Source organism: Anolis sagrei, chromosome 1 (assembly GCF_037176765.1).
Source record: "Anolis sagrei isolate rAnoSag1 chromosome 1, rAnoSag1.mat, whole genome shotgun sequence".
Classification (NCBI taxonomy): domain Eukaryota; kingdom Metazoa; phylum Chordata; class Lepidosauria; order Squamata; family Dactyloidae; genus Anolis; species Anolis sagrei.
The window spans coordinates 296,846,457-297,134,814 of record NC_090021.1 but is presented as its reverse complement, the minus strand read 5'-3'; the positions used below and the strand labels follow the sequence as shown (position 1 = coordinate 297,134,814).

The window sequence follows — 288,358 nt, the reverse complement described above, 5'->3', positions numbered from 1 at the left end:
ATAATTATTTGTAATGTAAAATACTACCACTGTTATCACAAAGGGAAAACAAATAGAATTGTTGTGAACTCCCAAATATTTTTGACTCAAGTCTTTACAACTGCTGTTTCACAAGGTTCAACAGAGAAGAATGTGCCTTTACAGTTTCCTTCAAGGTGGTGGCCCCAATTGTGTCTCACAACCAAATCAGCATGCCTGTGAATGACCAACATTTCAAAAAGGAGAAATACAGGCATCCCTCCTCAGGCCCGCATCACAAGCTCTCATGAGAGTTCTTCAGTGTCAGCCATGAAGAACATTAAATGAACCATCAAGAGGTGCAAACGGTTCGCATAATTTACCAACAGAGTCTGTCTGTCATTTTGATCTTTCATAAAACCATCAGCCTGCTCCTGTAGCAATTAGCTTTCCTGCCCTGGAGTAGAGGGCAAGCTAAAGAGGAGGAAAGGTCCAAGTGGAGGTGAACTCCAGTATATCAATTGCTGAGTGGCAGAATATCAGAGGCAATGGACATTAGCAAAATAATTTAACACTGTTAATGCTAGCTGTGTGGCCTCTGTGCCATAATTTCTAAAAACAGCATCTTTGGAGCACAGTCCACATATATTTTCATCTCAGCTAATTGCTGACACAGGGCAAGGGGATGTAATTGGTAAAGCTGTCAAATGAATTGTATGTTTTAAGACATATCCTCCCTTTTAGCTTGGGTTTGTCAGGCACAATATCCTGCATAATGTCTCATGGAGAAATAATCACACTTCCCAAAAGGTCAGGATATAGGATATTTCTCAGTTATAGAGGCTCTTTTCACACACACACACACACACACACACACACACAGGTATCAGAAGAGCTGGCTGGTGGGTCTACAGACAGAGCAGGGTTATAAGGAAACTTGAAGACAAAGGCACAGACAGATCGAATGAACACTTTCAAGATATAAAGTAAGATCCAAGAAAGCTTTAATATTTTCCAAACCTACTCCAGTGGATAAAACACGAACACTGCACTGGCTGAAGTCTGACCCAAGGCATTCAAGATGAGAACAAGATTTACTTTCTTTCATTCTATCCATTAAAACCAGCAATTTACTAGATATTGTATTTTCAACAATAATTATGGCACAGAATCCTAACCTAAATCGCACGTGTGTGTGGCAGCTTAGGGGAGATAAGGGGTGGAGAAAGTGTGATCATAATATGCAAGTGTCCTTCAAACCCACCAGGACACTCTCCAAGTTATCAGAGTAAAAAATGGGGTGTTTTCACTAAAAATCAGGAAAAAAATGGTCCCAAACTACTTCAAAATAGTCAACATCTCTCTTATTTATTTATTTATTTACTTACTTACTTGAAACATTTATATTTCACCCTTCTCACCCCACAGGAGACTCAGAGGAGAGCACAACATATATACGGCAAACAGTCAATGTTGGGACATAAAACCAAAAATATACACAAACATTAAAATCATTTAGTAGCTGTATGTGTCCTTACTCTACAAACTTGCATCACAGAGAGGAAACTCACCTACTAGATGATCTTAAATATTGTGGAAGAACAGAGGACCCATCTTCTGAGAAAACTCATTAAAGGATTTCCTGACTCAAAACTAGAATGCTTACTGTAATCAGAAAGATAATGAGGAGCCAGCTCAAAAGGGGATGTAATACTGTTGGTTACTCCCCAATAATAGAACAAACACTGATTAATCCCATTGATTCAGTCCTTCTATTGTAGTTGGAAGTATTAATAGCACTGAAGCCACTACATTTCTATACTACACAGTCGTAGAAGTTTTATCCCAGTTCAATTGCTATGGTTTCAACTCTTTGTTGTAGATTGGTGCAATGCTTACAAATTCTTCATTAGAGAGTTCTAGCAATGAATAGTCCTAATTCAGAGTATATCAGAGGACTCTAACTGGGAATTCTATGTATTTCTACCAAAGTATGAAACACAGGATTTTTGTAGGATTCAATCTATATGGATGTGACAGCTAAAGTAATACCAATTCCTGTAATGTGTAGTATAGCAATACATATAGGCTGAAACACTGGTGTGAATTCTGTTGCCAAAGGCTATCCTCGATTCCTCAGTATGCCAAACATACTATCACTGAGAGCATGTTTGTTTCAAGTTGAGATCTACAATACAGCTGATGTCTGTGTTTTTTTTAAAAAATAATAATCAATAGTTTTCTAGGGGAGAAAAAGCAATCTTTAACAAAATTGGGATGGTTATTCATTATTAAATGACAATTCTTGGAAATCAGAAGGCTCATCAGCATTTCAGTGATGACCATGATACATATGCATTTTATTCAGTATTGATTTTGCAATCAAGAATGAGAATTCCCATAAAGATGCACACATCCATATCCTCCTGTCAAAAATGTCACCATACAAATGCTTGGGGGGAGGATGAGAACAGTAAAAAGAAATTACGTGGTTTTGTCACCCTGAGGACATGCGGCAACATTTTTGACAAGTAAAAAGATGTGGAAGTGCATTTCTTAATATATTTTCACAGCATAGAAAAGGTGACAATATTTTTCTATTTAAAACCAAAGCAGGAATCCTACATTTTAATAGCAAATGTTACTCCAGCCCTTTAATAGTGACTCATGATATCTTCTTCTAATGGAATATTCAACTCTGATTCTCACAGTTAAATGTGTTATAACATACTATTGCCAAATATTAATTGGTCAGAAACAGACAAGATTATTGCTCAAAATAGAACAAAGAGTTTGATCCACTACAAACTACAGTTTGATACCACTTCAACTGCCATATTTCCATTATATGGAATCCCAGGTTTTTATAGTTTGTGAACTAGGGGCTATATGCACTGGTCACATACCCCAACATGGGCCAGAATTCACTCCTGGGTGTCCAGATGATGTCTAGGGTCTTTTCATACATAACACAAAGTAAAACCTGTTAGCATTCATTTATTCCACATTAGGAAAAGTTAGAAGATCCTCCAGAGCTTTCCTGAAGCTTCAGAGCAGTTCTACCAGGTTTGGTAGAACTGGTTCTACTGGTTGGGCTGGTTCTAATTTGAAATCGGTTCCACTGTGTATATGCTATTCCATTTTCCTCATAGTCTGTAGTGTGGGGAAGAAGAGATGTTATGTTCTTTTGTTGTTGTTTGTTACTACAGAGCTCAAGAGAACCAGTTAAGGCAGGCATGTCCAAAGTCCAGCCTGGGGGCCAATTGCTGTCCGGTTCAAATTTCCACCTGCCTCCCCCCCCCCCCCAGGCCTCTCTCCCTCCCTGTATTGACTTCCTTCCTCTTTGCTTTTCTTCCTCCTTGGGGATCAGGGTCACAGAAAAGGCAGACTCCTTGGGAGGAGAGAAAGAGAGATGGTGGCATCTTATATCCCTTCATCCTGATTAAGTGTCACCTTCTCTTTGGGTGGCTCTGACCTCAGGCATCCCATCCCAGTGGCCCCTTCTCTTTCTTCCCCCACAACTTTTTATTTCTTTCTTTGCAAAGGAAGGCTTCCCAATTGGTCTGCTTCGCTGTTGCCACTGCCACCACCACTGCATGGCCAGGAAAGATGGGCTCTAGAGGCAGAGTGCCTGCCAGGCTTCCCTCCCTTCTTTGCCCTGCCTTTGTCCTGCATCACTGCTCCACATTTTCCAAAAGACTGTCCTTCCCTGTGGTTCCTCCCTTGGGAAGAAATGGGGAGAGCCAGGCTGCAACTATAACCCCCCTGCCACAATCAAAGCCCTCCTGATAGATGGCTATGCCTCCTTTGTTGGAAAACCTCCAGAGAAGGAGACTCCACTAGACTCTAAAAAAACTTACGCTCTGTCTGAAATTACTTGAAGGTACACAACAGCAATCCTAATTAACTTCACTCTCGCATCAGCCAAAAGTAGGTCCACACTTCCCATTGAAGGACTGGTACATTTATGCTGGTTAAAATTGTTTGTCCTTTTATATATATTATTGTTCTTTCATTGGTTTTTTTGCACTACAAATAAGACATATGCAGTGTGCATAAGAATGTGTTCATGTTTTTAGCAAACTGTAGTCTCCCGCCCTCCCAAACCCCAAAACCCCAAACAGGCTGAGGTTCTCTGAACTGGGCCCTCAGCTTAAAAAGTTTGGTCATCCCTGAGATAGGGCTTCCATGTGACTTGTATAAAGGGAGGGGCACTGTCTCCCTTGCCCCCTTCCCCTTTCCAAGTCATGTGGTTTACCTTTGCTGACACTGGAAAAGGTGCCCTATGATGTGGAAAAGGTGGCCACACTTCTTAAGCCACAAGCAACAGTGAAGTTCACATGGTCAGAATTCACCTTGGTAGAATTCAGAACTTTAGACCAGCCTTTGATTTTGTAGTTCATGTAGATGAGCCAATACTTAACTTAGTGCTTGTCATGGTACTTTATCTGGCGGACCAATAATGCCAGTAAATTCATAGTATATTACTATTGTAGTCACATAGTTTTGTATGGAGCTATGCAACCCTTACATTGAGTGGCAATTTCAGCTGACTGAATGCGCATCTATGCATGTCTTATGCCCATGTATATCTGAGTGCATGCCACATGTCCATCTCTGCTTCTTAAACCTTGAACTGAATTGAATGTTGACATTCCACATCAAACAAAAAATGTCCAGCTATTTCTATAGCACAAATTACCCTGCCAACCGGATTCTAGCTGTTCCATTTTTGTTTTTGGTGTAACAGACTTTATCACCTGTGCAAAGTTCATATACAATTCTGTATTCCTGACTCCTCTACTCTTCTCCTTCATACAGCAGAATGAAAGTTGCCTGGGATTTTTTAAAGCGTTGCACTGCATTCTAACTGAATTGGGAAATTGTGTTTGAATGTCTGCTTAAGGATGAAAAAAGACAGAGAAACGGTTGCAACTTGTTTAAAGATCAGGATGAGAATTATTACTCTTGAGATCCCCTCTAAGAAGGTTTATGCATTTCCTGTGTACTTGGGAGTCTTTTTCCTTGTCCTTCCTCTGTGCCTCCATACACCTACAATTGTGGTTTTCATGTTGTTTGTTTTTACATTTAAAAGAAGCTTAGTATGCATGGTTCAATAAATAAAAACATTGATATCAAACCAAGAGCTGCTATTTGAAACTATGAGAACTTAACAAGAGCCATGCTGCATCATACCAAGGGGCCCTGTAGTTCAGCATCTGTTTACTCAAGGTTTATTTACACTGGCCACTTCATGACCAGTTCAGAGTACAAATGTTCCAGACTGTCCTAGAGGCAGCTATGAATTCCATCCTCAATCCACAGTTGTGGTGGGCGAGTGTACACAATTCAGCTGTAATGAGACTGGTTTGGCCCTGCTGGACCATTACCTTATAATTCCTGTTGCTACTCTGGGCAGTTGCAGAGCTCAGTGAGAGCTCCTAGTCATCACACGTGCATTGCCCTGTGCTAATATCAGTAGCGATGCCTGCACAACCAGGAAGAAAGAGGAAGGCAATTGCATGATGACCAGGGACTCTCATGGAGCTCTGTGACCATCTGTCACTGGTGACAGTAGTAACATGGAGCCCAAAATGTTCTCTTTCCACTGAGCAGAATAGTGCAGAGAAAGGGAGATGGTGGTGGCAGCGGCCCATGTGGACAATGGATCCCATCCTCATTGGACTTGGTCTGTTGTCCACACTGCACCCAAACTGAAGGGTTGTATTGGAGTTTTGGGCAAACTCTGAAGCATCCCTCAATTTGCCTAAACATGGGACTAAATTAGATTCACCCCATTTACCCTACAATAAGGCCTGGAGCTCCCTGCACATCATGCAGACAGCCAGGAGTGAAAACAGGTCAGGTTCAGCACATTTTGATGAGCCCACATTAACCTGTCAATCATCTATGGGAAGTCCACCAGCAGAATACAAGTTTCACATTTCCCTTGAATCTGATATGCGCACTGCCTCTGATACTGGAGATGAATGATGTGTAGTGTGCTGACGAGAATCCATAGATGATCCTAACCACTGTAAATTCTCCTTAGCCCTTTTTAAAGACACCTATATGTATGCGGGGGGGGGGGGGGGGGAGTCAACACCCCCAAAATGTTTCAGGTTGGAAAAAAACCTGGCTTACTCATGAATTTTAACTGGTTAACCAATTCATGAGTAAACCGGCTTTTTAAACCTGAAATATTGGGGAGGGGTTTGAACCCTTACCCCCCCACCTTTAAAAACCATAATGTATCTTATGGTAGTGAATTTGACAATTTAACTATGTGCTGTGTTAAGAAATACTTCTTTCTTTGGTCCTGAATTCAACTTCACTGGATGACTACTAGGGTTGTGCAATTCAGCACAAAAGCATGTCGTTTTCAGTTATGTTTCCAGCTAACCCCTCATTCTGTTTACCGGGAAGTTGCTAAAATTGGAGGGGGGATAGATGTTTTCATTCGATACAAATTCAGCCCATTGGCTACAATGGGGAAACTTTAGAGGCTCATTCCTCAGTCATTTTAAGGCCTATCTGCATGAAACCTACCTCAGTTTTAGACCCAATTTATGACTGCAGACCTGCCAAGTTTCAGAACAATTCACCAATCTACCTATGTTTTTGTAATTTTTTTACCATAACTTTTTTTAAATAAGACAAACCGCAAGAGAGGGTTCTGAGAAGTGTAGTTGCTGGCAGTGTCCATTTTCAGCCAATTAGAGCATGGACACAACAAGACCTTTTATTGAGGAAACACAGAGAAAGGAAAACTTGAACTACTGTCATTTTCCGAGTGGAGCTCAGAGGCTTTTCAATGCCCACCCCTTGCAAGTGCTGCTTGGAAAGCAAGTTCCCAGCAGGGCCCTCTCTGGAGGAGGGGCCCAGGGAACTTTTCCAGAAGAAATTGAGGGCACTGACAGGGAGGAAGAAGAGACATTGCTGTTAACCCCATCATCTATAGGAGTCCCCGGGGCAGGATCCTGCCTCAGGTATACTGCAGTAAACTCCATCAAGATGATGCAGTTGCCAGAAAATCCTGCTTTCTTAATTTGCTTTGTCAGGATTTCCAGCCCCCCCCCCCAAAAAAAAACAAAAACAAAAAACAAACAACAACAACAACAAAAACCAAAATCCTGTTTTACAAATCACTTTTGGTCTGAAACTGATCTAGACACAACCCTAATGACTACTATTAAAGGCATGGAAGTAAACTTCACTTACTTTCTCTGTACTAGTCATATTTAATATTTAACTTTCTATGTATTAGGCATATTTAATACATTCTTAAAGTATATAATTCTGGCATGCAAGAATGTGAAAACTGAATATGTAGACTTGAAATTCCTTCTCGGTTTATTAAAACATGGTGGATATTTACATCTGAACCAGCCCATAAGATCTTAAGCACTTGGTATTTCTTGTTTTCAAAGTTCAATGTGCTCTGTATGTAATATCTTGTTGGAACATCTGAGGGAGCTTGAGAGTTGTTGTGCACCCCAGGTCATTCACTAACAGACTCAGAAAGGCAGCTGTCAAATAATACAGCAGGCAAAGAGTTCTCCTCAGTTTTAAGACTTTCTTCTCATACTACTATATAGAACAGTTCAACTCATTTCTGTTCATCTGAAAGTCTCATAAACTATTTTTCCTTTGATTATGGAGCCCTAATCTATGTGTACTTTACAGACCCCTAGCTATTTCAATCAACATAGCAACACATTGGCTTTTGCCACATTGTACCAGCCTTTAGAGTACTGGCAGTGGCAAATGTAACTTTGTGAGCACCTATCTTAATTTCATTTTCTTGCAAAGAGGAAGTATGACAAGAAGCTATCAGATGGCTCAACAACTAATGGAATTTTTAGAGTCAATGCTGCAAATTCTGCTGCTGACTGCCATCTAGCCTTTGGGAAAATCATTCTCACTGTCTGTATCTCTACGTCTACCTCATCTGTAAAATGGAGATAATTCTACATACTTTCCAGACAGGAGTCTTGCAATGTTTAATTACAATGTGTAAAGCATTTTAGATCCTTTGATGAAAAGCTTTGGCATAGTGCAAAGTAATATTGTCCCTAGGATAATCACTTAAGGGAGAAAAACATTCAAAACTTCTGCTAAGACCTCATAAGCAATCATTATTTTCCTTGTGAGCTCAGAGGGTCTATCATTGCCAGTGTCAGCCTATACAATACTGCTGGCTTGGAAAGATTAGTCTAGGTATTATTCATGCCACAGGCAAAGATTAGCAAAATCCGTACTTTGCAAGCCAAGAGGCAGAAAGACGAAAATGAACAGCAGGGCAAGTGCAGCCTAGGGGCGTAATGGTAGCTATATTTTAATTGGAACAATTTCGCATCATTGATAATTTGATGAACATGATCATCAGGGTTTCTTGTTGAAAGCAGTGGCTGTAACTGTGGAATGAACCCTGTGAGCAGAATTGGAAAGTGTTTCTGAAGCTTTAAGCTATTACTGATTTTGTTTGTTTGTTTGTTTCTATTTTGAAGCATTATTTCTTCTTAATAAGGATTGGCATCTCATGATTACCAAAGGAGACCCCGTGCCAATATTATGATTATTTCTTACTTATTTACAAAATCTCTCGAGTATCAAAATAGCCTTTAGGCTTTCTCCATACTCTTTTGTAGATTTCCTTTATTAACTTTTCACAAACCCAAAAATGCTGCATGGTTTCTAGGTATTCCCACATCCAGACTTATACATTTGAATTAGTTGTATAGTTCTTAGGCCTCTCAAATTTTGGAGCAAATGGGATATTTCTCCTTGTGTGGCCTAATAATAGGTATCTCAAATACCCAAATTCATTGTCCTTAGAAGAAGAAGAAAAAGAAGAAGAACAACTTTATTTTTATACTCTGTTTCCATCTCCCCGAAGGGTCTCGGGGCAGCTTATCTGGGGCCAAGCCCAAAACAACATACCATTAAAACAGGCAAATAAAATATTAAAACAACATAAAAACAACAACATAAACAATAAGACACAGAGATCATAAGCAGCAACCAGAAATACTTCTAGACTCATTTGGGGGGAGGGGAGAGGCTGGTGTGCAAACAAGCTAGAGAATAGGCTGGTCAATAAGGTGGGTATAGCATATAGAGCAACTGTGACAGGATCATTTTAACTTCAAAGTGCAGTAATTGGCTATAGCAACTTGATTTTAGGCCATGGTTAGGGACCATCTGTCATAGGAATCATCAACTGAATGCACAACGGAACATCCACGTATTTAGTTCCTTACGAAACATGGATAGGGAGGGTGCTATATTTATTTATTTATTTACACAACATGGATAGGGAGGGGGCTATATTTATTTATTTATTTATTTATTTGTCACAAGTGAGGCTGGTGGGGACGAGGAGCAGGGCCTTCTCAGTGGTGGCCCCCCACCTGTGGAACTCACTCCCCGGGGAGATTAGATCGGCAACTTTCCTTCTGGCATTTAGGAAAAAACTGAAGACCTGGGTGTGGGACCAAGCCTTTGGTCATTCTGATGACTAAATTAAGGATCTGACGATAGACAAGGACAAATGGAATGGAATGAAATATGGACTCTGAACCCTGAGCATGAGATTGTTTTAGCGTGAGATTGTTTATTATTTTATTATGTATTGATGTTTTAATTAATTGTTGAATTGTTTTGTATTTTGTATTACTTGTCAATTGATTTGGGCATCTAATTGTGCCCCCAATGTAAGCCACCCTGAGTCCCCCCCGGGGTGAGAATGGCGGAGTATAAGTAAGTGAAATAAATAAATAAATAAATAAATATTTATGACACTTCTACCCCGCCCTTCTCACCCTGGGGGGGGGGGGGGGAGACTCAGAGCAGCTTACAAAGGCACAATTCGATGCCGGCATCAATACAACAGTACAATACAACACAACAATAAAATAAAACAGTATAGCAGCAATTAAACAGTTAAAAACAATTAAACGGTCGGTTCTCAGTTCCACAACACGTCAATAAACCAGTTTAACATTCAGCGTTCACCATCTCATAGTCCATAGTTTCAATTCCACATTGTCAGTCCTGTTAATTCTAGTCGTCCATTGTCCTTAACTGCCCGAAGACCTGGTCCCATAACCACATTTTTAATTTCCTTCTAAAGGAGAGGAGGGATGTTGCTGATCTGATTTCCCCAGGGAGCGAGTTCCACAGGTGAGGGGCCACCACCGAGAAGGCCCTGCTCCTCGGTCCCATCAGCCTCACTTGTGATAGAGGTGGGGTCGAGAGCAGGGCCTCCCCAGATGATCTCAGATTCCGAGGTGGGACGTAGAGGGAGATGGGTTCGGACAGGTATGCCGGACTGGAGCCGTATAGGGTTTTGTAGGTCAAAACTAGCACTTTGAATTGTGCTCGGAACTGGATCGGCAGCCAGTGGAGCTGACATAGCAGAGGAGTGGTATGCTCTCCGTATGACGCTCTGGTGAGTAATCTGGCTGCTGCCCGCTGGACTAACTGAAGTTTCCGAACAGTCTTCAAAGGCAACCCCACGTAGAGTGCGTTGCAGTAATCTATTCGGGATGTAACGAGAACGTGGACCACCGTGGGAGGGTCCTTACAAACCACAGCAGAATTAAGGGTGTGTCTACACTGTAGAATTAATCCAGTTTGACACCACTTTAATAAGCAAAGTTCAGTGCTATGGAATTCTGGGATTTGTAGTTTGTTTAGGTACCAGCACTTTCTGGCAGAGAAGGCTAAAGACCTTATATTATTGCAGTGCTCATGAATCCACAGCAAGGAGCCATGGCAATTAAAGTGGTGTCAGACTGCATAAATTCTCTTTGACACTTTTTCCTAGTTAGACAATAATGGCCAGCCAACTCGTGTTCAAGTGGTATTGAGCAGACAAGGTAACAATGATATTAATCTCTAGTCCAAGGCCAGAATGCTTCTTAAATTACGACTTTGAAAATATGAATGTAAAAATCCCATGAAAATGTGCATCTTTGCCACGTTTGAAGCAAGTGTCTGTTATTGGCAAGCTGCAGAGCCCCCTAATTCAAGTGCTTCAGACCATTTTCCTAGTCACAATGTAAGGACATGAATAGAAGCAAAATTTATATTACTGTGAGAATGGTTAACAGTTAATTTTCTCATTGAAAGATGGTAGGGAGAGAAATGATCATTTTATGAGAGAGCTCTAGTCAGTCTCCTTCAGGGACAAGAAAACAATGCAGCATATGCTGTTGTTGTGTGATTTCAAATTGTTTCCAACTTCTGGCAACCTTAAAATGATCTTATCAGAGTTTTCTTGGCAAGACAGAGTAATTTTGCCTCCCTCTGATGCAGAGTGTGAATTGCTCAAGGCCACCCAGTCAGTTTTCATGGCCAAGTGAAAACTTTGAACCCCAGCACCCAAACCACTGTATCACACTGGCTCTGTCAGGGGTTCTATGCAGTCATAAAACTCCTGTTCTTGAGGAAGTGACTCTATTAGTTCCAGTTAAAGAACCAGGTATCCAAAAACACAGTTGTAGTGGTCTTCTACTCAAATAATAAAACACATCAAGACTTTGTTCTTTACCAAATATACAGGAAGGCTTTTCTTTCTCTTTTGTTGCAGCAGTACATTTATTTATTTAAGATATTTTTACTCCGCCTTTCTTTGCAAGCAGACCCAAGGCAGCTTGCAACATATAAAACATACAATACAGAAGTCAAAACATAGCTAAAATCTAATATTCAGTATAACCAATTACCACCTCCCCAATATAAACCCCCCTTGATATAAAAGCATTAAACCTTAAATCTTAACCCAGCCCTAAAATATATGGTTCTGCCTTTAATTGATACCCTTCTTAAATAACGTCTTTACACCCTTCTGGAAACTCAACAGGGACAGGCCAGATCTAGATTCAAATTATATACAAAATATACAAACTTTATAGCTGCTTCTTCCTCACTTCTCACAGCAGTAATTCTTCAAAACACTCTCCATCCCTCTACAACCCTCCTCAAACTAACTCAGTGTAACTACAACCTATATACTACTCCCATTGCATTAACCACCAGCACATCTGAATTACAGTAGCTTATTTTGTTTTACGGAAAGTTAGGCCAGAGGTATTAACTCTGCTATCACTTAGAAAATGTCACATATTTTCCAAATCCTGATAGGCCCCCCTTCTACAATTATGCAATGTAAATATTTATTTATTTATTTATTTACTTACTATACTTGTATATCACCCCTCTCAACCTGGAGGCAACTTGAGGCAGTTTACATTTGGCAATCAATGCCCCAGAAGATAAAATACAATAAAAAACAATTACATATAGTATAAACCATATAAAAACAATAAACAATTAACAATTAAAATCATAAAATACAGTTTTCCATTGCATCGTCCTGTTGTTCCATGAGTCTCAATTAATCAGTTATACTGCATCTGCAAACGCCTGCTCGAACAGCCAGGTCTTAACTCTCTTTCAAAATGTCAGGAGGGAGGAGGCCGATCTAATCTCTCTAGGGAGGGCCACCGCTGAGAAGGCCCTGTCTCTCATTCCCGCCAATCGGATCTGCGAAGAAGGCAGGACTGAGAGCAGGGCCTCTCCAGACGATCTTAAACATCTAGATGGTTCATAGGAAGAGATGCATTCAGACAGGTAAACTGGGCCAGAACCATTTAGAGCTTTAAAGGCTAAAGCCAGCACTTTGAATTGTGCCCGGTAGCAAACTGGCAGCCAGTGGAGCTGGCGCAACAGAGGAGTTGTGCGCTCCCTGAGTGCCACTCCTGTTAACAACCTGGCTGCTGTCCGTTGGACCAATTGAAGCTTCTGAATAGTATTCAAAGGCAGCCCCACGTAGAGATCATTGCAGTAGTCTATACGGGATATAAATATTTAGTTTATCAACATGTAAAGGGAGGAGGAATATATTACATGAAGAGGATCACCTTTAGTTTGGAGATCCCACCAATCTACTATAGTCTGAGGATTCTTTATTATGGAAACTGGCGACCTCCCAAATTCAAAAGGGATTTTCAGTTTTTGTTTGACCAGAGCTTTTAAGTAAGCTGGAATGTGCTGATTTCGCACTCAGGGCTCAGAACACTGAAGTGAATAACATGGAGATTATCCTAAATAGTCGCTGCCACCAATCTGGAAACTCTGTTTCCCTAATCTGCTATGGAACTTCTTCACCCAGAGGCACTCTGAGACAGTTGTTGATTAACAAAGAACAAAGTTGCTTATTTGTGTCATTTTCAAAAACACAGGCACTTAAGCGCAACGGTTGCAAGAATGAAATGAAGTTTATGGTTACTTTAAAACAGTTCAGTATTTGTTTCCAATAACACCTCTTCACTCCCTCAGGAAACTAGCAGACTTCCTCCTGACTAGAATTCCTAATATTCCAAACAGTCCTTTCCCTTGGATCTGTTTATAATCTCTTTACCAGCTATTCTTCACTAATAGCTATCTATATTCTTTAACTAACCACTTTGGCTTCATCAGCTTCTCCTCTCTTAACTCTCTCCCAATACCGAACTCTCTTCTTCAACACTCAGAGCCTGACTAAACTGTCAGAATTTAAAACGCACTCCTGAAGGCAATTTTTTTCTTGCACTTCAATTAAGCTCTGCCCACTTTCTCCCAGCCAATCACAAAGGTTGTCCACATTTCCCTCCAGGCTGCTTATAAGCTTCACCTCCCCTAAGAAATGACTAACCTAAGATGGATGTCCCCATGCACCATCCCATAAAATGGCTGCCAACATACCTGGGCCTACTTTCTGAGATCCTTCCTGGCCTGCAGGTAGGCAATTCATCACACCATTCTTTTGAGATTGGTAATTTAGGGAGAGAATTTTCAGCCAGAAAGCTTCAGTGCACCATCAAACCAAAACCACCAGAAGTTCAGGGGAATGAACTGGCTCTCTCCCCCACTGAATTGTGAACAGCTCACCAAATGATAAATCTCAGGATTGCTGGGCTGAAACCATGATAGTTAATCAAACTATTATAACTAAGTAAAGACATTTTCCTTCTTATTTGCTGTTGTGTTCCTTGAAATTGTTTCCAACATATATAGGCAAAACTATCAAAAGATTTTCTTGGGCTGGGAGTGCCAAGAAATAATCCAGTCAAACTAATCTTATATCTTTTTAAAGTCAGATAATATGTTTAATAGTAAATGGCAGGAATGCTGTGGGCAGGCATGTAGCCAGGGGGGGGGGGGGGGGGGGGTTGAGGGGCTTCAGACCCCCCCCCCCCCGAAATTCTCGTGGTGGTCAGCGAGTAGGCCTTACTGGTTCATTATTTAAACTGTTGTGTTTATTCATATCATGATCTGATCACCATGCTCAATATAACCCCTTATGCATGGGGGTACTGGGGTAACAATACAAAAGGTTTGCTAGGGTAGACCCTCTTTCACTCAGACTCAGCCCCCCCCCCCCCGAATCAAAATCCTGGCTACGGGCCTGGCTGTGGGTGTCCCTTACCTGGATTTCAGTAAAATGTTCAGTAGACCTGCAAAAATATCTGCAAATTGATTCCTTGTGAAATAGATGGGAATAATGTCAGGTGGTTGTAAAACTGTGTTCAAACAATAGTCATCAGTTGCTGAAAAGAGAGCTTAGGTGGAGTGCCTCAGGTTTCTGTGCCAAGGATATTACTCTTCAGCATTTTTATTAATGATGTTACATGACGAGGTGGAGGGAATTCTTATCAAGTTTGCAAATAACACAAAAATGAGGGGGATGACTAACACGGTACAAGATAGGGACAGAATTCAAAAAGACCTTGACAATCTAGAAAATTGAGTAGAAATTAATAGAATGAAATTCAATAGAGACTAAATGCAAAATTCTACATTTAAGCCATAAAAATGAAATGCACACATATAAGATAGGACATCCATTGCTCATCAGTACTACATATGAAAAGGACTTGGGATTATTGTTTATAGTAAAATGAACATGACCCAGCAGTGTGATGCTGCAGCAAAGAAGATAGATGCTACTCAGTCTGTATTGATAGAAAGGCTAAATTTGGCAGCGTGAGCCAGTTTAGCCCAGGACACCCACAGAGCCCAGAGGCTCCCGTCATACAATGCCGGGGCGGTTTTGTGGGTGAAGGAGGGTGGAGCCAGCGCATACCACTCCCATGGCAACATGGGAGGCTTCCCATGTAACCATTGAAATCCATGGGGGGAACCACATGCTCCACTTGTACACCACTCTTCCCCCATGGGATCAGCTGCAAGAGGAGCAGGGCAATTAAGGGCATGGGGCACCAGATTCCCCACACCCACTGATGAAGCAGATTTACTCTGGTAACCATGTGACAAGATTGTTTGTTTCTGATGACCCTCCCCCCATATTATTTAGATTGATCCTCAGACAGAAAATATACAGTTCATCATTGAAGCAGTAAAATAAGTCTTACAAGCTTGCCAGAGCCTGTCAGAGCTTGTGCTTTTGCTGAACAAGTATTTGGAAACTGGATCTGGTTGAATGGAAAGGGACATAGATGCTGGTCGTTCCAATGTCAATGGAGCAGTTAATGCCAGTTTTTGTTCATGCTCTATGAGGTGCTGAGCCCATTTTGGGTGCTAAGGTGCAGGCCATTGAGTAGCTCCTCTGAAGTTCCAATTGAAACACAGAGCAGATTCAGTGCCCCACTTTCAGGGAAGCTACCAGCCACTTCTGGTTAATGCATCTATTAGGGAAATATCCACCTTGGCAAAATGTGTTTCTTTTAATGAGGTAAAAGGATTATATCAAAATGTGGAACATCCCCATTAGTCCTTCCATGATACACATACCAGCACCAGTGCTGATACAATACCTGTTCATTTTTTAAAATGTATCTTTATAGCACCTTTCTCCTAATATATAGACTCAAGCCAGCTTACAATAAATATAAAACAATGCAAATTAAAATTATGTAACTGCATTTATATTTATTTATATTTATTTATTTCCTATTGTTAAGATAATTAAACATTAAAATATTAAAATGCATTGAAATTCCACATCCATCCCAAAATCCCAATCACATCATCTCCAACAGTCCACCTTTCATCACTCTTTCCAATGGTAAAGGAACATTTTCATTTGCCTATGAAAAGCCAGCAGGGATGGGACCATTCTAGACACTATAGGAAGGGAGTTCCAGAGTCTTGTGACAGCCACAGAGAGTGTCCTCTCCCTTGTTCCCACCAAACAAGCTTGAAAGGGTGGTGGGACAGAGAGAAGGCCCTCTCCAGGTGATTGTAATGTTCTGATAGGTTCATTGAGAGAGAAATGGTCCATCTCTTTCTCAGTGAGAGAATCCAATGGTCCCCTAATAGTCACTGATTGGAAACAGGACTTTAACTCCAATGTACAGACCCAGCTGTACCAATCCTTCAATGGTACTAAAAAGGCAGCATAAGGGTTCCTCTGCATAGGGATGTTAAAGAAAGGCTATTTGGCAGGTTCCTCTCAACCCAAGGCTATTCAGGCATTTCAAAAGCCTGGTGTTTTGAGTCCTGAATTTTATGTGGGTGTTTATAATACATGTAAATATTCAACTTCTTCTTCTAAGCTTATTTGCAGCAGCATAATTTGTGCTAGCAATTGAGCTGTGGCTTGAAACCTTCTCAAGTGTAACTCTAATTAGCTTGTTGGTTGCAAATGCTAACTGTGGTGCAAACACTGAGGTACATAGTTGTTGTGTAATTCTCTCCCTCCCACCCCAAATTAGGAGGGGTGTTTTGTTTGTTTGTTTGTTGGGGAAAAAGGGGCGAAGGAGGGTGGGTGGAAATTGAAAGAGTCATTCATTTCAGCTGGCTCCTACTGTCTACAAACAGAGTTCATTTTTCAGCAGACGGAGAATTGTATATTAATTACAATATTTTTTGTTTTCTAAAGGGGAAAAATACACAGGCTTTTTCAAAAATTGCTCACAGCTTTGATGTGTTTGTGCCAGCAATGGGGAGTAGGGGGTGGTGATGGTGGGGGAGGATCTTAAACTTTTGGCCTTAGCGCACAGAAAATAACATGTTTTGTGACTTGATTAAAATAATAATAAACAAGCTGTAATCAAAATCAAAAGGTTATGTCGTTAATTTTAGCATGCCGCATTTTGATGCCAATTTGAAACATTTCCAGTCACACACACCCAAAAAAGAAAGCTTTAAAGTGATAGCACGTTGCAGATTGGTTTTGTTCAGCTGTCAACCTTTACAGCAGAACATTTATTCAGACCCTCTATTTTTTTAAAAAAAAAAACTAAAATCATCACAAGCTTGATGTCTTGTTGCAAAGCTCAGATGCCAAATTACTGACCCTCATTATTCCTGTGTGAGGAAGGATTAATTTCATAAAAACAGTGAAGCTCACTTCTCCCAATATGCCCTGGTATAACCTAGATGAGAATTTAGCCTGGAGAGTTTCTCTTTGAAAGAAAGAAAAAAATCCAATTGGCTTCAAACTGGGAACAGTAAAGGACCACTTGCTAGGAAGGCTAATCAATGGCACCTCAAGCACCAAGTGGAATTTCTAAATGCTCATTAGCATTCAATTGCTTTTTCATTCTCCCTTTTGTCTTTTCGAAGTTCTCCTGGTTTCTTTTTCTAATTGGCACTAGTGGAGTTCTCTTTTTAAAATGTGATTATATTGATATTATATAGTTTCACACCACATGATTTGAGAGAGCCAGTTAGACAACTGCCACTAAGTAAATTTTGTCTGTGTGAATACTTGAACTGAATAGGATTTGTTCACACAAGCTGTAGGGCAGAAGCTCGGGTCTGTTGTAAAGGCACGCGTGACTCCGACCCTTCTCGTGTGATTCAGGGCCAATCCTATACATTAGGGGAAAAAATGAGGTAACTGCTTGAGGTAGCAGGTTTGGGGTATTAATAAATGGCCAGAAATTTTCAGTTGTTTGTTAATGCTCAAATTCTAAATCAGGCATAAAAATGATAATTGCCATGAACAGAATTATGCTTTTGCTGTGGTATACAAACCTTGTATAAAATAGCAATGCTGTACAAATGATACAAAATGCCAAATGTCTAGCCCAGTGGTTCTCAAAGTGTGCTCCCTGGAGCCCTTGAGGCTCCACGAAGCATACTGAGGGGCTCTGCAATTTTCTCCTCCTCCAAGCTTTCTCGCCTCTTTCCTGCTTCTTCTCCTCCCCTGCCTACCTCACCACCAAAAGCCTTTTTACCCCACCTCCCTTGCCAACCAGATCCTTTACCCCTTGACTTCCTTGCTTCCAAAACCCAGTTTCCCTCCCACCACTCAGGGGTTGGACTGGATAGCCCCTGGGGTTCCTCCTCCTCTGATGATGATGATGATGATGATTACAAAGGCTAGATGGCCATCTGTTGGAGATGCTTTGATTGTGCTTTTCCTGCATGGAAGAAGGGAATTGAACTGGATGGCCCCTGGGGTTTCTTCTTCTATTATTATTATTTTTGGCAGAAAGGGGTGCGACTGGATGCCCCCTGAGGTTGCTCCCATTACTATTATTATTCTTACAAAGGCTGGATGGCCATCAGTTAGGGATGCTTTATTTGTTCTTTTCCTGCATGGTAGAAGGGATTGGAATAGATGGCCCCTAGGGTCTACCTCTGAAATACTGTTAAGTTTATGTTGATTAAGATTGTTCATTTTACATACTGCATTGCTCTTTCCTTTTTTATTTTTTGCACGGCAAACAAGATATTTTCAGTGTAACAGCATAAGGATTTTCTGCATAGGGATTTTTTCATGTTTTTTTAATTAGTTCACATGGACACTCTCCATCCATCAGCAACTGGCCTGACCCATCTGTCAAATTGGAAAACAGAATGCATCAAAAGGTTTTCCCACGTCTGACATGTATACATTTTATATAATATAATATATATCACAATATATAAAGATTTCTTGGGGCTCCATGAGAACCTTTTGCATCAAAAAGGACTCCACAGCTGAAAGTTTGAGAATCCCTGTTTTAATACAATGTACCTCCAAATGCTAGTGTGACACCGTGCACAATGCTGCTTCTCCTACTTTGAACATAATTCCATACAAAAACACCCAACCATGTCTGTAGTGGAATTTACAGAAGGTAGCATTGTGTAGTGGTTTGTCTAGGGCCTTGAGAGATCAGGCTTTGAATTTTTGTTCACTACTCCACATTAGCTATCTTTATGATATAGCCAAGTATTTTTTGTTATTGTTGTTATGTGCCTTCAACTTCACTTTAATTTATGGTGACTCTTGGCAATATTTATTCAGAAGAGGTGCACAATTGCCTTCCACTGAGACTGAGAGAATATAATTTGCCAAAGTCATCAAGTGAGTTTAGGACTTACCAGTTTCATTTTAGAAGCATTGTTGAGTGAATAGAGCCATGAAAAATATCAGAGCAATGGCTTTCCTGTTCAACCTACAAGCATTTTTATTGCAAATCAGTGATCAGATCTTGAAGTCATTTTGTAGTGTTCAAAGGCTTGAAACTTTTCCTAGAATTCTCCTGTGCATTGCAGCCTGAGATCCTTTTGCATGGAACTGATCTGCGCTTTGTAGGTTGCTATTCTGGTATGAACTGAAGTGTGTTTTATGTGTGTAGTGGGGGGAGGGTGTTCAAATGTTTAAGAACTATGAGTGTCTCCAGCCACTTTGCTTTGTTTCTGTCACATATGCTTAATCACAAACAGAATGCAAACCCTTCCTTAGCTGCCGTTCAATCCACAGTCTGGGGAAAAATTCCTTGAAAGTATTCTGAGCATCTTTATTACCCATCAGTTTTTTCTGTATCTCTTACACATTGTCCTCAAATGGTTGCAATCCACATCATTCTCTCCATTTCATGACAGGACAGTCACTAAGCCACGAGTCAAAGAAAACTCATATTTTGCATGCAGAACATCCTAAATGTATTCCCTAAACTTAATAATAATAATAAAACTTTATTTATACCCTGCCATCATCTCCCCAAGGAACTCGGAGCAGCTTACATGAGGCCAAGCCAGACAACACATCAATAAAACAAAAAGCAATAAGCAAAAAACAATACAATTAATATAACTCACATATAAACAATAACACGCAAGGATTTAAAAAACCTATGGCCGGGCCAGATGTAATAGTTCAAATTTTAAAAAATAAACGCTGGGCATGAACAGAGGTAAGATGTATCTGGTAGGAGGGCTTTAAAAGAAATGAAGGGAGAGCAACCCAATGAGTAGTTAAAGTGCTTCTGAGGACATTTTGCTGGAAATCTTTTATTCAGGGAAGGCACACTGGAACAGCCACGTTTTCAGGCTCCTCCTAAAGACTGCCAATGTGGGGGCTTGCCTGATATCCTTAGGAAGTGAGTTCCAGAGTCGGCCCTCTCCTCGTCCCCACCAATCGCGCCTGCGAAGGGGGCGGGAGTGAGAGCAGGGCCTCTCCAGATGATCGAAGAGATTGTGTGGTTTCGTACACAGAAATGTGGTCATGCAGGTAGGCAGGTCCCAAACCATTCAGGGCTTTGTAGATAAGAACCTGCACCTTGAATTGGGACCGGAAAATGGTATTTTAATGTATTTTAATGTATTTTATATTGATGATGTATATTTGCTTTATCTTATTGTACTGAATCCTCTTGTTAGCTGGCCTGAGTCCCTCTCTGGAGGTGAGAATACTGGGTTATAAAAACTCTAAATAAATAAATAAATAAATAAATAAATAAATAATGGAAGCTAATGGAGCTCCTTAAACAGGGTCTTAATTGTGCGAAGTCCCTCCCAGCCACTGCCGTTGCCTGGGCTTCAAGTGTTAGCAATGAGTCCTGGAGAACACCCAAGCTGTAGACCTATGACTTCAGGGGGAGTGCAACCCCATCCAGCACAGTTTGACACCCTATATCTACTCTTTTCTGGTGAAAAAGAGTGGATATAGGGTGTCAAACTTTTCCGGTGGAAAAGAGTAATGGAGTTGGGCATCATCCGCGTAGCGATGGCACCCAACTCCAAAACTCCAGATGACCTCTCCCAGCCGTTTCATGTAGATGTTAAAAAGCATGGGGGACAGAATGGAACCTTGCGGGACCCCACAGGTCAAAGGCCAGGGGTCCGAGCAGGTGTCACCCAGCTTCACCATCTGGGAGCAACCCTCCAGGAAGGACCAGAACCACAACAGAGCCATCCCAGAAGGATACCATGGTCGATGGTATCGAAAGCCGCTGAAATGTCCAAGAGAACCAGCAGGGTCACACTCTTGTCCAACTTGTCAATTAAAATATAGCTTGCCAGTTAAAATATAGCTTGTCACTTAAAATATAGCCTTTTTAAAAGTTCTTTAAGATGCACTAAGAGTTAGCATTGGGCAAGATGGGCTTGCCATCTGTGACAGTAGAAAGCTATGTGTTCAGCGTTCTTCTTAGCAACTTGGTACCATGCCCAAACTCCCAGAATGTCAAGTATCAATTTTAAACAATGATTGTTTTCATTGGTTAGTGTCAAATGCTTCAAATGCTTTCCACGTGCCTTTGTTTCTGAGTCAAATTAACTGTTGGTGTAATGCCTCAAAATAAATCACTCCTAAGAAATCAGTTTATCAAATGGGAAACTTTGGGTTTACTGCATGGTTAAATTTGCCCCATTGAGTCTACACTATTGAACAGCTGCATGAAGGGTAAATCAACAAATAGTGTGTTCCTCCGTGCATGTACTCATCAAATGCCATTTTAGGTACAGGACAGCCTGTCAAGCAGACATGTGTCCATAAGCTTTTAACAAATAGCAACTGAACTGGGAACAATAAAGCAAGCCAAGCGGGCAAATAGTGTGCATTAAGTGCAAAGATTTAGCACATTTACTATTTATTCTTGTCCTGTATTTTAAGATCCCACGTACAAAGAAAATGCAGCTTAAATCACAGAGAAATCCAAGACAATGTAAAATAATTACACAATTTAAAACCATATACTTATATACAAGACAACATCCTTGAACCCTGTTGTTAGTGCTGAAATGAAAACAAAATATTTACCAATCAAGAAGACTATTACACAACTGTGAAGTAACGACAGAAGTGCCCAGTTTTGTATTTGCATGTAGTGCATTGCTTCTAATAGTAGTTATCTCTACAGTCATACTCATGGCTACGTATGACTGTCTTCCAAGGCTAGAATCTTGGCGGTAGGTCCATAACTAGCTGTAGAGACCTATTCTTGGATCCGCATGAGTACAGATTTCCAGATGGAAGGCAGTCATGAAAAGGGCTTGCTTGATGTTAATGACTTAGACGAAGGGTTAGAAGGCATGATCATCAAGTTTGCAGATGACATCAAATTGGGAGGGATAGAGTAGAGAGATGGCCCAAAACTAACAAAATGAAGTTCAACAGTGACAAATGCAAGATACTCCACTTAGGCAGAAAAAATGAAATGCAAAGATACAGAATGGGAGACGCATGGCTTGAGAGCAGTACATGTGAAAAAGATCTTGGATTCCTCATGGACAATAAGGTAAACATGAGCCAACAATGTGATGCTGCAGCTTAAAAAGCCAATGGGATTTTGGCCTGCATCAATAGGAGTATAATGTCTACATCCAGGGAAGTCATGTTACCCCTCTATTCTGCCTTGGTTAGACCACACCTGGAATACTGTGTTCAATTCTGGGCACCACAATTGAAGGGAGATGTTGATAAGCTGGAATGTGTTCAGAGGAGGGCAACTAAAATGATCAAGGGTCTGGAGAACAAGCCCTATGAGGAGTAGCTTAAAGAACTGGGCATGTTTAGCCTGAGAGGAGACACGATAGCCATGTATAAGCATGTATAAGTATGTAAGAGGAAGTCATAGGGAGAAGGGAGCAAGCTTGTTTTCTGCTGCCCTGGCGATTAGGACACGTAACAATGGCTTCAAACTACAAAAAAGGAGATTCCATCTGAACATGAGGAAGAACTTTCTGACTGTGAGAGCTGTTCAGCAGTGGAACTCTCTGCTCTGGAGTGTGGTGGAGGCTCCATCTTTGGAGGCTTTTAAACAGAGGCTAGATGGTCATCTGACTCGAGTGCTTTGAATGCAATTTTCCTGCTTCTTGACAGGGTGCTGGACCCGATAGCCCACGAGGTCTCTTCCAACTCTATGATTCTATGATGTGCCTTCTTCTTGGCACTTTCTCCCTTTAATAGTGGCACATAAGCAGAGATCCACAAAGAAGCTCTCAGTGCTTGGGCAAATACACATAGGGAGAGAGGGCTTCTGAAAGGTATTTCTTCAGATGTAAACCTAGGTTATTTGGGTCTTTAAACATCACCACTAGCATTTTAAATTCAGATTAGGAGTATATTGACAGGCACAGTAATAACTTTAAAATTCATGTCACATGTTAATATAAGCTGTTCCTGTAAGCAGTCCAACTGTAAGTTGCACTAACTGGACCTTCAATGTCATGTTCACAGGGAGTATCATGTAGAGTGCATTGTCAAAATCTACTTGGGAAGTAATTGACTTACTGTAGTCAGTATTCAAAGTGATAATCATACTATTCTATTATCATTTTGTAAGATTTAAAAATATTCAATAGTACTTAAGAGACCAACTGGTAGAAAAAAATCCTATGCTGATCTTCTTCCTCTTTTCCTTTACTGTTGAAGAACAACGACTTTATGGTCTGAGATAAAATATTCAGGAAGGTTGAGGGGCCCTGAAACAAATGTAATGGATGAAAGTCATTATTCATCCATATCTTCATCACACCAGTGGCATCTCATGGCTTCAGCTTAAGTGGGGCAGTTAATCTGTTCTGGACTTTAATCTTTAGAATTTCAAAGGATTTGTCCAGGAAGCTGAACCCTCCCCACAAATAGGCTAAAGCAATATGAGTAGCTCATTTTAAAATCTTTCATTATTCGAATGTAATCAGTGGTGCTTTGTCTGAGTATTATGAGTGGAGAAAAACTTTTTTTCTGTGCACTTTGAAGTCACCTGTTGGCTTATAGGAATCTCATAAATTTCATAGAGTTTTGTTAGTTATTGATTACTTTGCCATTTTTTCCTCTGAAATATAGTCTGTTATTCTTCCATCCAAGAACCAGGGCTGACCCTGCTTAGCTTTCAGTATCAGATAAATTCTAGTTCCATTTGGAAATTTAGGTTTAAATTTTCTAATGGCACCAAAACTGCCTGGTCTTGGAAGCTAAGCGATTTTATATTCTGTGTTCTTGTCCTTTCGAAAGTCCTTAAATGCTTTATTATTAAGTCCTTATATTAGAACTCCATCATATTTCTTTTTACTCACCTTTTGATTTGGCTCCAGTCCCCTTATAATTTGGGTTGCCCTTTTCCAGCCATATGATATACTTTTTGAAATGCACGGAGCAGAACCTTATATAATATTCCAAATATAATAGCATCATACTATATTCTGAAGATGACAATAGATTGCAAAATACTTCCAAGGACTAAGCATTGTGCAATGAGGCATTTAAGGACTTTGGAAAGGACTATGGGAAGACAGAATATAAAACAGCTTTAATATCTGACTGGGACTAGGTGTCACTGAGAGATGTAAACGAGCAGAAGCATATTTCAAAGGAAATTAGTCACAGTTTTTTTCTGTCTACTTCATCATCATCTTCTTTGTCATCTGGCTGTCTGCCACCTCAAACTGTATCCTCTTTCATAAGACAAATCCAACTTTACAAGTACCTATCAAAGTCTTCTTAATCTCCTTCAGTCTAGCAGACTGATGCCAACAGTAGCAAATAAACAATATACCATAGAAATGACACTTCATAAGACATCTAAACATGACAGGTCATGTGCTACAAAGCTAGAAACTTGGCTATACTGTGGGGCAGTCATAGAGATGTGTTCCTAATTTAGCTGACATCTAAAAAAGACATTGCTTGTTTATAATCATCCACATGATACAGTGCATCACTATAGATATTGAAGCACATAATGGTCCTATCTAGTTTCATTGACTTTTACTTAGCAACCATTATAATTTTGAGGTGTTTTGGATGTTCTGGATTTGATGCCATAAAAATATTGGGTACTTTGAAGCTAAATAATGTTCTTAAAATATTTTTCCCTTATATATATTTATATATATATATAAATATATATAAGGGAAAATGTAATGTTCATTTGTGGGATTAACATAACTCAAAAACCACTGGGTGAATTGACACCAAATTTGGACACAATACACCTATCAGGCCAATGAGTGATCATTACTCATAAAAATCTATTTTAGTCTCTTCCACCAAAAAACCCAGTGGAAGAGACTAAAAAAGCCAAAAAAAAAAAAAACACCATTGCAACATATGCACAAAAACCACATATATACACATATACACACATAAAACACATATGCACAGACTGGACCACAGCAACGCGTGGCAGGGTATGGCTAATTTCACATAAAGCATTATTTCACATTTTACAGGGACATGAACCCCAAGCTAGCAAGACAAAGCAAAAGTGAACATTTGCTTGATGGCAGAAAGCTTGATGGCAGAAAGCATTTTAAACAGCATCACATAGTTAAAGTTTAAGGTAACATTCAGGGCATTGGATGTCTCACAAAGGTCAGCCAATCTCACCTTTCTAGTAGGATGTGAGGAGGCAATATATTATTTGGTTTCTTGCTATGCCCTTTGCACAGGATCTATCAGGTGACCAAAGGACTGGAGAGTGAGCTAAGTAATGTCCAACAAAGGCCAGATTTTTTGCACATTTAACTAGATAGGTTGCACACTTGTCAAAGCATGCTAAAGTATATTGGATGATGTATTGTCGAAGGCTTTCATGGCCGGGATCACTGGGTTGTTGTAGGTTTTCCGGGCTATATGGCCATGTTCTGGAGGCAATTTTTCTCCTGACGTTTCGCCTGCATCTATGGCAGGCATCCTCAGAGGTAGTGAGGTCTGTTGGAAGTGGGAAAAATGGGTTTATATATCTGTGGAATGACCAGAGTAATGTTTCAGCTGATCACCTTGATTTGCATTCAATGGCCTGGGAGCGCCTGGGGGGAATCTCTTGTTGAGAGTGAATTGATGTGCCTGATTGTTTACTCTCTGTTGTTTTGCTGTTGTAATTTTTGAGTTTTTTAATACTGGTAGCCAGATTTTGTTCATTTTCATGGTCTCTTCCTTTCTGTTGAAATTGTCCACATGCTTGTGGATTTCAATGGCTTCTCTGTGTAGTCTGAGAGTGGCCCAGCACTTCTGTGTTCTCAAATAATATGCTGTGTCCAGGTTGGTTCATCAGGTGCTCTGCTATGGCTGATTTCTCTGGTTGGAGTAGTTTGCAGTGCCTTTCATGTTCCTTGATGCGTGTCTGGGCGCTGCGTTTGGTGGTCCCTATGTAGACTTGTCCACAGCTGCATGGTACATGGTAGACTCCTGCAGAGGTGAGAGGATCCCTCTTGTCCTTTGCTGAACATAGCATTTGTTGGATTTTCTTGGTGGGTTTGTAGATTGTTTGTATGTTGTGTTTCCTCATCAGTTTCCCTATGCGGTCAGTGGTTCCCTTGATGTATGACAAGAACACTTTTCCTCTGGGTGGATCTTCATCTTTACTCTCGTGGCTTGTTCTCGGTTTTGCAGCTCTTCTGATTTCTGAGGTGGAGTATCCATTGGCCTGTAGAGCCCAGTTGAGGTGGTTCACTTCATCTTGGAGAAGGTGGGGTTTGCAGATTCTTTTTGCACGGTCTGTCAAGGCTTTAATTGTGCTTCTTTTTTGACTTGGGTGATGGTTGGAGTTTTTATGTAGATATCTATCCGTTTCCTGTAAACGGTGTGACCCAATTGTTGATCTGGTTTACGGATGACTAGGACATCTAGAAAAGGCAGGCTTCCTTCATTTTCTTTTTCCATGGTGAATTCGATGTTTGGGTGGATGCTGTTAAGATGTTCCAGGAACCTGTTGAGTTCTTCTTCTCCATGGCTCCAAATAGTGAAGGTGTCATCCACATATCTGAACCATATAGTGGGCTTTTTGGTTGCTGTTTCAAGGGCTTGTTTTTCAAAGTGTTCCATGTAGAAATTAGCTATGACTGGGCTGAGAGGGCTCCCCATAGCTACTCCATCTTTCTGTTCATAGAATTCATTGTCCCACTGAAAGTAGCTGGTGGTGTGGCAATGGTGAAACAGAGCTGTGATGTCTTCTGGGAACCTCTGGTTGATTAGTGCAATGGTGTCTGCTACCAGGACCATGGTAAATAGAGATACCACATCGAAGCTGATCAGTTTGTCGTTGGTATTTAGCTTGAGATTGCTGATTTTTTCAATGAAGTGGGCTGAGTCCTTGATGTAGTGTGTAGTGAGCCCAATATGGCTTTGTAACTGTGCAGCAAGAAATTTTCTAATGTTGCACCATTAAGCTGTATCTCTGGCATTGGAGAGGGGTTGGTTGGTGACTGGTGGAACAGCACTTTGGTTTTCTCAATGTTCAATGACAGGCCGAGCTTCTCGTATGCTTCTGTGAAGGTGTTTAAAGTGGCTTGTAGATCTTCTTCTGAATGTGTACAGACAACATTGTCATCAGCATACTGGAGTTCTATAACAGATGTTGTTGTAACCTTGGTTTTGGCTTTCAGTCTGCTGAGGTTAAACAGCTTGCCATCTGTCCAATAGATGATTTTGACTCCGGAGGGAAGCTTCCCATCAACAAGGTGAAGTATCATAGCGATGAAGATGGAGAATAAAGTTGGGGCAATAACACATCCCTGTTTGACACCTGATTCCAACTTAAATGGGTCACTTTGGGAGCCACTGCTGTCGAAGACTGTTGCCATCATGTCGTCGTGGAGGAGCCACAGGATGTTCACAAATTTGTTAGGGCACCCAATTTTTTGTAGGCTGGTCCAGAGAGCGCTGCGATTCACTGTGTCGAATTTATTTATTTATTTATTTATTTGCTGTATTTATACCCCACTCTTCTCAACCCCAAAGGGGACTCAGAGCGGCTTACAGATTATGGCAACATTAAATGCCTCATCATACAACAAATAATAAATATAACATATCAAATTATAAAACAATTAAAACATATAAATGCAATAAAACATATTAAAAATAGTTTTAACAGAGCAGATGTTCCATCAGAGGAAGAATGAGATGCCAAACAGGGGTGGCAGTGTTCACTCAAGAGAGGGCTCAGGTGAATCAAGGGCCATGTCTGAAAGAAACAAATGTTGGTATCTCTGTGCTGACCCAAGGATGCTGAAATGGAGGCCAGTCAAGATAGAGTCCAGCAGTACCAAGCGGTCCCCAGAAGCTGAGTGAGTCCCTAGAAGCTGAGCCAGAGGCAGCAAGGGAAATAAATGCTGTCCCTTCCCTCAAAGCCCCTGCCGATGGTACCTTTACTTCTTGCTTAGGCCTGAGACCCTGCAGGCGTGGTTCTTTTTATGCCACAGCCTCTGGGGCAAGCAGGTGTTGTTGCTGGCCTTGAGCTGCAGAGTCAGGGCCTCGGTTCTGCCAGGAGTGAGTCCACAGGAGATGAGCCAGAGGCAACAGGAGAAACAAACGCTGCCCCTTCCCTCAAAGCCCCTGGTGATGGTACCTCCACTTCTTGCTTAGGGCAGAATGCCTTTGCAAGGTCAATGAATGCTATGTACAGAGGTTGATTTTGTTCCCTGCATTTTTCTTGGAGCTGTCGTGCAGTGAAGATCATGTCCACTGTTCCTCTGGAGGGGCGGAAGCCGTTCTGGGATTCTGGGAGGGTGTATTCTGAGAGGGGTAGAAGGTGGTTTGCAAGGATTCTTGCGAGGATCTTCCCAGCGGAGGTTAAAAGGGAGATACCTTGATAGTTTCCGCAGTCTGTTCTTTCCCCTTTTTCGAAGAGGGTATTGATGGTGGCATCCTTGAAATCTGCTGGGATTTTCTCAGTCACCCACACTTTTTCTATGAGCTGATGGAGTTGTTGTGTCAGCTCAGGTCCTCCCTCTTTAAAGATTTCAGCAGAGATCCCATCAGGTCTGCTGGCTTTATTTTTTTGTTGGCTGATGGCATTGCTGACTTCTTCCAAACTAGGCAGTGCTGCAAGCTCATCCCTGATTTGTTGTTGCGGGATTTGTGAGGCAACCTCTTTGGCCACATTAGAGCTGCGATTCAGGAGGCTTTGGTAGTGTTCTTTCTAATGTAGTGCAATTGAGTTTTGGTCCTTCAGGAGTTTGGTTCCATCTAATGAGTGTAGAGGCTGTATACCATGGTTTCTTGGTTCATAGATGACCTTTGTGGCTTTGAAAAATCCCTGAGCATCATGGGTATCTGCCAAGTGTTGGATTTCTTCAGCCTTCTTTGTCCACCAGTTGTTCTTGAGTTTTCTTGTCCTTCTTTGGACCTCAGCTTTTGCACCGGCGTAGATCTTTTTCTTAGCAGCACAGTTGATGTCTCTCTGCCATGTTTGGAAGGCTTTCCTTTTCTTGTCAATTAGCTGTTGGATCTCGTTGTCATTTTCGTCAAACCAATCTTGATGTTTCTTGGTTTGATATCTAATAGTTTCTTCGTAGGCTGTGATGATGGAGGTCTTCAGTTTGTTCCAATGCTCCTCAACATTTTCGGGGTGTTCTGTGAGTAGATGGTCCTTGAGTGCTGTTTGGAGAAGGGCCTTCTGGAGGGCTCCTGAAGGGCTTGGGTGTTCATTTTGCGCCTTGTCTTTTTTCCTTGGAGTCTGCGCTTGGGGGAGATCTTGTTAGCTATCGTGGATCGGATTAGCCTGTGGTCTGTCCAGCAGTCATCAGCACCTGTCATGGCTCTTGTGAGGAGCACGTCACGGCGGTCTCTGGCACATGCGATTACATAATCTAAGAGGTGCCAATGCTTTAACCGGGGGTGCTTCCATGATGTCTTGAACTTGTTTTTCTGGCGGAAGAGCGTGTTGGTGATGACAAGTCCAGTCAGAGATAAGAGAGGCAGACTATGTTTAGGGCACCTTTTCTAGCCCCTTACTTGTGTGGGGTGGGCAGAGTGGGTCCTAAAAAGGGCTGCTCAGTCATGGTTACAGCTGCCGAACTACTCAACCACCTTGGACCTTGAGGTAGAACGACTGAGTCCATATCCACCGCCCATGTGCCAGTCTGTGACTAGGGGCTTCCAGATTTCACAGTCCTGCCCCCATCATCACTTGCTGACTGCCATGGGACTTTTGTTGGTTTCTTTTTATTTTCTTTGGAAGGCGCCTGTGCATGAGTTTTTTTAATGTGTGGAGGTCAGTACACAACTGATCAATACACAGTCTTCACAGAGTGAGGTTCCACTGGTGGTGTAGTTTAATACAATGACCGTGACTTCTCAATCTGTTGCAGCCCTTTTCCGCCTTCACAGCCATTGTAACATGTACCATGTTATCCTTTGCCTGCTCCACCATTGAGGTCTTTGGGTCTTCGGACTGTGCTTGGTCTGGAACCTCCCCTGCGGCCACTCCTGGGAGTGCATGACTCCAGTCGTTGTGCTCATGGGTTCATTGGAACACGCAAGCCCCCTCACCATAACAAGGTGACAGTCCATTGAGCAGGTTGTGTGCGCGCACGCGCACACACACACACACACATGGATTTTGCAGAGAAAACTGCATTGCCTGAACACAAATAATATAAAAATAAACTTTATTTATAACCCGCCACCATCTCCCCAGAGGGGACTCGGGGTGGCTAACATGAGGCCAAGCCCAAAACAATACAACATGATTAAACACAAAAATAACAAAAATAAATCATAACAAAAATCTGAAATAACAAATAAAATCAAAAATATAAAAAAGCATAATAAAATCAGACACAGAGGGCAGGCCAAATGTTTGAGGTAAAATGTTAAAGTTAAAACCCTGGGCAAGATAGGGGTAAAAAGTGGATTTATAAGAGAGGAGCCCGACAGGAAGGAGCAATGGGATTTGGCCTTTATAGGGGAAAAGGGAAGGTGCTTTATTCTTAGGGCAGCTGTAGGTGAAAACAACCAGATGGGTTGAGTGGTCACTCTACGAAGGCACATCGGAAGAGTCAAGTTTTTAGGTCTTTCTTAAAAGCAGCTAGGGTAGGGGCTTGCTTGATCTCCCTAGGTAGAGAGTTCCAAAAGTGGGGGCCACAGTGGGGAAGGCCCTCTCCCTCATTCCCAGAAGTTGAGCCTTTGATATAGGAAGGGGCAAGAGAAGGGCCTCTTCAGAGGATCGAAGAGATCATGAGGGTTTATGGTAGGAGAGGCGGTCACAAAAGTAGGTGGGTCCCAACCCATTTAGGGCTCTGTAGGTAATAACCTGCAGCTTGAATTGGGACCAGAAGATGAACGGCAGCCAATGGAGTTCCTTAAACAGGGGGGTTGACTGCTCCCTATAATTCACCCCGGTTAGAAGTCTGGCTGCTGATCGTTGGACCAATTGAAGTATCCGGGCTGTCTTGAAGGGAAGCCCCATGTAGAGTGCATTGCAATAGTTCAGTCTAGAGGTAACTAAGGTGTGGACCACCGTGGTCAAGTCAGGCTTCACGAGGCATGGTTACAGCTGGTGTATGAGTTTTAATTGTGCAAAGGCCCTCCCAGCCACCGCCGACACCTGCACATCAAGCATCAGCGCCGAGTCCAGGAGGACCCCCAAGCTGCGGATCTGCGCCTGCAGGGGAAGTGCAACCCTGTCCAGTACAGGTTGCCACCCAATACCTCGGTCAGGCGTACGACTGACCTGGAGGACCTCTGTCTTGTCAGGATTGATCTTCAGCTTGTTCGTCCTCATCCAGATCAACACGGCAGCCAGGCACCAGTCAAGTATCCGAGGGGCTTCCTTGGATTCCAGTGGAAAAGAGTAGTGGAGTTGGGCGTCATCCGCGTAGAGATGGCACCCAACTACAAAACTCCAGATGACCTCTCCCAGCAGTTTCATACAGATGTTAAAAAGCATGGGGGACAGAATGGAACCTTGCGGGACTCCACTGGTCAATGGCCAGGGGTCCGAGCAGGTGTCACCAAGCTTTACCATCTGGGAACAACCCTCCAGAAAGGACTGAAGCCACAGTAAAACTGTGCCCCCAAGTCCCATCCCAGAAAGCCGACCCAGAAGGATACCATGGTTGATGGTATCGAAAGCCGCTGAGATGTCCAAGAGAACCAGCAGGGTTACACTCCCTCTGTCCAGTTCCCTGAAGAGTAGGTCTGGGTAACAACGGAAAAATTTGTTTCTAAAATCGATTTGTATTTGGGGTTTTTTTTTGTTTCGATATTTAAAATAATTACAAAATTTTCCTTTTAAAAAGTTCGATATTTACGAAATTTCGTAAATGGTAAAAAATTAACGAATTGATTTCCGAAACAATAACGAATCGATTCGTTAATGGCGGATGCGACCGCGAAATACGCTAAAAAACCTCCAAAACCTTCTGAAGCTTCCCTCTCCCTCTGTTGTTGACTGTTGGTGTGATATTATAATTTTTTTTCACTAATTAAACCATAAAACTGGCCCAGACATGCGGAAATAATAACGAAACGACCTCAAAACAATAACGAAACGAATACAATATCGAAATACGAAGCATTTACAAAACGTTTTTGAAAATTCGTTTTTTTAATAATTGCTCCAGAATGGTTCGTTATCGTTTTGTAATTGAAAAAATTAACGAATTATTAACGAATTACGAATTAACGAAACGAAACCGCCCAGCCCTACTGAAGAGGTCATCCACCAAGCTAACCAAAGCAATCTTGGTACTGTGCCCGGGCCTGAAACCAGACTGCAATCAATCTAGAAAATTGGTGTCATCTAGAAACCCCTGGAGCTGCGAGGAAACCACCCGCTCCAGCACCTTGCCCAAGAAAGGGAGGTTGGAAATTGGTCTGTAATTATTAAGCACAGAAAACTTGTTTGCTTGCTATGCAGAAATATTGTTTCTTCCACAGAAATTGCTATTTTATGTACAGGAAGATTACATTGAAAGGCCATAGAAGTGGGATGGAGCAATGATTTACAATTGCTTTCCTTGCATTCCTCCCATCCCAACCACCTCATGTCTAAACACAAGGTGTTGACGCCATTGTCTCTGTCTCCTTCCAGGAGGACAAATAACATTCCCTTCCACAAGCAATCATTATTCCAAAAAATGCAAGCCGAGAGTTTGAATTGCCCACCCAGGTAGACTAAAGAGATAGAGATAGTAAATTTTCCATATTCTTGGATTATGCATCCATGGATTCAATTATCCAAAACTTGAAAGTATGTTTTTAACACCACCCCACCCCCCAAAAAAAAAGCCTTCGTCTTGCTATTTTACACAAAAAAGCACCATTTTATTATGCCATTGTATATAATAAGACTTGAGTATTCATAGATTTTGATATACACTGGGTTCTGGAACCAAACCCTAGCATACACCAAGGGGCCAATGTAATACTATGAACCACTTTATTAGCTATTTAAATCTAAGAATCCTTCTCTGGAAATGTTATGGCCATTTTATGGGAGTGCATTGATTGTGTATTCCTCCATGGCAGGGATTGGACTGGATAGCCCTTGTGGTTTCTTCCAACTCTGTAATTCTATAATTATATATGAATAGATTGCACTGATGGTTTACTATACAAAATGGTACAAGCCTTTCAAGACTAGAGAGAAAGTCACTAATTATTTTAATTTTACTCTCAATCACCTTTTCTCCCTTAAGAGAAATCATGTAAAATATTATAGTGTAGAGAACAGTCATAATAAATCCTCTTTAGCCCTATATCTGAAGTAGAGAATGTTGCTGGAATGGGAATTCCCCCCCCCCCCCCCATGATGCTTGATTGCATCTTCTACCAGCTCTATATGCAGTATTGAGGAAAATTGTAATTGAGCAACATCTGTAGAGCTACATGATTCCTGTAGCTAGTCTACAGAAGGGAGAAACCTTATTCCCACAGTTTAAACTGTGTACCTGGATGAAGAATGGTAGAAGTTTTCATCTAACAACATCTGGGGTGGGGAGGACACATATTCCCCATCCCCCCTCTATGCAAAGATCAAAAGTGATTCCTAAAGACATTAGTATTTTAAGTAAATGTGAACTGGGCTTCTCATTTTGGTGTATGGCAGGCAGAGCAAATCATGTGTGTCTTGACAGCTACATTTGCTAGTTCACTGCCCTCTAGCCTGTGTCATAAAAACATTTTTGACAATTCTAAAGTGGCATAAAAAGTAGTGTAGAGGAGAAAGAGAGGATTTTAATATTCAGTGGTAGGGTTTAAGAATCATTGTATTTTACTGCAATGTAACATTTAGTTGACTCATGAATTCTACCTTCTCCTCAGAATTAGAACTGTACTGTGTTGGGAAAGAGCACTGTCTTTGGTAAGATTCAACCAAAATGCCATCATCATTAATAGGCTTTGGGGACATCTACACTGACCACTTATTTTGGATGAGCCCTGGATCAGCTCCATGGCAAAAACATGCCTCATGAAGCTGATCCAATGTAAAATGGGCCTTAATGCAGCCTTGCCCCACAATAACCAAATACTGGCCCAGATTTCAGACTACCCACCCTCCCCCTCCGACTTTGGACCCATCTGAACAGAACTAGATACAACTGTTCTCATTGCAACCCCATGTTTTCCAGGCTCCGATAATGGCACTTACCATCCCTCTCACCCTCCATGTCACAATGGCTTCTGTCTGTAACACGGGTCCTATCAATCAGTCATCTTTTGCAGTAGGTTCATCTGGGGTGATGTTGTGATTGGGGGAGGGAAGAGGAGAGAAGGGGACAATTCCTCCTTTCCCCATCATCCCTCTCTCATCATCCTGTAGCCACAGGAAACATCAATGCAGGTGATGACCACCAGGTGGGAGTAATGTTATGGCTAGAAATTTTCAGGACAGGGAGGAGCTGGCAAGAGTGGCCATCCAGTGGTGCCAAACTGCATTCAGTTCCTCACCTCTGAGGAAGCTTGCCATAGATGCAGGCGAAACGTCAGGAGAAATGCCTCTAGAACATGGCCATATAGCCCGAAAAAACCCACAAGAACTGAGTGCATTCAGTTCTGCTGGGCAGTGAGAACTCCCTCTTACCTCTGCAGCAGCTGTCAGATACACTCCAGAGCCAATCTAGCAAATGCCATGCCAGATTGGCCCCAGTTTAATGGGTCAGTGTAGATCTGTTCTTTGAGATGCAGATGCCAGGTCTGAATTGAAACTTATTTGGGAATGATAGTCCTTTTTATATATCCAGGCTGGAGAAAGTTTAACAAACTAGCTTGCTATATAAAGCTCCCACCCACTAAATTTAAGAAAGACTAGGTACCTCATCATACTGACAAGCCCCTCCCCTCTCTATTGTCTCATTTTGTTGGCAATCACCAGTGAAACAGAAAGCTCGTGTGGTGCCTCCCAGCAAGCCACACAGCCTCCCTTCTTCCCCTTTCACATGGGGGCATCAGGGAAAGGTGTGTTGGTGCCTTGTTGCTTCTTCATCAGACAGGGAAAAGAGTGGCAAGGTGCATTGGTGCATCGCTATTTACCCCATCAGATGAGAGGAAAGCCTGAAAACTGTGGGTAGCTTCATTGGAGCTATCCAAAAGATGAATTCTCATTGTGGTGGTGAGGAAGCTAGAATGTGATACTTTCTTACCACTTCACCCAGAGATGAAGCAAGGCCTCAGCCCACGTCATCTGGTGGCATGCATTTAGATCTGTCACCTAAGAGGAGCCTCAGTGTGGTAAGGAGCAAAAAAAAAAAGTGTGATGAGGTGGCAGGTTTTTCCTCAAGATGGAGAGTCACAGCCAATGGAAATAGGCTTGCACGAATAATATTGGAAATAATAAAATGATTTAGACCAGATTTGAGAAAGTGTAGGATATCATGATGAGCACCCAGAAGCACAATGATGTTCATTCATTACATCCAAGCCGTATAGCACATAAATGCACTTAGTATATAGTTAAACAAGTTTGTTGGTGGAGGGAGGTAGTTGATTCTTGTTGGAATACTCTGGGAGCCACTTGGTATGTCAAAAATGCCCAAAGCAACCGTCCCCACAGGAGTGCCTCCAAGACATTTCTGCAATAGAAAAAGAGTGGAGTTCTCTGATGTTTATCATATCAAGGAAGCCATTCAATCTATTTAAAGGGTGAATTGCTATTTCCAAAGATGTTCATGGCAGAAAATTAATCCCTTTTTCTTTTTGGGCAGAAAAAGAAGTGGTCTAGGGAGTCATTGCTTCTAAATGGAGCCCCAATTTTCCAACTTTATTTAGGCAGATACACAAATGCATGCATCCTTCCCTTGCCCACTCTTTCCCCTTTTTCATACAACTTCCCCATGGCATCTTTGCCCTCATACTAGTTTTGTTCCATTAGAAATCAACGAGCACTAGGAGTGTAATAGGCTGTCCATATTTATTTTGCAAATTTAAATGAGTTATTATGTGGGCACATATATACTGATCACTTGTGATTAAAATATGACAAAATAAAAATGATCAGACACTGGGTTAAGGAACAAAGACTTATAGGGTTAAAAAGATTATTCCTTGCTAGAGAAATAGTATTCTACTTCTGTCTGGGCATCTAGCCAGTTAACTGTAATTAGCAGCTTTGAAATTTGCAGCAACTGCAGCTGGTTGTGTAGAAGAGAAAAAAAATGTGGCTGAGAGGGGAAATCATGAACATTTAAAAATAAACCGAGAAACTGCAAATGCAAAAGCATAGTTGTGGTCATTCCAAATGATCTGTAGCTATTGCAAAGTTTGAGGCTGTGTTTTATAGCCCGAGAAGATGTTGCCTGGAAATGAACTTTGCTTTGCAGGCTAGGAAATTGTGTCTGGACTAGAGCTTGGCTTTGTGTAATAGAAAATTGTTATGTGAATTAGAGCTGCGCTCTGCAGTTCAGAAGAAAACTATTGCATATGGGCTTATTCTTGGGCAGACAGTGTCAGGCATGTAGCTGGGGGGGGCTTGGGGGGCTTCAGCCCCCCCCCCCCCCGAGATTCTCATGGTGGTCCGTGAGAAGGCCTTACTGGTACATTATTTAAACTGTTATGTTATTCATATCATGATCTGATCACCATGCTCAATATATCCCATATGCATGGGGGTATTGGGGTAACAATACAAAAGGTTTGCTAGGGTAGACCCTCTTTCACTCAGACTCAGCCCCCCCCCCCCGAATCAAACTCAGCTCCCCCTGAAACAAAATCCTGTACAGGCCTGGACAGTGTGGTGAACTGAACTATGTTTCTACACATTTTGCCTTGACTCACAGAGTAAGCATCATCCATCGCTGCAAGCACCATCTCTAATCCATTCCAGATTGAACAATGTTCTCTGTTCTAAGAAGTCCTTCAAAATGAGGCATTCATTGTTGATATTAATATAGGACAGTCTCCACAGGTTAAATCCCTATCACCATGAAAGTATCTAAGTATTTGGCATATGCTAGAAAGTGGTCTGTGGAACATTTTTCAACATGAGAATAGGATGTTGCATGTATCTCTATGCCTGATACATATCAAATGTTTTCATGACTAACAGAACCACCTCATGCAGCCCTGCAACTGCCTCTTACATGCTTTGCTAATTGTATATGTTGGGCAAAGTGATCTGAACACCCAACCCACCCATTCTGGATTAGGGCATAAATGCTATCCTTTGAGTAAATGTGTGTCCTTAGGAATAATGAAGGAAGCATATGATCTGTTTAGTACTGAACACCTAGGAGACTGATACTTCTGTGTGCAAAGGCCATTCAGAGAGGTAGCATGTTAGTTCACAGCTGTCAGAGGAGAAATGGACATTTCCAGGAGGTAGCTGTAAAATATAAAATTCTGTGCGACTTGAATCTAGGTTTGCTAAAGGACTTCATCTCTCCATTTGAGTATTCTTGGACCTCAAGATGTTCAAAGTGCACTCTTTGCTCTACCTCAAGACATGAAAGAGAGAATCTTGGGAATGGCTCCTTCCAGGTTGCAGAATCCCACCCAAAGGAATCCAATCTGCCGGACTCCTTGTTGTTCTTCCAACAGCCAGCAAAGGGCTATTAGTGAGGTGGACTTGTGGCAACTAAAAAGAATGTCAATGGGAAGAGATACTGCAATTTTTTTTTCATCAGTGAGCTTCAAAATAGTTTTAATTCAGTTGTCTTGTCATGAAAATTGGTTTAATCTTGAATATGTTTTAATGGATTTTAATGGTGATTTTTTATACTGTTTATATTTAATTCTGTTTTAATGTTTGCATATTTTAAATTGTATACCAATACTTTTATTTTAATCCACTTTGTGCCACCTCAGGGAACGATAAAGCAGGGTATAAATAAATATAACAATAATAATAATTTGACTTATTGTGATTTTTGATGTATCTGTTACTGAATCTTGTTATGCCTTGCCTTGAGTCCCAGTATTCAGAGGAAGCAAAGTTATAAGCAGAATATATGCATACCAAAATTGCAACTAAATGGGATAAACTTTGAAAGTTTAGTCTGCAAATAGATCAGGTTGTTTCTATGCTTTGGATATCTTGGTATTATCAGTTTAAACACACGAATTCCTGTGTTCACAACTGTGTGATATTGGGTAGATATGTCATATAACTTGGTGGTAAGCACATGATATCAAGGGCTCATTGCCTCAGTCTACACATATTGTGGTACATTTTTACATAATGTTATGCAAAAGAGATTTATATCTTATTCCTGCTCTCGGCATATTATGCTATTTAAGAATATCTGCATTATCCTTTAATGGCTTCTGGAAAGGAAGTTATTATGTTCTGTCTTGACCTATGCTGCAGAAATTCTTTTATGTAGCAAAAGTATAATTCTTTTTAAGAGACTATCCAGCAGTATAATCTGTGACCAGAAACCATCATGCACCTTTCTAAAAGTACTACTGTAAAGGCTAGAGGAATTTATTATGTGATTGCGTGGGAGAAAGTAAGGCAAGAGAACTAATTTTCTGATGAGGGTGGAATGTCAGCTTTTCAACCTAAGAATAAACTACTCTTGCTCAGTGGTTTCGCACACTGTAAGTATCTGCTAAAATTCTTCAGCATAGTCTGCTTCCCTTCCATTAAAAAAAGAGATAGCCATTAGAAATAGCGCCAGGTTGTAATGGGCACAAGAAATAACCTCAAAAGGAAGATGTGCTACTATTTCGACATCTTCAGTAAAGATTTGTGATACAGGTGGCATCAAAGCATAGAAGACGGAGAGAAAGGATGGACCAGGGGGTGAAATGAAGTTGGTGGACCTGGGAATTAACTAGAAAGCTTGAGCAAGTAGAAACGGGGGGGGGGGGGGGGGGACAGTTGGAGTTACATGTGTAAATTCCTTTAGACTTGTGGCTGTATTTTTTGTCCAGTGTGCAAAACAAAAAAAGCTCATGGTTATGAAAGTGGAATGATACCATTTAATGTGCAGCTAGGCATTCTTAGATGGCATGTAACTATTTGTCAGTGTTTTCAACATACCACTTGATTCTCTCGGATCATGTAAACTTCCACTGCACTTTGGTAATTGCATAGAAGTGCAATAACCAATCATAGTGGAAGATATGTAATTGCTATATATCATTAGGTAGCACAACTAAAATTTACTCAAGCACAAAGTCAAATCTTAGTCAGAAGTAGATGTAAGCAAGAGAAGAACATTAGGCTAATAGAAGATGAGGGGGGGGGGGGGAGAGAGAGATAAAGGAGGAGGTTGGTGTATGACAGTCTTCAGGTTCAGAAAGTGATTCTGATCCATTCTGATGCCTTACTCAAGTCTCCAAAAAAGGTGGAAGGTCTGAAAGAACAATGACTTCCTTAATGAAAGCATAATGACTCCCTTCAACCTCCCCATCAGGCTCCACAGTTTTTATTTTCAAGTAGGACCCTGATTTAACCGTTCTTCCTAAAGAATCAAATAAAAGGTTCAGTCTAGCAGGCATGGGTAGCAATGTGACGCAATCCCTGCTATTAGGAGGTAGGTCTGCCAAATACTGACCTGTTCAGGTAGAACCAGTGTAATAGTAAAACATGAACTTCTGTTTAGCCTAGAATAAAACAAATAGTGCATACATGGGGTGATTTTTTTATAGTTTCTTTCCTTTCCTCTAGTTTTTTTCCCTACATAGGATTGTATGCTCAGATTTCCATGTCCATTGAATTAACTGGCATGGATATAATAGCAACTTCAAAATTCAGTTACTCGTAGGGTCTTTTGTCCATGGAAACAATGGGGGACGAGGAGAGAGAGATGTGTTGTGTCTCTCTGAAAACATGCAGATACTAGGTCATTTCATATGAAATGTAAAGATGGGCCAAATTGCCTGTCATATGATGCTTCCTCTTTACTTGTAGCACGGAGCCCATTGGCTCCCATCCCATGACACAGAGCTACTTTTGGTGGAGCAGTGGATGCCCCCCCCCCCCCTGGGATGGGGTGAAAGGGAAGCCAGGCAATGCAGGGCATGGGGCAATGGATTCCCCACGCCAGGACCTGATGGATTTGCCATGATGCATGATGAATCCCGGTCTTAATGTGATGAGGTTCTAAGTGTAGTCTGGTGTTAGATAGACCTATGTAAAATCGATTGTACCATAAGCTCATATTTATGTCTATGAATTGGCCAGTTCAAAGACTCAGAGCTTTTTAAAATAAACATCCTATTAATAAAAATTATTCTTAGCAAACAGCATCATTAAATTTAGTAAAGGCAATGAAAATATCATTTTATGCTGCCTTATCATGTTTCCCCATGTGATTCAAAACAATTCTATCTAATCTGTTGAACAATATAATAAAGACTAAATTAAATGAATATCTGTAGTGTTTTATCAATTTACTGCTGAATTAGCAATTGGATGTTTATAACAAACTTGCAACTTTTATAGTTTTTATTACAAATTTCACATATTGTTATTTTCACAGAGCATAAATTCAGACATTGCAAATTATATTAAACTAAAAACTATCCCAAACTGTAATTCTCAAGAGAACTTTTTCTTTAGATAAGAATGTCTGCAATGAAGAATAAATAAACAGACTAACAAACTCCTCCCCAAGAAATAATGTAATTCCAAATTGATTTTTCAGTTGCTCAACTGTTGCATCCCTGGATTTTGATTATCTCAGGCTAGAAAGCCTTAATTTACAATGCATATTCTTTTATCTGAGAAGGAAAAAATTGCAGGATTGGCTAAATCCATAATATAACTGTCAGTTTAAAGGAATTAGCAGTGGAATGAAGACACAAATGAATTTGGTATTGAAGGAGAAAGGAACTTGTGTTTCGGGTATTTAAGCTGTGACGTTGAGACCCAAAGAGATTATTCCATTATTAATCTTGTACAATGATAGAATCATAATTGGAAGCAACACAATCCTCTAAAAACAGGTGTGCTGGGGGCTTTAGTTGCATTTACTTTTGTCCAGCTTAGGAGGAACCATGTCAGGAAAAAGAGAACGTGCTCTGCTTTCAGAAACCCCAGGGTTCCACTTCCACCTAAAAGTCTGTAGATAGCAAGGATGAAAAATGCTCCTAGCTAGAAATGCTATAGAGAGCTGCTGGCAATGTCTTTCAGTCTAAGGGAACATTTACACTCGCCACTAAAAGTCAGTTTCAAGCTGGTATTGAAGAAAGTATTTTAATTGTACATATGATTATATAGGAAATCCTGGAAATAATTTGAGGTCTTGATGATGATCATACAAGCTACAGAGCACTGATGTTTATCAGGGGCTTTCTTTTACATGCTTTTGTGGGCATTTGCTGTCTAACTGCCACAGTTTGAATCTGACTGCATTAAGTGGTCAGTGTAGAGGGGGCCCAGAAAATCTTCATACATATATTTTTGTAGCACAGCTACACATGTTCTACTACAAATGACTCATAAAACGGTAGGCAGATAGAGTGAGGAGAACCATTTCATTACATTTCACCATGCCAGAAGACCAATTTTCCAGCTGTTTGTCAAGGTCATGCTTATCCTTAGTTTTGCAGAACTTTCCCTCCCGAAAGCATGTTCTTTTTCTCTCTTTCTGATTAATTTCTGATGCAATTTCTAACAGCAGGATTTCTGAAAATAATCTGGACACCATTTTGCATCTTCTACAATGTCTAGTCTCTATTCTATCAAATAGTGACTATCAAAAAAGAAGAGATACAGTCTTGGAGGATTTTTAAGGTTACACATACACAAACATATGCATATACATATATGCACATCCACACATTTGCTAAAAGGAGTGTAGAAAAACCATGTATTTTTTCTCACACAAATAAAAGGTAAAGGTTTTCCCTTGTTATTAAGTCTAGTCGTGTCCAACTCTGGGAGGTGGTGCTCATCTCCATTTCTAAGTCAAAGAGCCCACGTTGTCTGTAGATGCCTCCAAAGTCATGACTGAACACAAATATTAGGGCTGGGTAACCACGGAAAAATTTGTTTCTAAACTCGATTCGTTTTTAGGGGGTTTTTGCGTTTCGTTTTTTAAAAGAATTCCGAAATTTTTCTTTAAAAAAGTTCAAAATATACGAAATTTCGTAAAATTATGAAACAATTACGAAACAATTTCGAAACAATTACGAATCGATTCGTTAATGGCGGACGCGATTGCGCAATATGCTAAAAAACCCTCCAAATGGGACAGGGGGAACTTCTGAAGCTTCCCTCTCCCTCTGTTGTTGACTGTTGGTGTGATAATTTATTTTTATCACTGATAAAACAAACAACAACCCTAAAACTTGCACCAGACATACGGAAATAATTACGAAACAATTACAAAACAATTTCGAAACAATTACGAAACAATTACGAAATAAATTGAAAAAATTCGTTTCGATTTTTAATTACTCCTGCATGGCTCAATATCGGATCGTAAGCTAATTTAAATATGAATTAATAACGAATTACGAAATTAACGAACGAAACCGCCCAACCCTAACAAATATCCTCCCCAAAAATGATTCTTCTGTCATCCACCAGGCAGAAGGAGCTGGGTTTTGCTTTCTGAATCTTGTTTAATTCCAATGACTTCCTATATCTTCATGTCTGATTTCTTTCACTATCCAATGTGCATATATTTTTCAAGATATTTCTTTCAGGTATTGTAGATTTAAAGACCTGCATTTATGTATTACTTGCAAGTTGTTTAAGGATGCTTAGATGCTTTACTTTTTAGTGAGAAAATGATTCCATTTGTCCTCAGAATGCATCCTTTTGGACTGAAAAATCCTGGGCTTGTAAGGGTGCTAAAAGTTTAATTAAGTTCACTTAACTCATGGCCAATTTTGATTTTTCAACTAGAAGCATGAATCACCCAGAAACTTTAGAATTGCCTCTTCATTCTCTTGTCTTCCTTTCAGAGCCTCCATTTTATCCATGTGGATACTGTAAAACTGAATTGTACTTTAAAAGGAGCTCCATGTGTCTTATGGATATGAGAAATTGGAAGCTTTCTTAGATTTTTCTTACTGTGTACACACTTAAATGGCTCTCGGTTCTTTACTATGTTTTTCTACTTGCTTTGATTATAGAGTATGATTTACTGTTTTAGCTCATAAATTAATTCTCCATATAATTTGTTGTTGATTGTGGTAACAGTGATGCATGAGAGGGTAGATACAGGTGTGCAATGTTAGGTGAAATTTAGTTCTTAATCCAATATCTGACTTCTGGTTACTACTAATGAATTTTCAGTATTTAGATTCTTGACAACAGAGAAAACATACATAGATTTGCTTTGTTGATAAGAAAAATCACAAAAGGTCTGGTCTTTTTGGATAGACAAGATGGAGTTAGATAAGAAAAGGTATCTCCGGGTTTATTTCAAAGGATTGTTGTTGATCCTGATCAAACTGGTAACAGCTGTAGCCCATCACCACATCGTATAGTTTAATAAAACTTTGGATGTTGCTGCCTGCAAAAAAATAACTAGGCAGCTGGCAGGTTGCAGTGTACAACCAAATGGTTGGATGCAACTTGCTGGTTCAAGTTATATAGTTCTTCCCCACTTCAATGACTGAGGCACCCTTTGTGAAATAGTGTACATACAGAATGTCCAATTCACAACTGTGGAATGAAATCCAAGAGCTTACATGATTTGTGGCAGAGTTTGACAGATTGTATCTCCTTCATCAGGGCCAAGTGCCTTGCCTTCACAAAAGTATTCTTGCTCTGCAGTGAGACGTGTGAGTTGTATTAATTCTCTCCCCCCCCCCTTCCATTCTTTTCACAGTGTTTGGACTTGCAGTAGGAAAGGTTAAACTCAAACCATTTCAAATTCACACAGTGACCCTCAAAACAGCCTAATAAGATCACTCAAATAACCATGAAAATGTGAAATTTGTCATAATTGGTAAAAGTAACACGGAAGGTACCCAGTCTTGGGATTTGTACAACTACATAAAATGACATTATGTATCAGCATCTGACGAACACATGCTAAGAATAGGAAATGGCAGAAAATTAATTCCACTGGCAGTCATTCCCATGGTTCTTCTATCTTCTATGTTAAGCTTTGATGTTTCCCTGCTTTGGATGCAGAAGGAGAAATAGCAGCATGGAGAAAGTCACCTGATATTTCAAAAGAGATGTTAGTTTTATCTTGTGAAAAGTTCCAGCTGATCATTTCCAGGTAATAGGTTGTACAAAGTATTTTACGAAGTGTATACTGTAAATTATTTTCCAAAAACAACTGATAACAATTTATCTTGGTATTTTAATACAATTTATTATACATTGATCAAAGGAATGTAAGAAGAACCGATATGTCGGAACCCAGACGCCTTAAAGACTCAAGAGTATGTCCAAAAGAATAGTTTATTAATACAAAGCAAAAGAGACTCAGAGACACTTACTTCAGTGTCTCTGGTCAAAACTCAAAAATAGTAGCAATTTTCAGCTTGAAAAACAAACTAAAGCAATAATCTGGATTATCTAGAGAAAAGATCCGGATTAAATTGAAATGCTTCCAAAGTCACGCAAAACAACACAGCAAATGAAGGACAAACAAACAAAGAGCTGTGAAGAAAGAGCCGTAATCAAATGAAGTCCGAGGTCAAAGAAAGCTAAGTCCAAAGTTGTGAGGTTCCAAAGTCCACATAGACAGCGTCGTCGTCAAAAGCAGTCCAAAGTCAAGGAAGGGGAAATCCGCACTCACGAGAAGCCAAGCCGAGTTGTAACACAAACGGAAGCAGCAACCTGCAGATCCAGGACCCAAGCCCAACATGAAAGCGGCAGCGACAAAACCCAAGGCACGAAACCAACACTTTGCCTTCTGCAAAGTTCTTCTATTTCAGTGCCTACTTTTATCTTACACCTCATAATCCGATGATGAGCTGCCCTCCACCCCATCGTTATCACTTACAGCTGACTTAGCTTCTGCACCTGAATGCCGACGCCCATCCCTCCAACTCTTCCACCTCTTGTCAAGACTTAGCTCTCCCCAAGACTCCACAGTATCTCCCGACTGCCAATCCCCACCACCAGAAAACCCCACGAACGTGTCACTAGACGTTGGCTGAGTACATACATCTTGAAACTCTTGCACCTTGGTCAAATCCAGTGTGTCATCCCCATCCCCATCACTCCCAGAGAATCCCATGAAAGGCTCTTCGTCTGTGGGAGCAGTAAGTATGTCCCAGATCTTCTTCCTCTGTCTCTCCTCATCCGATTCCTGCTCCTGAGTAACCCTCTTAGTTCCCCTATTCATATCCATAGTATCTCCTTCCTCCTCCTCACTCATTGACTCTTCGCTCTCAGAAAACCCTTCGAAGGAATCGTTGTCAGTAGGTGACATAAGTATCTCCTGGATCCTTTTCCTCTGTTGTTCCTCCTCTAACTCTTGAGCACTCCTTTTCCCTCTTCTGACACCCATATTACCAGTTGCAGTGCTGCTAGTAGGCTCTACTACAACACGATATATCAGTTTCCACATGGGTAGCTGCGTTGGTTGTTGCAGCAAAAACAGAAGAATATTGTGGCACCTGAAATACTAAGAAGTTTTTATTTGGCATAAGCTAGATGCAATATCTGAAAAAATAGGCTGAAATCCACAAAAAAACCCCCAACATATCAAGACATGTTATCTCTAAATGTGCTTTAGGATGATATCGGTAAGTTTCCATTTCTTCTTTTGCTAAAAAGCTGAGGCTGTGTACCATGTAATAGCAGGGATATGGAAAATGCTCTTGAATGGTAATATCTCACACTTTTAGCTACACTGGCTAGGCATGCCTGACATTGAAGTTCTGCATCTGGAGGTCTAAATGATTCCCATACCAGCACAAGGGGTAGTATCATTGCACACTTCCAAGTATGCACCTTTTAGTAACTCACAGTAGTTTGCAGGATATGTGATATGCAATAACATTAGGACAGAGACAAGGTCTTCTGTCTTGTCTAAATAAGACCACTACCTAGATCTAGAATGGAGAGCATCATGGTGTCTCCATGCTTAGGAGAACCAATCCAAGACTCTACTCAGTTTTGAAAAATATGAGTTTTTGTCAACCAACAGGATACTATGTATATGCTTCCTTGTTCTTGAACACCTGCTGTACCCACCAAATTCTCTTTTACCCAGTGGATTTGATTTAGCTTGATCATTCTGGATTTGGTTGTTGTTGGTCTTGATTCATATCTCAATTCACACCACGTGGTTATTGGAGGAATTGGTTGATATTTTGTTAGCATCATATACAGGTAGATATACAACTTATTATAGCATATATCTTTGGGGGAGGGGTTACTGGTATCCCATTCACCTGCCACAATATCCAAAAGCCCCCTTCCATTTACTCTTGAGCTATTGCAATGTCAACATAGCCATTCTGCAGCTTGTGTAAGAAATTTGAGAAGAGGAAGCCAGTAGATATCTGTAAATATTTTGCTAAGATCTAAATCCTGGGGTATAACCCTCCTTGATGACCATCGCCCACAGAACAGCTTATGGGATGGGCTACAGTGGCCTGACATAATGCCTTAGGGCAGTGGTTTTCAACCTGTGGGTCCCCAGATGTTTTGGCCTTCAACTCTCATAAATCCTAACATCTGGTAAACTAGCTGGGATTTTGGGAGTTGTAGGGTTCTCAAACTGGAGACCTACAGTTTGAGAACCACTGCCTTAGGAAATGTTTAATGGCTAGTTGTACCATAATACCACATGCAGAAGTATTACACTATACTATGTCAGAGGATTTCAAGTTAATAGGGAAGCAGATTCTACAATGTAGATCTTACTTGCCTCCCTTAGAAAATATTTGATAAGGAAGAACTGGTCCCTTTCTTATCTTCCCCTGGCTCTCTATGCTTAACAATGAGCAGATAATGTCATGCTGGCATAACTTACTGTATTTAGAGGAACTAAAAATATAAAAAGGCACCCACATATCAGAAGTATATTGTCTCTCAGCTTCCCTCCATCAGTTTGCTGAAGATTTTACAGACTAAATCGATTTTTTGACACAAAAAGAAGGCACTGGTTGGTTACCAAACCTAGATCACCAATTGCTGTTCAACTCCTCCTCCTATAATTTCCAGTCATCATGCTCAATAGTCAGGGATACTAGAAGCTATAGTCCAACAACATCTGAAGACCAATAGTTGGGAATCACTGCTCTTCACCATATATAGGTTAAATGCTCCTCAAAATATATTCCTTTGTAAGTATATTGTAAGGAAAATGTGACTTCATTGTACTCAGCCATATAAAAATTTGGAGAAGTATATCTGTATAATAAAGCTTAACACTGATGATAATGTCATTGTCATTTAGAAATCATGGGAAGACCTGCTAAGTCATTCTTAATTATTATCCCAGGCATCAAAACAGAGAGGCAAGAATTCATCATCATATATTTTAATCAGCTGCAAAATTGTTCTGGTGTTATCCTCAACTTCTTGCAAATAACCTTATTATTTTTTGATTAGGGGTAAATTATATTTTTCCACAAAATTTGAAGTGCAGATAATAAGACACATAATAAACTTTTCAGTTTAAACTACTCAATTAATTCAGGCAGCAAATAGCTACCTCGGCTACAAGTGAAGCAACAGAGTGAGAATAACAATGATTTGGCCACCCCCACCCTCTTTTCAATTTGACCATTCATTTGGTCTGATTGCTCCTCATCCTTTTTCTAAATGGTAGCTAATATCTTCCTCTCTCTTTTCATCTTTCTTTTCTTCCTGCCCTAGAATATGCAAGATGAGGCATTTCCTGCAAACTGCTACAGAATGGAACTGAATAGAAAGCTGGAAGAGAATAGATACAAGGATAAAGGACAGTTATTAAATTTGTGAATGCTATCAGGGGACAAGAAAAATAAACTGTATGAGTGACTAGAAGGGTATCAAAGTATGACATTTCATTTTTATGCAGGTCTCAGCATGATAAAGGTAACTGAAGAGCATTGAACAAGAAGAGCCCCCCAAGCAAGGAAAATGACTTGTTGATAATAATGGTGGCTAAAGCATTTCAATTATGTGGCCAGGACTCTCTTTTTAATAAGTGAAAAAGCATGGAGTTCAAGGAGTTCCTAGTCTCACCACCTAGGAGCCATTGCCAAGTATTGGCATGATCTAAATGATGGTTTTGCCTTATACAGCAACATAAACTTGACCATGTTTTATATTCAGTGGTAGCTGTTTTTCTATCTGCTGTGCCAGGAATGGTCAGCTGTATGAGAGCCAGGGACAAGCCCCTTTATTTCTCATAAAGCTATAGTATCCACCACACACAAACAAATGCAAATACTTCAGTTTTCTTCTGCAGTTTCAATATGGCAACAAGAATATCCCATTAGTTCCTGTTACCTTTTGCGAGAGTTTGCAGAGCAAATTGAAATTTTTTGGGAACAGCAGTAAGCATTTGCAGTATAGTTGATTTTGCTCAGGGGCGCTCTTGGGGGAAAATAGACCTTGACATATGCGAGTTGTAGTTACTGGGATGTATAGTTCACCTACAATCAAAGAGCATTCTGAACTCCGCCAATGATGGAATTGAACCAAATATGGCACACAGAACTCCCATGATGAACAGAAAATATAGATCAGTGATTTTTTTTTGGGGGGGGGGGGGAGCAAAATACTGTTTGCTTACCATTGAAAATTACCTAGGGCCGCCTCTGGGGAACAGCATGAGATTTGGAGGTCCTTATGGGAATGGGGGTATTTTAATGAGCTCTCACAGTTTCTGTATGATTTCAGGAAAATTGCAATATACAAGCTGACTTTGGGTATGTGAGCTTTCTTAGTGTTGAAGGGGGATATTTTTCTTTGAATGAATTTGTTTTCACTTCATTTTAATGGTTTTTGTTACATTTGATTTTATTTGAATTTTACTGTTAATTGGTTATATTTGGTGCTTTCCCCCCTAGAATGTGATGTAACTTTACTAAATAATCCAATAATGTATTGTCAAAGGCTTTCATGGCTGGAATCACTGGGTTTTTGTAGGGTTGTTGTAGGTTTTTTCGGGCTATATGGCCATGTTCTAGAGGCATTCTCTCCTGACATTTCACCTCACTACCTCTGAGGATGTTTGCCATAGATGCAGGCGAAACATCAGGAGAGAATGTCTCTAGAACAGTGGTTCTCAACCTGTGGGTCCTCAGATGTTTTGGCCTTCAACTCCCAGAAATCCTAACAGGTGGTAAACTGGCTGGGATTTCTGGGAGTTGTAGGCTAAAACACCTGGGGACCCACAGGTTGAGAACCACTGCTCTAGAACATGGCCATATAGCCCGAAAAAACCTACAACAACCCAATCCAATAATGAATTTATGCAGTATCTTAAAGGTAGTTTAACAGCCCTATCATTTATTCAGTGAGACCAACTTCCAGATGACAGGGTTTAAGATTGCTGTCTTAGGGTGCATCTATACCATAGAATTAGTTCTGTCTGACATCACTTAGACTGCCATGTCTCAATGATATGCTGTAGTTGGCGAGACACTCAGGTAGAAAAGGCCAAAGATGTTGTACAACTCCTATGGTTCCATAACATTGAGTTGGGATGTGCTATCCATTTTAAAAACGGTTCAAACGTCATTACAAAACTGGGGGGTGCTGGCACTTTGTTTCTAAAGTGTTTCTAAAGTGAAAATTTCATAACTATAACAAAAGTAACAAAATTTCATTGCTATTCATTATAGTAAATGCACATAATTAAATGACTATAATTGGGGAAACTTCAGGGACTCCTATCTCCCTTATTTTTAATGCTATTGGGGTGAAACTTGCTACATTACTAGAACACATTTACCACTGCTGGGGACAACAGATAATGGCAAATAGTCTTAAGATGTTGAGCTGCATATAAAAAATGCTTGATCATTTTCTTCCCTCTGGAATTTTAAGCAATCTGACTTAAATCATACTTCCTATATGGATGCTCATACCAGAATAGAATAACTTCATTTTTCACATATCTCTTGATCTGGTCAGCTGTTACCATTTCCCCACATCCTGCATCACCCTTACCTCATTCCATGGGGGGAAGCATCACTGCCTGGCTTCCCCCCATTCTTCTTAATGTAACATGTGAAGCCCCCCGTGTTCCCAGCGAAGCCTCCTAGCATGCTGCCAGGATCCTTCCTCAATGGAGCCCTGCCAAAAGTTGCCTTGTGATGTGAGGGTGTACGCCAGGCTCCAAGGAGGAAGCGTCTAGTTTCTAATGTCTCAATAAATGTATTGTTGAAGGCTTTCATGGCTGGAATCACTGGGTTTTTGTAGCTTTTGCAGGCTCAACAAATGTACTATAATAGGGACTAACAATTTGGTTATAGACTAAATGATTAAGTCAGAGACATAAGTGGAAGAAGGTTTTAACACTAGGACCTGGAGCCAAGCTTAAGGCACATAAAGAAGATCCATATGCAACAGCAGTGAAGCAATGCCCATCACTATGCCAATTTTCTATAGGCAGAACTGGGCACCTACTACATTCCTTCAATTTCCTAAAATGATGCAAAGTCTTATTTGCAGCATGACAAAGAAAGAGGCTTAAACAAGGATCAGCTGCTACATCTGTTGACCTAGACACACTGCAAGGATTGATGAGCTCTGAAAATAAATAGGATTTCCTCCCAAGAAAATAGTTTAGGGCTGAGGTTTTGAAATGAAAGGCTACTCTTTTGGAATTAAAACACATTGTAAAAGAGTGTTGTCATGATGCATTGCATCCTGTGGGGGGTGATCTCACATCACTTAGAAAAGCAGCTTAAAGCCCTTGCTATTATCATCAAATACAGCAAATACAGTAATATAAGAATCTAATGACCTATTTGCTTTGACATATTCCAGCACAGTCAAAGCTTGAATACAAATATCATAAACTTGATGATATAGTGCTTTCGGTACCCCAAAGGCATCTCCACCCCACCTGCAATTTCAAATTTTGAGGCATATGCTCTTCCCTCTGTAATTTATTCATATGAAACTCCACTCATTTTCAAAAATGTATCATTGTGAAAGCTAAACAGACAAAACTCCCAGAAATCCCAGCCAGTTTACAAGCTGTTAGGAATTGTGGGAGTTGAAGTCCCAAACACCTGGAAGACCAAAGCCTGGGAACAACTGCTATAGAAGGATGGAACTGAAACTTATCAGGTAGTGTTAGATGAGCCACTTTTGGTTAAGGGGCATGGCCCTCTTCTACATTCCCCACCTTAACAAGTGCTCTGCTTTGAGCAAGAATATCTGAAGGGAAGATGCACTCATGTTTGTCTGGACATGAATGCCCCACAGTTTTATCAGATTCCACAGTCACATGCCACATATTACTCATGTCCAAATGAATGTGAGCAGAGTGCCCCTTCAGATCTCCCTATACAGTGTGAGGAGATTGGATTCTGAAACGGATGGGATGAGGCAAGGTCAGCATGTCAAGGATATAATTTTTGTTTGTCTCATTATCTCATATAAAACTGAAGAATTCAAGACCTTTTGACTCCATAATGGGCGGGATTATAACTGAGATCCCATTTATGCATGTATTTTGACATAAATAGTTCCACATCCTCTCACCACCTGGCAGCTATCAAGTCTGGGAGACCCCCCTGGTGCTGTGGTTCCCACTGGGAAAGGAAGGGATGGAGGAGGTCTGGAGTCACACTGTAAAGAAGCAACTGGTCTCAGCTCAGTCAGGGGCGTGTGTGTGGGGGGAGGGGGGGAGAGAGAAATGAGCCCTTTCCTTCTTTCAGATGCAACTAGATCTTCTGGCCTGGATCACCTCACCCATCTCATTCACACTGGTAAGAATCAGTGGTAGCAGTCCTTTCTAAGGTTTGGCAGTTGCTGGACATGACAGAAATTGGTATGGAGAACAAGAGCAGAGTAACCTTTTGTGCTCCATGCAAACAGGGACTAACATGTATGTATCATTATCATAATGGCAGGCTATTGTTGGGATGTTGTATATAGAGTTTTCTGCTATAATATTATGTCTGAAATGTATGTAAAATTCATTTAGTCATAGGAATAAATGAATTCTACTTTTTTGTTCTCACCAAGAAGGCTGTAACGCTTCATCAGATTGAAGATTCCAGGTTTCAATAAGATGCTACCATGGCGGTTAAAGTAGGATGATAGTGCTATAACTTTGTAGCAGGAAAGGGTCCAAGATGTGAGAAAAATATGCCTTGTACAGCTATATTTGTTAGAGAGTTGAGAGTGACTAAGGATCTCATCACAGTAGACAATGAATCCACTTTAAATCCGGTTGTTGCCTCCTGCAGAATTCTAGGGTTTGTAATTTAGGGAGGAGCTTTTAACGGCCTCACTAAACTACAAACTCCAAAATTCTGCAGGAGGCAGAAACGGGATTTAAAGAGGATTCATTCTCTAGTGTGATGAGGTCCTTAGTTACTCTCAGCTCTCTAACAAATGTGATATGCCTATATATACAATATGATTACCTGACATTGACTAGGGCTATCTCAAGAATATTTGCTGCCTAAAGCAAAACAGCACAAAAACTTCCCTCCTACAGTGCATCAATTTTGTTCATACTACTTTAAAACCTAGGACAGAAAAAAAAAATCCACAACCTCATTCTGACAGCAGCAGCAGCAACAGCAGCAGCAACCGGAGTGGAAAGAACAATGTAAACCTCAGAATTATTGACTGAGGCAGGTACTCACTCCAGCAAATACCTGGGCTGGCCTCAATACCAATAGAATGAAAAACGTCAGTCACAGAAGGCCACACGAAGGAGAATATTTAGGTTGGAAGCAGATGTCAAGTGAATTTTCCATCAGGCTTCAGGTTGTCCTTAAATCCAAGGGCAGAAAGCAGTGGTTCTTATTTCTCATAAAATGTAGGCCAAGCACATGTAGTTTAACGCTGCATGTCATCACCCAGCAGCCCAGTGAGCTGTCGTTTTTTGGCCTTAGCAGGGGTTTGCATTCCTTCAGTAGACAGATGGGACCATTTATGTCATTTATTTATATTCATCACCAGCCTGAGGGAAGTGCACAGTTTGAAAGAGGGCTTGTTGGTGAGAGCTTGAATCTCTGGCAAATGTTTCATAACGGTTCTGCATGAAATGGAAAAGGGTTAATCTTTGCCAACTGAAAATTGTACATTTTGGCCGGTATTTCCTCATTTGAAGTTACAAAAAAGAATTAATCAAGAATAAAATTAATTGAACACATAGAAAAACAGAAACATGCCCCCCTACACTCCCCCCCCCCCCCCAACACACACATATACAGCTTGCTGCATTCAACTGAGGAAAATGTTAGACCAAGAAAACTGTTATTTTTAGGAGCAGAGGATTAATAGCCTTAGAATGGTAACAGTAGGTAAAAGCAAAGTGATGGTTGTAAGCCTTTGAGGCATAAGAAAAGCAATGAGATTGGTGATGAAAGCATTTGAAAATGAAGAAAAGGTTTCCATAGCAATCTTTTTTTTTTACCTAGAATCGTAGAATCCTAGAGTTGGAAGAGACCATAAGTGTCAGCCAGTCCAACTTCATGTCATGCGGGAATACAAAATCAAAGCACTCCAGACAAATGGCCATTCAGTCTGTGTTGAACCCCCCCCCCCCCCCCCCCGCAAAGAAGGACTCTATCAAACTCCAAAATAGCAAGTTTCATTTTAGAGCAGCAGATACCATCAGGAAATGCTTCCTAATGTTTCAGTAGAATCTTTTGTCTTGTAGTTTTGATCCTTGTCCTGTTCAAAGTTCTTTAGTTGTACATCCTGGTTTATGTAGATGCCTCCCTGTTTTAAATTGTGTCTTCAGTATCTTAATTTTAAGAAACTCCCATGCATTGTGAATTCCCCTTTCTTTTAGACTTCTTGACCTAGGTAGCTGCTCCCAAGCTCTGGAACTCCCTCCCTAGAGACCAGGAAAACTCCTTCCCTGCTTGTCTTTGGTGGGGAGGATGTTTAGCTTTTAAATTTAATTTTATTGTATTTTTATCTTATTGTATTTTGACTGTATTTTAACTTATGTATCCATGACACAAACATTTAATTTTTTTTAAAAAAAAATGTATTCGCCTTGTATTAAAATTTATTGGGTTATGTCATGTTATTGTTAACTGCCCTATGGGGAGAAAGGTGGGATAATAAATAAATAAATAAACTAATCTTCCCTAGATTTAATGAAATCAGGCTTCTTTAAGTTTATAATATATGTCTACCTATGCTTGGCTTCCACCTTTTACTATATAACAGGTGAAAATGGTCAGCTACATGAAGTTGCCTTATTACTATCAAAATGATATCTGGAAAGAACTTGAGATTGTCTTTTCATTAGTTACAGGGCAAAGAAGCCCACTGTCAAGGAAGGCAAGGTTATATCTCTGTTTTCCTTTCCCCATGGAACGGAAAACACCACCATGTCCAAAGACACATTCTACTATCTGCTGGGACTTTGGCAAGCTATGCCAGTGTATTCTTTAGCACTTATCATACTGAACAAAATTTGGTGTTGAACTGGTCAGTTTCCTTCTCTTGTGTTTAGAATTGGTAATGAACTTGCACTATTTATATCTCTTGTACAGTATGTGCTGTTTGATTTGGTGCTTGAACAGAAAAATCTCTTCCTGAACAAGTATTATTTGTTGATTTTGCTTTTCCTATTTTGTGCTCATAAATTTAGGGCCTGTTTACACTGGCCAATTTTAAATGATGATTCCACCCGCATTTTGCAGTCACATATGGGGCAGCTGTGTGTGTGGTGAAACCCTGTCTTTCTGGTGTGGGGAGTGGCTAGAGATACCCACCTATGCCAATTCATGCTCCCTGCCCCCCCCCTCCATTTTGCTCCAAAAATGTATTGTAAAAACCCCAGCACCAAGATACTAGGCTTCCCCAGAGCTCAAAATGATGCCAGGAGCTTTGGAGAGGGAAGAAACCAAAGTTAGTGCCAGTTGGAACTCCAAGGGGAGAGCATTCTACAATCAGTGTGCCACAACTGAGAAGGTCAAGTATTCAGCAGTTCAGGTACATGTGCGATCAGTAGCTTCAACCTATCTGATATGGGGTATCAGTCAATTTTTTCAGTGTGTCAGAACCATTTGCTATCATTGTTTCTTTCTTTCCTAGAAAGTTACAAGAGATTGGAAACCAATGGCTCATCAAGGGATGCCAAGGCCATGGACCAATACTCTCAGTAATTTGTAGCATTTATTCTTGTAAAAGAAAAAAAGTAACCTTAATGACATTGGTTGGAATACTAGATGGCAATACATAATCTAGAGTAAGGTGATTCATCCATCTAGATAATTCTTACCCAGAGAAGGATAAGACAGATCAATTACTGCTCTGTATAAGTTTTTCTTGTGTTCATTCACATGCCATTTGCATCCCATTTCCAGATTACTGTGTAGGAATTTCTGTCAAAAACAATTCAAAAATTGTATACATATTCCATATATATATTTGCATTAATTTTCTAACAAAATATGCAATGCTAGGCAGATTTGTTCAAAACGTGCAAGGTTGCTGTAGCATTTTATCCCAAGTTATGCCATTTAAATGCATTTGGATATTCTTTCCTGTGTGAAGGCTGTTTCATAAATCTGGAGAAGTGTGAAATCTGAAGGATAATTACATTCTGATCTGCACATTAGTCTGGGAGGTTCAGATCAGGTCACTTTCCACTGGTGTTTACAACAAATAAATTTCTTTTGCATCCCCAGTTTGTATTGGTTAGGCTCCAATGGGATTGCTTTACTTATGTCAAGGGAAGTAGTTCTGCCGATATAGTTATTAATGGACTAGTAAAGCCAACATTCTCTCTAATCCTTGAAAAAACCATGTGCCCTCAAAACCTGTTCTGGAGGGCTAGGAAACCCATGGAGCCAGGCCCATAGCCAGGATTTCGTTTTTTGGGGGGGGGGGTGAATTTTTTTCAGGCGGTGTTCGGGGGGGGGGATGAGTTTCGGGGGGGGGCTGAGTCTGAGTGAAAGAGGGTCTAGACTAGCAAACCTTTTGTATCATTACCCCAATACCCTCATGCATATGGGATATATTGAGTATGGTTATCAAATCATGATATGAATAAACATAACAGTTTAAATAATGTACCAGTAAGGCCTTTTCGTGAACCACTATGAGAATTTCGGTGGGGGGGGGGCGAAGCCCCCCGACCCCCCCCCCCCCCCCGGCTACATGCCTGCATGGAGCATTATTTCAGGCTGCAGGGAAGGCTGCAATAGGAGAAGAGGAATTCTGTCTTGCTAGCAGATGTCTAGTGGTCCAATGTTAGAAGTAACTCATTAAGGTTTCTGAGGGTCTATCTGCAGAATTAATGCAGTTCGACATCACTTCAATTGTAATGACTAAATGCTACAGAATTTTAGGTAGGAGCTCTAGTTTTACAAGGTCTTTGGGCTTCTCTATCAAAGGCTGCTGATGCCTCACCAAGCTACAAAATGGGGAATTTCATAGCATTGAGTCATGGCAGTTGAAGTGGTGTTGAACTGCATTAATTCTATAGTACAGGGCCCATTTATACTGACCATTTAATCCAGCTTTAAGATGACTTGAAACTGTGGTAGCCACAAAACCCATGCTGCCAATGCACACTGCAGTGCAGATTAAATTTATTATTTATTTACTGTATTTGTATACTGCCTTTCTCAGCCAATTGGCAACTCAAGGCAGTTTCCAACAAAAGATGGATGTTATAGTACTTTAAAGAAAGCTGCAAGAAGGTCTAAGGTAAGCCCTTTAATGCACTGCAGCAGATTCTAATATATACCAGACCCAGGACAAAATAATTTCCGCAGAATGTGGAATTACCTCAATGAGGCACTTTGTAGAATTTGGAAAGTTGGTTGATAGGGCTGCTGAAAAATGTCTCAAGGGCATGGCTGGCTAGTAAGGGGCTAATTGACCCCCTGGGATGGGTAATTGATTACCTACACTCCCAACTTCTATGCCTCCAGAGTGCTGGTGCAAATCTTTACTAGAAATGGGGGGGGGGGGGGAAATCAGAGTACTTTGAAGCCAAGTTCTGTGGTCAATGGAATTACCAATCTGGCCTCAACCAGTTCCACACCTGCCAGTCTAATAATCCTCACAGCAAAACTGGGTCCTCCCAAAGCACTTCCAGTGCAGATGTGTCCTAGACATACCCAGAGATGAATCCTCTTTTGGAGATTGTATAGATCAAACCTATGACTTTTTATCATCATGTCTTTTAACACTTAGATACAACTCTTCCCCAACTGCTTTTCTGAGTGGTTTCATAACCTTTAAAAGCCGTATACATTTCTATTTCCATGCAGAAACTTTTATATGGGTTGTACCTTCATTGCTTATGTTCTCAGATAAACCTTCCCTCATCCTCCTACAAGATTGCATGCTCCTGTACTTTCTCCCTGGGAAACTAATGATTGCTTCCACCACAGCCATCAGTCAAGTTGAGCTTTCACAAAGTTGCTGCCATTGTTCACCCAAGTCAGCAACAACTGCTGTCTAAGGGCAGAGTGCTGTGAAAAATTAAATGTTAGAATTGCAATGACTTTTGTGTCTTGATACAAAATAAGGATTTCAGAAAATATTTTCATATGAATTAACTTATTCTATATTTTATGTACTTTTATTTCTTTTTATATGGCAAATATATTTTATATAGAATTTTAATCTACATACAATATTGTTAAATATTCAATTAAAATATTTTAATATAGGATTCATCAATGGGCTACCATCCATTTTTCTTTGGCAGGATGTAAGTATGCATATCCTGCATTGTCTATGTATAGCTCATTTGACTAATCATTCTTTTATTTGTCTCCATATAGTCTTTTTTATCTCTTTTGATGGAATAACTTTGCCTTACAATGTTTTAGGATTAAATAATTCTAATAATGGGTGTATCCAAAACAGTTCTAAACATTTTGCCACAATTAAACATGGCTAGGAGCATCCAAAATGATGTTTTGGGACTCAAATTGTGATATTAAGCATATAGGACTGGGTAGGGTTTTTACCTGATTGGGATGGTCTATATAGCCCTTAACAATGGGTTTATCTACACTAGGGCAAAAACAAAAACAAAACTGGGTTGTTGTGGATGTTTTCGGGCTGTATGGCCATGGTCTGTCATTCTGTCATTCCACAGATATATATCTGTCATTCCACAGATATATAAACCCTTTTGCCTAGTTCCAACAGACCTCACTACCTCTGAGGATGCTTGCCAAAGTGCAGGCGAAATGTCAGGAGAGAATGCCTCTAGACCATGGCCATACAGCCCGAAAAAACCTACAACAACCCAGTGATTCCAGCCATGAAAGCCTTCGACAATACAAAAACAAAACCTGTACTCACTCTGAATGGAATGCTCACTATCTTCATGATGTATCATGATCATCATCATAGGCTATCATTTGCAGTTGAGTATTATTGTCTTCTATGAGTAGATTCTTGGCAGTGGGTCCATAAGTTTATTTATTTATTTATTTGGTTTACTTTTACCCCGCCCTTCACACCCCGAAGGGGACTCAGGGCGGCTTACACATCCAAGGCACAATTCGATGCCCGTAGCATACCACAGCAATAAAACAAATAACACAATTTAACAATCAACAGCAATACATTACATCTATACCTGTTAAAACCATTAAAACCAATAAAAATTTCATACAAACCGATACAAACCAATTACTCCTTATTGCCAGTCAATGTTCGCTATCTCATAGTTCAGAGTTTCCTTCCACATTTATCCGTCCTGCCTGCCTTGTTTGTCTGGTTGTCCTTACCTAGTTTGCAGATTGCCCGAAGGCCTGGTCCCACAACCACGTCTTTACCCTCCTCCTGAAAGACAGGAGTGATGTCGACGTCCTGATATCCACTGGGAGTGAGTTCCACAGGTGAGGGGCCACCACTGAGAAGGCCCTGCTCCTTGTCCCCACCAGCCTCCATTGGGAAAGTGGTGGGGTTGAGAGCAGGGCCCCCTCAGATGATCTTAAATTCCATGGTGGGACGTAGAGGGAGATACGTTCAGACAGATACGCTGGACCGGAACCGTTCAGGGTTTTGTAGGTCAAAACCAGCACCTTGAATTGGGCTCAGAACTGAACCGGCAGCCAGTGGAGCTGACACAGCAGAGGGGTGGTGTGCTCTCTGTATGTCGCCCCGGTGAGCAGCCTAGCTGCCGCTCAATGAACCAGTTGAAGTTTCCAAACCGTCTTCAAGGGCAACCCCACGTAGAGTGCGTTGCAGTAGTCTATTCGGGATGTAACAAGAGCATGGACCACTGTGGCCAGATCAGACTTCCCAAGGAACAGGCACAACTGGTGCACAAGTTTTAATTGCACAAAAGCTCTCCCGGCCACCGCTGAGACCTGGGGTTCCAGGCTCAGCGATGAGTCCAGGATCACTCCCAAGCTGCGAACCTGCGCCTTCAGGGGGAGTGTAACCCTATCTAACACAGGCTGTAACCCTATTCCCTATTTGGCCTTACGACTGAGCAGTAGGACCTCTGTCTTGTCTGGATTCAATTTCAATTTGCTAGCCCTCATCCAGTCTGACACAGCAGCTAAACATCGATTCAAGGTCTGGACAGCCTCCTTGGTGACAGGTGGAAAGGAGTGACAGATCTGGACACCATCTGCGTAGAGATAACACCTCAGTCCAAAACTCCGAATGATCTCCCCCAGCGGCTTCATGTAGATGTTAAACAACAATGGGGACAGAATTGAACCCTGTGGGACTCCACATGTCAACGGCTGTGGGGCCAAACAGGTGTCACCCAGTAACACCTTCTGGGACCGTCCCTCAAGAAAGGATCAGAGCCACTGCAAAGCAGAACCCCTGAGTCCCATATCTCTGAGGCGTCCCAGAAGGATACCGTGATCAACGGTATCAAAGGCCGCTGAGAGGTCCAGCAGAACTAACAGGGACACACTCCCCCTGCCCAGCTCCCGGCAAAGATCATCTACCAAGGCGACCAAGGCTGTTTCCGTTCCATGTCCCGGTCTGAAGCCAGACTGTGCCGGATCTAGATAATCAGTGTCTACCAGAAATTCCTGGAGCTGTGCTGCCACCACACATTCCATGACTTTGCCCAAATAGGGGAGATTGGAAACTGGCCGATAGTTTTCTAATTGAGTGGGATCCAGTGATGGTTTTTCCAACAGCGGTTTTATAATAGCATGTTTTAAGCTCGCTGGAATCTTGCCTTCCTGCAAGGAGGCATTAACCACCACCTTCACCCACTCTGCCAAGCCCCCTCTGGCTTCCTTTATCAGCCAGGATGGGCAGGGGTCTAGGATGCATGTGGTGGGTCGCACCTCTCCAAGAATCCTGTCCAAATCCTCAAGCTGAACCAATTTGAAATGAATCCAACAAAACTGGACAAGCAGATGCTCTCGTTACATCCTCAGAGACTGCAGTTAAAGTGGCATCAAAACCAGACCGAATCAGCGCAATTTTATCCGCGAAGAATCGAGCAAATGCTTCACAGCGAACTCCAGAGCTGTCAGGGATCTCGCTTTTCGGCGGATTTAACAGACCCCTGACAACTCGAAAGAGCTCAGCTGGACGGTTCTTCGCAGATGCAATATTGGCTGCAAAAGATGTTTTTTGTGCTGCCGCTATTGCCACATCATAAGACCTTAAAAAGGCATTTAGATGTGTTTGAGCTGATTTAGTTGGCTTCCGAGGCCACACGTGCTCTAGCCACCTGTTCTTTCGCTTCATTGCTGCCAGCTCCTCAGTGAACCAAGGGGCATGGTTAGCTCGGTTACTCGAGAGGGGGCATTCCGGAGCGATTGTGTCGATTGCCCTGGCCATCTTGGAGTTCCAGCGAGAGACCAAGGCCTCAACAGAATCACCTGCCAGGGATGTGGGAAGTTCCCCAAGAGCTGTCAGGAAGCCATTTGGATCCATAAGCCTCCTGGGGTGGACCATTCTAAAGGGTCCACCACCCCTGCGGAGGTTGGGAGGTACAGTGAGTCTAAACCTAATCAGGTAGTGATCGGTCCATGGCAATGGAGCGATGGTCAGCTCCTCCGCTCCGACACTGTCACCCCATCCTTGAGAGAAGACCAAATCCAGTGTGTGTCCAGCAGTATGGGTGGGACCAGATACTAATTGAGACAGGCCCATGGTTGCCATGGCGGCCACAAAGTCCTGAGCTGCGCCTGAAAGGGATGTCTCGGCATGGACATTGAAATCCCCCAGGACTAAGAGCCGCCTGTCCAGCTCCCGGCGAAGATCATCTACCAAGGCAACCAAGGCTGTTTCCTTTCCATGTTCCATGCTGGGAGCTCAATGCCATATCTGAGACCACTCCTGCTAGCTCAGGTAGGGAGACTGTCGTGCAGCGGGGTGGTCGGTACACTAGCAGAATCCCTATCCTGTCCCGGTCACCTAACCTAAAGCCGGCACACTCAAATAAAAATGTTTGTGGGATGGGGCACCTGATCAGGGGAATAAAATCCTTATAGACCACAGCAACTCCTCCTCCCCGCCCACCGGGTCTTGGCTGGTGCTGCACGGAGTAACCTGGAGGGCACAGTTAGGAGAGATTGACCCCTCCCTCCTTGTCCAGCCAGGTCTCTGTTATACATGCCAGGTCGGCTTGTTCTTCCTGGATTAGATCTCTAATAATAGAGGTCTTTCCATTTACCGACGTGGCATTGAACAGCACCACCCTTAACCCGGAGGGGCCACCATCCTGGCACCTCAGCTGTACCTTGTCGGGAGAGTTTTTTGGGGTTGCCAATGTATTCTTATTATTTTCGGGCCGAATCGTTTGTTGGGTTGTAGTCTTAGTAATTTTTGGAGTTGCCAATGTCCTATTATGAATTTTGGGCCGGATTTGCTTTTGTCTCAAGTCCTTTCTAGGTTTGGGGTTTGCCAAATTGTTGTGGTCAATTTTGGGTCAAATAATTGATTTGTTCTCCCTTTCCCGTATCTCCCTCTGCCCATCACCACCTCTATGGCAGCTCCCTCACCTGCAGACTCACCCGCCCCGGCGGGGTTCCCTGCACACTCTTCCCATGTTGTGGGAGTTGATGGTATATGATAACAGACATTGTTGTAACTGTAGATATCTGAACCCTGAGGGACCCCCCTGTCAAACCTTCCCAAACCTTCCATAGTGTTACAAATCATAAAGTGTGCTTGTGCATTAATGAAAGGGAAGGACAACTGATAGGATAACAGTAATAACAGAAGTAACCAGAGAGATGACATCAATTAAATTACTGGTAGTTCTGTGACTGTGAATACCTATTCTGGATTTAGATGGTTTTTCACAATGAGGATGTAAATATCCAGGTTGAAGGTAGTCACAAGGGTTTGCTTGATGTGCCTTCCCCTTGGCATGTTTCTCCCTTTCACCCTGTATCTATGACTCTTAAAAAATTCACAGCATTGTTATTAATAGCTGACCTCCAGTTAGAACACTCAAGTGGCAGGGCTTCCCAGGTCTCAGTATTGGTCTCTACAGAATATGTCTCTACAGTTACCTACAGACCCACCACCAAGACCCTAAACTTTGAAGATAATTGTATTTGGATGTGAGGGATTGCCAATGACCACATTTTAAGGTTAGCTTTAAGCCTATCTTTAAACCTCTTTTGTTGTCCACCAACATTCCCCTTTCCATTCTTGGGCTGAGAATAAGGAAACTGTTTTGGGAGACAGTGATGAGACAACATGGCCAGTCCAGCAAATTGATGGTGGAGAATCATCGCTTCAAATGCTGATGATTTTTCCAGAACACTAACATTTATCTGCCTGTCTTCCCAAGGAGTTTGCAGTAAAACTGAGAGGCCAAGCTTTTCAAATACTTCTGCAAAGCTGTTTAAAGTGGCTTATAGATCAGTGGTTCTCAACCTGTGGGTCCCCAGATGTTTTAGCCTTCAACTCCCAGAAATCCTAACAGCTGATAAACTGGCTGGGACTTCTGGGAGTTGTAGGCCAAAACACCTGGGGACTCATAGGTTGAGAAGCACTGTTATAGATCTTCCTCTGAATGAGCACAGACTACATTATCATCAGCATATTAGAGTTCTATAACAGAAGTTATTGTGGCCTTACTTTTGGCTTTCAGCCAGCTGAGGGCTTGCCATCTGTCCAATATGTGATTTCCACACCTTTGGGAAGCTTCATGCCAACAAGGTGAAAAATTAAAGGTATGAAGATGGAATATAAGTTTGAGCCAATTACACATCCCTGTGATACTTGATTCCACTGTAAATGGGTCACTTTGGAAGCAATTGCTGACCAAAACTGTTGCCCTTGCAATGTCAATGAATGCCATGATCAAAGGTTGATTTTGTTCCATGCATTTTTCTTGGAGCTGTCATGCAGTGAAGATCATTTCCACTGTTCCTCTGGAGGGGGAATGAACAATGTAAATGATTCAAAACAGTAAGTGAGTGGATGGCTCAAAACCATTTTATTATTTTTATTCATTATTTCATTTTTATTTATTTTTCATTTATTTGTTAATAACATTTATATCCCACTTTTTCTTTGATGATATCAAGGAGGGACACATGGTTCTATTTTTCCTTGCTTTATCTGTACCTGTACTACAACTCTTGTGAGGTAGATCAGCCTAAGAGATGACAACTGACTCAAAGCCATTCAATAATTTTCATAGTTTAGGTGGAGTGTTAAACATTAGTGTTAAACTACATCCTTCCCAGTGTTGTGTAAATATATCCACATGTGGACATTAGATATGAATATTCCTATACCAGCTCCTGACTTACTTTAAAGATCCATAGGTCACCTCACACAGGTGTTTTGTATTTCAATGTGAGCAGGTAGAATTGGAGAAGGTATGGCTTGGCTACTCCTCCATTGCCAGACATACAATTATGTGGAAAACTATGTGAATCATCCAAAGGTCTCAGCACTTCAATAATCATTGTATGTCTGGCAGGTATATGTGGCCACGTCTACACTCGTCCAGAGAGCTATGTGAATCATCCAGAGATCTCAGCACTTCTATAGTCATTGTGTTTCTGGCAGGTATATGTGGCCTCATCTACACTGCCAAATAATGCAGAACTGGATTATATGGACAGTGTCGAGTCATATAATGCAGATTGGACTGCATTGAACTGGATTATATGTGTCTACAGTGCCATATAATCCAGTTCAATGCAGTTAATCTTAATTCTGAAACTGGATCATATGGCAGTGTAGATGGTTGTTGCTAGACCTTATCTGATTCTACCTGCTTATGTTGAAGCATAGAATGCATGTATAAGGCAGCTTTGAGGCTTTGAAGTAAGTTGAAAGGGGAGCCTTTGGGTGCTGTACATAGGTGATGGGAATACTGAAATCCTCCCAAAACAAAAAAAAACAAAAAACACCTGTATGCTTAACAAACACATGTGAATATCCCTACTTGAATTCAAACTGTGGTTCTCAGATGCCTATTGTCAACCTTCTTTTTAATATCACACACTAGAGCAGGGGTCCACAAACTTTTTTAAACAGAGGGCCAGGTCATAGTCCCTCAAACTGTTGGAGGGCTGGATTATAATTTGAATTCCTATGCACACTGTACGTATCTTATTTGTAGTGCAAAAAACACTTTAGAACAATACAATAATTAAAATGAAGAACAATTTAAACAAATATAAACTTATTAGTATTTCATTGGGAAGTGTGGGCCTGCTTTTGGCTGATGAGATAGGATTGTTTTTGTTGTTGTTGTTGTTGTTGTTGTTGTGTGCTGTGTGTTGTGTGTTGTGTGCAGACTTAGGCTGACCCTGAGCGAGGGCCGGGTAAATGACCTTGGAGGGCCGTATTCGGCCCCTGGGCCATAGTTTGAGGACCCCTGCACTAGAGCCTACTGTGTTTCTCCACATGAACTGAGTTTATTAAATGAGGTTCTACAGCAGCATTATAGTAGTGGGGATAGGCTGAAGCAGTCTTTTTTATTCGCATAATAATACTAAAAGTTTGAAGAAAAACAGTTTTGTGAAGCACAGTACAGATCACATTAAAATTAAAGTGAAGCATTCTGAATCTTACAATTTTAGCAGGATCAACATGTGCAGAATTTTCCTTTGAAGGTAGACCCTGCCAAGGTTTTGAGAATGAGCATTTTAAGAGTACAGTTCATAAACTCATGCTAATTGTTAGAACAAGAGATTGGTCAGTTACCAACAAGAGATAGCCAACTCCCACTCAGTAGCACAAAGATGGCTGAATATATTGTTGTTGTGTTGTGTTCAAATCATTTTTGACTTATGACAACCCTACAAGTGATGACCAACTCCCATTCAATAGTACAAAGATGGGTGGATATATTGTTGTGTGCCTTCAAATCATTTCTGACTTATGGCAACTCAAAGGTTAATCTATTACAGGGTCTACTTGGAAAGATATGGGGGTGGGGTGGTTTCCTCTGAAACAGTGACAGCGAGGACCCTCCCAGACAGGCTTTAATCCAGCTCTAGGGCCTTCTTGGTAGGTTCCCCACATGTGAAATTCACTTTCAAACCATGTATTGTTGGCTCCTTCTGTGACTGCTTTTCAGTGGACTTCAAAAGCATCTGACTTTCTATTAAAATTGTTTGTGATATTTGCTATTCTGTTGTGTTGTGAGTGACTTTGGTATGACTATAATTTTGAAAAGCAGCAAATAAACAAAGCTAGCATTATATGATTTATGTTAAGACTGTTTCCAGAATGTTCAGATTGTAAAACATTTAATGCCAGTAATCCTTTGCTCACATCCATCCTTGTCTTCCGTTGATGTACTTGCTTCTCTCTTCCTCCCTTCTCTTTTTCTTGAAATTTAGAGTTTAAGTTCCTCAAGGAAAAGACCTGACCTTTTTGTTTGTGTTGTATTGTGAAATGGCATGAACACAGATGCTGCTATATAATCAATAGCACTGCCAACCCTATTGAGTGTGCATTGGTCTTCAGTTAGCCAGACACAGCACTAGCGGACAACAGGAACCATCAAGTGAAATGAAATGAAATGAAATGAACAAGTGATCCCACAGACTCTTGGATTTCTAGTCCAAAAGAAACTTCTCTAAACACTATGAAACACTCATATGAAGTCAGACACATAGTGTAAAACATTAGCTTCTGATAAACAATGGGTGGACCTATATTGTTGAATTAATGAAGTTTGATATTACAATGCTCAATGCTATGGAATCCTGGGATTTTTACTTTTCATTAATTCTACAGCTTAAATGCACCTAATCTTAGCTGTCAAATAGTCGGCTCAGGCCCCCTTTACACAGGCCTTAAAATCCACAAGAATCTGGGATAAAAGGGAAATGGGGTTCAAGAGGGCAAATTTAAAGGCAACAGGAGGGTGAGGAGAGATAATGACATAAATCTGCTTGTGTGAACTTTCTTATATTTGCATCAGTGCACATCTTGGAGACTCAATTTAAAAAATAAAAGAAAGCTTCCGGTGGATGTCCCACATCCATTTTGAAAAATCACCTATAAGTAAACCTTTCAGGATGCCAGGGGACCATTTACTTGGAATTTTTTTTTTGCTCCACTACTTTGTCTCAAATTAAGAGGCTGTTTGGAAGGGCCCTCAGAGATTACAATCACGTACCCCTCTACATGCTGCTGGAATGTAAATCCCAAAATTTTCTCTCATTTATTCTGGCTAGCACTAATAGGAACTGCAGTTGAACAACAACTTTGCCAGCTCAGTTTTCCTATTTCTCTCTCTCCATACTCCCCACCCCCCCACCCCATCAACGTACTCTTCATTTTTGCAAGCTGCTTCAGGTTCATGTTTTACAGACACCAAGCTAGGGTGGGGAAATTAAAGCAGAACCATAATATGATAATTGAGTAATGTGAAAGAGCTGCCAGACATTAGCAATGGTGTTATTTTGGCTATTCAGTTAGATACTACTGTTTAAAATGCAAGGAGGATGGTTTCCAAATAGTTTCCTTCATAAAATTACTAGAGTCTGATAACTTCCTTGTCATGTACTTAATTTAATTCCATTTGCAAACAGTAATCATTTAGGTTGTTGAATACACACTTCAAATGAGCTTTTATATTCATGCCAGAACACCTTTTTTTCTCCACTTTTGCTCTCCTTTATCCATCTCAACTTTCTAAAAATCAATATTCTCTTTGATGCAAGTTATTGGGAATTCAGCTATGTTTGTTTACAAGTTTTTAAGCACTGCCTTTAATGTAATAAATTGTAGTTTTTGACAGTGATTAAAAGAACAAAAGTTTTGTTTTAAAAATTGTTCTCCAGGGTTGATGGTTTAAACATGTCTTTTATCACAGTTTAGAGGTCTGAACCATCCTTAAAATTTTATTTTATTTTTTTAAATATTTTAAATGCATCATGTAGTCTATAGTAGGCTGTGGATACAATCTACCATATAAGAACCAATGTAGGTTGTTTTAGGACCAGGAGAAGTCTAGTTCTTGTTGAAAACAGCTTTGGGGCAAGATATGGCAATGTTGCCCTGCAGTCAAGAGATGTAATGGAGTATTTTGAGTTTAAAAATGCTTTTACTTCTTTAAAGGAGTCTTCAAGGAGGTCATAAAAAACCACATTCAATAACAACCGCAACAGCAACAGCAACAGCAGCAGCAGCAGCAGCAGCAGCAGCAGCAACAACAACAACAACAACAACTTTAGTTTTGTACCCAGCCTCCATCTCCCCAAAGGGACTCGGCACGGTTTACACATGGGACAAAGTGTTGACACAACATCAAAGTAAAACAATGTATTAAAAATAAAAATACGATTAAAATCAAATATAGCAAAGCACAACAATCAAATAAAACATCACCAAATAAAACATAAGAGTATAAAACAGCAGCCTTAAAACTCATTCAAACAACACACAAACAAAAAACCAATAACCATAAGTACTAAGATGGGCATGATCAGGCTAGAAAAAGGTATGGGATAGCGCAATTCATGGAGTGCACATTATATACCCTAGGGACATAGAAATATTTGAAAATATTTGGAAAATGGTCAAAAATCGTGTTTCTAGTATTGAGAAACCCTAAGAAAAAACCCATGAACAGACGAGAAACTTTATAATCTGTGATTTATTATGCACAAAATTTGCACAGGCATGTTTTGTGCAGCATTTTTGTGTGGACAATAATATTTCAACACATAAATTTTAATTCTTGCACAGATATTTTTTTCTGTAAGAAAAGGCTGAAATTGAGAATTTGTCCTACATAAAATTCGCATGTTTTATTTGAAAAGAAGGCAGCATTTTTTTGCATAGGATTTACAATCTCTGCATGGAAATATTGTTTGTCATGCAGAAAAAATCTTTCTCCTGTGCAGGACATATTGTCTTCTGTTCAAAACAACCATGTGCATATTTTGCACAGAACCAATCCCTGATGATTACAGTTTTTTTCTGTGTAGAAAAAAGAATTTTTGCACAGAAATTACTATAACTACGTTGAAATGTTTTTAGTGGACTGCAATGGACTGATTAGGATGATGATTTGAACCGGTGAACTGTTTTAATGTATATTTATAACTGTTTTAATATATGCTAATGTTATGTTATGTTATTATATTGTGTTGGCATTGAATAGTGCCTATTGGAAGCCATCCTAAATTCCTCTTCAGAGGTTGAGAAGGACAGGATATAAATGTTCCAAATAAATAAATAAATAAATAAATAAATAAATAAATAAATAATTTCCATGTGAAAAAGGTTGTTTCCTGTGCAGAAAATACTTTATATATAAAATAACCATGTGCGAGGGTTGTTATAGGTCTTTTCCGGCTATATGGTCATGTTCTAGAGGCATTCTCTCCTGACGTTTTACCTGCATCTCTGGCAAGCAGCCTCAGAGGTAGTGAGGTTCTTTTGGAACTAGGAAAATGGGTTTATATATCTGTGGAATGACCAGGGTGAGACAAAGAACTCTTGTCTGTTGGAGCTAGGTGTGAATGTTTCAACTGATCATCTTGATTAGCATTTGATGGCCTGGCAGTGCCTGGGGCAATCCTTTGTTGAGAGGTGATTAGATGTCCTTGATTGTTTCCTCTCTGTTGTTTTGCTGTTGTAATTTTAGAGTTTTTTAATACTGGTAGCCAGATTTTGTTCATTTTCATGGTTTCCTCCTTTCTGTTGAAGGAGGTTGTTTGTGGATTTCATGCTTGTGGATTTCAATGGCTTCCCTGTGTAGTCTGGCATGGTGGTTGTTAGAGTGGTCCAGCATTTCTGTGTTCTCAAATAATATGCTGTGTCCAGGTTGGTTAATCAGGTGCTTTGCTATGGCTGACTTCTCTGGTTGAAGTAGTCTACAGTGCCTTTCATATTCCTTGATTTGTGTTTATGTGCTGCGTTTGGTGCTCCCTATGTAGATGTGTCCACAGCTGCATGGTATACAGTAGACTCCTGCAGAGGTGAGAGGATCCCTCTTGTCCTTTACTGAACGTAGCATTTGTTGGATTTTCTTGGTGGGTCTGTAGATAGTTTGTATGTTGTGTTTCCTCATCAGCTTCCCTATGCGGTCAGTGGTTTCCTTGATGTATGGCAAGAACACTTTTCCTCTGGGTGGATCTTTGTCTTTACTCTCGTGGCTTGTTCTCGGTCTTGCAGCTCTTCTGATGTCTGTGTGACTTTTTCACAGACTGTGTCCTGGCTCACAAATAGCCTTTGGAAACTGCATGGATTTTTGTGAATTTTTTTTTCATAGGAGGAGATTTTTCTCATTGCAACCTTTGAAGAGAAACATGGGGCTCGTCTACACTGGCCAGTTATTGTAGTCCATGGAGACAGTTACAGATTATGTGCCCAACTCTTGGTGGTAGCAGGTGGAATCTACATGGTCTACATTTTAAATGCTGCTTTATCTTGGGTTTTGAGCCTGTTTGGAATGGCCCCAAGAGTGACTTCTCAGTCACTGTTGCCTACACAGACCATGTAGAGAAGTCCTTAGTGAAGACTTACATCCCTAATCCACCCCTTCTAAAAATTGTAGTCTACCATTCTGACCAGTGTTTGAAATCTGCTTGTTTATAGTTTATCCAAATATGTGATAACACAATCAATATTAAATTGAAGATCAAAGCAAAAATGTCCACATCCTTCCCAATGTTTGCAGCAAATAAGGGTAGAAGCACACAAAGGGATAGTATGAGTCAGGTAAGACAGCCTTCTTCATATCATGGTAAAAAAGAAGAAAACCCTGTTTTGGAGTCCATTGACATTTATTGCAGTACTTTTTAGTTTAGAATTGTTATTTTTCTGCAGTCAAAACTGAACCTTCAGTAGGGGGTGGGAGAGAGAAATCTCAATACAATACTGTAGAAAAGACCTCCAAAATATGTAACTAATAATAATCTTACAGTGGAACATCTGATATGTCTGATAGCCACAAACGGGTCAGTAGTTTAATGCTCTGCCGCACTGCCAGCTGAAATATTCATAGAAGATTGACTAAATATCTCTTTGGAAGGCTATATGGCTCAGAGGTTATTAAGAAATTCAGCATTTGCCTTCAGAGGGCTCAGTTTCCTTTCTATACCTGCAGATAGCCTTTTGTGAGCTTGGTTTTAAGGCAAAAGCAAGGGGGGTGTGAATGCTAATAAATCACATCTTTATGAAATATTCATTAATTCAGTATGTTCTTTACAAGGCTGCTGCCAAGGCGATGCAGGGTGACGAATTACATTTTGCACACACAGGAAATGGCTGACAAGATACATTGTACATGAGGAGGATTTCCTGAATGGTCACATACAAAGGCAACCAACAAAAGTTGTTTACGGCATGCTGCTGAGAGAACAAAGCGAAAAGAAGCTGCCTGTGTTCCTGCCAAGTCCTGGTACCTTCTTCTGAATGAGATTTTTAGCTTGCCATTTGAAATGTCCTACTTTTGATCTTGCAAAAAAGAGGGGGGAAAGTTTTCAAGTCCTTAATACAGCTCTTGCCCTGGCTGCTGCTGAAGGGAGGTCATTTAATAGGAAATAAAGTTAGTTGCTTCGTCTGCCCTTTACTTTATCTCAAGAGAGGGCATGTGAACTTAAATCCACATCTCACACTCTCACCTATTCATGTGTCAGCAGCCCTCAGAAATGCACAGAACAAAATCTAGTCTCGTGTTCCTCCACTAAAGTGTCAAACTGAAGCTCTTTCTGATTGCCTCTTTCATCTCCCTGGCATTCAGAAAGCAACCCCTGGGCAGGCGGCACAGTGGAATCAGCCGCACTATGTTCTGTCTTGTCCACAAATGCCCTGTAACACCAGCAGTTTTCTGATAAAGGGAAAGTGTTCTTGCAGAATTGTTCCAAGGGTACATCTTTCATTGCTAGGCATGGATCTTTCAAATGGCTCAGTGGGAGCGGAATGACATTGATTTACAATGACTTGAAGGCAAAGTTTACCGAGAGTATCTAGAGCCATTAAAATGTAACTGAACTCTTTCTTTAGCAGTAGGGGGTAGAGCATGGAGGAGAACTGTCTGAGAACTGAGCCAGTGTTAATTATCGTGCCAGCTCATTATTTAGCTTGAAATAATCCCTTCCCCCATTTGTATGTGTTGACAATTGGAAAGGATTCATGGTCAATCCTTTCCAGTGAAAAGCTCAGGATATATATGAAACAGAAGAAAATGCAAATATGTACTTTTAAGTACTTTCATAGGTACACTTTACTGTAACCCCTGTCTTATTCCATGAATACTTTTTAAGTTCACCCATTTTTGTGTATGTAGTTGTTATCAATGGGGAGCCAATTTACTTACACCCAAATACCTGGACTGGTTCATGACTGGAAAGACAAGGTGCAAGTCTGCACATCATTAAGCTGCTTAAGGTTCGTCGGATTTAAACAGTCTTTGTACATGCCTTCAGGCACCTAAATACAAGGCTTTATTCTATCTGAGTCTGTTTTCATTTTTTAGAACTATTCTTAGAGCTATGACCTCGAGATTTAGGAGAATAATGGTACATCTGGAAACAATTTGTATACCATATCAATGTGTTTATGCTTATTATTTCTTAAGAGAATACAGAGCAAAGAGATATGAGCCGAAATATGGCAAGTTGCACCAAACTGTTTATGCAACTAAAATATTCAGTTATGATCACCCATTCCAACAAGAAGTTGGGCAGGAAATTCTGAGAAAGGAATAAAGGATTTGTCTTGGTGCAAGTCACCTCAAATTCATATCTACCAGTTTCCATGATGTTCACCCATGTGAGCATTGTGGTTCTTTTAAAGATTAAATTATAGCAACACCAGAGGCACTCCAAGTGGCCAGCTATTGGTCAAAGGACATTTAATATAATGTCAAGTTTTAAACTTTGTGTTTATTTTAAATACAGTATGACTGTACCCTTGGTTTGCTTCTGATATGATAAATAAATAAAGGATTGCTTTGGTCAAAGTTGGATTATATTCTAGACTTTGCTAGAAACTGTGGAGTATCCTGCAACTTAGGGTCCACTGAAAATGAAAGACTGGGTTCAGTTTGGGCAGGTCTGCTATACATGCAGGGCACTGGCACTGTCTTTAAAATAAGTATTGTAAACATGAGTTCCACATATCCTAAGTTCTGTTCTGTTATAAGCAATCCTCAGTGAATTGCTCAAATTTTTACAAGGGTCAATATGAATAGTTATCTTCTGTTTTATCCAAGGGTTCTATTTCTTAGTAACTAACTAGCAAGGTGTTTATGTTATGGGCACTCTGCTGAAGGATAGACTTACTGATTTAATCTTGGGTATGCCCTCTTCTGAAAGAGGGATGGGCAAAAATTCATACTGTTTTGATAGAAAAATTTGACCTTGTGATTCCTGGCCCCTGGTTTCTCAAGACCACAATTTATCTGGGAAGGTGATGAATTTCCTCTTATTACATTTTTCAGAACCAAAACATTTTTAAAAAAGTTATGTTTTTCTGGACGTATAATGTATCCTCCCCCCCCCCCCTTTTCAAAATCAGAAGTTAGCTTCTGATTTAGGCTTCTCCCATTTTCTGGAATCTTTTGCCAGTCAGTGTTGCCCTCAAAACAGCAAACAAACTGGACACATCAAAAGCAGCCTGCTCTTCCATAAAAAGATAAGATTTGTAGCTTCAGAACATTCCTTTTCCTAGCAATTTCCCCAAAAGCAACACAATGTTTTCCAGCTACAGCTGCTATGCAGACTGCAATGAACTTGGACCTTAGACATGTCTACATGGCAAAAGTGTAGCAATTTGCTGTGGAAACCTGAAAATTGTAGTTGACTTGGAATATTGTGCTGAAAGAACTTTGGTGCTACAGTGTAAGGAGACTAGAGTTCTATAGAAGAGCACATTCTAAGGCCCCTTCTACACTGCCATCTAATCCAGATTATAAAAGCAGATAATCCACATTTTTTTTTACTTTGAACTGGATTACACGAGTCTACACTGCCATATAGTGGGGGAGAGGGAAGCACCTGACTTTTATTTCTGCATGGCTTACTGCCATTATTGCCTCCTGACCAAACAACTTCCTGGAAAAACTCAATTGTGTAAGTAAGTTGCTCAGAATGAGGCACCTTGCCATGAGCTCAACCATGAAGGGGTTGACTGGGCTATCTTCTCATCATTGATCACATGGCTGTTTACCTCATATTGACATCCAAGAGAGTGACTTTCCATTGGGGCTCTGCCAAGAAGCTATTTGGCTGGCAAGGCAGAAGAAGAAAAAATAAAAGTGGTAACGATTCAAATTTGATATATGTACAGCAATACCATTTCAGTGTGATATTGCACTTAGGTGTGGCACTAGTGAGGTGAATCCAGGGCAATTCCAGGGCTGAAAAAATGTGAATTGCAGTAGGATTATTTTGTTAATATAGGCTGGATCTACAGTGCCAAATAATATGGTAGTATAGATCCAGCCATAGAAAAGAGCATAGTTGATTCAAGAAAAGGAAACTGATACAAGAAAAGAAAATACGGAAAACATTTCAGAGGATGCATTATTTTAATTGATTGGAGAACCAGATTAATAATTATTGAGATTAAAACACACACACACACACACACACACACACACATGGGAAAGCCAAAATACAAGACAAAGTAAAATAAATTAGAGCAAATAAGTGGCACAGATCAACATGAAAGTGTTCATTATGAAGTAATAGCATGGCTCTCAACTATGAAAGAAATACTAATACAGATTTGTATGCTCTTTTGGTACATTCTGAAGGCATTCATATACCGAAATCACTGCCAATAAACCTTCACTAAGAAGGCGGTTTCAGTTCACTCATTATCTCATTGGCTTTCTAAATGACACCTCAAATGGTCAGGCAATAAGGAAGAGTAACTGGGAAAGATTCTAGCGTTATTTCCTGATCATTAAATATTAGGAAGCTTTTAGGAGGCTTTCAGTGTGTGACTTATCTTCACTCAAAAAAACAGTGGCAGACAGTTTATGCCATTTTATGGGATTTTTGTCAACTTGCATTCACATTTCTTTGATTTGTGAATTCATTTCAACCTGGAGAAGCAAACAGGAAAGTTTTCTTTTAAAGTGAGTGTCAAGGAGATGGAAGCCAGCTTGTCTGAATTAAAAGAACAAGGCTTTGGAGTGAACTGGAGGGAGGAAAGGCGAGACTGATATTTGTTCTTCTTCTTTTACATTTATTCAAGAGCAAGCTCTGGTCTCTGAGGAAGATGCTGAGTAAAAAGACTATTCCTGACAATATTGTTAATAGCTTTGTTGACAGATTGTAGGCTCTAGCAGCCTGTATCAGTGCTCACACTAAAAGATAATATTTTTAGGCTTAAAACCCTCCTGGGGTCAATTAATGTCTTCAAACCCTCCGTCCCCATTTGAGAGCACTTGCTAATGATGGAGACTTTGAACATTGGCATGAAGAAAGCTTCCCTAAACCACAATCATTAGCTTGCAATGAAGTGCCAGAAAGGACAACAGAAAAATTGATCCATCAGATATTCCTGTTGAATGTTGAAGTATATTCAGCCATTTCAACAGAGGTAACTCTGCTTTTAGGACAATGACTTAAATCGGCGACTGTTTGAATGTTTTTATACTGTTTTTATACTGTTTTTATACTGTTTTTATTTAAATTGTATATTTATGGTTTTGGTTGTGGGCACCATGGTGTGCCGATTGTTAGCCACCCTGCGGAGGTCGAGATAGGCTGGGATACAAATGTCCTAAATAAATAAATAACTGCTCTGTGTATACACAACATAAACACATACACATAGACAGAACAGGGTTTAGGGGTGGTGTTTTAGTGTAGTTGCTTGCTGAAAGATAGTGAAAACTACAACTTGACATGTTGCCGCCGCTCTCGTACATTTCAAACGGATGTTTCATTGCACTACCCAGATGAAGCGCAATGTATCTAGTGATGCTCAATTGTAAATTAATGTTCACTGCAGTGCAGCAATTGTACTTCAGAAGCCTAGGCAGCATATGGAACAGAGAGAAACAAATAGAATGTTGCTGGATGTCATGAACTGTTGGTTATTATTACCTGTCAGAAAGATCTGGAGCAGATCAGCCAAAGAGAGATGGCACTAGGCTGCCAATCAGCAGCTGTGCTTTACATTGTGAATCCAGTCTTCCACATCACATTTTAGAGAGAGGGAGGGGAAGAATAGTGCATTACAGAGTCAATCCTCAAATGCCCAAGTATTTTTTTTAAAAAAAGATTTAAATATAGGCTACATCAAAACATGCTACATACTGCTGACTGAATACTTACCTGAAAGACCTAGAGCAGATTGTTATTATTTATCTAAAGAAGCTGCCTTGAATTTTCCAAAATATATTCTCACTTAAGAGAAATGTATGTGAATTGATTAATCAAAGGTGCCACCATCAGAAGATTCCGTGAAGATGAGAGATGGGTATTTTCATGCTGCACACATATAGTTAGGATTCCACTTGGCAACATCCTATGAAATCCTGGGATATGCAGTTTAGGGAATGGAAGTTGGAATTTTAAGCCAAGTTGTCCATTGTCTTAAGAAACTACAAACTTGTGAATTCCACTGGAAGGAATCATGGAAGTTAAGGTGGAATCATGGAGCTATGATTGAATAATGCGAAGGGGTCTATGGAGAAAAAACACTGCATGGGAAATGCATGCAAATTACATAGATAACAATGTAGTTTATCAGTTATATTTCTCTGCATGACAACATAAACTATAACTAGGGCAAAAGTGAGTAAAATGTGGCCTCTAAAGGCTGATTTTCTTGTTTTTAATCCTTCCAAACTTCTTGGTCTACTCTCCCAAAAAATGCTGGGAAGAGGATGTAAGTTTATCAATACTAGAAGATGTCTTCAGGGCACTCACCTTTTGTTTATTTTACTGCCTATTTGCCCCCCTCCCATGCCCAGTCCATATCTTCTCTACTGGGCTCCAGAGATATAAGACTGCACCCTGGACTCAAAGCTGTTGTAAATTCTTGAGGGATCTGCTCTGAATGGTTCTTTGATATAGTCCAGTTTGGACTACATGAATCTCATCCATCATTCACATCAACCAAGCCACTTGCCATGCTACAATTACTAAAAGAAAATGCTGTTTAGTAATTATGTTCAACTTGGACTAAATTACATGAATTAAGGTGTTAAATTATCTTAGTGACCTAAAACAATTGGTTAATGTCTTCCTCTAAAATAAATTAAAGCTTGGTCTTGTTACTAGAGCTCAGAATTATGGTCTGCTACCATATTCTGTCAGAGCTTTAGCAGCTTAAAGAGGAGGTGCCTAAAACGTACTGTGGTATAGCCCTGTTTTCATATTATTTCAGTGTTCAGTTAAAGGAATTGCCAGCTTGTCTTCAACTAAGGAAAGGCCTTTTAATCTTGTAGATACTGAGCAATCACTTATTCTGAATTGAAATAAATATGAGCAGAGATATTCATCTCTTGAGATCTATAACAGAATATATTGATGTAAGAATTAAATATTGATTTAAGCAAATCAAGCACTAGCATTTATTTACTGCACAGAGACATACATTTTGATAGATTGTGTGCCTTCAAGTCATTTCTGACTTAACATGACCCTATAATGATGAGCAAAATTCTGGACTGACAAGTATTCATGTTTCAGGACCAAACTCAATGATTTTTTTAAAAAAAGTGTTCCAAAAGAGTCCCTTGAAGGGGTTGGCAAAATTACTTATGGCTTCCTTCAAAAACAAATTGAGTGAAGAATATAATAGTGGCTCTGGTGTGGTAAATCTTGACAGCAGGGACATGTAGTGAGCTTCACAAAACTTTGGAATGTATTTTCTGAGGATGCTGAACACAGTCTCAATGAAATGTCCAATTTAATTACAAAGTTCATGTTTTCATCAGGCCAGTGGACTAGACATTGCCCAGGTACTATATACCAACACAGGACCACCAACCCACTACCAATCAAGCCACTGCATCCAGATAGCTTGTTATTAATGGCTGTTAAGTCAACTTCAACTTATAGCAGCCCAATGAATGAGAAACCTCCAAGTCAAACAATCATTAACATCTCTGGTCTTGCAGACACAAGGCTATGCCCTCATTGATAAAGTCCATTGATCTTTATGCAGACTTCCTCTTTTTCTACTGTCTCAGGCTCCTTCCACACAGCTGAATAAAATCCCACATTTTCTGCTTTGAACTGAAATATATGACAGTGCAGACTCAGATATCCTAGTTCAAAGCATATATTGTGGGATTTTCTGCCTTGATATTCTGGGTTATATGGCTGTGTGGAAGGCCCCCCAGTTTAGCTATCTTGGTTTATAGAGAGGTTGTAAGCTTGATTTGCTATACATTCAATTTTTCTTTTAGCAGTGCAGAGTACCTTTTAAAAACTTTCTGCAACACCACATTTCAAATCAATTAATTTTCTTATCAGCTTTGTTTACTGTCAAGCTTTGACAGTCACACACACACACACAGACACACACACATATACTGGAAATACAATGTCATGAACCATCCTAACTTTAATATTCAATTATATATGTTTATTCTTCAAAAGCATGTCTAGTTCTATCATAGCTTCCAAAAAACCTTCATTCTGATTGACAACAACAACAACAACAACAACAATTTTATTTTTTACCCACCTCTCCTTGTGGCTCAAGGCAGGCACAACATAGTTAAAACACTTCTTAAAACATTATATAAAATACATATCTTAAAATGCATTTCTATGAAATACATGTATTAAAATACACTACACAGAACAAAGTAAAATACAATATACACAAGACATAAATTTAAAATCCATAGTTAAAAATTGACTGGGTAGACTTGCTGGAAGAGATAGGTCTTCAATTATCTCTTAAATTCCAACAGCTGATTCAGCTGTTGGATAATGATTGACATAAGGTAAGGAAAATCTTTAACTATTTTAATGTCTACATTGCCTATTTTAAAGTTATATAAATAAGCTGTGGTCATTATTTTTTGTTTTCTTAATGTTCTACTGTAAACCTGTGCATTTTCTTCATTATTTTAGTAGTCATTCCAAGTCTTTGGAATTTTCTGCTAGTAGTATGGTGACATTAAATGGTATATATTAAATTGTTGGATGTTCTTACCTCCAATTTTCATGCTCCTTTCTCTGAGGGCCCTTTCACATAGCCATATAACCCAGAATATCAAGGCAAAAAAAAATCTCACAATATCTGAGTTCACACTGCCATCCATCCCATTTCAAAGCAGATAATTTGGGATTTTATTCAGCAGTGTGGAATGTACCTAAGTCTTATCCTTCTTTATCTATATGTACAGCATATAACTTAAATGCACGGGATGATAAAATGCAGCCTTTCATGAAACCATTCCATTTCTCTGTATCCTGTCTAATAGCTGAATAGAAACAAGTTCCCATATGTATTGTAAGGAATGCTTACAGAGCCATAAGTCAGCCAACCTATAAGACAAGGGAAGGTAAGAAAACCTCATAATCATAAATCAATTAGAATTTGTACCATGATCCTTCCATATCTATGTTTTTTTTTCCTCCAAGCTGGCTTTTAAGAAGAAAGAAGGGAATCTTGGAAAGGTGCTTCATTTGATCATGCATAAATTAGACAGACTATTCAAAGGCTACTGTACTTTGCTAGAAGGCAGAAACATATTCTCTTACTGTAAGTATCCATGGCTATAACAGCAAGTGTCACAAAACAGATGATGGACTTAACTAAAGGAACAAAGCTATGTCAGGGCAAAATTCCAGATTTCGATAAAAATGAATATCTTTCTGCTCTCTTTAATTAGAAGCTATATCTTGAGCCAGCAATCCTGAATATATTTTCCAGTAGAACAGACAGGCCAGAAGGAGGAGGAGGAGGAGATGATGATGATGATGATGATGATAATAGATGAAGGTGTAACCATTTCCTAGGTAAGGATTTTTCTATGCTGAACCTATGTTTAAATAATTTCATAATTAATATTTCATAATCTCTCTCCAAAGATGAATCATTGTGATACCATAAAGCAACTATCTCGAATCTGAAGATAAGCTAACACAACTTTGTTGTTGTGTGCTTTAAAAGAAAACCCACTACTATGCGGACAATCAGTATTATGTGTATAGCATGGCCTAGACCTTAAACAAAGTCCAATTGCCAATGCCCTTCATTTTTAGGAGAACAGGAATGGCAAAATCATTCTTTTGTACTTTCCGGCTATCTCTGTCGGAGCATCTCCGCAGGGACTTGGTTGTGTGAAGAGTGAGCAGCTATTCAGAACTGAGTAAATTGGCCTTTTCACCAGAGAGCAGGTTGGCAGAGTTTGAAAGAACTTGGAACCCATTCTTTGAAATTTTGAAGGCACAGCTGGATAAGCAGGTGACGGGCTGAACACTGACAAATTGGTGACAGATGAGAATGGAGAGGAGTGGCTGCTAGATGATGCATGTAAAAGATTTGCAGTCCGGAGCATAGTACACTTTTTTCATTCCTGTCTGTTTTATAGTTGTATATTACTGGCTTAACAGCCTATTCCCCCCTGCTCCATTTTCCCCTTTATTTTCACTGCTGAAGTCATTTAACTTCAAAAGAGAAATGGCATAATTGATTTTAAAACCAAATCTCTGTCATAGATTGTATCTCTGGCCAGAAGCAAAACTTTTCAAGGAATCCTATGATTCCCAAACCTGTAAACTTATATTCCTGTGAAGAGATATAGTCCCAAAATTGTTTTGTAAATTTTCTGATACAGGTTAAGTAATAAGCAGGAGAGGCATGCAATAAATAAATAAATAAATAGCAACTCTACTTATTTTCCTCGAGAGCTGGCATTTTGTTCACAGAAATCTCAATTCAATAACTCTAGGCAGCATTGCTACCTGTGTTATCACAGCTGCAGCTTCAAACTTCCGTGGTGATCTGGGAACTACTGTATTATAACACATACTAATGACATTTATGCCTTGAAGAAATTGCAGTCTAAAGAGAAATAGGAAAAGGTTGGGTTCTCATAGAATCATAGAATCAAAGAGTTGGAAGAGACCTCATGGGTCATCCAGTCCAACCCCCCGCCAAGAAGCAGGAATATTGCATTCAAATCACCCCTGACAAATGGCCATCCAGCCTCTGTTTAAAAGCTTCCAAAGAAGGAGCCTCCACCACACTCCGGGGCAGAGAGTTCCACTGCTGAACGGCTCTCACAGTCAGGAAGTTCTTCCTAATGTTCAGATGGAATCTCCTCTCTTGTAGTTTGAAGCCATTGTTCCGCGTCCTAGTCTCCAAGGAAGCAGAAAACAAGCTTGCTCCCTCCTCCCTGTGGCTTCCTCTCACATATTTATACATGGCTATCATATCTCCTCTCAGCCTTCTCTTCTTCAGGCTAAACATGCCCAGTTCCCTAAGCCGCTCCTCATAGGGCTTGTTCTCCAGACCCTTGATCATTTTAGTCGCCCTCCTCTGGACACATTCCAGCTTGTCAATATCTCTCTTGAATTGTGGCGCCCAGAATTGGACACAATATTCCAGGTGTGGTCTAACCAAAGCAGAATAGAGGGGTAGCATTACTTCCTTAGATCTAGACACTATGCTCCTATTGATGCAGGCCAAAATCCCATTGGCTTTTTTTGCCGCCACGTCACATTGTTGGCTCATGTTTAACTTGTTGTCCACGAGGACTCCAAGATCTTTTTCACACGTACTGCTCTCGAGCCAGGCGTCACCCATTCTGTATCTTTGCATTTCGTTTTTTCTGCCAAAGTGGAGTATCTTGCATTTGTCGCTGTTGAACTTCATTTTGTTAGTTTTGGCCCATCTCTCTAATCTGTCAAGATCGTTTTGAATTCTGCTCCTGTCCTCTGGACTATTGGCTATCCCTCCCAATTTGGTGTCATCTGCAAACTTGATGATCATGCCTTCTAGCCCTTCATCTAAGTCATTAATAAAGATGTTGAACAGGACCGGGCCCAGGACGGAACCCTGCGGCACTCCACTTGTCACTTCTTTCCAAGATGAAGAGGAAGCATTAGTGAGCACTCTCTGTGTTCGTCCACTTAACCAATTACAGATCCACCTCACCGTAGTTTTGCCTAGCCCACATTGGACTAGTTTCCTTGCCAGAAGGTCATGGGGGACCTTGTCGAAGGCCTTACTGAAATCCAGGTACGCTACATCCACGGCATTCCCTGCATCTACCCAGCTTGTAGCTCTATCGAAGAAAGAGATCAGATTAGTCTGGCATGACTTGTTTTTGATAAATCCATGTTGACTATTAGCGATGACTGCATTTGTTTCTAAGTGTTTGCAGACCACTTCCTTAACAATCTTTTCCAGAATCTTGCCCGGTATCGACGTGAGGCTGACCGGACGGTAGTTGTTTGGGTCGTCCTTTTTTCCCTTCTTGAAGATTGGGACCACATTGGCCCTCCTCCAATCTGCTGGAACTTCTCCCGTTCTCCAAGAACTCTCAAAGATGGTTGCCAATGGTTCCGAAATGACTTCCGCTAGTTCCTTCAATACTCTGGGGTGTAGTTGATCTGGCCCTGGGGACTTGAACTCATTAAGAGCAGCCAGGTATTCCTGGACGACTTCTTTCCCAATTTGGGGTTGGATGTCCTCCAAACCCTCATCCACTCCATCTTGCTGAGGTTGAAGACTCTCTTTTTGTGAGAAGACCGAGGCAAAGAAGGCATTAAGTAGTTCTGCCTTTTCCCTATCCCCTGTCAGCATTGCCCCATCTTCTCCTCGAAGAGGTCCTATCGCCTCCTTGTTTTTCCTTTTTCTACTGACATAAGAATAGAAGCCCTTTTTATTGTTTTTAATGTCCCTGGCAAGTCTGAGCTCGTTTTTTGCTTTAGCCTTGCGGACCTTTTCCCTACAGGTGTTGGCTATTTGTTTGAATTCTTCTTTGGTGATTTCTCCCTTTTTCCACTTCTTGTGCATGACTCTTTTGTGTCTTAGCACAGTTAGAAGTTCTTTGGACTCATTTAGTGATTCAGTAGTGCATGCATTCATTTCATTTGCCTTTGCAAATTGATAGACTGTTTACTGGGATTTCAACACATGGAGTTTTCATGCTAGGATATAGGAAAAATAGGTGCATTGCAAATATGCCTGGCAAATATTTGCTCCCAAGAAGAAGTGTAGCGATGTTTGGAATTGATGCATTGTTTGGTTCACTGCATGGGCTAAACAAATGAATAGAAGTTTTATCTCTATATCATCCCTTGGCTTCCCATTTTCTTATTCTTTACTTTGCCTGCTAAAAGATAGGCAAAAAAAAAAAAAAAAAAAAAAGGAGGAGGAGGAGGAGGAGGAAAATGTGCTTGCTATGCTTATAGCCTTTCATTCAACAACCTGGGAGGAGAAATAAAAAACCTGTATGTATAGACACAAAATGAGAGCACATCTTCCATTGTGGGAGAGATGGATAACTACTTTATTTTTGTACTACCCTAGTTGTTGTTAATTCTCATCAAGTTAGTTTCAATTTAGGGCAATGAGAGTCCCCCAAGAGCTCCAGTTATCAACTGATCTTGCTTAGATCTGGCAAATGTAGCGCTGTAGCTACTTTGATTGTGTCTATCCATCTACAGTGGGGATCTTCCTTTTCCCCCCTACTTTACTAACAATTGATGCCTTTGTGATGAAACTTGCCATTTTATGATATGTCCAGACTATACGTTTGCAGATGACACCAAATTGGGATGGATAGCCAATACTCCAGAAGACAGGAGCAGAATTCAAAATGATTTTAACAGATTAGAGAGATGAGCCAAAACTCACAAAATGAAGATACTCCACTTAGTCAGAAAAAATGAAATGTAAAGATAAAGAATGGGGGTGGTGCCTGGCTCATGTGAAAAAGATCTTGGAATCCTCATGGGCAACTAGTTAAACACGAGGTAACAATGTCATGCAGCAGCTTAAAAAGCCAATGGTATTTTACCCTGCATAAATAGGAGTATAGTGTCTAGAACCAGGGAGGTCATGCTACCCCTCCATTCTGCCTTGATCAGACCACACCTTGAATACTGTGTCCAATTCTGGGCACAGCAATTGAAGGGAGATGTTGACAAGCTGGAATGTGTCCTAAGAATGGTCTAAAATGATCAAGGGTCTGGAGAACAAGCTCTATGAGGAGCAGCTTAAAGTGCTAGGCATGCCTGCAAAAGAGAAGGTTGAGATGAGACATGATAGCCATGTACAAATATGTGAGGGGAAGTCATAGGGAGGTGGCTTGTTTTCTGCTGCCCTGAAGACTAGGAGATGGAACAATGGCTTCAAACTATAGGAAAGAAGATTTCACCTGAACATTAGGAAGATCTTCCTAACTGTGAGAGCTGTTCTACAGTGGAACTCTCTGTTCCTGAGTGTGGTGGAGGCTCATTCTTTGGAGGATTTCAAACAGAGGCTGGATGGCCAGCTGTCGGTGTGCTTTGCGATTTTCCTGCTTTTTAGGAGGGGGTTGGACTAGATGACCCACAAGGTCTCTTCCAACTCTATGATTCTATGATTCTATAAGCCTGACTTCCTGTTAATCCTTGGAAGGTTATATTGTTATGAGAGAATATTGCTGATGTTTCTTATGTTTAAGATACTACTCGCCTAATTAGGTAAATAACTCAATAGTTCTATCTGTACACATGGGCTACATTCCTATTCCCATTTATGAATGGAGAAAATGCATGGAATTCTGTGAGGCTTACCATCTTATCACATTGAGAAATTTCCCAGTAATAGGACACTTCAGCCTCTTTTCAAGCATTTAGATTTGAGGTCCCAAACCATTTAAGGACTCTGAATGTTATCTTAAGCATCTTAGATTTAGATTAGAAGCATATTGATAGTCAGCAAAATTAAGATAAAGGCCCATAATGAAGCCATCAGGAAAGTATACTTTTGCAATGCAGTGCTTTAAAAAAGTACAGCAGTCCTTCTGTTTGAAGTAGTAAAACACCTCAAGTGTCATAAGTTAGAAGACAACGTAGGTGATGAGTGGTTATTCATAAGACTGTTCAAGTAATCAAAGGTGAATTTGGGATAGCCATAAAAATTCAACTGATTTATCTCCAAATAAACCCTTCTATCAAGATGATCTGCAACAAAGCCTTTCAGCACAAAGAAATTAAACATGCAAATACAGAAACAATCTCATATTACTTCACCTACTGTAAATTTTGAAATTGTCTTCATGGATCAGTAGGTTATTTAATGGCCTCTCACCCCTGAGGCCACACTTCAAATTACAGCTATGAGCTTTGAAAAGCAACCAGTTTCAAAGTATGTTCTGAATTTTTATTAGTCCTGGATGGAGTGAGGAAGACCAGGTTACTGAAAAGCACATATCTACAAAGGCCTCAAATTATTATTAACTTTATTTGTACCCCGCTAGCATCTCCCGAAGGACTCCATCATAAACATAGCACATGGACATGGGCCTTATTACGCTTGGGCATTTATCCACTTCAATCCACTTTAAATGCTCTGACTGTCTGCTGCAGAATTCTGGGGTTTGTAGTTTAGGGAGGGCCTTCAAACTGCTCATCCAGAGAAGGCCTGGGCCTTCCAAAACTACAAACCTTAGAATTCTGCAGGAGGCAATCACAGCATTTAAAGTAGAATAAACTGGATAAATGCTCAGTCGCGCATCTCTTAGATGAGTGCCTATCATAATGATGGAAAGAATATTCATATTCATTCCTTTCCAGGTCAAATAACAACAACAATGGGTTTCCTTACATTTGGGGAAACCCATTAGGTAGAACAATTCAATGAGAAGTTCTCTCTTGCTAGCTGAATGTCCTGAAGTATTCTGTGGATAAAAGTACATTTTTGTTATATACACATAGAATCATAGAATCGTAGAATCAAAGAGTTGGAAGAGACCTCATGGGCCATCCAGTCCAACCCCCTGCCAAGAAGCAGGAATATTGCATTCAAATCACCCCTGATTTGAATGCACAAATTACTTTTTGCACAAAATAAAGTGTGGTGTAGTACTTTCAACTTTAAAAAAACAAACAAAGGAGCATGGTTTAGTGATCTGAGCATTGAACAACAACTCTGGAAACCTATTGTATTTCCCACTTGGCCATGGAAGCCCAATGGGTGAAGTTGAATTAATCACATGTTCTCAGCCCCAGAAAACCTGTGATAGGTTCCCTTAGAGTTGCCATAAGTCAACAAGTTGTGAAAACGCAACAACAAACAAATAGCAAACCTGTGGAAGAATATTAATTTTCTCCAACAGTAAAGAAATAACATGGAAGGCCAAAACAGTAAGTGGTTGTACATCTCTAGTCTACCATGCTGCAAAATACAGACTATCCAGAGAAGTGATATGCAGTCCTGTTGCATATCTTAGAGGCTGAATATGAGAAGAAATATGGGCCCCTTCTATACTGCCATATAATCCAGATTATCAAAGCAGATAATCCACATTATCTGCCTTAAACTGGAGTCTACATATAATCCAGGTCAAAGCAGATAATCTGGATTTAATATGGCAGTGTAGAAGGGGCCAGTGTAGTACTACTTCTGGCCCCAATGACATGTGTATCCTTGTAGGAAACTGTGCCAGGACCTCCAAAATCCCACCATATAGACAAAAACATCTGGAGGACCAAATGTTGGGAACCACTGATATAGAACATCAAGGTATCCCTGACCATCTGTTTCAGACATAGGGAAAGTATTTTTTAAGTTAGCTCCCACAATCAGTAACCCAGGCATGGGTAAATTTTGCCCCTCCAAGTGTTTTGGACTTCAACTCCCAGAAATCCCAGCCAGCTTGCCCATGCCTGCTCTTGCTGGTGTAGCCACCAGGATTTTTGGAGTATGTATTTTTTAAAACCCAAACTTTTCCAGATTTGGGAGCCATAAATGTTTCTGTAAACTATTCTCCCATTCTTTCTAAGGATCTCCTTTTCACCAATCACAAAGTTGAGAAATAACTATAATGTGATTTTGCATGCACAGTAGTGGTTTCTATGTCAGTGGGGCAATGAATCTAATAAATCATAAATGTTACTTTGTTATCTTTGATCTTCCCTTAGACATCTGGAGATAGTTGGGAGGGACACACACTCACACATACACACAAGGCAGCATTGGACGAAGACTGGAATCCAGGGTTGGATCTCCTCTAAGCCCCACTTGTGACATTTGGAAAATCACTCTGTTTTGGCCTTAGAGAAAAGCAGCACTCCTTTGAAGAAATATTCAACCAAAAAACCTTACCATAAATCGGAAATAACTTAAAGGTATGCAACAACAATATATCCATCTTCCTATTTATCTATCTCCACCAACAATGCTAGGGCAGTAAAATTGCCATCTCTCTCTCTCTATCTTTCTCTCTGCCATGATATATTCACATGTACTCCTGGATAAAAAGCCAGAATATTCCCAAACCACACTTCAAATAATTGGGAACTAGTGATTTCAGATTTATTTATTTATTTACTACGCTTATATACCACAATTCTCAGCCTAATGGCGACTCATTGCGGTGTACAACATAGAAAAACAGGTGCAAAATACAAACATAGTGAAAAATAATCCGCAGTACATCATTATCAAAACATCTCATCAAAAACATCAACATTATTACAAAGCCATTCCGAGTCGTCTCATCGTCAAGTTCACAATCCGATACCATTTCCGTTGTTCCATTCCTATGGTCAAGTTACCAGTCATTGCACTTCTATTCAAATGCCTTCTTACACAGCCAGGTCTTTAGCTTCCTGCGGAATATCAACAGGGAGGGGGCTAGCCCGATGTCTACGGGAAGGGTGTTCCACAACCAAGGAGCCACCACCGAGAAGGCTCTATCTCTCGTCCCCGCCAGCCGTGCCTGTGACGCAGGCGGGATCGAGAGCAGGGCCTCCCCGGAAGATCTCAAAGTCCTCGTGGGCTCATAGGCCGAGAGGCGGTCAGTTAGGTATCTTGGGCCGGTACCGTTTAGGGCTTTATAGGCCAATGCCAGCACCTTGAATTGAGCCCGGTAGCAGATCGGCAGCCAGTGGAGCTGGTACAGCAGGGGGGTTGTATGCTCCCTGTGCCCTGCTCCTGTTAGTATCATGGCTGCCGCATGTTGGACCAGTTGGAGCTTCCGGGCCGTCTTCAAGGGCAACCCCACGTAGAGAGTGTTGCAGTAGTCTAAACGGGATGTAACCAGAGCGTGGACTACCGTGGCCAAGTCAGAATTCCCAAGGTACGGGCGCAGCTGGCGCACAAGCCTAAGCTGTGCAAATGCTCCCCTGGTCACCGCCGAGACCTGGGGCTCCAGGCTCAGCGATGAATCCAGGATCACACCCAAGCTGCGAACCTGTGCCTTCAAGGGGAGTGCGACCCCATCCAGCACAGGCTGTAACCCTATACCCTGTTCGGCCTTGCGACTGACCAGGAGTACCTCTGTCTTGTCTGGATTCAATTTCAATTTGTTCGCCCTCATCCAGACCGTTACAGCGGCCAGGCACTGGTTCAGGACCTCGACAGCCTTAGTAGCATGTGGAAAGGAGTGACAGAGTTGGACATCATCTGCGTACAGATGACACCGTACCCCGAAACTCCGGATCATCTCACCCAGCGGCTTCATGTAGATATTAAACAGCATGGGGGACAGTATTGAGCCCTGAGGAACCCCACACAACATGGGTTGTGGGGTTGAACAGGTGTCCCCCAATAACACCTTCTGGGACCGACCCTCCAGTAATGACCGAAGCCACTGTAAAACAGTGCCCCCAAGACCCATCCCCGCAAGGCGTTCCAGAAGGATACCGTGGTCGACGGTATCGAAGGCCGCTGAGAGGTCCAGCAGCACCAACAGGGGCACACTCCCCCTGTCGAGCTCCCGGCGCAGATCATCCACTAAGGCGACCAAGACTGTCTCGGTTCCATGTCCCGGTCTGAAACCAGACTGTGCCGGATCCAGAAAATCTGTGTCTCCCAAGAATACCTGGAGTTGTGAGGCCACCACGCGTTCCAGGACTTTGCCCAAAAAGGGAAGATTGGAAACTGGCTGAAAGTTGTCAAATTTAGTGGGGTCCAGTGATGGTTTTTTCAACAGCGGTTTTATTATAGCTTGTTTTAAGCTCGCTGGAATTCTGCCTTCCCGAAGGGAGGCGTTAACCACCACCTCAACCCACTCAGCCAATCCCCCTCTGGCCTCCTTTAGAAGCCAGGATGGGCAGGGGTCTAGGATGGATGTGGTAGGCCTCATTCCTCCAAGTATCTTGTCCACATCCTCGGGTTTCACCAATTGAAATGAATCCATCAAAATAGGACAAGCAGGTGCTCGTGTTACATCCTCAGAGACTGCCCTTAATATGGTGTCCAGACCAGAACGGATCAAAGCGACTTTGTCTGCAAAGAACCGAGCAAAAGCTTCGCAGCGAGCTGCCGAATTGTCAGAGCTCCCGCCTAAGGTGGCAGGATTTAAAAGGCCTCTGACAATCCGAAACAACTCAGCCGGACAGTTCTTTGCAGACGCAATAGTTTTCTTTGTGGCTTTTATTGCCGCGGCATATGCCCTTAAAAAGGACACAAACCGTGTTTGATTTGGCTCGCTCGGATCCGATCGCCACACACTCTCTAGTTCCCTCTTCCTTCGCTTCATCGCTGCCAACTTCTCAGTGAACCAAGGGGCTGGTTTAGCTCGGCTACTTGAGAGGGGATGTTCCGGAGCGATCGTGTCAATTGCCCTAGTCATCTCCCCATTCCAGAGAGCGACCAGGGCATCAACAGAATCACCTACCGAGGTGGCGGGAAATTCCCCAAGAGCTGTCAGGAATCCATCCGGATCCATAAGCCTCCTGGGGCGGACCAACTTAATGGGCCCTTTATGATTCAACATGCATGTATGATTCAACATGCAGATAGAATTTCCAAAATACATTCTTATTAGGGCTACAGCAAACTTTTGTGAAGTTTAATTTACAGTGAATTCTACTATACCACAGTATCAAAATGCCTTTGCTTTTCTTTTTGACAAATTCAGATATGAGAAATGTTATTTGGTATTCCTTCTTGCTTTAACCTTTCAGCCCCATTGACATTGCAACTCTTCCACATTATTCATACAAAAACAGTTTGTGATGTAGTTATAACTGAATCCCGCTGTACATAATCTTGCCCTTTTTGGCAAATATTGTATTGGAAACTCATGTTTACTTGAAAAGTGAGAGGATTGTGTGTTGGAAACGTAATCAAGGACACCATTCGTGCTTCTAGGTCAATATTGTTTATTTATGGTGTTTTATATTGTAGCAATTTGCTGCAGTCCCATCCATTAGAAATTCTGCAGAGCTTCTCCACCACAGGAGGGAACATCTGAGGGAATTTGCTTACAGGGAGACAAATGACAAATTTCTGAAATTGCTATGGGAAGTTCACAACAATGCTTTTGTATTATTTGCAGAAAGCTTGAAACATTAATTTGGGAAAAAATGCCAGCCAGTCATTTATCATTAGTATTCCAAAGTACCACATTTCCATTACTTGTTCATTTAAAGGTTATGTGATAGCAACATAGTGGTAGCCAGGCATGTAGCCGGGGGGGGGGGGCTTGGAGGGCTTCTGCCCCCCCCCCAAAAAAATTCTCATTGTGGTTCGCAAAAAGGCTTTACTGGTGCATTATTTAAACTGTTATGTTTATTCATATCATGATCTGATCACCATACTCAATATATCCCATATGCATGGGGGTATTGGGGTAACGATACAAAAGGTTTGCTAGGGTAGACCCTCTTTCACTCAGACTCCCCCCCCCCGAAACAAACTCACCCCCCCCAAACAAAATCCCGGCTACGGGCCTGGTGGTAGCAAATTATTTTCAGTTACTTTTGATTATTTTGTAAATCCCATTAAAAACATAGTCATTCTCAATCCTCTAAAATTATATTTTCTGATAACAAGGGGGGAAATAATTGGCTGTTGTTGTTGTTGTTTTGGTAGTTATTATTTTTGTCTTATGGTGACCCCAAAATGAACCCATTATACGATTTTCTTTACAAGATTTGTTTGGAAAGAGTTTGGTCATTGGCTTCCTTTTAAACCAAGATAACATGACTTGCCCAGGGACATCCAGTATGTTTTCATGATCAACTAACAAACCCTAATATGCTCCATTTCTATCTCACCCTGGGATTTTAGTATTTTATCTTGTACATGTGGCCCACTCATTGTCACTGTGATTGTAAATCATATTTTTCATTCTATTTTTATATTGTTTACTGTATTCTCAAGTTTTAGGTATTTTATTGTGTTGCTGTTTTGTGTTTTAGTTTTTATTTTATTGTAATGCGTTGTTGGGCTTGGCCTCATATAAGCCGCCCCGAGTCCCCGTTGGGGAGATCGTGGTGGGGTATAAATAAAATTTATTATTGTTATTATATTATTATTATTATTTTCATGCTTGTTCTCAAATGTTAATTAGCTGCACTAAAAACTAACGATGTTAGTCATCATGCTTTTAAAAAGTAACTACTTTAGTACAAAAAGAATGTTACATGTAATGCCATTTTTGTAGTATTACGCTATCAATGTAGCTGACAAAAAAGAAACTTTATTGGTTTTGCATGCATGATCTATTTTAGCAGGTATGTGTAAGGATTCAGTTTTGAGTTCAAGATTCAACTGGCTTTGTTTCAGCTCATATTCATTGTTTCAGTATTTTCAAAACTGAGCTTCACACTAACAGATGGCTGCAGAAATGTCTCCCTGGAAAGCACACATTTGGAAAAAAAAGTCTACAGAAAAAATGTGTACATTTTATCTGCTTTCCAATAACAGTTAAACAAATTTGAATAAATGAAATCATGTTTACAATTTTTAACATGCACAAACATGCACATTTGAAAACAAAAAAGCAAAGAAAAGTATGGATCTTTCAACATTTTTGTTAATGACAGAACTGAGCATGAACTTGATTTAGAGACAAAATAAGAGGAATATTGTTGGGTATAGACAGGGTGGACTTTTAAGATCAGAAAGGGTGCAATTGCTCAATAAAACCTGATTAACACAGGAGATATCTTTTTGGTGTACATACACATTTATGCCTTTCATCTTAGTGTTTCTTCTGATACTCTTGGAAAGACAAGGATTGTAAAAAGTTTTCTAATTATATGAAATATTTCAAATTCTTTCCTCAGGTATCCATGGATGCCTCACATCAATGGAGTTCCACAGTTTTCTCTTCTCAGTGAAGATTTCCACATTTCTCTCAAATTTCATTCTAGATGCAATTCTATGAAGCCTGAGGGTGTAGATGTCTTTGACATGAGAAATTTCAACAATCCTGTCAAGATCCATTTGGTGTCCTTCAAAATTCTTTGGATGTTTCACCAGATAAAGGAAAGCTATATTCCCTTCAAATTTTTGCTACAGAAAACATTTCAGAAACAAATCGGCTTTCAAATACTTATCCTTAAAAATTTATCACTGAAGCAATTGGTTCTATTGATTCTATAAAGTTATAAAACTAAAATTTCCAATGACCTTCAAAATAAGTGTTCCAAGAAAGTAGGGAAAATCTATTGCTGGTTTATTGTGAATTTAGAAGCACTGAAAATCTAAAGAAAATCCTCGTAAAGTTCCAACATTAATTCGACCTTGACATTTCAAGTATATTTGTGGAATTCTTTTGCACAATAAAACTCCAGAGTGCTCTTCTCTGTACTAACTTTGCATGTAGAATAACAACCTTCTCGACAAGCCTAGCCTTTATTGGCTGAGGAAGCTGAATGCAATCTGTGTCAAATATTGTGGATGCTGAGTCTATCACTTCTAGCTGCTTCCCGTTTATGGAGCAATAACATCCCAGGTGCTTTCAAAGCAAACTTTAGTGTGCAGTTATAAATGAGGACTCGGTACATCTGCTGCTGTTTTCCTGCAGTCATAAGCCTAGAACAGTTGGAAGTTGTATAACTTAAGCCACATTGTCCTATAATGCACTCTAACCAAACAGTGCCAAGCACAATGCAAACACATGTAAACATTGGAGCAACTTTGGGGGCATGTTAGCAAGTATGTCTGGGTTAATTGAGATAGTTACCTGTACTGACCCCTGCTTCTTGTCATTTGGTTTAAAGGAACAGCTTTCACTCTAAGTAGACACGAGGGGAGATTAATGATGGAAAGAATTTGCTGCAAGCTATTGGTGATGTGATCTCCTAATCCAGCTGCCACTTATATGAGAATTCTATGCTAATGAACCATGCAATTTGTTTCCTAGTGATAGCCATGTGGTGAGATTTCCTTATTATTTGGCTTTAACTTTCATTACCTTTCCCAGTAATGAAGTCTAGAATTACATAAAAGAGAAGCCACTAATAAAGGTAAGCAGTTTGGACAAATCAGAGTGGAGAACTCTCTGGCAGCATATCTGACTGGTGAATATGTATTAGTTGTAGTTATTCAGATTAGCTGTGCACACACTACACATTTTTAAAATGTTATTTAATCCAGTGATACTCTAAGTGGTCATCCCTGAATTGATCCCAGTCTACAAGCCATTGATTGTCAGTTTTCAGAACCTTTCCAAGAAAGAAATTGTTATAGCTAGTAGAGCAGTGGTTCTCAACCTGTGGGTCCCAGATATTTTGATCTTCAATTCACAGAAATCCTGACAGCTGGTAAACTGGCTGGGATTTCTGGGAGTTGTAGGCCAAAACACCTAGTGTCCCACAGGTTGAGAACCATTGTAGTAGAGGCATAGGTATGGTACTAGCCCCTGGCATATATGCAAAAAGGTGCCAGTCCTCTACATTTCAGAGGTAGTCTGAGAAGCACAGATGTAGATACTTGCAAAATGACCAACATATATTTTTGTGTAGCAACCAGGTTTTTCATTCATTGTAAATGTGTATGAATTTTATATATGTCTCAAAAATTGCCTAACTATAAAAAATATCCTATTATTGCTAAATTATGAAATATAAATACTGCCCACTTGGTATTGTCTAGTTTTGTGCATTTTGTTACAGCACTTGGAAAAAATGCACATCAGGTAATGTGTGAAAACCCACTAACATGTAAATCTGCAATCATGCAGAATCACCCCACTGGAATCATATTATATACAAATCATATATAAAATACTGTTGCATAATTCATTTGTATAATTTCTCCCCTGTCTACAAGCCAAATTCTATTAGCAGCCTATAGATTCTTGCTATATTTGACTTTGTAAAATGTTGATAAGTAAATTTCAGAAGCATGGTTCAAGGACAACATTCAGCAAATGTGATATTCTGTTCCACTTTCTTTGAAGAAAATCAGCTCTTGAATATTAAAACCAAGGAAGCAATGAAACAGATAACTATGGTAGGAAATCATAATAGTAAACAACAGCCTTGTCTGGGAAAAATGTCATTAAAACCTATGTAGTAGTTAATTGAGTTTGATATGAATTTTAGTGCTGAAAAGTTAATGACTAATGCAGCTATTTCACAGAGTTAGGTTACTGCAGGCTTTATAATGATCTCCTTTGCTTCATAGCAATGAAATTAACCTGTCTTTTGTCCTGCAGGTGTTGCATTCTGATAATGTATATTCCTTACAAGACTGGACAAGTGATTTGTTCTGCATACCAATTAGGCAGAAACTCGAACAGGCATTTTGGTAATGAACAAAATTGGACAGTATGGGGCTTGAGTGCTGGCACAGCAGCATATCAATATGATATTTTTGTATTAAAGAACAAATTTCTATAAATTAATTCCCAGAAAAGAGATCAAAACCTGAAAGGGGAGCAGGTAGAGTAGTCAATCATTCAGATACCTATTATGTTTTGAGTTACCTTAAAACTATGAATTGTCTAATTGGAAATATATCATACCTCAATCTAAAGAATACTTTTCCATGTCCATTGTAAGCATTATATTATATTACATAATATAAAACAAGTTTTAGCTCATGTATAAAGTTTAATATCGGAGAATACTGTGTGTGTGTGTCTACAATAGGAAAGAGATCAACTATAATTTCTCAGTCATTAAATGGTAAGAGAATAATGATGATCATCAGTGGAGTGGAAGGACAGACAGAAGTACTGTTCATACTTGTTTATAAGTCAAAGGCAGGTTTTAGAGCCAAAACTGTAGATTTTGATATGACATGTGCATAAGTCAAGGGCCATTCTGCACAGAAGGTCAGCTCCACTAGCAGCCACCACTATTACTTTCTCACCTAGCCATTCAAAAAGTATATTCACTACTTTACTCATGGAAGGGATGATTCAATTTTTGACAAAGGTTGGCACACATTATTAAATCTTATTAAAAATGAAGCATTCCTTCTATGAATAAACTAGTAAAAGTTGAACACTTACTCCACCCTCCTCTATTCTCCTGGTATTCTTTGGAGGGGAACCACCAAGGAAATGCTGGCATTTTCCAGCCCAAGTATCCAGAAATACCAGAAACAGTACTACGATGGAGAGCATTTTCTGATACAGGTTAAGGTACAGTCCTTATATTGACCTGTTGATTCACTGACCCTGGTTTTTTGGGTCAATTTTTGGACTAAAATTTCTGGATTTATACATGTATATACTTATGAATATACATAAGTATATACCCTATTTATTATCTAATGCTCACCTTTTTGGGCTAAATGACCTGGCCAAAATTCAGGTGTGCATTAGGTTCACATCATTGTTCATCTTAGTGCTGAGCCAAAGCAAAATTTCCATTTGAGGGATGCCATCTCTAATTGAATGGCCATGGTTCAATGCTATTCCATCCTGTGATTTATAGTTTGGGGTGACATCCACCTTCTTTGGCAGAGAAGGCTCAAGACCATGTAAAACTACACCTCCATAACATTGAATCAAGGCAATCAAAGTGGATTCATTCAGTAGCATAGATACACCCCAAGGTTTTCTTTTCCATTTCTGGAAGCTTTGGTGTCCTAACACTGTTTCTTACTTCAGTACATATGGCTCAAATGCTCCATGCAGCACAGGGCTGTGAAGTATATTGACAAGCATCCTGACCAAAGAAAAGTTTAAATTTATGGAGGATAGGTTGTAAACAAGCACAACCCACTGTTCATATATCTAAACTTTTTACTCTATATCCTTTCTATTCTTCTGGCACAACTGTTGTAGATTTAGCATTTAATTTCAGTTTCCTGGCTTTATGGGTCTTGAGCCAATACTCTCAGACCAGTATATTTTCTCATGTTTGTATATTATATCCAGTCTTGCAAAATATCATATTGACAAATGCCTGTAAAATATATTGGTATACAATGGGAAAATTGGGGTGAAGAGGAGCAGAAAAAAGTGCCCAATTTGTGTTCTTGCCTAAGGTAGAAGAAGACTTATAAAATATATAATAAAGAGATCAGAGAAACTTGGAAAGCCACAACAGGTTCCATAAACAGCCCTATTTGAACTTTCCATGGTTCTATGGAGACTCTTCAAGTGTAGGAGTTCTATAGCTCAGTATTTCATAGCTCCGTGAGGATCTAAACTTTGATCCTCCTCCATGTTGTAGCCCAGTAATCTAACTAGCACAACACACCAATTATCCTGCTATAGCAAATCTCAAGGCTTTCTAAATGAATATATCATATTTCTAGATTCTGTGGCTCTTTGTTGATAAAGTGTGAAGAGGAGTAATTGTACAAGTAAACCACAAGTGTTTTATCTCCTATAGTACAAAATAGTATATTTTGGATGATTTAGATTTATTTAAATATATCTCAGCATCCCATATGTTTCTAAAATTGGCCAGAATCACCTCACTTTATGTGTGCATGTACAAATACTAAGCAAATAGGGGATAAACTAGTCATGGGAAGATTTGCTAATGAGGTATTACCCCACAAAAGAAAGAGCTGCTGGGGATAAGAAAATATTTTGTAAATATCCCTGTTGTGTATCATGAGTCCTTTTCTGGTAATAGCTAGAACATAAATCCTTTCAGGCACAAACCACAGCAAGATGTCACTAAGATTACTGAAATCTGAATCCTACAAAATTGGTAAGCGAGGCAGATCATTTCAGGACTTTGTAAACTACGGCACTGACAGGTGTTATATTCCCAGATGTATAGATACTCAATGTCACATTAATTCAGCTTTGAGGTGTATAAAACAGGTTGCATAATGTGTATTAAGAACAACTACATTCAGAAGCACTTTAAACTAATACTTTAAGCAAATGGTTGCCCATCTGGTTTCCACAGCTAGCTAATTATCAGCCTAAAGGTTCAAACCTATGGTCTTTGGAAGGATGTCCTAGGATCATGGAAGATTGTAGAACAATCTTCTCACGGGCGCAGAAAATGGTCAGACCCCACAATGGTCCACACTGCAATCGCACAACTTCACCTTGTTATCCTCTTTCTATTGTTGCTTTTCAGATTACAGAGAAGGGATAGGAGATATATCTAGATAGATCAAAGGACTATTTGCTTCATGGCTCCTTACAGTGCCACCAATAAGGAACATTACATATGTCACACTGCTTTTTCTATCCTGCCACCACTTTGAGCCTAGCCAGGACGGTGTAGGGATGTGAAAATCTCTCCAATTTCTGTGAATCATATCTATGTCTTGTTCCCATCTTTCTTTCATATTAGTTTGTGAACATTTCTGGTGTCTTCATTCCCCTAACTGTCACCTGTGCTGTCACTCATTTGCTATCAAGCCTACTTTGATTTATGAGAGACCTCAAAGAAGCTTGTTCAGCAACTGCCTTGCTCAGGTCATGCAAACTCAAGACTATGTCTTCCTTGAGTAAATCAATAAACCTGTACTGTTGCCTTCATCTTTTTTCCGCTGCTTTCCATTTCAGTGAGCATTATTTGGTTTTTATAAAAATCTTTTCAGTGTTGTTTCACAATATGTCCAAAGAACAAGTGCCTCAGTTTAGCTATCTTGGCTTCTAATGAAAGCTCTAGGATCCATTCATTTCTTTTTTCTTAGCATATGATATCATTATAACCTTCCTGCAGCACCACATTTCAAATGGGAAGATCATCTTCTTGCCAGAAATTTGAACCTGCCTACATTTACTGCTCAAGTCAACACACTAAACTGTGTTTTCAAAGTTTTTATAAACAACATTTGAAATTTAAAAAACTACAAGAGCTAACTCCTTAAATTTTCTATTCAATGAAATAAGACAACAAGTGATCACTTCCCCCAACTTTCAGAAATATTCATACATCTACTGATTTTAAGGAATCTTAATTTTTTTTACAAAAAAACATTTATTTTAAAAGCCACAACAGCTATTTCATTGATCGTCTCCCATTTTGGACTATAGAAACCAATATTAACCGATTCTACATTTTCATAGAATCCTAGTGTTGGAGGGGACCTCCAAAGGCCATTTTGTCCGACTCCCTCTTCCTGGCAGAAGGGCACCATCAAAACTCTCCCGACAGACTGCCATCCAGCCTCTAAACTAATTAATATGCTTAACCTTTTGAGTTGGAAGGGAGACCCAAGGGCCATCCATTTAGAGATTTCTTTCCAGCACAGAGATTTATTTACTAGAAGTATAGTCAGTCCTCCTCTTTGCAGATTCAACAATTTTTGGAACTTTGGCTGGCTGCTGCTATGGAAGGATGAATCTCTCCCCTAGCCTTATTGGGGTTTTCTGATGGAAGCAGAATTCTGGAAAATGTAGTTTAGGGCAGGGCTTTTGAATTTTCTGGCATAGGGTTCTTTGCCTTCCCAAATTACAAACAAACAAATCTTTATTATGGTCATGGACCAGCATAAGGAGAGAGGGTTACACTCATAACAACATTCATAACAGCATTATACACTGAAATCTAAAAGGCTAGAAAGGTTGAAGGCTATGGTACAAAACTATTTAGAAAGGGGTAAAGGACTAGCAGGGGATGGAGACAGAGGGAAATTGATGGGAAGGGGGTAGAAGCATTCAGGGCACAAGTCTAGGGGAGTGGGAGGCATTAATTTATATCTCAGTTAGGTGATTTTATTGTTTATTTATTTATTTGCCGTATTTGTATACCGCCTTTTTCAGCCAGAGGTGATTCAAGGCAGTTCACAGTCGGCAGCTATTCGATGTCATAACAAATATCAAATATAGTTAAAACAATTTTTAAAACAATTCAACATTTAAAATGCAATATGAAAATCAAATATATATGTAAAAACACAATCCTCGGCATCTCCTTACTAAAATCATCCAGTTGCATCATAAGTCATTCCATATATTCGTTTATGTCTAATTATGCTCCAATAGAAAAAGCTTGCTAGAAGAGCCAGGTCTTAACCATTTTGTAGAATGTTAGAAGTGAGGGAGTTGATCTTATATCGCTGGGGAGGGCATTCCATAGCCGAGGGGCCACCACTAAGAAGGCCCTGTCTCTTGTCTCCACCAAACATATCTGTAAGGAAGGTGGGATCAATAGCAGGGCCTCCCCAGTTGATCTTAAAATCCTAGATGGTTCATAAGGAGAGATACGTTCGGATAGGTACACCAGACCGGAACCATTTCGGGCTTTATAGGTTAAAGCCAGCACTTTGAATTGTGCCCAGTAGCAGACTGGCAGGCAGTGGAGCTGGTGCAACAGAGGACTTGTGTGCTCCCTGAGCACTGCTCCCGTTAGCAACCTGGCTGCCGCTCGTTGGACAATTCAGAGCTTCTGGACAGTTTTCAAAGGCAACCCCACGGAGAGAGCATTGCAATAGTCTATACGTGATGCAACTAGAGTGTGGACTACCATGGCCAAGTCAGACTTCCCAAGGTACAATTGCAACTGGCACACAAGACTTAATTGTGCAAATGTTCTCCCGGTAACCACCGAGACCTGATGTTCCAGGCTCAACAATGAGTCCAGGATCACATGCAAACTGCAAACCTGCACCTTCAGGGAGAGTATAACCCCATCCAGCACAGGCTGTAACCCTATGCCCTGTTCAGCCTTACAATTGACCAGGAGTACCTCTTTCTTGTTTGGATTTAATTCCAATTTGTTAGCTCTCATCCAGATCCTCACAGCAGCCAAACACTGGTTCAGGACCAGTGATAGTTAGATTGCTAATTTTTGGAGCCAGTCATCACCCGGTGGATTTTAAGTGCTGCTGCAAAGAACTTGGTAACATTATGGGTTATAAGTGTATTGATATCTGAAATCAGAAAGGTGATGTAGAATTATCCTGAGTGGCCTGGGTAATTGTATATCAAAGGTAGGATGAGTCTAGATTGAATGTCTCTGTAGAAAAGGAACTGGAGGAGCACATGTTCAGTTGTTTCTATGTGGCCCAAGTCACTAGGGCAGAGTTTTTCTGGAAATGGGATCTTCCAGTATCAACCCTGATGGAAGGGTGTGACATTGAGCCAGATCAAGACCCTCCAAAGATTGGGGATCTCTAGATTTGTTAAATTTGCCATAGGGAATTAGAGATATCTGCTGTCTTCATTGACAATGAATGTTGGGGCAGAGGCTAGATCCAATCGGTGTTCTGTGTCTGTGATACATTGTTTGACAAGTGCTTTGGCTTGATCATATTCCATACTGAATAGCAATCCTGGGGAGAAGCCCAGTGATGGGATTTTAGTTGGTACAGCCTGTTTCCATGTAGATTAGAAGTCATCCTCCATGGTTGATAGGGCAAGACCAAGAGGAGTGTGGGATATTCTGAGCCAGTAGTTGAGTGTGGCTACCCACACCCTGGCCTACACTCTCATAAAACCTGTCTCCAGTTACAGGATGGCATTAGAAATGCATTTTGGTACTTTCAGGGCTGATCTCAAAACTTTGATTGTACCAGCTCTAGTGGGACAAAATTGGAGAAGGGGCCTAGCTGAGCATCATACAGGGGTTGTGCTAGTGGCTTGCCTTTAAATAGTTTGAGTGCTGCAGGTATGAAGTGGACCCCTATTGACTTCCGGTATTTTAAAATGGCAATTGAGTTCCTCTGTACAGTGTCAGCTATATGTTCTCCGTGAGGTCTTCTGCTACTATTAGATTGGAGGACTACTCACAAGTATTTGAAGCATGGGACCTGCTCGATTTGTCTGTCTATGTTCCAGGAGTGACTCTTGGATCTTTTGACAAAAGCCATGATTTTGGTTTTATTGTAATTAAGTTGGAACCCCAAGCTACATTTCCCAGAGTTCTGTGCTTTCTTTCCCAGTGAACTCTGCTTTCTTCCTGCTTTCCCTCTCCTAATGGTGAGAGGCCATTTCTTTAAAGGGGAAAGGCAGGCCTTTTGGCTTTGCTTTTCTTCCTTACACTCAAAATAAAACTGACTTTGGAAGACTTCTAAGGTTTAAAAACTGCAAACAAAAATGCATAGGGTAAATTTTGATTCTTAGGTTTTTGTCATGGGCCATGCCCATGCCCACATGTTGAATATCACTTCATAAGTACGAATTTCATGAATTTGATATGACCTATGAGGACTAACAAAAAATGCACATTTCTAACGTTTATACTTCTTGGAATTAGAGCCTGCAGGGAATACTTTACAGAAAACAACTGGTGGCTCATGCACCAACTAAGGTGGGGGAGTAGCCTTATCATTTCAGGATGATACACTAACTCTTGTTATACAATAGGCCACCCCATAGAACTAGTACAAGGTTACCTCTGCCACTGACAGAGTCATATTGCCATTTCTTAAGGAACAATTTGTTGTTGAATGTCATCAAGCCGTTTCCGACCCAGGCCAACTGAAAGGTGAACCTATTTCAATGTTTTGTGGCAATATCTTTTTAGAAGAGATATGCCTTTGCTTCTTTCTAGGGCTCAGAGAGTGTGAATTGCCCAAGGTCACTCCGTTGGTTTCATGGCTTTGCGACGGATTCAAACTTGGTCTCCAGGTCATCATCTGAAGCTTAAATCAATACACAATGCTGGCTTCCAATTTTCAAAACATTGTTTGGCAGTGCAAAAATGCATACAGATATTCCGTATTACATGTCATTGAAACTGGATATGTGTGGCTGGGAGTATTTTAAAATGTATCATTTGCCTTCAAAGCAGGAAGGACCCTTGTCTGTTTAAAATTTATTTTATTTATTTACTGTATTTAAACAGAGCCTCAGGATACAGAAATAAGCAGGAAGTGCACCAGACATACTTCCTGGAGGACTGACCAAGGGTGCATCTACATCATAGAATTAATGCAGTTTGACCCCACTTCAACTGCCATGGCTCAATACTGTGGAATCCTGGGATTTATAGTTTGGTGAAGCACCAGTACTGCTTGGCAGAGAAGGCTCAAGATCTTGTAAAATTACAACTCCCATGATTCCATCAAAATGAGTCATGGTAGTTAAAGTGGTAACAAAACTGTGTTAATTCTAGAGCATAATTCTGACTGACCTCTTGAACCAGTTTTTCTGACAGGGTTGTTTCAATACTTCCTGCTATTTTGTGCTACTTTGCCCAGCCATATTAACAAAGGGAAAATGAAGGTAAGACACAGGAGCAGGTCCCTGCATAGATGTGAGGACCACAGGACTTGATTTTAAGAGTAAAGGATAGATGAAAGCATAACCTCTCATTGACCTTGAATACTTGTGGTAAAAACACTCCTCACAGCCCAACAATGGCAATGTAATGACTAAATTAACCCCAGTGTAATGAGGTAGTATATTTGGTGGAAATGTAATGAGCAACATAATAAGCTGCCACGAGTAAAATGAGTAATGTAAAGTATGATATTAGAATAGTAATTTCACAAGCTTTGCTCTGAATTTTGCAAAGCAATTCACCATCCATACTTCCAAAATGTGTATGCTTAGAGAAAAGGCACAGAGAACATTTTGATATTCATGAAAATAATATACAAAAATGCAGAAACCTGCTTGCAAAATCTGTATATTATGTAAAAACACATGCACAATAGAATACTGTGGGAGAAAGAAAATACACAACATGCATATGAATTTGCATATGGACTATGTTTTTTATGAAATAAAAAAAAAAAACAAATGGTTGCAATGTGAAATTAACACTGGGAAAATGAGAAAATAAGCAATGCCAACATAGACAAATCCAATCCTGATAGAGACAGATGGAAATATGTAACAGCAGTCATTGTCACAGAGTAGGCTTTGATTTTCAAGTGAGACTATGAAGAGAAATAATGACAATCTACTGAATGAAACTGATCTTTAACCCATCACAAAGTGGAAGTTTAACTGCCTCCCAGATGGTGTTGGACTGCAACCTCCAGCAGTCCTAGCCAGCATAGTGAAGAATGGTGAAAGTTGCAGTCCAAAAAATGTAAGTAATGCCAAGAGCTACAATTCAACATCTGAGGAGCATCATTATTCCCATTTCTGTTGTACATGATTCCAACAATGAACACCCACACAGGACCCATGTCTACATCTATCTGTCTTGGCACATATGAAGCACAAGCCATCAGATCTATTAGTAGACCTATTCTATGATCCCTTCAGGATCCCCTTCATACACAGATGACTGAATTCAACTGTTAATCCCAAGCAGAGGACAATAATAGACTCAAAGGAACCTATCTACTTGTTGACTTAAGAAGTTCACTGGAGCCTCAGTTTCATTGACATCCAAATAAATATAATTATGTTTTCTGTTCAAAAGTCTTTAATTCAGACTCTCACACCTCCTCTAAAAAGAGTGACTGGGGTACATCTATAGTAGAAAATTAATGCATTTAATTGTTATGTCTCAGTGTTTTTGAATCACAATACTTGTAGTTTTCCAGGAAGATAGATGCTTTTGAACTGTGGTGTTGGAGGAAAGTTCTGAGAGTGCCTTGGACTGCGAGAAGATCCAACCAGTCCATCCTCCAGGAAATAAAGCCCGACTGCTCATTGGAGGGAAGGATACTAGAGACAAAGTTGAAGTACTTTGGCCACATCATGAGAAGACAGCAAAGCCTAGAGAAAATTATGCTGGGGAAAGTGGAAGGTAAAAGGAAGAGGGGCCGACCAAGGGCAAGATGGATGGATGGCATCCTTGAAGTGACTGGACTGACCTTGAAGGAGCTGGGGGTGGTGACGGCCGACAGGGAGCTCTGCCGTGGGCTGCTCCATGAGGTCACGAAGAGTCGGAGATGACTGAACGAATGAACAACAACAAGTTTTCCAGGATCTTGAGCCTTCTCTGCTAAATAGTGCTGGTGCTTCACTAAACTACAAAACCCAAGATGACACAGCATTGAACTATTACAACCAAAGTGGTGCCAAACTGTATTAAGTCTACGGTGTAGATGTACCTTTAATGGAAAAGAAGAGAGAGCCCATGAACCTGTAATAGTTAAGTAGAACTATTGTTGTTGTTCATTCGTTCAGTCGTCTCCGACTCTTCGTGACTTCATGGACCAGTCTACGCCAGAGCTCCCTGTCTCCAGCAAAGGATCACCGCCTTGTTGTGGCACTGGAGCTTGAGCACCTCAATGATGTCATGAGCGAAACCGTGAAGGGTCACCCAAGACGGGACGGTCGTGGCAGAGAGGTCAGACCAAGCATGATCCCTGGGGAAGGCAATGGCAAACCACCCCAGTATCCTTGCCAAGAAAACTAAATGGACCAGTACAGCCAGTAGAACTATTAGCAGATGTCAATTCATGACAAAAGGCAATGATACCAGCTGAAATTATTTCTTTGCAGCAAACGTTAAAGATGCAAGAACCTTCTCTTTTTTTCCATCAACCCAATCTAAACACAAAATAGCTTTTTTTTAAAGTCTGCATTTAAAGTATTAAATCCATAGGGAAATAGTGGCTGCCTATAAAGAATTACATAGAAAGGAGTAACTCTGGGAAGTACTGAAGAGTCATGGGGATAATCTACTTAAGTATTAGCTTCTAGCTTAGTGCTGTGACTAAGCAGGCTAATGTGTCCTTGGAACTTAAAAAAGAAAAGGAAAAAAACACTAAGAAAAAGAAAGAACAAAATAACATATTCTTTATATTCCAGTTAAGGTAGTCTGCAGATTTATGTGTGCATGGGCAATACACCTCCCACAGCCTGCCCAATAAAACCACTCACACAAGATTGTTGGGACAAACAATGGCCACAACTCATTTATTGATAACAGGAACAAGGGTTGGCAGTCATGCATGGGTCCTGGATCAGGATTGGGCAGCCCACTGCTGTCCGATACCGCAAAACATGCCAGGGTGCCGCCGGCACAATACCGGGCCAATGTAAACTCGGCACCCCTGGGACCACCAGGCATTCCCTCCTTCCACTAGGGAGGGGGATACCAAGCCAGATCCAGGGCCCATGCCCCACGCCAACAAGGAGTTGTGACGAGTAGCACCAAAACAAGCAACTGAGAACAGGAAACCGTGACAAGCTAACAAAAACAAGCTAACCATAGACAAATACGCAAACAGCATGCAGAGTGGGTGGGGTAGATTAGCTGATGCAGTCCCAGTACCTGCTGGGGAGCGTGGAGCAACCTTAAGTAGGCTGCCGGTGAGGAGGGAGAGGCCAACTCCAGCCTCTCCTGCCTTGAGGCGTGGCCAGCTGGCTGATTGGCCACCCAGCCGGACAGCTGGAAACCTTCTCACCGTACGAGGGGGCTCCTGGGAGGAAGAAGCCCCCTGCGGTGAAAATGGCGGCGGAGGACGCCCTGCACCGCAATGTCCCTGCCTTTTGCGTGTGCATGGGTGATACACCTCCCACGGCCCAATAAAACCACTCATACAAGGTTGTTGGGACAAACAATGGCCACAACTCATTTATTGATAATAGGAACAAGGGTTGGCAGCCATGCATGGATCCTGGATCAGGATTGGGCAGCCCACTGCTGTCCAATACCACAAAACACACCAGGGTTCCGCCAGCATAACGTAAACTCGGCACCCCTGGGACCAACAGGCGTTCCCCCCTTCCGCTAGGGGGGGGGATAGCAAGCCAGATCCAGGGCCCATGCCCCATGTCACAAAAAAGGGGGGGTGGAGGGTCCACCCCCCTTTGCCGCCAACCAATAAAGAAAAAAACCCAAGGTCAACCGGCCATCTATCAGTCCTTTGCTGTATCCAGGTTCTCTCTTGAACGCTTGAGGAGCTGTAGGTGCAAGGGCTAGGCAAAAACCCCATTCCTCCTGCCATCTGTCCTTCCATGCGTGCCACAACCATCGGACCGTGTCCTCAGCTTACATCCTCTGCATGCTGACGCCTGGCTGCCACTGTTCCACACCTGTTCCGTGTGCCATTTCCCCTTTCTTTCTTGCCTGTGGCTGCCCTGTGGGTGCAAGAAAAAGAACAGCTGGCAGTGTGGGTTTCTTTGAGGAGAAGGCCTGGCCTGATATAAGAAGCATAGGCTGAGGATTTCCAGTGCCCCATGGCTTTGATTACATCAACAGGGACACCACCCACGGCAACTGTGGTAGCTGCCCCAATCCTGAAGGTGTGCCCACCAAATTCCTCCTGAGGAAGGCCCAAATACTGGAGTGATCCACGGAAAACAGCCATAAACTGGTAGCGAGTGAGGGGGCTCCTATCTCGGCGGATGAACAGGAAGCCTGGAGTTGAGTCCCGAGTCCTCAGGAACCTGGAAAGGGCCCCACACTGGGCACAGTTGCCCTGGATCCAAGCCTTGGATGGAAAGTGAAACTCCTTTCCCCCTTTGAAACATCACTGAGCTGCAGGGCCCTTCCTGAGGAATCCCTCTTAGAGTTAGCAACAACCTCTCCCAAGCGAAGGGCCCCAAAGAACGCTGTTGTAAAGGCTGCAGTAAATAACTTAACCTCATAGCGCGACGTGCAGATCCTTTTGAGCACGGGGATGATCGGATTGAGGATCTTGCCAAAACTCGCCCGGAGCCTTGAAACTGTCCAAAGGGGGAGCCTGGAAAAGGCCAGCGATTCTGCCTGCTGCTTCCTCCTTAGCGATTTTGCTGCTAAGCACCTCTGACATCTGAGCTGCTGATTTTAAATTGCCCGGTGTGCAGGCCCTCTGAGGCCCTGCTGCTGGTATGCGGAAACCTAAAGAGAAACCTTCCTCAAGGAAGGTAGCCGCAGCCCTATTGGGATAAGCCCTAAGCCACGGAACCATGGGGGCAAGCCTGACTGGAGTGATGGCTAGGGCGCTGGACTGTCACCTTGTCGTGGTGAGGGGGCTTGCGCGTTCCAATGAACCTGTAGGCACAACAACTGGAGTCGTGCACTCCCAGGAGTGGCCGCGGGGGAGGTTCCAGACCAAGCACAGTCCGAAGACCCAAAGACCTCAATAGCGGAGCAGGCGGAGGATAACATGGCACATGTTACAACGGCTGCAAAGGCGGAAGAAGGCTGCAACAGACTGAGAAGCCACGGTCATTGTGTTAAACTACATCACCAGTGGAACCTCACTCTGTGAAGACTGTGTGTTGATCAGTTGTGCACTGACCTCCACACATTAAAAAAACCCACGCACAGGCGTCTTCCAAGAAAAAAACAAACCAACCAAAGCCCCATGGCGATCAGCGAGTGGCGACGGGGGCAGGACTGTGAAATCTGGAAGCCCCTAGTCACAGACTGGCACATGGGCGGTGGGTACGGACTCAGTCGTTCTACCTCAAGGTCCGAGGCAGTTGAGTAGTTCGGCAGCTGTATCCGCGACTGAGCAGCCCTATTGAGGACCCACTCTGCTCACCCCACATGGGGAGGGGGCTAGAAAAGGTGCCCTAAACATAGTCTGCCTCACTTATCCCTGACTGGACTGCCGCGTCCAGTGGGGTCACCACCCTGCGGCCAAAAAAGGAAAATGAACTTCGGTACGTGGAACGTACGGACTCTGATGGACAACAGTGGCAGTGAACGCCCCGAACGCAGAACTGCCATCATTGCAAGGGAGCTGGGATGCTTCAACATCGACATAGCAGCCCTTCAGGAGACCCGGAGAGCAGGAGAGGGACAGCTGAAGGAAGAAAAAGGGGGCTACACCTTCTTCTGGAAGGGACTGCCCGAAGAAGACAAAAGACTGCACGGAGTTGGCTTTGCTATCAGGAATGATCTGGTGAAACATCTGACCGAAGCACCCACTGGCATCAACGAACGTCTCTCAACCCTCCGAATCGATCTTGCGAAAAACCAACGGGCAACCATCATAAGTGCCTATGCACCAACACTAGATGCTGACGAAGACATCAAGGAGAAATTCTACTGTCAGCTGGACACCGTCCTATCGGGGATACCTAAGGAGGACAAAATCATCCTCCTGGGGGACTTCAATGCAAGAGTCGGGCGAGACTTCGACCTGTGGCCAGGGACCATCGGAAAAGACGGGGTTGGAAACAGCAACTCAAATGGCATCCTGCTTCTCACCAAATGTGCGGAGCACAACCTTGTCATCACCAACACGCTCTTCCGCCAGAAAAACAAATTCAAGACATCATGGAAGCACCCCCGGTCAAAGCATTGGCACCTCTTAGACTATGTAATAACACGCGCCAGAGACCGCCGTGACGTGCTCCTCACAAGAGCCATGACAGGTGCTGACGACTGCTGGACTGACCACAGGCTAATTCGATCCTCGATGGCTATCAAGATCGCTCCCAAGCGCAGACTCCAAGGAAGGAAGGCAAGGCGCAAAATGAACACCCAAGCCCTTCAGGAGCCCTCCAGACGAGCCCATCTCCAAACAGCACTCAAGAACCATCTACCCACAGTACACCCCGAAAATGTCGAGGAACATTGGAACAAACTGAAGACCTCCATCATCCAAGCCTGCAAAGAAACTATTGGATACCAAGCCAAGAAACATCAAGACTGGTTTGATGAAAATGACATCGAGATCCAACAGCTAATTGACAAGAAAAGGAAAGCCTTCCAAGCATGGCAGAGAGACATCAACTGTGCTGCTAAGAAAAAGATCTATGCCAGTGCAAAAGCTGAGGTCCAAAGAAGGACAAGAGAACTCAAGAACATCTGGTGGACAAAGAAGGCCGAAGAAATCCAACACCTGGCAGATACCCATAATGCTCAGGGATTTTTCAAAGCCACAAAGGTCATCTACGGACCAAGAAACCATGGCATACAGCCTCTACGCTCATCAGATGGAACCAAACTCCTGAAGGACCAAAACTCAATTGCACTACGTTGGAAAGAACACTACCAAAGCCTCCTGAACCGCAGCTCCAATGTGGCCGAAGAGGTCCTCTCACAAATCCCACAACAACAAACCAGGGATGAGCTTGCAGCACTGCCTAGTTTGGAAGAAGTCAGCAATGCCATCAACCAACAGAAGAATAACAAAGCCAGTGGACCAGATGGGATCCCTGCTGAAATCTTTAAAGAGGGAGGACCTGAGCTGACACACCAACTCCACCAGCTCATAGAAAAAGTGTGGGTGACCGAGAAAATCCCAGCAGATTTCAAGGACACCACCATCATCACCCTCTTCAAAAAAGGGGAAAGAACAGACTGCGGAAACTATCGAGGTATCTCCCTTCTAACCTCCGCTGGGAAAATCCTCGCAAGAATCCTTGCAAACCGCCTTCTGCCCCTCTCAGAAGACACCCTCCCAGAATCTCGGAATGGCTTCCGCCCCTCCAGAGGAACTGTGGACATGATCTTCACTGCACGACAGCTCCAAGAAAAATGCAGGGAACAAAACCAACCTCTGTACATGGCATTCATCGACCTTGCAAAGGCATTCGACACAGTGAATCGCAGCGCTCTCTGGACCATCCTCCAAAAAATCGGGTGCCCTAACATATTTGTGAACATCCTGCGGCTCCTCCATGATGACATGATGGCAACAGTCTTGGACAGCAGTGGCTCCCAAAGTGACCCATTTAAAGTGGAATCCGGTGTCAAACAGGGATGTGTTATTGCCCCAACTCTATTCTCCATCTTCATCGCTATGATACTTCACCTTGTTGACGGGAGGCTTCCCACCGGAGTGGAAATAATCTATCGGACAGATGGCAAGCTATTCAACCTCAGCAGACTGAAAACCAAAACCAAGGTTACAACAACAGCTGTTATAGAACTCCAGTATGCTGATGACAATGTCGTCTGTGCGCATTCAGAAGAAGATCTACAAGCCACTCTAAACACCTTCGCAGAAGCATATGAGAAGCTCGGCCTGTCACTGAACATTGAGAAAACCAAGGTGCTGTTCCAGCAGTCACCAGCCCATCCCTCTCCAATGCCAGTAATACAGCTTAATGGCGTAACATTAGAAAATGTGGACCATTTCCGCTACCTTGGCAGCCACCTCTCCACCAAAGTCAACATCGACGCTGAAATACAACACCGCCTGAGCTCTGCAAGTGCAGCATTTTCCAGAATGAAGCAGAGAGTGTTTGAGGACCGGGACATCCGTAGGGAGACCAAGGTGCTTGTCTATAAAGCTATTGTCCTCCCAACCCTGCTCTATGCCTGTGAGACGTGGACTGTCTACAGACGTCACATGCAGCTCCTGGAACGTTTCCATCAGCGCTGCCTCCGGAAAATCCTGCAAATCTCCTGGGAAGACAAGCGGACAAACGTCAGTGTGCTGGAAGAAGCAAAGACCACCAGCATTGAAGCGATGGTCCTCCAACATCAACTCCGCTGGGCTGGCCACGTTGTCCGGATGCCTGACCACCGTCTCCCAAAGCAGTTGCTCTACTCCGAACTTAAGAACGGAAAACGGAATGTTGGTGGGCAGGAAAAGAGATTTAAAGATGGGCTCAAAGCCTACCTTAAAAACTCTGGCATAGACACTGAGAACTGGGAGGCCCTGGCCCTTGAGCGCTCCAGCTGGACCAGCAGTGCTGCAGAATTTGAGGAGGCACGAGTGGAGGGTGAAAGAGAGAAACGTGCCAGGAGGAAGGCGCATCAAGCCAACCCCGACCGGGACCGCCTTCCACCTGGAAACCAATGCCCTCACTGCGGAAGAAGATGCAGAGCAAGAATAGGGCTCCACAGCCACATACGGACCCACAAGGAAATCCATAATGGAAGACCATCTTACTCGTCCAACGAGGGATCGCCTAAGTAAGTAAGTAAGTAAGTAAGTGGAGAGAGAATCACTTACTTTGTCCTGCGCTGCGCTGCGACCCAGCCTGCCTGCCCGAAAGGGCTGCAAGGTGCCTGGCTGCCTGCTACAAGACATCTTGGTGTGCCCCCCTGCACAATACTCAAAGACATGGTCAAAACGGCATCGGACCCACTTTTTTTCCCATGTTTTTTTTTTCCCATGTTGCACTCCCAGCAAACAGCCCACCTTGAATCCCGTTTTCCCCAGCCTTGGTCCGACTTCCCCGACTCCAGCTTACCTTTTATGCTAGGCCCCACTTCAGTGAGCCAGATATCGTGGTTGATAAGATCCCACCTGGCTCTGGTGCTCTGAGATGCCCTCTTTTGAAAAGCCGAGTCATAGTTGATGGCAGCTGCCTCCCCAGCTAGCATTCTGGCCCTCATGACATGTTCGAGGTGATTGGCTAGGTGCCAACCATGATCAGGGAAAGCCGCTGCCACCACTCCCATAAACACCGAGTAACCGGCCATCGAGTTGATAAATGTACGTTCTGCCAGTCTGCTCGTGTCCTTTCTCTGGTGCCTGCTCTCGGAAGAGGGTTCCCGGCCCTCTTCCCCTTCAAATTTTAGCAGGGTGAATATATCAACATAATAGCCTTTCATAGAATCATAGAATCAAAGAGTTGGAAGAGACCTCATGGGCCATCCAGTCCAACCCCCTGCCAAGAAGCAGGAATATTGCATTCAAGGATCTTACTCCTGAGGCGAGAGGATAGATGGGCACCAGGCAGGTCCTCATTGTCTAGGAAGGGAGGGGGGGAGAGCCGGGGTGGGGGGCTTGCCCCGCTTCCATGCCCTGCATGGGGAGTTGGAGGTACTATCTGTCTCTGACCTGCACCTAATGGCCCACTCCGGAAGGCCTGGCATGAGAGCCCCCATCCTCCAATAATTCTCCCTGTTCACTGAGTCAGCTTGGGCATACCCACCCTCAGAGGAATCGCTGTCTGATGAGTAGTGGTGACAGCATCTGGAAGGCCTACACCTCTTTTTCTTTGCAGTGCTATGGTGATGACTGTGCTGGGATCCTGGCGAAACCTCCTTCTCCTCGTCGCTGGATCTAGTATCACTGAAAGCATGATCGCTGGGCCCAGTCAGCTGAGGTGTTTTCGGAGCCCTCTCTAGTCCTCCTTCGTTTTCTTTGCTGTTGTTCCCTTCCTTGAGGAGGAGTTGCTGCTGCCCCTGTTTCAGAACACACCTTAGATTCAAGCTTACCCAGCCTGTCTATCAACTTGGCGATGTTCTGGGAAATCTATTCCAGAATGCTGGCATCTTGATTGGCTGGGCACCTGGAGAAGGCGTGGGGGCGTGGCCTTCAGGAAGAGCAGTTCTTAGCCATGCCTACCTCGTCCCTCTGCAATCCATCGCCATTCGTTGCCACCCAAGAAAGGGAAACTGCGAGGTTAGTTTTAAAATCTCGCAGTTTCCCTTACCTGGGTGGCGGCGAACTGCGATGGATTGCAGAGGGACAAGGTGGGCATGGCTAAGAACAGCTCTTCCTGAAGGCCATGCCCCCAGTGGCCTTCAGGAAGATCTATTCTTAGCCATGCCCACCTCGTCCCTCTTTGCATCGGCAGCTTTGCACGCACGGAGATGCAAAGAGTAATGAGGTGGGTGTGGCTAAGAACAGCTCTTCCTGAAGGCCACTCCCCCAGTGGCCTTTAGGAAGAGCTGTTCTTAGCCATGCCCACCTCATCCCTCTTTGCATCGCCGGGCGTGCAAAGCCACATCTGAAAATAATTCCGAACAATGGGGAAGTTGTTTCAGTTTGGAATTGCTCCTCCCACTACCTGCATGGCTCAAAATTAGATCAAAAGGTAATTTCATCCGAATTAATTATGATTTTAGAAACTTATAAACTAACTTACCCAAGCCTAATTCACAGTCCTGAAAATGCAAAGAGCAAGACTACACTCTGCTCATTGCATTTCTGATGCCCAGTTATGCATTAAGGCTATTCTGTGAGCAGACCAGTAAAAAAGCAATTTTTTAAACCATAACAATACTGATAAAAAAACTGTAGGAACTGAGCAACCCTTACCCAGGTTTCCAAAATACAAAATTGTCCACATGGGTTTCTAAGATAGTGACTTTTTTGAAAAGGTTCAATATGTACAAGTTTTGATTCATGCACAAAAGTATTTGAAATAGTGTAAATAGTGTACATTAAATAACCTCAGGCTATGTGTGTACGTTATATATGAAACATAAAACTTGGGGCCCACCTCTAAAATAACCATATTGGATCTCACTCTGAGAGAAAGGTGGAATATCATTCAATCATTATTCAATCAATCAATCAATATATTGTGATATATTCATCTATAGTTATTCTAAAATCCCCCCCCCCCCAAAAAAAATCAGGAATCCCAAATCCTTCTGATTGCAAGCGTTTCCAATAAGGGATAATCAGTCTTAGTTCAACATACATTTTTGTGAACTCCAGTCCACTTCATTAGATGTGTGGAGTGAAACCTCTATGGACAGATATATAAAGAGAGCGATAGAGGATGAAAAGGTAATGTAATAGAAACCACACGTTGATGTGGCAATAGTATTGCTATAACAACAACCAGAGCCCTATCTCATATGCAGATGGAGCGCTTCTGACATATAGCGCCCAACCCAGACCGCTGCCTGGAATGGATGCCCGTCCATCTCTGGCAGGCTGGAATGATGAACTAATAAGCGGTATGGCAATGGTTCTCACTCCCAATTCACGAAGAACATATCTCAGAACAGTCCAAGAATTCAATGATTTTATAAAATATTATAGTTTGCCTAACATCACTCCTGTGCCAAACGAACACATTGCCCAATATTCTATTTACTCCTGAAGAAGGAGCTTAGCGCCACACTCTATCAGATCTAAATTGGCTGCATTAGCATATTGGTTCAAAGCTCAAGGCCTTCCAGGCCACACCAATGATTTTAGACTACACAAACTAATGACTGGTTGGTCACGACAGTACGCCAGGCCCTGTGATGATAGAGAGCCACTGACACCTGATATCCTAAAGGGGCTGTACAAAACATGGTCATTAATTTGTTCATCTAAGTATGAACAACTGTTATTCCATGCAACATCATTGACAGCCTTTTTTGCCACCCTAAGAGTTAGCGAACTCGTGGCTTTATCAAAAAATGATAAATCTCAAAATCAGAGCCGACATTACTCTAGCACCAGACCATGTGGAGATCTTTATTAGGACATCAAACCGACCAGCGGGCAAGGGGCTCCGTCATCAGCCTCACACAGTGTAGCTGCTTGGAGCTCTGCCCAGTAAATGCATTATCATAATACATGACAGTCAGAACCGCCTCTCCTGGTTATTTTTTCTGCCACCAAGATGGTTCGCCCATAACTAGATACCAATTTTGGACTGTCACAGCCAAGGCTCTTAAAGCCCTGAGCTTGGAAAATCAAATTTGGAACTCACTCTTTTCGTATAGGTACTGCATCCACAGCAGCCAGCTTGGGCTACAGGGCAGATACAATCAAATCTTTGGGTCAGTGGAGGTCCAATGCTTACAAAGGTTATGTTCGCCCATGTTCAATATAGTTACACTGTTTGTCTTTTCAGAGACCGCATCACTGGTGCATAGAAGGAGGGTCCTGATTTACAGGCATAGCTACATCCACTGGGTGGAGCACCAGGCCCGAAGGACTCCCTATGGCCAGCATCTGGAGCTTGCTGCCATTGCCTCCCTCGAATGGAGAGGACGACGTGGTCTACGTTGGGATGGTTTGATCCCATTGTTATTTGAAGCCAGGAGTGCCCCCCTCCTGACATTGTGGTCATCCACTTGGGTGGAAATGACCTGGGTCTGCTACAAGGTTTGGCGCTTTGCCTGAAAGCGCGTGAAGATGTGGAAAAGATATGGGAGTTGTGGCCCCATACCCACATCATGTGATCAGCAATCATACCGCGTCTCAAGTGGGCTGGTGGTGGCAATGTAAGAAAGCTCGACAGGGCCCAAAAGCGGCCCCTGCTGAGCTATGCATTCAACAATGTCCCATGGTAATGGGTCCTACAAACATCATCCTGAAATTACACATGACAAACCATACTTTTACCGTTCAGACGGTATGCATTTGTCAGACCTGGCCAACAATCAATTCCTGACAGATTTGCAGGGGGGAATTAGAGGGGTTTTAGAGGACTTAGTGGGGATGGGGGCAAAATAGACATTTGCCCCCAATCTGTGGCGATAAATAGCTCAGAGAAGCTCAAAGTTGGTGGACACCCAAGGCACCCCCTTACAGGGTGAAGGCCATGAACAAAAACATTCACCTGCTCTATCACCTGCTCGGGGTGAGACAAAATTAAAGACCTTAAAATATGGAGAGTTTAACCTCAATAACCTTGAGGAAGACTTCGCCACATGATTTTTCCTCAGTGGTTGCCGGGAGTTATGTTTCCAGGGGACCCAGGTGTTCCGCCCAAATAGGCTGGAAAGGACGCTACCTCGACTTAGTTACACCAAGTTCTATACATATCAAAGTTAAATAGGTAACTAATTAATAAAAGTTGCCCAAAATTAACCCAAACAAATGTGCCGTCTCGTTATTTTGGGGGTTGGAAGGCAAAAGGACAATGATGGGAGAAAGGATTTCCATATGAGCTCAGGAAAAACACATGTATTGTAGAAATGAGTTTTTGTCTAATATGTTGATATGGGAGGGATAGCCAATACTCCAGAAGACAGGAGCAGAATTCAAAACTATTTTAACAGATTAGAGAGATGGGCCAAAACTAACAAAATGAAGTTCAACAGAGACAAATGCAAGATACTCCACTTAGGCTGAAAAATTGAAATGCAAAGATAAAGAATGGGGGGTGCCTGGCTCGATAGCAGTACGTCTCAAAAAGATCTTAGAGTTGTGGACAAGTATTTATTTATTTATTTATTTCGCACATTTCTACCCCGCCCTTCTCAACTCAGGGCGGCTTACAAAAGAAGTTAAACATAAGCCAAGAATGTAATGTGGCAGATAAAAAAGCCAATGGGATTTTGGCCTGCATAAATCAGAGTACAGTGTTTAGATCCAGGGAAATCATACTACCCCTCTATTCTTCTTTGGACAGACCACACCTTGAATACTGTGTCCAGTTCTGGGCACTGCAGTTTAAGGGAGATGTTGACAAGCTGGAATGTGTCCAGAGAAGGGCGACAAAAATGAGTAAGAGTCTGGAGAACAAGCCCTATGAGGAACAACTTAAAGAGCTGGGCTTGTTTAGCCTGCAGAAGAGAAAGTTGAGGGAGACATGATATCCATGTATAAATATGTGGGCAGAAGTCAAAGGGAGGAGGGAGCAAGCTTGTTTTCTGTTGCCCTGGAAACTAGGACACAAAAAAGTGGTTTCAAACTACAGATAAGGAGATTCCACCTGAACTTTAGGAAGAACTTCCTAACTGTGAGAGCTGTTCAGCAGTGAAACTCTCTGCCCAGGACTGTGGTGAAGATTCCTTCACATACTGGATGGCCACCTGTTGGGGGTGCTTTGAATGAGATTTTCCTGCTTTTTGGCAGGGAGTTGGACTGGATGGCCCACAAGGTCTCTTCCAACTCTATGATTCTATGATTCTATGAGTGCAGAAACTGCAAAATATTACTAGGCATAAGAGTATCAATTAGGACAAAATATTGGCAGGGAGACTAGACAAGACTGCATTTCATCACCCTGTCTGTTTAATGTGTGTTTGAACATATCATATGGAAAGCTTGATTAGGATCTAAGGAAGGAGCTGTGAAAATTTCAGGAAGAAACATCAACCATTTATAATATATAGATGGCACCATCCTTCTAGCATGAAATAGCAAAAACTTGGAATGACTGCTGAAGAAAGACAAGGAAGAAAGTGCAGAGGCAAATTTATGGCTAAAAGTTAAGAAAATAAAACCAAAACCACATGTGATTTTCATAACTTTAGAATAGTGAATACTATTGGCTCATTTATTAAAATTGAACTGCAGTCTGACCTTAGTGGTCAGTGTATATGTTATTCTAGTCAACTTCTGATTTAGGTCAGTGTAGATAAGGATCAGTTCTGTAGCAGCAAAACATCATATGGGGCTGATCTGCAATGATGTGGAGCAAGTTTACTTTAATGTGGCCTTGCTCCACATTACCCAAAGTATTCTGTGCTATGTTCCGAATAATTTTTACATGTTTTCCTTATAAGGTCCAAAGAGCAAGCGTGATGCACATAGCTTGGAAATGGTGCTTGCCTCTTATTAGTTTGTATGACATGGCCTTTGTTGCTCAATTGCTGCCAAGCCATTTTTTGGTGAGAAGTGCATTAAAAGTTGCTTTAATTGCTTGGTTGAGGTTAAGCCCTGGGCTTCAAAGCCAAAATTCAACTGGCACTGTGTCATTAAACAAATTGCGAAGTCCAAACTACTATCAGACTCTATTCATGAACCTTAAAATGCTAGAAAAGTTTCCTCCACACAGAGTATAGGTATAGGTATAGTATAGATCATCACATGGGAAGATGATCCTTCAAGGAGTTTGGTTCCAAGAGCTTTAGGTCTTTCAAGGAAGTTAGTAAAAATGTTGAACTGCATTTTGAACCTGGCTTTGTTAGCTATGGGATAGCTATGTTACCTAGCTATGGGATAGCTATGTTACCAACTAACATAGGTATCCCATGAGAAAACCTGGAATTAATAAAGACAACCTTTCATTGTATAAACACTAAAGCTTTCAGAATAGTTTTGTGACCATCCAGTGTTTCTTTTGTAGAGCCTGGAAATTAGAATTGATCCTTAACAATGGAAGCAGAAAGTACACTGAATACTCCATGTGCATTGCCTGATCTCATGTCAGAGGAACAATCAGGTAGCGTTGCTTAGGTGAAAAAAAAAACCAGAAAATTTCTAAGGACACACCGTTGCTGTATTGAGGCAGACACTGCAATTGGGATGCAGATTTAGAAAGGAAAATAGACCCCCTACTTGGAAGGATGCTAAGAACAAAATAGGCTTTCGAGTCTCACAGAAGCAGCCTTTATTTCAAAGAAAAATGCTTTCTCCATTTGTGATCTTTGGCTTAGGAAGATGTGAGTGGAATGCAGGAATCTGAGCAATTACTGTTCCCTGGAAACAATGCCGCATCCACTAAACTTGGGTGGCTATTCCCCCCTTTTCTTCACTAGTATAATAACTTTTCTTAACTATGCATCCTTAAAGGCAATTAACCACTCAAAAAACAGACCAGAGCTACACAAACAGAAAATTACTCTATCTCTATAAACAATAATTGCCTTTAACTATATATCTGAAGCAGAATATCTTATGGGGGATTGCTAATCCTTTCTCTTGAATAGTGACTATGTCTCTGGATCATTTGATGACTGATCGTGGAAATCGTTACCATTTAACTAATGGTGATGGAGATGGTCTAGACATCATATTACTGATGGAAGCAAGTTAAAACAGCTCCCCCGCCCTCATTTTTCATTTTAAAATGATGTCCAATGTCTTTGAGCAACATTTGTCTATGTCTCAATTGCTACTGTTTCTGAAACCATGTACTGTTCAAATGTTGCCAGCATTCCTGCATACTTTTATTAGTAGTACTCTATTTCACTGGTAGCTAAGCAACTGACCGGTGGTGAAGAATACATAATGATCTTCTGCATATCCACCTCGCAGTGTCAGTAAGAAGAAAGGCACTAGAACTATATATGTACTCTAGCATAGGTAGTACAAACACATTGGATTGTATAAACTGGAGAAAAAACTGCATTACATTCTCTTTCCAATATGAGAATGAAAGATGATATCAAAAACATCATTGGGAAAGAACAGATACTTCATCCTATGTATCATAGGTGTTGCATTTTGACACAAGAGAAACAAGATCAAATTGCTTACAAACACACCAAAACAAACAGACAACTTTCAAGGAGATGAAAAGATGTCCCCTATTAGACAATTCCAAGCATTTTACTTTCCAATATCCACCTTTCTGTCTGAAATCACAACAAACTATCCGAGTGACATGTACAGTTACATTTTCAGGGTAGTTGATGTTTAGTCTAATCACATCCCTAAGGCACAATAGACACAACAAATACAAAAAAAAGCCCACAGAATTCAACAAAAACAGAACGGAACCAACCCCATTTATAAAACCTACTCGTCATCTACCTAAAACACTGTCCTAAGATTCGTGGCACTTTTTCTTGTTTGTTAAAATACTTATGTTCTATACTTATGTTCTAAGGCAAGAAATCTCTGGTCTGCTTATAATAAATGTGTTTAAAACAATTTAAGTTGTGAAATCTCATGCTCTGTCTCACAGATTTGTCAGCCATGGGAAACCTGTCTTGTATCTATTATCCACCAGGATCATATAGAATAGCCTGAAGACTTCAGGACTCTGATTAGATAGAAAATTGGACCAATGATCATGAACTCATTAAACATGTTTGGGAAAGCACTGCTGAGCTTGATAGGAAGACAGGCCAATGGATGATGCTAAGATGTTTGCCACCATGACATGCATGTGGTGTTGCAGAAAATTATAAACTTGCTTTGCCACTTTCTGCCTTTGCATTCACTCCCACTCAGCCATCCTATCTACTTCTGAGGTCAGTGTAGTCTTTGGCTGGCTGTTCTGGCATAGGAACTTTGCATACCCTACACTGGGCTGTAAGGACACATAAGATATTAGCAGTACCTGAACTTGTATAATTAGGTATCACCTTAATTCTTATAAAAAAGTAACCATTTCCTTCTCTGAGTAGGCAAGAGTTTAGTCCATCCCAGAAAAAACTAAAAGAAGCCCTGTCTCTTCTCTATTCACCATGGCACCACATCTAGCCTTTTCTGAATCTCTGTGTGGGAAATGGCTACTTTGAGTTCCCTTTGGGGAGATTAAAGTGGGGTAATTATTATTATTATTATTATTATTATTATTATTATTATTATTGGTGAAGGCTCACTGGTGCTTTCCTTCAAAAGAGTGTTGAGGAAGTACAAGAGGTCAGAGGTCTTTTAGGTTCTCCTAGGGTGGACTAAGCTGTCACTTTTCACCACTCTGTTCAGAAAAGGGGAAGGTTCTTTTTTTTTTTGTTGAGAAAAAATAATACTTTTCCTTGGAACCATAATCTTCACTGAATGTCTGGGCAGGACAATGGCTGTTGTGACAGTCAGAGCAGTTGGCTCCCTTCGAGAGGTGCTTTTTCCTCTCTGCAGAATGACCCTTGACATATCCACAAATCATGTCAAAATCCCTTAATTACCCCCCATCTGTTATTGACTTATATATGAGGTTGAATAATAATAATAATAATAATAATAATAATAATAATAATAATAATTTTTATTTATATCCCACCACCATCTCGCCAAAGGGACTCACAGTGGCTTGCAAGGCACTCCAGAATGCACACATAACATACAACAGGTAAAAATGGTACAAAATTATAAAACATGTCACATAAAATTATAACAATTCCTGTCAACACATGTAGCACAAAATCAAAATAATACAATTTTAAAACAATAGTAGATAAAACTAACTGCCGTCAATTCACAAGGTGCCAAGTTTCAGCTTCATATGGGCCCATTTAACCTATTCAAGGTCAAAGGCCTATCTGAACACCCACATTTTCAGGCTGGAATGGAAGGATTGAAGGGTGGGGGAAAATCTAATCTCTTTTGGGAGGGTATTCCAGAGCCTGGAGGCCACCACAGAGAAGGCCCTCTCTCTCATCCCCACCAACCATGCTTGAGATGGTGGTGGGACTGAGAGAAGGGCCTCCCCTGTCGACCTCAGAGCCCGCACCAGTTTGTAGAAAAAGATGTGGTCATGAAGATAGGTTGGATTTGAAGTGTATACATGAGTATAAGGTAAATAAAGTGGTAATCACTGAAACCTAAACTATGTTGCCTGGCCAACTATAGCCCACAGAACCTATGAACCATGGAAAGCACAGAGTTCTGCCCGTTAGGTTGAGATTTTACTCTCTACTTACTTTGAGAGAGCTTCCCCGACTTGCAGAGCACTGTTCTTTTTATATCAATACAATTTTACATATATCTACTTAGAAGTAAGTTCCAATAAATTCAGTGGGATTAGGTAAACTAGGTAAATCTGTAGAAAATTGTAGCAATTTTAAAAGACCACTGAAATGCATGTATTTCTTTGTAGCAATCATGCTTTTTCCAACCATACCTTTCTTAACTAATTATATTTCATTTATCAGCTGGAGCTAAAAGAATTGCACATTACCTTTCCCACCTGTGACCTATTTTTATTCTGAGAACAACCTTGTGAAATAAGTGAGGCTGAGAAGCTATGATTGACTCAAGAAGCTACAATTTGCTGACCACATGAGTGTTATGTTACAGGGAATCTGGGATTTGACATTATTTATAATGTCCATTGGACAGAGTAGGTGAGTGTGAACAGAATTCATACAATGGATCTGAGAGTTTGCGATAACTTTGAGCAGGTTTGATAAAGACATTCTGATTTTTAATAATATATGTTTATTGTTAATCATGTAGTGTGAATGCGTGCACACACAAAGAGAGTAGAGTTGCCCCTCTGCATGCACAGATTCGGCATGCATGGATTCAACCATCCATGGCTTGAAAACATTCAAAGCAATTCCAATAAAACAAACCTCAATTTTATCATTTTATATAAAGGATACCATACTACTATGCTACTGTAAATAATGGGACTAGACTATCCATGTGTGCATGCGTTGTGGAACCAAACCACAGCAGATATCAAGGTGTGTTTGAGTCCCCCACTCAACTTCTCAAAACTTAGTACACAATTTCCATGGTTTCTTTGTTTAAAATAGTAGTTTTGCATATTCTTCTTCATTAATAACATTTATTACTTTAAATGCAGACATTTTAACCATACCCTGATATAAAAGAAACATTGCAGGAAAAATGCATGCAACAGAGGATTTAAGATGGGGATCTTATCTACACAAGCCAAAAACACTAGTTTCACCAAGAATTGAAGGCAGTCTGTCTTCATGATGCACAGCTATTTCTAATGAATATCCTGGGGTTTTAAACTTTAAATTGGCTTCATTCCACTTTGGGCAAATTCAGGGGATGCTCTGAAATAAGCTGGAAACTCTGGAGCATCCTACAGCTTCAGGGCTGTCAGAACAGCTAGGCTGGGTCCAATTCAGCCACTCTGCTGTCCAGAGAGGACACAGGTACCATCATGCTTTGCCATCAGCACAGGCAAGAGGGATGGACTATGCCAATACTATTCCTGCTCCTCAGCAGCCACTGAATCTGGGCAAGCTCCTAGTCATTGCAGATGCCTCTGCTGACATCAGAATGGAATGCCTGTATGACCAGCATGAAGAAGAGGGGATCCCCTTCTTTCTTCCTCATCACAGGGGCTCCCCATTTAGATATTGGCAGATGCATCAATGTGAATAAGCAATCTCTCCTTCTTCATGCTGGTCATGCAGGTGCCCTGTTCTGATATCAACAGCTAGAAATGGCAGCAGTGACAGAGGAGGTGAGAATTCACACTGCCTCAAAGGAGTGGCTGTACTTCCTGGCCCTGTGATCCCAAATTTGGGGATGCTCTGGTGTATATTTATACCAAGCTAAACTGTGCAGTGCAGATAAACCTTGAGTATTATTGTTCTTTTTTTCTCTTTTAATTCTATATCACATATACATTGATAGAAGTGAATACTTCAACTCTCTAGCCAAGTTGATGAATTCAAAAGTGCCAAGGGCAGTTTTTTAACAAATTGTTTACTTTTCAAATTTACCAACATGTGCAGAAGAGGGGGTCTAATATTTTGTGGTCTTCCTCCTTGTACTGTCAGGCTATATCTTCCATAAAACCTAGCCAGCATTTCCAATGAGGTGGTCTTCTGGAAACTAAAGTCTAACAACAAGGATGGCAGTACACAGGTTGTCCATTCTTAGTTTATAACATAATATTTGGACAGTTATGCACAGCAGTTTGCATACTTCATATTTCTTCTTTATTTGGTTTCTTTGTCTTCCCATTATTTCCTTCTTTTGTTTGATCCCGGCATTATCAGACTTGTTTTGCAAAGAGGTGGAAGAAGAGAAATACTGCATTGTGAATTAATTTTGAAGGGAAACAAATGATTCAGATCAAAGGCATAAAATCTATAACATTTACCTAGAAAAGAAGAGATTTATAGAAGAAACATCTGCAAACTACAATGCTCTGGATAAACTCACTATTTAGTTTGCTGTTGCCCTTTTACCTGAAAGGCTTTGTTGATGGTAGCAAAAACATAAACATTTAATTTCCTTTATTAAAGCCTGCACTGTCAAAGCATGTGTGAAGATGTCTTGTTTTGTGCTATAACATTAATTGCTAAGCTGTTCTGTGACACATCTTCTTCATTTGACTTCTCAATGCATATATGCACAGAGTTATGCCACTGTGTAATTTATTAGTGTTATCCGAGTCAGCTGATGTACCTTGTATGTGTAAAAATGTGAAAATGGAAAGCTGAGCATGCCTGATATTGAGCTTTCATCAATTTAAGATGCTTGCAACTGACAGGACCACATTTTCCATTCCAGGAATGATGCGACTGAATTTGCCTTATTGTCTTTAAAGAAACTACATGTAAGGATAAAATTGTATTTAAATGCCACATTTAAAAATAACAAAATGCAATGCTGGCACCACCAAGCATTTTGCACCAGGGTATTGTCAGCTTTTATTAAATGTTGACAGAGCCTGTTCATTGCTCCACAGTTCTGCATCACCTTCCAAATCTTGTGTTAATGATAGGATGTATTATTATAACTCTTTAGTTACCCCTCTAGAAAGGTGTATAAAGAAAAAAAAAGTATACTACTTTATCTTTAAGCATTTTTATATACAAGATATATTATTCAGTTCTTCAATGGTGTACCAAGGTGGAGGACCTTGCAAGTACCCACAATAACTTGAATCTTTGTGTAGGAAGGTGTATTAAAAACAAAAATCCATTAGTAGCTTTTGGAGAAAATTTCAACCAATTGGAAATGCCAAGTTCATAAGATTTAACAGAATACATTTAACTCTCTTCCTCTCTACCCCTGTTCCTTCACCACTGACTCGGTGTTGATGCTTTGGCTTCCAACATCATGGTGCCCCACTGGAAATAGATATACACTTTGGGATGGGAACCCATGGGTTCTGTGCCACAAGTGAAGAGGGAGTATCATACGATGGGCAATTTTGCCTGTTAGATAAGGTAGGCCCCTTCTACACTGTCCTATATCCCAGGATCTGATCACAGGTTATCTGCTTATTCCACATTATATGGCAGTGGAGACACATATAATCCAGTTGAAATCAGATATTCTGGGATTAGATTAGATCCTCCCCTTTGGGGAGATGGGTGGGGTATAAATAAATGTTTTATTTTATTATTTTATTTTAAATGGAGGGCCACACAATGGAGGAGGGTATGGCTAGTGCATTCCTGCAATTTAGGATGGGTGGCTCCTGGCTTTAAAACAGTACATGAAAAGGGGATCTAGGAGTCTTAGGGGCCTACACAGCCCCAAAACTTGGACTAAAAATGGATTATCCTGAAGCGGCCAGGTGACATTTTAGGCTAATCTGTATTAAATGGGAATAAATCAAATTTACTTGGTTTAATCCAGGTTTAAAAAACACCTGTAAAGATCTGGACCTCCCCATAAGGTCCAGATCTTTGGGGGTATGGGGCCTGTGGAAACAGACTCCTGGGATTACTTTTCATGATCCCAGTGCCTGTTTCCACAATAATCCTTCCTCCCCAGACTTGGGAATCCTGGAGAAGAGGGATGGCACTGCCAGCCTCCCCTCCCTTTCACCCATTTCCCTCTGATGGAGGCTTGTTTAACTATTTCATTTTGTTATTTATTTATTTTTAATTTTTTGATGCATTTTGTCTTGTATTTTGTATTTTACTGTGTTGTATTGTATTTTTAGAAGGGCTTGGCCTCATGTTACCCGCCCCGAGTCCCTACTGGGGAGATGGTGGTGGGGTATAAATAAAGATTATTATTATTATTATTATTATTATTATTATTATTATTATTACTACTATTTTCCAATCTCCCTTCTTCCTGGAAGTGCCAACAGAAGGCATCAATTCATAGAGAAAGTAAGATTTAAAATCCCAATTCTTCTCCAATATTTGGCTTGTCTTAAAGGACCCTTAGTTGACCCCCATGCTGAACATGAGTCAACAATGTGATGTGGTAGCTAAAAAAGGCAATGTGATTTTAGGCTGCATCAATAACAGTACAGTGTTGAGATCAGGGTAAATCATAGTCCCACTCTGTTCTGCTTTGGTCAAACCTCATCTGGAGTACTGTGTCCAGTTCTGGGCACCACAGTTCAAAAAAGGATACTGATAAGCTGGAATGTGTCCAGAGAAGGGTAGCCAGAATGATTGAAGATTTGGAAATCAAGCCCTATGAGGGATGGCTGAGGGAATTAGGTATCTTTAGCTTGAAGACAAGAAGGCTGGCAGGGGACATGATAGCCACATTTAAATGTTTGAAAGAATGTCACAGTGAGGAGGGGGCAAAATTGTTTTCTGTGGCTCTGGAGACTATGTCGTGGAGCAATGGAGTCAAACTGAAGGGAAAAAAAAGATTCTGCCTGACTATTAGAAAGAAATTCCTTAATATTAAAAAGAACATCATGATGGTAAACCATTACTCTTAGATTTTGCAATGAACTGATGGAATAAGAGACAGCATACAGTAAGAATTTTGATTTGCAATGACAATCAAATCACAATGAAGCTGTAAATCCGTAAAATGCCAAACAAGCAAATAATATAACTAATCAATTACCAACTCCTTCCTTAAGACAAAAACAGAAACTCCGGACACAGTTCTCTTGAACCACAGGAGTTGGGTAAATGTGTGTGAGTATTCTTTCCTTCGCCAATCTAACAATCAATTATGAAATCTAAAGTGAAACTCAATATCAAAATCTAAGATATTAGGAAAATATTGCCATTATGTGTGAGCAGTGAGGCTAATAAAAATAGATTTACTGAGCTGCATCTCTTTAGTGTTGTGTTTAAAAGAGCCAGAAGATTAAGATGCATACCAGCAAGTTTCCTCTTTCCTTCCATTGTAAAACAATGTCCTTACAAATGCCTAAATTTACATCAATTTCTCAGTCTGTTGGAGATGAAATTTTCCATACCTCAGCTTCACCAGGATGATGTATATGTATAAAAATCTTTGAAAGCAGTTCCATCTTTTTTCATCTCCAAGATTATAAAAAATAAACTATTTTCTCCAAGCTAAACATTTCTTGCAATCGTTTTAAAATGATAAAGGCACATACGAGTTCAGATGTTCAGGCAAGAGCTAAAAGTCCAGAAAGTAAATGCCATGGAAAAAGCAATTGAGTTTCTTGCTATTGGTGAGTAAATGAAGGAAAAATCTCTTTCCTGATCCTGATTGCATTTCTGTGGAATAAATCTGATTTGAATTTGATTTAGTTCTATTTGTGCTGCAGTTCTTTGGGCAACACTTATCATTTGCAGTGCACCATTAGGTGGCCAACTTAGGCTGGATCTACACTGCCATATAATGCAATCTGAACTACATTATATGGGTCTACACTGACTATTTTTGGCTAGGTCTACAGTGACCATATAATCAAGTTGAAACTGCATTTTGTGGTAATGTAGGTCCATCCATACATAGCTGGTGTCAATGTGTGTGTAAAATGGCAGCAAAATATTGGAGGACAGTCTGTAGGTGTCATGTGGCTCCATATATTTTCTTCATGCCACCACCTAAACTTTCTTCAGTAAAGATATGCTTGAATTTTACTGAGGCAGTAATGTGAACTGTAGATCCTGAACAGTTTCCAAACTGGTTTAGCAGCCTAATTTCTGGCTTTTATGACAGGTGAAACACTTGAATACTTTTTAAAATGGTAGCCCCATATAGAGTATGTTTAAGTAAGCTAAACATTCTTGAGAACTGCTTTGGGGGCCATGTATACTTTCTTCTTTCCTCAAATTGTGCCTTCTAAAAGTTATGTTAAATTCATAGTATAAATTTATAGAAATACCTAAATCATCAAGACTACTATTCTAGACATTCACACTTCTTACACTTGGCCAATCTTTCAAAGCTGACAACTTGTCAGGGTCATATGCATGCCCTCCTACGAAGCAATATCATTACCCACCAAATATACTTAGTAGAGATCGTGAACTGACAGCTTTTAACTCACTGTCCAATAAATGTTGAAAAACTTTCATCAGTCTTGCTTCATGATTCTCAAGTGTTTCTTCAAATACTATTAATAATTATTAAACTATCCAAGGGAGTTCTGACTTCAGTGAGATGATATCCTTCATAATGTTTGCCACCACATTTTAGAAGGTCATTGGAACACTTTTAATGTATGTTTTATCATATAGCTCAACATTCTTCAAATTGGTGCTATCCAGAAGCATTCATCTACAACTCCTACCATCTGCAGCCATCAAAGACATACACTGTGTTGGCTGGGACTGATGAGAGCTATAGTCTAAGTGATTAGAAGGGCATCCAGTTAGGCAAGGTTTCAATTACTCCCTCGGATTGTAAAAGCTCTTCTTTTTCCAGCCAGTAATGAAATTATGACTTACTCTTCAAATACCATAAACCAATTGCTGGCCATAGATCAAAGCCACTAAATAGGTGATGTTTAAATGATCACCTATTTAGATTTTATTCTCTGAGATGTGCAAAAGGGGGTGAACTAGTGGGGAAGTAGCCGAGACAGGAGTCTTCCTTAATCTCCTCTTCAGCTTCTGGGGAAGACACCTGATCATCAAGGAGAACCATTAAAACTAATGTTGTTTTAACGTATTGTATTATATGATTTTATTTTGCTTTTATAATTGCAATTTTTGCGGCATCGAATTGTTGCCATTGTTAGCCACTCTGAGTCCCCCTGCGGGGGGTGAGAAGAGCGGGATAGAAATACTGCAAATAAATTAAAATAAATAATAAACCCAGATACTAGGTTGTTCCCCACACAGACAGCTACTAGAAGGCTAAATCGAGGATCAAGCCCCCAAGTTGCAAAACGTTACACGGAGAGCTTAACCCATAGAAAAGTCCTAAGGACAATCTCTTTATCAACTCTCTGAGTCTTATGACATTTGTTCACCAAGCTCCTTTCTGCCCATATTTCCTATAACAGAAAAGCTCAAGTTTTGGCTTAGTTTTTATCTCTCACCAGGCAGGCCAAAGGAGCCCTCAAACTCTGCGGTACATCTTGAATAAATATCTGGTTCTCTTCTATGGGCAAGTAGACATCATCATTGTCATAACAGAAATGATGTGACAATTCCATCAGCCAAATCTTGTAAAACATTAAAATGGAGAAAAATCTTAAAGGAGGTAACCTCTGACTCACACCAATGAATTGCCCCCAGAAGTGATTGTTTCTTGTCTTGAATTCCCCTGTTTTTGTGTGTTGTTCTTTGACATGGTAGTTATTAGAGTGGTCCAGCATTTCTGTGTTCTCAAATGGACCACTCTAAAAACTACCATGTCAGACTATACAGAGAAGCCATTGAAATCCACAAGCATGTGAACAATTTCAACAGAAAGGAGGAAACCATGAAAATGAACAAAATCTGGCTACCAGTTTTAAAAAAATCTCTAAAATTAGGGCAGTAAAGTAATTGTATTGAAGGTGGTGGGTTGTATGAATGTATATATGTTTGTAATGTATATGATGGATGCATTACTATTTTAAAATAAAATTACTAGTAATAGTTAAGAAAAGGAACCAGGGTGAGACTTCTTAAAGTTATCGTGAAGGGACGAAATAAGACAAAACATTTGTCATTTCATCTTAGAATCATATACTTGGAAGAAACTTCGTGCCCATCTAGTTCAATCTACTGTGCAGAAATAAAGCACTCATGAAATCCAACTTTTATAAAATCTTCAAAAAAGGTGAGTCCACTACCCTCTTAGGCAGGCTTTTCTGCTATTAAGTATCTCTTATAATCAAGAAACTTCTTATAATTTAAATAATTTGTTATGTAGTCTCTAGAGTAACAGAAAAAAAACTACTTTCCATGTGACATCCTTTTTACTCTATCTAGTCCATGACGACACCTCAGATATTTAAATCACGATTATCTTATTACCTCTCAATTTTCTCCAAGATTAGCTTTCCTCATAGGGTTCTTGTAGGTTTTTCGGGCTATATGGCCATGTTCTAGAAGCATTCTCTCCTGACATTTCGCCTGCATCTATGGCAGGCATTCTCAGAGGTTGTGAGGTCCTCATAGGACTTGTTTCTAGACCTTTTTGCCATCTTGGTAGAAGCACTCTAAAGATGAATTTCTTGAACTATTGTGATATGTACTAGACACAGCATTTCATATCGGATCTGATCAAAATACAGTAGAGTGGTTTTATTACTTCTCTGAATCTGGACAATATAATCCTGCTGAAACAATCTAGATTTGCATTGGGGTTTTTAAAGCTTACATATCACCCTGTTGATTCATGCCCATCTTGTCGCTTAGCTGATGGTATACATATTGAAATATAAGAGTCTACTGAATTTTATTCTGGTGGGTAGGCATGATTTCCCAAAGAGAAATGTTCAGAATAGTTGACTTGCCTGAAGTTCTTAAAATCAGATACTGAAATGAACGTTGCATTATGTCAGAAAACTTTAGAGGATGAATAATCACCTCTACATGGCCAGAATATAAGACACGTCTGAAGAATTCTGATCCTTCAATTTGTGGGAGCTCTTCTAAAAGTTCTTCTAAAAGTTGTTTATATTCAGAAATTATGGATGAGTCACCAAAATCCAGACAGAAATGAATGTTTATGACTTCTTTTATAACTGGTATTGGTCTCACCTAATGTAAAATTTCACCTTTTGCAATCAGACTCCCTTTGAATAATTCAATTCTGTGTTTGCCCTCATTCTGTAGCTTCAAAGTGATTCTATTATAAAATTCAGTACCTTCCTGACAAACTGACAAAATATCACTTATTGCATCATCTCCAATTGTACTTCTCTTGACAAAATATTGGCAGTTCCAGTAACATAATTTGTTCCATGAAAATAATATGATTTCCACTATTACATCACATATACCAAAATCCAAAGGGCATCAATTAGAAATTTGGGAAATTTGGGACAGTAATTTGGTTGCAGAAACTTGTAACCTCTTTAACACATGAGCATCAATAGGCACTATTATAGCAGTTCCCTGATGTCCCTTAGAAAACCAGCTAGAGGTGTCTTTCTTTCTTTCTTCCCAATTACACAGTTCATCTAAAAACGTTTTATCATTAAGTAGTGAAGTGGATCTTCCACTCTTTTCAAATTTTGATCTGTCATTGTGAGAGAAAGAAACATATTTCATTCCCTTAATAAAAATGAATCTTTGATTAATCAGGTCTGGACTTCTAACTTCTCTTAGATGTATTGGGGAAGGAAAGTTCCTTTAGCAGCTCCTTGGATGTTCTTCAATATTAAGATATGAAGTGTATCTCCTACAATTGAGTCTTGACCTTTTTCTGGTGTCACCTTGGACTAATAACCCTAGTCTTGCTCCTCAGTATGGGAAAATGTTTGTCTGCTTTGGGCTTCCTAAAATATTATTTAGAATGACAACAATCTCTTGCTATTTGTTATGGCTCACACTAAAATACTACTTTCAGTGATTATATATGATTGCCACTAAAAGGTTTTGTAGGATGTCTTTTAATACTTATCAGACCAGGCTGGTTTCATCCTAGAACATACAATTTGACACTTGCTTCTGTCAGTTGTCCTTTCATAACCTCAAATGGGCAACAAACCCTTTAAATGTAAAAGCAAGAGTTATGAAATGTTACAGATCACTTTTGGAAGTTTCTTACTGAAAAACAAAATGAACTAGGGACATAAATCAACTACTTGGGAGCAGTTAACCGTGCAAATTGAAGATTCATTAATAAAGCCCATTAAAAATCCCTACTAATACAAGCTCTGAAAGGTTGAAGGCTATGAGTTCTTTTTGGTGGATGACTGGATAACAATTAAATGAAACTTTCAGGTAGAAAAAAATACCCTGTATTTCCTATTTTATTGATCTAGATATAGCTGTCCTAGAATTATTCTTATTATTCTGAAGAGTAAGACAAAACATACTGCATTGCATAAGCCTAAACTGATGATAAGTCAAGACTTATCTCAGACACAGCTAGACTTAGCACCAAAAACTCAGGTGTAGTGGAAGTCAGAAAGTACATAGATACTTTCTAATATACATTCAGGAAGAAACAGTAGCTCATTTGAACTGGAAAAAAAAACAGTATTTGACAGGAAGTGTATTTTACATTGAGGAAAACTGCAAGAAATGCATATAACTGATAAGTTTATGTTTTTATCACAGTGCCACTGTCAGCTGTCAAATCAGTTCTGAGCAGTGTTGGTCCGTTGTCAGCACTGTAGCTGATCAGTCATACGCATTCCGTTCCTGCAACTAGTCTTTCTTCTAGCTGCTCTTCTGATGACATTTTGTGTTAATTTTATTGATGTTAAAGAAACAGGTCTGTAGACACCTAGCATCAAATGTTCATTTACACAAGTGGTTCCCAATCCTTTTTTTTTTGACAAGGGACCACTTTGACCAGGGACCACTTTGACCAGTGACTACTTTCCAACATTAGTACCAAAATAGTTATGAATGAGTTTTTGGTCAGTTTTAGATTTGGTTTGGTTATTTGGGATGCTGAGTCAGAAAATTGCATTGGATAGACCACATCAGCTCTCATTTCTGATACAGAAATATGTCATCCAGTATTTGCCATCTGCTCGCCCACACAAAACCATATTTAATAATCTAGAGCTGTTGTGGTAGTAGTAATCTTTCATGGGTAGTCAACCTGTCCCCTCCAGACATCCCCATTGCCTTGGCACTAGAAGATGGTTTTGTGAGAGCAGTATTCTTGTTGCCACATGGTTTCAAAGCAATGGTGTAGGAATAGTGACGTCGCAGACCATATTTTTGTTCTTGCAGACCACTGGTGGTTTACAGACCACAGGTTGGGAACCACTGATTTACATTATAGAATTCATGCAGTTTGCCTGCAGTTTAAATGCCATGGTTGAAGGCTATGAAATCATAAGAGTTGCAGTTTTAAAACTGAATTTGCAGCCTAGCAGAGCAGGTATTTAAAAGCACTTTAAAAGATATTTTGTTCAAGTCCCTATACTTCAGATTGTATGATATTTGCTAGGCTATGCAAGTGTGGATCTCAGCTATATCCTATGCATACTGTCCTGCTGCCCTGATTTTCCAGGGGCAGTCCCAATTAATCTTCTGTTATCACATATATGACCTTATCCCATGTCCCCTCCCCCCAATTTAAAACAGTTATAATCCAATTTAGGCAATGGAAATCAAAGGAGACCATTCCACAATCCGGGTGGACTTCCTGTCTGAGCCTGTCATGCTCTGTATTGTAAATGTCTAAAACAGTCTCAAAAAAAAGGAGGGGGAGAAGACAATCTGAGATCATCTCAGGAGCTTAGGATCCATGGTATTCTATTTCTAAAGTACCAAAAAAAGTTGGATGTAATCACCCACAATGAATAGGATAACATAGGCCAATGGGCAGTCCTGTGAGTTGCCTCCTAATTAGAAGCAAGTCCCCGGTACGCTGCCATAGTGTAGCTGCTTAATTCATTTTGGTATTTTTAAAAAACATTAAAACAAAGAAATATCACAAGTTTCTAGATTGTTGTTTTTCTTTGCCTTCATGATGTTCAAGTTAGACACATTTTTTTTCAAAAGGAGAGAGGATGTGGAATCCACTCACTCATGGGATAAGGATGAAAATGTATAGTAATGGGTAAACCAGCAAATTCAGACATCAGCTGATAAGTTATGAATGCAAAACATAGTGATTTCCAAAGCTATAGGACTAAGCACCATGCTTAGATGATGCTCCCCCCCCCCCCCCAAGCATGGGGTGAGGTCCTCATTCAGTTGCGTAAAAAATGTTCCAGTTTCTCTCTCTTCCTCCCACATTTCCCCTCCACCATCAGCTTACTTCAGTTGCTGCAAAGTGAGCTACAAGTGCAAAATTAGCCTGTATTCTCTAGGCGTGGAAAAGAAAGGAAAGAATGGGATGAAATCTTGCCCTTCCCAGCAGGTTGAGGCAAAAATGAACTGGTGCAGCATTTTCTTGCTTGTTCTTCATTGATAATATTTGCCAGCTTGATCATATGCTGATGTTGTTTGACCAGATTTATGCTGGTTGTCAGCCATGCAATGTTGGAAATAGGCCTTTGTTGAGCAACATACACTCTATAAGGCAGTGTAAAGGTAAGAAAGATATGTAAGAGCACAGGCACCATTTTTGTCAGTTTGAATTTGGAAGGGCATTCCTGTGTAAAGATTTTGCTGGGTTATTTTTTTCCACGACAGGAGCATACTGTGTGTGTAGCAGCAACTTTTTTATTTTATTTTGGACATTAAAGGCAATCTTAAACATGTCTGCTTGAAGTCCCCTTGAGTTCATTTGAGTTTTATTCCAAGTAAGGGTATATAGGAGTTCTGTTGGTGTCAATTGACATCACATTGACTTGGACATAAGTCACAGTCAATTCTGATTTTGATATGCAGTGGTATATCTTTACACTTGAGGAGCTTAACAGCTCCCTTCATAGCTGCTCTTCCATATCATAGCCTTCTTCTGATTTCTTGATTACAGTTTTCATTTTGATTTATGACTGAGCCAAGGTAAGGAAAGACTTTGAGTATTTCAATGTCTTCATTATCCAGTTAAATCATCTGTCATCATTATATTTGTTTTCTTAATGTTCAGCAGTCACCTTGCTTTTGTACTTTTTTCCTTGAAGGAAAGCCTTTCTTGTAATCTTAAAAATCAGCCCAACATCCTTCTTGTTTTGAATTCTGAGCTTCTCTTATGCCTTTCATCCAGCAATATCTGCATCGCTACTATTAGCAAGCCCCTGGTGAATTTTGACTAAGTGTTGCCCTTTCTATGTCCTGTTTCTGTAATAGAGAATTGGTAGCAATATTCCCCAAATGTAATGTCACATTCTGATTATAGCTTTTGGTACATAAATATAAGATACAAGACAAATACAGCATTTGAAATTAAAGTAGAAAGCAACTACTGTTATTGCTAAGCCTCTCTAATGGGGTGGGGGGGAGGGTTCAAAATGCACGGAATATTTCAGACTGGCTTAACCAGTCGTTGATAAAGCCTCTCTGCATACTAGCAATTTTATTGATTTTCAGTGGATGGTATGGTTTAACCAGAACCCCATTAAGGAACTTATGTTGTACCTTTTCAGTCCTATATAGCCCAACATGGTTAAGGGTGTGTAAGTCACAATTTCCCATCTAACACATTTTCACAGAGATTTAGCATTGCAACTATATCTGTACAAATTCAAGTTTTTCCCCACCCTGTCCTTGAAGATCTCCTGTAGCACATAGTGAGTGATCTCATCCTTTTAGAAAGATTATGAACCAAATGAAGTGAGAACTTAATTTGTCTTGCTTACTGACATTTTGTTTGTTGTCTGCATTTTAGCAACTTAGTTTGCATTGAGATATTAGGATGACATTTAATACACATATTCATGGCAATGCCTTCTTTGAATTTTTTTTTGAAACTCGTATGTATTTTTCAAAGAATATACGAAAAAAGGATTATAGCATCATGCTTTCAATGAAGTTGAAATTGTTGTGGTTATGTGCCTTCAACTCATTTCTGAGTTATGGTAATTTTAAAGTGAACCTATCCAAGGGTAGTTTCCAAGACCTTTCTTCTAAGGCTGAGAGAGTATGACTTGTTAAAGATTATCTAGTGGTTTTCTATGGTAAGCAGAGATTTGAACCCTGACCAACTGGAATCCTAGGTCAACATTAAAATTACTATACCATACTTGCTCTCTGACAGTAAGATTTCACTTCAAGTTTTTAAATACCAGTTTAACATATATATCTTTGAAGTGAAGGATGGGTCGGTGGGAAAGAAAACATGAAAAAAATACTGTCATTTACATAATAAATGTCACATATTGCCCATTACCATACTATACAGCGAGCCCTTGGTCTTTGGTGGGCTTTGATTCCAGAACCTCTTTTGCTCACTGTGGATACCAAAATCTATGGTTGGATGCTCAAATCCCATTATATTAAATGGCTTAGTGAAATTGTGCTCCCTATATAAAATGGCAAAATCAAGTTTTAATTTTTGGCATTTTGAAAAATGTTTTCCATCCATGGATGGTTGAAACCATGGATACAGAATCCATGGAATAATAATAATAATAATAATAATAATTTTCTAGACTGCCCTCTCTTCCCGAAGGGACTCAGGGAAGTTTACACACACAAAAAGGCAAGTATTCAATGCTTGCAAACGTATCCAAATAATACACAATAAAGCACAGTAATAACAGTGAGCTTACAATGAAGAATTATGCATTGTGATGAAAAATAAAACAAAACAATCCAATAAGACATAGTTAATTAAACAGAAGTAAACATTACAACGAATACCCTAAAAGCAATTTAAAATGGGGGTAGAAGGCATGAGGGTAGAAGTACCCTTGGAAACCATATAAATATTCATGTATGCACTCACCATGGAATGATTATCATGGAATTTGAGTCCCCTGAGGGGGAGAAAGGCCAGGTATAAATGAAATAAATAAAAAAAAGTTACATTAAAAATGGCTGGCACTGGTTTGTTTAAAATGAATATTGGCAGCCATATAGTACAAGTGGGACTTGCCAGCATTCCAAGTAATTAAAGTGCATAGGTGATTTTTAGAAGTTTCTTAAAGGCGAGGAAGGTAGGGGTCATTTTTACTTCTTTAGGGAGGGAGTTTCAGAAATGGGGAATGACCACGGAGAAGGTCCTCTCTCTCTCATTCCCACCAACCAAGCTTGTGATGGAAGTGGGACCGAGAAGGGTCCCCTCCATTGACCGCAGTGCACTGGATGGTCTGTATAGGGAGATGTGATTAGACAAATAGCCTGGACCCAAACCATTTAGGGCTTTATAGGTAATGACTGGTGGAAGATATGTGGAAGACTGATGGTAGTATTAAATGCTCTGTACCACACTATTTCATTTTTGGAAGAGGAATATTGATAGCATTCCCGTCTCTGGGGAAAAAAACCATCTACCATGGTATACGGTGCAAGGATTAAGTTCTAGGCAGCAAGCAAGATGAGCAAAAGTTTGCACTGGAAAATCCCATGTAATTAGATCACAGCAGGTGCACAAAGTAGGCCAGGTCTGCTCTGTGGAGTACTAAGCATAATGGTTAATCCATCACTGAGTTTAATAGGTTAATATGTTCATCTATAAAAGCTGCAATTATCAGCTGCTTGGTAAGATAGATGTAAAGTTTAAAAAAGCAAAACAAACTAAAAATTGTCAGTTCTGGAACGGGAAGACTAATCTTCAATGCAGCAGTCCTGAAAAGATTTATGGATATATTTAACTGTCACCGTGACTAATTTATTATTGAAGATGCATGAATTAGGTATTTAACTATTTATGTGCTTAAAACTGAGCAGCTGAAGAAGACTTTAGTCAAGATGTAGCCTTGATTTATGAAGTTCATAAAGGTTATTAAACAATTATTGCAATCCTACAGAACAATGAACAGCATAGACGTACAAGTGCTGAGATGAAGGGATAGCTTATGAAGACCTGTATGAGGTCCCTTAATATATCAGTGTTCCCATGTTTTTATCAAAATAACATCAATAATACAATACCATTCAACATAAATAAAACATTTTCTTGCTATACTAATTCAGTATTATATATAGATATCATATATGTTAAGGAAAGATAGGTGACTACTTCTGGCCTGTATCACATTTGTACATGTTCACTCTTAATTCTTAAGTCCATCTATTACACATAATGTTAAACACAAATAACAATGTACATTTGCTTTGGGTTACTGTGAGTTTTCCGAGCAGTATGGTCATGTTCCAGAAGCAATCTCTCCTGACATTTCACCTACATCAATGGCAGGCATCCCCAGAGATTGTTAGGTCTGTTGGAAACTAAGTAAGTGAGGTTTATATATCTATGGAACGCCCAGGATGGAAGTAAAAACTCTTGTGCGTTTGTGGGAAGTGTGAATGTTGCAATTGGCTACCTTGATTAGCATTAAATGACCTTGCAGCTTCAAGATCTGGCTGCTTCCTGCCTGGGGGGAATCCCTTGTTGAGAAGTGTTAGCTGGCCCTCGTTGTTTCCTGTCTGGAATCTCTTTGTTGTTGTTTTTTATTATTGCTCTTTATTTACTGTCCCGAGTTTTTATTGTGCTTTCCTCCATGACTAATACACCTATGAACAATGTTGCCCTGAGTATGGCTGGAAAAATGTAGCCCTTTTCACTGTGCCTAGAAAAGGAAAGTATCAGATGGGCAAGGTATAATATATATAATTACAATGTAAAACATTTTGTTGTTGTTCATTCATTCAGTCGTCTCCGACTCTTCGTGACCTCATGGACCAGCCCACGCCAGAGCTCCCTGTCAGCCGTTACCACCCCCAGCTCCCTCAAGGTCAGTCCAGTCACTTCAAGGATGCCATCCATCCATCTTGCCCTTGGTCGGCCCCTCTTCCTTTTGCCTTCCACTTTCCCCAGCATAATTGTCTTCTCTAGGCTTTCCTGTCTCCTCATGATGTGGCCAAAGTACTTCAACTTTGTCTCTAGTATCTTTCCCTCCAGTGAGCAGTCGGGCTTTATTTCCTGGAGGATGGACTGGTTGGATCTTCTCACAGTCCAAGGCACTCTCAGCACTTTCCTCCAACACCACAGCTCAAAAGCATCGATCTTCCTTCGCTCAGCCTTCCCTAAGGTCCAGCTCTCACATCCGTAGGTGACTACAGGGAATACCATGGCTTTGACTAGGCGGATCTTTGTTGCCAGTCTGATGTCTCTACTCTTCACTATTTTATCGAGACTGGACATTGCTCTCCTCCCAAGAAGTAAGCGTCTTCTGATTTCCTGGCTACAGTCTGCATCTGCATTAATCTTTGCACCTAGAAATACACAGTCTGTCACAGCCTCCACGGTTTCTCCCTCTATTTTCCAGTTGTCAATCATTCTTGTTGCCATAATCTTGGTTTTTTTGACGTTTAGCTGCAACCCGGCTTTTGTGCTTTCTTCTTTCACCTTGATTAGAAGGCTCCTCAGCTCCTCCTCGCTTTCGGCCATCAGGGTGGTGTCATCTGCATATCTGAGGTTGTTAATGTTTCTTCCAGCAGTTTTCACCCCAGCTTTGCATTCATCCAGCCCCGCACATCGCATGATGTGTTCTGCATACAAGTTAAAAACGTTGGGTGAGAGGATGCAGCCTTGCCGTACGCCTTTCCCAATCTTGAACCAGTCTGTTGTTCCGTGGTCAGTTCTGACTGTTGCGACTTGGTCCTTGTACAGATTCCTCAGGAGAGAGACAAGGTGGCTTGGGATGCCCATCCCACTAAGAACTTGCCACAATTTATTATGATCCACACAGTCAAAGGCTTTAGAATAGTCAATGAAGCAGAAGTAGATGTTTTTCTGAAACTCCCTGCTTTTCTCCATTATCCAGCGGATATTGGCAATCTGGTCTCTCATTCCTCTGCCTTTTCTAAACCCAGCTTGAACATCTGGCAACTCTCGCTCCATGTATTGCTGGAGTCTTCCTTGCAGGATCTTGAGCATTACCTTACTGGCATGAGAAATAAGGGCCACTGTACGGAAGTTAGAGCAGTCTTTAGCATTTCCCTTTTTTGGTATGGGGATATAAGTTGATTTTTTCCAGCCTGATGGCCATTCTTGTGTTTTCCATATTTGCTGGCAAATGGCATGCATCACCTTGACAGCATCATCTTTTAAGATTTTAAACAGTTCAGCTGGGATCCCGTCGTCTCCTGCTGCCTTGTTGTTAGCAATGTTGTTAGCAATGCTTCAATGTTGTTAGCCTCACACCTCAGGATGTCTGGTTCTAATTCATTTACCACCCCGTCAAAGCTATCCTCAATATTATTATCCTTCCTATACAGATCTTCTGTATAGTCTCGCCACCTTCTCTTAATCTCTTCAGCTTCTGTTAGGTCCCTGCCATCTTTGTTTCTTATCATACCAATTTTTGCCTGAAATTTACCTCCAATGTTTCTAATTTTCTGGAAGAGGTCTCTTGTCCTTCCTATTCTGTTGTCTTCTTCCACTTCCATGCATTGCTTATTTAAAAATAGTTCCTTATCTCTTCTGGCTAACCTCTGGAATTGCGCATTTAACTGGGCATATCTCCCCTTACTATCACTGTTTCCTTTTGCTTTCCTCCTTTCTTGGGCTACTTCCAGTGTCTCAGCAGACAACCATTTTGCCTTCTTGGTTTTCTTTTTCTTTGGAACGTACTTTGTTGCCGTCTCCTGAACAATGTTGCGGACTTCTGTCCATAGTTCTTCTGGAACTCTGTTTACTAAATCTAGTCCTTCAAATCTGTTCTTCACTTCCACTGTATATTCGCTCGGAATGTTAGTGAGATCATATCTAACTGGTCTGTGTGTTTTCCCTGATCTCTTTAGTTTTATTCTAAATTGAGCAATAAGAAGTTCGTGATCTGAGCTACAGTCAGCCCCAGGTCTTGTTTTCACCGACTGGGTGGATGTCCGCCACCTTTGGCTGCAAAGGATGTAGTCAATCTGATTTCGGTGCTGACCATCTGGTGAAGTCCATGTGTAAAGCCGTCTTTTAGGTTGTTGGAAGAGAGTGTTTGTTATACACAGCGAGTTTTCCTGGCAAAATTCTATCAGCCTGCGTCCCGCTTCATTTTGTTCTCCCAGACCATGCTTGCCTGTGATCCCAGTTGTCATTTGACTTCCCACCTTGGCATTCCAGTCTCCTGTAATGAAAATAATGTCTCTTTTTGGTGTATTATCCAGTAGGTCCTGCAGATCCTCATAGAACTGATCTACTTCTGCTTCTTCAGCAGCTGTGGTTGGGGCGTATATTTGGATCACTGTAATGTTGAAAGGCTTTCCTTGCACTCGAATTGAGATCATTCTGTCATTTTTTGGGTTGTATCCAAGCACCGCTTTAGCGAATTTCTTATTAATTATGAAGGCTACTCCATTTCTTCGATGTTCCTCTTGTCCGCAGTAGTAGATCTGGTGGTCATCTGATGTGAAGTGGCCCATTCCAGTCCATTTCAGTTCACTGACCCCCAGAATGTCTATCTTTAGTCTTGACATCTCACCAATAACAACATCCAATTTGCCCTGGCTCATAGATCTTACATTCCAGGTTCCTATGGTGTGTTGATCTTTAGAGCATCGGATTCGTCGTTCACCTCCAGTACCGTCGGCCGCTAGCCTTCCTTTCGGCTTTGAGCTAGCTGCGTCATCACATCTGGGTCTAGTTGAACTTATCCTCTGCTCCTCCCCAGTAGCATTTTGGCCATCTTCCGACCTGGGAGTCCCATCTTCCAATGGCATACCGACATATCTCTGGTTGTACTGGTCCATTTAGTTTTCTTGGCAAGGATACTGGAGTGGTTTGCCATTGCCTTCCCCAGGGATCACGCTTGGTCTGACCTCTCTGCCACGACTGTCCCGTCTTGGGTGGCCCTTCACAGTTTCGCTCATGACATCATTGAGGTGCTCAAGCTCCAGCACCCCGACAAGGCGGTGATCTTTTGCTGGAGGGATTAAAACAGTTTGTCTCCAATTGACATATACTTAGTGCCAAAGTGATGCCAACAGTAAGTCCTTGGACTAACCCTTAAAATATACGTAAAATCAAAGGTTTGTTTAAAAAGCCATGTTTTTAACCTGGAATGGAAGGCTTGAAGCAAGGAGGCTAGCCTAATCTCTCTAGGGAGGGCATTCCAGAGCTAGGGGGCCACCACCAAGAAGGCCCTCTCTCTCATCCTCATCAACTGTATTTGGGATGGTGGTGGGACTGAGAGAAGGGCCTCCCTGGCAGATCTCAGAGCCCGCACTAGCTCATAGAAGAAGATGCGGCCTCAAAGATAGGATCTGAAGTGTAAAAGGCTTTATAGGTAATAACCTGCACTTTGAATTGGGCCTGAAAATTTACTGGAAGCCAGTGGAGCTGCTGGTAGTATGATCCCAGATGTTAGCCCCAACTTGGCTGCCAATCTTCGCACTAATTGCAAAGCCATCTTCAAAGGCAGCACCATATAGAATGCATTCCAGTAGTCCGATCTGGATATAACTAAGGTATCAACCGCCCTGGCCAAGTTAGACTTTTCGAGGTGCAGGATGTAAATAAAGATGATGAGGATGAGGATGAGGAGGAGCAGTAGTAGTAGTATTTATTGATGGGCTCCATGGGACTCCATCTTTAAAATAACTTTAAAGTGTGTAGAAACAGGGGAAAGCTGTTTCTTAGAGTTTTGTAAGATATGTTGACTCTTTAAACGCTGCTGCTTTTCTTATCAATATGTTCCACATTATGGGCACATCTGGTGTCCTTCAGTTTTAGGTTTTAAACTGCATTATATGGCGGTGTAGATGAAGTCTTCATTGAGGTGGGAGTTCATTTCTGCCCGTTAGTAGTTAGTGCTTCTACACTATGCCCCATCTATATTGATAATGAAGGTAACAAAAAGGGGAGACCTAGGTAAAGGAAGCATAGGTTTTGTTCTTCCTATTAGTACTACAGAAAGTTTCACTATAAATTTATCATTATGAGTTCCTGAAATTGGAGTAAAATGGGATGAGCTGCATCTCTTATTTGTGAAAACAAGATATTGCAGGTATGTTGTTATGGTGACTACAGCTAAAAAAAAACAATACTCAGACTTCAGGATATAGGGAAACAATTAGCCTTAGAAATGGTTTTGATTGTGACTTTTAAATTTTTTTGTTCATGGATGAATTAAACCTTTCAAATCTCTGCATAAGAGGATTTCATAAGGCAAATTCAAAGTGAAGATCTAGAGCACTGCTTTAAAAATGCCATTAAAATAAAAAAACTCACATAAAAGCAAACACAAAAGAGACAAGGCCTGATATTTAAGAATGTTAAGATCTACTGCTATTTTAATTAACACAACCTACAGGGAAAAGTTATTTCTCGTTCTGTTTGCTTTTGGGAAATATCTATCAACACATCTAGTTAGCATTTTGGTCATTCATCACTGACGGCTTACGGAAGCAGCAGCACCGTTGCTAGTTTCAGCTGTAATTTTTTTTCATTGTTGGCCCTAACCACCAGGTTTCTAAAGGTTGGAATAGTTTATCACTGCTGATTTGCATCATTCCCCACTGATCAGTGATAGCAGGAAGGGATCACATATTCATGCTGCAATAATGTGTGATGGGTCCATGGGATCAGGCAATTCATAAATATTATTGCATTTTGAAATACTCAAATTGAAACTCAGTGGTGCCAAGTGTAAATGCACCCATAGCTATTGACATCCCCTCCTTCACAGTAAAACCTGGAGTTAAGGATACATCTGAATTATAGAATTAATGTAGTTTGATACCACCTTTAGCTGTTATGACTCAATGGTATGGAATCATGGGTGCTGTAGCTTTGCAAGGTGTTTAGCCTTCTCTGCCAATTAGAAACTTTCCCTTCACTGTGCAGCTGTGGAGGGAGAGGAGTTTGCCTCCATCCTCGAAGAGAGAAAACTAGTTCCGGTTGGAACTATCTGGAAGGGGGTGGAGCCAGGATCTCTGCTCTGGCTGGCCCCCTTTCCTCATTCTGAAGCAGAGTGTCGACCCACCACTCCCGCCCATCAAACAGTATATTATGGTTGCCATTAGGGGGGCGGGTAGGAATTTTTTCCTTCTTATGTTCTAGAGTTTTGTTTTTTTTTTGCCTAACCTATACTGTTACAAGGCAAATTGAGATGGTGTGGCATTAAATAGGTGGTCACGATAAACAGTTAGAAATAACTAAAATTTGGTATATGCCCAAGGCACCCCCTTCAGGGGTGAAGGCCATTAACTAAAACACTCACCTAAGGTTCAATTTGATGAGGTAAGGGGAAATGCTTTGTTCCAAGATTTAGAGGCTCCCAAGATGGCTGCTGGAGGCAGGACTTCCAGTGGAAACTGGCATTTTTTTAAAAAATTGCAGGATGCGGATATACGGATATGTGGATATTCACATATACGGCAAACTGCAAAAGTTCTGTTAGAATCATAGAATCAAAGAGTTGGAAGAGACCTCATGGGCCATCCAGTCCAACCCCCTGCCAAGAAGCAGGAATATTGCATTCAAATCACCCCTGACAAATGGCCATCCAGCCTCTGCTTAAAAGCTTCCAAAGAAGGAGCCTCCACCACACTCCGGGGCAGAGAGTTCCACTGCTGAACGGCTCTCACAGTCAGGAAGTTCTTCCTAATGTTCAGATGGAATCTCCTCTCTTGTAGTTTGAAGCCATTGTTCCGCGTCCTAGTCTCCAAGGAAGCAGAAAACAAGCTTGCTCCCTCCTCCCTGTGGCTTCCTCTCACATATTTATACATGGCTATCATATCTCCTCTCAGCCTTCTCTTCTTCAGGCTAAACATGCCCAGTTCCCTAAGCCGCTCCTCATAGGGCTTGTTCTCCAGACCCTTGATCATTTTAGTCGCCCTCCTCTGGACACATTCCAGCTTGTCAATATCTCTCTTGAATTGTGGTGCCCAGAATTGGACACAGTATTCCAGATGTGGTCTAACCAAAGCAGAATAGAGGGGTAGCATTACTTCCTTAGATCTAGACACTATGCTCCTATTGATGCAGGCCAAAATCCCATTGGCTTTTTTTGCTGCCACATCACATTGTTGGCTCATGTTTAACTTGTTGTCCACGAGGACTCCAAGATCTTTTTCACACGTACTGCTCTCGAGCCAGGCGTCCCCGTCCCCCCCTGTTCTTTGTCCTGGCCAGAAAAAACTGTTCCCTTCAGATGTTTCATGAAGTATCTCCCACACTTACAAACCTCATGGGACAGAACCACTTTTGCCCAAGTCAGCACTACACAAATAGGAACACACATTTTTAAGCCAGGAACAGAATTTTGTCATTACCTACTATTTTTAGAGCCTGGCTGTCTGACCTTCTGTCTAGACAGAGTTGGTGTACTTGTAGCATCCAACAACAGGGACCCGTGTCCTCCACATCTTTCATCAAGTTTCTGGCACACAAACAAAGTTTTGGAGTAGGACTACTTCTATCCAAATCAGTACTACACAATGAAATAGGAACATACACTTTCAGGCTGCCTGGCTATCTGTCCAGACAGATTTGGTTGTGTAGGTGTGACATCAAACAACCTAGAGCTGTTCCTGGGTTTCCTATTAGCCACCTGCATGACCTTGGTTCTTAGTATTTACATTCCTTTCCAGCACATTCATGTCACAACAGCCAGTCAGGCATGTAGCTGGGGGGGGGGGGGGAGGTTTGGGGGCTTCATCCCCCCCCCCCCAAATTCTCATGGTGGTCTGAGAAAAGGCCTTACTGGTACATTATTTAAACGGTTATGTTTATTCATATCATGATCTGATCACCATGCTCAATATATCTCATATGCAAGGTTTGCTAGGGTAGACCCTCTTTCACTCAGACTCAGCCCCCCTCCCCGAATCAAACTCAGCCCTCCCCCCCCCCCCCGGAATCAAAATCCTGGCTATGGGCCTGCAGCCAGTAGTAAGTTTTTGTCATAAACTGTACTCATGTTATCAGCATACACCCAATGAGGAACCAACATGTATAATCTGGCAATATAATCCTGTTGTTCCCTGGCACAAGTACACCATGAGACTTGTCTGGACAGATGGCCACACAACAAGGTCTGCGTAATTATAGTAATGATGACATTCTGTTCCTGGTTTGAAAGTCTCTGTCCCTGTTTCACTGTGTACTAATTATTGTGAAAGTACTTGTTGCACCCCAGGAACTTTATTTTACTGCCACATACTTCATTAAACAGGTGAAGGATAAAGTTCCTCTTCCCAGGACAAAGTTTTTGCCTCCTACTCAAGTGTCACCTTCTTATTAGCAACTGACCAATCAGGAACAAGCATCAAAAACCCAGGAACAAACCAAGATAAAAAAATCCCATTATACCCGATTGCAGGGACACAAAGACATGCACATATCTGGATATTCGGCTAAAAAACATGATATTCCTGCACCTGGAAATCGTGCCTCTTTTTTTTCTTTGCCTTTTTTTGCGATTACTTCCATGTTTACAGAGAATGGCATCTGGCCACCCTCCTCATTGCTGGGGGAGCTCCTGGGATAAAGGTACTGTCTGAATGGGCCCATGGCCACAGTGACTAAGAACTTAGATAAAGCTCTGTGGTTGTCTAAGAGTGGTGACAGTAGTGATAAGGAGAGACTGATGTGGGACATACCAAGTTTGTATGAAAATGTGACTCTATTTCCTGTGCTGGTCAATGACCGAAATAAATGATTTGATTTGATTTGATGCAGGACTGATTTGGCCCTGGTTCCTCTGGATAACAGCCCTGGTTTCAGCATGTTTGTGCTGGATATGGGGCTGCTCCAGGTTAAATTTACACTAGGCTAACCTGCCTGATGTAGATGAGATCATATTGTCTTCGTCTGTGAAAAGGAGAAAGAAGCAGATACCCCTCAGAAATGCAACATGGGGCTATCGGCTCTGACATTTGCCTTCCCAACCTTTTATAGACAAAGCAAAGTGACAATCTTAATATTGGGTTCTGTCAATCCCTCTTGCTGTCTATTCTCTATACACAAACAAAAGTGTAGCCAGATATAAGGTTGCAATAGTATTTGAAATAACTGATGCAGAGGGCTTCATGCAAGAGGAGCCAGAAATACAATATTATGTTTTTTTCTGGATTCCACCATTTCACTTCCATTATGTTAATAATGCCAACACACATTCCTACACCACTATGACTTCTTGTACAAGTGAAAGAAAAAGTTTTGCAATATCTGAAATGATACTTGAAGAAAATTATGTAAATACATGAGAAAAAGTGGGGAGAAAATGAGATAGAGAATGGATACAGATATAGGAAAAGACAGAGGAAAAATCTCTTGTCATATATACCTTCATTGATATACAATTTGTTAATTAAAATTACCTCTGGAGTGAGCAAATGTTTCTATTTTCATACCGCTTGAAGCTGTTTTGCCAAAATTCCAAGGAGGATTGATAGTTATTGCCAATGAAGTTAACTATTTGGAGGAAATATGTCCTTCTACAAGAATGAAATAGTCTCCAATTTGTAAGCAAATTCCAGACATAAATGACCTTTGCCTGCCAATCAAGAAAAAAAGAAAGCAAAGAAACATGATCGATCTTTCTATCCCACCAAATGATATGTTCTTCATATTTATTTTCTAATTCTTATTAAAACTTGGTGTCTTGGAGCTATAAATATTTCTAGGGGACGGGGGAGAAGCCATAGCAATGTTTGTTTGTTTGTTTGTTTGTTTTTAATTTGGTGCATTTTCATTTCTAGCATAATATATTCAGTTGTGTGTGCACCTAGTCTGTCTGCAAAGCTATTTTATATGCAGATTTAAGGTAATGAGCATTCAAGTTTAAAAAATGGCTTTGATATCCTGTAGCTTCTCAATAATAATATACTCTTACATTCCTGCAGAGAAGGATGGATTATGGGTTTTTCAATTTGTCTCGGGCATATTAATTGCTGAGTAGGGTTTCCACATAAAATTTCAATGTACTGGAACAAACTGTTAATGTACCAGAATATGAACACTTACATTCATTTCTTGAAATTTAAAAGCAATCTTCATTTTTTCTTAATACATCAGAATGGTGCTGAGGATTTTAAAAAATCTGCTAATGAGGACAATGTATCCAGTTGGTTTTTTAAAAAGAAAATCTTAATTAGCTTAAGTGTTAATAGTGCTTTCATTGTATTGGCAAACAATACAACAAGCCATTAGGGGAATAAAATAATTTAGAGAGATGGTTAAAGGAAAAAGGGGAAAGAAACATTTAGACGAGAGGAGCTTTTAAGAAACAAACCGAGGAACATCAACTTTATGTTGCAATAAGGATGAAAGAACTGCTTTGCTCAACTTTTAACTCTCTTGAATTTCTCAACAATGAAAAAGGAAATTCTTCCCGGCAAAACTATAATTGGGAAATATGGGGATGATATGATCCTTAGAAGATACATAATGGATTATCAGCCATATTCGCTGAGGCACTGTGCTGAGAGATCGGTTTATCGGATCAAATGTACAATCTAAATGGAAAAGCGTTGTTAACATACTTGTCCTCTTTCTTGCCTTCTGCTTAGCAATACTGGAGCAGCTTCAGAATGCAGTCTTCCTGTGCAGTAAGTGTAAGTATGAAAAACATGCCTAAATGGGGGTGGGGAAGGCTTTCTATTACAATTGGGTCATTTGTGCTTTGTGGAAAGAGTGATGTTAATGTGGAGATGTTGAATAGTTTCTTCCTATAAATACCAGTCATTTTCATGTTATCTTGCTCATGGCAAGAGAAGAACCTATATGGCAGCGGGCTCCATTCTGTCCATATAAGATAAACCTTACCAACATCATGCTAGTCTAGATCTGGAAGTTGATCTATATCTGGATTGCAACCACTGTTTTCCTGTCTGCAGAAGTGGGGTGGATGAGTTACAAACATTGGCCAGCTTAGCCAATGTTTGAGGTGACTTCCTTTTGACAAAATGCCTCTCCACTCCCCTGTAGCAACTGTGGAAGGCTAGTTGCCACGTCACGCTTCTGGGAACCTGGAGGACCCCTCACCAACCAATGCAAAAACAATTTTACTTGTTTTTTTAGTCCCCTCCCCTTAGCCATTTTAGGCCTAGAAAAGGCCCCTTTTAACATTAGCAAGTGAGCAGAAGTCACTTCAAAGAAGACATTTAGGAATGTTTTGGATCTTTTAAATCCCATTTTTAATAGGCCACATGCTGTCCACCTGCGGGTTGGGAATTATTAGTTTTTGTGAATGGTGTCTGGTGATGGGGTACAGTCCTCCAAGGTTTCCTGAGGATCTAATGCAGCTGTCTGGCTTTCCACAATTGCCTTCACCAGTTTTTCTAGTCCAAAAACATCTGTAGGATATGATTGCTCAGTCAAAAAAAAACTCTGAAATTTATTTCACATGAATTTGATTTTTATTTAACAAAGAAGTATAATTATAATCCCTCTCACAAGCATGCAAGGACTACCAAGGTGCATCTTATATCACTAGCAAATGCAATCTTAATCAAGAGTTCATGTAGACCAGTCTGACCAAGTAAGCAATAGGATTCAATCAAATTTCAAGGAATAGAATTAATTTTAGCCATTTTTCGCTGCTTCAATGAATAGAGACTTCATTGAAGCAGGAAAAATTGGTAAAATTAATTCTATTCCTTGAAAATTTGATGAATTATTGCATCCCTGGTTCAGAACTGGTCTACTTCCACTTCAGCAAGGTGATGCTGTATCAGTGCCCTTAAATAACATTAATGTTTGACATGAAAGACTGCAATGAACCTTTGAATCAGCAACATAAACATTGTTTATTGTATTAAGTCTATAGAGAAGGAATCATTTTGTATGAGAATAATATTACATTGTGCCACAGGAATTGACCTCTACACTTTTTAAACCTATATTTGTGGGATTTCTAGTGCAGTTGCACATACAATCAAGCCCCAAAGTAGCCATGACAATGCTGGCATTTTGTTTGTATCCAAAAAGCAAACACTTCATCTACCAAGTAAGGGCTTGTATTTATTTGACGTTATTGTTGTAGCATGTGAAATTCTTAGAGGAGTCATCTGACTCTGACATAATGAGCCTGTCAACACAAGTGAAAACTGTTTAGGAGTCACTAAAATAAGACATGATAGGCAGATGGCTCAGCAGTTGGTGTTCCCTGCCTTCCTTGTCCAAGAAGGAAGGAGATCAAAAGAAAAGGGAGGGATCAAAGCCATGTGGACCTGCATCACTCTTCAGGTTCCTGACATCTTCACCTGAAACAATATGAAAGTATCTGCAAAATAAGGTGCAACCATTTTGGCTAGAGTGTTATAGAAGGGAAAGGAAAGGAATGGAAAAGAAAGTTTAAGGTAATCACAAAGTTGAAAAAGCCAGTCCTCATACCAGGCCTGGGCAAACTTCGGCCCCAGGTGTTTTGGACTTCAACTCCCAGAAATCCCAGCCAGCTTAGCAGGTGTTAGGAATTGTGAGGGCTGAAGTCCAAAACATCTGGAGGAGCACAGTTTGAGAAACTCTGCAAGTGTGGAGGGAGAAGACTTAGCATGGATTCAGAAAGCTAATCTATATATCACAAGTGGGTAGATGTTAATTTATCATCCCTTTTTAAAGAAGAAATGCTTCTTATGAAGAGTTGATCTAAACAGAGGAATTTGGAAGAGGAAATCTTTGAGCTTACTCTTCAGGTTTTTCTACTACAGATTGTCCCCATCCAGCAACTTTCCTGAGGATGGGGAGAAAAATGTATTGGCCCTTTAAATATTTTAACAGCAGAAAGCAAATGTTCATTGTGGCTGGTTTGAAGGGCCAAAGAACAATTACTTATTTTATTCATATTTTATTCATTAATTCATAATATTATTATTAGCCTCAACATACTCCTCGCTTTTCCATTGGATCATTCTAGTTGGAATTAGCTAGTCGTATTCGGATTATGGTCCCCCTTTCAGTCTTCTTTGATGCTATTACCATCAGTCACTTGCCAGACAAAATATTGGAAAATAGTAATGGGCGCTACCTCCCTTTTTACTGTTCTTGTTAGCTTGCTAGGGATGGAAAGAATATTTGAGAAATGCATTGCATCAAAAAGAAAATTGCTAAAAATACTCCTTACTTTCTTCAAGAACAAAATTAGCAAATGAGTACATTTATATTGCTTGTTCATCCCTTTTAGATGGAAGATAGGAAATTAGTAGACTAAGGAAAATGCGGAGGGGAAGAGTAGCAGAATAAGGGACCCTTTGCAATTGCTCATGTATTCTAATGGGGTATAGATAAAGATAGAAATGGTAACCCTTTTCCTTTTCCCCAATCGATTTTGATGTGTATTCACACTAAAGAATTAATGCAGTTTGACACTAATTTAACTGCCAGAGCTCAATGCTATGGAATCCTGAGGTTTAGTTTGGCTACGCAGTGACACTCTGGAAGAGAAGGCTAAAGACCTTGTAGAAACATCAACTCCCATGATTCCATACAATTGAGCCATGAAAGTGGTGTCAAAATTCATTAATCCCAAAGTGTAGATGCACCTTTGGAAGCAAATGGAGGGCTTATAGCACACTAGAAAATATATTCAAAATGGCCTCGATTGATGTTTCTTATGCTTAAAATTTGAACACAATCATTCAGTATCTACAATTAGGCTTGGGTAACCACGGAAAAAATTGGTTCTAAACTCGTTTCATTTTTAGGGGGGCCCTTGTGTTTCGTTTTTTTAAAGAATTCCGAAATTTTCCTTTAAAACAGTTTGAAATATACGAAATTTTGTAAAATTACAAATCGATTCGTTAATGGCGGACGCGAATGCGCAATATGCTAAAAAACCCTCCAAATGGGACAGGGGGAACTTCTGAAGCTTCTTTCTCCCTCTGTTGTTGACTGTGGGTGTGATAATTTATTTTTTATCACTGATAAAACAAACAACAACTATAAAACTTGCACCAGACATACGGAAATAATTTCGAAACAAATTTGAAACAATTACGAAACAATTACGAAACAATACGAAATAAATTGGAAAAATTGTTTTGATTTTTAATTACTCCTCACAGTAGTCCTGCATGGCTCAATATTGGATCGTAAGCTAATTTAAATACAAATTAATAACGAATTATGAAATTAACGAACGAAACTGCCCAAGCCTAGTATCTACAATCCTTATAATTTGTTCAATGCCACAATGAAGCATATGTGCAGGGGACACCTTCCATCTCTTAAGGATAGATTCCAAGGCTCCCAGAAACCCAATATTTTGATTATATTTGGGCCAGATGCATACCATAGATTTCTGCTGGAGGACCTAGAGTGGCCCAAAATCACTTTCACAGTGAAACTTTGGGTATTGAATCCAAAAGTCAAACTGTAATAGCAAAGTGTTCTAAAAAAAAACAGCACTTAGATCTTGCCCTAAATGTAAATATCAAAACTGATTACATTGGTTCATGAATATGTAAATTTGGATGTAGACAAAATAGTGAATAAACAGTGGCTGCAACCTTATTAAAGTCTTTGTTTTGGTGTCATTAAATAACAAACCATGTTTGGTGACTTTGTCATCAACCATGTTGACCTATATTTCATATCAGGCAAAGAATAACCCTAGCTATCTTCCAATATTTATGTATAGATATGAATGGCAAAAATGTAGTGTTCTTTTTGACAACAAAACCCAGAATCCTGCAGCCAGCATGGCCAGTAGCAAGAGTGAGATGGCTCCATCAATCAATGCATTTGGGATGTTATGATAAAAATCTCGTTGTTAGTTATTTGCCTTCTCACCAAAGAGTGTTGGTGCCTGTACAAATCCCAGGATTACATAGCACTGAAGAATAGCAGTTACAGTAGAGTCTCACTTATCCAACATAAATGGGCCAGCAGAACATTGGATAAGTGAAAATGTTGGATAATAAGGCCAATTAAGGAAAAGCCTATTAAACGTCAAATTACGTTATGATTCTACAAATTAAGCACCAAAACATTTACAACAAATTGACAGAATAATACACAGTAACAGTATGTAGTAATTACTGTATTTACAAATTTAAACATAACATTTAAACATCACAATGTATTAAAACAGATGTGGATGCTGTTGGGAGGCAGACTGTGTTAGATAATTCAGAATATTGGATGAGCAAAGGTTGGATAAGCAAGACTCTACTGTAAATGGGCATCAAACTTCATTCACTTTACAGTGTAGATGCACTTTTTGTGCCCAAATTACTTGGCTGGTCTTGGATCCTATGCAACTTCAGTGGCTATGGGCATTATTTACTATTTTTTTTCAGGCAGCAAAATATCTCAGATTGGTCTTGAAAGTGATGGCTAGGAAATATACAAATTTTGAACAAGTAGAGATTACTTCCCCCTTTTTGCTCCCTCACCTCTGTGCTTTTTAAAGGTAATATAACTATGCAAATGCATAATTCACAGAACGTAGGCACATTTTGTTTCCTTTCTTTACCCAAAGTACAAAATGTCAGGTGAGAAGCCACCTGGAGACCTGCTGATGAAGCCGTATGGGGAATGTCATTACCATTGCATTGTTTCAAGAGGCTTTCTCTTTCATTTTAATGACTGCTCTGTCTCCCATTACTCAACTTTAGTGTCTCTGCAAAAGACCAGCAGCAAAGTCTGGTGCCTTTCTTTTGAAAACCAAACAGAAAGAGAAAATATTTGAGTTTGCATGCCACAGCTGTAGGCAGTGAATTATCACACCAGGGAAGAGTCGAAATACCACCCACATAATCCAACAGGAGGCCTGATTCATTTTGTGTCTGGAGCGACTGCAGTAGTTCTACAAATCTAAAATGTCTTTCCTGAGCAATTTTTCCAAGGTTAAAAAAAGTGGAGCATATCATTTTTATTAGTTTAAACAAAACTTTTCACACCCCCCCCCCCCAAACACACAACATTCATTAGTTTTCTCATCTACTCCAGCTGCTGATTTGATAGGATATATGGGGTGAAAATAAATGTGAAATGCATATAAAGCAGGAGACAGACATGGTTTTCATAATAATGTGCAGTTCAGTTGTGACAACAATAAACAATTTTTATTTAACTTCCCAGGGTGTTTTGTAGTACAGCCAGAGTATGCATTATGTTGACATGTAAAGTCTGACATATAATCTGGATATTGAATTTCAGTAATTCTATACATTACTTTGTTCTATACAAATCTTGCTGTGCCATTTGAATTATGCTAATTTAAGTACTTTTTAGAAATCGTGAAAGAGGGTAAAAACGACCTCATTTCATATTTGTTATGCAGCTGTTCAGCAAATTCTGAGTTCTGAATAGCTTCAAATATTTCTTTTAGTTTTCACTCCGGGTGCTTAACTATATATAAAGTTACATATTAATCCCAATTAGGATAAAACTAGATTTGGCAGAGGAGCATGGAAGTTACAGTTTGGTGTGACACAAGTACTCTTAAACAGAGAAGGCTAAAAACCTTATTAACTACAACTACCACAATTCCATAACACTGAGCCTGTATTAATTGTACAGCGCACCTTCAGAATCCAGGATTTTGACCAGAGAATCCTGTTAACTTATTTATTTTTCCACTTAAGGCTGTGGCTTAAGAGGACTTTGGAGAACTCATCCTCCTTTACTTTTGCGGTTCCTGGCTTTAAAAGGTAGTCTTTCAATCTCTTTATTTTTCAGGGAGCTCTCCAAAAACAACAATTTCTTTCTCTGATGTATGTGGGTTAGGGAAAGTATTGCCCTTCTTTTTGAGCCTCTTTCTGTTATCTTTCCCCTTTGTAACCTCTACAGCTTCAAACTACTTTTAATTTCAAACCTTTCTAACCTTGTGAGTTTGCTATTCAGCCTGTACTTTTGCCAATTGTGGAGCTTTACCATACTGTTTGCTATTCCCTAATGCAACTATTGTGTATATCTTGACTGCTGCATGCTCAGTAAAAATCCCCTTTTAGAGAATTCTGTGTGAGTGCTGGTTTTTGAGTCCACTTTGCCTGATGTACTATTTTGCCAAAGTCACAACATCCCTGGTAGGCATATGCACTCATAACGTGTATAAATTCACTCATATGTTCTGAGGACATAGCTAGTAACACATCCTGCCTTTCAAAGTGGTGAGGTGGATCGGAGAACTCAATTGCTATGTTGCCTCAGAGGTTAAAGCTGTTGATATACTATCACCCTTATACATATATTTGTATAACCCCATCTAAAATACAATAAACTATTCTTTACAGACTGGATATAAGATACACCAGAACTAGAAAAGGTGTAGAAAAGGGCAGCCAAAATAAACAAGGGACTAGAACAGGGCTCTCTCCCTTTCTTTCCCTCCCTCCCTCTTTTAGTTTGGGAATCGAGGAGCAAGGGAAAAAAGCTACTGCTGTTGCTGCTGGATGGGGTGGATTTGAATGGTTTTTAGGTGACTAGATGCATGGAACTTTGCATTATTTTTCTTCAAAAATTGGGCATCTGGAACTTTAGGACATATGCTTTGGGATCCCAAGAACTTCATTCCAGCTGTAGACTGCACTTTGCATACCCCTGGGTTTTAACAATTGCCTTTGAGGGAAGGTTGCACTACTTTTTTTAGCTTTAATATTGATTTTCTTATCGATTTGTGATTACTTTTCAATTGTTTCCCCATTTCTTTTTATACAATTTTACCACAATAAAAAATAAACAAAAAGAAAACATGTATTTCCTCTTCAGCTGAATCTATGCTGTTCTGGATCCTCTTAGGTTGGATCTGTACCCCCAGCTTGGACTTACTTCGGCGATCCCTCGTAGTCCAAGGATAATGGTCCTGCAAGAGTGGTAACCTGGGGGTGGATCCATAGGTGGTGGTGGAGCCCTATTCTTGATCTGCATCTTCTCCCACAGTGAGGGCATCGGTTTCCAGGTGGAAGGCGGTCCCGGTTGGGGTTGACTTGATGCGCCTTCCTCTTGGCACGTTTCTCTCTTTCGCCCTCCATTCATGCCTCTTCAAATTCTGCAGCACTGCTGGTCACAGCTGACCGCCAACTGGAACGCTAAAGGACCAGGGCTTCTCAGTTCTCAGTGTCTATGCCAGAGTTATTAAGGTTGGCTTTGAGCCCATCTTTAAATTTCTTTTCCTGTCCTCCAACATTCCGTTTTCCATTCTTGAGTTCGGAGTAGAGCAACTGCCAGTCCAGCAGAGTTGATGGTGAAGGACCATTGCTTCATTGCTGGTGGTCTTTGCTTCTTCCAGCACACTGACAGTTGTCCGCTTGTCTTCCCAGGAGATTTGCAGGATTTTCTGGAGGCAGCACTGATGGAATTGTTCCAAGAGCTGCATGTGACGTCTGTAGACAGTCCATGTCTCACAAGCGTATAGCAGGATTGGGAGAACAATAGCTTTATAAACAAACACCTTGGTATCCCTACGGATGTCCTGGTCCTCAAACACTCCCTGCTTCATTTGGAAAAATTCTGCACTCGTAGAACTCAGGCGGTGTTGAATTTTGGTGTCAATGTTGACTTTGGTGGAGAGGTGGCTGCCAAGGTAGCAGAAATGGTCAACATTTTCTAATGTTACACCATTAAGTTGTATTTCTGGCATTGGAGAGGGATTAGCTGGTGACTGCTGGAAGAGCATTTTGGTTTTCTCGATGTTTAATGACTGGCCAAGCTTCTCGTATGCTTCTGCAAAGGTGCTTAGAGTGGCTTGTAGATCTTCTTCTGAATGCGCACAGATCATGTTGTCATCAGCATACTGGAGTTCTGTAACAGATGCTGTTGTAACCTTGGTTTTGGCTTTCAGTCTGCTGAGATTGAATAGCTTGCCATCTGTCCGATAAATGATTTCCAGTCCGGTGGGAAACTTCCCGTCAACAAGATGAAATATCATAGCAATGAAGATGGAAAATAAGGTTGGGACAATAACACATCCCTGTTTGACACCTGATTCCACCTTAAATGGGTCACTTTGGGAGCCACTGCTGTCCAAGACTGTTGTCATCATGTCATCATGGAGGAGGATGTTCACAAATTTGCCAGGGCACCTGATTTTTTGGAGGATGGTCCAGAGAGTGCTGCGATTCAATGTGTCGAATGCCTTTGCAAGGTCAATGAATACCATGTACAGAGGTTGATTTTGTTCCCTGCATTTTTCTTGGAGCTGTTGTGAAGTGAAGATCATGTCCACGGTTCCTCTGGAGGGGCGGAAGCCATTCTGGGATTCTGGGAGGGTGTCTTCTGAGAGCGATAGAAGGTGATTTGCAAGGATTCTTGCAAGGATTTTCCCAGCGGAAGTTAGAAGGGAGATACCGCGATAGTTTCCGCAGACTGTTCTTTCCCTTTTTTTGATGATGGTGGCATCCTTGAAATCTGTTGGGATTTTCTCAGTCACCCACACTTTTTCAATGAGCTGGTGGAGTTGGTGTGTTAGCTCAGGTCCACCCTCTTTAAAGATTTCAGCAGGGATCCCATCAGGTCTGCTGGCTTTGTTATTTTTTTGTTGGCTGATGGCATTGCTGACTTCTTCCAAACTAGGCAGTGCTGCAAGCTCATCCCTGGTTTGTTGTTGTGGGATTTGCAGTTCAGGAGGCTTTGGTAGTGTTCTTTCCAACGTAGTGCAATTGAATTTTTGTCCTTCAGAAGTTTGGTTCCATCTGATGAGCGTAGAGGCTGTACGCCCAGCTTAGAACTGCATTATATGGTCAATACAGACCCATATAATGTAGTTCAATGCAGTTGAACTTCTTTGAACTACATTATTCTCTAAGCAACATACTATCTTTCAGAAATATTAGGCAAACAAGATAACAGCTGATCATGCAATTTTCACAGAAATAGCCGTTAGAATGTTGTAGCATAAAAAAAGAAAAAGGGAGGATAAAAGTAAATCAATTAGAACACTTAAGGCTGATTTCTGTTACAGTGAGACCTATCTTGAAACTTAATCAACTTCCTTAATTGACTCCATCAGAGTATCAGAGAAAGTATAAAGACAGAATCAGTCAATCATAAATGTTCTGCCTGGTCCTCGAATTTTCCTTTTTAACTATCCTAAATGTGCCAGAATGTTAATCCAGCAACTTAGGGCTCATCTACATGTAGCACTAAATCCGGGGCCAGATCAGAGTAGCAATACTCCAGACCAGCCCCAGAGGCTGCCAGATACTCCATATCTATCTTGTAGCAGTGGTAAGCTAGAGTCTTCACCAGGCATTGGCAAACGTTGACCCTCCAGGTATTTTGGACTTCAGCTCCCAGAAATCCCAGCCAGTTTACCATCTGTTAGGAAGTCATAAATACCTGGAGGGCTGAAGTTTGCCCATGCCTGGTCTAGATGCTCTGGCCAGTCCAAAACAGGTTTGGCCCACTTGAATGTCACCGTACTTTCCTGTCCCTGTTGTCACTGCTTAATGCCACAGAGCTCCTGCCCGTTGCTTTCTTGTTCTCCCTGGCTGCAATCCCCCTCCTTCTGAATGTTAGCACAGATGCCCAGATACACCCAAGAGCTCTCTGGAGCTCTCCAGGGATCTACCTCAATGATGGTGGAGATGATACATGTTCAATCCATCCCCTTTTACCTGTGTTGCTGGTTCACATCAACAGCACACTAGTTCACTTTGGAGCTGATTGCTGTGATGTTTTTGCAAAGTTCTGGTGCATTCCCTGAATTAGCTTAGCCCAGAATTAAACTGATTTCTCCAAGGTTACCTCATATTAAGGACTAGAAGTCTCTGGATGTTGCTTGGACATCCAGGAATGATTTCTGGTTCCTTTTAAGATATAGGACTAGTGTAGACAAGCCCATAGTGAAGGGAATACAGCCCTGGGATATCTCATAGAAGGTAAATGGATTTTGTGGGATAAATTCATTGAGTCAGAAACAAACATCACTGATTTCAATGGAACCTACCCCCTAATAAGCATGATATGTGTGAAATCATGCTCTAAAATCCTCAAATTGTGTAATTTGATCACTGGTTTTCTTGCCAGTTTGGATATCTATGCTATATCAGAGAGTTTTGAACAAGGCTAGTAAACAATCCAGCTGTTTTGAGTATAAGAAACTTTTTGTCTACCTGTCTGTCTATCTTTCTCCTTAGCTATGCATGATCTCTCCTGGTGGTGTCTTGATGACTACATGTACTGCAAAATACACTTTTGCGGCACAGGCAGAATCCAATACTATACTACATCAGCTTTTCGTTATAACCATAAAAACTCTCAATGAGCTCTCCCTAGGAAACTTATGTTGCCCAAATCATTTCGGCTTACTTGTTAGGGTCAGATGAGTGTTTGTTTTCACTACCTCTGCACACACCCCATCACACACCTGTGCCTCCCTTTTTAACAAAAACATGCATCTATCAAATTTAATATATATGTTAACATTTACAATAATTATTGTATTCCTTCTAGGGACGTAATCTTTGAACAGGCTGACAGCCTGTGCTCCTGAATGCAAGCTAACATGCTATGGAGACCAAAGAGAAACTCAACCACACTGGGAAATAACGGCTCGGAGAGCTTTTGCATGATTCTGGTTGCTAAGGAAACCACTTCTTTGTCTGTACGTGTTTAGAATGACTGCCTCATTAAGGCACTTACTTTGAGCACTCCTTTAGAAGAAAATGGAAGAAAACTATTAATAGGTTTTCAAAAGATTAGGAGATTTTTAACTGGAGGGGGGGGAGACACCTTGATTTTACAATCCCCCCTCCCCAATATTTCAATTTTCTGGAAGCTTTTGTAATTGCACAAGCCTGTTGTTTGTGTGGAAATGAATGCTTGGAAGGTATATGAATAATTCTGTCTTTCTGTTGGCTGTGTGATTCAGTGCTTTTAAGAGATGCAGTCACAGATGGGGGAGGAATGTAAAAAACCAATATACCAATTATATGCATTTTTGATATAATATGACCCAAACTATTTTCAACCAGCCTTGGAAATAGTAGGTATATATATTTCGTAAGGTTGTGCATCACATGTACATAAACTTCAGCAATGCAGCAATAGGAGAAGGTGAATTAATCTAAATAGGTGACGGAGCCCTGGAAATATGGATAAGGAAATCTATACAGAGAAGTATATTGAAAGTGTTACTAAAACCATACATACCAATAGGACCCAGCAACTTAATGTCTGTTTTCAACTTTTTAATTGAGATGCTGTAGCAAAAGAAAAAAAGCAATGGTATGAAGGTGAGCAAAGCTAGATGGTGCTTCAAGGCATTATCCATTAGCAATATAGCTGTAAGCTCAAAGTCTCATAGGACTCAGCTCTCAGCCTAAGGTGATAAGAAAATCCTTTGAAAATAGGGGCAGAGCTTAACCTTAACCCTGTGCTTATAAATATCAACACAGGAATGAGATTTTTTTTTTAACAAAGGACAGCTCTTCACTCCCATCCACAGAAGGGCAGAAAGGAAAGGGAGAGGGGAAAGGGCTAGAAAGCATGCACTGTATTTGCATGTTCTCTAACAGGCATCGTCCTTGAGCACATATCACACACAATACAGAAGAAAAGGGTTCAAGTACTCCTGCCTAAATGTGAAATGTAGAAAGCAACCCAGTGCTACAACAGCATGGTATGAAAGAAAGCTCCCAAATTCCAAGATCTGAAACATCTCTAAGAATCCAAACATTTATATCTGCAGGGTGCTTGACTATGTAGGATTATGTTATCATTCAGGTCATTGGACATAGCAGTATCACATTACAAATCACAGCATCATAGATTTAGAAGGCTATGCAGGAGTACACAACTAAAGCACTTCCAAAAGGTGGTCATTGTGGCTCTGTTTGAAGACAGCCAAAGGGATTCTGCCACCACCCCAAGCAGTTTATCTCATTGTTGAACAATTCAAAGAAAGTTCTTCCTGATGTTTATTTGTAGGTGTATGTTATATGGATGTTAGTTGTGGTTTCCTATTTCCATTCACAGGGAGAGGTGGATAAGAAATACATGTCATCATTGCTGTTGAAGATAGAGATAGATATACACATTCACATAGGTGTATATTTATAGTTGCATAAATATAAAATTACTATTTTATTGTTGTTAATATGTGACTTCATGTCAACTGCAACATGTGGTGACTGTATCCTAGAGTTTTCTTTACACAATTTACTCAAATATACATACACCCCATTGCTCCACTTCTCTTCCTGTCCTTCAGAAACCCACACTGTTCCAGCAATGATTTCCATGGTTGTACAAATGGGTGGGAAGTGGAAAAAGATTGGAGGAAAAGAGTGGATAAATGGACATCAAATCATATATTTGTATGTACCAAGGAAATGCAGGCATTATATAGCATTATAGCATTATTTATCTATTTACAATACTTTATGGTACCCAAATCAATTCACAAAATTGGAAGCAGTGACTGTAAAAGGGATAGTTACTGGAAAACACTGCCATAAAGTTTCAAGAAAGGAGCAACATCCAACAAATATAAATGATGCATAGCAGGCACAGTTATTCAGGCTCTATGAATCCTATTTTATTCTGACATCAGATCATCAATACACACTTGTTCATGCAGTGCATAGTCTCTCATAGATAGATAGATAGATATTCATAAGTTCTCCCTTCATGGCTTCTTTGATTATTTTTATCCTTCCAGCTATGCTATTCATGTTCAGTTCTCTTGCATAAATAATTTGAGTTCTTCAGAGAAGCATATGCAAAAACATTCCCTCTCTCATTCAAGTCCAACCACCTCATCACACAGTGGACATCGCTTCACTGCAGGGCGTGAGGAAGCTGCCACCCCATGCCCCACATCGGCCAGCTCCTCTGGCTATTAATTCCATGAAGGGAAGCATAGTGCATGGCAACTATGCAAGTCAATGGCAACACAGACGCGTCTCATGTTGCCATGGCAGCAGTGCACTGGTTCTACCCTTCTTCGCCCACGGAGCCAGTGCGACATGATGGGACCTGACTGGCTCCATGGGTGGCCGGGGTTAGATCGGTGCATGCTGCCTATTTTAGCCCCATGTGACGAGGTTGTTGGGAGATACATAGTGCATTTCTATTATTGTCTGTCTACAACAAGAAGAGTACAGCAATGGCAATCTTTTTAATCTACCCAGGTAACAAAGACTTGCAGTGCTATGTATTGGGTAAACCAGGTTTAGGCAAAATCTGATCCTTCAAAATGTGAAAATGTACTGCAGCTCCTATCACTCCTAACCAACACTGATAAGGAATGTTAGGAACAGTAGCTCAAGAAGAAGTGAAGCACTACATTTCATGTACAATTTAAAAACAGACCCCATTTTTTAGTGTCATTAATATCAAAATCCCAGTTTTCTGACTTCAGTTTTAAACCAGTATCTTCTCTGAAATGATGCTGATGCTGAGATAGAGAGGGTCAATTTAGCAGAATTTAAAATGTAGCTGCAGGAAACACACAAAGGTTTTTTGTTTATTTTGTGGCTATAGGAGGGGTATGCCTTGATATTATTCTGATGTGATTTGGATGTATTCCTCTACTGGAATTGTAATAACAAAGATCAAACTTTTTTACTACTAACTATAATATGCTCAGAAAGTGGTGTACAACAAACGAAAACAAAAAAATTGAAAAAAACATGAAATGAAAACATGAATGTGACATTAAATATTAAATAGAATAATAATAATAATAATAATAATAATAATAATAATAATACATTTATATCCCGCCCTTCTCACCCCAATAGGGGACTCAGGGCGGCTTACAGACCATGGCATACAATGCTGCACTACACATATAAAAATAAACATGATATATCAATGTAAATAATTAGCATATCAATTTAAACATACAGTAATAAACATGACATATTAATTGAACAATTCAAATATAAATACAATAAAAAGCTTAAAAACAAACATTCTAACCAAATTGGGCTGATGACATATCAATTAAACAATCAATTAAACAATTCAATAAAAATACAATAAAACATTTTAAAATTAAACATTTTAATCCCAACCAAAGTGGGCTGGTGGAATAAGCAGCCAGAAGCAGCAGGCAACAGGTGAGTCGGTTGAACCCTGAAAATGAGAATCCATACAGATGTTCCAATATCTGGACAATGGGTGGCATGACTGTTAAAGTAGCCACAAAACAAGGCAATGAGGGCCATGGAGGCACCCTACAAAGGTGTTCTGGGAGCCGGGATAGGTAGCGCAGCTGTTAAAGTAACCGCATGGCAAGGCTGCGGAGCCATGTTCTCTCCTTGGAGGTTGCCGAGTCACCTGGCTAGAATGAATGGAATTCAATATTCAAGCATCCAAAGCACATATCATTAAATGTCTTGCAAATATCAAAGAAGCAGAATTCCAGAAGCTGGGGGTCAAAACACAGATGGCTTAAGTCCAGTTTGCTGTCAGATGGCACATCATGGGGCAAGCAGCAAGGATTTCTCTCATGACTTCAAATGAGTCCATTAGAGTTTTATCAAGTTTAGATACCGCACTTTTTTAAAAAGTAAGTCTTGTCTTTACATTCAAATCATGGAAGCTGACTAATATTACAAATATGTATTTCAACATCTATTTTCTTGCTCACCAACCATGAAATGGGTCAGTCTATAGAAAAGCAGTGATCTGTTGAGGGACAACATTAACCTCAAACAGTCTGGTGGGATTTTTAGGGTTTTGGGGAGTGAGGAGGGACATAAAATAATTATTACAAGAAAAAGAAAATCATAAATCTACTCATGCTTGGCACATATCAATCAAGGAATCCGAGTATGAGAAGAGCCACGAAAGATACATTTATTTGTGTACCCCCCTCTTATTTTAGTGAAATATATGCACAAAAAATTAATTCATACAAGCACAAAGGTTTTGCACACCTTTTGTGGAATGTTTTTAACAAAGGATATCACAAATTGCTAGAGAGAGAGAGAGAGAGAGAGAGAATGCAGTGCAGACAAATGGTTGTAATCTTACCTGATTTGAAATTATTTATTTTTGTATACAAGTATGAAATCAACAGAATTACATTTACACTCAGAATTACACTGAGTGAGAGATAAAGTGACTGGCTGGCTGCAATTATCCAGAATAACTGGATTCTTCGAAGTCAAAATACGTGTTCCTTTAATAAATTTCACTGTAAAGCTGCATTGGGAAATGGAGAAAGGTTTGTTTCTGCTTTATAGTGAAAGAACAGTAAAGAACAAGAAACTGGACTCTTTTCCGAAAGGTTTGCTACTGCAGGATACTCATACAATGTGAATAAATAGTTTCTCTTTATAGCCGCTGCCTAGGCAGAAACCTGTTGATGATGAATTTGAAAGTATCGGAAAGATTTTTCCTGAGTCTTTCCTTTGAGCAAAGACATTCAGAGACTGCACAGTTTGAATGAGATGGTTTTTAAAATGCTTCCTGAATTTTAATGTGTAAGCCTGCATGCCCATGAGAACTGTTAATTAATTATATGATACAGTAGAAACTAGGTTGCTGTTATTGCTGTGCTAACACAGCTCAGGCAAACTAAGAAGAGGCTTGATGACTCCAGTGTATGTAGAATATTATTCTGGCTATTTCACTTGGGCTGATATTGTTAAAACCGTTGTATAGGATTTTTTCTCAATGCAAATGCTGCAGCAGCATACAGAAAAAAAATCAAATAATTTTCTTCAGCCATTAAAATATAGAATCATAGAGTTGGAAGAGACCTCATGGGCCATCCAGACCAACCCCCTGCCAAGAAGCAGGAAAATCACATTCAAAGCATCCCCAGCGGATGGCCATCCAACCTCTGTTTAAAAACCTCCAAAGAAGGAGCCTCCACCACACTCGGGAGCAGAGAATTCCACTGTTGAACAGCTCTCACACTTAGGAAGTTCTTCCTCATGTTCAGGTGGAATCTCCTTTCCTGTAGTTTGAAACCATTGTTCCACATCCTAGTCTCCAGGGCAGCAGAAAACAAGCTTGCTCCCTCCTCCCTATGACTTTCCCTCACATATTTATACATGGCCATCATGTCTCCTCTCAGCCTTTTCTTTGGTAGGCTAAACATACCCAGCTCTTGAAGCCGATCCTCATAGGGCTTGTTCTGCAGACCCTTGATCATTTTAGTCACCCTCCTCTGGACACATTCCAGCTTGTCAACATCTCCCTGTGGTGTCCAGAATTATACACAGTATTCAAGGTGTGGTCTGAACAAAGAAGAATAGAGGGGTAGCCTGCCTCGATGGACTGTCGCCTTGTCATTGTGAGGGGTCCTGTGTGTTCCAATGAACCCGCGGGCACAACAACTGGAGTTGTGCACTCCCAGGAGTGGCCACGGGGGAGGTTCCAGACCAAGCACTGTCCGAAGACCCAAAGACCTCAACGGCGGAGCAGGTGGAGGATAACATGGTACATGTTACAATGGCTGTGAAGGCAGATGAAGGCTGCAACAGATTGAGAAGGCATGGTCATCTTGGTAAACTACGCCACCTGAGAAACCTCACTCTGTGAAGACTGTGTGTTGATCAATGTGCACTGACCTCCACACATTAAAAAAATTCATGCACAGGCGTCTTCCGTGGGGGGGGGGGGACCAACAAAAGTCCCATGGTGATCAGCGAGTGGTGACTGGGGCAGGACTGTGAAATCTAGAAGCCCCTAGTCACACACTGGCACATGGGCAGTGGATATGGACTCAGTCATTCTACCTCAAGGTCCGAGGCAGTTGAGTAGTTCAGCAGCTGTATCCATGACTGAGCAGCCCATTTTAGGACCCACTCTGCTCACCCTACATGGGGAAGGGGCTAGAAAAGGTGCTCTAAACATAGTCTGTTTCTCTTATCCCTGACTGGAGTGCCGCATCCAGTGGGGTCACCACCCTGTGGCCAAAAAAGAAAAATGAACTTCAGTACATGGAACATATGGACACAGATGGACAATACTGACAGAGAACGCCCCAAACGCAGAACTGCCATCATTGCAAGGGAGCTGGGATGTTTTAATATCAACATAGCAGAACTTCAGGAGACCCGGAGAGCAGGAGAGGAACAGCTGAAGGAAGAAAAAGGAGTCTACACCTTCTTCTGGAAGGGACTGCCTGAAGAAGACCAAAGAATGCACGGAGTTGGCTTTACTATCAAAAATGATCTGGTGAAACATCTGACCGAAGCACCCACTGGCATCAACGAATGACTCTCAAGACTCTGAATTGATCTTGCCAATAGGCAACCATCATAAGTGCCTATGCACCAACACTAGATGCTGATGAAGACATCAAGGAAATTTTTTTACTGTCAGCTGGAAACCATCCTAATGGAGATACCTAAGGAGGACAAAATCATCCTCCTTAGTCGGGCGAGACTTCGACCTGTGGCCAGGGACCATAGAAATATATGGGGTTGGAAACAGCAACTCGAATGGCATCCTGCTTCTCACCAAATGTGTGGAACACAACCTTGTCATTACCAACATGCTCTTCCGCCAGAAAAACAAGTTCAAGACATCATGGAAGCACCCACAGTCAAAGCATTGGCACCTCTTAGACTACTTAATCACACGGGCCAGAGACCGCCGTGACGTGCTTCTCACAAGAGCTATGACAGGTGCTGACGACTGCTGGACAGCCCACAGGCAAATCCGATTCACAATGACTAGCAAGATCGCCCCCAAGCACAGACTCCAAGGAAGAAAGAAAAGGCACAAAATAAACACCCAAGCCCTTCAAGAGCCCTCCAAATGAGCCTGTCTCCAAACAGCACTCAAGGACCATCTACCCATAGATTACCCTGAAAATGTTGAGGAACATTAGAACAAACTGAAGACCTCCATCATCCAAGCCTGCGAAGAAACTATTGGATATCAAACCAAAAAACATCAAGATTGGTTTGACGAAAATGACAACGAGATCCAACAGTTAATTGACAAGAAAAGGAAAGCCTTCCAAACATGACAGAGAGACATCAACTGTGCTGCTAAGAAAAAGATCTACGCCAGTGCAAAAGCTGAGGTCCAAAGAAGGACAAGAGAACTCAAGAACAACTCGTGGACAAAGAAATCTGAAGAAATTCAACACCTGGCAAATACCCATGATGCTCAGGGATTTTTCAAAGCCACAAATGTCATCTATGGACCAAGAAACTATGGCATACAGCCTCTATGCTCATCAGATGGAACCAAACTTCTGAAGGACAAAAAATCAATTGCACTACATTGGAAAGAACACTACCAAAGCCTCCTGAACCGCAGCTCCAGTGTGGCCGAAGAGATTCTTTCACAAATCCCTCAACAACAAACCAGGGATAAGCTTGCAGCACTGCCTAGTTTGGAAGAAGTCAGCAATGCCATCAGCCAACAAAAAAAAAAAAAAACAAAGCCATCGGACCTGATGGGATCCCTGCTGAAATCTTTAAAGAGGGTGGACCTGAGCTGACACAACAACTCTACCAGCTCATAGAAAAAGTGTGGGTGACCGAGAAAATCCCAGCAGATCTCAAGGATGCCACCATCATCAACCTCTTCAAAAAAGGGGAAAGGACAGACTATGGAAACTATCGAGGTATCTCCCTTCTAACCTCCGCTGGGAAAATCCTCACAAGAATCCTTGCAATCCTTCTACCCTTCTTAGAAGACACCCTCCCAGAATCCCACAATGGCTTCCGCCCCTGCAGAGGAACCGTGGACATGATCTTCACTGCACGACAGCTCCAAGAAAAATGCAGGAAACAAAATCAACCTCTGTACATGGCACCCATTGACACCCATCCTGCAGCTCCTCCATGATGACATGATGGCAACAGTCTTGGACAGCAATGGCTCCCAAAGTGACCCATTTAAGGTGGAATCAGATGTCAAACAGGGATGTGTTATTTCCCCAACCTTATTTTCCATCTTCATCGCTATGTTACTTTATCTTGTTGACGGGAAGCTTCCCACCGGAGTGGAAATCATCTATCGGACAGATGGCAAGCTATTCAACCTCAGCAGACTGAAAGCCAAAACCAAGGTTATAGCAACATCTGTTATAGAACTCCAGTATGCTGATGACAACGTGATCTGTGCACATTCAGAAGAAGACCTACAAGCCACTCTAAACACCTTTGCAGAAGCATACGAGAAGCTTGGCCTGTCATTAAACATCGACAAAACCAAAGTGCTGTTCTAGCAGTCACCAGCCAATCCCTCTCCAATGCGAGAAATACATCTTAATGGTGTAACATTAAAAAACGTTGACCATTTCCGCTACCTTGGCAGCCACCTCTCCACAAAAGTCAACATTGACACCGAAATACAACACCGCCTGAGCTCTGTGAGTGCAGCATTTTTCCAAATGAAGCAGAGAGTGTTTGAGGACCGGGAAATCCATAGGGATACCAAGGTGCTTGTTTATAAAGCTATTGTCCTTCCAACCTTGCTATATGCCTGTGAGACGTGGACAGTCTACAGACATCACACACAGCTCCTGGAATGATTCCATCAGTGCTGCCTCCGGAAAATCCTGCAAATCTCCTGGGAAGACAAGGAGACAACTGTCAGCGTGCTGGAAGAAGCAAAGACCACCAGCATTGAAGCGATGGTCCTCCGCCATCAACACCGCTGAACTGGCCATGTTGTCTGGATACCCGACAACCGTCTCCAAAGCAGTAGCTCTACTCCGAACTCAAGAACAGAAAATGGAATGTTGGAGGGCAGGGAATGAGATTTAAAAATGGGCTCAAAGCCAACCTTACAAACTCTGGCATAGACACTGAGAACTGGGAAGCCCTGGCCCTTGAGCGCTCCAGTTGGCGGTCAGCTGTGACCAGCAGTGCTGCAGAATTTGAAGAGGCATGAATGGAGGGCGAAAGAGAGAAACGTGCCAAGAGGAAGGCGCATCAAGCCAACCCCAACCGGGACTGCCTTCCACCTGGAAACCAATGCCCTCACTGGGCAAGAAGATGCAGATCAAGAATAGGGCTCCACAACCACCTACGGATCCACCCCCAGGATACCACTCTTGGAGGACCATCATCCTCGGACTATGAGGATGTTAGTAAGTAAGATGGGTAGCATGACTTCCCTGGATCTAGACACTATATTCCTATTTATGCAGGCCATTGGCCTTTTTTGCTGCCGCATTACAATGTTGGTTCATGTTTAACTTGTTGTCCACAAGGACTCCAAGATATTTTTCATATGTACTACAGTTGAGCCAGGCGTCTCCCATTCTGTATCTGCATTTCATTTTTTTTTTGCCTAAGTAGAGTATCGTGTCACTGTTGAACTTCATTTTGTTGGTTTTGATCCATCCCTCTAATATGCAGTGAATAAAGCATACATCATAGCCACTTGTACTCATTGTTACAAAGTGAAATAAAAAAAAAAGTAAAGCACGAGTGGGTAACTGAGCATGGGGCAAGGATCATTTTCCTTCCCTGTGCCTACCATGGGGCTAGATGGCACATTTTGGAGAGCCTGATCTGATGGAAAATCACTTCTTATTGCCACAATAGTATAATTTGGTTGATTTTTTTTTCTTTTAGGGGGTGTTTTGTGGAGGTTTGGAGTCTTTGAGGTGTTAGAACTAAACTACTGCATTTTAGCAAGTTTGAATACTTTTGACTGGTTATATAACAATGAAGATGATGGGTGAGCCTTCCTGGGAAAAGTCTTTAACAATTGAAGTGCCAAAAGAGGGTTTAAAACATCACACTCATGTCACCACATTCTGCTGGATTACTTAAATGTTAACCAATTGAAGGTTTTCTCATTGCATTGTTACGTTTCTGTAAAAATGAATGTATTGCTTTTTAAAATGTCATCTCCCATTCAGTGTAGATATCTGGTTGCTTCAATTAAGAATGTGGTTTCCTATTACTCTGTGGGGAAATAGTGTTACTAAAGATTCATCCCTCTGCAAATAGAAATGTGTTTCCAAGCCTGCCCAAGTGAGTCAGCACCTATAGCTTTGATCATGCAATATGAAATTGCAGCAAAAATTAAATGAATTCTCGTTTATTGAAAAATAAATGAAATGCCAGGGAATATACCTAGCCGAACAATCTTTGCCCAATAAGTATATTCTGGAAAACGACTGAACATTCAGCATTCACATCATTGTTGATAGCCAATGTTGCCTCAGGCTAGCAATGTTATTTTGGTACATGAGACAGAAAATCTCACATGTGCTTCTACTGTTTCAGTAAAAATATGATGATAATAATTACATTACTCACATTTTGTTTCATTTTTGGGACACATAGAACTTCCTGCACGAAGTGGTGTGGTCATTTCATCTAATGGTAGGGCACAATGAAGTCAACCATTGATATAAAACTGAAAATAAACATTGTATTTCAAAGGGATACTTGTGAACACTTTTTCAAGGATTTGTGGGTGGATGTGGTAGTATCCACATTGCAGAAGTCCATAAGATGAAGTCATGACAGTTAAAATGGTGTCAAACTGCTAAAGTGCATTAGAAAAGTGGTCTGAAAATCTCTACTGCTCAATACTATGAATGGTCTTGAGACGTCTAGTAAAAGAGTGGTACACTGATGCACTTCTATCCTTGAACCATTCCATTTTTTCCCAAGCTGATCTACATTAGCAATCACTTTGTGACCAACACCACTATCAGTTAAGTGTGGTACAGAAGGAACAAAAATCCAACTTGCCACTTGACCAATCTGGCTGTGAGAGGGTTTAAAATCCCTTCTACATTACTCTTCCACATGTAGTCAAGGAAAAACAGATTCCAAATTGATTGGGCAAGCAGATGTCAAGCAAAAAGCAAAAAAGAACACTGCTGTTTCAACCCTTCTACACTTAGAGGACTAGCTTTTCAGTCACCTGGCTATTCCCTGCTCAAATGAATCTGAAAGCTAAGGATCATATCCTGTCATTCATGCAAAACTTTGCACAATTCTCTTTTCTCCACTCAAGGGTGGGAGTCAAGTAATATTCCAGATGTTCCTAACTCCAACCTCTCTTTTTTGGGCAAGGTGCTGGAGCGGGTAGTCACCTCGCAGCTCCAGGGGTTCCTAGATGACACCAATTTTCTAGATTGATCGCAGTCTGGTTTCAGGCCTGGGGACAGTACCAAGATGGCTTTAGTCACCTTGGTGGATGACCTCTCTAGGGAACTGGCCAGAGGGTGACCCTGCTGGTTCTCTTGTATATCTCAACGGCTTTCGATACCATCTACCATTGTATCCTTCTTGGTCGACTCTCTGGGATGGGACTTGGGGGCACGGTTTTAATATGGCTTCATTCCTTTCTGGGGTGTCATTCCCAGATGGTAAAGCTGGGTGACACCTGCTCGGACCCCTGGCCATTGCCCTGTGAGGTCCACAAGGTTCCATTCTGCCCCCCATGCTTTTTAACATCTATAAGAAACTGCTGGGAGAGGTCACCTGGAATTTTGGAGTTGGAAGCCATCTCTACATGGATTATGCCCAACTCCACTATTCTTTTCCACCAGAAACCAAGGAAGCCCCTCGGACCATTGCCTGGCTGCTGTGTTGATCTGGATGAGGGCGAACAAGCTGAAGATCAATCCCAACAAGACAGAGGTCCTCCAGGTCAGTCATATGCCTGACCAGGGTATTGGGTGGCAACCTGTGCGGGACAAGGTTGCACTCCCCCTGAAGGCACAGGTCCGCAGCTTGGGGGTCCTCCTGGACTCAGCACTGATACTTGCTGTGCAGATGTCGGCGGTGGCCGGGAGGGCCTTTGCACAATTAAAATTCGTGCGCCAGCTGCGACCATACCCCGCGAAGTCTGAATTGACCACGGTGGTTCACGCCTTAGTTACTATTACAATGCACTCTACGTGGGGGTTCCCTTGACAATGGGCCGGAAACTTCAATTGGTCCAATGCTTGGCAGCCAGACTTCTAACTGGGGTGAATTACAGGGAGCGGTCAACCCCCCTGGTTAAGGAGCTCCACTGGCTGCCATTCATCTTCCAGTCCCAATTCAAGGTGCAGGTCATCACCTATAAAACCCTGAAGGTTTGGGACCCACCTACCTTTGTGACCGTATCTCCTACCACAAACCTGCACAATCTCCGATCCTCTGGAGAGGCCCTTCTTTCGCCCCTTCCTCTATCACAGGCTTGACTTGTGGGAACGAGGGAGAGGGCCTTCTCCATTGTGCCCCCCCCCCCATTTTTGGAACTCACTTCCTGGGGAGATAAGGCAAGCCCCTACCCTAGCTGCTTTCAAGAAAGATCTAAAAACTTGGATCTTCCAATGTGCCTTCGGAGAGTGACCACTCAATTCATTTGTTTGTTTCCACCTACAGTTGTCCTTATGAGAAAGCACCTTCCACTGTCCCCTATAAAGGCCAAACCCCACTGCTCCTCCTTCTTGGACTCCTCTCTCATAAATGCACTTTTCATTCCTATCTCACCCAGGGCTTTAACCTTTTAACATTTTATCTCACACATCTGGCCCTCCCTTTGTGTTTGATTTTACTATGCCATTTTATATTCTCTATTTTATTTTATTTGTTATTTTACATATTTTGTTATGACGTATTTCTTTGCTATTTTGTGTCTAATTATGTTGTATTATTTTGGGCTTGGCCTCATGTCAGCCGCCCCGAGTCCCCTTTGGGGAGATGGTGATGGGTTATAAATAAAGATGATGATTATGATGATGATGATGATGATTCCTGGACTGCATCTTCTAGCAAATTTAACCAATATACATGTGGTATGATAAGAGTTGCAGTCCAATGATATCTTCAGAGACATTTTCTCCCTATTTCTGTTGTAGTTTCTTTTTGTTAAGTGCTGTGAGCCCTTGGTAACACTGATGTTTTATTAAAGGATTTCTCATGGATACCAAAATACAAAGATGTTCAAGTCCTTTGATTTCCCAATGAATACTTTCTATGGATTGTGGCTGGAATTACACATAATTATAACCATTTGGCTTTGCTGAATTCTGCCGTGTTGTGTCTAAACCTTTCTTGGATACAAGAAAAATACTAGCATTTTTTCGGACTCTCAAAAATAAAGGATGTTTTGACCCATTTAGATATTCATGTTAAAAGAAACTATCAGACCTGAGTAAGTAGTACAGTAGAGTCTCGCTTATCCAACCTTCACTCATCCAACATTCTGTATTATCCAATGCAGTCTTCTCTCTGCCCGGATCCACAGCTGTTTCAACACATTGTGGTGATTTAGTGCTAAATTCGTAAATACAGTAATTACTACATAATGTTACCATGTATTGAACTGCTGTTTTGGTGCTTAATTTGTAAAATCATAACATAACTTGACGTTTAATAGGCTTTTCCTTAATTCCTTGTTATCCAACATTTTTGCTCATCCAAAGTTCTGCCAGTCCATTTTATGTTGGATAAGCAAGCCTCTACTGCTGGCATCCTCAAACTGTGGCCCTCCAGCTGTGTTGGCCTCCAGTTCACAGAATTCCGGACCATGGAACAAGCTTGCTAGAGCTTCTGGGAGTTGGAGGCCCAAACAGCTAAAGGGCCACAGTTTGAGGATGCTCTACTGTATTCAAAGGGCTGTTTTAATCCTTTTCAGCATTAAATGGCATTAAGGAATCTGGTAGCAACTTTGTGACTAACAGGTTTATTCTAACATAAGCTGTCATGGATGTTAACCCATTTCTCCTGATGGTCACAAATAAGTAGGTGGATAGCTCATGCTAGAATAAACCAGCCAGTCTAAAAGTTGTGCCTATATGAGAACAGGAAAATAAAGTGTCCTGTGGTCATCTCCTCTGCTAAGTTCCTTGGGGGAAATCACCTCCTGTGGATAATCACTGGTCCCAAGATATCTTGGACCAGCAATAACATTTTTCTAGGCCAGAAAAAAGCTGAGATTTTTTCTGAAAACCCCTATCTGCCTCTGCTGTCCTGCCAAGACACTGTTTTTGTCTTAGCAAGCACAGAAGAGTTAGAGGTTAGAAATAAAACATGTTCCAGCATGGCAGCTGCAGCTTGCAACAATAAGAATGCCTTATTACAATTTTTAAAGAAGATTTTTCAAGAATATTTCAAGGTTTTGAAGGCCAGGAAAATGAGGCCATTTGGGAAGCTATGCCCCTCTATCAGGCTGAGGCTGGTGAGTCCATCAGCCTCAGCCTGATGAAGGGTGCAAGTGGATTTACGTGCACGATTCTAAAGCACTATCAAATGTAACATCACTTTTGACTATGTAATGTAGCCCAAAAAAGTGAGCGTTATAAATAATATGGTATAGCAACTCCCTTTTTTTTTTTTGGGGGGGGGGGGGAGCTAGCAACCTAGCAACAGCAACAAAAAAAACTGAAGAAAAAAATGTGTTATACTATTACCGTGTGTTCAGATACCTTAATAACTTTAAGGTAAAATGGCTATAAAACTCACATTTGCAGATTATTTGGAACAAGTTTGATTTAACCCAATTTAAATGAACTAAGAAAAGAATTAACAACAAAAAAACATAAGAAATACATAATTATCTGGCAAAGCTCACTGGGGAGCCAGTTCAAACAAGCCAGAATTTGGTGAAATTGGAATCCAAAACCCAATAGCAGACAGCAAGATTGAATAAAATTCCCCTGGTAGGTGTAGATAAAAGTTTTAGCAAGGAGATTGATACGTATGCTCTATCAACAGATCTGGCTTGAAGTCAAACAGAAAAATTCGCATATAGAAGCAGTGCCTAACTATATAAAATGACAGATTTGTGATTGGCCTGTGCTGAGGAAGTGTTGTCATGGGAATATCGATATACAATAAAAGAGAAGTGAAGAAGAAGAGGAGGACCTTAGGTATGGACAGTTTCTGGATTTAAAACATAATGGAAAACAGATGTCTAGAGTTTATGATAATGAAGATGGAGATTTGTGAATTGAGATAGACAAATTGATTAGGCTGGTGGAGGAGAAGTATTTGTCTGACTGGGAGATTTGGGATTTATTGATCAATATAAGGTTGGAGAGATTGACTAATTGTGGAATTTATGAACTAGTAAAGCAGCTAAACCCAGAAAAAACACACAGGGAAAAGTCCAAATCCTTCATTGGGACAGTCGGGAGAGCCATCCTAGATTGCTATGCCAGGATTATTATTATTATTATTATTATTATTATTAGATGCACTTATTGACCGCCATTCTCAGCCCTTACGGGCGACTCATGGCGGTGTACAGTACACATAAAAAGACAGTTACAGAGGCCAGTATCAACAACATATGACTATACAACAAATACAAACTACATAAAAATCCGCTTCGTCTCTTAGTAGAATCATAGCCAGTCTCATTTTCCTTATACCATTCCAGTTCTCATTACCGTAATGTTGTTGCTTAGCACTTAATTAAATGCCCTCTTGAACAGCCAGGTCTTAAGGCTTTTTCGAAAGGACATGAGGGAGGGCGCCTGTCTGATGTGTGCCGGGAGAGTGTTCCACAGCCGGGGGGCCACCACCGAGAAGGCCCTCTCCCTTGTCCCCGCCAGCCGTGCCTGTGATGCAGGCGGGATCGAGAGAAGGGCCTCCCCAGACGATCTCAAGGTCCTCGTGGATTGTTGTCTCTATAGTGATCCTGAGTTCAAGAAGCCCAGGGAGGTGCGCTGGCAATCTCTTCCTGCCTTCTGTACCCCTGCTTTTCCCCCTTTCCAAGTTCTGTGCCATGTAACCTACAAAGGGACCTGGGAAGAGTGGGAGGAAGGTGCAGGACAAGTGGAACCGAGTTCATGCCCAGTCCTGACAAGCTGGCTTTGGCATGACTAGACTGTCGGATTGTTGTCCCACCACCAAGGAGACCAGGGCATCCTTGTGTGGCCTTTCATGCTGGTTCCAGATTGCAATATGTGTCTATATAGAAGATTCCTCAGAAGTACTCGTCTAATTTCCCACTTGCCCTCTCTAAAATAAAAACTGAAAAATGGGGCAGAAGAGAATCAGACTAACTTTCTTCAATCAAAATCATGGCTAACTACAACCATGACTTAGTCTGATATCAAAACATGACCTCTTTGTCATAGACCTTGAAATGCTGGGATTGCTTTCTCTCAGGGAGAACACTTTACATACCATTAACCTGAAGGAGGTTATAGGAAATTCCTTTGCTTTGAATTGTTTTGCTGGAGATGTTGCTGCTCTTAGTCATTTTCAGACTGAAAGTATGTCTTGAAACCTGCACACATCTGAAGCTTCCCTGAGGCATTTCTACCTTTGAAAATCTGATCCAATGTATGTCATTCAGTGCTCATTTCATCAGTGCTTGTGTAAATTTATAACTCTGTTGAAAGAAAGCTTCATATTTACCTTTAAGAACCAAATGTGACATTTCACTGTGTGAAATATATGCATTATATTCTGTAATGTAGTATCTTAAATGCAGAAGGAAAACGTGTAAACAAACAACTTAGAAATGAGCCAACCAATTTCCATATGCTACAATTCCTCTGTGCAAATTTTGTAAACTTTATGTCTTCTCTTTCATCTGCTTTGAACAAAGTATCACCTTGAATGGAAACTTTGTAATAGATAAACCAGTATTTTCAGTACCTGATATATAGAGAGAGGAAGGGGGAGGGAGGGAGAGGGAGAGGGGAGGGAGAGCGAGCGAGCTAGCACTGTATATATATACATATAGAAGCATGAAATACTATGCTCAGTAGTGTAGGGAGACCACAAGATTTCAAAACCAGTGATTTTCTCATCTGAACCTAGGTCAAAATAAAACATTTAAGATTGTGCTAGCAAAACATCCTGCAGCTTTCTGATGTTTCCTTGTCACTTTCATTTTTTCCCCAAATGAAAACATTCTATGAATGTTTCCTTGGAAGTAGATCCCAATGTGTGTAATGGGACAAACTTCCTTTATGCATATTTAAATTTGGAAGCTGGGTCCCTAGTCCTTCATTCTCCACAGTAAACATTGTTGAATGCTGCTGGAATTATTATACATGTATGGGATTGCACTATATAGCAACAGATGAAAAGAGACCATGCATGCATGTATACATATATCTCAAGCATGTATATAATAGGCAAATGCTTCAGGATTTTGTGCAGACTTGTGTTTACAAAATGAATAGATGTTGTTTTGCATTTATTGTTGTTGCTACAACCATTCAAGTCATTTTTGGTTTATGGCAACCCTATCACATGGTTTTCGTGATAAGATTTGTTCAGTTGTCTTTTTCTGACACTAAAGGAATGTGACTTCTTCAAATTTACACAGTAGATTTCCATGACTGGGGGCCAATCTACACTGACCATTTAATACAGTTTGAAGCTACCCTCAACCTGTGGTGGCCAGACAACAAACTCTTATGAAAGCACACAAAAGAAAGCCCTTAATGTGCATCAATGCTTTGGGTTTGTGTAATCACCATCCAGGCCTCAAACATGTTTCAGGATTTCCTATGCAATAATCTGCAGAGTGAAACCACTTTCTTCAATACTGGTTTGAAGCTGTTTAAATCATCAGTGTAGATGGATCCTGAATGTGGGGTCAACACTCAAACCACTATACCATGGTGATGTTTAAAGAATATATGGAATAAATAATACATATATGTTGCTTTAGGAATATCTGCAAACAGGTTCTAGAAATATAATTGAAATTACTGACATAACTGAAATCAAAATTAAGGAATCCTGACATGGTAAATGAAAAGAATCACATTTCTCTTCTAAAGAATGCAGATTGTCAGTTGATCTCTGGTGACTCCATCAATTTCATAGGGTTTTCTTAAGCAAAAGACATGCAGGGGTAGTTTTACCAATTACTTCTTCTGAAATACAATCCACAGTGCCTGGTATTCCTTGATAGTCTCCCATTCAGGCATTAACCAACGCTGACACCACTTAGTTTCAAAGATCACATGGAATCTGCTGACTTTATGTACAGGTCATTAACTGAGGATGGCTACAATGAGCATGCATTTCCCCTGTTGCAATAAGCCCCATTGACTGCCAACCCATTTCTGGGCAGAATGCAAAATGCTGGTTCTGACCCAAAAAGCCCTATACAGCTTGGATCCATGTTATTTGAAGGACTATATCTCTGTATGAGCCTTTTAGAACAGTAAAACCATATGGAAAGGATTTCTTTCTCTCCCACCACCTTCTCGGGCCTGCTTGTGGACTTCCCATAGACATATGAATAGGTACTATATGAACAGAAAGGTGGACTAGGTAAATTTTGGTATCACTTATATGTCTGCCAGAGTAAATCCTAGGTATCAAAAATGAAGAATGACTGATGGTTTCATTCTATGAGAATAGCTGCAAAGTTTTGATGTATGTGTTAATGTTTGCTGTTTTCTCAAGCCAGTCTAAGATTGCCCAAAAGTGGTCTTCCAAAGCTCTATAAATGCACAACACAGACCAAATTGCATTTACCAGGGCATTTGAAAAGGGAGCAGTGATAGTAAATTAACAGCAGGTGTAACAATTACCAAAGGCAGGCAGCTTACTCGGAGGCACGCACAGACCTCAGAGGCATGCACAGATTAACATCTGCCCGCTGTGTTCTGCTTTCTGTTGTCTCTCTAGGTTACAAGGTAATTTTGAAAAACACAACTTCCCTAAGAAAGTTCTTCTGAGATGCTTTGTTTTGAACACATCAGTTTTACTTTCAGGTACTTCTGTCTCCCATTCAAGAAAAGTTCTCTTTGAGTAACTGACTCTGCATTGTAGCTCAGTGCATGGAAATGGAACATTATGTCACGTCAACAGATAACAAAATACTCTAACTTCCCCATTCTGTTGCCCACTGGGAACTTCCCAAGTCAGAGATGCAGCACTGTACATTAATCTTCCCAGCATTACACACGACATCTGTAACTCAATTCCCCTGCATGCTCAAAATCTAATATGTCCAATTTCTGTAAGATAAGAAACAAGGATGATATTGTTAATCAGTCACATATTTCTCACTGGGAGTCAGGTTCAGGAATACAACACTGCAGCATGGAGAATAAAATAATAATGTAGGGTGAAAGTCAGAAATGCATTAAGGACAATAACCTTGTTATAATTGAAGAATTACTTGGGGAAAAGAAACAAAGAGGAACGATTCCTGCCAGGTTCTCTCTGGAGTACTAAAATATTTGACAGCACTCAAAAAATGGTCTGACAAATGATTCAAGCACACATGTGTATCACTTGATAACTTGTTGGTTCACCTCTTTCTTCTTCACAGCTGAGGATGTGCATTGCATTTTTTAAAAATCATCACAACTGATCTCTAATGAGTAAAACAGAGGGTTTATATATACATTTGAGATACCATCATTAAAACAACACTCAATGAATACATGGAAGGTTTCATACTTACTCAAGTCTAATGCACCATTGAATCTAATACACATCTCAATTTTCAAAACCCTGAAACAAAACAAAAAAGTATTTGCTGCTCTTTGTAATTTGGCCAAAAAATTACAGTTGCTACTTGTTTAGAAGTTCTTTTTTAAAAACAAAAATGTTAGCACACTAAAGCTTCCAGCAATGGAAAAGAAAACCTTGGGGTGCATCTATGCTGCAAAATGAATCCATTTTAATTTCCTAGGCTCAGTTCTATGGAATCATGGGGCTATAGTTTTACAAGGCCTTGAGCCTTTTCTGCTAAAGAATGCTAATGCCTCACCAAACTACAAATCCCAGGATTGCATAGCCTTGAGCCATGGCCATTAAATTAGAGATGACATCCCTCAAAGAGTAGTCCAGGTGCAGCTCCTGAATCAATGTCCCCTTTTGTTTTGATCCACCACTAAAATTACCATATTACACGAATCCCATTTGTACTCTAATTTTGGCAAAGCAATTTAGCCAAAAAAGTGAGCATTAGATTCAAGTAAATAGGGTATTAAGTTAAATATTTATTATAATATTTTTGTTTGGTGGAGAAATGGAATGTTTGGCTTTTTGGCCTAATTCAGATGACACTTTTCTTGTTGAATAAACCATGTTTTTCCTGGATTAGAAGTTATTGTATCATGTTGTATCCCCAATTTCTTTGGGGAGCAGCAGCGTGTGAACTCTCCATATTCTCCATATTCTCTACTTATTCTCAGAGGAAACATGAATACCTCAATGCAAGACTCATCTCTATGGGTGGGTGGCTCTGCCAGGCCATTGCATCATAGCCTCAATGTGGTTTAGACAACTGGAACAAATTTACAAATTGGTCATGAGAACTCCATGGATACAAAAAGTTCTAGATGTTTACCCAACATGACTGAGGGAAGTGAGGCTTAGAATGCAATCCTGAAGCCCCACTGCATCTATGACTCCAATGACCTCATCACATCGAGAGGGGAAAGTATGAATGACTGTTCCTTTAAAAAGAGAATTGTCCCTTTTACATCTTAGCAGTATCATTTCAGGTTTTGCCTCTCCATCACACTCATACTCATACATGGAAAACCAAGAGCTGGCATCACAATATCAGTATTATTTTTGTTTTTAATAAGGAGAAGCAACAATCTAAAACCCAAGAGATCCCTTGACCTGCCCAAAGCCCCTTACATTAAAGGATATTGAAAGTTTAAAACCACTTCTTTCCATGGGATCCTATGGTTCTGTCCCAAACCCCAGAGGATACAAGAAGGAGTAGTTCAGGTTAAAACCATTGCTTTCCATGGTATCCTATTGATCTTCATTGAACCCCAGAGGATACAAGATACAGCAATTCAGGTTAAAACCATTACTTTCCATGGGATCCTATTGATCTGCATCAAACCCCATAGGATACAAGAGACAGTGATCCAAGTTAAAACTATTTCTTTCCATAGAATCCTATTATTCTGCATTGAACCCCATAGGATACAAGAGACTGCTGACAGAACATATATCAAGAAGGGCGAGAGGGAGATCTACCACAATATGTCTTTATATTCCTTTTGTTATCAATGAGTATGAAACTTGGCTATGTCATTAATTTGTTCATATAATCAGGCGATTTTTCTCAGAACTGATCTGGATATTTTTTCAGTTTATGTAATCACTGAAATTTATGAATTCTTCTCTCTGCCAGTGCCCCACCTCCCCTTAAAAATCAGTTACTAGAGACATTTTCTTCAACAAATACATTTTTAAAAGATGCTTTATCTAGTTCATCATCCTTTCCCCATCTCTTATGCTTGTATGAGCACTCTTGCTTTTCTCGGCTATTTTCCCAGTTTTATTGATTGCATTCTTCTCACTTCTGTCATCAGTTTTGCTTCATGAGCATTAGACTGTGCCGTTATTTATGACTCATAAGTTGAAGCATAATCATATCCATTCCTATTCAATGTATTCTGTCCACATTTAAATGTGTTCCTTAACCCAACCTTCCCCCATTCCCACCATAGAACTAACTAGAAGGTATGTTTTATTCATTAAATATTTTAATGAAATGTGAAATACTGGTAACTCTTATTCTTTGCCAGTTTTCAAATATTTCCTTCTAATTTCCTTCTTCTCTTTCCAGCTTCTTAGAAAGTGCCTTTCACCTCCAAAAAACTCACAACAGTAAGTTTTTTTTTGTAACAACTTGGATTATCATGGTTATAAACAGTCATGTTTATGCTAGGTCAAGAAAGACCATGTCTGTGTATCTCAAAAGCTCCTTCAATGTTTGATGCACTTTTCTTGAGACAGATATTCAATAATTATAAATTCTGTGTAGATTTTTTTCTTCCATTCCATGTACCTAAAATATTTATAAGCAATCATCTTCTCCTCTCCCTTCATCCCTTGCTTGCTTTCTCTTTGGCAGTTTTATATTTATTTTATTTGTATCAAAATGTTGCCCCTGGTTATTTGTCATTAGTTACCAAAATACAATAAAATTTATTTTAAAAAACTTTTTGAACTAGGTAGATAAATCTGTCAAGTTAACTTCCCCGTACATCCCATTTTTAAACCTCCAAGTTATTAGTTACATTTATGATAGGTGTGTGAGTTTTGGTAAAAAAAAATAAAGAACTAATGGGAAATTCCCAGATCTCTGCACTATATAAAATCATTGGCGTTGAGAAAATTATGTTGTACCTGCTTGAAGTGTAACTGCTAAAGATGCTGAGTCTGACAGTGAAAAAAAGCAATGGCAATACTAATTCAGCATCTCAGACATGGTTGAATATATTACACAGGAATTAAACCCAAAATTAAAAAGTTGAGTTCCCAAAGCACCATTGAGAGCTTTATTTTCTTCTACATCATGGGTCTGCAACTTTGGAAGGCTGTGTGCATGTGTGCATGTCACATTAGCCCCCAAATATGACTTAGAGAGCCACAAAATGTCCTTAAATGCCCTTGGAGACATAGGAGGCATTTTTTCACAAAGCATCTTCTAACTATAGGAAGTGAACAGACATCATTAGCTGTTGTCCTGTTTTTTTTGTAATCCTCTCAGCCCTAAATTTGATTGAAGGGGACCCAAAATGTGGTGGAAATATGACTCTAGAAGTAATTTGGGACATTGGGGAGATTTTTTAAAGCAACATTGTTTTTGTCCTTTGTATGCTGAGAGGGCCTTCTGATATAGTGAAAATACCCCCCACAGCTCCTTAGGTGTATTATGGGATATTATTTAACCCTGGGGAGGTGTGTGGGTCACAAAAATGGCCCTATCCTGCAGATTCCACTTTTTCCAACCACAACATCTTAATTTCAATCTCTTTCTACTGAATTTGTGAAGAACATTTTAAACATTGGATTGCTCTTTATATATATATATATATATATATATATATATATATATAAAGAAAGGGCGTTCAACGGGACAGCAAAACGCGAAAACCCCCTGACGAAAATTTACCAAATTTACCAAATTAAACAACATTTCAACACACTCACAATCACAAAAAACAACTGAGCATGTGCAAAGGTTCCCCCGTCGCAAGTCCCCGGGTGCACGCACATGGCTGGCTGGCCAACGCACCCTCCGCGCAAGCCACGCCCCATCCACCGTCGCCCTGCCCCTACCCTCCCATACGCCCTCTTTCCAACGCACCCTCCTTCTTCTTCCCCCGCCCATGCCCCCCACGTTCACGCCCCGCCCCCACCCTCCCCCGCCCCACCCCTAAACACCCATACCCCAACCTTACCTCCTCCCCCTACTTCTTCTTCCCCTGGCCATGCCCCCCACGTTCACACCCTGCCCTCACCCTCCCCTGCCCTGCCCCTAAATGCCCATACCCCAACCTTACCTCCTCCCCCTCCTTCTTCTTCCCCCAGCCATGCCCCCCATGTTCACACCACGCCCCCATGCCCCCCACGTTCACGCCATGCCCCCACCCACGCCACGCTCCCCCGCCCCACCCCTAAAGGCCCATACCCCAACCTTACCTCCTCCCCCTCCTTCTTCTTCCCCAGCCACGCCCCCCAACTTCACGCCACGCCCCCATGCCCCCCACATTCACGCCCCACCCCCACTCTCCCCCTGCCCCTAAATGGGAAGGAAGGAAGGAAGGAAGGAAGGAGAAGTTGAGAAGGTAAATGAAACAAGCAAGGAAGAAAAGGAAGAAGAAAGCGAGAGAAGGAGGATGGGAAAGAAGGGAGAAAGGAAGGAAGGAACGAAGAAGAAAGGAGGGAAGGTGTATGAAGGAAGTAAGGAAGGAGAAGTTGAGAAGGTATATGAAAGAAGAAAGATAGGAAAGAAAGAAGAAAGGGAGAGAAGGAGGATGGGAAAGAATGGAGAAAGGAAGGAAGGAAGGAAGGGAGGGAAGGTGTATGAAGGAAGGAAGGAGAAGTTGAGAAGGTATGTTAAAGAAGAAAGTAGGAAAGAAAGAATAAAGAGAGAGAAGGAAGATAGGAAAGAAGGGAGAAAGGAAGGAAGGAGGGAAGGAAAGAAAGATAGAAAAAAGAAGAAGGGGAAGGGAAGGTGTCAAAAGGAAGGAAGGAAGGAAGGAAGGAAGGAAGGAAGGAAGGAAGGAAGGGGAATTTTGGAAGGGGAAGAGAGGAAAAAAGCGAAGGAAGAAGAGAAAGGGAGGGAAGAAAAGAAAGAAGGAAAAGGAAGTCTGGAAGTCAAGAGTGAAGGAAGGAAGGAAAGAGATAGAGAAGGAAGAAAGGAGAGAAAGAGGGAGGAAAAAAAGGGAGGAGGAAGGAAAGAGGAAGAGAAGGAAGGAGGAGAGAAGGAAAGTAAAAAAGGAAGGGAGGAAAGAACTAAAGAGAAGGAAGGATGGGAGCAAAAAACTAAGGAAGGAAGTAAACAGGTAGAGAAGGAAGAAAGGAAAGAAGAAAAGGAAATGAAGGAAGGAGTGAAAGAAGGAGAGAAAGAGGGAGAGAAGGTTGGCCACAGCAACGCATGGGGGGGTAAAGCTAGTGTATATATATATATATATATATATATATATATATATATATATATATAATACCTACTTTTGATTTCTAACATGCTGAAAATTAAGGAGAAATGTACAAAAGCAGGGAAATAGGTATTAAGAAGAAAAAATAATGACTACAGGTTGTTTATGTAACTTTAAAGTAGTCAATGAAGATAGGAGCCCCCAGTGATGGAATGGGTTAAACCCTTGTACCGGCAGAACTGATTCTCTCACACCAGAAGCGACTTCTCAAGTCTCTCCTGACACGAAGGAAAAAAAAGCCAATGGAGATATTGATATGGTCAAAGATTTCCATTACCTTGGGTGAGTTATTAATCTAACTTAAGACCATGGCCAAGAAATCAGAAGAAGACTAGGCCTTGGAAGGAATTAGGCAAGATCATGAAGTGTAAAGATACACCATTTAATTTGATAGTGAGAAGAACCCATGTTTTAGTAATTCTGGTTTCTATGTATACTGGACAGTGAAGAATGCTGGCACATTCTTCATTGTCAAACTCATTTGAAACATGGTACTAAAGGAGGATTCTACAGATATGATGGACATCCAAAAAGACGAGTGAGTCCAAAAATAAATCAAGCCTGAATTATCTCTGCAAGCAAAGATGATTAATTTGAGTCTCCCTAACTTTGGAGATATCATGAGATAACAGGACTCCTTAGTAAATATAATAATGTTTGGTAAATTGAAGATAGCAGGGAAATAGGACAAAAACACTGGAGGTGGATTGATTCAGTCAAAGAAGCCATCCCTAATAGGAAAACCAGAGCGGGGTACATTCTCGGATGATACTGTACTGATTCCTAGATTCTTGAATAGAATCCAAATCAACAACATTAGCAGGTTTCCATCTTGGCCTCAGGTACACACAGTAACTGTACTACACTCCACATTTTTCTGCATGTTGAATCACCAGCAGCATGAGAAGCTTCTCATCAGCAACCAAAAATAATTTGCCTCTGTTTGTATATTCAGTTTCTTTTATGCTTGCAACTAAAAAATGAAATCTGTATAACATGGTAAGTGAATTTTATGATGCATACCCTTTCTTGTTGGGCCAGACTCAATGCCTGGTGTTGTGCAGGAGGCCAAACAGCCAAAGCTTTCAAACCTGAAAACACTAAAAGTTTCCTAATGAAGGATCATTATGATCTGAACAATACTGAGTTATAATTAATAATTATATCCATACCTCCTTCTTTTCATTTCTTGGTGGTTTTTTTATGTTCTTATCTTTTCAGTCTATTGAACTGGGTCTAAATAAAAGAAAAAAGCAAACAATAGATTTGGCACTGTTAATATATATACATATTCTTTGTGGTATAGTTTTATAGGGATAAAACCTCCAGTGTCTTTTTTTTGGCCCTCCTTAGCCATTAATCACTGGAACTAAAACCTCATAAACATAGTGACACAGACTTAAAGCAATTGCTTTATTTCAGAAAAGGTCAATCAAAAATAGACTATGGTAGAAATGTCTAGTCAATAAATAATCTCACGGGCTAAACACTGCACTTATTCTTTTCCAGGCACCCATTAGTCATGTCCTGATCTTTCAGCAATATTTTTCTGAACTGTAGTGTATATGTGTTTGTGTATATAATTCTGAGGGTGTTGACTTGGCTGGTGCAGAACAGAAAATGCTAGATAGGTGGTGGCTATGGCGGTGTTCCCATATCATCCTGAATTAGAAATATATTGTACATTTTGGGTTTGAAAGGATTTCTTTAAAAATCAATTGGCTCTGGTTTAGCTGGAGAAACCACAAGTAATAAGTGTCCTCACTTTGTCTGCCTTCCAAGATGAATCCCTACAAAAATATACAGGATGTTTTCAAATATGGATTGAAATCACTGATTTGAAATCGCTATATCACTGTAACCATGAACCACCCATGAATGAAATGCTTATCACTTGAAAGGGTGGGACATAGAGTATCAAATGATTCCTGTTTGATGCCTCTCCCAGCCCACAAACAGCCCCTAGCCACAGTCATTTGAAAGATGGCAACCTTTCAACATAAGCTTTAATGAGATATTCTTGGGAAATTTTAGATTTCTTTTAGGCTCAAAATGGTTAATAAAACTTAGTCACTTAATAATTCATTAAACTGTTTATAACCTTTTGTGTAGTTGCAACATCATGAAATACACTGCTTTGAAATGAGGTCTATCATTTGAAATAGCCTGTGCATTCAGATTCTAGGGGGACTTTTCTACAGAAAAGGCCTACACTGTACTTGGTTCATAGGGGGAACATATGAAATTGAGTTAGAGAACTGCTTCCCAAAGTGGTGGCAGTTAGTAAGGGTGTGCAATTTGTCAAAAATCCATCATGTTTTCAATCCTGTTTTGTCTGCACCCTGTTCTGTTTGCTGGGAAATTCCCAAAATCAGGAAGGATAAAATATCATTCCCGTGATCTGCAGCCGGTGGTTCCATTTGCATTCCAGGAAGATCCAGCCCACTGGCAATGGGGGAACTTGCAAAACTCCCCTTTCCATCATTTTATGGTTATCAGGATCAAAATGGCCACACTTGGAGAACACATTTACGACTGCAAGCCCCCAATTTCAGAACTTTTTTGTAATTAAAAAAATGGGGGGGGGGGAGTAAGGCTGCTGGTACAGGTCAGAAGCCAGAAGATCGGCCGGAAGAAATTAAAATAATATTCTCCCTGTGGGGACTCAGGGGAGTCAGGCTATCCCTTCTTTTCCTAAACCTATCTTCCATCATAGTCTTTAGAACCGAGTTCATGAAATAAAACAGGGTGTTCCTATGAGTGTTATGCTAATGATCCTTCAGGTGGCATGGCTCCCACCAAAATGAGCATTTAAAAAAGGTGTCTTAACTCTGCTTCATTCGAAGAGTCTTGATTACAAACAATCCCAGAGAGAGTGATGCCCTTTACTCTGCTACAGTGGAAGGGTGAAGGGCAAATGACCTCAGAGAAAGTGGTGCCTTAAGACTGACCCCTTAACTCTGTTTCAGTTGAAGGGTTTTGAGGGCAAGCAACACAGAGAGTGTGATGCCTCAAGAAAAATGCCTTAATTCAGTTTCAGTGGAAGACCAACTTAGCAAAAAAAAATGCATAGTCTGCTTTCTTCTTCTGATTAGCTCTAGCAAGGCTAATGGGGGGGACGGGGACCCGTGTGCAGCTGATCTTGTCAATCACGTGGCATACGAAGGATCCAGAGCCACATGGTCCATTCCAACTGAGCCTTCAGCTGCTCCCTGAACAGTCTGTTTCCGGCAGTCTGACAGTCAGACCGCCGATTTTCCGTTGTGTATATATCAAGAATGCAACCTGGGACCTTCTGTAAGCAAAATATATGTTTCATCAGAGAGTTTGAAGATCCTAAGAAAGGGGTCTTCAAACTTTTTAAGTGGAGGGCCAGTTCACAGTCTCTCAAACTGTTGGGGAGCCAGACTATAGTTTGAAAAAAAGATAAATGAATTCTTCTACACACTGCATATATCTTATTTGTAGTGGAAAAACATGAAAGACCAATACTATATTTAAAATGAAGAACAATTTTAACCATCATAAACTTACCATTATTTCAATGTGTAGTGTGGGCCTGCTTTTGACTAATGAGATAGTCAAGTTAGTTAGGAATGTTGTTGTGTGCCTTCAAGTCATTTCAGACTTAGGGGAATCAGAAGTCTAAAATTTAAAACAAGGGCTGGGCAATTACCTCAGAGGGCTGTATCTGGCCTTAGTTTGGAGACCCCTGCCCTAAAAGAACCAAACAGCTGTTTGTGTGGCAGGTTTGACAACTGTCTAGATTTGCTTATGATGTGATAAATATCTCAGAAAAAGGGATTGATCTGAACCCCCACTTCTTCTCTCACTAGAAGTCAAGATAACTAAACTTCAACTTACATATTTGGACAAATCATGAGATGATATGACACAATAAAGTCGACAATAATGCCTGGAAATGTTAAAGGTGCTAGGGTAAAAGGACTAGAGGTCATAACTCATTCTCTGGAATTTGAGGAATTTGATGCACAGGTGTTGGATTGCATGAGGTTTCTGGCTCCAAATAACAACACTCTTAGAGAATTTGGTAGCTGAAGCAGATGATAAGCTTTCTCATCAACAAGACTTGATGGATGGTGGAGAGATATCCCAATGCTTTGAAATCTAGTGAAAATAAAAGGAACAGCACCATAAGAAATAGGAAATGATAAATAAGAAAATGTGGAGTAATCATATCAAGCATCTCACATACAGACTCAGCCCTGTACATCTTGCAATAATTGCTGGGACTCCTTGTTGCTCATAGCCATTCCATTTCCACAGCTGACAGTGAGCTCAGTGTTCATGTGTTTCGTAGATTGGTTGAGCTTTGGAGTGGTTATATTTAATATCCTTACTTTTCCAGCTTTTGTTATTTGGATTGGCAGAAATGTTTACACTGCACCAGTTTTCATCTTCTTGATTTCTCTGTACAAACTTTCACTGCAATAACTTGTTATTTTGGTCATGTATAAATATGTGAGGGGAAGTCAAAGGGTGGAGGGAGCAAGCTTGCTTTCTGCTGCCCTGGAGACTAAAACATGGAACAATGGCTTCAAACTACAGGAAAGGAGATCCCACTTGAACATAAGGAAGAACTTCCTAACAAGTGACAGCTGTTCAGCAGTGTGTTGGAAGTTCCTTCTTTGGAGGCTTTTAAACAGAGGTGGGATGGCCATCTGTCAGGGGTGTCTTGAATGCGATTTTCCTGCAGGGAGTTGAACTGGATGGCCCACAAGGTCTCTTCAAACTCTATGATTCTATGATTGGCCATTTTCTGCCTGGAGTTATGGAACACAGCAGGTTGACTGAGTAATCAAAGAAGCCCTGACTTTGAATTTGCAAGATCTTAGCAGGGCAGTTGGTGGTCTTGCTGACCTTGTATGCATAGGTCCAACATAAGGCAAAGTTGACCTGATGGAAAACAGCAAAAATACAATTCATATTGTTGTCAAAGGCTTTCATGGCCGGATTCACTAGGTTGTTGTAGGTTTTTCTTTGCCTCTAATATTCTTCCCTCCAATGAGCAGTCAGGCTTTATTTCCTGAAGTATGGACTGGTTGGATCTTCTCACAGTCCAAGGCACTCTCAGAATTTTCCTCCAACACCACAGCTCAAAAGAATCTATCTTCTTTCGCTCAGCCTTTCTTATGGTCCAGCTCTCACATCCACAGGTTACTATGGGGAATACTATTGCTTTAACTATACGGATCTTCGTTGCCAGTGTGATGTCTTTACCCTTCACTATTTTATCGAGATTGGTCATTGCTCTCCTCCCAAGAAGTAAACGTCTTGGCTGAAGTCTGCGTCTGTTAATGATAATTAATGATAAGGATAGTTAATGATAAACATTTTACAAATATATATGCTTTAGAGTTGATCACGTTGTGCTGAATGTGGATGCAGAAGGACATTTTGGGTAATTATGTATTAAAGTTCCCCATAGCTAAAATGATCTCATGCATCCTTTTCTGCTGGAAGTCTTAAGTGAAACAAATTTATTGTTTCCACATAGAACTATGAATTTAAATAAGTTGTTTCCCTGTCCTTTTTTTAAAAAAAAGAAGAAAGAGTTTAAATACAATGAAGCAATATAACCCTAAGTGAAAAATATAAGGGTATGGGACTAGAGAAAACATTCAAAAAATATTTCTTGATTGCCATGGCATGACTTCAAGAGGAGAGATACCTGAAGATATTGCTCAATAGATGTGAGGAAGGTTCTTTGCAGGTTTTTAAACAGAGGCAGGATAGCAAAATGTTGGGAAGGCTTTAACTGGCTTTTCCTGCATGGCAGGGAGTTGAACTGGATGGCCTTGTGGTCTTGTCCAACTCCTTTATGATTATATGATCTTAACATATGGGTAATTTTGTATAGGAGCAGGTAGTGCAAAGGTCAAAACAGGCATCCTTTTAAAGAAATAACTAGAAGCTCTCATAAAAATCCTAATTCTCTACTGTTATGGTTAAAGGGGAAGGGAAAGTGTCAGGAACATCAAGGAAAAAAAGAAAGATGTGATGAAAAAGGAGGAAAGGTAGCAACAGCGGGATAAGGTCGTTGGTTATCAGTTATATATTTCTTTAATACTGTTCTCCAAGGGGCCTTGGATGGATGGCTTGAAACATCACCTATGTGCTGAGGTCTCCTTGAATCCAGACTTCCAAGATATATGCTGTTCAGCCAGTTGACTTGCCCTCCCATTTTCACCACTGTTGTATCCCAAGGCACAGATAATGTCAAACCATTTGCATTACAGGTACAACTGGTATGCCACCCTAGGATCTTGTCCATATTAAACAATTTTCAATATAGGTACAAGCTGTAAATCTATGTAGCACTCCAGATGCCCACTGCTGAAAACAAGAGAAGGTCCAAAAGGCACACATGTAATCCAACGTGACTATTCTCCGGCCAAACTGTTGACCTATCGGACAAGTCTCCATTCTCCCAAGACCCTTAAGAGCCTTGATAGACCCTTGGGGAATTAAGATTTTTAATGAAGAAGAAGGAGGAGAAGAAGAAAATGGGATAAAATAGTGAGATAATTTTCATTTCATTGGGGATCAGCATAAAGACATTTGCAAGAAACAAGAATGTACTGAAGACTATTGAGGACTATTGAGATTTAACATTACAGGACAGGAGAAAGAGTTAATACTATAAAACAATAAAGAAGTAAGTGAAATCTATCTGTCTATATCTTTATCTATAATAAAAGTCAGTGTTTGTATGTGGAGGGAGGACGGACGTAGGGCAGAGGTGTTTGTGGCTGCCACTGAGGTACAATTTGCATATGGTCTCGGATTGGCTAGCCTTAAAACTTCAAGATTCTGAAGTGACAGAGGAGAGGAAAAGGCCTGAGGCTGTGTCGGAAAATTACCAATACAGACCAAACTTGGCACACAGGGCCTACAAGACCCACTCTACATCCTACTGCAGTTTGGAGGAGGGTGGACCATAGATGATGGGACTTGAAGTATCATCACTCGCTTTCTGAGGCCGCTGTGACCCTCATCCAATGACTGATCAAGACCAAACGTGGCACACAGAGCCCCCATGACCCACTCTACATCCTGGTGCTGTTTGGAGGAGGACGGACCATGGATGATGGGGCTTGTAGTACCTTCGCTCACTTCCTGTGACTACAGCAGCATTCATTCAATTACCAAGAAAGACCAAACTTGGATCACAGAGCCCACATGACCCACTCTACATCCTACTGCAGTTAGGAGGAGGATGGTCCATGGATGATGGGACTTGCAGTACCATCACTCACTTCCAGAGACCACAGCGACACTCATCCAAATACCAATAAAGACCAAACTTGGCACAGAGAGCCCCCATGGCCAACTCAACATTCTGGTGAGGCTTGGGGGAGAACAGACTATGGATGATGGGTCTTTCAGTACCTTAACTCACTTTCTGAGACCACTGCAACCCTCATCCAATGACTGATCAAGACCAAACTTGGCACACAGAGCCCCCATGGCCTACTCTCCATCCTGGTGCAGTTTGGAGGAGGATGGACCACAGATGATGGGACTCGCAGTACCTTCACTAACTTCCTGAGACCACACGAGCCATATAAATAACTGATAAAGACCAACCTCGATACACAATTCCTTTCTCAAATAACCCGGGCAGCGCCGGCTCCCCAAGCTAGTAAGTCATAAAGTAATAAACTTCAAGGTGAACTGGAAAGAAGCTGTGCTTGAAACTTCAAAAGTGAAACTTCAGAGCTAGGTGACCTTCTTCAAAAATTCCCCTTGGGTTTTTTTTTAAAAGGATTGAATTTGCCTTCTCTCTTCAATCTGTTGCTGCTCCTTAATAATTGATGATAGCACCATCTAATGGATCAACTGTGTCAATACGACTCCATTTCACAGAAGAATAATTGAAGTGGACAAGTGAGGGCGCACCCAGACAGGGCACAAAACATGCACCCTCCTGGATATTCACAGGGGGAGGGGGGTCAAGATAATTTGTGCCAAGGGGGGATTATTAAGGAACACGAACAAAAATATATATCCGTGCCAATATGATGTCACATACGAAAATAATGCAATGTTTGGTATTACCGTGTATGTCATGTTTGTCATATGCATCTGTATTGTGTGTCATTGTTTTGACGTGGGCACTTGTACTGTGTGTTAAATGTTACTGTTGTATGTTCTTCAATGTTACAAAACCAATAAAAAAAAGATAAAAAAAAAAAAAGATAATTTGTGCCAAGATAATTTGATAGTGGGACTGTTCCATGTTTCATTGAAAGACTTTGGTCAAACCCAGTATGGCTGCTGTCTGTACTGCCAAAACCAACAAAATGAATTACAACAAGGGCAAATGAAGATACTACACTTAAGCAGAAAAAATGCACAGATACAGAATGGGTGATGCCTGGCTCGACAACAGTCCATGTGAAAAAGATTTTACCTGCAGAGCAGGAGGAGGAGGCGAGGAAGGTTGGGAGGCAGCCAAGAGGAGGAAGGCTATTGCTGCTGCTGCTGCTCCTTCTCCCATGGAGCTGCTGCTGGCAGCAAGCAGATAGGGGAGGGTCTTTAGGAGCTCGCCCACTGCCCTCTTCCTCCTCCTCTCCTTCCTCCTTTTTCCGCAGCTGCACCATCACTGCTACTTTGTCTTCTTCCTCTACTTTCTTCACTTCCTCTCAGCTGTCCCCCACCCCACCCTGGCTTCCTTGCCTCCTCCTCCGCAGATAAATTTTTTGAAATTTACCAGTAGTTGCTGCATTTCCCACCCTCAGCTTATATTTGAGTAATAAGTTGTCCCAGTTTTTATTGTCAAAATCCCATCCTTGGCTTATATTTGGTTCAGCTTATACTCAAGCATATATGTATATAGTTTTGATGAAATACAAAAGAAGAGAAAACATGTTAATTATAAAATAACATAAATACTAACCTACTAACAAATTAAATGCAAACTGTAGAATTTTCTTCATGGATAACAATAATAAATAATTTAAGAAAAGATTTAATATGAAACAATCTGTTATAAAACATTAAGATCAATTATCACAGAAGAACTGGAAAATAAAATATGAAGTCCAGAAGACCAAGTGAGGAGACACAAGAAGATGGAACCAATGGACTTAAAATTAAAATTGTTAGGATCTTCAATATTTTATGAAATGTGTGTTTAAAAAAATAGAAAAGAAGACTTAGTTGTAGCAATGATAACTTTGTAAAAGAATTCCCCAAACCCTCACTCTCTTTGTTTTCCCCTTGTGACATATTAGATATTTTGGTAAAGATGCAAATAAACAATAACAAAGCTACTATCTCCATATTTTTCTTTTTCTCTCCCTTTTCTCCCTGCCGTCCACTCTGCTAGTAAAAGTTCAATAAAAATTATTTGAGGGAAAAAAAGAAGAAGCACACTTGATGACCTTGGGCAAATTACATTTTTTCAGCCTTCAATGAAGGAAATGGCCAACCTCTTCTGAACAACTCTTGCCAAAAAAAAACTCTATGATAGGTGCACCTTAATGCTACCAAAGGTTGGAAATGACTTGAAAGCACACAACAAGAGCAAATCATGTCCAAACTCTTCCTAGAAGCCAAGATGCTTGAACTGTGACTGTTGAACTTTGGACACATAAGAACCTATGACTAATTAGAAAAGAACAATAAAATTGGAGACAGTAGAAACCAATAGGAAAACTGCATTACAAGTAGACAAGCTATCCAGGAAGCCATGGTCCTGAGTTTGCAAGACATGAATTGGACTGTTGATCATAACGTGACTTGGAGGTTTCACAGGGTCGCTATATGTCGAAGCTGGCTTAACAGCAGTTAACATCAATAGAAGAGAGAATTTCAGATGAATCTGTAAGTCACATAACCATATAACTGTTGCAACACCTATTGAAACCTCATCTTCTATACTCCTATTTAAAGGTAAAGGAGCCCTCTCCAATTTTCACAATAGATACTCTGAATTCTTGTCAGGCCTTAATGAAAACCAAATTATGTCCTATGAATAAGTATTTTTAAAAGAAATTACCACTGAGATCTAGTAGTCCAACTGAAGTCAGCCAGCTTCGATGGTTTCAACACTGCACTGTCTCTTAAGAGCCAGAGTCTTTCATTCAAAGGGATTTCTCTTTGCTACAGAAAGGAAAAACCAAGACTATGAACAGTAAACATACCAGCCTCTTTCCTAGGAGTACCATTTGGACATGGTGAACTAGACAATGTTGGATTTCCATTAGGCTTAACAAGACTATGAATGCCATACCAAGAGAAAATGGGGAATATTACTTGTCTAATTTAACACACTATAACTCACTATAGCTTAGTTCAGATAAAAACATTGCATGTAAATAAGCATGTAAATAAACATTTCACCTGCGAAGAATCTAAGGTTCTAATAACATACCAGCAAAATTTGATTTAAGGGCAGATCAAATAAAATGTTATGGTCCCAACTGACTCAATTTCTTATGATGTCACATAACCATTTCAAAATTAGATAGACTAGCATTTATCCCTCCCCAAATTCATTTCACTGTACATTGAAACCATTGCTATGATTTTGGGGAAAAAACAAAGTATAGTTTTTTAAAAATAATAATAATAATGGGAGAATAATCACTTCATTTATTTGTCTTTTAAAAAAAATCAAATCCATCAATAATGAGCTGCATCTTTAAAAAATAGTATAGCAAGAGGAAAAAATGGTAAAAGGAAAAGATGGAGCCCCCGGTGGAGCAGCGGGTTAAACCACTGAGCTGCTGACCCTGCTGTCCAAAAGATTGGCAGTTTGAATCCAGGGAGCGGGATTAGCTCCTCTTATTAGCCCCAGCTTTTGTCTACCCAGCAGTTCACGAACATGCAAATGTGAGTAGATCAATAGGTACCACTCTGGCAAGAAGGTAACAGTGCTCCATGCAGTCATGTTGGCCACATGACCTTGGAGACATCTACAGACAATGCAGGCTCTTTGGTTTAAAAATGGAGATGAGCACCACCCACCAGAGTGAGACATGACTAAACTTAATGACAAGGGGAAACCTTTAGCTTTACCTTTAAGAGGAAAAAGCTCAAATCAAATAATATAATTCATTCCTTGCCACATATTTTCATTGCATGGCCCCATTCAGGAAAATGATGAGCTATTCTAGGATTGGAATTCTGCATTCACAATCCCATCGAACATACTGAGAATTACCAACAAAATTGACTGAATGGCTAAACTATGCTATGAAGAGGTTGATGTATTATTTGAAGAATCCCCGTAAGTATGTTGGCACTATTGCCTTATGTAAAATGTGGGTGGATGAATGTGCCAATAACTGCTTAAAGTCAGTTGTAAATGAACATTAGCTTAAGGGTAATGCAAAAGAAAAAGAAAAAAAGAAAAAGAAAAAAGAAGCAGCAGCAGCAACAAACGATTTTGCTGCTGTGCCATCAGAACAAAAGAAAGAAAATCTAAGCAGATACTGACTTTTGTATGCTACAACACACACACACACACACAGTTATAATAACCTAGTTCTAATTTAGAGAAGATTCACAATTCAGGGACATTTGGCCAATAATCTTAACAGTAAAGCTTTGATCTTCTCCCTGATCGTGCTAACTTTCCTACTGATTCTCTATTATAATTTATTTAATGTGAGGGCAGTTCTGAAGTGTTTCAAGTTCCCTAATGAGGTGCTTGATTAGGCAAAAATGTTTGAGATCACTTTGAACCCACTCTAATTTTCCTAGGGAATCATAACTTTTGAGGTTTAGGGTCCTAGAGGAAGAGAGCTAAAACCAGTGCCTTTTAATTATTGGTGTATCAGGCTAGAAGAATAATTTTTCTCATGTGATATGACATGACCTTGGGTTTGTTGGTGGAGTTAGAACATAAAATTGTGCATTTCGTTGGTGCTTAATCGAGATGTGCAATGAACTTATAGTTCGAAATGGGGCAGACCCAGCCATTAAGCACATTGCTACACCCAGACTACAGAATTACAACAGTTCGGCACCACTTACTATCATACTTTCATCCAATGCAATCCTAGGATGTGTAGTTTGTTGTGGTGCCACAGCTCTCTGACAGAAGAGCATGATTTTTTTTTTTAAAAAAACATATGATATTTCTGTTTCTGCCATTTTTAAAATTCTCATACCAATTGCAATATGTTATTCCAACTCCAAGTAAATTTCTCTTTAATTTTAAAACAGAGCAACATGATACTTTCTTTTTTCATCCTTTTTAAAAAGGTTTTTGAGTTATAATATATTAATGACATTTAAAAAAAATAAAATTCAAAGAGAAAAAAAATGATCTTCAAACATAAGGTAAAGTTCAGGCTCTATATCTCCAGAACTCATACTTCTTTAGACCAACTTAGTCTTTTATCTCTCAGGGCCCATCCAGATAGGGCCCAAAATGCATGAGCTCTCGTGATTTTACCAGAGGCTTCCAAATGACACCTTTGAGAAAAGACAAACCCTGCTTTGTCACAAATTATTTAGAGACTCCATTAGACCCGGGTCTTCCTGAAAACTAATGGAGTATGGGTCCTTGTGGGGACTGACCCCTGGGTAGTCCTGAGACTTGCTTCTTCAGGTGCAAGATTAGTACATGCCAGGAAGCCTTCAGAGATGATAATCTCATTTTTGCCTGCAATAAATTGCTGTCTGGAAGCACCCCCAGAGGCCCACACTAAACCCGCAGGCCTTAGTTTAGGGGCCCCTGCACTAAAATCTCAGACTCCCAGACACATACATTAAAGAAACAGTATCTTCATAATCACTGCTGTGTAAGAGATCTAGCATCAGCATATGACATTATTGGACAGTTGTCATGTCTTCAAATACTCTACTGGCTACCTGGCTTCAGCAGCTTTTTGAAGGAATAGATTCTAGCTGCTGCTATTTGGCAATGAGACATCATTACATTTCTGCAAAGCTTTAGTCTGAGGCATAACAAAAAAAAAGTGAAAATCATTAATAGGAACCTAATTTTGTTGGTTTCCCCCCACAATGTCTGAATTAATGATCGAGGCTGGATCTACACTGCCCTATATCCCAGGATCCGATCCCAGATTACCTGCTTTGAACTGGATTATATGAGTCTCCATTGCCATATAATCTGCATTAAGAAGATAATCTGGGATCAGAATCTGGGATAAAGGGCAGTGTAGAAGGGGCCTGGGGCATTGTTTGGAAAGCCCTACCTTTCTTTTACTATGTTGGCAGCATAAGAGATGCTTCTTCCTCTCACTTTGGTTAGTTGGTACATTAAATTCTTGGACTCTGGAATAATGGGGAATAATGTTTGTAAGAGATGAACTACATAATTACTTCTTCCTACAAAATTCCAGACACCTCAAATTGCATAAATAAAGGAGCTGCTCTCCAGACAATCCAGAAGGGACCATCTTTCTTCAAGCTCAACTTGCTTGAGGTGATCTGGTGACCAAATGCACAGGAATTAATAATTTAGAGACCAGTGGCAATTCTAGATTGTATAATAGGCTTATTATGTTTACTTCAGGTAATGAGAAAGAGAGAGAGAGAGAGTATGTGTGTGTATGAGAGAGAGAGAAGTATAACTATTATGTCATTTTTAGTGACTTTGTACCCTTTCTTATATGCTTTGTTCATTAATGTTCAGCTTCAATAGCTTTTTCAATGACGTTTGACAGATGAAAACATTTGGGCAACCAACACAAACATATTGGACAATAAAAAGTGAAGAATTAAAAAGACAAAAAGTGCCAAAATTAATTGATCCATATCAATTTTTCATAGCTGTGTTCAGCATTTTTTTCTTTTTAAGTAGTAAGGCTGATCAATGATTCACTCAAAGCACCTTCAACAAAGAGTAATGTTAACCATAAACATTTGCTATTGAAATTGGAAGGATGTATAGTAAAAGAGAATGGGACTCCAGATAAAGGAAGGGTAACCTCCTAGATTAAGAAAGTGAATGACATTTTAGAAAACTAGGTTGTTGGCTGTGCCACTCTGAGTTCTTAAACTGAATTGCTAGTTCTGGGCATTCATTATTTTCTTAGTGCTTACCTGGCACAGTGGGAGACTGATTTACAGAAGTGCTGAGTGTTCACAATTTCAAGTGAGTTGAACAAGGACTTTGTATTCAAAATACACCGAACTACCAAACTCTCTCTCACACAACATACATACATTCAGGCCATCCAAATAAAACCTAAAATCAATTATTAAGTGAAGAGATGCACGATTTCAGCTCTGGAAACCAGGTTGAGAGTATCTGGATAAGAATTAAGGGATCAAGGACTGAAAGATGTAGTTGTGTAGGTCTACTACAAAGCACTAAGCTGGACTAAAAAAAAAAAACAGATGAAGCCTTCCTTGAACAGATAACCAAACATGCCCTTCCACACAGCCATATAACCCAGAATATCAAGGCAGATAATCCACAATATCTGCTTTGAATTGGGCTACCTGAATCCACACTGTCATAAAACCTAGGGCCCAGACAGCCACATATCCCAGGTTTTCTGCTTTAAACTGGATTATATGAGTCTGCACTGCCAGATATCTGGGATAAACAGAAAACTTGGGATCAGATCCTGGGATATAGGGCCTGTCTGGAAGGGCCTCCAGTTCAAAGCCGATAATTTTATACAGCTGGGTGGAAGGAGTAATGGGAGATTTCAACTATTCTGATATTTGTTGGAAAACAAGCTGTGCCAAGAGTAAAAAGTCCAACAAATTCCTCTCTTGCCTTGCAGACAATGTTATCGTTCAGAAGGTGGAAGAGGCAACAAGTGGATCAGCTATAATGAAGACTTTTTAAATGGAGTGGAAGTGGTGAGACCCTTAAGTGGGAGTGAAAATGTTCTCCTGGAGTTTGTGATACAGAGGAAACTAAGAGAAATCAGACATAAATTCCAGATTTTAGGAGAGCTGACTTCAGGAAATTTAAGGATATACTGAGCATGATTCAAGGGACAGAAATACTAAAAGAAAATGGAGTTAATGATGGATGGAAGTTTATGATGGATGGGAGTTTCTTAAAAGTGAGATACTGAAGGAACAATTGCAAGCAATGCCAGGAAAAAGAAAAAAGAAGAAGAAAAATCTAAAAAAAACAACAACCCCAGAATGGATGTCCAAGGAACTTTCAGATGAGTTCTCCATGCTCCCCTCCCCCAATTTAAAACAATTCTAAGACACCGAGGCAATGAAAAGTGATGGAACCCATCCCACAACACAGGAGAACTTCCTGTCTGTGCCCATCACAATTCAGTAGTCAAATGTCATAAACAGTCCAAAACAAGGGAGGGGGAAGAAGATAGTGTGAGATCACCTTCTGTACTCAGAAACTGGGATAATCAATTTCAAAAGTACACATAGGATAAGAGCTGTCAGAATTGCCCACATTGAACAAAATCTATGATGTGGGAAAATGTCCTGCGGGGCAGTTTCCTAATCAGCAGTGAGTCTCCGGTACTTTATCATAATGCAACCACTCAATCCTTTTTGCTATTTTTTTTCCAAAATTTAAAACTAGGAAATATTGCTACTTTAATAGATTGGTATTTTTCTTTGCCTTTAATAATGCAAATCTTGGTACTGTGAGAGTTCGATCTCTCACATTGTCAAAGTAAGACCCAATTTTTAAGAGGGGGGAAAGGGAGGAAAATCCACTTGCTTGTGGGATAAGGATGAAAATGGTTAGTAATGGAGAAAACAGAAAATTAAAATAATATGTGATAAGTAATGAATAATGGGACATAGTAATTTGCAATGCTACAAGAGTACACACCACGATTACATGTCACAACTTTTCCTCCCCATGGAATAAGGTCCTAGGATTTAAAGGAGACATGTACAATAAATGGAAAAGATGGGAAATCACCAAAGAGGAATTCTAACAAATAACCAATACATATAGGAAAAAGGTCTGACAGGCTAAAACACAAAATGATCTCAAGCTGGCCAGAGAGACTAAAAGCAATAAAAGGGGGTTATTTGTTTATATCAGGAGAAAAAGGAAGAACAAGGAAACAGTAGGGTCTCTATGTGGAGAGGATAGTAAAATGCTGACAGGGGATAGGGAAAAGGCAGAATTGCTCAACACCTTCTTTGCCTCAGTCTTCTTTCGAAAGGAAATCTGAGCAATATGGGGCAGACAAGACAATAGAGGATACACAACCTAAAATAAGTAAAGAAGTAGTCAAGAAATGTCTGGCTACTCTAAAGAAATTCAAGTCTCCAGGTCCAGATGAACTACATCCAAGAGTATTTTTAGCCTATAAAGCCCTAAACGGTTTCGGCCCAACGTACCTATCTGAATATATCTCCCCTTATGAATTATTTGGGATGTTAAGATCTTCTGGGGAGGCTCTGCTCTCATTCCTGCCTTCCTCACAGATGCGACTGATGGGGACAGAGCCTTCTCAGCAGTAGCCCCTCGGCTGTGGAACACCCTGCCAAGAGAGATAAGATCTGCCCCCTCCCTCCTGAACTTCCGAAGAAAGGTGAAAACCTGGCTTTTCGAGCAGGGCTTCCCAAATATTATGGAACTACTGATGATAAAACTGGACAATGCTTTGATTTGGAGACACTTTGATAATGTTCTTAAGGCTTTGTATAGTTTTTATATTTTTATATTGTTGTTAGAGTTTTAATAGTATTTTGATTGTTTTAATTGTTGTAACTGTTTCAGCATCAAATTGTTGACTACTGTTAACTGCTCCGAGTCGCCCCTGGGCTTAGAGGGGCGGTATATAAATGTAGTAAATAAATAAATAAATAAAATAAATATTGAAGGAACTAGTAGAAGTGATTTCAGAACCACTGGCAATAATCTTTGAGAATTCTTGGAGAACGGGAGAAGTCCCAATCTTCAAGAAGGGAAAAAAGAGAGCCCAAACAATTACCATCCAGTCAACCTGACATCAATACCAGGAATGATTCTGGAGCACATCATTAAGGAGGCAGTCTATAATCACTTAGAAAAGAATGCTGTGATCACTAAATGTCAACATGAATTTCTCAAAAAGAAGTCATGCCAGACTAATCTTTATAGGTATACAGGTATCCCATTGTGTTTCACTTTTTAAAGAAAGTCCTCACTTTTTACATTGAAATCATCCACAGCCACTGACTGAATGTCCTCACTTGCAAGCAGATCTTTCCCTTGCAAGCAGATTTTTCCCAGGCAAGGAAATCTCCTTTATCTTTTTTCCATTCTGTACATTTCTAGCAAATATGGAGAGGTGTTCAGATTTGGATTCAGTCCACATCCATTTAGTCTATTTGTTTCTAGACTCAGAAGTTATCTGGATCTAACAAAAACCTCTTTTGGATGTACATCTCTATATGATATGTGTAATTCCAAAGCACAATGCACTGTTTTGTTAACATGTGTGAAAAGACCTCAAAGTACTGAAAATGTGAGTAGCAGTTCAGTGCATGCATGTACCTTCAGTGTTAGATGATGTTGCCCTTTGTCAAGTGCTCCTGGTAATATACTTAAGATGCAGCATCCTTCAGGACTACCTGAATTTATGAGGATCTGAAACAGTCTTTCACTCACTCTTGACCTTGATAATGGCCTCAATTTCCCGGACAATCACAATCACAGGATATGTGACTGCCTCACTGCAGTATTGTGATCCAATGTCAGCTATCACTAAAACATCTGGGACAATAAAATAGGCACAAGGTCCTGCTACTGTTTATACTGTAAAAAGATGTTATATGAAAAATCAATGAAAAAATGTTATTGAGGGCAAGTAGTGTTTTTCCCCCTCCAGACACAGCTTCATAGTACTTTTTCATGCTGAAGATATTTGAAGACAGAATTTTTTATTTCCATATTTAAAATTGACACATTTTGGATTGTGTGTTTTTAATTGACAATTGAATTGACAACAATTTTCAGTGGTCATCTGTAGATCCAACATCAAACATTTCTGACATGAGAAATACAGAAATGGTATATTCAGGTTCTAATGTATGTGCTATTCTTTTCATAAATATAAGCATTGCATTTATATTATATTATATTTTCATTGCATTCAGTAAATACATCATAACATAAATTCCCTCTGCACTGCTCACTTCAATTAAAATGCATAACAGACAAATAAAAAATCAATATGAAAAACACTGCATGAAAAATAAAATGTGCTCATATAGCATGAGGAAATATGTGACGTCTTTAAAATGCTAAAATCACCACCAACTATAAGAACTAGAAAACCACCAAAAATGGAGTAAAATAATATTAAATTACTATTTTAAAAAAGTTATATGAACACATATGGGATCTTGAGATTTAAGGAGCTTTCCTACTGTGCTTTAAAGGTTCACATTACACTTATTTGCATCATTTCTTCTGTGCTATTCCTTTCCAGGGTGGTAGCAGCAAAGACCATGGTCAGAATAAGAGCAACAATGAAACACAAATTCAACTAAGGCCAAATCTGCTCTTCTAATCATGAGCCACACATTACCGCAAGGCACCATTTATTGATATACCATAACCAGTGACTGAAGAAAACATATCACATATAAATTATGATTAAGATCATTTATATAAATATATTAAAATGATTATGGATAAGCATTGTCCTCCTGCACAAATAGCCACAGCTTTATTAAATATAAAACTGCATCAAGGTCGTGAATGGGACATAGGGGCACAATGAAATGAAATCAGGTCATGTTGAAATTTTCAAACGAAGAAGACCTTCCATTTATAGAGGCCCTCATCAGGTCAGCATACCATCAACCTGAGTACCTCTGCCCTGCCAGTTGTGAAAAGAGGATATATACATGTTAACAGCATATCAAGGAGTGGATAAAAAGTTCACCCAAGGACAATCTGATTCCAAAAGCGGAATGAAAAACCAAAGCTAAACCAAGGGCAGGAGGGAGAGAGGTGATCACTCACTGGGAAAGAGACTAAAATGGGTGGTGATGTGGTATATAGACTATTGGAATCTGATATGATGGAAGTGACATCATCAAGGCATCACCAGTATCCTTCTCCATGGCAGTTGGTTGGAGATGGCAAAATAACCCCATCTTAACACCAGAAGGGTGAGATAGTTGAAACAACAGACTGATATTAACATAAAAGTAGTGGAATGATGTGTAGAATGATTCTCTGTATTGCGACAATAAAGATATTTTTTCTTAATCTCCACTTTTCTGCAGTGTTATTTCCATACACAAAGATCAGCATGATCCTCCAAAAAGTTTAGATAGGCTACATGAGTGAAAACACATTTCACATCAGAAACAGTGGGTGGGCAAGATTTCTAATTCAGTCCATTCTGTGGCTCACAGCAGTAGAAGTTCAATTATTCCAGGTACCCAAATGGAAATATCAACCTTTAGATAAATGCCTTTTGCACATTGTTTCAGCTCTGGTACATGAGCATAATGATCAATGATGTTCCTAAACAATATATTGCAGTCTCAAGAAACAGGCTTATAAATATGATAAGAAAGTATGTTATAAATAATTGGGGGGGGGGGGGAGAGACTAACTGGTGACTAACCGAGTGACTTCTTAATTACCCTGCTGAAGACATAAGACATAAGAAGACATTTCATGCGAACTGAGAGCATGATAAAGAAGCCTTTGTGTAAGGTGCACATTGCTACAAAAATAATGAATCATAGAATAAGAGAGTTGGAAAAGACCATATGCCCATCTAGTCCAACCCCTGATATGCAGGAAAAGCACAAAGCATCCCTGACAGATAGCCATCTAGCCTATGTTTAAAAGTTTCCAAGGAAGGAGTTTTCACCACACTATGAGGTAGAGAGTTCCACTGTTGGAGAGCTCGTACTGTCAGGAAGTTCTTCCTAATGTTCAGGTGGAATCTCCTTTCCTGTAATTTGAACCCATCTTCCTAGTCCTAGTTTCAAGAGCAGAAGAAAACAAGTCTGCTCCCTCTTCCTTATGACACACTTTCATATATGGCTATGGTGTCTCCTCTCAACTTTCTTTTCTGCTGGTTAAACATACCCAGTTCTTTAAGATGCTCCTCATTGGACATGGTCTCCAGACCTTTGATCATTTTAGCGGCCCTCCTCTGGATGCCTTCCAGCTTGTCGATATATCTTTCGAACTGTGGTGCCCAGAATTGGACACAGTATTCCAGGTGAGTTCTAACCAAAGCAGAATACAAAAGCACCATTACTTCCCTCAAAATACCTAAGATATGTTGACATTATCCTGTTGAAGTTCATCAGTTGGTTTCTTTCACACAAGATGATTATAGCACTATGCTTTCACTTCAATTACTATGGTAACATTCTGTGGAATCCTGGAGTTTATGATTTTGGAAAGGCACTAAAGCTTTCCTGGATTTAATATACTGTTGCCATGGCATTCATAGCACTATCTTACTTACTTATGCGATCCCTCGTTGGCTGAGTAGGATAGTCTTCCAGGATCAGTATTCTTGTGGTTCTTTAGGTGACTGTGGAGCCCTATTCTTGATCTGCATCTTCTTCCGCAGTGAGGGCATTGGTTTCCAGGTGGAAGGCGGTCTCGGTCAGGGTTGGCTTGACATGCCTTCCTCTTGGCACATTCTCTCTTTCACCCTCCATTCGTGCCTCTTCAAATTCTGCAGCACTGCTGGTCACAGCTGACCTCCAGCTGGAGCGCTCAAGGGCCAGAGCTTCCCAGTTCTCAGTGTCTATGCCAGAGTTTTTAAGGTTGGCTTTGAGCCCATCTTTAAATCTCTTTTCCTGTCCACCAACATTCCGTTTTCCATTCTTGAGTTCAGAGTAGAGCAACTGCTTTGGGAGACAGTGGTCGGGCATCCGGACAATGTGGCGGAGGACTATTGCTTCAATGCTGGTGGTCTTTGCTTCTTCCAGCATGCTGACGTTTGTCCGTCTGTCTTCCCAAGAGATTTGCAGGATTTTCTGGAGGCAGCGCTGATGGAATCATTCCAGGAGTTGCATGTGACGTCTGTAGACAGTCCACGTTTCGCAGGTATATAGCAGGGTTGGGAGGACAATAGCTTTATAAACAAGCACCTTGGTATCCCTACGGATGTCCCAGTCCTCAAACACTCTGCTTCATTTGGAAAAATGCTGCACTTGCAGAGCTCAGGCGGTGTTGTATTTTGGTGTCAATGTTGACTTTGGTGGAGAGGTGGCTGCCAAGGTAACGGAAATAGTCAACATTTTCTGATGTTACACCATTAAGCTGTATCTCTGGCATTGGAGAGGGATTGCCTGGTGACTGCTGGAACAGCACTTTGGTTTTCTCGCTGTTCAGTGACAGGCTGAGCTTCTCGTATGGTTCTGCAAAGGTGTTGAGAGTGGCTTGTAGATCTTCTGAATGCGCACCGACGACGTTGTCATTACCATACTGGAGTTCTATAACAGATGTTGTTGTAACTTTGGTTTTGGCTTCAGTCTGCTGAGGTTAAACAGCTAGCCATAGCACTATCATTTGTAGTGTGAAAGGACTCTTGGCAGAGTTGCACAAATGGGTGGATGACAGGGAAAAAAAGTGTTTCATTTGTACGTATTAAGAGGTTTTGCTTTATGTTTTTAGACGTATTCCACCGTGAATTCTGTACTGGGAGTGAGTCTGATATAAATCAAATAAATAAATAGATACATTTTCCTCTAAGCAAGAATTTTCCCCTCTTCTGTTGACTTTTTCTTTCAGTCCCAAATTTTTAGCATTGCCGATTGTGAGTCACTGTAAAATGTTCACACTTATTTGCTATGTGCACATTCTGCTGTTCACTTTACCTATAAATGTGGCCTTTAAAAACTGCAGCTTCCTGTATTTTGGGGTGTGGATGAACATGGGGAACCCTTAACAGAATTAAACATAATATTTGATATGTTGAGAGTGCTAAATAATGCTGAACATTTGCTCTGGAACTTTACATCAGAGAGTGGAAGATAAAAGGGAAAATGGTTTCTTGAACTCGAAGGAGGCACAGGATAGTTTTTATGGATCAGATTTTACTGGAAGGATGATCTCAAAAGAGCACTTTATGCCACAAAAAAAAAGGTAACATATAATTTGAAATTACACATATATTTAATGTGTAGAGGGTGGTGAGAACCATCCTGAGTCCCCTTTGCGGTTGAGAAGGGTGGTATACAAATACCGCGAATAAATAAATGAGACTTCAAGCACAACATAGAAAGTTACAAAGTTAGCAAGCAATCGAAAGTTATATTAAGCTGTGGATAGGGTTTTATTTATCGTGTCAGGAGCAACCAGACATTTGTATTACATTTTTAACAAAACAAACAAACAGACAGACAGACAGACAGACAGACAAAACACAAAATTTGCAAGCTTGGTAGTTGATTAAATGTCCTTTTCACCAGTATCTGGCCACTTGGAATGCCTCTGGTATTGCCGTAAGGAGGTCCTCTATTGTGCATGTAGCAGGACTCAGGTTGCATTGCAGCAGGTGGTCAATGGTTTGCTCTTCTCCACACTCGCATGTTGTGGATTCCACTTTGTAGCCCCATTTCTTAAGATTGGCTCTGCATCTCGTGGTGCCAGAGCGCAGTCTGTTCAGTGCCTTCCAAGTCACCCAGTTTTCTGTGTGCCCAGGGGGGAGTCTCTCGTTTGGTATCAGCCATTGATTGAGGTTCTGGGTTTGAGCCTGCCACTTTTGGACTCTCACTTGCTGGGGTGTTCCAGCGAGTGTCTCTGTAGATCTTAGAAAACTATTTCGTGATTTAAGTCATTGACGTGCTGGCTGATACCCAAACAGGGGATGAGCTGGAGATGTCACTGCCTTGGTCCTTTCACTATTGGTTGCTACTTCCCGGCGGATGTCAGGTGATGCAATTTTTTTTTAATTTACTATACTTCTATATCGCCATTCTCAGCCCGAGGGCAACTCATGGCGGTTTACAAAACGGCACAATTCGATGCCCACAACAGTACAAAAATAATTTAAACATTAACATTTAACAAAGGTAACAATTCATTACAATTAACATCAGTAACACAATAAAAACCATAAGTCCTCCACATTTCATTACCAGTCATTATCCACTCACGTTGTCGAACTGTTCCGAGATCAGAGTTTAATAGCTACACTGCGTTTGGAAAGGCCTGCTCATATAGCCAGGTTTTAACTTTTTTGCAAAACGTTAAGAGGGTGGGGGCTGATCTAATGTCCCTGGGAAGGGCATTCCACAACCGAGGGGCCACTGCTGAGAAGGCCCTATCCCTTGTCCCCGCCAATTGAACCTGTGAAAATGGCAGGGCCGAGAGCAGGGCCTTCCCAGATCTTAAATTCCTAGAGGGTTCGTAAGGAGAGATACGTTCAGACAGGTAAGCAGGGCCAGAACCGTTTAGGGCTTTATAGGCTAAAGCCAGCACTTTGAATTGTGCTCGGTAGCAAACTGGCAGCCAGTGGAGCTGGGGCAACAGGGGAGTTATATGCTCCCTGGGCGCTGCTCCTGTTAGCAATACCGGCTAGACAGTGTAGTTTCTCCAGTGGTGTAGGGCACAGACACTCTGTGATAATGCGGCATGTCTCATTAAGAACCACACCCACTGTTTTAGCATGGTGCTATGTGTTCCACACTGGGCATGCATACTCAGCAGCAGAGTAGCATAGCGCAAGGGCAGATGTCTTCACTGTGTCTGGTTGTGATCCCCAGGTTGTGCCACTCAGCTTTCGTATGATATTGTTTCTAGCTCCCATTTTTTGTTTGATATTCAGGCAGTGCTTCTTGTAGGTCAGAGCACGTTTCAGAGTGACTCACAGGTATTTGGGTGTGCTGCAATGCTCCAGTGGGATTCCTTCCCAGGTAATCTTCAGAGCTCGGGATGCTTCTCTGTTCTTAAGGTGAAAAGCACATGTCTGTGTTTTAGATGGGTTAGGGATCAGCTGGTTTTCCCTGTAATAGGCAGTAAGAGCACCTAGAGTTTCGGATAGCTTCTGTTCAACCATCTCAAAGCTCCCTGCTTGAGCAGTAATGGCATGATCATCAGCATAGACGAAACTCTCTGTCCCTTCTGGCAGTGGCTGGTCATTTGTGTAAATGTTGAACATGGGTGGAGCAACCATACTCCCCTGAGGCAGGCCGTTCATCTGTTTCCGCCATCTGCTTCTCTGGCCCTGGAACTCAACAAAAAGCTCCTGTTTTGTAGCAGATTTTCTATGAGGTGGTAGTCCTTTGTGATATTGTTGTAGCAGGAGCGGTTTGATGAAAGGAGACACAGAGAAAGGTCTGGAGACTTTAAAGCACGTTTTATTTACCCAGCTGGAGTCTGGTGTGGAGTCACCTCTAATCACACCAGCCGCGATCAAGGTGCGGACTGGCCTTTTATAGATTTCAGAATCAAGCAGACAAAGAACATACTAGTACATACATCTTCATACAATCATCATCATCCCTACGTCATCAGAGCATCATAAGAATATCAGGTTCCAACCTCCAACATGCAAAAAGCATGTCTCTGTGTCTAGCTGAAGAGAAGGCATGGAATGTCCCTCTTCCCTCTTGGCTGTGCTTACAGTCATCCATCAAAGACCACTTTGAGATGTCAAAAGGCTTCTTACTTAGAGGGGAGGCGGTGGGCCTTCTTCGTACCAGCCGGTCTTATCTCTCTTCTGGAATGCATACCCCCCTTCCTCGTAGCCTGCTTGTTTTGCCAGCTTAGGTTTCTTACACACAGAGAGAGATTTTCCTATGCGTTTCAGTGCTTGTAAGGTACATATGATTTTTATGCATAGATCAATCAATAAATATCTATATTTTCCCAATATCTCCTCATCAATTCCCCCCTTTAGGGGCTTATTGACGTATTGTCAATAAATAAATAAGCAAACAAAAGTCAATATGCCCCTACTTAACTTCTATTTGAGAATAATTTCTTTCCTTTATTCAAAAGCATTTACCTGGGGTTGCTTTCAGAACCTGTATTAATCTATGTTGCAACCATTGAAAACACTAGGAGGATTTAAGACTCAATGGTCTGACTTTTGGTCTTATAAGACTAGAGTAGCCAAACTATAACTTCCTTATTAATCAAAGGCAGACAGAAATGAAAAAATTACAATTGACTCATAATGCTCATATATCCCAAGTTAGCATTTCTCCCATTATTGATCAAACATACATTTTGGCATGCTTATTGAGCCAGTTACCAATTCACAAAATTGACACACAAATAAACACATATATCACCCACAAAGTTCTCATTCTTCTGGAATCTGGCCGTACGTTGAGTAACCGTTCCTGTGGGTTACAGTAGGGCCTAGCTCCGTCTTCTTTCCTCTCCAGTTGTGGGTCTGACAGTGCGTAGAGCTTAGTCACTTCCAGGTATGGACTTAAGCTGCAGTGTCTAGCCCAATTTTCTCATCCTACAGCAGGTGCAGATCTGACAGTACGCAGGGCAAGAGCTTCCGGGTTGTCTTGCAGTAATGTCTAGTCTGAATCTTCTTTCTGCCACCTTTCTCCATTTGGTTAGAACAACCACAATCTCTGGTTAATTTTTAAGCTTTAGTGGGTGTTTTGGGATCTAGAATAGCTTGCTAACTGGGAGCAAGGTTTTGATTTCTGCTACCTTAACTGCACTAGGTGATGTAAAAATCACCACATAAAGACCTTTTCATTTGAGTTGCAAAGTTCCTCATTACCAATCTTTAACTCACACCTCATCCCCTTGCTTAAACAAACAAATAGGGGTCAGGTGTGTGTGTGTGTCCTGAACTCATTAAGCATTTGCCATAACTCTTACAGCATTTTCCCAAAGCAACCATTCCCTGTCTCTTTGCCTGGGCCCTTCTCATGCTATTCCCCTTTATGACCTTGGGAATGAATGAGTAGGCCTCTCATACAACCTTGCAAAAGAAGACAGTCTAATGGTTCTGGTGGGAATGCATCTAATATGTACCACTGTTACAACTATGGCCTCAAAGTGTACATTTACACAATGCTGAGTACCTGGGGGATGGCATTGTCCCTGACACTGAGTGTTTTTGGCACAGGTATGACACCTAGCTGAAGCTGCCATTGTCAAGAAAGTGAAGACAATCTATGTTTAATTGTCTTTCTAAGAGCTTAGCTAGTGTCATTTTCCTGAAATGACTCATGAGTTCCTTTTACTACCTCTCATGCCATGATTCTGGGGACAATTATTCTTCATCTGGAAAAGCTCACCAACCAATAGAGTTAGCTAAGTCTATTGCACCATTGTCCTGGGCCCATTGCTGTTCTTCTTAATTATAGGTGGGCTGCACACTGGGATTGGGCAAAGGAAGTAGGATAGCCACCTGGAGAGACATGGCATCTGCTTCTTTGTGGCAGCTGCATCTGCGCTCTCTGGTTTCTTTGGCTAAAGGATCCTGCCCTGGTTGAAGTCCCTTTTGTGCATTACAATCACCGGTTTTGGGACCCATACAGCTTCAAAGAAATGCAATATCTTTTTCTGAATGTTTGACTGGTTGGCATGCTGCAGTTAAAAGTCCTCTTTCTTTGTAAAGTGCACCATGGACATGTAGTACTGAAAGTACTGAAAATACATGCTCTGTATCAGTGTATTTAATAAGCTGAACTTCATACAATGGAACATCAGCTAAGTCAGGACAACTGGTATATATTATGTCCATTTTTCAATACAGCTATGATGCTCCTTTTGCAGGAGGGTAGCAAGTTTAAAAGCAGTGCATTGCTGAACCTTTAAGGATTTGCACATAACAGTGCCTGATATTTTTGCATTCTTGAGGTGCTAAGCAATTGCTGTTCTTTGAGTTATAACAGTCTATGGTTTGAGTTAAATGCCTGTTGCTACATCTTCCTTCTCAGCAACATAACAAGTGAAGGATTTAGTTTTCTTCAGACAGGCATAAAGCAGACTGTCCTCAGCGCAGACTTTTATTTGCTGATAGGCAGCATTCTGCTCTTGTGTCCACTGGAAAGGGCTCTCTTTCGCCCCCCTTTGTAACTTGACACAAGCCTTTGCTAATTACTTCCGAGAGATCCAAATTTCACAGAACTTTGCTGCACCTATGACTTGTATTTGACTTGCTTCCTTGTATTATGGGTTAAGATTTGGCAGATGGCTTGCTTCCACTCCTATGACCCTCTTTTATCTGGAATCCTAAATATTTGACTTCAGTTTTTGCACGGCTGGGTCTAGGAATTGGAGTGTTTTCTTCAGACTGACTGACAGACTCCTGGAATCAGCTGTACTATTTCCAGAGGTATGCATTTGGCTATTCCGGGGGGCTGTTTTCTGCCCATACCTCAGGAGTTTCAAACTTTCTCCTATTCATTTTTCTCTGAGCCTTTTTAAACTACTAGCAGCCTCCACCATGAGACAGGTGAGGTGCAAAAGGCCTTGTTATTTTCTGAAGCCATCTTAGCAAAATCATTTTCCTCAAAGAATAATTATTAGACTTTGTTTGCATGGCAAGTCACTTCCCAGCAATTGAACTGGGCAGTTATGCATATATAGAAAACTGATGGTAACTTCTTTTGTTGCTAGCTGACTTTTTATTCCTCTTTCTTTCTTTATTTCTTTCTTTCTTAGGAAAGGATGTAGGCATTGATCTCCAGTGGCTCCCATGAGCTTTATGGCTTTCTGGGTTATGGTGCCACTGGTATCACTGATTTCTTCTGCTCTTATGTCTACCAAAAATGTTTTCTGGGATCCTACTATTTCCTTGAATAGGGATCCTAAGGTTAGAACTCTTGACTGACTTGAGTCTTCTGCCTTCTTCATTGGGGGCATTTGGCCAATCCAATGATTTTTTTTCTCCTTCCCCTGGCTGCTCCTGTGACTCTTGATAGAAGGGCAGCTCTCTGGGTCTTCCTATCTGCTCTTGGTAGCCTTTTTCTCTTCCTCTCATCATCTGGGAAGTTTCTCATTCAATGCCCATAACTCTATTACAGTTCGGACATTGATTCGGCTCAAGAAGCTGTTCTCTTTTCTGGCTCATACTTCACCCTCTGCTTCGCCCTCTTTTTATTTGCTTCCATTCCCTTAATGCCGCTGATAAGCAAATGGCTTGAGCCTTCATTTGTCACTGTTTATCTTCTCCTTTTGATCTCTATTCACAACCACTCAGCTGTTAGAAACGAGTGGCTGTGGACTCAGGCGGCATAGAATCTGAGCCATCTATATCATCTGATGGGGAAAGATTCGGGTATCTTCTATGTAGGGACACTGTGGTGTTGGAGGGCTATTCTGGCTTCTTGCTGCTTGCCGGAGGGCTGGATTTGCAGGACTTCTGCGGATCTCCCATCATCTCAGTAGAGTAGGGAGGTTAGGCATTTATTCCTCAACAGAGTTGGGGCAGGATAGGAGATTTGATCTCATTTATTCCTGCCCAAAATCTAGTTTTGCAAAACTTTTCTCAAAATCTGCTAACATGTACCTTAGCAGGGATTTAAGCTTGCTTCTTAATGATCATCACATGTTTTAGACAGACAGACAACTAATACATAAAAGAAGGGAAAAGGTATGTGGGACCTAACCACACAGCATCTGGTTTCAGACAAACAAACATTGATTCATTCAATTCATTCATACAACATACAGCATTGATTCAAACATACAGACAATCAATCATACAACAATGTACCTAGGCTTTCTCTTTTTTTTTCTCTCTCCCTAGGCAGTCGGTTTCCCTTTCTGGCACACCCAAAAATCCCAAAAAGTCTACTCGGGACTGCCTTTTGTCCAGGTTAATTACTCCTGGATTGGTCACTAGCAAACACAGCTATGACCTGTCCTGACGTCTACACTCTTCTAAATGTTCTTTTTTTCACATTCATACTTGCCTGATCCGTGGTTTTCAGCCTCCTCTGATGAAAGGATGGAACTTCGTCGGAAACAGCAGCCCGTCTTCATCCTCCCGAGAGAACCCCTTCAGTGTTAAAAAAACACTGCCTGCAGGACGGGGATAGCTGTCGAAAATGATGGGAGCCAGCCTGCTGTCCGAGGAATCTCCAGGCTTTTCCAAAAAAGCCCCTTTTCTCTGTCTCCCCTTCTGCAAACCTCCTTCAAAACTCCTGGGCTGGCTCGCCAAAATGTTGTAGCAGGAGCGGTTTGATGAAAGGAGACACAGAGAAAGGTCTGGAGACTTTAAAGCACGTTTTATTTACCCAGCTGGAGTCTGGTGTGGAGTCACCTCTAATCACACCAGCCGCGATCAAGGTGCGGACTGGCCTTTTATAGATTTCAGAATCAAGCAGACAAAGAACATACTAGTACATACATCTTCATACAATCATCATCATCCCTACGTCATCAGAGCATCATAAGAATATCAGGTTCCAACCTCCAACATGCAAAAAGCATGTCTCTGTGTCTAGCTGAAGAGAAGGCATGGAATGTCCCTCTTCCCTCTTGGCTGTGCTTACAGTCATCCATCAAAGACCACTTTGAGATGTCAAAAGGCTTCTTACTTAGAGGGGAGGCGGTGGGCCTTCTTCGTACCAGCCGGTCTTATCTCTCTTCTGGAATGCATACCCCCCTTCCTCGTAGCCTGCTTGTTTTGCCAGCTTAGGTTTCTTACACACAGAGAGAGATTTTCCTATGCGTTTCAGTGCTTGTAAGGTACATATGATTTTTATGCATAGATCAATCAATAAATATCTATATTTTCCCAATATCTCCTCATCAATATTATACATTTTTCTCAGGAGGAGGTGGTGGTTTACAGTATCATAAGCTGCTGACAGGTCTATGAAGACAGCTCCTGTGATCTACTGCCTTTCAAAGCCATCTTCTATGTGCTGAGTCAGGTTCAGCACTTGTGATGTGCGGCTTTTGCCTTTCTTGAAACCAGCTTGCTGTGGAATCAGACATGGGTCTATTTTTTCCATAATTCTATGCAAAATAAGTCTCTCCAGAACTTTGTAGAGGTGGCACAACAGGGAGATTGGTCTATAGCTTTTTGGATCATTACGATCTTTGCCTGGCTTCAAGATGGTGATAACTTTTGCTTTCCTTCAGATTTTGGGGATTTGACAGGATGCAGTGCAGTTGTTCATCAGTTCCAGCAGCCAGCACCTTGCTTTTGGGCCAAAGTTCTTTATTTGTTCCATCCGTAGATCATCCAGGCCAGCTGCTTTGCCATTTTTAAATTTATTGAGAGCCATGTCCAATTCAGTAGATGTAAAGGGTTCATGAAGGTTGTTGTTCTCAATCTCTGGTTGTCTGGCTATTGGTTTCTTTCCTACTTTGGTGGCAAGGTTGGGTTTCCCATTCTTCAAGAGTTGGTGTGCTATCTGATCTGCCTTTATGTTGGCATGGGTATTAGTTTGTGAGGGGTTATTGCTCAACCGTCTTAGCAGCCTCCACGCCTTCTGGCTGCTCCTGCCCATGTCGACCTCTGTGATCAGCTTGATCCACTGTTCTTTCTTGGCTTCAGAGATGGAGGACACAATGCTCTGCGCTGCCTGAAGGGTTTGCTCACTAAATGGGTCTTCGTTGTGGAGCCTGTAATAGTTTTCCAACAAGGCAGCTGTTTCAGGAGTAATGCCCTGAAGGTAGTTGGTTCTGCAGCCTCTCGGTATAGAGGCCCATGAGCAGGTTTTCACTATTTTGATGAAGTGCATGTATTCCCCAGGGATTGGCCGACTGATATGATCATGTCATCTAACATGCCTGATAATTTGGTCCAATCTGCTTTTCTGAAGTTGAATCTTCGCTTAAATCAAACTTCCTGGGGCCTTATAGTTGGAAATAGTTGGCATATTATTGGTCGGTGCTGTGTGTTTGGAATTGGTGGTCCCACTGATTTAGTGCATTGCTGTACAATGCTGTTGCTCACAAATAAGAGGTCTGGGTTATAACCTTGGTGCCATCTCCCACTGTTGTAGGATGGTGGGAGCTTACTATCATGAATGAGTGATAGTTTGTGCAGTTCAGACCAGGAGAGGACAGCCTCTCCATTTTTATCCTCTTGAGCATATCCCCATACATGGCTATGGCTGTTAAAGTCACCAATTACTACCGCCCTTTGCAGGCCTGTAGCCAGGATTTCGTTTCGGGGGGGGCTAAAAAATTTTCAGGGGGGGTTTCGGGGGGGGCTGGGTTTTGGGGGGGGGATGGGTTTCGGGGGGGGGCTGAGTCTGAGTGAAAGAGGGTCTAGCCTAGCAAACCTTTTGTATCATTACCCCAATACCCCCATACATATGGGATATATTGAGAATGGTGATCAAATCATGATATTAATAAACATAACAGTTTAAATAATGCACCATTAAGGCCTTTTCGCGAACCACCATGAGAATTTCGGGGGGGGCTGAAGCCCCCCGAGCCCCCCCCCCCCCCGGCTACATGCCTGGCCCTTTGGTGCCTATCAAAGTTCTCGGGAGAGGAGAAGCAGAACTCTTCATTTGGGGGCTTGTACACAGAGGTGATTGTGATGTTATTAAGCTCTACTGTTATAACCTCTATATTGATTTCTTCAATGTTGTGGGCACTGCTGACTTAGAGGCCTGGTTTTACAAAGACAGCGCTTCCATACTGCGCATGTGGTCTTTCAGCTACTAAGACCATTCCTGGAACTTTTGGTTGTTTCTGTTGTTCATCCCTGTGTGTTTCTTGGGCACACAGCACATCACATTTCTTATCTTGGCACAGTTCATAGAGCAGTTGTTCTTTGGCAGCTGACATGCCTTCAATGCTGATTGAGATTATTGTCATGATTGTTCTTGAAAAGGTCCGTTGGTTGTTTTGCTTGCTTGCTTGCATGCTGCAAGTTGCTTCTGGTTGCTGGAGTGAGAGAATCAGCTGTCTAAGAAGACGTTGCCCAGGGGACGCCTGGATGTCTTGCAATCCTGCGAAGAGGCTTCTCTCATGATGCGGATAGGGTAACACACACACACACCAACACAACTAAACTACACACTTTCTATTCTACAATTGTAGTTAACAATTTTGTTTATTTATCATTGGGAAGCAGGAACTCTGGACTTCAATGTCTAATCTGTGATCATGTTTCCCAAGAGACTATAGGGCAGACAACATCTCTGCCTATTTTCCATCTCTACCTATTTTCTATTACCCCCAAGAAAAGACTTGTTTATGAGAATCTCTGTTTTTATAACCTTTGCTTACTCTGAATTGAGCACACATATCATACAGCTGTGTTGGCCAAGATAATTGCAGGTTGGCATTAACACAAGTCTAACAAACAATGCTCAATCTTCTTTGCACAACCTGGTTTTCTCGGATAAGCCCCCCCCCCCCCCCCCCCAATGAATTTTCTTTTGACTTTTTAATATGTTTGTCTCCTTAAATTACATAGAAATGAATAAATTGATGATTCCCCTGTATTTCAGCCTGAAACCAGAAGAACATTTACATCCTCACTAAAAGTAAATTTTACGTAATCATTTACAAGTTTTCAAACAGGATTTGGTAATGACCTTTCATTTCTGGAACACTGGAGTCAGTTGGAAATACTTCTACTGTAGTGTCCCATATGCTTTTCCATTAACTCTGGAAGGCTGGAAAGCCTTCCATAAAGACTTCAAGAAACACAACGCAAGCAGAAAGTTGGAAACTACAAATAAATGATGACATTCTACATCAGCTCCTTAGTTGTGTAACTATCTTAGTTACATAGATAAATAGTATCTTCTGGCCTGTCCTTTCCCCAATCCTGACATATAGAGTTGCAATCTCTACACGTGAGTCAAAAGCAGAGTCTGTCACAATTATTCCTCACACTAGAGATCAGTCATCAGAGGGGGTGGAACATCTGCTACATCCTGATCCAACAGAGGAGCAGGCTCTTATCGCTTGCAGCAGCTAGAGTTTTATATTACTACAGAACTAGAAATGTGGAGTCTGAAGAAAAATGTCATTGGTGAGTATAATTCTTATTAGGGATGATGCCCACATTTTGCCAACCTATAGCTACACCTTTGATTACTTCTAGATAGTGATTCTTCTAGGTAGTGATAGGTTTTTTAAATTTCCTTGCCAACCCATAGCTACACCTTTGATTACTTCTAGATAGAGGTGCTTTCTTTACTTTCCAGTGAGAACTGGAAAGTAAAGAAAGTCTATATGAAGAGATAGAAAGAAAACCAATTCATTTTAAATGTGAGACTGGATGAGAATTAAATAAATTGACAGAAAGACAAATGAGTGGGTCTTGGTGTAAATCAAGTCTGAGATCTCCCTAGAAGCCAAAATAATTAAACTGGAGCTATAGTATTTTGGATACTTTTTGTTACAACAAAACATGAAATTGACAGTGCTGGTAAAGCAGAAAGCAATAGGAAAATAGGTATACCATGTCACAGGTGAAAATATTCAATCAAGAGTAGTGTAACCCTGAGTTTGCAACACCAAGGGTTCATCTATACCAGTGGTTCCAAACCTTTTTCAAGTCTTCAATTTTATAGAGGCTAAGTTACCAGAGACCCTGATGTTTTTTTTAAAGGCTTTTAAATGGGGTGTGTAAAAACCAATAAAAAAGATTTTTCAGTATACCATAATATAATTCAAAATAATTTTAACATAATACGATTATTGAAACGGTAACTGATTAAGAAGCTTAAAATTTTCATAGCTCACCACTGCATCTGCAACCCTACAGAACCCCCTCCACTACCCCATTTGGAGTCACGGCCCATGGTTTGGGAGCCACTGGTCTATACTGAACACTTAGGACAGTGTGCATTTGGATCAGCCTTGCAGCAGCTAAATATTGCATGGGGCAGAACAAGCTTAATCTGGCACAAGGCCACCTTAATGCAGTCTTACCCTGGGTTAAGCTAAATAGAGGAAAGTCTGAATTCTGACCCAAAACTGAAGCTTTGCCACAAGTTAAAGGGAGTGAAGATGTGGGATGGAAATCTCCTCTTCTCCCCTCTTTGTGTCATGGTGACACCCTACTTATCTTCTGTGGTGATAGGGTGGGAGGAGGAAAAGAGGCACTCTCCCATCACCGTTAATGGATGGAAGATACTCTGACTGACCTTAGCCAGAGTATCATAAACTAAGGTAGCTGGGGGTGTCTGCCCAATGTACTGAACCATCTTTGGCATTGCTGGACAGTCAGAACCATCTGCTGCCTTTGAGGCAAGTAGTGAGCTCCTATCTGGCCACCATGTGGGTCCAATCTGGTAGCTCTCATTTATAGCATTGCCATAAGTTGAAGTCTTGAAACCGCCTTGAGTCGCCAATTGGCTGAGAAAGGTGGTATACAAATACAGTAAATAAATAAGTCTTGATGACAACTAACAATAACAAATTTATAAAAATAGCAAATACCCCTAAAAGCAGTAAACATATTAGATTCATTTTTCAACTACTAGTATTCCCTAACTTCACCAAAACATACAACCAATTTTATAAAATACACTTTTAGAAACACTTGCAATACAATATTGTGAATACCATTTTGAACATTTTCAGGTAGGAATGGATGAAATAGTTGTTTCAGCTGCATGTCAGTTTCAGATGTACTGATTAATAACTTTAAGATCATTCCATTCCATTTCCATCTAAATCAGCATGATTTTCCAATTTACAACCCCCCCCCCACACACATTTATTGTTATATGCAAATTCTTCTAACATATGCATTTTTATGTAGCCTTTAATTTCAGTCCAAATGATAAGGGTATTACAAATCTGCATATTAGTCCAGGGAGTGTGAAATAGGTTAGTTCATCTAAGTGCAGAGCAAACAAAATTCTTCCATCCCTATTCTCAGCTATATCCTCATTATTTTACTAAGCCAGACATGCTTCGTTTTCTTGTAGAAGCGCCAAAGCACTTTACCTAAATTATGACAAGAGAAGAAGCAGCCAACCTGTGTTTTAAATTTCACTTGTGATTTATCATTGAAAAAGATATCATTCTGATAAAACCAATGTTATTCCTTCACACATAAATCTAACACTCTTTGTCTTCTGGAGAAAAGAGGATGGTTTCAGCTAGACTTTAGGAATTGAGGAAGCACTGTACTTTGCATTTTCCTCTGTGGAGCTCTTTGTTGTTGTTGTTCATTCGTTCAGTCGTTTCTGACTCTTTGTGACTTCATGAACTAACCCAAGCCAGAGCTCCCTGTTGGTCATCACCACCCCCAGCTCCTTCAAGATCAATCCAGTCACTTCAAGGATACCATCCATCCATCTTGCCCTTGGTCGGCCCCTCTTCCTTTTTCCTTCCATTTTCCCCAGCATCATTGTCTTCTCTATGCTTTCCTTTCTTCTCATGATGTGGCAAAAGTACTTCATCTTTGCCTCTACTATTCTTCCCTCCAATGAGCAGTCAGGCTTTATTTCTTGAAGTATGGACTGGTTGGATCTTCTCGATGTCCAAGGCACTCTCAGCACTTTCCTCCAACACCACAGTTCAAAAGCATCTATCTTCCTTTGCTCAGCCTTCCCTATGGTCTGTTTCAAGTATGGTGAAAGTTCACTTAGTTGCTGTAAGTTTTTCGGGCTGTACGCCCTGGTTCCAGAAGCATTCTCTCCTGACATTCCTAGGATGCCTGCCATACATGCGGGTGAAACGTCAGGAGATGATGCTTCTGGAACATGGCCATACAGCCCGAAAAACTTACAGCAACTAAGTGAACTTTCACCATACTTGAAACAGAGCACTATTGGGCATAGATGTGCATGCGTAAGTGCCTTTAAGTTGTCTGTTGACTTATGGTAATCCATCAATTTCATAGAGTTTTCTTAGGTAAGAAAAGCTCACAGGTGATTTTGCCAGTTCACATCTCTGATACAGTAGCTAAATAATAGATATAGAGAAAGAATAGAGTTCAAAGTTATGGGTGTGCATACTGTGGATATGTATAAATACAAACACATGCATGCATAACACTTTTTATCTTTGGGCTTCTGTGAAACAATTAAATTTGGGAGATCGTTATATCAGTCTGATTGAAATAAATAATACAAATAGAAATAAGATGCCAATCTTTCTTTCTGAAAGTACTACACCATTCAATTTGTTTAAGTGAATCTCACAGTCTTAAGTTTTAGGCGACTTAGGCCAAAAAAGACTACAAATCCCAGCATCCATAAGCAGAATGGGGAACACTCATACTGACCTTCTTTAGCTAACCTTCAACTCAAAATAAAGGCAGGAAAGAATGAGAAAAATCTTCAATTAACCAACAAATGCCACTCCATTGATTTCGCACTAGCTTTATTTTTTTTTTAATATCATCTGCCCCATCCTTTTAAAAAAATCAAGGACAACTGGGGATATTTGCAAAAACAAGATTTCAGCTTGGTTTAGAATGGCACTAGAAAGTAAAGTAATAAAAGTTTTTGAACTAAATGGAATATTTTAACTGAAGTAAAACTATAAGTGCAGCAGGGGAGGAAAAGTGGGTTTACATAGGGTTAGTGAAAATAAATTAAAACAACTGGTTCAAAATGATTAAATCGTGGTTTTAAAATATGCTTACATTTTCATTATCTCTTCATTGAATCATTGACTTAAATAAGATTACGCATATAATTAAGCAAATATATCGTAGACTTGGCTGCTATGATTCATCTGCCTTTGGGACTGAAAAAAGCTGCACGCTTTGAACCAGTTGTAGGCCAGCTCCTTATACTAAGCCTGTTCTATCCCACTGTTTTAGAATGGCACTAGAATCATTCAAAATATAATCCTCCAGATGTTCCAGACTATTAGACCTGTAAGCTCTTCTCATTTACCATTGCAGATGGAGCTGGTGAGAGCTGAATACTAAATTAATTGGTAATTCAAAGGGTCACTAACTTTCTGCAAGATGGGACAAGTTTAATTTTAGTTATGGTTTGCACAAATTTAGACTTCCTATCTTATCCATTTTTTTTAAAGCTTATGATTTTGTCAACCACAAAAATTCTTTGCACTTGGGTCACTTTTCTGTTATGAATATCTTTCTCCCTCACCACAGGGCAGGGGTACTTGGAGCATGGACTCCGTGTTGCAATTAAGCTTGTGATTCACAACTTCATAATGAGTTTTTCAAACTCACAGCATTCTTGCCTGGAAAGTCAAAATGATTGGAGCCAATTTGATTAGCCTTTGGAGAAGGTACTACAATGACTCACTTTTAGTTACTTTTATAGTTATAGAATTTGGCCTTATTAAATGGCAGAAGAGAACTATCACATGATTCAAGTTCCAGAATGGTTCCTTCTGTTATTAAATAATATTTGTTGTTAAAGGATTCATCTGGATTTTTTTTTAAAAAAGAGAGAAATCAAAGAATAGCAAGAGTTATAATTAATAAAGAAAGATCTATAATGTAAATTAATAACTATATGGCCTTGAAACAGTGTGTTAAAGGCTAGTCATAACTAGATAGATTCAATGAATTTTGAAATCAGCTATTATGTAAGTCAGTAGGATTACTGGAGTTAGAAACAACATTTGTCCTATTTACTTGGGCATAAAGATCTCCCAAATTTTGAAGGGGTATAAAAATTAACAATTTTATATAGAAAAAATGTATATATTTCAGAAAAGTATGTAAAAACAGTGGGGTGTTGTGTGGTTTCCGGGCTGTATGGTCATATTCTAGCAGCATCTTCTTCTGACAATTCACCTGCATCTGTGGCTGGCATCTTCAGACACCGCAGGTGCAGGCAAAACACCAGAATAAAATGCTGCTAGGACACAACCATACATCCTGGAAACCACACAACACCCCAGTGATTTCGGCCATGAAAGCCTTCGACAATACGTAAGAGCAGTTTTTGTTTAATTTGTTTTTAAAAACACACCAGACAAACAGTGGCTGTCACTGGCGATACATTGCTGAAGATGTTCTTGGAATTTCTCCATCACTCTCCAGGTGGAATGGCATCGAAGCATGTAAGGAATACTTTCTGTGTAATTATCACAGAACACTATTCTCATAATATGCTTGAACAATGTTCACCGGTCCAACTTGTGGTCGGTACTGAAAACAGCAGAGCCTAACCTACCAAAATAGACTTACCCCACCTCTCTACTCCCACTGCAACCCCACAGTGCCCTCTTGAAATATGGGAGATCTTTATGTAGTTATAAATTAGTTTGCCAATTCTGAGTTTGATCCTAAGATGCATCACCTCTCCCAATCAGGTGTTTATAAAAGATATTTTGTCTCTAAAAATACATTCTGTACTTTAGATTTAAGTCAGTGGCCTCTATTTACCAAATCCACTGTTTACAACATTAAGCCTGAACAACTTAGGGCGGGGAAGCAAAAATCTACAAAGCCTTTTGCTGAAAACATTATTTTTGTTTGTTGTATTATGTGAATAAAATTCTTGAGTAAAATATATTAATGGATTTGAAAGTCTATAACCACTTTTATAACTCCAAAATGAAGATATGAAAACTATTACAAAAGTCTGCTTTCATCCTCTGACATTGGCTTTCACGTTTAAAACACACACACATCCAAACCAATTGTGATTACATTCACAGTGGTAAAGCATAATAATAATCTCCCAAAGTAAATTTTTATTAGAATAAAATATACAATTCTCTTTCTTTTTGCTTCCTAGGTTAATTTGGTTATATTTAGTTTAAATTATACTAGAATTCTATATCACAGATTTCTGTGGCTTGTGCTAACAAAGATAAATGAATGCAGGGATTTCAATAAAACTTTGCAAACAATTCCATTATGACTTGTCAAATGCATAGCCAATCTCAGCTCTAAGTTCTTTCATGTATATGTCATCTTTTCAACATTGGTGAATGAAGGAATGGACTTCTACAGACAATAAGTACACAGAAGAACAATAAAATGATAATTTGAGCCACGAGCTTTTATCAGCATCTTTACCACAGACATTTTTTCATCTTACAAATTTGGCAGCTTGTGAATTATTACAGCTGAACAATACAATTTCATTATATCCTAGATTTGGCATAAACTGTACTCCTCTAAATGGTAGAAATAATTAAATGACCTATCAATTAAACATTTGCACAAGAGCAATATTGCTCAAGGTTTCTGAATGGTTATAAATGTCTACTCAAAAGTAAGTCTCAGCATGTTAATGGGGCTTCTGATAAAATTACTGGTACAAGATTGCCATGCTACCATATAACACTGTCCATGTCTTCTCAAATGGACATCCCATTGATTTCAATGAGTCTTTCTGGTATCAGATTTCAGTCATTTGCTTCTGAACTCCCAGGCATTTAGCTTTTGCAAGCAGAGCCTAACCTACCGAAAGAGACTTACCCCTCTTCTCTACTCTCACTACAGAGAGAAAATCTGGCATAAGCCAACAGTCAAAATGGTTAATAAAGTATTTGCAGGAAATGTTTTATGGGCCAGCCTTTTGGCAAAAATGGCAAATAAAGTTGAGAAACATTATTAAAATAGACATTTGTACTGAAATTGGTCTGTCATTGTTTGTTTTAGTTCCATCTTGACCTTGCTTTGGAATTAAAACTATGGAGGTTGTCTCCCAAGTTTCTGGATTTTTTTCCTTCCAAAATAGAGATTTAAAAAATTGTAGACAAAGACAAAGGTCCTCACAGAATATCTTATAATATATCTTTGGTAATCCATCTGGACTTGGAGTTTTTCTGCCTTTAGACTTTAGGTGGTTCTACACTGACCACAAAAGTGGTCTTGATATGGCATGTCTGAAATTGGATCAAGCCCACTTCACAGCCCAATAAGGACTCCATCAACTGCCTCTGATATATAGCAGGGATTCCCATTGCCCAGCAATTCTGAACATGGTTCAGTGCCACTGGAAAGCCATCCTAAAAGGCATCCTCTATATCACACCTTTCACCAGCCATGGCACCCCACCTTCTGCTTTGGGTGCCCTGGCTGCCATCTGCTAGTGCACTGTTCACTAACTATCTCATCAGATGGGGCTGAATTTGGTGGCATACAGTTTAGTCACTGAACCCACTGGCTCCCATCCTATGATGAACAGTTATTTCTGGCAGGGCTTCATGGCTAAACTAAAGTAGAATTGATGCATGCCATCACAGCAGCAAAATAGGAGGCTTCCTGTGTTGCATTAGCCACAATGGGGGTAGCCAGGCAACTCCCTCTGAGTTTGAGCTAAGTGTAAGTTGGAGTTAAGTATAAGTGTCCCAAGCTCTATCCTTGACTGATGCACAAATCACATCAAAATCCATATTTTTGGACCCAAAATCTACTCTCGACTTATAAATGGAGTCAACTTTTATACAAATATATACAGTAGGTATCTTCTGAATATCCTTGGAACCACACTCATTTTGCCATTCTTGTATTCATTGGATGGAGACCTGTATGCAGGAAATGAATATTTCTTTTTTAAAACTGAAGACATCTTTAAGCACATTATAGGGCACACATTGTTCTATCACCCCTGAAGTAATACAGATCAATGCACCTTGGATTCTGTCTAATATGCAGCCAAGCTGTGATGAATAATGAAGTGGATTTATAATTCTGGAAGATAGTGCCCTGTTTAAAAGTATGTTTCACCATTTTGTCAGTGAACCTCAAATTATAATGAAAATGAAGGACAAGTAATCTCAGTTTGTGAAAGAGAGCCAGGTTCTTATCCACTTCAGCCAAATTCTGTAGGGAACAGTAGTTCCTGTGAATATTGGTCTCTGGATAGTCATTCTTTTCAAGGATATTAAAGGAAGAATGACTGCCTCTTGTAGTTAAGAATTATTGGGACTCTTCAAGGTTGAGCATTGTGCACTAAATGGAATGGGCAGGCTGATTTTGATATAGTGTGCTCAATATACGTTGCAGACTTTTGGGGACAAGTCTGCCTCTGAGTTGTGACACTTCACTTCTTCCATGTCCTCCCAGTTAATCTTAAATCCTTACTGGTCAAATGTAAGATCCAAAGCAAACTACAAAGGACAGTTTCAAAGTGTGAAAGCAACATATTAATATACTGTGTCATAATCTGGGATATAAGCAGCAATTTCTTCTCAACATACAATAATTTTATAATAAAGAAAGAGCTATACTGGATTAGAACAAAGACCTATCTAGTCCAGCACCATCCAACAGGAGTGTAAAAATGGTATTGCCACACAGGGTGCATCTACACTCTAGAACAGTGGTTCTCAACCTGGGGTCCCCAGTTTTTTTTTGGCCTACAACTCCCAGAAATCCCAGCCAGTTTACCAGCTGTTAGGATTTCTGGGAGTTGAAGGCCAAAAACATCTGGGCACCCCAGGTTGAGAACCACTGCTCTAGAATGAATGCAGTTTGGTGGCAAACTGCATTGGAGGATTATTTCAGGATACTCAACTGTCATGCCTGAATGATATAGAATCACGAGAGCTGTAGTTTTACAAGATTTTTAGTCTTCTTTGCCAAAGAGTGCTGGTGCCTTGTCAAACTACAACTCCCATGATTCCATAGCATTGATCCATAGCAATTGAAGTGGTATCAAACTGTATTAATTCTACAGTGTAGATGTACCTATAGAGTCCAAATAGGTGTAAGTAAGGTGTGACTCATTGAAGAAAAATCAAATATCTTGAGGAATAGAACACTAATTTTAATTCTTTGAATTAATTCCAATCCCCCACTGAAACCAAGGGCACTTCCAGACATACATTTAACTTGTTTCAGAGTGGGTTAAGAAAACCTGCTCCAAAGTGAGTTAAAGTTCCCACACCCCGGGGGGGGGGGAGGCTCCCCTATGGGTTGTCTCCATTGCAGTATGGGGCACACCAAACTGGTCCTGGTTCCCCCCACCTCCTTTTGCATCATTGGTATATTTGATAAGACCTGAAGAGAGGCCTAATGATGCCTGGTAAGTTTTTAACAATTTTTAAGGCTGGGGAGGGGGGAGCTCAAAAGGTGTGAGATGGATGTACAGACAGGCCCCTGGGCAGTCCCACGACTACCCAGCGATCTGTCCCCACAGGGCCCATAGCCCATTAGACTTGCAGCTTTCACAAAATTAATCCTCTTTTACTGGAGGCATCATTTAGAGGCCTCCAGTAAAAGTACGATAGGGCCCATGATATGGGCCTTGTCTGTATGGGCCCCAGTATTATTCCATTCATAAGCCTAGTAGCTACAACAATTTCACTTGAAAACTGTGTTTATGAAGTAGAAGTGACATATATCTTAATGGATGGAATGTTCCACTCTGTTGACAAACTTATTCCTCTTTTCATGGCAACATGATGTAAGCTTCCACTATAATTTTAGCCTCATGGACTATTCACAAGATGAGGTTATGTATTTCTTCCATTTGGATCATTGCTTTGACTCTCAAGAATGTATACAGGAATTACTTCAGGTGTACTATTTCTTTCAGTTTTTCAAAAGGATTTTTCTTTCTTAAGTTTTGGTAGGAGACCAGTATGTTTTAATCTAGTCAATGAAACAATCAGTTGTATTAAACAACCAAGGTTGTGGCTCTGGATACACACTCCTGAATACTACCTTTAATATCCTAAAGTACTTTTATATTTCTACACCATCATCCATGAGTCATGAAGGAACACCAATTACAACATTTAAAATGCTCATGAATAGATAATATGAATGTTGGTCAATGCCATTGAAATGTATCAATCCATATAAAAGAGCCTACATTCCTAAGTGGAGGAAGTGGTTACTAACCAAGCCAATTGCCAGTGAAATGACACAATGGGGATGTAAGTGTGAAGAGGTCCTTAATTGAGTCATATGTATTGCTCTTTCCACATGGCTAGCTGTAGTGAAGAAAGACTGAAATCTCTCTGAAATCAGGAATGGAGGATTATTTCAGGACACTCAATTGAGCCTCTTATGAGGTGTCGATGGTCTGAATGTGCTCTCCCCCCCCCCCCCCCAAGCCATGTGTTGTGCACTCCTGCTCTTCAGGATAAACAGAATCTCATAGTGTAAGAAAACAGTTAAAGCTATCATTAGGTCTATGGTCTTGAGGAATTTGACCAATTTGCTTCAGTACTACCAACTGATTTAACTCAACCTGCAATCTGGTTGCCAACTATACTCCACTGAAACATCACGAGGAAAGAGAGGAAAAACTAAGTCCAACTGTGTATTCAGGACAAGGGCAGGCAACCAAATGCTTTCCAAATATTGTGCACCAAAACTTCTATAAGGCTCAGCCAGCAGGCCTGGGGTTATAGAAAATTAAGTTAAAAGTAAACGAATATCACTAGGAGCAAGATAAGAAGGTGAAAAAGTAAGTTATCCAGAGAGAAGCAAGATGTAAGAGTAGAATATGGGAAGGAGTGGAATCTTTGCAATGTTTTTAGTTTGAGACAGTTGCAAGAAATGTCAGAGTGGCAGCTAGAGATAAATGGGATTGGAAGGTAGTGGAAAGGTCAGGAGTAAAGAAATGAATTTTAGAGTCATAAACAAAAAAAGAGGAAACAGTTACTGTCTCAGAGCAATTCTTTCAATTGTGCCTCAACAACCTTTGCCTTGGGCTTAGAGGAAAGATCCAAAGCCATTTCCTTTAGGCTCCTAGCTGCTGACAACCCTTCCTCCTTATTCCCCTTCCTTCTTTTCTATTTCTTGCAGTAAAGAAAGGCCTTATCAACTGCCAGGCAAGTTTCTGTTGGCCTCTTCAGATTTCTTGGGTTTTCAAATTACGGTTCTCTTTCACTTCCTGTTTATGATTAGACGCTGGGTGAGCATTGCATACGATGGCAATTTTTCAGAATATAATGTAAATGAAATACTACTCAAATGATGTTTAGTGCAAATAGTATAAAGTGGCACTACGCACACATACATACACACACCCATCACAACATGACATTTTGAGTCAGACTCATTAATTCAGAATGAAGATAAAGTTATCAGAGGACAAATGTACTGCAGCAAGAAGATCAAATCCAGGGTTATATTCCTTTATAAGAACAGCAAAAGGGAACTGGAAGACGAATGATTACCTGAAGCCACAGGAAGCCCCATTTGTAGTTTCTTTGTATGCATCAGTCTTTGAGTGGCACTTATTTATAGGAAGTATGATTCTCTACCATTCTTATTTGAATTGGACATGCAGGCATGGAGGCTTACCATAAAGCTTGCTACTTAAATCCTACTCAAGCTAAATAAGCACTGCCATATATTTTAAATGTCAATTGTTTTTCCCTCAGCAGGACAACATTTCTTTTCTATGGTTCTTTTTTTCGAGTGTGCCCTTCACAGAATTTCCTATTTAAATTGAAGAAAGCTTATCGAGGAAGTATTGCTCTCAGGAATTGCTATTCACATTTGGGTTTAGCATTGCTGGAAAGCTCACAAGAGCAGGGACCATAAAATTTAAACATGTAATAAGGGGATGCTGATGAGCTTCTTTTTGCTGCAATCTCAAAAAAAGATCTGCTCTTCCAAGACACAATAGGAAATATAGCCCAGAAATGAAGAGCATCTACAAGCATTGATTCACAATAACATGTGCGTGTATATACTAGAAATCTGTCAACTCATGTTGAGTACACCTGACAATGTGCAGAATTATTTATCTTCAGAGATAATGAAGCTTCTTTTCTCCAAGAGGACTTCAAGCCAAAGTATCTCATACCAGCATATGGAGAAAGCACAGATATGCAATTTAGTGTGCACCTAAGGCACTCATTTCTCAGTGCACACCTAAGGCACCCATTTTTGTGAGGGCCAGGAAGAGAAAGCCCCACCTGTGTGTTTGGTCAACCAAGGTGGAGGCAAACAGAAACAGCCTTGGAGCTGTGGGGGAATTCCAATCCCACTGAAATCTACAGACTTTGGGTTGGAATCTTCTATGCATCTTTCCTAAGCATGCCCTGGAAATGACTCAAATGGAGTTATGCTCAGGAAACTCAGGTGTCTCAAGCAAGTTAGCTGAGGAGTGTGTCTGGGATTACTACTGTCTCAGCTTATCCAACATCAAGTTCTACCTTCACTTTGAGTTTGTTGCAGTTCATGAAAAAAAGTTTAAATAGATAACAATTTAATAAAAGTTGCCCAACGTTATCCCAATACAGTTGCCTGGTCTTATTATTTCATTGATGTGTAAGTAAAATGACTAGAGTCGTCTTTATGGATTTCTTATTAAAGGGTAGATGTCTGAATGGCAGTTATGTATTGTATTCTTATTTCATGTTGACAGTTTTTATAGGGTGAAGATGCACTACACTGAAAATGCCTACATATGAACTGTATCAGTTTATGCCACTTTATAGGCAAACTTGCCTTGTCTGCTTTTTTGGGGAGAGAACGAGTGATTAGTTTTCTTCTAGCAAGCAGCCAAGGGAATAATGATGGACATCCTGTTAGTGACATGCACAGGTGGTCATAGTGGATAGGTGAATTCAGCACTATGACTCTCTGAGTCATCTACCTGTTTTCTGGCTGGACACCCTGGCTGGGTCTAACTGCAATGCTGTTTGGCCTGCCTCATGTGATGAAGTCCTAATAAGTTGGTGCTGATGAATCCTCTTTCCTATCCATATACATCTGAAAGTTTTAGTACCAAAGAGGTAAATTTTATATACATTTGACCCCCCACCAACCTCTGAAATAACAAGACCACACAATAGTATGGATAAATATGGGAACGTTTTATTAATGTTACCTATTGAACTTTTGTGACCTGCAAACCATTTCTAAAGGGTACTAAATTGTAATAAGCTAAGACCTATCCTTCAGCTAACATGGGCAAGATACCTGGATTTCCGCATACCATAAACTGTTCTGTTTCCAGGGCAATCGGGGAAACAGCATGGAGATTTTTGCCCCAACTCTTGAGGATTTATTGAGGCTAGGACTCTCCTCACTCCAAGACAATTTCGATTTCTATATAGAAACATTACAGAGAAGGAAAAAAAACCACCCTAGAACATAGGGGGGGGGGGGGAATTTCTACCCGGTCCCGAAAGCAACCCAAAAAATATACTGTTAAGCAGTGTCAAAATCAGTATGAGTTCTTGGAGCAGGCAGAGATCCTGAGCAAGCCCTGCCCCTGAAAATAGTTCTTACAGAATTATTTTCAGAATGGTATCACTTGTTGAAGGTGGCAAATTGCCTTCCATTCCCAGCAAGTGAGGGTGGAAAGGTAATTCTGTATTTAACATTCCAGGTTTACTGTGCCTTTGAAATTTAAAATGATTTTCAGTTTAAGAATTCCAGAAGACAGAGAAAAGAATGAAGGGTGCATTGAAATGACTTGTAATTGTTATGCAACATGCAGCTCCAAATATTTTGACGCAAGAGCAGGGAAGCTGTAATTAGTAGTGTAACACAGCCTTATATTGATCTCATTTTTCAGCTACCAACACAATTTTCTTGAAAAAATGTTCTGGGTTGTTTTAGTGCACCACTGCAGTGGTCCCCAGAGATTAAATCATCTGGAATTCAAATCTCTTGACCAGACTATCTGGAATTTGAGAAGCTGACATTTTTTAACATCTGGGACCCAGTGCTCCATAGACCAGCATCTCAAACACAGCCATTCCACTAGAGGAGGCATGGGCAAATTTCAGCCCTTCAGGTGGACTTCAACTTCCACAATTCCTAACAAACTAATGGCTGTTGAAATACCCGAGGGCTGAGTTTGCCCATACCTGAACATACTCCCCAAAATAAGAATCAGCAGAAAATCAACCATTTCCTATGCATTCGTTTCGGATCAGAAATTCTAATAATCACTGAGAATGCATTTTGTGACATTTAGGGTGATTTTATACAAGCACTTTAATTCCTGCCTTATTGACTGAATAGTATTCAATTCCCCTTTGTTTTTCCACATCTTCTTTCATTTTCCTTACTTCAGAATATTTATTAAGAAGACAAAAGCAGTATCTTCTAATTGCTAGTATGAAGAATTCTTTATCTCAAAACATTGAGGTGATTGTAGAAGGTGGCTGGCCTGGGTGGCTCTTGTGGCCTCTTCCAGCTCTATGATTCTATTATTGAATATAGAGACATTAAAATTAGTTGGGACTTAATACATGACTAAGGTAGGTTTGAATCCAAAGCATTGTGACTTTCCTTTTCTCTAAAGACTACATTTGAAGTGGGCAGGGGATCAATTTTTGGAATTGGGAACAGGAGGAACACATTTAGCAGCATCAAATGTATTGGTTTTCCTAGAAGCCAAATGTTTTCCAAGTAGTACTTTTTATCCATTTCCGTTTTTCTCTTACTAAACAAGCCTTTAAGCAATACAGCCAGATGTAGCCTTTTGAAATTTCATTTTCAGAATCAAATAAGAGCATACATTGGTTTCCAAAATCCTATTTCTATCACTGCATCATTTGTACCTGTTTATAGGCGTATGTTTATATAAACTGTTATGATTTTCTGCAATTGCAATTGACTGAGAAGAAGACAATGGACAATACAATTTGAATTCCTTTGCATAGTTAAGTACCTTGTGAAGTATTTTGTTTTTCACATGGATCTATAATGTATACAAACTCTATAGGAAAAAACTTTTTTCATTATAGATCTGAAGCTACTTGCAGGGTGATTTAGCATTGAAAATAATATTAAATACACATACATCAGATGTGAAGCTCTCTATTGAAACAAGGATATACAAAAAAACTAACAAAAAGAATCAAGAAAAGAAAGTGCATAAGAAATGGCTATAATACAAGCTATCAAACCAGTGTTCTTTGCCATTTATTTACTGTATGAAATCCAAGAGCAACTAATTTAAAAATCTTATACAGAGGGATATTTCTTTTTAGTATGTAACAAATAACAAATGCATTATTGGCTGCATTTCCTGTACAAGATGCTTCACATCTTACGACAGGCAGAGCTATCTATTTCCCCAGTTGAATATGCTTTTGAAAGGGCTCACTCATTCTGACTGGTGGAGGGAAAAAAAAGACTTTGAGAAGTTTTGCCTGTAGGGAACATAACATCATCAGTGTGCAGAAGGTGAGGATTTGTGTGTGTGCTCAGAATCCAAAACAGGCAAGTCCTCATCTTTCACTGAATTGTAAAGTATAGTTGCCCACCGGGCAAATGTACAGAAGCATTTCAAAGAACAGAGTGTGGAAGAACTTCTACCACACTTTATGAATTTGTACAAGAAACAGAATTTGTGCTAGGCCTTCTTTGTAGTCAGCTGTGGAGCTTTGGTGGGGATGGTAAAAAGGCACTGGAGGATTCCCGTGAAATAACTGGTGGAATTCTCAATAGTGAACTGACAATAGGAAGCCATCAGGGCCATCAGAAAGTCCTGGCAACAGCGAGTTTGAAGAAATGTAATATTTGCATTTCTCTTACCGGTGTAGACGAGTCTCTGCAGATTTGTCAAGGATTGGAAAAGGAAAAGTGAAACAATAACCCATATGAAGTGTTCATCTCCGTCTCTGTTTGTCTTCTCTGTCTCTCCAGAATAAAACACGCTTTCAATTCTTTGCCAGCCGGCGCTGGACTACAATATGAAATAGGGGGGATTAGGGCAGGCAAGGGCTGCTGCACAAGAATGCCTGAGGAGAGAAAACGGTTGCTGAACAGATAAAAGTTCAGGGCAAAGGAATAGAATACAATGAGGGATTTATAATGAAGATACAGCAGGGCCTGGGAGCAATTTCTGTTGCACAAACAGAGAGATACAAAACCCCAGAAGGTAAAGGCTAAAAGATGTCTGCCTGCAATTGAAATCCCAGTGCTATCACAGATGTATGAGGACAGCTTCTCAACATGTGGCAGCTTCTTGTACACTGGATATAATTTAGAACGCATGTCTGAAATGGGCTAGTCTGTTTTATCTTTCATGACCCCTTTCCTCCACATCATGATGCCAGCACATAGAATGGAAAACTGTCATGTTAAACTTCAGCCATGTCACAACTCTTTTTCCTTAACAATGTAAGATTAAAAAAAGGTGGCTGCCATATCCAGGCACCCTGCAATGTTCTCCCTGAAATTTGTTGATTTCAATAGAATGCCTTTGGAAACAAAAGCTTGAGTACATAATTCTCTGCCACAAGAATGCTGAGCAAACTGGCTTCCCCAGGGCAAATAATCTACTCACAGCTCTCACGTTTATGAGCCCTTCCAGCATGGAGTACAGCCATCACAGAATCAATAATTCTTTCCCTCATTCACTTCTATTTGTAGGCATGGGTAGACTGCCTGTTTGATAACTGTGAAGAGCCATAGCTCAATCGTGAAGTGCATGCTCCACTGCTGAGTGCAAAAAGGGCCCATGGTAGTTTTTTCCCCACTTTCTAGCAGCTTAGGTTGAACTGCTTTGAAAGATCCTTGTTTTTCTCTGCAACTCAGACTGGACAGTACTGAGCTAAATGGACTAAAAGCCAGATTTCAGATGTCAAAAGGATTTGAAATATATTGTATACTAGCCTATTTGCCCAGTGTTGCTCAGGTTTTAATATCATAGAAAAATAGAGTTGGAAGACGCCAAGACGCAGGAAAATCACATTCAAAGGCCCCCTGACAGATGGCCATCCAACCTCTGATTAAAAGCCTCCAAAAAAGGAGCCTCCACCACAGTGCAAGGAGAGAGTTCCACTGCTGAACAGCTCTCACAGTTAGGAAGTTCTTCCTAATGTTCAGGTGGAATGTCCTTTTCTGTAGTTTGAAGCAATTGTTCCGCATCCTAGTCTGCCTCTGCCCCCTGCTTTGATCCCTTCTCCTCCCCCCCTTTATCTACCTCTATTCCTTCCACCCTTTTTTGTTTCCCTTCTGCTTTCCTTCTTCTTTCTTTTCTTTTCTTTTCTTTTCTTTTCTTTCTTTCTTTCTTTCTTTCTTTCTTTCTTTCTCCCTTTGTTTCCCTTCTTCTCCCCTCCTTTCTCCAGCTGTGATCAGGCTGACCGCACAATGTCTCCATGAACATGGCTCTCTTTGTGGCTCTTTCCTTTCTTCCTCCTTTCTCATACACATATCACCTTTCTTTCCCAGTGACATTACAGAGGGCAACTTTGCCTAGCTACAACCAATCCTATGACATCACAAAGGGCCACTGGATTGTCACACAGCATCAGCCTTTGTGGTACAGACAGACAGACAGGCAGACATAATATGACACACAAGTATATGTCAGCTCACAGCAGTTGCTCCCAATGAAGACACAGGACTGAACTCTAGTATCAGAGAATCTTTACTACTGGATACATGGACACATGGAAAGCCGAGAGTACCCGGCTTCTGACGGTAGCCCCTTATATACGCACCCCCTCAGTTGAACGTACAATTCCCTCCAAGCCAAAAACCCCGCGCAATATTCCCGCCCAACTGAAAGCCGTTGTCTCCCAAGGTCGACAGCTGCAGAGTTCTTATCAATGTCCTACGTCAGGACCCTAGTTTTCAGCGCCAAAACTAAGGGCCTGGAAACTGGATCCTGACATGTATGTATATTGAATAATCTATGGTCATACCCTTCAGTGTTAATAGCATCCATCACATTGGAAGGTTAGCTGTACATGCAGGAACATATGTGTGAGTTCCATAGCTTGGAAATGAATCTGATAGAAGAATATTTTCTCCCCATAGCAAGAAGAACATTCCATCTGATTTCATATGGCCAATGAAAGATACAGAGCAATGGAATCCAGTGGGAGTGGGACGGGTGAATTCTCCTGCCCCACTACACCCAGAGCAGAGTTTGAGCACCCCTAACCTCTGCTCTGGATGGCTTGGGATTTCCAGCACTGGTGTTTGGGCAACTCTGAGGGCTGCAGTTGGAATTGGAGGGAAGTTCTATTCTTCAAGCACTGCACTACCAACATGATACTGGATTCCAGAGCCCTTTCACACTACACAAGTATAGCACTTTGAAACCACTTTAACTGTTTCTATCCTATGAAATATTGGGATTTGCAGTTTATGGAGGAGTATTGAGAAGTCTCCCCTAAAGAAGTTCTTCTGCAAACTACAAACCCCAGCATTCCATAGAACTTTACCATGGCAGATAAAGTATAGCACAACAGCTGCTTCAGCTGTGTAGTATTTTACCAAGGTCTATAACTGTGTAGTATCAACGGTCTAGATATTGTGTGTGAAGGCAAGTGTCTCTGAGACTTATATTGCTTTTATTGCCAAATAAATACAAAATTAGACACAACTCTCATATCTTTGATAAAAGAATGTTGTTTTAGTCAAGAGGTTTTTAATCCTGGCATTTGTTTTCCTGCCCAATTTTGGGACACTTTTCACATTTCTCTGGTCACTGAAGTCTTTCCTTAGACACACTACTACATTAGACCCATAATCTATTGCATAACTGAAAACCTGATTTATGGCATCCAGTCACCCAACAGCCTTGCTCAGTATATTGTACATTCTTGACAAGCAATTAGATGTTTATGAAGACACTGGTTGCTTATAATTATAATCCTGCTAATTTCCTTCAGTCCCCAAAGCAACATTAGTGTTTGCTAATGAACTGCAGATTAATTCACTTTGAATTAGTCTCTTTTCCCCCCCTTGCACATACAAGACAGCACTAATTTTGCTTTGGGGACCTGACGCTTTCCTGTTACAAGGGAAAACTCACATGGCCCAGGCAAAAATTATTTAAGATTGCGATTTACCTTAATTTTTCAAAATTTCTGACAGGATTTTGGTATGTATCAATGGGTACCAAGACAAAGATCAATATATGGTAAAATAAACTGAACTCCATGGAAACATGTATGGTGTTATACTGAACATTAAGTGGAAATCATAGTGAATGATTATTCAGATCATATTAATTGCTGTGTACTGTGTGTGTGTGTGACATGGTTCCTTTCTTTTACCAGCTGGATGATAGGAACATATTCAACAGAGAAAATCTTTTTCTTTACAGATAATTTATTTACCCATTAAATGTTTGTCAGACATCCAACTACTAAAGGTACAAAGCAGCTGCCATCTATTTCCAGATTTTTGGTGGTGGCACCTTCCCCCAGAAGGTTTGAATAACATTTAGTTATATTTTCAATGTTTGGTGAAGGCTTCTCTGTCTATTGAATATTTTCTTGGACTAAATGTGTTTTGGTTTGATTTTATGTAGGGATGTAATTCTTCACCAAGTTTTTTCTTAAAGTAAAAACAATAAATAATTTTATGAATTTTCTCCCATTGTATGAACGTCTTCAAAAACCACATAATTTTAAGCCTGTTCACAATTCATTCTACACAAAATTCACATGCAGCAGATTGGCATATTGTTTCCTGGGTAGGAAATGCTATTTGTAATATAAATGATTCACATGTTAACTTTGCACAGAATGGGGCCTTAATTTCAGAATTTTCTGCACATGAATTAATATTCCCACATAGAATTGTCACTATCTGAAGATAATGCTGTTACCGGTGCAGAAAATGCTGTTTTCTATACAAAACCACACATTTTGAATTTTGTACAGCATAAGCACTCAATTGTGAAAATTCTCATCTCAAAATTTTTCTCATCAGAATTTTTCAATGCTTGAAAAAAACATGTTTTTTTAACAAGTCTGTTTTATAAAATATTATTTTTATCTGTATTGATATGATGCTTCTTTTTTACTTATTCATGTACAACAAAATATGTTTTATATAGGTATTTTCTACATCCTCCAGTCAGACTGTGTGGCATTCTTGGGCTGAATGTCTTTCATTTCAACAATGTTTATTTACTATAATCCACTATTTTGCATTGCCACAGAAAGTCTGGGAACACATTTCCCCAAAATAAAGATGTCATACTGTACTAATTTCAAGGTTATGTTTTGTTATAAACCATCCTGGGACTATTTTGGCTGAATAGCTGCAGAGAAATGTAATATACAGTATCTGGTCAAAGAAAATGATCGGGGTGGGGCTTATTTAGAATAATAGAATCAGAGAGTTGAAAGTGACCTCAAGGGCCACCCAGTCCAACCCTCTTCCAAGAAGAAGGAAAATTGCATTCAAAGCACCCTCAACAGATGGCCATCCAGCCTCTGTTTAAAAGGCTCCAAAGAAGGAGCCTACATCCTCATCATTTTCTTTGACTACATACTGTATATTATATTTCTGTGTAGCTATTCAGTCAAAACTAGTCTCAGGATGGTTTACAACAAAACATAACCTTAAATATATGACTCCTGTATCTTATACTTACAGAAAATGTGACTATAGATTATGTATAAGCAATAATGTGTGACTTGTTTAATAAAATTCCAAACCCTAAATAGGGTGTGTTCATGGAACTGTTGCAACCATCACAATTTAAATGCATGTAGGTGAAATAAAGCAAGTAGACTGCAACTGAAAACAGAAATCTATGCATGTAAAAACATACAAAGTTGTTTAATGAGGTGTTTTCATTAAATGAACAGGTTTTCTCACATTCTGGAATTTAAATGGTGCTGGAACCTAGAACACATGGGAAAGTATCTATATAGACCTATTTCAAGTTTGCCTAATGAGTAATGATCAGAAGTAACAGTTTTGTCAACAGAAAATGTTCATATATCTCTTCCCTACACACAATGCACATATGGATGGAGCTATAAACTATGAGTCTAAATCTAGATCTCTGTTTAGACAGAGGCTTGCTTGTGGCCTTAGATAAATGCTGTTCTGTGGACCTTATTCCCCATTACTACCAATAGGGGTGTATCATAAGGATTATTCAGAAGTAGGCAAAATACTTTAAGCATGTTGGAAAATCTGCTATACAGACTACATGTTGTTGTTTTGTTGACAGTAATAGGTCCACCTGGAAATATCCTGTGCATTTTGAGGTGCACATGATGTGAGCATCTCATGACCTTTCCGTTTTAAGTATCAGTAGGTGCTTTTTGGGTTGCTTGCATTCTGTGAATTTTACACTGCTGATATTCAGGGACTTTTTGTTTAAGATTTTAAATGAGGTCTACTTTATGTTTTCCGAGCTAGAAACACAAAGAGAAGGTGTTGCAATTCCTAAAAACTGCAGAACACAAATGGGCAGACGTGTGAAACAGCAAAGTTTATAATTACTAAAAGAATCCTGTATATTACATTAAAATGGGGGCAAGAGAGATAGATATAAGATGCAAGTTTAAATGTAGGTATCCATGTTTTTATTGTATGACATTGTTATTTTCAAATAGACTTATTGCTTACCAAATTCAACCTCTTTTGATGTAGGGTTTCATGCATACCATACCTATAGGAATGCTAGGTGTGGATGCAGTCCAACTCTCTGATTCATAATTGAGCCTGGATCGGGTTCACTGCCTTTTCCTGGATAAATCCAATCAGCTGTAAATATTGAGGAAGCTACTCAGAAAGGTCAGGGCACCATCTATGCCATGGTTCTGTGTGATTGCACAGGTGCAACACTGTGTGCTTGTAGCATTGGAGGAGAAAGTGCTTGGAGCTGCTGATACATCATTTTCAGTGGTCTCTGAAATTGAGACTGGCTGCTCAGAGAATTAACTTGGATATTGACTCCTTTGGGGACTTGTTAGGTTATACAGAAGAAATCCTGAAATGGTCCTGAATAACAAATAAGCTTGATGGACAGAAATCATTATTATGTCTGTGGATGCTCTAGCTAGTCTCTCCTTGCAGGGTCACTTGATGGGATAGCGTAAAGAGCACAGAAAGGATTTAGAGAGCAATGCTGCTTAGAAACTGACAGAGCCTTTTAGGTGAGCAGAATGTCAACACTCAAAACCTTTCAAGTCTTTTGTTTCTCTCTCTCCCCCCCCCCCCCCCCCCCCGATATGCTGATGTGCTTTGCGAGCTTGGTGGCTATCTCCAGAGAGGAGCTGATGTTTATAAACTGGGTGTGATGCCGATTTCATGAATGTAAAACTCATTGATTGCAGAAGTCTTACATGAAAGGCTCAGAAGGAGTAACATTTCTACATGCAGTTTGTGCTCGCTTGCTAAATCTGATTTGTGCTTTCTGCATCGTTTTCATCATTTGTCAGTTTAAAGGCCTGCATCAATGATTCAGCCATTTGCAAGCTGACAGGAGTGACACACAAATACATGAATAGATTAAAGTTTCGGTAGCTAGCTAGATATAGATTAATGAGTGCTGTGTCTTTCCTAAATGTGCTCTTGACAAGACTTTCAGAAAACAGCCAATGTAAAATATACGATTTGTAACAACCACAGTAAGATAAATTAAAAAGGTATATGCTGAAAGGGAACAAACCCACAGGCACTCAGGCATATTATAAAATATTTAACTGCTTTCTTAATTGCCCTGCTTCAGATGCACAGAACTATCTCAATGGCAAAGAAGAAGAACATATCAAGGAAATAGTTCTTCACTTGATTTAAGCTAATCACCCAATGCTATGTACTAGACTTTATTTATCAGCACCTTGACACATTTGGCAGAATCCCTGCCAATGATAGTTTGAGAAGGCAATTCATCCGAGGTACTATTGGGTGGGATCCAACTGATATCAACCCAATCAAGTGGAAGTGAGGAAAACGGAAGGAGGATACATTGGTCATTACCATAATGTCCACTGCAATAAACAAGTCATTGAGATTTCTTAAACCATATTGTTTGTTGGAACACACAATACAGAAATTGTTTTCACATGCCGCTACTCATCATCTTCCTTTCCCCTTTGAAATAAATTCTGGGTTCACTTTTTTCTGGTATTACAGAAGGCCACAATATACATCAAGTATACATCTCTTAACTGTCTTCAAGTAAATGCACAAGATTCAGAGTTGTCCGAAGACAATTATTACTTGAAAAAAGCAGCAAAAGTTCCCTACCATCCCCAATTTTAAGTTCATAGGACGAAAGCTTGCTAGCGGAAGCAGAAGCACTGCTTTCCCAGCCTGATGGGAAAAATACAATACTGATAAGTTAAATAAAAATTAATGATTTTCTGCCTTTTTGTGGCACTTTGCATCAGCAGCTTGAGACAGTAGCTATGAGACCTTTCATTCCACACGATTATAGTACTAAGATTCTCTATTAACTGCTGTGGCTGCTGTTATTGAATCCTGATTGTTGTAGTTTTGTGACTGAGAATCTGAAGTCATCTCCCCCTCCCAACTATGAATAACAGGACTACATGGAGAAAAAATATGACAGTTCAAGAGGAATCATGATACTACAGTATAATTGTGTAGTGTGAAATGGCTCATAATATTGTAGTTTTAAGTAAGTGTGCAAAATTTTCTCTGTGAATATAGCCATTTTATGATCAGACTACATACTTTTACTATAATGAAAGATTGGATCCTTGCAAAATATGCCTCTTGGTCTTAAACTGAATGGCAATAAGAGACACAAACTTTTGAGTCCATGTAGCGGTTTGCTTATTTGTTTCTGTATTTCCCATAAGAGAGCAGAGCACTGCAAATTACTTGGCATCTATTGCAGAACTTTTATAGTCAGTTAGATCCACAATCCAGTTAACCAAGTCCTTGCTTATGTTTTATTTTGACTGATGTTGCCCAACTCAAGTGTTGAAACTGGGCTCATAATCTGACTTTTCCTACCTCGGGATGAGTGAAAGCATGAAAGCCTAAAAATGAAAGGATTGCTGCCCAGGGCTGTTTGCTCATATTCAGAAAGCAACCAAAATATTATAATGTGTGTTTTTTCCCTGCTGGGATTATTCAGAAACAATGCATTGTTCATTGGCAGCCTAATAACTAGGCAGGTGGGATGGGATAAAAGTGCCCTCATCTTTTATCATGAAACACAACAGGTTCTCTAAACACCACAGGTAGTAGTATATCATTCAAATGCATGTAAATGCCAGAGGCTTCAGAAATAAGGAAAGTAGTTAGAGAAGAGAGTTTAAAGTAAGCTGCAGGGGAGAGAGCTACAGGCTTTCTGGATCATTTTTAGAAATGTATCTCTGAGAAGCTGTCTAGCTTTAAAAGGAAGCATTGAACATGCTAATTAACACACTGGGGTCATTTACAATGAGAGTATTTCTTTACCTGGTCTTGCACTTGAACTCCAAGGAGCTCATGTTTGTATGTTACTTACAACAAACTTGGCCAAAGGTATTTTCCTTCCCGTGGTAGTGGACAACATAGCAGCCACTCATCGTTCCATATACAGAAGCTCAGGTAGTTGGGGTGGTGGCAAAGGTTTTATCCTATTTTTTATCCAGTCGTGGGGCACATCTACAGTGACATTCAGGGTGATTTTATACAGACACTAAAATCGAGATAGGAAGTGGATTAAATTAAACCAGTTTCACTGTGCAGTGGCTACAGAAATGCTGCTGGTCTGAGGCCTGTTGAAGCCACCACCAATAGAGGGGTAGCAGCTCTCAGACTTGCTTTTCGCCAGAATGGGGGTTCGCTTCTGCTGGTTACCATTCTATTGTCATTCTAATTCTATTGCTCGCAACAGAACCCATCCCTTCTCTTGTCACAGGCTGCTCGCCATTCCATCATTGAGCTGGCTGGCTCTCCATTCTTGGAACTGGGACAGGGCATGCGTTGTGTTGCTGTTGCTGCTACAATTATGACAGAGGACACTATCACTACCAGACTTAAACAATTACATACACCGCTATACCAAACATAGCCAGCTGGCATTTTAATAGGAGATTCGTCCTCAGTGTCCACAACTTTGTATCCTGCCTGGTTTTTATAATCTTATTTTGATATTTGTCTACCCAGGTTGCTCCCCAACCCTGAGCACTGAGCACTTTAAAAATCATTATAAAGAACCACTGACTCTGGGGGAGGTTGGTAGGGATGGGAGACTTTAAAGTAATATCTAAAATCTAATCTCAAAGCAACAGAGTGGGGAAGGGAAGAGAGTGGGAGGGAGAACTGGCTACAGAGGGCAAAACTCTCAAGCTGAACATCTGCTGCCAGCCTTTCAGCCAGGGGTAAGGAATGGGATATTAAGAGGGAGGGGGAGTTCTAATGGTCAAGGGGCCCCTATAGAAGTAATTATGGGGAGAGGGAGATATGGGAAAGAGAGACCTAAATTACTTTGGTCTAGAGAAATAACGAGAGTGTTTATAGTTCAAAAACTGTCCTCTGACATGATAAACTTGGGTAACCAGGATGTTGGTCCCTCCAGATTAAGGATGGTGCTGTTGAATGCCAGATCTGTAAATGGTAAAACAGCTATCATCCAGGACCTTATCCAGAATGAGCCTGCAGGCCTGGTGTGCATTATGGAGATCAGGTTAGATAAGGCTGGAGGGGGGGGGGGGGGAGTTAATCTCTACCAGCTTTGTCCACCAGGTTACTCCATGCAGCACCAACATCCACCATAGATCTGGGGGGCGGGGAGGCAGAGTTGTGGTGGTCTATCAGAATGCCATCTCCCTGACCAGATGCTTTATCCCCCAGTCAACCACATTTGAGTATGTCCATCTAATGGTAGGCTACTGGGACAAGTGCAACTGGTGGGAATGAGAGACAGGGCCTTCTCAGTGCTGGCACCATGGCTATGGAACCCTCTCCCCAGTGACATCAGACTAGTCCCATCCTTCCTGGTATTCAGAAAAAAGTTAAAGGCCTGGCTTTGCAGACAGGCATTTGGGGAATAGCATAATATAGAGTCCAACTTGAATGTAGTACCTTGAGTAATGGCTATGTTTTAATTTGTTTTATTGTATTTAAATGTTTTAACTGTTTTATAATTTGAGATGTTTATATGTATAATTTGTATGTATAATGCGGCATTGAATTTTGACATGCTCTGTAAGATATTCTTAGTCCCCTCTGAGGTGAGGAGGACGAGATAAAATATAGTGAATAATAAATAAATAAAATAAATAAAGGCTTAATGAAGCACAGTTAGGGGATCTATGGGGGGCATCTATTGGGGTGCTTTGACTGTGCTTTTCCTGCAAGGCAGAAGGAGGTTGCACTGGATGGCCCCTGGATTGCTCCTGTTTTTGTTGTTGTTGTTGTTGTTGTTGTAAAGGCTGGATGGCCCCTGGGATCTTCCACTGAAATATTGTTAAGTTTATGTTGGTTAAAATTGTTCTCCATTTTAAATATTGTATTGTTCTATTTTTCTTTCTTTTTTGCACTACATACAAGATATGTGCAGTGTGCAATGTGTTCATGTTTTTTTTTTCCAATTAGTTCACAGAAACATTCTCCATCCATCTGCCACTGGTCTGGCCCTTCTTTCAAATTTTAAAATGCAGTGTGGCCCCTGTGTCCAAACATTTCTTGGGGATCCATGAGAAACTTTTCCTTCAAAATGGGTTCTGTGATTTTAAATTTTCAGTTGCAGAAGTCTCCACACTTTCTGGGCATTCCAATACTTGTGTTGAATTTGTCATAATTTAATTGCACCCTTTTCATTGGCCCAGTATCCAATGAAATAGTGCTGCTTAGTGCTTTATAGACATATGTATTCAGGGTATATCTTGTCCTATTTCATGTCCCGGCTTTCGCTGGGACCCCTAATCTTTTTTTGTAAGCCTTCCAAAATTGAGAGGGTTCTTTCATTTTTGGGCCTGAAAATCAAACCATTATTGGGGAGGGGGGCTTCCCACCCATTGGCTCCCTTTCCTGGCATGCATTCTTCTTACCTGGCATCTGCGGTTTCTACTCTAGTGTAAGAGGTGATTGGCTGTAGGCACTGACAGGCACTAGAACTTTCCAGGCTTGCCTGCACACACTGCCACACACACACTCTCCTTAGAAAGAGAGTGCATGTGTGGCAGGGTGTGCAGGCAGGCTCAGAAAGTCAACGCGCCTGGTACTTTCTGCATCCAAGCATCTCTTATTCTAGAGTAAAAACAGCAGGTGCCGGGTAAGAAGAATGCATGCGGGGAAGGGGAGCCAGTGGGTGTGAAGCCCCCACCAATAATGGTCTGAATTTCAGGCCCCGAAATGAAAGACCGAAAACAACCCTCTTTGCTCCACCACACATGCCCCACCACACTCTCAGGGTAGAAATGTTAGGAATAAATTGTGTGCACATGTCTAGTGCTTTCCCCATTGTCATTAACAAATTTTTTATTTATCTCTCCCTGGGTTCTATGAGGTCAAATTTAATTGAAAACTGCAAACACAATCACAATTTAAATCCCAATATATATTTCTAACCACAACACAATAATGTATACATTAAATTAATGTATACATTAAATTAGGCACATGTGTACTGTGCCTAATACAGAAAGAGACCAGTGAAGGACCTGTTTGCAGGACTCTTATGTCTGTGCTGCTTATTTGTATAACAACATTTGAACACAAATCTAAAAGCTTTAAATGAAATACAAAATAGAAGCAAATACTATATAAAATGACACTGCAAATAATGGTTTCCTTTTTTTTTGCTCCTAAATACAAAAATGCCATCATGTTGCTTAGAGTTTCCCAAGTCACTGGGCAATACTACCTAATATACTAATAAGCCGACATCTATACTTTCCTGAACATAGGACAGGATCAGACACCAATCAACGTTATCATTAGACCTTGCCAAATTAATAACCATTTTTTCACTGATATTTCAGTTACAGTACATATCTACATGGAGAAAATACAAATTTAAGGAGTCTTGGTTCCTCATTTTTAATAAGTCATAAGGAATACTAAAAAATCTCCATTTAAGAGAGATCTCCCCAGAAAGAAACAGCTGAATATGTTCTTTGTTTAGCTAAATAACTCTTATAATTGGTTTCAATTCTATAAAAGCTAATTGTTTCTGGAAATTAAGATGCTTGCATAGAAGGTACTTTATTACATTTAAGGCAATCACCTAGTTCTTAAATATTGGGTTCATCCATTTTCTTGTATTTTCTAACAAAGATCAAGAAAACAAGAAATGTGTGTTGAACGCAAAGGGTATTTAGATTCTTCTCCAATAACCATTTTGTTAAATGTCATTTTCTTTGTATGAAGATGTCCACAGAGAAAAAAGGAATTATGTCCCCATCATATTTTTGAAAAAAGATTCTACCCTACTGCATCTAAATGTTTGGTATCTAGTCTGTAATAATGTTGACTGCATGGTGCTTTCTCTTTTTCCACAATTAAAGCTGCTTGCTTTAACAAAGCGAATGCTGGTTGCAAAGTGGGCTGTTGCTAGGATTCCTGATTTAGTCAAATACAAGGAGCATTCATAAAAATCAGATGAAAGAGATTCCATTTGTGCATCATGAATAAAAGATAATCAAAGAGGTTCAGACACCAAAACAACAACTGAAAACTGTTCTAATTATGTTGACAAATAACTATCTTTCTCTGGCTTGACTTTAGACTAATAACGGACTTTTTAATTATAATTTCTATATCAACAAGATTAAATAGAGGAATGGGAAAGTTGCCTGGGCTGATGGCATCAGCTGATGGGGGTTTCACCTCTAAAACAATATTCCATCTTAGTGTACAAAGGCATCAAGACTCAAATTTAATGTTGTTCTAATGATCTACTGATTCCATAGTGAGACTTTCTCCCTCTTGCCTTCTGAAGTTCTACACATCATCAAAAACTTGGGAATGTTTCACAATAAACAGTTGTGATTTCATTACAACTTCAATGGCAACATTAGATGGAATCCTGGGACTTGCAATTTAGAATCCTCTCCTAGAGAGCTCTAGTATTTCATTAAAGGACAATCTCAGGATTCCACAGGATGCAGCCATGGTAGTTAAAATGGAACTATAGTGCTATAATGGTCTGATGGGAAAGGATCATTGCTCTGGAGAGTTTTGCAGCCTTCTAGAGCATGCTCTCAGAGCATACAGGCAGCTTCAGTGGAATGAGTATAGGCAAGATGAGAGACATTAACATCGATTTCATTTTTAAAAACCTATCTTGTAGCACCAATGCATAGGTAGTTTCATTGTGGAACTGATCTACACATGGGAAGGATTGCTATACAATCATGGAAGAAATTGTCAATGACCATTTGGCAGTTAGCTTCCATGTCAGTGGGATAATGAATCCATGACAGGTTATGGAATCAGCTTCATTGATCACTCTTTTAAAGCTCTGAATAAAACCTTGAATAGATTCGCCACTTGCACTGACATGGTAGCCATCAGCTATCATTGTTTCATATGTGGCTCAGCAGGGACTTTTCCCATTACGTCTGACGAGCTTGAAAAACTGAAAATGTTTCCCTTGGTTTCTCACTCTCAGTGTTATGACAGTTATATATTTTACACTATTTGGGAAATGCTGCGCTTCAGATCATGTGAATTGAATTGTAAGGGACCTGTCAATTCATGGTTCTGTGTCTGCAAAGAAAATGGCAGAGTAGATAATACTGTCCCTTATTCAAACTTTAGCAGTGTAGCTTTGAAAAAGCTGGGTCAAGTAGACAGCCTATGTCAAATGAAAGAAATAAGCTTCACATTTTGTACAACAGCTTTCTAGGTGTATTTTAACTTCGGGTTTAATTTTATTTACTGCAGAATGCCTTGGCTCTAGGTATTTTGGATTTCAACTCTCTACTGGCTATTAGGAATCATGGGAGCTGAATTCCAAAACACCTAGAGAACTGAAGTTTGCCCATGCCTGCTCTAGTGTTTTTTTCCAGAGCGTTGAGTAATAATAAAAAAAGATCAGGAGGAGGAGGAGGAGAAAGAAGTACTGTGATGGCTTGTATTTTTAACAAAATATATATACAGAGGATAGTTTTGATGGCATGGTGAGTGAATTAGAACCAGACATCCTGAGGTTGAATGGGTCTTAAGAAACATTGCTAACAACACAGCAGCAGGAGACGATGGGATCCCAGCAGAACTGTTTAAAATCTTGAAAGATGATGCTGTCAAGGTGATGCATGCCATATGCCAGCAAATATGGAAAATACAAGAATGGCCATCAGACTGGAAAAAATAAACATATATCACCATACCAAAAAAAGGGAAATGCTAAAGACTGCTCAAACCTTCATACAGTGGCCCTTATTACCCATGCTAGTAAGGTAATGCTTAAGATTCCAGCAATACATGGAGCGAGAGTTGCCAGATGTACAAGCTGGGTTTAGAAAAGGCAGAGGAACAAGAGACCAAATTGCCAATATCTTCTGGATAATGGAGAAAGGCAGGGAGTTTCATAAAATATCTATTTCTGTTTTATTGACTATTCTAAAGCCTTTGACTGTGTGGATCATAATAAATTGTGGCAAGTCCTTGGTGGTATGGGTATACCAAATCACCTTGTATCTCTCCTGAGAAATCTGTATAAGGACCATGGAGCAACAGTAAGAACTGACTATGGAACCAACAGACTGGTTCAGGATTGAGAAAGGCATATGGCAGGGTTGTATACTCTCACCCAACCTATTCAACTTGTATGCAGAACACATTATTTATTTATTTATTTATTTATTTATTAGATGCACTTATTGACCGCCATTCTCAGCCCTTACGGGCGACTCATGGCGGTGTACAGTACACATAAAAAGACAGTTACAGAGGCCAGTATCAACAACATATGACTATACAACAAATACAAACTACATAAAAATCCGCTTCGTCTCTTAGTAGAATCATAGCCAGTCTCATTTTCCTTATACCATTCCAGTTCTCATTACCGTAATGTTGTTGCTTAGCACTTAATTAAATGCCCTCTCGAACAGCCAGGTCTTAAGGCTTTTTCGAAAGGACATGAGGGAGGGCGCCTGTCTGATGTGTGCCGGGAGAGTGTTCCACAGCCGGGGGGCCACCACCGAGAAGGCCCTCTCCCTCGTCCCCGCCAGCCGTGCCTGTGATGCAGGCGGGATCGAGAGAAGGGCCTCCCCAGACGATCTCAAGGTCCTCGTGGGCTCGTAGGCCAAGATGCGGTCAGAAAGGTATTTTGGGCCGGAACCGTTTAGGGCTTTGTAGGCCAAGACCAGCACCTTGAATTGGGTCCGGTAGCAAATCGGCAGCCAGTGGAGCTGGGACAACAAGGGCGTTGTGTGCCCCCTGCTACCCGCTCCAGTTAGTAACATGGCTGCCGCACGCTGGACCAGCTGAAGCTTCCGGGCTGTCTTCAAGGGCAGCCCCACGTAGAGAGCGTTGCAGTAATCCAGGCGGGATGTGACAAGAGCGTGTACCACCGTAGCCAAGTCAGACTTCCCGAGATACGGGCGCAGCTGGCGCACGAGCCTAAGCTGTGCAAATGCTCCCCTGGTCACCGCTGAAACCTGGTTATCCAGGCTCAACGATGAGTCCAGGGTCACACCCAAGCTGCGAACCTGCGCCTTCAAGGGGAGTGCGACCCCGTCCAGCACAGGCTGTAACCCTATATCCCGTTCGGCCTTGCGACTGACCAGGAGTACCTCTGTCTTGTCTGGATTTAGTTTCAGTTTGTTCGCCCTCATCCAGACCGTTACAGCGGCCAGGCACCGGTTCAGGACCTCGACAGCCTCCTTAGTAGCAGGTGGGAAGGAGTGACAGAGTTGGACATCATCTGCGTACAGATGACACCGCACCCCGAAACTCCGGATGATCTCACCCAGCGGCTTCATGTAGATGTTAAACAGCATGGGGGACAGTATGGAACCCTGTGGCACCCCACAAGTCAAAGGTTGTGGTGCAGAACAGGAGTCCCCCAATGACACCTTCTGGGTGCGACCCTCCAGAAATGACCGGAGCCACCGCAAAGCAATGCCTCCAAGACCCATTTCCGCAAGGCGCCCCAGAAGGATACCGTGGTCGACGGTATCGAAGGCCGCTGAGAGGTCCAGGAGCACCAACAGGGACACACTCCCCCTGTCTAGCTCCCGGCGCAGATCATCCACTAAGGCGACCAAGACCGTCTCGGTACCATGCCCCGGTCTGAAACCAGACTGTGCCGGATCCAGATAATCCGTGTCTCTCAAGAATACCTGGAGTTGTGAGGCCACCATGCTTTCCATGACTTTGCCCAAAAAGGGGAGATTGGAAACAGGCCGAAAGTTGTCCAATTTAGTGGGGTCCAGTGATGGCTTCTTCAACAGCGGCTTTATAATAGCCTGTTTTAGGCTCGCTGGAATCTTGCCTTCCCGAAGGTCTAGGATGGACGTGGTGGGCCTCATTCCTCCAAGTATCTTGTCCACATCCTCGGGTTTCACAAACTGAAAAGAATCCAACAAAATAGGACAAGCAGGTGCTCTCGTTACATCCACAGAGTCTGCATCTAACGCGGCGTCCAGCCCAGAACGGATCAAGGCGACTTTGTCTGCGAAGAACCGAGCAAATGCTTCACAGCGCGCGACCGAATTGTCAGGGCTCCCACCTGCAGAGGCGGGAGTTAAAAGACCTCTGACAATCCGAAACAGCTCCGCCGGACGGTTCTTTGCAGACGCAATAGTGGCCGCAAAGAAAGTTTTCTTTGCGGTCTTTATTGCCGCGGCATATGCCCTAAGAAAGGACACAAACCGTGCTCGGTTTGACTCGCTCGGTTCCGAACGCCACACGCTCTCTAGTTCCCTCTAACTTCGCTTCATAGCTGCCAGCTCCTCAGTAAACCAAGGGGCTGGTTTAGCTCGGCTACTTGAGAGGGGACGTTCCGGAGCAATCATGTCAATAGCCCTGGTCATCTCCCCATTCCAGAGAGCCACCAAGGCTTCGACATGGTCACCTACCGAGGTGGCGGGAAAATCCCCAAGAGCCGTCAGGAAGCCATTCGGATTCATCAGTCTCCTGGGGCGGACCATCTTAATGGGTCCTCCACCTTTGCAGAGGTTAGGGGGCGCAGTGAGCCTAAATCTGATCAGGAAGTGGTCGGTCCATGGCAACGGAGAGATGGACAACTCCTCCACACCGCCACCCTGTTCCTATCCCTGACAGAAAACCAAATCCAATGTGTGTCCAGCACAGTGGGTGGGGCCAGATATTTGTTGGGACAGCCCCATGGTTGCCATGGCAGACATGAAGTCCTGAGCCGCGCCTGTGAGGGTCGTCTCGGCATGGACGTTGAAGTCTCCCAGCACAAGAAGCCGTTGAGACTTCAATGCCAGGCTCGAGACCACCCCCGCTAGCTCAGGTAGGGAGACTGTAGTGCAGCGAGGTGGACGGTACACTACTAGAATCCCTATACTGTCCCGGTCACCCACCCTCAGGTAGACGCTTTCGAAATTTGCGGTCTGCGGGATGGGGCACCTGGTCAGATGGATGGAGTCCCTATAGACCACTGCGACCCCGCCTCCCCACCCTCCGGATCTAGGTTGGTGCTGCACGGAGAAACCCGGCGGACAAAGCTGGGTCAGATTTACTCCTCCAGCTTCATCCAACCAGGTCTCCGTGATGCACGCCAGATCTGCCCGTTCGTCCAGGATTAAGTCCTGGATCCAGGTCATTTTTCCGTTGACAGATCTGGCGTTCAACAGCACCACCTTCAGACCGGAGGGTCCGCTCACCTGGTTACACCAATTTACCTTAGGAGACCGATTTGGAATTTTGATTATAGATAAGTGGTCCGAATTTGGCCGAATTTGAGGTCTCCTTTTCCCGCATCTCCTCCTTCCCACCACGACCTCTATGGGGGCCCCTCGGCTAGTGGAACACCTCCCCTCCTCCATGCCGCTATTTCTGGCTAGGGTCTTAATCACACTTTCACCAGCTGTTTGGGATGTTGGCGTTTTATCTTGCCAATTGTGCTGGCCTTCTTCATCCCCCCTCCTCCCCTCATTGTTTCCCACAGGTTCCAGCCCACTACCTCCCCTGCCCCTTCCACCAGATAATAGTGACAGAGACAGTAAGCATAGGAGGGTGGGGGACCACATGGATGGAAATGGACACTTCGGTAGATGAAGGGTACCGGAGGCAAGCGTTAGCCGCGAAATAGGATGGTCCTTGAATACTAGAGTCTTAAAGTGCAAAGTGCAAGGTAAATTCCGCGGCTACCGAGTAATTCTTAAGGTGCAAGGTTTTTAAAGTGCAACAAGATATTAAAGTGCAACAGCCTCAACAGAAAATATTTGGCCCTCTATACTACTAAAGTGCGGCAGGAGGAGTTGGGAGGGGTAAAGTGCCACAGTTGGTAAAGTGCAAACAGTTGGCTACGGAACAGGCGCCACTAAGCGCTATATTATGGTCTTATTACCACATTAGCAGCAGAGGTAGGACGGATTATACCGTGCAATGTTCGCAAAATGTACACAGTGGTCAGGAGACTGGCAGTTAGTAAAGTGCTATGATTCAGATGTAAATAGCTGACGTTTGATGTAAATTAGTGGATGGACCTCCGGAGGTGGTCGACACGGTGGCGGTCAGCTCAGATGGGGGGGGCCGCCGCTTGGCCGGTGGTGAGGGCCAGATGGAAAGGCAGTAGGGCCCGGGCAGAATAGGCAAAGGTGGAAAGCCTAGTTGGCCCAGCGGCCGAGGGAGACAAACAAGTCCAGATGGTTAGGCCGCAGGCCGAAGCCACCCGGCAAGGGACCGTCTCTCTTCGGCTCGATTTGGCCAGTTGGCCCGCGGCCCAGCAGCTTGCTCCGGCCCCTGGAGGAATCCTCGCCAGCAACTGGTGGTATCTTCGCCGGGGAAGGATGACAATAAAGATGATATCTCGAGGAGGTGGCTGATGGAAACTCTGTAACAGCAGCTATGTCCGAAAACGATTCGAGCCGACCAGCGATGGACTTACAGTCTCAATATGGTGGTATCCTTTAGCTATGAATCGCTCAGCCGATGGAAAAGCTTCTCTTCCTCCCCCAGAGAGGCAGGAGGGAGGGGGCAGCACGGAGGAGCCCCGCAAGCCTGGTGGACGCCGCTGCTGGGTCTCGTTCCCCTCTCCTCCTCCCCCAGAGAGGCAAGAGGGAGGGGGCAGCACGGAGGAGCCCTGCAAGCCTGGTGGACGCCGCTGCTGGGTCTCGTTCCCCTCTCTTCCTCCCCCAGAGAGGCAATTAATTATTATTATTATTATTATTACTTTATTTGTACCCCGCTAGCATCTCCCCAAGGGATTCAATGCGGCTTACACAGGCCGAAGCCCCAAAACACAATACAACAATACAATACCCATAGCAAATTAAAAACAGTTAAGCAGAAAACAATAATGGTAAACCATACACAAGACACTATTAAAACTGGGCCAGCCGGAGTAGGGGTACTGGGTTAAAAGTGCTGGCGTGGCAGAAGGGATGTAGGATTAAATATAAGTGCGATGTGCAGTGTGCAGTGATCTTGGTTCTACTAAGGTGCTTCTAGGATTTGGTGCTGGAGGTTCCTAATCTGAAAAGGCACATCGGAACAGCCAGGTTTTCAGTTCCTTTCTGAAGACTGCCAATGTAGGGGCTTGTCTGAGATCTTTCAGGAGGGCGTTCCAGAGTCGGGGGGCCACCACAGAAAAGGCCCTGTCCCGTGTCCCGTGTCTTGCGATGTGCGGGGCTTGACAAATGTAAGGCTGGGGTAAAAATTGCTGGAAGAAACATTGACAATCTTAGATATGCAGATGATACCACTTTGATGGCTGAAAGCGAGGAGGAGCTGAGGAGCCTTCTAATCAAGGTGAAATAACAAAGCGCAAAAGCTGGGTTGCAGCTAAATATCAAAGCAACCAAGACTATGGCAACAAGAATGATTGACAACTGGGAAATAGGAGGAGAAAACGTGGAGGCAGTGACAGACTTTGTATTTCTAGGTGCAAAGATTACTGCAGATGCAGACTCCAGCCAGGAAATCAGGAGATGCTTACTTCTTGGGAGGAGAGCAATGTCCAATCTCGATAAAATAGTGAAGAGTAGAGACATCACACTGGCAACGAAGATCCGTATAGTTAAAGCAATGGTATTCCCCATAGTCACCTACAGATGTGAGAGCTGGACCATAGGGAAGACTGAGTGAAGAAAGATAGATGCTTTTGAACTGTGGTGTTGGAGGAAGGTTCTGAGAGTGCCTTGGACTGTGAGAAGATCCAACCAATCCATACTTCAGGAAATAAAGCCTGACTGCTCACTGGAGGGAAGGATAGTAGAGGCAAAGATGAAGTACTTTGGTCACATCATGAGGAGAAAGGAAATCTTAGAGAAGACAATTATGCTGGGGAAAATGGAAGGAAAAAGGAAGAGGGGCTGACCAAGGGCAAGGTGGATGTGTGGCATCCTTGAAGTGACTAGATTGACCTTGAAGGAGCAGGGGGTGGTGATGGCCAACAGGGAGCTCTGGTGTGGGCTGGACCATGAGTTCACAAAGAGTTGGAAATGACTGAATGAATGACCAACAACAAAAATGTACAGAGCTAATGCACAATTTCCTTTTTTGAAGGAAATTTCCCCTTATATTTGCAGTTGATGGCTGACTATACTGTTTGGATGCTTTGAGGAGTTGCAGTCTCCAGAAGTTACTTTACCAAGTTCTACAAGAAGGCTGGCTTGGTTTGAGGGTTCTTCAAAAAGTTTCCACACTTTAAAAAACTCTTTTTATTAAGAATTTCAAAAACGGTAAGAGTACTTTTCTACATAGCCACCTTTCTTTGTGATGCATTCCCCCCAGCATCATAAAAGCTTTTTAATCCCATCAGCAAAAATGTTTTGGTGGATCACATAGCCACTGATGCACCTCATCACATGAAAAATCTTCTTTCCCTTAAAGCTGATGCTTATTATGCTCCTCTGTCAGTTGCTTAGGCACCAACTGGCACATACTGTACTGAACTTAAGGCCATCATGAATCAGGGCATAGGCAGATGCAACACTCACATCCATCTTTCCTGCAACCTCTTAAACTGTGGTTCCTCTGTTTTAGCAAATCAGTTCCAAGGTGGCTGCAGCTGGATGTCCGGGGAGCTCTGAATCAGTCACAGCATTTTCAGACCTTTCAATCTATACATAGACTCCGTGAGAGAAAGCTTTATCCCCATCCTGAGGTCACATGGCGAGATGGATTTGTGCTCCCTGCACAATTTCTGCCCACAAAAAGCTTATGACATAATGCTGTTCCATGGTGGTGCATTTTTATTCCGTAACCATATTCACCTCAATGTGACAACTCTTTCACTAAATTGTAAGGTCACCTGGCCACCAGATAATCTACTCACATGACACTCTCAGAACAACCAATTACTACTCTTGTCCTTATAGTTTCCAACGAAAATATTAAAGTGCCAAAACTCTTTACAGACCTCTTGTATAAAACTATAAGTAGACAGGTTATAAACTGCAGTCCCATTTCATACATGATTATCAGCCACTTCATGTGATATTTTCAAAAAGTCACAATGTGACTGCTGTAGCCTGGTCAGATTCTGAGTGCTCAGAAGATGAAGGGGATGCTGGGATAGAATTGGAGTGCCCAGAGAATAGAAATGGTCTGGAGAGAGTTGTTTTGGAATCTCCTAGCAGTTTCCATGAGACTGGAGAAAGCGATATCAGTTCTCCTGAGAATCTGCCATAAATAGAGGCTGAGAGAAATCTGGGAGATTGATATTTGTCCAGATAAAGGTGCTTGGAACTTCAGAGGCAGAGTGTACAACAGAGACAGACTTGCTTTTCCCAGAGAATTAGAGCTAAGGAGAGAAGAAGCAGGTGTGTGAGGAATGGTGTCTTAGGAGGGGTGGAAGTCTTTTATGTGGCTTTCTGGTGGTACAATGCTTTGTGAGAGCAATGTTGTAATCAGATGAACAGTTCTCAGTTCCTGATCCTATATTTTATGGATTCAAGTATTGAAGTTTCTAAGTTTATTCCTGTCTCTAGGTTCATGTGTGGCATAGATTGCCTACTTTGGATTCATGCTACCATGTTTATAGATATATCTGTAGATTGACTCTTCAGACTGTATTTGAAAGGATTTTGGCTATCTTGAAAATAAATTTTTGAACTTTGATTCCATTTTTCGATTTGCTTATTTTTATATACATGATTCTCCTGAGACAAAATTTGAGTAGGAAGAATATTAACCAGCCTTTTAGATACAGAAAGAATCTACACTACTGCACTATAATTCAGTCTCACTTTAACTGTCACAACTCTGTCTGGTGGAATTCTAAGGTTTGTAGTTTGTTAAGACACTATTCTATTTGAGAGATCTTTAGTACCATACTTTGGATTATTTATTTAAAACATTTATATTCCACCCTTCTCACCCAGCAGGGGACTCAGGGCAGTGCACAATATATATACAGCAAACATTTGATGCTGGGACATAAAACCATAAATATATATGAACATTAAAATCACTTAATCCAACTTTAAAATCAGTTGCATAAAAACCATCTCAGGAGAAGGAGAACTACAATTTTCAGGGTTCCATAGGATGGAACTATTACATTTAATAATGTAATATAGTGTGTATATGTACTTAAAGGTTGCCAGAGATCAGATTTGTGAAACTTGGCTGAACATTGGGGGGAGAGTGTTGTTTTATAAAGGCCACAGACTACTTTATATGGGATTTATTCCCTCAATACCCCAAACCTTTCCAAGCTCTTTTAAATCATGAAGTTAAGTATGAATATACCCAAAGTTAAAAAAAATATTTCTCAAATACAAACAATAGCTTAAAAAATTCTTGAAACAGAAATAGGGCTTTTAAATGGAAGTTATTAGCAGACAATGTTATAGCACTGCCAATCTGTTCCTTTAAAATTTTATTGTATATTATAATTTTAAGAGTGAATCAGCAGCCACTCCTTTTAGTATTTTCTTTTATACAAGAATTTTAAGAATGAATCAGCATAGTGCATGTTTGAGTAATAAATATGTTATTGAAGAACTTTGTGCTTTTCCTTTTCCTCATGTGTATTGTCTGCATCTTAATTAATGAGGCAATAAACTATAAACATGATAAATTTGACTTGGTATTTTGCTTTTGTCTTTTGCTGTCTTTGCAGTTATGTGCTAGATTTTTTTTAAAAAAATTAGCTCCTATTGAAAAGTTCCATAAAAATACATTCTGCTCAGCCTGTTATACAGTATAAACTATGCACAACAATACTGAATTTAATTACTAGACCCATGCCAAAATAGCTGTTGCTGTTTTGGTGTTGCTTTGGGGCTTTATGGGAAAAAAAACTTACTGAATTGCTGGATTGATGTCTTCAAAAATATCCTTTAAAAGGAAAACATAGTGGTGCCCAGCGTTGGACAAATAGTTTCCCCCATATTCATCCAAAATGAAGGTGAGTTAGGATATGGGGAAAATTTCAAGTAGGGTAGGCTTCCACTTGGGGTCACAAATGGTCTCTTTTTCTTATAAGGTTTCCATCTGGATTATAGAATTAATGCAGTTGTACACCACTTTAACTGCCATGGTTCAATGTGATGGAATCCTGAGATTTATAGTTTGGTGAGGCAAAGGGCTGGTGCAGAGAGCTGGTGCAGATAATCTGGATTTATATGGCAGTGTAGATGGGGCCTTTGATAATGTTAACCCTCTGAACATGTAGGATTCATAGTCAAATACACTGGCACTAGGTTTTAGTGTGCAATGAAGTATATTGGCTGAATCACCTCACAATTCAGTCTGACTAAAGCTATGTGCTTTTAAATCTTGTTCGTCCCAATAGAGAACATTTAGGCATGTATGAAACTATCCCATTGAAGTAGCTGAGCCTTAAAAATGCACTACTTTGGCTAGATTTTGCTTCTGGTTCTCAGATTAATCAAATTCACATAAATGGATTTTATCTGTTTGATGAAATTTTCAAACACAGATTTTGGAACAGAATATTGGAGAATTTTCCCCTCAATGCTAATTTCTTGTAGATTAATTCACGAGGCGAGAAATGAAATCACTGTAATGCATGGTGCCTCGGCTGCATCGAATTATCTTTGGCATGGTTGTGGGGTTTCTTGGGAGAGAGACTATAGAGCAACAAGATCCAAAGCTACTCAGAGGTCAGGATCAATCAACATGACTCTGAGTAGCTTTGGATCTTGTTGGCTATAGTCTTCTCCTGAAACAACTGAGATAATTGATGCAGGAGGCACTGCATTACAGTGATTCCATTTTGGCCTGTTGAATTATTTTAAGAAATTAGCATTGGGGGATTTCTGCTCACTTCTATAGCAGTAACACTAAGATTCCTCAAGGTTCTAGCTTATTTCTGATGCCATTTAACATCTAACATTGTGAGGTGCTATTCAAATATCTGGAGCACATTTTTTTTCAGTATGCAGGTGACACTCAGCAGTATTTCTCTGCTATCTTGGAGTTAATGGGTACAATAAACTGATCTTAAATCCTGACAAGATGGAAACTCTGTGAATAGATGACCGTCATGTCTAGGATGAACTAGGATAATGATCTATTTTGGTTGGTGTAGATATCTTCCTGATAGAACACATGCATAGGGTAGAAGTACACAGTTTAAAATTGCTACTGAAAGTCCTGGTGACAACAAAGACAAGAAGTATTCATGACCAGCTAAAACGAATATCCTAGTTGCAGCTTTTCCTGCACTGAGATAATCTGGCCAAGAGTAGTCTAGGTTCTGACTACTATTTATTTATTTATTTATTTATTTATTACTGGTGCTTTTACCCCGCCCTTCTCAACCCCTGGAGGGGGACTCAGGGCGGCTTACAAGAAAGGCAGAATTCGATGCCTATACATAATAATACAGAGTATACAAAAATATAAAAGAACGATATACAAAATGCAATTAAAACGATTATCATAATAAAACATCCGCACTGGTACCTAAGACATTGTATAAACATCATATAAACATCATATAAAAGTCATTCTTATAATCAGCGTTTTGATTCCAGAGTTCCACATAACCAATCCGTTAGTCATTTCCTAGCCATCAGTGGAGTTCTTCTTTATTTATTTACCCGCTTGTCCAAATGCCTGGTCCCAGATCCATGTTTTTAGTTTTTTCCTGAAAGAAAGGAGCGTAGTTGCAGATCTGATTTCCCCGGGGAGAGAATTTCATAGGCGGGGGGCCACCGCTGAGAAGGCCCTGCTCCTCGTCCCCGCCAATCTCACCTGTGATAGAGGCGGGGTCGAGAGCAGGACCTCCCCAGAAGATCTTAGGCTCCGGGGTGGGACGTAGAGGGAAATCCGTTCGGACAGATACACTGGGCCGGAACCGTATAGGGTTTTATAGGTCAAAACCAGCACCTTGAATTGTGCTCGGAACTGGATTGGCAGCCAGTGGAGCTGACACAACAGGGGGGTGGTATGCTCCCTGTATGACGCCCCGGTGAGCAATCTGGCTGCCTCTCGCTGGACTAGTTGGAGTTTCCGAGCAGTCTTCAAAGGCAACCCCACGTAGAGTGCGTTGCAGTAATCTAATCGGGATGTGACAAGAGCGTGGACCACCGTGGCCAAGTCCGACTTCCCAAGGTACGGGCGCAGCTGGCGCACAAGTTTTAATTGTGCAAAAGCTCTCCCGGCCACCGCTGAGACCTGGGCTTCCAGGCTCAGTGATGAGTCCAGGATCACTCCCAAGCTGCGAACCTGCGTCTTCAGGGGGAGTGTAACCCCGTCTAACACACTAATGACTCTACATGCAACTTCCCATGATTATGCTCCAGAGGTACATATACAGTGTGTTCTCCATCCTTTTTAGGCACCCTCTACATGTATCTTCCTGTAATTATCTTTGCTGCTGTTTGCATTATTTTTATAAAATTGTATTAGATAATTATAAAAATTAAACATTTGTACATATATGTATTTTGTGATATATTTTTTTTAAAAAGCTGCTACCTTTACAAGTTTGTGACTTATAGCTCATACATTATTTATTTATTTCAACCACTTCTATCCCGCCCTTCTCAACCCCCTAGGGGGGACTCAGGGCGGCTTACAAAAGGCACAATTCGATGCCTAACAGTTCACAAAATACAATATACAAAATACAATATAACAACAACAATTATAACTAGTTAAAACAATCAAATTAATACTATAACAGCAATAAAATCATCTTGTGGTCAACATTCGCCAATTTATAAATCCATAGTCCATCCAGCATTATCATAGTCCTTTCCTATTCTGGTCGTCATTGTCCTTTATTCATCTGCCAGCTTACCCAAAGGCCTGGTCCCATATCCAGGTTTTTAACTTCCTTCTGAAACAGAGGAGGGATGTTGATGACCTAATTTTCCCGGGGAGTGAATTCCACAGGTGAGGGGCTACCACCGAGAAGGCCCTGTCCCTCGTCCACACCAGTCTCACTTGTGATAAAGGTGGGGCCTAGAGCAGGGCCTCCACAGAAGATCTTAAACTCTGAGGTGGGACGTAGAAGGAGATATGTTCGTACAGGTACGCTGGGCTGAAGCCGTAGAGGGTATTGCAGGTCAAAACCAGCACTTTGAATTGTGCTCGGAACTGGATTGGCAGCCAGTGGAGCTGACATAACAGGGGGTTGGTATGCTCCCTGTATGACATTTGTATTGTCTAGTTTTTAACTTTCTGTTAAAACTTTCAGAGTGGCTAATAGTTTTATGTAGCTAATAGTTTTAGGTAAAACTATTAGCTACTCAGAGTATTTATGAGGAAGGATAAGGAAATAGATCACAAAAACAAAACAGTGATCCTACATTCAGCTAAATAGGATTCAGAACCATTCAACAGGCTGGATCTTGTTTCTGATTAAATTTGGATAGGATGGTGTATATTCCTATGTATATTCAGAAAGGAATAAAATTGTGGAAATTACTATCATTCAAACATGGGGTAGAAAGTGTTTATTTATTATTATTGTATTTTTATATCCTACTTTTATCTCTTTGATTGAGACATAATATTTGTCTTTTACCCCTCTCCCACTAGTGATGGCTTAGAGCAAAAAAGTATTTACTCCAGCAATTAAATAGTAGGCATAGTTAGGTCAAGCCTGAATCTTCATAAATCAGATGAAATTCAGATCGAATTCCTTTTTGTAGCGATTTCGAAGTGATTTGGGAACCTGGAAGTATCCTTGCCATTTCGAAGCCACTGTCGCCATGATTCAGGAAGTGATTCAGAAATGACCCAGTGTTTGGAGGCAAGCAGCAGCTTGCATGCTGGGATGCTTGTCTCCAGCCAATGAAGGGGAACCATGTGGGGAGGGGCAGGGTTTCAGCAAGGCTCGAGCCGGGGACGTGAAGGGAAAAGAACTAGGGAAGGCTGCTTGGGTGGTAAAGGTGCCACGCCACCGCTTAGCAAGGGAACAACAGGGTTGGGAACAACTACTTTCCTTGGGGAACCAGACCATAAAAGTTTGCAGCCCTCCTTCCTCTGCCTGGAGTTTCACGTTATTTTGGAAACTAGAAATCTCCTAATCTAATATTTTCCTTGGGGAACCACACCATAAAAGTTTGCAGCCTTCCTTTCTCTGCCTTGGGGTTACACATTGTTCTTTTGGAAACTAGAAGTCTCCTAATCTAGTGGGCCTTCCCTGCAGCCGCACATCTCTATTTCTCCAAGAAGAAACAGAAAGGAAAACCATACACTTGGCTGGATCATGCACTGTTCTTGCCTGTCTGTTATTCCTGCTGTTTTTCTCCTTTCCCTTCTCCTCTTTCCTTATCTCCCTTCCTTTCCCCTTTCCTTTTCACCTCCAAATCTAGCCCGTTCAGGAAAACATGGGGGGGGGGGGCAATTTACTAGGTTCCCCGGGTATGTTTAAAGTGGCATACTTTTTTTTCTGGAAACTGACAAAATAAACTGAAATGAAGGAATAAAGGCGATGTGGCCAAGTGAGTTTTGTAGGACATACAGTACAAATCCCCCCGTGTATATAAAAAAAAGGGGGAGGAGGGAGAAGTACATATGTCCTTGGAAACTCACTTGGCAACTTCAGTTTTCTGGGAGATAAAACTCCGTGTTTTCCTGAACGGGCCGTGATTTGGCAGAGAAAAGGAAAGGGGAAAGGAAGAGAGATAAGGAAAGAGGAGATGGGAAGGGAGAAAAACAGCAGGAAAAACGTCAGTTTAAACCAATGTAGATGGATTCCTTTCCTCTCCTTTCTCTCCCACATCAGTTTAAACCAGTGTGGATGGGATGGATCCACATCAGTTTAAACCAATGTGGATGGGATGGATCTGCATCAATTTAAACCAGTGTGGACGGGATGGATCCGTGTCAGTTTAAACCAGTGTGGATAGATTCCTTTCCTCTCCTTTCTCTCCCATGTCAGTTTAAACCACTGTGGATGGGATGGGATCTGCATCAGTTTAAACCACTGTGGATGTTTTCCTCTCCTCTCCTTTCTCTTCCGTGTCAGTTTAAACCAATGTGGATGGATTCCTTTCCTTTCCCAGCGGTTTTACCCAGAGTAGATGATTTCTTCCCTTTGCTCCCCCCTCCTTTTCTGGAGTAAAACAACTACTTTTAAAGTAAAGACCATCTAATGAAACAGGAAATAATACTTTGAAACTATTAACGAAAGATTCGGAAATCTGAAGTTTTGAAAAGTTTCGAACTTTTTTCCTGTGAAAATCGGAATTGACTTTAGATCCGAACCACCAGCGCACCCTACATCCGAAATGAGTTTTGAATCATTTTTTAAAAATCAAACAAGCCTATTAAATACACATGTGCACTTATCACTCAGACAATGAAAATAATTAGAATTTAAGAAACAGAAATAATGACACTTTTTCATGATGCATGGTGATAATTCCTTTTATTAGGTTGTTGAAGACCTCTGAACAAGCCTCTGAGGATGCTTGCCAAGGATAAAGATGAAATGTCAGGAGAGAATACTACTGGAACATGGCTATACAGCCTGATATAGCCACATTCCTTTTATTGTTCATGCATGATATCTACATGAAAGACCAATGTTTCAGGAAGGCATGTACTGCTAGCAAATTGTAAATGATATTTAGGAATAAATCAATTATGACCTTGCTTCATAACAGAGCATACTTTACATTGCTTAAATTAATTATATTTAAATTGTCTTCTTGAATTATTTAATGAAAACCAATGAATAATTAATACATTTGGAGAAAATGAGTCTCCAAAGATGGAAATGGAAATATTCTAACAAAAAGAGGTTGATCATCTGTAACAATAGCTGAATTGCTATGTAATTAGTTCTGTTCACAGAAGGAGAGTTGTTCTCTTGGAACTCCATCTGTGCGCAGAAGGATGTTCCTTCCACCTTTTTTTCTGGATAACTGTATAACTCAGTGGTTGCCAACCTGTGGTCTGTGAGCAACCAGTGGTGCCTAAGAACCAAAATATGGTCCGTGCCCTCACCGTTACTACACCATTGCAACGCGAGACACTGGTTGCAGGGCTGGACTATAGTTTGAAGGGGGGAAAATGAATTAATTCTCATGAACACAGCATATATTTTATTTGTAGTGCATAAAACCATGAAAGAATAATACAACCTCACTACCTCTGAGGATGCTTGCCATAAATGCAGGCGAAACGTCAGGAGAGAATGCCTCTAGGCCATGGCCATATAGCCCGAAAAATCCTACAACAACCCAATAATACAATATCTAAAATGAAGAACAATTTTAACCAAAATAAACTTACCTGTATTTCAATGGGAAGTGTAGGCCTGCTTTTAGCTAATGAGATAATCAAGTCAATTTGGATTATTTTTATTGTGAGCCTTCAAGTTGTTTCAGACTTAGAGCAACCTTAAGTTTAGGGTAAATGATGTTGGAGGGTCACCTCTGGCTCATGGTCCTTAGTTTGGAAACCTCTGATTCATACCATCCAGTTTGGCCCAATTGCAGAGCAGTCACTTTTACTTGGATTATTGTTCTTGTTGCTTTGGCAGCTAATCCAGAGGTACAAAGAGCTCCTGGCTATCACCAGGCAAAAGTGCCCACACAATGAGAGAGAAGGAGGGCCAACCCACCTCCAAAAACCATTTCAGGAAAGGGGAGCTTATGTAAAAAATAAGTTTTCCCTTTGAAGCAACTGTATGGCCTGGGAATGTCTGAAAAAGGCACACCCTTCCTTCATTATCTGAATTGTATGAGATTGGAAAAGTTACTTTTTGGACCCCAACTTCCACAATTTCTCAGGCAGTTTATCCACTACAAGATTGTGAGAACTGCTATAAAAAGAGTAGCTTCTGCAGACTCTGCCTATTCATCTTGCCACCATGCCAACGGCTTAAATCAAGAAACAACTTCCTAAGATCAAGAGAGATACTCACAGGAACACCTGAGCAAGCGAGAATCCAAAAGTGGCAGGTTAAAACCCAGCACCTTAATCAGTAGCTGAGACTAGATTAGAAACTCTGTCCTGGGCACACAGAAGATTGGGCAACTTGGAAGGTACTGAACAGGCTGTGCTCTGCAACCTGAGCCCTGTCACATGCACAATGTAGGACCTTCTCACAGTGACAGCAGAGACACTCCAAGTGGGCAGCTTCTGGTCAAAGAACATTTCGTATAATGCCAAGTTTTTTTAAAAAAACTTTGTGTTTTAAAATGCCTTTTAACTGTACCCTAAACTTGATTCTGACACGATAAATAAATAAAATATTGTGTGCAACTCTCTAAGAAGGAAAATGTGTTTTGTTCACAGCATAAAGATGCTAGATATCACATGTGGTATAGGTGTACAAATGGGGCTGCACATCAGTAATGATCAGTTCAGATGGCAAGAATTCAACTTCCAAGATACTTTTGGAAGTTAAGTAGTTGGCTCCTTTGTCAGTTGCATAGATTACCTCTCATTTTCTAGATGCAGTGTTATATTAACCTTTAAAACCCTGAAAGGTTTAGGAACAGATTATTTGAAAGAATGCCACAGCTATACTGAGCCTAGCTTGGATTTTCAATCCAATAAGATGGTAGGAACATTGTTGATCCCACTCATGTGAATTTCTTCCCCAGACAACTTAGTATCTTTCTCTCTTGTAGTCTTTCAGTAGTGTTTTGAAATACTTCTTTTAAAATTCTCAAATCATCTATCATTTATTTAACTGCAAGCCCTTAATAAGATTTTATCAGGTGGCATTTTTATTATACATCATTTGTTCAATTTTTAAAAACATGTTCATACTAAAATCTGATCAGCCAGTGCAGTCTTTTCTGGTGGGGATCAAATTGATCCCACTGAAACACAGATGTAGAATCTGTAAAGAAAATTATTTTAGTTGGGCACTCCATTCTTCAGTTCTTCAACCAGAGAACCAGCAACAAGGACCAGCTCTCACCTTCAAAGTCCAAGTGCTTATCTGAATAACTACATAAAAGCGCCTGTAATTCAGAATGTCTAATGCACGGGGGAAACCGTGACATATACTTACCACCTCTTTCATGTGTAAATGTGGATACTCTCTCTCCCTATTTCTCTCTCCCTCTCTTCCATTCTCTCTCTCTCTCTCTCTCTCTCTCTTCTTTTGCATATGCCTATATTGTTCACAGTGTCATTCTTCTTTGCTTTCTGAAACCATCATGCTAACGCTGAGAGTTTATCTATTTATCTTTGACAAATAATTAGCATTTGCATAACTGTTGGTAATTTGATGTTTCACCCACAGTGACTTCAAAATGTTGCCCTGATGGAATATGGCTTTCATGAATTTTAACAAAGACTGTTTTGTGTGAAAGAGAGACTGCTCATTTTTTCTGCATACCTAATAATATAATTGCTCAAAACTGGGTCAAAATTAGCCCCCAAATCAGACCAGAAGTGCTTTTTCTTGATGATGAAAGAGGAATGTACAGGTGTAGCTATATTTTGCAATGGAAATATTTATTTTTCCTCATCCATTAACCTGAATTTCCATTTTGAATTAATGTAGGGCAGAGAAAATGAATGCACCTTCTATTCTGTATACTCCATGTTAAATAAGGAATAAAATGGTAGGGTGGCAGAATTACAATTTTGGATAGGAGAGGTTTAGAACCCGACTGTTAGTAAAATATAAATTTCTGTCCATTATGACTTCTTCAGAAAATGTGGTTTGCTGGATGTGTGTGTGCTCTACTCAAAAAAAGTGTTGATAAAGGTGAATGTGGTAGAAGGAAGTTGTTTGAACACATACCTTCTGCAGTTCTGTTTTTGTAATTTGCTTTGCTGTTAAATCAGATAATATTTCTAAATGTATGGGAGCATTAAAGTTGTTTTAAATTTGACTTTGATTAAGTAAACGAAATGGGTTTTTCCTCAAAGAATCTGCTTCTTATGTGGATTGCTGAATTGAGAAAAATCTCAATGTAATAGAAATGATCATGTAATGAGAAATGCAACCTGCCCAGACAGTTTGGATGTTAATTAAATATGAGGTAAGGCAAGGAGGCATTAAAAGATGAAGCTATATGCGCAGGCTGAACAGTCACATGCAATGCCACTAAACATTTCATATAGCAGTGTCTTAGAGTGGAACCAAATAATTGCTTATGTAATGATATGTTACTTGCCATGTGACTCAAATGGTATGAATAATTTATCTTTAACCATAATAAAGGACATTCTACTATGATTAACTGTTTTTTTTAAAAAAATATTTCTAAATAGACATCAGATGCAAGACCCCTTTGGCATGTAAGAAAAATTGGATTTGATGTTGGACCTGAGACTGATCAAGTTCTGCAACACAGAGATCTGTACACGTTATGAAGACTGACCACATGACATCTAACCAGAGCCATCTATTTTTTTCTCCTTGGTGTCCCATCAATCAGAGTACTTTATTATGTAGAGATACAAGAGCAGGGTGATCAGAGTGAGCTCCTACTGTTAACCTCAGCTTTTGCCAACCTAGCAGTTTGAAAACATATAAATGTGAGTATATAAATAGGAACAGCTTCTGTTGGAAGGTAACGGCACTCCATGCAGCCTTGCTGGTCACATGACCTAGGAAGTGTCTATGGACAATGCCGGCTGTTTGGCTGAGAAATGGAAATGAGCTCCACCCCCAGAATCGGACACAACTAGACGTAATGTCAAAGGGAAATCTTTACCTTTACCTTTACTAGAGATACAAGAAACATTTATCTCTTTTGGTTGCCAAAGTGTAAAACGTTATCTCTTTGATGGTCAAGTTAAGACATGGTTCTTTAGCTTTTGGGACCCAGTGATCACAACTGGAACCTGACCTACTGAGTTATAGTGTCTGTACATACTTTTACCCTGCTGAATAGCTATGAGTGGTTTTTAATTGTAGTAAGTTCTTCCAAATTGCTTTAAACTATGAATTCTTAAGCTTTGTTTTGTTTCACAGTCCCATTTACAAATCAGGTGAAAACCATGGAATCTTTCTCAGAATGTAGCGGCAGAAAGTTTTATGACTCTGAACATGAAATTTTAGGTTTATTCAAAATTACAGTTTACAAAGATTTTTTTTTCAATTCAAGCTCATGGATTCTGTGAAATATTTCCATGGAATCCAAGGGTCTGGGTACCCTTGGGTAAGAGCCTCTATTTTAAACTGCATAATCTTATTTTATTGCCTATAATGTGTCCTTTGATATTGTTGTTGCTGGTGGTGGTAGTGTTATATTTAACTCAATGCAGCTTGCAAAATTTAAAAAGAGGAAAGCTTAAAATAATGTATAATATAAAAGTTTAAAATAGTATAATCAAATTATCAATACAATTAAAAGTAAATAAAATGAAATAATTCTAGGCTTAGCCATATTGATTTTGCCCTGAAATTCAAATGGAGTAGAAATTTACATGGAATTTTCATAGTAGCAAGGTGAATCTCAATAAGAGTAAGCTCACTGAATCCATGAAACTTCTGCAAATGCCGATTTAGTAAGTTCCCATTGATTCAATGAGTCTATCCAAAGTGGAACTAACAATTGAACTTGAGCCTTTAGATTCCTCCACTCCAAGTTTAAACATACAGTCTTTAAAAATAGATAGCTTGTGATAGTTGAAACAGTTTCAGATTGAAGAATTATTCTTTCACTTCAGTCAAACTGAAGCTCTTAATTAATTTGAACTCATAGAATTATTACCAAGACAAGGAAAGCTTTTCTATTTAAACCTTTAACTTATTTTAAGTTTTGAGGAACATTCATTTAACCAAACTGTTCTACCATCAGTCCTGGTCCTCTCCTCTCTCAATCACTCAAGTCTGAGGATTGTTTCTTTCCATATGATATCTTTCTTTCCAATTCATCACATTTTTCTTCTTAAACTTCTTTAGCTCTGTTCCAACGTTTCTTACATCCATTGCTAAAACTTGGAGATTTAGTAATTGTACCATCAATCTTTTGCAAGTATAGTCCACCAGTAAATTTCCCTTACAGTGAAAATTAGGTCAAATGGCAAGCAGTTGTGCATATTCTGCTTCATTTACATTAAGGTTTTAATGTGGACAGTTCCAGTATTCTGAAATGAACAGAATTCTGGGAAATGAAGCTGGAGAAGACGAGGACCCCTATGGAAGAATTCAAAAGGCCCTGCCTGGAACTACATTTTCCAGAATTCTGCTTGCTTCAGAATACTGGGGTGGCCAGTGTTAAAGTCTCAATGTGATGAGGCATGTTTAAGTTCATACCCATCCATTACCTCGCAATAGTATGGGGAAATCTTATAGTTTGCCCAACCAATTCACACATCTCTTTATACACCCAAGGGAAATTCATTATGCTTATATTTTTGGGAACCTATTTACTCAATGGTGCTGATGGTCTTGTTCCCCCGATTCCTTGCCCCTCCGCACCAAGCCCTGCCCTAAACTACATTGCCTAGAATTCTGCTCACCATCAGAAAGCCCTAATTAGGATAGGAGAGAGATTTTTCCCTCCTAGCAGCAGCCAGATTTACAATAGTAAGTCAATCAGTGTCGGGCTTGGAAGAAATCCCTAAATTGAAGTTCTATTGGTTAATATGAGAGATATTCAATGAGATAGCTGTTGTGGCATTTTTTTTAAAAAGTTTTTGTCAAAGCTTTTTAAAAATCCCCAAAATCAGTAAAATAATTAAATAAATTATATTGATTAGCCCTTATGTCATTCCACCAAACTGATGTAAGCAACAAGGCTTGATACAACTTAATAAAACTCTGTTTAGTAAGTTAAATAAGACACTTGTAATAACACAGTAATATTCATACACCCAAACTCAGTAGATGTATTAATATTTCTGAAACTTGGGGGGGGGGGGTGGTCCCCTGTTATCTTGTGTCATTGTATAGAAAATTCAATGAGATAGCTCTTGTAGGTTTTTTTTTAAAAAAAATGTTGCTTGCAAAAACTTTGAAAATTCTCCAAAAATCTGTGGATGAGTGAAACGTTCTGAAACCTGATGGGCCAGCAGTGGTAAATGTGTTCTATAATAATGACAAGTGTCATGACAATAGCTCTAACAATGAGGGAGAAAGGCACTCCTGAAATTTCCTCATTGACACAATCAATTACTTAACGAAAAGTAATGAAAAAGTAGTTAACTCATTATAGCTATGATACAGATGCCACCCAGTTTCAGAAACACTTTAGAAACAATTCCTCCACCCCTAATTTTGTAATGAGCATTGAAACATTTTTTTCATTGATCACACAGGCCTGCCATACAGTACTATACATAATAGGAAATGCCATTAGAGCATTATACATAATATAACCAGTACACTCTGTATTTCATACAGTAATGACAATAACATAGCAAACATGCCTCCCCCAGGAACTCCATACAGTCCTGAATAGATGTTAACAGAAGGTGAAGTGCCACTGAAAGGACAACTGCTGAGCCAGCACTCTAGCTGCCCCTTTTATGCTACCTAGTCTGACCAGAATGAAAACTGCATCCTACTCAGGTCGGGATGCTCACATCTAATCGATTCAAACTCCAGATGTTTGAGCCAACTGCGCTTTGGAGCTTGTCATGCAGCTGCCCTATGCATGTACATAGAAGCTCATATAAGTAACATGAGGAAAACAGCCACATTCATTTGTAATTTACTTACTTACTTACAGTTCTTATATTCCAACTGCGCTTTGGAGCTTGTCATGCAGCTGCCCTATGCATGTACATAGAAGCTCATATAAGTAACATGAGGAAAACAGCCACATTCATTTGTAATTCTCAATAAAAAACGAGTAGCACATTGCCATTGTGGAGTGTAAAATTAGGGTAGGGTGATGCATTGCCAGCATGATAGCATTGCTACTCTTGAGTTCGAATGTATCCTCTTCTATGAACCATCTCAGAGGCTAAGACCATCCGGGGAGGCCTTGCTCTTACCTCCTTCGCAGGTAAGACTGGTGGGGACGAGAGACAGAGCCTTCTCAGTGGTGGCCCCTTGTCTATGGAACTCCCTCCCCGACAAAATTAGATCAGTGCCCTCCCTCTTGGCCTTCAGAGAAAAACAACATGGTTGCAGAACCAAGCATTTCGGCAGTGAGCAGGACAAGAAGTGAACACTGAATTTGTGCAATTGTTATTTGATACTGGAACGGTCTGGACCATGCCTTTGGATCATGTGATTTTAATGTTTATATTAATTTGTTTTTAATCCCTTGTTTTAAAATTTAAATGCAGTTACATTTTATGATTTAATTGATTGTTTTATGCTACTGTTGTTTTCATCTTTTGTAAGGCATTGAATTTTGCCATAGATATACTGGAAACTGCTTTGAGTCCCCCCAGGGATGAGAAAAGCGGTATATAAATCAAGTAAATAAATAAACTTGACAACAGTTGTTTAGATGGGATTAACTCTAGGTCAGAATTGTATTGCTATCACTGTTCATTTCTGGATACTTTTAAGCAGGAGATGATATTAAAACATGGTTAGAATAATTATTGCTGTACCACAAATGATTTACCTTTACAAAGGTTTCCCAAACTGAAATGCCTGAGCAGTTTCTTCTTCAGAGCAGAATGTTTCCATTCATTTCAATCACATAAATGGGGGAAAAAATGTTAGCATTTATTGCCACACAGTTTGGTGTGTGTATGTGTGGCTCTGTTCAAAATATCAAGTGCCCTAAAATTTGATGAAAAGGGCTTTGTTCCCAGTCAATAGTAGACACAGAGAGGGGAAATCTCTTCCCAGTTTGTCATCTAAGTCACAACTTAAATCCCAGCTGTTGCCTTTAACTGTGCAAGACAGCAAGACAGCACATTTCGTAGATTAAACCAATAAACTCGCAAACATAAAAGAAGCAAATCTCATAATTGTGGATTTCAATTAAAGGAAGGAGGATCAAAGCAAACATTCTGCTTGAAATTGCACAGCTGCTGTCTACACAAAATCAGAAAGCACGTCTTTGACTGCCCATAATTTTGTAGGAGAAAGGAAGAAAGAAAGAGAAGGGGAGGGAGACAGAGGGCTGAAAAGCCTGCAGTCGGAGGAATTGAGGATGCGCCTCACGTTCCAATCAGTAATACAGAAATATTGAGTAATAAATCCCCTACTTCTCTTGTTCTCAACATTGTGAAAGACAATTTGTTACAGCCTCAGTATTAAGATTCTGTAACAATAAAAAAAATTGTATGAAACGGTAGCTATGTTTAGAAACAAAGCATAAAGCAAAATTAAGGTACACAAAACCCCTTTTTCTTGGAGGATTTTTCAAGGAGCCCCAAATGTTACTTTCATTTACAGAGGATTTTCTTGTGTGTGTGTGTGTGTATGTGTAGAGGCGCACACATATATAAATACACTTTTTTCCTAACCCAAAAGGAATTCTAGTGATTTCACACAGTTTGGCTACCTCTGTGGGCTGTGTATGTAGGCCTCATCCTAATGTGTTGAATTATTATTGATGGCTGAGGCAGTTCTGCTCTGCTGGTGAACCAATAATGTCAAGGCAGTACCTGCAAGATTAATTATAGGAGAGAATAGGCTGCGGTTTCCAGGGACTGAGACATTAATAGAGACTGAGCATTAGTTTCAGGGGATTCAGCAGACAGCTGAACAAATGCCTCAGACAATGTTATACATGCTAAATCCTGGCACTTACTACTGAACAGCATTGAAAACTTTAGGACAATTATGTTTAACTTGGAGGTACAATGTATTATGAAACAAAACCCACATGCCACGCACAAAGAAAGGAAAATGAGGAAAAGAAAAATGGCAGGCCAGCATTACAAGTTCAAAATTTCAATAGGCTAAACAAGGAGTAAGGAAACGATTGACTTGTGCACAATATTGACAGAGAGGCACAGCAAGGAAGGGGTGGGGGAGACTTTTCTGTATTTATTAACACAATTAGAACTCTAATTTGTCTTCCTTCTTTAGGACCAACTCACCTTTTGTATAAAATAAAAGCTGAAAAAAACCCAATGCTAAACATGGGCTTGGGAATCAGATTAGGTAGCTGAAAAGATTGAGGCAGTTTTGTTAGGCTATTACTTGACTACTATTGCTGCAGTGGAAATTTATATTCCATGAAGCCTTTTAGCTATAGAAAACCGAAGCTATGCAGTGGATGAAACTGCAGCCATAGCAACAGCAGCTTTACCATTCCAGGCTCATGCTGTAAAATCTAGGCACCACAATTCTCACTTTGATATCACACTTAAAATCCAGATGCAATGATTTAATGTTGAATGCTGTTGATAGTTGTACAGTAATGGTGTTTTATTTCAAGCAGCATAATCCTGAGATTTTAACGACTTGATATTTAACTATCTGTAGATTTGCAATCGAAATAAAGAGTTCAATTTCTTTCTATGCTTTTTTGCCTGATTTCTGGTCTTTAGGGTGTAGAATGAATATGTTCTATGCATATGAATGGTCAGCTGTTGATTTCCCTTTGGTTATTCCTGAGGTATTCTGTGTTTGGCTATACAATCTGCCCTTTGAATGTGTAGGGAATTAGTTCCAGGGCTCCACAAAGATACGAAAATCCATGGATGATGAAGTCCCATTATATGGAATGGTGAACAAAATAGAAGCCTGAGGATCTGTGAAATGGAGGAAGGTGTGGATTTCCACTAAGCACTGTGCTTGAATTCTCACCATTTCACATGTCCTCAGACTCTCTACAGATCTGCATCTATCTCCAGTCTCATGTCTTGTTGGTTCCTGACTTCTTTTGTATATTGTGCATTGTGTTATATAGTTTGAATATATGGTTAGTTGAAACTGTAGATTCAGACCTCATGGATATGAAGGGCCAACTGCACAGAGATTTTGTTTTTTCATATCTGATTCAAGAGTCTATGATTGGCAGATCGCTGGGCAGGTTTTCCCGTGGCCCCACGGCCCATTCACTGTCACTTATTGAGTCATTATGGGAGATCACTTGTGGCAGCGTATGATTGAATGAACACTATGAAGGCATTAGGCATTTCCTCTGCCCCGCCTAATGCCTTCACAGTAGCTGGCACAGCCCTAATAATGGCACTGTTCTCCTACTTCCCCAATGAGTTCTTATGGGCAGTTTAGGTGTCATTAACAGAGCTGCTGATTCCTCTGTGGATACACAGAGCAGACTCAGGATTTTATTATGTGAAGCCATAATTCTCTAGCAAGCACACCATCACAGAAAGTAGAAATGTACTGAGATGAATACCTTCATTCAATGCTGCTTCTCGCATCATACAATTATCCCAATTTGACAAACAATGGTCTTATGATATATCAGTCTTCCTACATTTCTGCTTTTCTGTGATTTTTAAATTCCTTAGAACAATTTTGCCATTTCAGAAATAAAAAAGCAGAAAATACAAGAGTAAAATATAAACTAAAAACAAGACTACTCAGGAATCGTGAGCGAGAAAGGGGTGAGTGAAAGAGCAGAAAAATCCCACTCTCTGATGAATCTTTACTGCCATGATGCCAACATAGAAGTGGAGTAGATCAATTACACCAAGGTAGGTGACAGAAATGTTGTGGGCTATTGATTGGATTTTCTGGTCAATAGCAAGTTAATCATGGAGAGCAGGCAGACCAGTAGCAGGATGCACACAGTGGCACGCAATACAGACCATCACCAGCTTCAATGTTAGTTTCACTGCCTTGTGTAATGAAGTTCTCAGAGCTTTACTCAATTCAGCCATCATTCATCTGAGGCCCCTTTCACACTGCCCCTATATCCCAGGATCTGTAGCCAGATTATCTGGCAGTGGAGATGCATATAATCCAGTTAAAAGCCAGGCTCCAAATATTTATGTTTCATAACTTTGTGATGTACAAGGATTAAAACAAAAATTATTTCACATTATCATCTTCCTTTAGGAGTGACCTTAATTTGGGCATAATTTTATGTGTGCAATGACGTGGTTTGCTTGCTACCTGCTGCATGGTTGTAAAGGAATGGAGTAACCCTTTCCTTTTTTTCTACACGCTGCAGTAATCTATAATATCCCTGGGATCAAGGATTTGATTTTGCAGTGGTTCTCAACCTAGGGTCCCCAGAAGTTTTTGGCCTACAACTCCCAGAAATCCCAGCCAGTTTACCAGCTGTTAAGATTTCTGGGAGTTGAAGGCCAAAAACACCTGGGGAGCCCAGGTTGAGAACCACTGAGATAAAGTATTCTTAACCATAGAAAGAAGTGACTACTACAGTGATTTTGGTATACCTGTGGGATGTGAAAAGAAAGAAACCCCCGTACAAACAGCTTTTCATACTCTATTCCAGATTTTCCTGTTGTTATCACTAGAAGAGTCAATCATACATCACATGTCCTTAAGAAATGTGCAACAATATCATGCAAGTGAGAAATGAGGAGGAAAATTGAATGGGTGTGCACATCAGCCAAATTCACAGAACTGGATGCCCCAGATACTAGTGCAAAACGTTGCTTTTCAAGCATTTTATCAAAAAGTCAGGTAGAATAGTTTCTCATTCTGAAATGTAAGTTATGCACTAGATATTTACAAACATTTGATATTTGATGCAATGGTAGTCCATGGATATTAATACATCGGTTGATTCCATATGTGTATATTGGTCTTTACAATGTGAAATTATAACCTTATTCATTGCTTTTTTAAAAAAACCCAACAACAACACATCAATTGCTTTTATTAAAATACCCTATAAGTTTTAAAGCTTCTCCTGAATCTGAGACCTATATATCTTACAGAGTACTTCCACATATATGCCTATAAAATATTTCACCAAATCTAAATCTATACCACAAAAAATTCCAGGGATGTCTGTGTACCCCACACTAAGTTGCAGTCCAGTCCAGGGGTGTAAAATGTCATAAAGCCAAGGCAATGGGGTGGTGTCAGAAGAAGTCTGCTTCCCTCTGCTGGTTTTGTCTGAAAAATACCATGTGACTTTTTTATCCCAATGTCTGGGACAGAAAAGCCACCCTAATGGCAAATTTACCTAAGAGTAAATATCTGGAACCCCCCACCATCCAAACTTTTAAAATATATATTCCAATAAGAAACTCTGAAAGATTACCTCTCTGCTCCAGTTGATATCTGGATCAATTTTCATGGTGTATTCTTATCCTAGTTTTTATGGCAACCTTTTCCTTAGACCCTTTATTATTATTATTATTATTATTATTATTATTATTATTTAAAAAACCATTGGCAAATAGATAATGTTTGGGACATTGTTTATTACTACACAAATGACAACAATTTTGATTGTTTATTAGCAGTCTACTTCTGTCTTAGTTTTGCATTGTAAAGTACATATGGATTCTGTAAAGACCCATCCAGACAGGGTCCAAACAACGCCTCTGGTAAAATTGAATTAATTCAAGATAAAGCAGGAAAATCCTGTTTTGTCCCAAATTAATTTGATATTTGGTAAGACCTGGATCTTTAATAAGATTCGGGTATTTCCACATATGGGCCTAACATGGATTGGGCCCAGGGATCGTGTCACTGTTTTTATCAATCGTTTTATCTTACATTCTATATTTTAAAGTTGTTTTGAGCTGCCCGGGGTCTGCTGGAGAAAGGTGGCATAGACATTCCCGAAATAATAATAATAAAAATAAATCCACACAGCCATCTTGGGTTTTTCAGGCTCAATGAGTCCGGAAAACCAATAGGGCACCAACTCCTTTCCTAAAACTCCCAAAAGAAGGCTGTAGAATTTAAAAGAACTTACCTAGCCACTATTAAAGTATTTCTGGAGTCCTTCTGGTGAGTAGAAATGATATGCCAGCAGACTGGGGGGGGGGGGGGGGGAGAGAGAGAGAGAATTTGCCACCTTCTGCAGTCTCCTGGCACATCATTTCTACACCCCAGGAGGACTACAGAAGTACTTTAAAGGAGGCTGGGTAAGTTCTTTTAATTTTTACATGCTTCTTTCTTTTTGGGGGGGTAGGGTGGGTGGATGGGTGTCTGGGTGTCCTCCCAGAAGGTACCAGGAGAGTGTGGGTTTTGGAGGGAGGTGTGGGGACTTAAACATGTACCTAAGCAGGTTTCTTAAACCCACTTCGGCATGCATTTAATTGCTGTCTGGAAGAAGCCTAAGACAACTAAGAAGAACATTACTTCCACTATGATAAAAACAGAGTTAATAGGAAAAGGGACTTATTATGAATGGTCCACTAAGCCATAATGGTCTCCAAGATCAAATTCCTCAATTTTTTCCCTGATATCTTCTGAAAGAACTATAACAGCTGTTTGTTTAGACATTAAAACTGAACGAGACAGTATGCATTTGCTAGAAGAAAAATAGAATTATTGGATACACAAAGGATATATTAAAATTATTGCATATCGTATCAATACATGTGTTACAATTGCATCCTTCTGATTGTTTGGAACTTACAATACGTGATACCTTGATTCAAGAGTTTAATTTGTCTGTGACTGAGCTCTTAACTCAAAACACTCTTATTTCAAAGCAAATTTTTCCACTGAAATTCATTGAAATGCTATTAATGCCCTGAGTCCCCTTGGGGAGATAGGACAGAATACAAATAAGTTGTTGTTGTTGTTGTTGTTGTTGTTGTTGTTATTATTATTATTATTATTATTATTATTATTATTATTATGTTCTAGCCTCCAGGCCCACCCCTCCATTTTTATTACATTTTTTTTTAAAAAAGGATTTTTTTTATAAATAACAAATCATTTATAAATGCACATTCACACAAAACAATAAAAAAAGATCAACTTTAAAATGGTAGAAGCACAAAGTTGTGCCAGGAAAGCACAAAACACAAAGTTAAGAGGCATGCTTTACTCCTTCCAGCTTCCCTTCCTCTCTTACTCTCTCTCCATGAAGCCAAACATACCAGGAATAAAAAACACAAAGAAACAACTAATGCAAATTTTATCAGAGAAGACAAGAGCAAAGAAGACAGCAGTCTCCCAAAGTGGACAAGAACACCAGGCACAGAGGCATGAGGTATGGAGGCTGCTTCCTTGAACCGCTAAAGCCATGTACTCTCGTGCTAGTGTTCCCTCTGGTTTTAGCGCTGAACTAAAACCCTGCTCTTATGTCTAAAGAAAATCCGGGCAGAACAATACCTCCTAACTCGAAATGCTCTTAAGGTGGGATGCTCTTAAGTAGAGGCTCCACTGTATCTGGTTTAATTTAACATTTTAATCATTGCTTAGCTATTGATCAGTTTCATTTCATTTTATGTTTGCTTTTGTAAATCATTTTTAAAGTTAGAAGAAATAGGGTAAAATGGTCAAAATAAATAAAGAACTTACCTATAGCACAATATTTCATTTTAAGAGCATTTCATGCTGAATTTAGATGTGTAAGCAGAATAATTGGTTTATTGCCCTTACATTGTCCATGAATGTGTCTACCTCTCCGCAACATTGATAGTTACATCTATAGTACTTCCTATCCGATGGTGAATAGCCATTGAAGTCTCAGTGTTAAAAGTAGGCCTATTTTTCTCCTGCATATTAACATAGGAAAGGAAAGTGCACTAAGTTATTTGAACACCATGATGAAAGGAATGAGATTTTCCTAGCACAAAGTCAATTTCTGGCAAGAGATATGGTGGGAATGTACAGTACAAAAAGGATTAACAGAGCAAAATAGCTTTTAATCTCTATCCGCTTTTCCTTCCCTCGGGGAATAATTGAAAACTCCTGCCAACCCAATCTGGCACACTAAATATAGTAATATGGCCCAGATTCTGTTTGCATTACTTTTAAAATTGTTGGTAAGGCCCAATTAAGCTTCTTGTTTATAGTGGACTACTCAAAGCTAGCTGACTACCTTTCATTATACAGGGCAAGTTTAATGTAGTTGTCTCTCCCTCACTTGTACTGGCTAAGTCAGAAGGAAGATTTTTTTTTTGTCTAAACAAAGGAAAGATGTTATTAGAGAGTACACATTTAACAAATAATGACTTATGAGAAAGCTCAGGGCTACTAATCTCTATTATGTACTGGCCTGAATCCTGTTGTTAGTTGCAAGTAAAGTAGTCTAATTGAAGCAATGAAAGTTGTGTGTTATAACAATTTACTCAAGAACGCTATGCTACATGGGACAAATCAACAGGATTCAAGTTCATGAATAAGAATCAAAATATCACTTGTTACTTACAATGTAGATGTATGCTAGAAATATAGTGTAATGTTTTTAATATTTCCTCAATAGCTATTTAGGAATCAAGCCTATTTTCTTCTGGTTACAAACTCACCATAGAAATTTCCACAAAACCATATCCAACAGAGAAAATATGCCAAAACACATTAAGAATCCACAGTTTCCTGACTTCAACTGATCACATCTCCTTGTATGAACCTGCCCAGATGCTGAGATCCTAAGAAGAGGCCCTTCTCTCAGTCCCACCTCCATCGCATGTTTGGTTGGTGGGAATGAGAGTATGGACCTTCTTTCTTCTTTCTGAGAGTATGGACCTTCCCCTCAACTCTGAAACTCCTTGCCCAAGGAAGCCAGAATGGTTCTGCTGCTAGAATCCTTGCTGTCCTTCTAGCAGCAGATTAAAAGCTTTATATTCAGGCAGGCTTTTAAAGAAGAAAGTTTTTAAGATGAAGTCATGGGTTACAGTGTTTTTAGCTAGGAATAGGTTTTTTAATGGTTTTAAGGGTTTTAACTTCATTTTATTACTGTTAATGTTTAATTCCATTTTAATGTTTGTTTGTATATTTTTACATTTTAATTGCATTGGTTTTATCTTGAGTCTCTTTTGTAGAGAGAAAAAGCAGGACACAAATAATAATAGTAATAACAATAACAACAGATCTTAAACATAGTTATGTGCAGTTAGGAGGATGGTTATTGTTCCTTATTGGAAGCAGTCCTCTGTTTGAAGGGCTATCAGAGGATAGTTTTCACTTTGTAAGGCTGGGTCAGAGTTCAGTATAAAAATCTGAGAAATCGGAGAATATGACCTTTGAAGTTGCCAATCAACACTTCACATCTAAATAGAACAATGAAGAAGCAAACAAGTTGACTGATCATACTGTGGGGAAATGCACTGCTGTTACACTTACATTATAGGCATTCTTTCCAGATTAGGGTGTCCCTGGAAAATGTGAATTTTATGAAAGACTGTGTCTAATGAAGTATACAGCGATGTGAAATCCTGAGGTCACAGGTTTCAGAGCACAATCACAGATTATTAAAAAAAAAAAATGCTTTTAACCAAGTCAGACCATTGGTCCAGCTAGCCTATTTTATCAAACCCAACTGGCAGCAGCTCTTCAGGATTTTGGACAGCAGTTTTTTCCCCATTTAGATATGAAGATGCCAGGGATTGAAAGGGGGATGTTTTATGGACTCTGCCATAGAGCTGTAACCCTATCTCCAACTGATCTGAATATACACCAACATTTCATTTTTTAAGTTTTAGAAAAATCTCACTTGTGCAAGCATAAAAACACAAAACTGCTTATAAAAGTATAAACTAGATATTAGTATGCAAATGTTCCAAATAAATGTGTTTCTATCAGGAAAGACACATATTTTGGTTGGTGAATGACAGTAGATCTGGCATCTATTGGCATCCTTATGAGATTCATCTAGCTCCCTATTTAGCTGTATAGTTATATTCAGTTTTCACATAGACATTGAAAAGATGATAACAGATACACTAACTTTTCATATAACAGTACACACAGATTCATTTCAAGAGAAGCTTATGACAGAAATTGACTCATTTCATATTCCATTAAAGTGATCTGTCTGATACTGAAAAGCAACATTTTAGAGCTGACATAAACCTGAGGGGTGTGTGTATACCAAAAAATAAGGAAATCAGGAAAATGGGTTATGGCATAAAGTAACAAGGAGAATTTCATTTGTGCTACAAAATTCTGAATTTTGTTAAATGTAAATACAAATGTCTCAAATATAGGGGGAAACAACCAATTAAACGGGAATGAGAAAATATCTATTGCTGGTTTTGATTGCATTATTTCTTTGTCAGGATGGTTCTACACTGGCCACATATCCTGGGGTTGAGCCATATCCTGGGGTTGAACCAGGATCAGCCCCAGGACGGTTTAGACCACCCCCGCTCCAGCTACTGCAGAAGTGGGAAAGAGTTCTGATTATCCCATGCTGAAGCCAGTTCAGTGAGACCAGATGTGTTCTCCCCTCATCTCTTCATCATAGTGGCCAGTGGGCACAACATGGCTTGTGCCAGTCATTCATCACATGGAATGACAGTGTCTGGGGCACTGATCCATGTTGTACCCACTGGTCACTGCATTGAGAAGAATCGGGGGGGGGGGGGCATCTGCCTGAGCCAAGGAAACACAAATAGCCATGTAAACATATGCATCTGGTTCTGTCTCAATACTGACCCAACTGCTTATATAGACCCACATTTGTGGCTTCCTCGAGATTCTGAAGGGAAAATTGGAGCAATCCATAACTTTGGTTAACACAGGTAAAGGCTGCATTAAGTAGCATGGGTCTGCATTAACCTGGATCAGCGGTATATGTAGATTAACCACCATGGAGCTGCTTTGTTGGTCCTTCACCATAAGCAGTCAATAGATGTACCCAGTATATGCACTGCAAATTTTGAAAATGGATATCTGTTTAACATGTAGTTTCAATTCTATTTTTCATCTACCAGTATCTGATATTTAGCATTTGACAATGTTGATATTCAAAACATATATTTGCTTTTCCACTGAACTGAAATAGAAAAAGAGATGTGGAAAGAAAGGTTCTGCTCATATTCTTCAATAATTTCAGTAAGATATCTCTAATTGTCTCAGCCTCAGTGAACTAAATAATCCATATCAAACATTATTTCCATGTCTTTCATCCCCACACACATGCCACTTTTCTAAGTGGTTGAACAGGAAGCCAACTCCATTTTAATATAAAAATTACATGCAGAAAATAGAACCAGGCCACACAATTTAAGATTAAAAACATGATGTTCTCATACATTAGAACCACAGAGTCTGAAAAGACCACAAGGATCATCCAATCCAACTCCCTGTCACGCAGGAATACACAATCAAAGCACTCCTGGCAGAAGGCCATTTAACTCCTGTTTATAAATATCTTTTGAAAGAAGCTTCACAATTCTCTGAAGCAGTGTATTTCACTGCCAGGCAGCTCTAGTAGTCAAGAAATTATTCCTAATGTTCAGGTGGAATCTCTTTACCTGTTGTTGATTCTATTATTTTGTCCTCATACGGATCTACAATGTAGAATTAATGCAGCCTGACACCACTTTAACTGGTGTGGCTCAATGCTATGGAATCATAGAAGTTGTAGTTGGTGAGGCACCAGCACTCTTTGCCAGAGAATGCTAAAGACTTTGTAAAACTACATTTCCCATGTTCCCATAGCATGTGGCCATGGTATTTAAAGTGGTGTCAAACTGCATTAATTCTGCAGTGTAGATGCACCTTCAGTCACTTTGCAGAAAAAAACAAGCTTGCTCACTCTTATTTCAAATATTCAAATATGTCTATCATGTCACCTCTTCGCCTTCTCTTCTTCAAATAAAATATACCCAGATTCCAAAGCTGAACTTCATAGTATATGGTTTCCAGATCGTTCACTAATTTGCTTGCCCTCTTCTGGAAACATTACAAGCTTGTCAATTTGTTTTGAATTGTGTTGCCCAGAATTGGACAACTATTTCAATTGGTGCTTGATCAAAGCAAAATAGAATGGTACTGTTATTTTCCTTGATCTAGACACTATATTCATGACAGAAATATGAAAGCAAAACTCCGTTATTTTGGAGTAATACTTAAATATCTCCATAAACCAAAGTACAGCCCACAAATCATATTCAGCCCCCTGAATCAGTTTTGAAGCAAATTAGACCTTGTCAGTCCTGTGCCATCGCTGCCTGGAGAGCTATAGTTCTTAGTAAAAAACAAGGACGTGGCAACTTTTCCCCATGGGATTACTTCTTGCCTTCCTTTAGAGAACTAGAACTCTCGAGGATCAACAAGACACTATAGATAACTCAAAATAGGTTTTATTGTTTACAAGGAGTTATCTTTCTGAGGCATTAAACTTGATATTACAAAAAGGGTAAAGAAAATATACATTACAGTCTCTGGTTGTCCTGGGTCCAAGGAGTTTTCCAGCTGAGTAGCTTCCAAGTTCCCTCTTTCTCAATGGCTATGAGGTCAAAACACTCACAACCCCAGTTCAATTGCCTATATTGAAGACACAAAGTCTTCCTCTTGATACCAAAGGACTGGTTTGAAGGTGCTTAAGATTCCTCAACGTCGTCCAGATGAGCTGGGCATGAAGTATGAATCCTAAGGGTATAAACTTGAGAATTGGTGGTAAGAAATGACTTGACCAAGGGCTTTGAGCCAAGCCTTTCGCATGTCCATCTGTTGAGCTTTTGGTGGTAAGAATGAAAATGAAAGTATTGTTTTTCTCCCTAGGAAGGGGTGGAGCCAAACAATTGAGCTGGAGGAGCAAGCCAATTGATGTAAAACATTGATTGACAGCTGTAGATAACCAATCAATTCAACTATACATTTACAAAGTAAACAGGCATGTCTGGACATGTTACAACGGTCCAAACCTTTGCAACTTAAAGTTTTACATACAGGTGATGCCAGTTGCGCCATCACAAGTACCTTCAATGATATTCCAACGACAAATTAGACAGAAAAATAGAACAATTTCTAGTCCTTAGTGGTGATTATGCAAAAACAACTACAGGGCTTTCCTGTACCCTTTTGGGACCCAATCCTACACTTCTGTTTTGTTTGTTTATTTGTTTTTTATATTTCTGATGCTTGCATGGACTAGAGGGAGTCTTGAAGTACAAAACTGTTCTAAGACTTTAGACAAATAGTGCCCAATTGTGCCATAAACATATTATGATGGACCAAGTCAAATACTATTCAGATGATCAGCTGAGCATATGGATGAGAAGAAAGAAGACTGAATGTACTGTCCCTATTTTTGATCTTGATTTATTTGCCTGAAGGCCTGAAAACAGTCTGTTCATGTATAACTATATTTTGTATATGTAGAACATAGGAGTGCCAGGTTCCAGAGGGAGTGGCAGACATATATATATATAAACGTCACATAAACATATGGCAGTCAGAAGCAAGGACAGCATATATGATCCTTCCCCATCTGCATATGTTGAACAGATGGTCAGAATAGGACTTGAGAGACTGTGCATTGCTAAAGACTGTACAAATTTAACCACCTTGATCATTTCAAATCTCAGTTACAAAATTGGACTGCTTTAGAATTTTTCTAAGATTTTTTTTTAAAAGAAAGAAAACATCACATCAAGACCTGAACACAACTACTTCTGAAATGCTTTTTCAACCATGGTCAGTTCCACCATCTTTTTCAAACCACATAATTTTAACTACTTTCACTATGCTCTTGATGTCATTTTATCCCATTTATTATATAAACCAAGTATCCCTTATCCAAAATGTTTGCCGTGTATATGCTGTGCTCCACCCTGAGTCCCCTTCGGGGTGAGAAGTGTGGAATATAAATATTTTAAACAATAAATAAATAAAACGCCTGAAACCAGAAGTGTTTTGGATTTTGGGAAAAACAGTTTTTGAATGCATATATGTACATATTGAGATCTATCAGGGCGGTAAGGGGGCCTGCATGTTCAAATGAAATTGTGGACATAGCCATTGGAGGCATGTACTCCCAAGAGGAGCCACAGGGGACAATCCAGATCAAGAACAATCTGAAGACCTCAATGGCAGACAAATGACAACATGGTACATGCTGTAATGGCTGTGAAGGTGGAAGAAGTCTGAAACAGATGAGAAGCCACCACTGGATGGGACCCTCATTTTGTGAAGACTGTGTTGATTGGCTGTGTACTAACCTCCACAAATTAAAAAAACTCACACACAGGGATCTTCCAACATAAATAAAGCTAAAGCAACAAAAATCACATGGCGAGTGGCAATGGGGGCAGGATATAACGAACCATGGGGAAAAGATTTCTGCTGCCACCACATCACTAATGCACAGGCTGAGGTACTATTGAGAGGTTGTTCTGTGACCCACTTTGTGTCACTAGAGTCTTCTTAGAGGCTATTAAAAGCTGACTTGAATAACACTTTGACCACAAAGGTATTCACACTGAGGCTGATGTAAGTTGATAAAAATAACAAGAACAGGCTTGAATAATTCAGGTACAAATGCTTGTTGGTTTCAGTAAAGTTCTGGCATAGAAAAGCTTGTGGTTACGTTTGAGAAGAGATCTTAAAAACTTCTGAGTTTCAAGTGTTAAAGTTTCAACACAGAAAATTACTCCAGGAAATGAATCTCTGAAAGCAATATCCACAAAAATCCCCCTTAGGAATCTAGCCAAAACCCTCCTTAGGAAAAGAACAGACCACTAACGGGGTTCTACTCTACACAGTATTCTAGCTATACTTCTCTATAGCTACCCTGAATACTAAACAAAGGACTGACCCAAAGTCCTTCTTCAAATCCCCAAACTGCTCTCACTAACACCCAACGTCTTTGTTCTACCCTTTCCAAGCTCCAACTCCAAACTGGCAAACTGGGAACTCAAGCCTCAGTTTAAAAGTCACTTTTTTCCTTCAGATCACTTAGGCTCCACCCCCATCTTTCCAACCAATCCTAGCCTTCTGATTTTCCCTCCAAGACTAGAACATGCCCCCTTAAGGCAAACCTAACCTAAGATGGCATCTCCCTGTCTCCCTTCTCTAAAATGGATGCCTTGGCTTTGCCAGGTCCACTCTCTTAGGCCTAAGCTAGCTTGCCAAGGTTAGGGATTCATTACACAGGACTTTGAAATCTGGAAGTCCCTAGTCACAGACTGGTACATGGGTGGTGGATATGGATTTAGCTACTCTATCTCAAGGTTTAAGGCAGTTGCATAGTTTGGCAGCTGTATCCATGTCTTAGCAGCCCTTTTTAGAATCCATTCTGCTAACCCCACATGGGGAAGGGACTAGAAAAGATGCCCTAAACATAGTCTGCCTCTCTTATCCCTGGCTATCACCAGGGACAAGGGTCACCACCTTGTGGCCAAAAAAGAAAAAATAACTTTGGAACATGGAACATAATGGACATTGTTGGACAACACAGACAGTGAACTCCTTGAACGTAGGACTGCTATTATTGCAAGGGAGCTTTAACATTGACATAGCAGCACTTCAGGAGACCCAGAGAGCAGGAGAGGGACAGCTGAAGGAAGAAAAAGGAGGCTACACCTTCTTCTGGGAGGGACTGCCTGAAGAAGGCCAAAGAATGCATGGAGTTGGCTTTGCTATCAGAAATGGTCCGGTGAAACATCTGACTGAAGCACCCACTGGCATCAATGAATGACTCTCAACCCTCCGAATTGAACTTGCCAAAACCCAACATAGGCAACCATCCTAAGTGCCTATGGACCAACACTAGATGCTGATGAAGACACCAAGGAAGATTTTTATTGTCAGCTGGACATCATTTTTTATTTATTTATTTATTTATTTATTTATTTATTTATTTATTTACATTATTTCTATCCTGCCCATTTCAGACCGAAGGCGACTCAGGGCAGTATACACAGTCGGCACAATTCAATGCCAAAACAAAATACATACATTGATAAAGCAAAAACATCAAGTGCAATTAAACATAAACGACAGTGCATAATAAACAATTTAAAAAGAGACTATGTCCTCCTGTTCACCATCTTCACCATCCTGTTGGTGATACCTAAGGGGGGCAAAATCATCCTCCTGTGGGACTTTAATGCAAGAGTTGGACAAAACTTCATTCTGTGGCCAAAGACCAAAGGAAAAGATGGGGTTGAAAGCAGCAAACCAAATTGCATACTGCTTCTTACCAAATGTGCAGATACTGCACCTTGTTGATTGGAAGCTACCCACCAGCATGGGAATAGTCTATCAGACAGATGGCAAGCTGTTTAACCTCAGCAGACTGAAAGCCAAAACTAAGGTCACAACATCAGTTGTAGAACTCCAATATGCTGATGACAATGTAGTCTGTGCTTATTCATAAAAAGTCCTACAAACCACTCTAAAGTTGGTCTCTCACTGAACATCGAGAAAACCAAAGTGCACTTTCAACTGGCACCAGCCAATCCTTCTGCAATGCCATAAGTACAGTCTAATGGTGTAACATGAGAAAATGTTGACCATTTCCGCTACCTTGGCAGCCACCTCTCCACAAAAGTCAACATTGACACTGAAATACAACACTGCCTGAGCTCTGCAAGTGCAGCAGTTTTCCAAATGAAGAAAAGAATGTTTGAGGATCAGGACATTCATAGAGATACCAAGATGCTTGTCTATAAAGCTATTGTCCTCCCAACCCTGTTATACACCTACAAAACATGGACCGTCTACAGATATCACACTCAACTTTTGGAACAATTCCATTCACATTGCCTCCAAAAACTCCTGCAAATCTCTTGGAAAGACAGATGGAGAAATGTCAAAGTTCTGGAAGAAGCAAAGACAACCAGCATTGGCAGAGGACCAGTGATGATCCTCTGCCATCAACTCCGCTGGACTGGCCACATTGACCATCTAAAGCAGGTATCTGTCCCATCATGGTCCTTTTTACCACACACTTTATGACTTTTTTTCTGGAATTTTCAGAAGGGAAGATCGGTAAACTTTGGTCTGTCCTGAAACATAGACCTAACTTAGAAGATTTTCCTCCTATATCAGTGGAATTCTTTTCCAAACAACAAAACATCAACAATGTTGATCATAATTCAATTTTGGCATAGAATTTTCAGAATAAATTTAAGCAGGAGTAAATAATTGTATTCTCAAAAGAATAATTAATTACTGGATATTCAGTCAGGAACAAATATAACAGGCTGTGAACCAAAACTGCTGCTGAAAGCCTGCACACATTCAGTCTTATGAAGGTCCATGGAAATCAATGGCACTTACTTATGCATCATTTACTTTATACAAGATGGCAGCCAGTGTGAATATAAAATACTCTCTGTTAGCCATTTACAGAAGTGTAACAGACCAACAATAATTCATGGAAAGTGTTTAACAAATAATTCAAAACAACACGTTAGAATAATTTTTAGCTGATTATTTATGCATACAAAAAGGGAGCTATAAATTATTCAGCATGAACTATCTGATCAGTTCTAAATGCAAGGATGGTTGAAAATGTAAATTTATATTGTCTCAACCATTGCTGAATGAACCTGATGCTGAGGGCACAGATGTGTAGAAAAAGCAAGATAGTACTATTATATTTCATTGTTGATTTCTTTTAAAACTTTGTGCACAGAAAGAATAAATTCCTTCCATCCAATATATCAAAAACAAAGGTTGCATTAGCAGGTCTCTCTCTCTCCATGATTAGAGAAGAAGCAGCATCACTTGTGCTTGAGAGAACCCACTTTTTAGAAAAAGAAAAAGAAATGAAAGTGTGTGTTTGATCAACAAAATTTTAAAAAATAAACAGGATTGGATAGTCATAAAATTATAGAGTTGGAAGAGACAAGGCCCCCCATCTACACTGACCATTTAAAGCAATTTAAAATGGAGTGGTTAGGTTAGCCCATTAATCTAACACGAGCAAAGTCAGGGACAAGTCTGGAATAAATCCCTTAATGAGAATCAACACATTTGTAGTATAAACTACATCACATGGTAAAATCAACCCAGCACAATGTAAGTATTGAACCTTGATTCTTATATATATATGCAACCATCTACTTGGCCCTAGAGACCCTATACATTGAAAATGCAACATTGAAAGTCATGGTAAACGTCTAGAATATCCAGGGATACTGTGGAACAGCTCTCTAAAGCCCCATCTACTCTGACTGTGAATGTAGTTGGAAGCTAGTTTCAAACTGCGGTAGCCAGGCAACAAACTCCCACAAAAGTATATGAAAGAAAGCCCTTAATGTGCATCAGTGCTCTGTAGTTTGTGTAATCATTATCCAGGCCTCAAACTGTTTCTAGGATTTCCTATGTATCATCTGTACAGTGTAAATGCTTTCTTCAATAACATTTTGAAACTGCTTTAACTGGTCAGTGTAGACGGGTCCTAGGAGTGAATCTACATGGTAGAATTAATGCAGTTTGACAGCACTTTAACTTCCATAGTTCAATATTATAGATTTATGGGGGTTATAGTTTACAAGGTCTTTCTCTGCCTTCTCTGCCAAAGAGTGTTGGTGCTTCGTGAAACTACAGCTCCCAAGATGCCACAGCACTGAGCCATGCAGTTAAAGTTGTGTCAAACTGCATTAATTCTACTGTGTAGATGTACTCTTAGGCTGGATCTACACTGCCATATAAACTAGGTTATTGGATTTGAATTGGATTATATGAGTCTACACTGCCACATAATCCAGTTCAAAGCAAATTATCTGGATTTTATGGGCCCTTCAACATAGGCCCAACATCTGAGAGAAGCCAGGTAAAGGGGAGAGGGGTGCCCAGATGACACTTGCAAAAAATGCATGGTGAATTGCATCATTGGCTGCAAAACACAGATTTAAGATGTACATTTAAAATCCTATTTTGGTTTAAAAATGTGCATATTCACAACACAAGATATACCCACACTCAAGGAAAATGTGATTTTGTTTCTATACGCTAGTGTAGAGTGCTCCACAGAATGTGCACATTTCAAAATCCTGAAACAGTTGATGAGAGCTGTAAACTGATCCAAGGTGTCTAACTGGAAGCACAAATGGAAAGCAATTCCCATGAAAACTCTCTGCAACCATTCCTTTGTTCTCATATTTATGAAATTAAACAGATCTTGAATTTACACAGTGGGCACCAGCATGGCAGGCAAGTGACTATAAAGAGAAGCAGAGTTCAAAAGGGCAAATGTAAAGGCAGAAGGATGGTGAGGGGGAAAAATGACAAGACATTCATATATCTGCATCAGCACTTATGAGAACCAGCACATCACGGAGAGCCAATTAAAAATATGAAAACAAAACTTCCAGCAGATGTCACGTGTCCATTTTGTGGATTTCTAAAAATCTGCTACAAATAAACTTTTCAGGATGCCAGGTGACTATTTGCTGGGACTGACAGCTCTGTGTTTGGACTTGCTTTCAGGTTCCACAATTTTTTACCCCACTTCTTTGTCTGGAAAGGCCCTATTTGGCAATGTAGATGGAGCCTTAGTCTCTGATTTGAGCCTTATCCTCTTGGGCCTGCCTGAAATAGCAGTTACCTTTGATAATGGAATAAAAACAGTCTTGACTAAGATTATATATCTTCAAAAAAAACCCCCTTATGAATAACAAAAATAAAGACATTTATCATAGAATTGTGGTGAAAGTCATCCCTGCCCTTTATAATAAAACACTACTGGGATATATTCCTACACTTGAAGGTGTACATTTAAAATATTCTTTAGCAGAGAAACAAGACTTGCATGAAATCATGGAATATTATTATGCATGTCATGTCAGAACACTGCAGAAGTATTCAGAATGATGCAAAAAGCATATTATGTGGCATTGTAACATCTGGCCTCCCCTGATATTCCGATTTGCCAAACATCATTTGCTTGAATACAAAACCTCAGACAGCAATCTGTAGCCTTAGAAACACCCATTCACACTCAATTCTCAAAGGAAGGATCCTTTCAAAATGAGGGTCTGTTATTTCAGGTGGTAAACCTCTTTCTCTCAACCCGGGCAATTCTCTGGGCAACTACAAATTTGATCCAGGATAATGGAATTTAATTTAAAGGATAATAGAAATATAGAATGCAGTGAAAGATGGAAGAACTGTGATATTGTCTCCTTTAAGAAAACTGTTTGATGTAGGACTCCTCTAAACTCTGAAAAGATTAAACTAAATGTTCCAAGGTGCCCTTTCTTTCATTTCACACAATCCACTTATTACATAATGCAGACTAATGATAAGGAATCTCTGATCCAAATTTCTTAGGACTTGAAAGCTATATTAACAATCAGATAAGGAAAGGTGAAGCCTAATATATTAATCTTCAACTTGCCCGATCCAAATAAAGAGATATCAAATAGGGCAAGAGGAGAAGTCAAAAAAGGGGGAATGAGTGCATTGATGAATTTAGAGACAACCTAAGGGGAATCAGGTGGAAGATAGTAGATACATTTTTTTCACACTAGGCTACCATTTCATATGGTGTTGCTAACTTGTCTCCTTGAAAGGAAGCTGTATTTTTAAAAGCAAATGGCACTTTTGACATGTGCATAACATGAAAGGAAAAGTTTAATTTCTCACTTCCAATCAGATTTAAAAACTTTAGATTTTAAAGACAAACAAGCGAGCAAAAAGATTGGTAAACATAGTCTAAATCTGAATGGGTAAAAATAGCCTGAACTTGAATGTCTCAATGTTTCTCATTAGGGACATCTGCCTGATAGATCTAAAATGCTTCAATAGTTGAGATAAAAACATAAGAAAAACTGTGTATGACCAGGCCCATCCCGGCCCGTATCTCTTCTTTTCTACTGTAATTTTGCAGAAACTGGCATGCAATGGTATACTTCTCCTGTATCCAGAAGTATGATATAGTCATCACAATACAATTATCCTCCATGAAAGTGTCTAATCCCCTTTTCAAAGCACTGAAGCTGTTTCCATGTCTTAAGGCAAAGAATTCCAAAAATCAACTATGTGCTTCTCTGGTGTACTTCCCTTTGGTGCATTCTGATTCTGCTATCACTCAGCTTCATTGAATAACATGGGGCTTTAGTGTTTGGAAAGAGCAAATCCATGAAAGAAGGAGCAGAGGGTTAAGAGCACGGTTATGAAAACAGTTGGAAGGGTTTGAAAAAAATCACTGTGTCTACTTTCCATGAAAACCATTCCCGATTTCATGATCATG

General features: G+C 40.5%; 1 long non-coding RNA gene across 1 annotated transcript; it reads right to left on the bottom strand.

The window, feature by feature from the left end:
- Window positions 1-154,418: 154,418 nt before the first annotated feature.
- On the bottom strand, window positions 154,419-279,934 carry LOC137095826 (uncharacterized). Its single transcript, XR_010908988.1, has 5 exons — window positions 279,589-279,934; window positions 186,550-186,813; window positions 183,858-183,921; window positions 177,669-177,718; window positions 154,419-154,439 (listed from the first exon to the last, which is right to left on the bottom strand). It is a non-coding gene; the product is annotated as an uncharacterized lncRNA (long non-coding RNA).
- Between the last annotated feature and the right edge of the window lie 8,424 nt (window positions 279,935-288,358).